The sequence below is a fragment of the Takifugu flavidus genome, chromosome 8 (genome assembly GCF_003711565.1).
Source record: "Takifugu flavidus isolate HTHZ2018 chromosome 8, ASM371156v2, whole genome shotgun sequence".
In the NCBI taxonomy this organism is placed as follows: domain Eukaryota; kingdom Metazoa; phylum Chordata; class Actinopteri; order Tetraodontiformes; family Tetraodontidae; genus Takifugu; species Takifugu flavidus.
Genome location: NC_079527.1, coordinates 3,691,682 through 3,935,474, shown reverse-complemented (window position 1 = coordinate 3,935,474; position 243,793 = coordinate 3,691,682). Strand labels below are relative to the sequence as shown.

General features: G+C 39.3%; 10 protein-coding genes and 1 non-coding gene across 29 annotated transcripts; 5 read left to right on the top strand and 6 right to left on the bottom strand.

The window, feature by feature from the left end:
• Nucleotides 1–10,808: 10,808 nt before the first annotated feature.
• LOC130530421 (MICOS complex subunit mic25a-like) lies at nt 10,809–50,188 on the bottom strand. Of its 6 annotated transcripts, none has more exons than XM_057041592.1 (9): nt 49,956–50,188; nt 48,972–49,062; nt 48,376–48,469; nt 47,741–47,885; nt 37,015–37,038; nt 36,217–36,300; nt 30,936–31,006; nt 23,912–24,047; nt 10,809–11,578 (listed from the first exon to the last, which is right to left on the bottom strand). In XM_057041592.1, exons 1-9 carry the CDS (start codon nt 50,037–50,039, stop codon nt 11,555–11,557), a joined length of 753 nt encoding a protein of 250 aa, XP_056897572.1. In that variant the 5' UTR covers nt 50,040–50,188; the 3' UTR covers nt 10,809–11,554. The 6 variants fall into 6 exon arrangements, 4 of the variants coding, with proteins under 4 accessions (XP_056897572.1, XP_056897575.1, XP_056897573.1 ...); XR_008951832.1 differs by lacking the exons at nt 10,809–11,578; nt 23,912–24,047 and adding exons at nt 24,305–27,307; nt 27,374–27,460; XR_008951831.1 differs by lacking the exons at nt 10,809–11,578; nt 23,912–24,047 and adding exons at nt 24,305–27,304; nt 27,374–27,460.
• A 173-nt stretch (nt 50,189–50,361) lies between these two features.
• LOC130530409 (E3 ubiquitin/ISG15 ligase TRIM25-like) lies at nt 50,362–54,696 on the bottom strand. Its single transcript, XM_057041560.1, has 4 exons — nt 53,879–54,696; nt 53,307–53,446; nt 52,615–52,782; nt 50,362–52,196 (listed from the first exon to the last, which is right to left on the bottom strand). The coding sequence occupies exons 1-4, from the start codon at nt 54,569–54,571 to the stop codon at nt 51,488–51,490; spliced, it is 1,710 nt and encodes a 569-aa protein (XP_056897540.1). The 5' UTR covers nt 54,572–54,696; the 3' UTR covers nt 50,362–51,487.
• Nucleotides 54,697–57,143: 2,447 nt separating this feature from the next.
• On the top strand, nt 57,144–67,394 carry LOC130530418 (uncharacterized). 2 transcript variants are annotated; one of them, XM_057041583.1, is made up of 3 exons: nt 57,144–57,360; nt 65,180–65,224; nt 65,666–67,394. In XM_057041583.1, the coding sequence occupies exons 1-3, from the start codon at nt 57,342–57,344 to the stop codon at nt 66,886–66,888; spliced, it is 1,287 nt and encodes a 428-aa protein (XP_056897563.1). In that variant the 5' UTR covers nt 57,144–57,341; the 3' UTR covers nt 66,889–67,394. The 2 variants fall into 2 exon arrangements, with proteins under 2 accessions (XP_056897563.1, XP_056897564.1); XM_057041584.1 differs by lacking the exon at nt 65,180–65,224 and having other exon boundaries at nt 57,145–57,360.
• A 2,136-nt stretch (nt 67,395–69,530) lies between these two features.
• Nucleotides 69,531–73,455, top strand: LOC130530424 (twist-related protein 2-like). Its single transcript, XM_057041599.1, has 2 exons — nt 69,531–71,695; nt 72,272–73,455. The coding sequence occupies exon 1, from the start codon at nt 70,254–70,256 to the stop codon at nt 70,893–70,895; it is 642 nt and encodes a 213-aa protein (XP_056897579.1). The 5' UTR covers nt 69,531–70,253; the 3' UTR covers nt 70,896–71,695; nt 72,272–73,455.
• Nucleotides 73,456–74,645: 1,190 nt separating this feature from the next.
• On the bottom strand, nt 74,646–113,321 carry hdac7a (histone deacetylase 7a). 4 transcript variants are annotated; one of them, XM_057041547.1, is made up of 27 exons: nt 113,270–113,293; nt 113,148–113,193; nt 102,580–102,648; nt 89,953–90,143; nt 89,767–89,857; nt 89,214–89,334; nt 88,625–88,725; nt 88,294–88,416; nt 88,071–88,180; nt 87,119–87,220; nt 86,085–86,256; nt 85,606–85,811; nt 84,710–84,913; nt 84,176–84,395; nt 83,787–83,920; nt 83,095–83,215; nt 82,880–82,929; nt 82,325–82,432; nt 81,456–81,511; nt 81,198–81,285; nt 81,001–81,120; nt 80,803–80,900; nt 77,754–77,872; nt 77,274–77,407; nt 77,084–77,165; nt 76,863–77,001; nt 74,646–76,759 (listed from the first exon to the last, which is right to left on the bottom strand). In XM_057041547.1, exons 2-27 carry the CDS (start codon nt 113,164–113,166, stop codon nt 76,717–76,719), a joined length of 3,021 nt encoding a protein of 1,006 aa, XP_056897527.1. In that variant the 5' UTR covers nt 113,167–113,193; nt 113,270–113,293; the 3' UTR covers nt 74,646–76,716. The 4 variants fall into 4 exon arrangements, with proteins under 4 accessions (XP_056897527.1, XP_056897528.1, XP_056897529.1 ...); XM_057041548.1 differs by having other exon boundaries at nt 84,803–84,913; nt 113,148–113,321; XM_057041549.1 differs by lacking the exons at nt 113,148–113,193; nt 113,270–113,293 and adding an exon at nt 103,499–104,495.
• Nucleotides 113,322–131,991: 18,670 nt separating this feature from the next.
• Nucleotides 131,992–171,241, bottom strand: LOC130530416 (vitamin D3 receptor A). 6 transcript variants are annotated; one of them, XM_057041576.1, is made up of 11 exons: nt 171,123–171,241; nt 170,105–170,264; nt 166,230–166,326; nt 147,042–147,189; nt 146,667–146,797; nt 141,161–141,345; nt 140,482–140,581; nt 140,195–140,372; nt 139,144–139,295; nt 138,712–138,828; nt 131,992–138,158 (listed from the first exon to the last, which is right to left on the bottom strand). In XM_057041576.1, the coding sequence occupies exons 2-11, from the start codon at nt 170,114–170,116 to the stop codon at nt 137,905–137,907; spliced, it is 1,374 nt and encodes a 457-aa protein (XP_056897556.1). In that variant the 5' UTR covers nt 170,117–170,264; nt 171,123–171,241; the 3' UTR covers nt 131,992–137,904. The 6 variants fall into 6 exon arrangements, with proteins under 6 accessions (XP_056897556.1, XP_056897555.1, XP_056897561.1 ...); XM_057041575.1 differs by lacking the exon at nt 166,230–166,326 and adding an exon at nt 154,964–155,066; XM_057041581.1 differs by lacking the exon at nt 166,230–166,326 and having other exon boundaries at nt 171,128–171,238.
• A 17,146-nt stretch (nt 171,242–188,387) lies between these two features.
• Nucleotides 188,388–188,459, top strand: trnaq-uug (transfer RNA glutamine (anticodon UUG)). The gene has a single exon. It is a non-coding gene; the product is annotated as a tRNA-Gln (tRNA).
• A 1,678-nt stretch (nt 188,460–190,137) lies between these two features.
• Nucleotides 190,138–205,233, bottom strand: LOC130530198 (calcitonin gene-related peptide type 1 receptor-like). Its single transcript, XM_057041175.1, has 13 exons — nt 205,085–205,233; nt 196,897–196,951; nt 195,861–195,993; nt 194,683–194,790; nt 194,310–194,422; nt 193,629–193,720; nt 192,890–193,019; nt 192,656–192,809; nt 192,117–192,177; nt 191,724–191,790; nt 191,186–191,404; nt 190,971–191,012; nt 190,138–190,894 (listed from the first exon to the last, which is right to left on the bottom strand). The coding sequence occupies exons 1-13, from the start codon at nt 205,132–205,134 to the stop codon at nt 190,619–190,621; spliced, it is 1,500 nt and encodes a 499-aa protein (XP_056897155.1). The 5' UTR covers nt 205,135–205,233; the 3' UTR covers nt 190,138–190,618.
• A 689-nt stretch (nt 205,234–205,922) lies between these two features.
• Nucleotides 205,923–224,872, top strand: itchb (itchy E3 ubiquitin protein ligase b). 2 transcript variants are annotated; one of them, XM_057040403.1, is made up of 24 exons: nt 205,923–206,074; nt 209,117–209,208; nt 209,485–209,626; nt 211,070–211,194; nt 211,470–211,595; nt 211,761–211,806; nt 211,898–212,079; nt 212,302–212,536; nt 212,809–212,904; nt 213,962–214,136; nt 214,278–214,341; nt 214,597–214,681; nt 214,780–214,908; nt 216,648–216,720; nt 217,602–217,673; nt 217,892–217,980; nt 219,361–219,520; nt 219,621–219,754; nt 220,153–220,293; nt 220,708–220,828; nt 220,961–221,065; nt 221,459–221,555; nt 222,076–222,148; nt 222,549–224,872. In XM_057040403.1, the coding sequence occupies exons 2-24, from the start codon at nt 209,139–209,141 to the stop codon at nt 222,646–222,648; spliced, it is 2,640 nt and encodes an 879-aa protein (XP_056896383.1). In that variant the 5' UTR covers nt 205,923–206,074; nt 209,117–209,138; the 3' UTR covers nt 222,649–224,872. The 2 variants fall into 2 exon arrangements, with proteins under 2 accessions (XP_056896383.1, XP_056896384.1); XM_057040404.1 differs by lacking the exons at nt 205,923–206,074; nt 209,485–209,626.
• A 599-nt stretch (nt 224,873–225,471) lies between these two features.
• On the bottom strand, nt 225,472–233,342 carry znf341 (zinc finger protein 341). 4 transcript variants are annotated; one of them, XM_057040399.1, is made up of 16 exons: nt 233,249–233,342; nt 232,674–232,784; nt 232,022–232,212; nt 230,696–230,845; nt 230,206–230,544; nt 229,944–230,127; nt 229,727–229,820; nt 229,399–229,489; nt 229,114–229,291; nt 228,796–229,034; nt 228,112–228,320; nt 227,814–227,910; nt 227,374–227,506; nt 227,112–227,223; nt 226,570–226,640; nt 225,472–226,169 (listed from the first exon to the last, which is right to left on the bottom strand). In XM_057040399.1, the coding sequence occupies exons 1-16, from the start codon at nt 233,277–233,279 to the stop codon at nt 225,697–225,699; spliced, it is 2,703 nt and encodes a 900-aa protein (XP_056896379.1). In that variant the 5' UTR covers nt 233,280–233,342; the 3' UTR covers nt 225,472–225,696. The 4 variants fall into 4 exon arrangements, with proteins under 4 accessions (XP_056896379.1, XP_056896380.1, XP_056896381.1 ...); XM_057040400.1 differs by having other exon boundaries at nt 229,727–229,817; XM_057040401.1 differs by having other exon boundaries at nt 230,696–230,791.
• A 357-nt stretch (nt 233,343–233,699) lies between these two features.
• On the top strand, nt 233,700–242,733 carry e2f1 (E2F transcription factor 1). The gene is made up of 7 exons (XM_057041183.1): nt 233,700–235,088; nt 235,347–235,443; nt 236,007–236,226; nt 236,341–236,493; nt 236,802–236,916; nt 237,007–237,289; nt 239,739–242,733. Exons 1-7 carry the CDS (start codon nt 234,837–234,839, stop codon nt 239,975–239,977), a joined length of 1,359 nt encoding a protein of 452 aa, XP_056897163.1. The 5' UTR covers nt 233,700–234,836; the 3' UTR covers nt 239,978–242,733.
• Nucleotides 242,734–243,793: the final 1,060 nt, after the last annotated feature.

The window sequence follows — 243,793 nt, the reverse complement described above, 5'->3', positions numbered from 1 at the left end:
TTAGTTTTACCACAAAAAAGTGTGTATGACTTCTCTAGTAGTCTGTCACATGTTATGTAAGTCTCTATAGGGTATATGAGCTGTTGGCTGATCTTCAGTCTAGATTGTGTTACATGAAGAAAGATTCATTAAGGCAATGAACATGTTTTTTCTTCCAACCCATGACTTGCTTTCTCCATTAACAGCTAAAGCAGCAGAAGATAAAAGATTCCCTACTTTCTAATTTTAAACCTTTATTTATGTAATTTTCTTGTCCTCAATCTTCTTTTTTTTCAACCCCTGCTACTAAATACACAGTACTAAAGAACACTTTTCATTCAGAGTCTTCAGTAGTATTTCTCACTCAGAATTTCACACATTTTGTTTTTCCTCGTGATATTTTAAGCATTTGACCTGACTTGCTGTGTGGCTCAAATTCTCCCAACCTTCTGTGACATCCTTCATTTATTCTTGACAAAGTGAAGAGTAGCAGTGGGTATTTCCCTTATGGCAAGATGGAGAATCTGTGAATAACACCAGAGAAATGTTGAGCTTGAGGGTGAAAGAAGTAGATGGATACACAGTGACATGAGGACATTACCAAAATGATGTCCTCTGACATGTTTTCCCCATTGACATTTGTGGTTAAAAGAATTATGAAAATGTGCTTTTGCGGTGTGTTAATGATGATCTACAAAAACAAAAAAATAACTGTAAGAATTGTACATTTATTTTATCATTATCCAGCTACCCAAAAGAGCAGGACAGGTAATAAAGAATGTATTGTATTCGGACGAGTTTTACACAGCAGAAGCCAACGACTCATACAGGAGGAAAAGTTATTAGGGCTTAAACATTGGGACTCACAATAGTGTCTTGTGTAAAGGAGATAAAAAAATAAATGCCAGCAAAGTCATGTTGGCCCTATTTTGTAAAAAGGATGGATTTTAAAGTAAAGTTACACAAGTGTAATCCTCTTAGCATGACCAGGTTGTTAGCCTCCCAGGCACCAGCCTGAGGACTGCTCCATTGCCATGGGCAGGGTTTAATCAGTGTCTGCAATCCAGTTGTAATACAGTGACAGAATTACAACAGGATGTGTGGTAACTTTGTATTATAAATATTAAGGTGAAGACATATGGAAAATAAATTTTAGTTTAGATAGAAACTGTTTGATTTCAATCCTTTCTATTGTCAAAGGCTGCAGTTCGAGGGCATATACGGTGGTAACAGGCAAAAACAGAAACACTCTGAGGTTTATTTTCATAAATCACTTAATAAATCACCCATAAACACTTAATGACCAAAAAGGGAGAGCGAGTGCAAAGTGCAGTTCAGCTTAAAAAGAAATCTACTTTTCTCAACTGCCTTCCCCTTGTTTTGCCTGTTTCGTTTCATTTAGTGTGAATGTCGTAAATCAAACTTTCAAAGGAGAGAACTTCTCCTGTTAGAGGTGTCCAAACCAATGTCATCAAAGGGCCCACTGGTTCTAATGCAAACTAGATCCATTTGCACACCTTCAGTCATAGAAAACCTATTTCACTGAATAAAGTAAAAGCCTGTTTTGTGACACTTGAAAATGTATAGACAAGGAGCGTTTTAGAGAATTGCGTGAGTGTTTGTTGTAATTGTTTCTGGGCAACGTTGGATCTGCAGGATTTTTATGGCCACTGGTTTCCTTGATTTGGTCATGTCATGAGCAAAGCTCTGGACCTGCCTGTCAGTGCTAAAGTGCTCCGTCTCCACTGCCTCCGATCCAGCTCCAGGAAAATGCCAGGTTGAGTTTTCAGCCTGAGTGCATGGGATGTGCACGGTGCAACCATCAATGTCAGCGGTGTACAGTACCTGAAGCAGCCCACTCAAAATGCTGACAGGTTGGAGAGATGTGAGATGAGAGGTGGAATCAAACAGCAGTCTAGCCAGTCAGTTGGCAAACAGTAAGGGTATAGCTTATACATACTCCGAAATTAACTGTTGAGGTTGTTTTATCAATACTCTTCAATTGTTTTAAATTTCACTTTTAAATGCAGATAAAAATCTGATCTCATTATATGCGGTAGGGCATCCTGTCCTTCACCATGGACAAGATAATAATTGCTGTTCTGGCATGCTATATAGCACATACCATTTTGCCGTATTCCAGTACAGCACAAAGTAAGTCTGGAAGACAGGGTGTCTGTCTGTGAACTACGATCATGACCAGAAATCGCCCCTTTTCTTTAGCTTCTAAATTTGATCTCTCTTCCAACCAGTGAGGGACAGTAATGCTTCGTTTTAAATGACTTCATTCATTAAAAACTCCCTTTAGCAGGAAGAACCCGAGCAGGGCAAGGCTCATCTGCAGGGACCCTCCTGTTGTAAGGGAGGGGTAGATTAGAACAGTGTCAGGTTTGACAGCTTTCTCTTGCTTTATTGGTATCTCTTAATGTTGGTTCATGGTTGTATGTATTCTTCTCCATTCTTTGTAGGTCACCGTTTGATGTGGTGAAAACCTTTTGTATAGTTTTGTGTTTCTCTCTCTCTTTCTTCATGTCTTTGTGTATCTACGTATCTATGATGACATCATAGTTGCACACTGGCTTGCTGACCGGTCCAAATGACATGCACAGTTTTTGTTCTATATATCCAGTATAACTAAGGTATATATATCTTATATATCTTACGGCCTATCTACTCCTCCTTTGCCTGGCTGGTCATCAGCACGAGGGTCCAACAACAGGAACCTGGTCCTGTTCAAGGGACTGTTCCTCCCTGGTTCTTGTTCAGGGGTCAGGTCCTGGGTTTTGGTGAAGCCTGGAGACAGTTTTGAATGTAACAGACATAGAAAAATAAATTTAAATTGAGATGAAGCTAAATACATCAATAATTTGATCAGCTAATCCGCTGCTGAGGATAGAACAGTATGTAGATGTCAAGGCAAGCTGGTGTTGTGGTTGGCCAGAATAACCCACTACCCCTCATATATCTCTATTACAATAAGGATTTTTGGTTTCGTGTATCTGATGGCCTGATGATGATGCCCTTAAAGGCATTTTTGCCTCTCAATTTTCATCTAAGCTTTTCACATTTGTGCTCATTTCTACTTCCTGTAAAAAACAACAAATTTCAATTTAAACTTCATAAATTAAATTCCATTCCAGCCACCATGATCAACACTTCATATTAATTGAAAAATAAACACAACATGTTAAAATTGACAATCAGTAAAGAAAAAAATACTTTATCGATTCTTAAAACTAGCATGTAATTGAAGTTTTACATATTCCCACCAGTCAGTGCTTCATTTTAAAACTGGCTGTGACCACAGCGTGGAACATTAAAGCATAAACCAAGACCAGTGCTGCATTTCATCACCACGGCAACTATGCAGATAGATCGGTTATGTTGTAACATTCTGTTCTGATTTGATCAGTCTCATTGAGATATATGTTTTGAGATTGTACTGATGCTTGGGTTTTTTTTGTTTGTTTGTTTTTGCTTGTTATGTTTTTCTTTGCATATTTTCCATTCTATATCCTCTTAATTTCTCTTTTTTCATTCCAAACTTCCCCTGAAACAATAATAATAAGCTTAGCAATGCAGCCTGCTTATATTCCAGAAGGAACAGAGTCCAACAGCTCAACACCAACAGATAATCCTCTGCAAATCCAGCTTTTCCCATCTAGAGCCGCTCTCTTTTACACCATAGAGACCCACAAATTGATAAAGGTGGAAGTTGAAATGTTGAAAGACTTTTTTTTTTAATGTGTGGAAAAGGTGGAACTTTTTTTTGGCGATGACATTATTTTCATCCACCCTTTAAACCAAAACAGAAAGGCCAAATTCTAAGCTGTAACTCAGCTGCAATCCCCTTGTGCCAACCCCATCACCAAACACATAGAAAGTGGATGAGTGAGAGCTCTAAAACTCACAGAAACAGACAGAAAGCACAAACGCAAGTGGCACAGGGATGCTGGAAACAGCGCGACTTGGCGCCGGTCCCTAACCTCCCGACACTGTCCTCTTGTTTTGGCTTTGCATCAGCTATTGTGTTTCTTTCTCTGAACAATATTAACTGCTCTTCAAAGCTGGAGCCATTGCCTGGCACCATCATACACCAGGGAACATTCAAAAATGTGCCCGAACACCCTTCTGTGTCAACTTAAAGACTTCTTTTTTCTGAAAGGAAGATGGCAACGGAGCCTCATTACTACTTCCATCCAAATTCACCATCCCAGTGTAAATTAAATAGAGCTGCAGCATAAAAGGCTTTTAAGTACGGTTGTCGTATGCAGGAGGCAGAATTGCAGCATTGTTGTGGTAGGTTGAAAATGAAGGTTTTATCACTGTCTTGATTTTTACTTGAATGTTGACCACCTGCAGTAAGTTAATATGGTTTGGCCTGTCCCTTATATGATCTTTCCTATAGGTTCTTCATGCCGTCATGTTCTATATTTGTTGCAAACTATAATAATTTAACTGTGATGGCAGCTGTGGCAGCCTTAATAAGTGGCGACATTGCAGTGTTTTTGTAGCTTGTTTTTACAGAAGCTGCTATTTTCTGGTTTTAGTGCTTTCTTATCTTTTTTTGTCAACAGCCGTAACTTTAATGTTTATATTCTATCACAAACCTGTCCTTTCTTTAATATGAAGTTAAAACTCATGACTTATTATCATTATGATTAATTAAAGAGTATGACACAATCATGCTCGAGCCTATTTTGTGTTTCACCTGACAGCCTTGTAGTCCATGCTAAACACCTCTAAATTATTGCTAAATGGATCAGAGAAATGTGATGATGAAGAGAAAGGTGTGATGTTTGGGATTCATCAATCATCTCACAGAGCAGAGCAATGAAAATAAAACACCAAACTGTTAAATTAAAATGTGTGACAGAGGAGCTCAGTGGGCAACAGTGAAACACTAAAGTGTTCAGCATAACAATAGTGCCCTTTTCAACAATAAAATAATCAAAAAGAATTTCAGACTTGATGTTTCTGAGTTGTGAAAGTTTCTGCGTTTAAATGCGTAATAAAGCATCTACATGATGCTAAAACCTGATCATCTCAGTTATTACATCATCCTGTTCCAAGCACGTGTATTTCTGTTTAGGTCATAGCAACATGCCGCTTGTGCCTGTCAATCAAGTCCCCATTAGTGCCTACTTGGCTGGCAGCTTGTAGGTCTGTAGATGTAGGTAGAAGATGGCAGCACTTTCCTTTTCAATATTCTTATTTTTATCCAATCTGTGCACCAGGGTGAGTGTGCCCAACAATGCTAAAGACACAACAGCGTGCAGGTCAATGCACTGAATTGCAGCCGTCACCTATATTCCACGAGTGGAGCCAGACAGACACATACAGTACATAGACATGATTATGTGCACCTCCTCTTTCCTTCCTTTCTCCAGAGGCTCATTTATCCTTCTCTCCTGTGCTTTCATATCTCACTTCATCCACTTCACTGCTTCCATGTAGCCTGACTATTTCCGAAGAATTCTTTCTTTCTTACTTACAAAATAAACCACGGAGTAAGCTGAGATGGTCGGACAAAGCTTGATGTAAAATCCCGAGAAAAAAATAACACAAAACCAGCAATTCAATTTTAATTAAACTACATCTCAGTGGTCAAGGTAAATTGTTGATGAATTTTACCACGTATGTGTGTGTTGCCTTCAGGCTCCCTTTCAGCTGCAGCTGGACTTGGAAGGAACAGATAATAATTTCTATTAATCAGCTTTTAAATCCATTTGTGTCCTGAGGTTAACACCAGATATTCAGTCAATGGTTTAATTTGGAATTTGTATTGACCGGCTTGCTTCTGAGCTATATCTATATCTATGTCAGGAATGCACTGTGGCATTTTGTGTATAAATTGAGGGCAAGGCTGCCATCTGCAGCATTGTTCCCACATCATCATCTCCTCTGTGCTTGCATCAGACTCATTTCCCCTGCAGAGTCACACACAAATACGCTTGTTTTATTCAGTGTTACGGCAAAAGATTAAGCGGTTAAGCAGCACGCTCAGAAATCCAGGAATGGCAACTCAAATCCAGCTACTTATTGTGCTACATTTTTAAAGTGATTCTTTAAATATTTGCCTTCAAATTCTATTCAGTGAGTTAACTTTTAATTAAAACTATTTAGTTGCCATTATACAGTTTAATTGCGCAACACATTTTTAAGATCAGAGGTCAGATGGGAGAGAGAGAGAGAGAAAGAGAGTTATTTATCCAATTGTGTTCATGCCTGTTGCTTACTGTTATGTTGCTATAGCAACATCTAGTTAGGCAGTACATTTTTCCATAAGGTTTTCTTAAGACTTAGCCCCAATTAAGTCAGCCCACACAAATTTAGAAGGCCAGAGAGGAAGCAGAAAAGCTTATCTCCCTAGATGACTTTTTTCACATCAAGTTTTGCATTTGTCTGAAAAGAGAATCAACGTGCAACGTGAGCCATTTAAATAGGGGCAAAAATCTGAAATGCCTGTGCGTGTGTGTGTGTGTGTGTGTGTGTGTAGGACACAAAATTCTCATGAAACATGTCACCTTTTTTATTCATCACATTAAAAGACTAAATATTACATTTAAAATATGAGAACATTTACATCTTGTTTATACTTCTGGGTGTCTAATACTATGAGGAGAGTGAAACGCCATCTATCAGACATCATTAAATGGAGCTTGGTGGAAACGCTATGATAATATTACAGCACTCTTTGTATATTTGGGGTAAATGATGTGTCCAGAGGGGGTTTTGTCTCCTTCAGCCTTGTAAGAAATTATAAAGGTGCCAGTATGCTCATAGAATTTTACACTGTCCTCTTCATATATGCCAGTTATATAATATAATAATCATATAAGTCTGTTATATGCTGTATCTTCTGGAAAACAAGTAAAGATTGCCTGCATACTGAATCCAGTTCATTCATCTATCACATTGTGCTTGAAATTGTATTTTTGTATACGAGAATCATAAAAAAGTGTCAAGGAAAAGGATGATACAAGTTTCAGCCTTACTTCTAGATAATTTGTTGCTTTTATTAGTGAAAAGAGAATGTAATTACACCTAAATTACCTTTAATTATTAAAAGAAGCATTTCGTTAAATACAATCTGCTGTAAATCTCCACTGACAGCATTGACGCCACGGCTATTTCATGTTCTGTTAATCTTTGTGGTTACTATTGGCAACAGCTATGACGTAACCCGTATTCCCAGAAGTAGTTGAATGTGGGTTTTAGCCCATTTATTATTGTTGTCATTAAAAATAACTTCAAAGAAGTGAGAGGGTTTGCTTAAGTTTAAAGTTGTATATTAGACAAAAATAAATGCAACCTCTGCGGTTAGACTGTGACCTTCTGTTAATTGGAATATTGGGAGAAAACCTCATGAAAACACTGTTGTGTTCATGAGGGCTCCTTCTTTATCTCAGGATCGTTAATAAAAGGGTTTTATACATTTCTTTATCGTGTTTATTTAAAAAACAACCCTGGAAGGATACACACCTGTAAATTACACGTGTGGCTCTATTTTCGGTTCTAAATAGCTTGGCTTTGATTCTTCAAGCCATAAAATGTGTTCCCAAGCCTAGATTGTCAGATTATTCATAATGTCACTTTCAAATGGGCAAAGTACACTTTATAAAAATGCATGTTTTTAATTTAGCTCCATGAGAGTCACATGACTTCCTCTTGATAAAAAATCCCATTCATCAGTGTGGTTACTGGTGGCAGAAAACACAAAAGGTTTGTTGTTCAGTGGAGGAAACTTTGACACTTTTTGACACTGAGGATTTGTTAGCTTCCATAATGGTGTTTAGACATATGGATTTTGTTGTCAGAGTTGCATTGGAAAGATGTGTTGCAAGAGTGTCAGAACAAATAACAATAACTCCTGAGGGTTTTTGCTGGCCCAGAGATGGAGTTACATCTTTGGTGCAAGTGTTTTTATACCTTCATGAATGTAGAGGCAAAGCCCATCTTCTATTGATCTGCTGCCCATCGGTGTGTCACGATGCTTGAGATAAAGGTGAGCTGAACTTTCCAATCATGGTAGCTGAGTGTGGCGTGCCATTGCTCATCAGTGGTGCTTTAGATATTTGTTATTGCTGTGAACGTGTTCATGTTCTCTCAACTCAACCAATTTTTATACCTTTGCTGCTCCAAAGATTTGCAACATAATGATTAGAATTGTACTTATTTTATTCGAGTTATATTATTTTAAAAATAATTTTGAAGATTGTCTCTATATATTCTTTAAATGTCAGAATTTGTGATTACATAAACCTAAACGAGCTAGTAGCACAAATCAAACTACAGTTTACACATTGTCTAGCTAATGTGGCTCTACACAATTAGTTATACAATATTTTGTATTTTAAAATAATCTAAAAGTGACCCGTCATGGGCTGATGCATAGCTGATGCTAGTGTCGATTCTGACCAAGCTGTCCTATATAGCAATTTGGTATACACTAAATACAAACACTGATGAAGGTTTTAGGTATCTTTACATTATACTTGACCATACAATGTCAACCCACACACACACACACACACACACACACACACACACACACACACACACGGGAAGATTCTTAAGATCTCTTTTCAGTTTGGTACCATCTTTCCTGTACACACACCAGCACCACATCCCGTGTATACTGATGACTTTAAGACTACAGGAAATCACATTTTGTCAAGGATGGAGATCCAGTCAGTTGCCATGGTCACGTTAAGAGTTAATAGTAAGTCTATTTTACTTATTTTATTTAAAACACTCACTTGATAATGATTAGCTACATTTATAGAGCCAACAAATGGCTGGATGGAATTTCTATACTTTTTCATTGACGGGGGGGGGTGGGGGGTGTTAGTGACTGTCGACTGGAGCTGCACTCTCGTGTTCCTTTTCCCCAGAGCAAGAGTCAGATAAATGGACGACACACATTAAACAGCTTTAAGCCACTCAGCACCAGAGAAAGAGCGGTTCATGTAAATGACGTGTGTGGCAAAAAGAAAAGACAAGTGGGAGAAACAAAACAAAACACAAAGGACGAAGAAAAATGAGAAGCTTAATCTGAGTTACAACAGTAGGGTTCCTTTCTTCCTGTACCTCATCCTTGCAGCTCCATCAGACACCAGAAGTTAAGCACCAGCCATGTAGTTTCCTTTTTTCTTCAGCCACGTTTCGCCCATTGTAATTCCTCTCATGGCATTAGAGAAGTAGAAGGTTTGGATGCGGAGATTCAGCCAATTGCTATCAAAATCTGATCATAAAATCTTAAATAAACTGAAGTGATGAATATACTGCCTATATTCACTCACTCTTCTTTGTAAACAACATTAAATTTCTGATTTGGCAAAAGGAAATAACGTCAATCGAGCCTAGTTTAGTATATAATATACTTAGTATTTAGTATATTACACTAGATATATTTAACCCAGCATCACACAGAATGTCTCTCTGTCATCCGTCTGTCCGTCCGTCCGTCTGTCTGTCTGTCTTGGAGCTTTCTAAAGGGTCTGGGTCTCCAGACAATCTTGAATATAACAGATGCTATTTAATAAAGTTTTGAATTGAAATAATTCTGCATATGAGCTGATACTATATAAGTAAAACTGGCTTGTAGAAAAGCCAATTAACAAGCAACGAGCAGTCCCGTTTGCCCAAGGACACTGTAAATTGTCGAGAAGGAACACCGTCAGCGGGAAGCAGCAGTTTTGGACATATTTCTAATAGTATTACACTTTAGCCATCGTATGCACATTTCTTTCAAAGCTTCTGATAAAAAAGCTTTTTGCCACAACCTTTCGCTTGTAAAGCTGCAATGACAGACGTGGGTGTTCACCTCGCTGTGTGCACGAGCACCATCTCTCTGAAAGGTTCAAGCAGGCACAACAACAGTCCTCCATCTCTTTCTTGGTGCTCTGTACAACCCCCCACCCCACCATTGGTGCAGTGGTAATTGGGTATGACACGGGATCAACAGGGAGAGAGAGAGACCGCATTTGAATGCGCAAAATGTCGTCTTCCTACTTCTCTCTTCTAACCTGATGCCTCCCAACTCTCAGGCTGTGCACACTGCTGTTACCGTGGCAACATCTTCATGACTGCATCCTCTACTCTACCGTGCCTTTTCTTTCATTAAGATTGGCCTCTGGTGTCCAAATGTGTGTGTGTGTGTGTGATGTGCACAGCAGCAAAGTCTTCTAAACCTGAATCTGTGTGTGTGTGTGTGTTCCATCCCAATTACCAGAGCCTCACTACAGATCTGAGAGCTGTAAATCGGGGGAAATTACTCAAAGCTGAGAAAATGAAGCTAATTCAGACAAACGTGTGACTTTAAATCAATTACAGACATCATTATAAAGTCTGGTCGATCTGATTTAAAAGTAACATAACTGCTGAGGACTCCAAATATTTTCAGAGGCTAAAAATGTCATCCTTTATTTATGCTGTGTGGGTGTAGTTGTACTGTGTGTTACGATACTGGGAAACTTCTTTTTTTTTTTACCTTGAATCTCCTTCATCTCAACTTTCTCCTTTCCAGCTCCAGCCTGGGGACAGAAATCTTCCTCTCTGCCTTGTACATTATTGCCATTTTTCTTCCCATTTGATAAATTGCTCAAAGACACGACTCGAGACTGTTTCCATGGGATGTTTGACATGAAATTTTGCATTTTATAATACTGAGCATTGATTCAATTGATGTAGTGGCTTGCTGATGCTATTAGCAATTAGCTCATCTTCAACAATGCAAAATCAAATGTTGGATGACTGGAATATAACAGAATTGGTGGATGTCAGCATCTGATTCTGCTTCCAAAAAGAATAGAGACAAGCAAATATACAGTAAAAAGCACATTTATTCATCTTATGTTATTTAAAGAGCAAAATGATGAGCAAAAAAATAAATTAAATGTTTATTCTCACCTCAGGTCTGGATAATGACCCAAGGATCTGGTTTAACATCAGATTGGTTTTGCTGTCTGTGTATCTTGTCAAATGAACTTGTAAACAACTTAAAACAATGCAACCCTGATCTAGATTTTTAAAAAAACAACTGAATTTGAATAACTAAATAAATTCAGGCAGTACATAACATCTTAGATGGCCGATATTATCTATATTTAACAACACACATCTTTACACAGTCTTCACTTCACCACTTTCTTTCAAATATTTGGACGGTCTCCTGTCATACAGGGAGTGCTTTTTTAATCCTTTCCATCCCATTCAAGCCAGATGCATAGATGTTGTTCAAAAGTCAAATTCAGAAAATGAATAAAAATCCCTGAAAAAATACAAGTGAAAATTCAAAGGACTTAGTGCTAATTTTGTAAAAGTCTCATGTTGCCTCAGACAATAACACACACGCATTATATTTCGTTCCAAAACGTTCATGACACAGAACATCTGAGGTCCTGTAATCAATGCAATCTGGGATAAATATGATGATAACAAACCTTAAAAGCCAAGACATGCTAAAAACACATCAACTCTCCCTTATCTCTCAGGAACGCAGCAGGTGCCGCTCTTCCTGCCAAACTGAAAGCTGTTGTCAGATGACAGCTTTAACCTTTTCTTCCTCTCTTCATCTTTGGTTGATCAGCAGGTTCTAGTGGAAAAAAGACAAGAGGGAATTAGTCAGGCTGCACTCTGGCCACATCCTCTAACCTTTAAGATGCTTTTTAGGTGAACACCTTGCACTTTCACAGATCGAATTGACCATTAAAGTAAAGCTGCGTCTTATAATGGCAGCCTTTGAAAATTAAACGAAATAGGTGCTGACTTTTGTTGTTCCATTCCAATATCACTACTCAGGAGCCTTGTCACGTAGCAAACAAAAATGTAAGGTTGTCTATCGCATAGTACTTGCCAAGCCTTTAAAATTCTAGTCTAGTTTATAAATAACAGAAAAAAAAGAGTTTGAAGTGTGGCAGAAATACTCAAAAATCCACACTGCCTAGTACAACTGTCTTTTGATTTTAAAGTATCAAATGATGACCTGCAGTTTGGGTTTTTTTCTATTGAAGGCACAAAAAAGAAATCTTTGGGAAAAAAAAAAAAGTTTGGGTGAGAATGTGAAAGAATACGGCTTGATATATATCTCTTATAGGCACCATAACCTTGTACTGTAGAGGTACTACCGGTAAATAAAATTACTTTCTGCTCTACCAATAAGAGAGATGAGGTGAAAGATCAACCACTGGAGTTTAATTCTCTGTTCTTGTCTTTTGCAAGGTTTTGTGTACGTCTGAGAAAGGATCAGTCTGCTTTTATGCTCCACCATGAACTGCTGCTCATTACTTTTTGACTAAAAATCTTAATGCTGAATGAGACACTTTTTAGTCAAGTTTGTTTAACCTCCCAGTTTGAAATTGGCTGTTAACGCCTACTCCTGTAACCTTGGAGAATAACCTCTAGTGATCAATAAAAGCGTGGCGATATGCATTAGATGGATAGTCTCAACAAAAGACCATACGTTCTAGAGAATGAGACAATGCTCATGTGTGGCTAATGCCAGATTATTGGCTTAATATGTCAGGATCAATAACCGCTCTGAAAACTTATTAGTCTTTACTTCTGCTTTGCCAGAGCTACAGAATATCTAAGGAGAAGGGCTCTAGCTATCATCAAAAGGCGATTTGACCCTGAGTATTTCATCTTCCCCACAGAATCGCAGGACTATGAAAACACATTCAACATTTTCGGAATATTATTTCATTTGAAAAGATGCTGAAACATGCCTCGTCATATGCAGTCTTTTAATCATTGGTCCTATTACCCATCAATACCTCGAGAGGAATTTCCAGAATGAAAAGTCCCACGCTGATGAAAATAAAAATTTGACTTTATGGTCAATATGGTATTTTCTATGTGCTTATTATGCGTGAAGTTAGTAGTTAAAGTCATGGTTTACGATTTGTGTCATATTTCTGCAGTTTATCCACCTAATGTGATGCAATCAATCGGCGGCAACTTAAAGATGAGCAGAACATGCCATTTTTATGACCGATTTATATAATTGGCTCTTAATCATCCTCCTTTGATTCAAACATGCCAGAATTACTCCAACCTCAAAATGCAGTATAGGCTGTATTAAAACTGTTGTCTTGACAAGAGAGACTAAAAGCATGTCTAATGAGAACTAGCTTCAAATTGAGGAAGTGTCAAGTCTCTAAAACTGAATTTTCAACTAACATTCAACTGTGAAATGATTAAAGTTAAGCACGAGCGACGTCGGAGATATCTCCAGCATGTTCACCATTGCTTTCTCCTGACAACTAGCTGGGAACAGAGTTCATTCAGTGTCATTGTGCTTGTGCTATGGCACCCTATCTATTTCCCATAAGGCTTGTTTAAATCCTTCTGCACCAGTGCGCTACTATATCATTTATCTGTAACAGTTTTATCTGGGCGAAGTCGGACTGTCGAGTGGCTGAATGCTGTAGACACAACACCCCTGCTCTCTAAATGACATCAAACACAATCCACTTGATTTCAGAGTACTAGTGGCCAAGCATTATTGTCAGTTGACAGCAAATGACTGATTCTTGCCCCTAAAATCAGGACAGCAGCCATCTTTCCTGACTAATTTGTTATAGAAATATATGCATTTGTTGAGAAGTGTGACTTTTGAAGGTCTTTCTTTCTCCCTCACTACTCCATTCTCTCTTTTTTGTCCACAGCTTTCCAGAAGACAGAAGAATCTCCATCGGAGAGTTTGTAGAATAGCTCCTTGTAGATATTAGTTTAATTGTGAGTATACTTTTCACATTTAGGAGCAGGGAGCTATTTGGAGCAGTTACTTTGGTCATGTTTAATCACTTATCATTGTGTTATTCTTTGTGGTTTAGCTTTGGGAATGCATCTTTAGTTTGTTTGATATTTAGTATTGTGTAAGTTAATTTGGGGTATTTGACCATGCTTTTATTTTGAAGGTACTGGGTAGCTGGCGTGCACTGGGTGAGATTACATATATGGGTAGGCAGACACAGGTCAGTCAGGCACCTGGGAGGGTTTACGTTTTTTTTTTCCTCTTTCACTTCCATTTAAATTATATTGTTATGTCCAAGACCAGAGAGAGAGAGAGAAAATAAATCAGTTTCTTCAGAGTCCAGGGTAGGAACTGAGTGCGCAAACACAAAGGAGATGCAAGCCTTGCATCCAAACAAGAGAAGGTGGGGAGACAGATGGATTGAGTGACAGGAGAACACAAAAGAGAGGGCTGTATAAAGTGGACTGTTTCAGTAATGTTGTGGCTGTTACAATGTAACAAAAGCTGCCTAAAAGCCCCACTGTTGTCGTCTCTTATCCCAGCTGGTGGTCGTGGTTGTACAAAACCTCTTGAGGAATGAAGGTGACAAAATGCCAGAACAGTGGTGTGGACTTTGTTTAGGGAAGAGAAAAACTCCACAAACATATCAATCAGTTTATACAGCCAAAATGGCTTTCTGCAAAGCACAATACAGGAAAGCATTGATTTCTTTTTTTTTTGAAAGATTCAGAAAATGCAGAAAGAAGTCGTAGGGGGTCTGGTGGTGCGGGTCAACTTCCTGGTGAACTGCCCACAAAGGTCAGGTGCAATAAGTGAAGGGGAAAAATACACTGAGGCTTATGTGGGACACCAATAACACAAAAATAATAACGGTTACCAGGGTTACAAATACTGGGGCTGAACAAAAGTCCCAAGAAATGCAAAATCGAAAAGACAAAGTGAGTAAGAAAATTATGAAGATAGAGAATGAAGCCTCAAATGTGATAACGTTTTCATTTAAAGATTTACTGATTTTGCCCTTGTGTTGTTTTACAGGGGAAAAGCAATAGCAAGAAAAATTGGCAAACTCAATACATAAACATAGAAAGTCATTTTGGTTTCTCTGGGGCAGGGGGTGTTAAATGGCCAGATTAAAAGAATACACACAGGAGACAATACAAGACAGACAAACAAGAGAGGAAGAGCAGCACATAATGACACTTGCTGGTGACTGGTTGTGATTGGCTGTACAATGATCAATACTGCTCTGAAAAAGAGGCTACACTGATGGCTTATGACTTAGGGCAAACAGGCCAGCAGTTTGAAAATAAAATCAATAGGTCCGACATTGCATCAAGGGAAAAAAAAATGAAGGAGGCTGTTGGGAAAATAAAGAGAATGCTTTAGGAGAGAAGCAGGATAAAACAAGAGAGACAAAGAGACTGGAGTATGCACAGAGGCAGGGAAAGAACCAGATGAAAGATGCCTCGTACAGAGAAGACAAGCAAAAAAAAAAAGAAAAGACGGAGATGAAGGTTTCGCAAGAGAGAGATTCGGAATAAAAGCAGCTACATCAAAACAAACGGATGAACCAGGAATCAAACCAAATAATAAAAAATGCATTTGTCTTCAAAATCTGAGATTTGAGGTCTGATATTTAATTAATTAACATTGTGGCTAAAAGAAAGTCACTGATCTACGTAAAGATAAATAAAAATGTCATTTCTAATGCTTGTAAAGCCGTGCTTGGATGTACGGTGACCTGCCATCTGAGGTGCCTGTTATGACTTTTTGGCTGTAGCTTTAGCTTTACAACTCTGGCTGATAACTGTCTTTAGTGTTGAAGTCACTTTCAATGAGGTGAACTGATTATTTTAATAGTTTTAAATCATTTAAAAAAACAAAAACAATTCAATCAAACCTATCAGAACCATAGATTCATTTCAGGGACAAAAAGAAAACAACCTGTTGCCTGAACATTGTATAAATTGGGAACATTTTCTTGGGTGGCGTTATTGAGAGCAGAAATCATTAGAATATATTTCATAATAATACGTGTGACAGTGTATCCAAGGCAGTTTTCTCTGTCACCTGGACTGTATTTCTTCTCTTTGAAGACGTTTCGCCTTCTATCCAGAAGGCTTCTTCAGTTCTAAACTCGCTGGGGAGAGAGCTTGAAAATATAGCCCCTGGGACCACTGCCATGCTAATGATCTGGGTGGTCACCTGAGAGCCGTTGGTCGGGTCGGGTCCAGGTCTCCTGGAATGGTGTGAATGTTTGTTTTGTTGTTGGTAGGAGTGGAGGACTGCATTGTATGTGGGTGATAGGAAGTGCCTCAGCCCACCACCTCTGTTTAAGGATGGTTTTTCCAATTTGACATGGATAGCTTCCTTGACCCCCCTCTCAAACCAGCGGTCTTCTCTGGCCAGTACCCGTACTTGGCTGCCCTCGAAGGAGTGCCCACTCTCCTTTAGGTGTAAGTGGACTGCTGAATCCTGACCCGAAGAGGTGGCACGTCTGTGTTGTGCCATTCTTCTGTGGAGAGGTTGTTTGGTTTGTTTGGAGACCTGGTGACTCACCACCAAGTGAGCCAGCAGACAAAGGGGAGACACCTCAACCGAAACTAGGTGAACGACCCTACCAACGACTCTCAGGTGACCACTCAGATCATTAACATGCCAGTGGTCCACAGGGGCTATATTTCCAAGCTCTGTCCCCAGCGAGTTCAGAACTGAAGAAGACTTCTGGATAGAAGGCGAAAGGTCTTCAAAGAGAAGAAACCCAGTCCAGTTGACATAGAAAACTACCTTGGATCCGATGACCTGGATGACTGAGAATCTACACAGATGTGTGACAGTGTAAAAAATCAGTCTGTCAGTCTGTCACAGTCCTTTCTAATCACCTCTATCGTGCTCCTGTGTCTTCCATGTGCTCCTCAGCCCAATCTGGCGCACCTGTTTGGATCTCGGCTCTTTAAACCCCCTGCCTGGCACTCACTCTTTGCCAGATTGTCTATGTGCTTATGTCCAACTCTCCTGTGTTAGTCTTCGGATTGTTTATTGGTTTTGACCGTGCCTCTTCTCAACCTGCCTGTCCTGGTAAACTGCTTATTCTTCTGTCTCACCAAGTCTTTGCCTGCTCCTTGTCTGTTCCCCTTTGCCTGACTTCTTCTCGTCCTGGAACGAGTTCTTTTCTGAAGATTATCAACCTGTGGAATTATTTCCTGGATTTTCTTTTTTTTTGACGCTGTTCGTTGATGAACTGAGACTGTTTATTGATAAAATTCGATCACTGGCAAAGTTCTTCCGTTTTGTTCATTGCATCTGGGTCCTGCTTCTGTCCATGATGGTGTGATTGTAGGCTTCCATCATAAATGTGTGCAACTACTGTACATGCAAGCACGTGTTGATGATTTTGTGTTGTGATAAACTTTCTCTGTAGAATGCCAAATAACTTGCAAAACCAATATAAAAATCATGCTCATTAATACACATAATCAAAAATTAAATGCCAAAGTCGGGGGTGCGGTGGGGTGTGGAAATATCTGCTCCTTGGCAAATCATCAATATAAAAAGTTCTGCACTTTAAAAGATGATAAGAAACCAGAGCAAGAGCCCAATTAAAGCATCCTAAATTTTTTTAGAAGGCTAGAAAGTAGCGCTACGAATGTTTCATCTAAGGCTTTCCTTTCCAAGAAAAAATGAATACAGAAAACGCCCATGAGGAAACTCTTAATTAGGCTTAGTTTAAAAACTTGCAGACAGTGTGTAACATTCATAAATACATAGCAGTAGTGGAATAAACAAAGAATTGCATTGATAAACTAAGAACTGAAATAATTTGTGAAAAGTTTTATATTATGTATGGTCCGTTGCAGGTCAGAAAAGTAGTAAAAGCTCTCTAATGATCTACTTTATTTCAAGGGGATGCCATCGTTTCTCTTTCTGCCATATATGCTATAAGGTCTCTTAACTTTACTCTACCAAGCACTTCGTAGTATTGGCCCAGCTTTCAAACTGTCCCAATACTTCTGCAACGCTTTCCTTTTTTCCCAACATTTTTCCCTATCAGAACTCTGTAAAGATTCTGACAATCATCTGTCCACATATGCTTCTTTCTTCTGACATTACATTTACTCATCTCAATCAGTTTCTTCCCATCTTCTCAATACTTAAGTTGCATACTGATGTGATTTACAACCTGTTATGTTCAGCATCCTTATCAGCAGTTGTGGTTATTTCTGGACATTTTACATGAGGTTCTATTTAGTTTATTTTTATTATTATTAATGGTGAGTAGTGGACGTGTGCTGCTGTGATCATGGCTTCATTCTGATCAATAACAAAAAAAACAAAGGTGAAAAAACTGAAGAAAAAAAAATCAATAGGACTGTAGGTATTATTCTGCTGTGAGTCACTGGCTTTCTCAAAGTGCAATTACTCAGCAAGCAGATACAGAAGTGTTATCAGTACACCGGTCTTGTCAATAGGGATTTTTCTTTTTTTAGAATAAATGTATTAAAACCTGAAACTGTTTTCTCTCTCTCTAACCTGTTATCTTCTTTTAAGATAGCCACAGTGAATCGTGCTTACAGGCTTAGAAAGCCTTAGGAACAGCACACAAGCTGATATCGTTGACTAAAGAAGTCTTTCTATGATAGAACAAAGAAATGAACAGTAAAATCACATGACAAACATTACAATAACAAATGTACAAGTACTATTAACAAAGCGAAAATGGAAAATTAACTTTGGAATTCCTTGCTGCAGTCATCATCAAGTGATTGCTGCCTAAAACTTTGTCTACGTTTCATATGCTTTTTTTTTTTTTAAATCTGTTTTTAAGCCAGACTGCAAGGAAATTATACCAGTTGGGAATGAATTTTTTTAAATCTTATTGTTTTAAGTCTCTATATTCACTAATTTATTAATCCATGCTCACAAATATCTTTGCCTTAACACAGCATTTATAATCTTTAAAGTCCTTTTGATGGGAAGTGACAAGCTATCAGTCGATCCTCCTACACAGTACTGTGAAGACCCGAATCTTAGAATGGCAGGACTGTCAATGAACAAATAGGCCATCAATCCAAATGAATAGCCAAACAAGACCGAGGTGGAATTAAAGGTGCAAATTAATGCCCCTCACTGAGGAGACGGACAGTCAATCATAATGCACGGGGTAATTTCAGGCAATGCCTGACAAATCTGACATCTCATTTACAAGTCCTCCTACCCTTTGTACCCTAATTTTCTTAACCGCTAGAAAGGGCTGTTCATTTACGTGAGGCTTTGTCCACTGGTGTGCTTGGCAGGGGGCCAAACAAAATAGGGAGTCAATTAAATACAATTGGGAAAATGTGAAGGGCAGTTAAATAATTGCAATTTATAAAGGCTTTAATACATACTCAGGAAGACATTCTCACCTACACAATTTCTGTTGTAGACATTTTCCTTTTTCCTGTACTTCAAAAACGTGTCTTGTATTGGAGTATTTGATCCAAGTTGCTGTATCTTTCAATTAGGTACTACAAATGTGCTCACGTTGTGCTTTGTGGAGATATTTTCACAAGGGGAAAAACTTTCAGGAAAAGTATATCACCATTTATTTGCCATAAAAATATGGTGTGCTTATTGAACCTAAGAAGCTTGTAAGAGTAACGAAGGAAAGTGAGGAATGTCGAAATTGGTGAAATTACATTTCCAGTCTTGTGTTATGGCCTTCTATGTGTCATAGATTGTTACAAATGTTTTGTCTCTTAGCTCCTCCACCAAATTTATATATATATACACTGCTCAAAAAAATTAGAGGAACACTTCGAAAACACATCAGATCTAAACGGGGGGAAAAATGATCTTGAATATCTTTCCTGATTAAAAGTAGGTGATGTATTAGTAACAAAATGATGCCACATAATTTGACAGAAATGAAAATGATCACCCTATAGAGGGGGGAAATCAAAGACGCCCCAAAAATGAAAGTGAAAAAATGATGCAGCAGACTGGTCCATTTTGCCAAAAAGTCATTGTAGCAACTCAAAATGATTCTCAGTCGTTAGTGTGGCCCCCACCTGCTTGTAGTCATGCCTGACAACGTCGGGACTCGCTCCTAATGAGACAACGAATGGTGTCCTGGGGGATCTCCTCCCAGATCTGGACCAGGGCATCACTGAGCTCCTGGACAGTTTGAGGATTAACCTGGTGGCGCAAGATGGACCTAAACACAATGTCCCAGAGGTGTTCTATTGGGTTTAGGTCAGGTGAATGTGGGGGCCTTCCTTCATCCTAGTCACATGAGGTCGGGCATTGTCGTGGACCAGGAGGAACCCAGGTCCCACTGCACCAGCGTTGGTTCATTATCTAACCTGTAGAGGTCTGTGCGTCCTTCCAGGGATATGCCTCCCCAGACCATCACTGACCCACCACCAAACCGGTCATGCTGAATGATGTTGCAGGCAGCATAACGTTCTCCACAGCATCTCCAGACCCTTTCACGTCTGTCGCATGTGCTCAGGTTGAACCTGCTCTCCTCGGTGAAGAGCACAGGGTGCCAGTGGCATAGTTGCCAATTCTGGTGGTCTATGGCAAATGCCAATCAAGCTCTACGGTTCCGGGCAGTCAGCACAGGGCCCACTACAGGACGTCGGGCCCTCAGGCCACCCTCATGGAGCCTGTTTCTCATTGTTTGGTCAGAAACATTCACACCAGTGGCCTGCTGGAGGTCATTATGTGGGGCTCTGGCAGTGCTCATCCTGTTCCACCTTGCACAAAGGAGCAGATACTGATCCTGCTGAGGGTTTAAGGACCTTCTACGGCCCCGTCCAGCTCTACTGGAGTAACTACCTGTCTCCTGGAATCTCCTCCATGCTCTTGAGACTGTGCTGGGAGACACAGCAAACCTTCTTGCAACGGCACGTATTGATGTGCCATCCTGGAGGAGTTGGACTACTTGTGCATCCTCTGTAGCGACCAGGTACCGCACCATGCTATCAACACAGATGTTGATCCAAGCCAAATGAATAACTACAGCAGTAGAAAGTCAATCAGTAAAAAATCAGCCAAAAGAGAAGAGGAGGGAAAAAAAGTATCAGTGGCCTCAACCTGGAAAGCCATTCCTGTTTTGGGGGCCGTCTCATTGTTGCCCCTCTGATGCACCTGTTCTTGATTTCATTAACAACAAAGCAGCAGAAACTGATTAACAACCCCCTCTGCTACTTAACTGACCAGAGTATATATATATATATATATATATATATGTGTGTGTGTGTGTGTGTGTGTGTGTGTGTGTGTGTGTGTGTGTGTATATATATATATATATGAATTGAAATGCTTAGATTGACTCTTTTAGTAGGTGAGGTATAAAACAAATAATATCGGTGGCTCAGAGCAAAGAACAGAACTCACTCTCTCAAATTTCTCCTGAAGATTTGACTGCGGAGTCCCATATCTAAAGCGCATTGTACCCTTTGATTTTGGAGGAACTCCTGGGTATCAGACCAAACAACTATTAAGCCTTACTAAGTGCAACCTTTTAGAAGGCTTATCTTGCAGACATTCAGATCTTGCCCATGTTGTAGTCTCCGAATCGTCTGTGATTAGAAATGCTCTTTCAACCATCGTCCCAGTTTTATTTCAATCAGATTAACTCATTTTTTGCCTTTTTTCTCTAAATTGAGACATTTCTCTCTTGTGTCTCTTTTCAAAACCTTTACTTTCTAAAATCACCCTTTCAATATTTTTCTGTCCATCACCTTCTCTTTTCTCCTCCACAGTGTGACCTGATCACTGGCCAGTGATCATCATCAGAGCAGATAATCGTTCCCAATGGCTTTGATGTCTCTGCGGGCAGTATAGACACTGTATGTGTGTTGTGTATGTATTGGCATCTAAGTGTGGAGATAAATGACTCAAAAAATCCCACTGAATGTGTGGACAGTGTTTGTGGTACATGCTGCAGCGCTCATATCAAACCCAACCCCCAGAGGATAATGACTGGAGGTTGTCAGCTCTGTCTCTGTGAGCTCAGTGGGATCCTCCTCTCATTTGCCATCAAACACACATGTACACGAGCCCGCATGAAAACTGTGCTCTGAACCAGCAGGAAAATGTCAGTGGTATAGAGGCCTTGCCCACTGACCTGCTGTGACACTGATCAAAACACATCAGAGTTGCTTTTTGAGACAAAACAAGATCTGGAATGAATTCAGTCCCAGTAAAGACCTATTCCACTCTGGAATGAAAAGTTCCTATGTACAGATGTTTGCTTTATAATGTCTAGCATTTAGTTGTTGGGTTTTCGAATGTCTGTGTAGATTCTCAATAATCCAGATCATAGTTATCCAAGATAGTTTTCTGTGTCAACTGGACTTTTTTCTTCTCTTTTGAACACGTTTCACCTTCTAACTGAAGTTCAGTTCTGCAGAACTGAAGAAGCCTTCTGGATAGAAGGCAAAACGTCTTCAAAAGAGAAGAAAAAAGTCCAGTTGACACAGAAAATTACCTTGGATGGGTTTTCTAATCATACTTTTTTTAACATGTTCTTTCTCCTCTCCCTCTTTCTTCCACATTAAAAAGTAGCCTACAAGGTCAGAGATATTATACACAAATTTTGCAAATATTCAATGTATAATGGTACAGAAAGTGCCAAAAGAAGAGTGTGAGCTACTTCCCATGTTTTGTGTCATATTTTGCACAATGATACTTTATCTACATTAACACATGTTAATGTCTGGGACAAAATTAACAGTAACAAATTTAGCCTCTGCAAAATGGTGGGACTTGCAAACATTTTTACAACCAGTGGAAAAATAAACAGACTTTTAGATGGTCTTTTGAATTGAAGAGTATGAAGTAACAAAGATAACCCACAGGGGGCACCTTTATGTACATGTCAAAGCAGCTAGCAAAGAGCAGCATGTGGTACATGTTGTCTGATGATGATGGTGAAGAACACCTTCAAATGAGCAACGGACAACATTGTGCAACATTCTGTCTTCTACACATCTTACGCTTCTTCAGCTCCCAGTTTCTTTTTAACTCTATGAGTCTGTAATTTAAAACTGCTGAAGATATACACCATTTAGAGCACATGCCTGAATCCAAGTAAGTAAAAGTTTCTGTCTATCTACATATCCGCCCATCCATCATTGTGACTTTGACCACTATGACCTTTTGCACATAAATCTCAACCCTACAACTAAACCTTTATTCTTATTTTGCTTACATTCTTTCAGCAGTGGTGTTGTAACATCATTGAAGACCTTAAGGTAAATTGAGGATAATTATGCATATTAATGAAAGCAAAGTCTGATCATGCAGTAAATACATCACAAAATCCACCGAATTCATACTGGACATAAGAAAGACTTTGTGAAAAGAAAGTGGAAGTAATTTCCAAATTTTTGGCCTGTGGTGGATATTATGTTGATATAACTGCTTGGTTATAATTAAGTGCATGTCTATAATTAAAAAAATGCTACACTTTGTCATATTTTCTGTTACAGCTTAAAAGATTTTGCCCTGTAGGGTGTATCCAACTACAGCGAGAAATTATAGAGGCTGAAGTGACAGGCTGAACTGCCACTGAATACTTATTTCTTAGGAAGCCCAAAGAGTGTTTACCTTTGAAACAGTGTCATTTTCAATTCAGACAGGGAAAATTTCTTGTGGTGAAGAACATGGATTTCAGACTTTTACATCAGACAATCACTATGAGAGCTGAATGCTTCTCATGACATTTTCCCTCTCTAAAAGCCTAAAGTGACAGCACTCAAAATCTCATCAATCTGTTTTTTTGAGGTCTTTAACTAGCCCAGAATAGACTTGAGAAGATGAAAAGAAATTAATTTCTTTCTTTTACATCAGACAGTGTTCTCCTATGGAAATAACAACCTTTCTCACCATGGAAAACTTCAAAAGCTGCCTGTCAGACTCAATTCTCATGAGGTAAACCTATCTAAAATTTTGCTTCTTTAAAGGTCCATATAAAATTTATATTCTACAATAATATAGTTCTGTTGCTGTTTTGATGTGAAAGCTGTTGTAGATGGTTAAAAAAAAGTAATTCATGTGTACCTCCATTTTCTTCACATTGGTGATAAGCTAAATATAAATAACTAAAACAAGAAATTTGCAAAATATTCAACTGTAGTAAGATGAAACACAAACGCTAAAATTCAGAGGAGCACCCACCTTCTTCGCGGCATCAATACACTGCAAATATGCTTTGGCCAAGTCTGCACATTGCAGAGAATGGTCCTTATTCCCCTTGTAACAGGATAAAATCTGTGTTTGCAGATTCGAACAAACCGGGACTGTGATGCGAGCCCTGGAACAGACAGATGAAAAAAGAAGTACTCTCTTATTTCACTGTAAAACAAAGCAAAAAACCCAAACAACACCTCAAAAAACTGAAATGTAAATATACTTTATGTTATATTATATGTAATATACAAACACAGGTTCACCATAATTTGACAACTCTCAAATGTGGACATCAGCGTATACATTCAGCAAACTCATTTCATATTTTGCCATAACTCCCCCTGCGTATGTCCAAGGTTGATTTTCAAAAATGCACTCGAATTCCATATTTACTCATGTTTATTTGGACTAATAATGCAAAACAGCTATTAAAACTATTTCTATGCAATGCCGCAAACTCCCTAAAAATGTACATACAATATATTTCACATGTAGTAAAATGTGGTAAAAGTCTTTATTTAAAAAAACAAAAAACAGACAAGCACACTGAATGTCACAACATCTTGTAATAATCCTACTTTAATAACACAATGGCACGATCACACAGCATTACAAATCACCACACACACACACACACACAGAAATTACAAGCAGTCTGCAGCCATATACAGGCACACAGTCAAAATTTCAAGTTAAGATTAATTCTATTATATTTGTATCAGGTGCTGCACTACGACACACATTTTCAGGGTAAAATCTGATGATATTCAACGCTTTAAACTATCTACAGTGAGTATGGAACGTGCTTCATTCCAACTCCCGCCATTAGTGTTAAATCACATTTAATTGAGTGGGTAGGTTCAAGCTAATCAAATCCATCAGTAAAGTGTGTGCTTCCAGAGATCAAATCGGACATGCTTAATTTGATATGTGGGTGTACAATAATTGGTCTTTGCCTGTCTATCTGTTGACTGTTAACTATGACATGCTGGTTACCAAGGTGCCTCGCTGTAATGAAGTCTGAATGTGTGAAGCAGGAACAAGCTTAGTTGTGCACACCCACGCTGTTGTGAAGTGGCATGCACACAAATGCAAGCATGCGTGCACACATGCAGACATCCTGGTACTATTATCTATGTGATGACTTTTGTTGACATAACATTCCCTTACCCTAAACGTAACCATGCCAACTAAACCCCTAACCCTAATCCAAACTACATTCTAACCTCAACCCTAACATCAAGTCCTTTGACGTTCTGAAGACCAGCCAACATTTCCCCACTCACCTAAAATGTCCTCACTTTGCTAGTAGAGTATGCATTTTGGTACATAATGTGCAAAAATACAAGAACACACACATCCACAAACATTAGTTCTGAGATGTGTTTCCTTTCTACTTTCAGACACATTTACGTGAGCAACATTAAACACAAGATTTAATTAAAAACAAATTAAATACAGCTTTTGGCTTTGATTGGTGGAAAACATGTGACCTTGGTGTTTCAATTAAAGCATACTGTTTCTTGATATCTTTATGAGTAGAATCAGTAATTCTGGCTGAGATTATGTGAGGGTAGATGAGAGATTAAAAAACAAAAATAGACATCAAAATATACAAAGGTGAGAAGGGGGTCAAACAGAAGAAAGGAAAGAAGTAAGGCATGTACTGTCATAAGCCCATTTGAAAACTGTTTAAAAGAGTCAACTCTGCAACACCTCCAACACCTAATTTCCCTGATTAATCTTCCAGTTTTCTTCTCTGACTTGTTCCCTTTCTTGCTTTTCCTGGATGCAGCCCCTCTTTTTTCCTCTCATCAAATTAATGACACAGAATATGAGGCGTGCCATCTCTCCTGCTCTCTCCCTCTCCCCCCTCCTCCCTCTGTCTCTTTCAGGCCTCCAAAGATAAGGAACTCTCCTTTAATTTGAAATAAATGGCCTTCATCAGAGGAGCCAAAACCTTCTGATAGCGAGGCATGGTTTATTAGAGGCGCTTGAAGCAGAAAATTGGCTCAGTAACTGCAAAAGCTAAAGCTCCATCCACATACCACACCAAATTGAAGGTAAAGTCTTAAATCAACAATATCAACTCAGACGCTTCGAAAAATAAATAAATAGGGGAAACATGGACATGGTATGTTAAAAAAAAAAAGAAAAAGCAGAGAGCAGTGCTTTGGGTTCTTGCATGCTGTTGCAGAAATGATAATTTAATGTGTGTGGGAGTCATTTTGCAGCGCTCTCTAAACATCTATGAGCTGTAAATACAACAAAATTCATACAGTTAGATTAGTTCTTTAATTAAGGGGGATGCCTATTATTTTTAATCTCCCAAAGCAGAGGCGGAGGCGCACATAATGTTCGGGCCTTAGAATTGTGGACCATGCAGACCAGCTTACCAAGACAAAGACAGGAAGGAAAATGAAAGAGGAAAATTGGAAAATACCAGACAAAACACAGACCACCAACTATAAAAGGTTCTGGCAAAGCTATGAGACTGATAACGAAGATGCCTTTTATCGCCTCTAAACCACGCTTCCAAGTTAAGAGAGATTTATTATGTGTGTGTGTTTGTGTGTTCTTCATATGAAGCATTTTATGTCCTTCATGCCATTTATTTTCTATTCAGTGAACTACAAAGTATGTGTATCTTGGCTTTTGTTTCGAGCTTTTAATTAGGAAAATCTTGTTAACATCTAACAATTAGTAGCGCTCAAGAAATGAAAAATGCGGCGCATCCTATGTTCTGACAGTGATTTGCAATTTTAGTGGAGGCCTGCTGCGACATACAGCATCATTTATTTCCAAAGTTAAATAAAATATAGCAAGCCTATTTCAAACCTGTCTAAATAACATTTCGGCTTAGGAAAAAAGTTTAAGTGAGAGAACTATTCAAAAGACAGCACAAAATTGACTACCTAGAGGGGGAAATGAATAGTTGGATTAAAAAGGGCTGATTTTCAATACAAGCTGCCTTAGCACAGATGGTAAAACATTACAAAACAGTAAATGAGGGATTGATGAGATTGAGGATTGTAAAGCAGTTTATTTCACCAACAGACTTCGACAAAAGTGTGAAGAGGTTTTATGATTGTTTTTTTCTTTCTTTAAATGCTTTCTCCCTTTATCATGGGGACGGTCATGGAGCCGATCCCAGCGGCATATGGAATAGGCAGGGTACAACCCCCAAATCTTCACATAGGGGGTTCCATATGTGAGCTTATGGGGGTTTGCTACCTTGATCATTGCTACCGTGAAGGAGTCCTGGAACACGTCTGTGTAGATTCTCAATAATCCAGGTCATAGTTATCCAAGGTAGTTTTCTTTGTCCACAAGGGCTATATTTTCAAGCTCGCTCCCCAGCGAGTTCAGAACTGTAGAAGTCTTCTGGATAGAAGGTGAAATGTCTTCAAAGAGAAGAAATACAGTCCAGTTGACAAAAAAAAAAACTACCTTGGAGTCCTGGAACCTTCCCACTTGAACTGTGACCCTCATCTTCTCATGCCGGTTCCCTACACACTCAGCTGTTCCCCATGATTGCTATCAGATAGAATCGTGGGAATTAACACAGAATGAGAAGTGCACGTAATTAGAATAACAATCATAGCGCAATGAGCATTTTAAGTAAAACTTGATAATCTCCCCTGTCAGGACTAATTCCTAGACCACCACCAGCATATATCCTACATATTGAATAACGTGCATTAATGCTAATCATTTAATCTATTTCAATCATCTATATCTAACACCTATTCTTGTTATGCTGAATGGATTGGGCATAGCTACATCATGTTCAATTTGTTTAACATGTTCCCTCTGATTGAGGTAAATGATTTTGTCAACACTTGATTTGCAACTGAAAAGGATTAAAATTTTCTTATTTTAAGCTGTGTAAAGTGGAACAAAGTTAGCAATTCAGATTGGGACACCCATACGTAAGACGCCAGCTCATTACAGGGTGTGAGCTTTTGCAGATTCTGCACCTTGCTCAAGGGTACCTCGGTGGCACTCTAAAGGTGTCCTGGCACCTCCCCCCTGCAACCAAAACACCTTGTAAATATTGTCTGCACCAGGTCTTGAACCAAGAACCCTCTGATTCTCTTCCAACTCCCCTTCTGACCGCTTCCACCGCCCCACCACTGTTTTTATTTTCAATAGTAATTACTAATTGTCTGCAACAATGTTACGCTTTGAGGAACACTTCTAATCTAAAGTAATACGAAGGTAGGATTTATCTCAAACTTAGAATTTCTAAAATTGGCATGCTTTACCATTACTTGCATGATTAATATTGGTGCAGTGATAAAGAGAAAAAAGAGGGGCGATAACAAGCAAGAGCAGGCTCCTGCAGAGGGAAAGAGAAAAGCTGAGTGGGAGTTGCTCCTTATCTGTAACTTGTAGCTTGTATGCACCTGCACCTTGACAGCTTTGCAATTGACTGAGGGCACACATTCCTGTTTCCCTATCTTGTATCTTCACCCTCCTTCACTCGGCCTTGCCCATCTCTAAAGCCCTATCACAACAGCAATGAAGAGGAGTGGGCCCTATATATTACATTGCTTTTACTTTGGCTGTCAAAGCAAATACTGGAGGCAAAACCATTCATTTCAATGCCTCTTGCATTTTTCAGGCGGCTATATTAGTTAATCTATATCCTTATATACTGCACAAAACACATCAGATCTAAACGGGGGGGGGGGGGGGTGATCTTGAATATCTTTCCTGATAAAAAAAATAGGGGATGTATTAATAACAAAATGATGCCACATAAGTTGATAGAAATGAGAAAGTGATCACCTATGATGATCACCTATAGGGGAAAAAAAGACACCCCAAAAATGAAAGTGAAAAAAATGATGCAGCAGACTGGTCCATTTGGCCAAAATGTCATTGTAGCAACTCAAAATGATTCTCAGTCGTTAGTGTGGCCCCCACCTGCTTGTAGTCATGCCTGACAACGTCGGGACTCGCTCCTAATGAGACAACGAATGGTGTCCTGGGGGATCTCCTCCCAGATCTGGACCAGGGCATCACTGAGCTCCTGGACAGTTTGAGGATTAACCTGGTGGCGCCAGATGGACCTAAACATAATGTCCCAGAGGTGTTCTATTGGGTTTTGGTCAGGTGAACGTGGGGGCCTTCCTTCATCCTAGTCACATGAGGTCGTGCATTGTCGTGGACCAGGAGGAACCCAGGTCCCACTGCACCAGCGTTGGTTCATTATCTAACCTGTAGAGGTCTGTGCGTCCTTCCAGGGATATGCCTCCCCAGACCATCACTGACCCACCACCAAACCGGTCACTCTGAATGATGTTGCAGGCAGCATAACGGTCTCCACGGCATCTCCAGACCCTTTCATGTCTGTGGCATGTGCTCAGGTTGAACCTGCTCTCATTGGTGAAGAGCACAGGGTGCCAGTGGCGTAGTTGCCAATTCTGGTGGTCTATGGCAAATGCCAATCGACCTCTTTGGTGCCGGGCAGTGAGCACAGGCCCACTACAGGACGTCGGGCCCTCAGGCCACCCTCATGGAGCCTGTTTCTGATTGTTTGGTCAGAAACATTCACACCAGTGGCCTGCTGGAGGTCATTTTATAGGGCTCTGGCAGTGCTCATCCTGTTCCTCCTTACACAAAGGAGCAGATACCGATCCTGCTGAGGGTTTAAGGACCTTCTACGGCCCTGTCCAGCTCTCCTGGAGTAACTACCTGTCTCCTGGAATCTCCTCCATGCTCTTGAGACTTGCTGGGAGACACAGCAAACCTTCTTGCAACGGCACGTATTGATGTGCCATCCTGGAGGAGTTGGACTACTGTGCATCCTCTGTAGCGACCAGGTACCGCACCATGCTATCAACACAGATGTTGATCCAAGCCAAATGAATAACTACAGCAGTAGAAAGTCAGTCAGTAAAAAATCAGCCAAAAGAGATGAGGAGGGAAAAAAGTATCAGTGGCCTCAACCTGGAAAGCCATTCCTGTTTTGGGGGCCGTCTCATTGTTGCCCCTCTGATGCACCTATGTTGTATTTCATTTACAACAAAGCAGCAAAAACTGATTACTTGCATGCACGTAAACACACTTATTGTATTTTTCTTCTTAAACACCCCATTGGAATGTTAAATACTTTGAGTTTCAATAATTATTACTCAACAGTTTTTTTCTCCTTATTTAGACGGGTCTGTTTTTCTGACATTATCAAAATCTGCAAAGAGTGATTTCTGGTGTGCTGGAGTTCGACATTTGTGAATGCTGCAAGTTGAAGTTCTTGCTTCTCTTCTCATCATCTTTTAGTTTGTCTTCATCTTTGTGATACACACAAATATAGAACCACACACAGACACACACCTTTCAGAGTGCAGCAGAGAGAAAAATTTTGCTGCAAGGATTAAATGACGGATTAACAGACAGACACACACACACACACACTTCTTATACACAACTTACAAAATGGAAGGGGGCCTTTTAGACAATAAAATGTATTACATTCTATAGTTGCTTTAGCTATAGCATATAACATGCCCCACACACTTTCATAAATTTGCAGATTTGATAGTTGCACTAGCCTGAAATCAATATGACTACATGGCAACGTCTTAAAAAAAAGTTTTAAAGATGGATAAGAACACTAGAAAGTACATTTAAAAAGTAATGGTAAAGCTTTGATTGGTGTAACTTTAAACTGCGATACTATAGTTATACACATTCCACTGTAAACCCCTGGTCAGAACCTGATCTACAGCACCAGGATGTGTTGACTTTACTTTAATATAAGTGTAAAAAAGCAGTATTCAGTCAGTGGAGATGGTCCTGCATTGTCATAAATATAAAGAGTTTGTTACATTGACAGATGTGTGAAAAATGTGTAAAAAACATTAACATCTAATGCTAGCTGTTAGCATTCTGCATATTTTTTCACCTGTGTTGGTGTGTTTATGAATAATATTACCAGGATTTTTTTTAACACATTTATAACTGGTGGACAGTCATTTTATGTGTGCACGTAAGTATGCCTCACCTCATTTTTGCTTCAGTCTCAGAAGCAGCCTGGTGAAATTGCTCCTTGCTCTGATTGTATCTTTCCCAATTCTATGAAACACAGAAAAAAAGAAAAATCATGAAAAAAAACTTCTTTTACATGTGAAAATTTCTTTACGGCATTCAAAGTTTTCTCTGGGCTGATAAACAAGATTTAGAGTTGTAATTCTTTGAAGCATATTTCCTTTACATTCTGACAGACAGTGGCACAGAAAAGCATTTTCATACATCATACATTAACATTGTTTAAATTTGAGAGCTGACAGGCAGTACCAAGATCCAAAGCTCCAGTTCACGGTTCGCCATTTGTCGTTCACGGTTATTTACATCTGATTTAATTGGTTTTGTGCACCTTTTCTATGAATTTTGATGTGACCAACCAATCAAGAGATGTATTATCTTACATTTGTTACCAGGCACTCTAAATGAATAGTGTCCATGAGTTTAGAAGGCACTGGCCAAACCTTTCAACAATTATGCTTGACCAACTCAGGGGAAATAATCAACTGTTATGATTGATTATTTATTTTGCATATAAGGAATAAAATGTCATTCAAATCAATAAAAATGTTTTTTAAACCCTGGCCTTTTCTCAAAAAACTTGAGCTCAGCAGTGGTTGAATTCTATTTTTATATTTTTATATTATATTTTTAAGAGCACATTGCACAGGAGGACATTGTAACAATACAGTAAGTGTTCAGCATGTTTGATGTGCAATGGACTGAAATTGCTATCATATGTTAAAGATTCAGGGCAAATAAAAATTGCACTCACATTGGCTGTCACGTCACTGTCCTGTATTTGTCATTATACAAATAATGATATGGAAAACATGATTAAAAACCCAGATGGATTGATTCTCAGCAGCGAACTGGAGCACATTCATTTGTACACAGGCATAAACGTATGGTTTAAAAAAGTACACGTATTGTTAACTAATTCATACAGTATATCACAACTACACTTTGCCCGTGGGTTATTATAATACATTAGTCATATGTTTCAGTGCAGCTTTCAAAATGTACTATTGTGGTCTAATGTGGCCACAAAAGTGTGGGTTTTTGTGTGTCTTCTTTTGTGTTAGAGAAAAGCATACTACATGTGTTTGAGGCAGGAAAGTGTTCCTGCTTTCTTTTGTTGAGCATTTAGTTAAAAAAAACCCAAAAAAACCCAGATGGACTTTAAATATGGATTGGGGTGAACATGATCCATTTCTACTGGTCCAGTAAAGCTTGTACTGGTTGCTGCCACAAAGTATGAAAAGACCATCAAGGAAAAGGTCAAAACACTAGAAAGCACCCCACTCTTTAATGCTATGCCTTATTAAAGGGGAAATGCATTTACAAACCTGTGTTGTAGTTAGCCTCGCAGTTCCACCAATATGCATATGCATAAGCAATATTTGTGGTTCAGTATCATGCATAAGGCTTCAACACATAAACTGCTGGGTTGTGCAATTGAGCCAAGAAGCTTCATATCAATAAAGCAAACATCCCACCAGGCTGCAGACTCTCAATTTTTGTCAATTTTTCAATTTTCCTTTGCTCTTCTGCTATTATTGTAATGATTAACTTATACAATAAGAAGCTTGATTGCTTGATTTAAGGTTACTAAAGCTGGTTATTACTTATAGGTAATTAAAGAGCTATAACTGCAGTTCACAGTGACAATGCAAACAAAGAAAACAGATACACTATTTGCAGCCATGGTCACATCGCAAACATTGTGCAATAATGTTCCTACGGATTATTAGGCTGAGAAGTCATCTGGGAAATCAGATCTTTGATAACTTACTTCTACACTCGGTGTAACGCCATAGGCAAAATACTCAAAATTGATGGCATGTGTGCATGGTACTGCTCTTGATGACTACTGAATATAAATTTAAAGCACCTACAGCAGCAGGTGGGTGTGACATCAAACACATTTGATGCCAGTTAAAACTGCATGATCTCTTTATAAGGTCTCTTTGGAAAACTTAATCAAAGATGTTAAGAAGCTCAGCGTTGTCACTGATAATTAACAAGTATTAAGTAATATATAATTAACAAGAATAAGTACATAAAAACCCCAAATGTTCTGATAACAAAGAAGAGCAAATTAGCCATACCATGTAAGTTCTGCCTGCTAACAAGTAGACAATATTGTATGGAAATGCTATAGTGTATTTGTTGTAAATTTAACTGTTTCAAAAAACTGTCACACAATGTTTTTCTGATGATTTGTTCTGATGACTTTCGCTGAATGTGTCAATCCTACCTGTCATAAAACTAACGTAATTTTAAAATGATTCACATTAATTGCTCATTGTGTTAATATTGTGTCTTTTTTGAACTAACCAAAAGGATATCTTTTCAAGAATATTAAGGGACAATATTGGGGAAAAAAGATTGGGTGTGGGAGTCTTGATCTAGCAACAGCCAGTCAATCTAATTTTGGCCTTTATTTTCTCTTTCATTAATTTCTCTCTGATGTTAAACACTGATGAAAAAAACATACTGGTTACTGCAAATGTGCTCTGAAACTTTGATATGGTATTCCGTCTCTGTCAAGAATAATTTTGATACGGGCGCTCGCACAGCCTCACACACAGTCCAGGGTCGACATCGTGACATAATATAAAATTCTTTTGTGTTGTTCACTGAATGCTGTCACTGTCAGACCCAAAGGTTAGATAAAGTGCGAGTGTGTGTGGGATAAAAGACTGCTCTTTTAACATTTTGATCAAAGTGTGTGTGTGTGAGAGAGAGCGCGCGAGAGAGTGTGAGAGGAAGAGGGATGAAAGCAGTTGTACTTTGCAGTATTTTTTAACCAAAAGGAAAGAAAATCTTTACACTTTATCCCTTGAAAAACAATGACCTTAATTTAACTAATGCACTTAAAAAAGGTGTGACAGACTAGCTGTACCTATTAACATTTCTCTATATGTTTATATAAATATGCCAGCCACATGAATAAATCATCTTCCTTGTTTTGATGGGGGTAAGCATTTGGAGGGCTTTGGAGAAAAGCTGCACATTTGTGTCTAGATATTTCGGGTGCACAATTTGGAGGACTCCACTGACAGCATTTCCAGCAACCTGTCAGACTTGGAGGAGAATTATTATCTCCTTCTGTATCCTCTGTTCTCACCAGCTTCAAACTATACTCCACTTTGACAACACTGTGCAAGAGAGACAGAAAGACCAAAAAGGAATTGGCAGATGGGACAGTATTTGACAACTAACAAAAGTTATATACGTACATCAAGCAACTATTGTATGCATGTAATGCAAAGACAGAGTTGAAGGCTTATAGATTGTCAACACATTAGAAAGCAGAAACTCTTTTTACTGCATGATTGCCCGTGTCAACTAAAATGAATATTTCAAGTGTTCTCAATGCAGAACCTTTAAAACGACTATCCTTGCAGCATCCTGTTTCTAGTGAGCAACAATCTAAATCCACCATATATACTGTATGCAGATTGTCTTGTATTTGTCTGCAACTAATTTTAACCCAAAGGATACTGATCAAATGGCAGCAGTTTACTATACTGAACATCATAAAGTGGGACTAATGATCGGGCAAAAGTAGTGTAATGATCTTTCAATTCAGCTGAGCAGCTCAAGCAACATTTTGAGCTGACAAACAACCCCAAAACCAAGGCTTTACTCAGCTTCTGGTGCAAACACTCAAAGCCAGCAGAAGAACACATAAATTCCAGCATTTACCTATAGAGAGCCCATGCGCCCACACTTCCCTCTCTACTGTATATTGTGTGTGCACACATGCCCACACATACAGAGCTGTCTCCAAACATGGTAAGCAAACACAGATTGTGCCCCATATATCTGCCTGTCATTCTTCTTTCTCTGCAAACCAAACCTGTTACTAGAGAGGCAAACACAAACAGCCATGCATCTCACATTCTTGCTCCTTCTGTGTATGGTTTTATGCATTTGCACAGGTGGTTGACTGCATTGTAAATAGAATATTTTCATTCGATGTAATTATTATACTCATGAGAAAGAGGCTAAAAAGAGGTGGGGTGGGGGGGGGGTGGGGGGGGGGTGAAAGAACACTTTTTGGCAGTACAGGATTGGACATGCAATGCCTGCTCACTCAGTGGCAACCAAGAATTATATCCGCTTACGGTAGCTTATGGCAGATGCCAACCATCACGACTACTGACATAGTTTTTGTACTTGGCTGACCATCAGAGTTTCACACCAAACTTTTTCCTTCTTTAATTTACTTAGCAGCAGTGCTAAATACAAAAATGAGTGGCAACCATACGTTTGTATAAACATAGGATGGAATGAAATAATTCTGACCGAATATCTGTTAACTTGTTTGACACCAATGCTCCAAATGATGTTTTTGTAAAATATACTTTAGTTATTGATTGGAAACAGAGCATAATGTTTATAATGCTAAGGTGTTTTCCAGATAAAACCACTCTCTATTTGAGTCTATGTAAAGGTCCATCTTGGTTGTTTTTTTATTCTGGGGCTGATTTGAGATCAGCAGTTTTCACACTGATTAAAGCAAAGAAGGTGGCTTCAAAAGAGGGGTGTTTTTCGCAGATAATCTGGGAGACATTTTTACATAATAACGCTATTGCATATTTGAGAGTGCATTTATTTCTGTACCTTATTAAAATGATAAGTTAATATTTTATAGGCATGATGAGGAAAAAACACAAAAACCACAAAAATACATCATGAAAAAGTTACTTAAAATGACGAGCTCACTCACAGAGCACTACTTCAATGTTTGAGCAGTGTGTTTAAACAAGAATATATATTATGAGTAAGTCCTAAACACTTCCTTGTATACCTTTTGAGTTAAAAACAATGGAATGAAATGCCACCGACTTCTTCACCGAGGTCATATCCAAAGTTCGATCTCTGCGTTGACTGGACTTGTTAAGGTTTCATTGAAGACGTTTCGTCTTCTCTCCGCTAGGCTTTTTCAGTTCAGGCTTCTTTGGAACTGACGAAACTCCAGAAGGCAAAACGCCTTCAAGGAAACCTTAACAAGTCCAGTCGAACATCTTGGAGGTCATATATTCCGTAGTATGTAAGCTGCAAAAAACCTTACACAAAGCACTTTAAATTAAAGAACTGGACACTATATGACATTTTGCCATCTGTGCTAAAGCATTTGATGTGCTCTTATGTGTGCACTGCTTCAAAAGCCTCTAACTAACTTGAATTATATTTTACAGATTTAAAAAGTCCTGCAAAGTGTTTGAGTAAATTGATTACCCTTTTACCTTATTCTCCAGTTGTGCCAGCTGTTCCTTGTAGAAGGCATCCAGTGCTTTCAGCTGTGAATCTTTCTTCTGCAGCTGTTGAATCTGTAATAACATAGAAATGTGCACACAGACACACGATTAAACCATGTAAACGATTCATAAATTTTAGAATGCTCATTTTATTGTTGTTGTTTTTTTACAAATTCCATATATTTTTCTTACATGGTATAACCTTCAGCTATTTTTCCACATGCATTGAAAATTAAATGCAGTAATTGTGAATATATGATATGCAAAATGGGGTACAATAAACTCCAGTTTCTCTAGGCTACATATCATATTTTCCTAATGGTCCACATGGACTTGAAAGATGCCTATTTGTATGTAATTAACCACATTAAAAGACTGAAGGTGTTTGATGTTAATTCCATGCTCTGCTGTAATTACTCGTAACAGCTCAACCAAAAAGTCACTAGAGTACTGCTACCAAGAGAAGTGCTCAGAACTTTGCGGAACTCATTCAGAGAACTCAGTTCACCGAGAGAAAATTTGATGATGCCATCCTTCTGCACCACAGATTCATGAAAGTCTCTAATGTCAGTTTCTTGTACTCCTTCAATGAATGTTGTCTGCTTTATATTCTGTGTTCAGAGCTGAATTTGCAATTGTATGAACGCCACAGGCTTGGCAACAGATCTCAGGTGGTGACATAGAATAACTAATTGTATGGGGATGGATAGATGGAGGGATGGATGGATGGACGGACAGATGGATGGATAAAAATGCAGAAATATGTCATGTCATGATGAAGCTTACCATAAATTGTATTTCATCTGAAGACTAGAAAGACAGGACATAGAGAGACGAGGACCATGCAAAGGACAACGATAAAAAAGGAAGGCCAACATAGAAAGACACTATTTTCAGTTAAGATGTCACTTTACATGTTAAATATTTTTTCTGTTTCCCTGGATGCTATTTATTTTTAATCTAGTAAATATTTCAATCATTGCTAAAGTGGCCAACTTAGGTACACATCTACAGTCCACGTATATTTAGGAAAACTTGCTCAAATGGATTGTAGCCATGGTGGCTAAATAGGGGTAACATCTGAGTTACCCCTATTTAGTGACTTTGTGGCACCTCACAGCAGAATAATGACCATTGTCCCAGGCCTGGGCATGTCAAACTCAGTCCTCGAGGGCCACGATCTTGCCGGGTTTTCTATCCCACTGAATGCATTTTCAGCCTGGTAGGACAGAAAACCCGGCAGGATCGTGGCCCCCGAGGACTGAGTTTGACACATGCAAGCAACCAGAGTTCAATCTAATAGAGCACTTTTGGGATGTGGTAGAATGGGAGGTTCGCATCACAGATGTACAGCACCTATGTGATGGTATTATAGCAATATGGAGCAAAATCTCTCACATCTTCCAACACCTGGGTGAAAGAATGCCATGAGGTTGAAGGCAAACAGGGGTCCAACATTTTAATCGCAAGGTGTACCTAATAAAGTGGCCGGTATATAAGTATATAAGTCTGTCACTAAGATTAAAAACATTGTAGTTGTAGAGAGCTGAATTATTCCAGACTAAAGTGATCATTTAAACACAATTGGCTTCAAACTACTCATTAAACATTATGTGAGTTGCTGAAAAATACATCCATCTTAGTATGTAAATGATTTAATTAGTGACATTAGAGTGTGAACAATCCAATCTTGCTTTCTCTTTAATGTAGTGCAGAATTGCAGATGATCCACTTACACCATCCACTCTAACCTGCCATCTTAACAATTCAAGTATAATTTCTCAACAGAATCACAGGGTCCCTCAATTTTTCTCTAGCTTATGACAATAGAAGCCATGCTAAAAACACTAAACTCTAAAGAACACTTATCACCTTAACATATTTCTAATCAATTCTTTGTTAATGTCTATTTAATAATTTATTATTAGTAACATTGTTGAACACAGAATCACCTCACTAATGAGTTTCAGTGTTGCTTATTAGATCAAACTGAGTACCTTCTTAAAAGTGCTCATATAATATGCCCACACATGGTCTAGAACAAAGCTAGTTACCTACAGAAAATGAGTAGTATTAATTTCTAACATAACTATTTTTGTTCACTATCTAGTGTCTGCAATTGAAAATAACAAAGGACATTATAAAAAACCTGATTAGCAATGTAATAGAAGCAATTGGAAAAAATAGAGCTTTGAGCATTGTTTTAAAGCTGTTATTAATGAGATATAGCTTATTATATTACAAACAGAATATGGTATTGCAGTTTACAAGCTCCAGGCGCATACTGCATATAAATCAATTTAGCTCACAGTTACAGGTGTAAAAGGAAAATTAGAAGCTATAGACAGTGTTAAACCATAAAACAACAGTGGGAATACATTTTTAAAAATTAAAAAAGTGTAAAAGTCAAAAGAACAAAGTAATGAGGATAGTAAGAGGTAGATATGTTGAATACATAATGACATTTTAGACACAGCAAGTAGAAATGAACCAGGAAGTAGGAACCAAGATTGATTAGCCTAATCTCTACATTTTAAGGGTGAATAATAAAAAACAGGCATTTGACCGGGTCCCTCGGGGGGTCCTGTGGCAGGTTCTCCGAGAGTATTGGGTGCCGGGCCCCCTGATACGGGCCGTCCGCTCCCTGCCCTTTGTCACCGATTCTGTTCATAACTTTTATGGACAGAATTTCTAGGTGCAGTCATGGTGTTTAGGGGGTCCAGTTTGGTGACCTCAGGATCGGGTCTCTGCTTTTTGCAGATGATGTGGTCCTGTTGGCATCATCGGCCCGTGACCTCCAATGATCACTGGATCGGTTCACCGCCGCGTGTGAAGCTGCTGGGATGAGAATCAGCACCTCCAAATCTTAGGCCATGGTTCTCAGTTGGAAAAAGGTGGAGTGCCTTCTCTGGGTCAAGGAGGAGATCCTGCCCCAAGTGGAGGTGTTTAAGTACCTCGGGGTCTTGTTCACGAGTGAGGGAAGAATGGAGCAGGAGATCGACAGGCGGATCGGTGCAGCGTCCGCAGTAATGCGGACTCTGCACCGGTCCGTAGTGGTGAAGAGAGAGCTGAGCCGAAAGGCGAAGCTCTCGATTTACCGGTCGATCTTCGTTCCTACCCTCACCTATGGTCATGAGCTTTGGGTAATGACTGAAAGAACAAGATCACGGGTACAAGCGGCCGAAATGAGCTTCCTCCGTAGGGTGGCTGGGCTCTCCCTTAGAGATAGGGTGAGAAGCCTAGTTAGGATGCCCCCTGGACGCCTCCCTGGTGAGGTGTTCAGGGCATGTCCCTCCGGTAGGAGGCCCCCGGGAAGACCCAGGACACGTTGGAGAGACTATGTCTTTTGACTGGTCTGGGAACGCCTGGGGATCCCCCCGACGAGCTGGAAGAGGTAGCTGAGGAGAGGGACTGGGCTTCTCTGCTTAGGCTGCTGCCCCCGTGACCCGACCCCAGATAAGCGGTGGAAGAATAATAAATAACTTGTCATCATAACAATGGCAGACCACAGTGCCTAAAACAGGATAAAGTGTAAAATGAAGGACAGTCCTTAAGTTTTTCCATTTGGATTTGTTATTTCAAAAGGTTTTCTATTCAAAATTAAATTATTTTTTTTATCACAAAACTGTACTGTGTTGTGCCATCTCCCTGACTTTCCCAAAACAATATTTCTGAAACATAATCAGTGATGCAGCATGAGCGTTTCCTTGATATTTTGCATTTGCAGAAAATGAACACCAGTGGGATTTTTCAAATGTGTTACTTAAAATCCAAGAAATCAAATTCAAATGGGGCATTTTGAGATGCATTTTCTTACTCCAGTAGCTTAATAAAATACTGAATTACTTTTCAAAACCGATATTTACAGGGTGCAATGGGACTCCAGTTACAAATATATATAGCATATACTGTATATAGCATTTTGCATATGTCATCTTTTAAATAAGTATAAGTATGTTTTCATGTACACTATAATACAATACAGACGATATTGTCTGTTTTAAAATTGTGATTATATTACAATTAATAAGATGCTTCAAATGTGGTGAGCTTAACAGGAGAAGGTTATGTAACACTGTGCTAACCAGCTGTGTTCCAACATTCACCATGTGGTTGAACATCAGGACAGCAGATTTGTTATACTCTTGCCCTTCAAAATAACTTTTCCACAGCTGGGTTGAGGCAGCTGGAAGTTAAGGGAAACTTGGGAGATTACTGTGCTGAGTTGATGAGGATTCTTCCTACGTGCCTGAGCATAGCAGCTTTTCTGCTCCAGCTATCACGAAATCCTGCCAATAACAGTTTCAAAAGTGGTGGGGGTTTTTGTGCAGATCATGAACCATGACCACAGAAAAAAGAGCAAAGACAATGCAAAATTTAAAAAATATTATGCATAATTGTGTTGAAGAATGGCAGTTCTGTTACAAACAAGTCATATTATACAACAGATTTTGGAACGCTGCAGCTGGGACAACAGATGGCGGCAGGCTTAGATGTTAGTCATTGAGTCTATTTGGTAGACATCATAGTCAAATCAATTATTGGGGGGCCAAATTCCAGACATCCTACAGAATGAATGGAGCATCTCAGGACAGTCCACTAACCGTCTCATGGATCATCACCACAATACATAAACATGCACTCCTTGAGTGGACCAACAGATAAACTACCAGTCCTCCCCTGTGGGTAGTGTGTGCTCTGCTGCCATCAGATAGCAGCAGCCCATTCCCCATTTCCTACTCTCTTTATACACACTGCTGTGTTTATTTAACACAGTGCTCCCAGGGAGGCAATAAATTAGCACTCAAAAATAATCTGACTGATAATTACATCCAGACAGTGTAACAGAAAAAGGAGTAAAACAATGTGGGCCGGCAGGAGACCAGCCTCCCCACATATTCACTTATCCCCATTAAGGGCGCGAGCACACCTGGCACCCAGGCACGTTTGCCACCTAAAATCTGTATTATTTGGCTAATGTGAGTGCAAGTGTACCATGTTTGTGCAGGGTACACGTTTCTAGCACTGTGAGGTACACTTGGTCATGCAGGCACCCATGCACGTTATAAACTCAGCGCCCAAAAGGTGGTCATGAAGGTATGAACGATGCTAATAGTCGCTGTGTCGGAGTCAGCCATGCTTGAGTAAACTTGGGCTTGGAGTACTGTGAGAGCGCGGTGTGTTCACTATACCATGCCAGGCCATACACTGTACATTCTCCAGAACTCTACCATAGTTGTAGGCACATGCTGTGGGTACAGTTGTTGTACAAGCACAAGCATGTGTACGTAACGTGTTCACAATCTTTAGCAATGGCAGCAAAAGGATAACATAGGTCCAACTGAAGACACAAATTTAGAGTACACTAAAATATTTAGTGGAGGGGATATAGCTATGTTGTTTTCCAGTCAGCTAGCTCAGAATGCTATAAACTAAATTGCATTTCATAATAATCTAAAACCGCAAATCTTGTTTGACAAGTAGTTGCTGTGATAACGGCCATGTTTCAGTACAGTATGGCTCATCAATGTGCAATTTGAGTATCATGTCTCCTCTGGGGTCCAGAAATAATTGTGTTCCCTTATCCTGGTATAAATTCAGAAGTGTTTTAATAGCATTAACACATGTTCTATCTGTATATCTTGGGTTTAAGATGACATGGTAAGATTACCACCACTTGACATGGTTCAATATTTTCCTTAGTCATGGTTCATGTTAGGTTCACTTTTATATATTTCATGAGACATATGCCAGTGGAGATATAGGCCAATTTTTAAGTGTGTGGTGAACAGGCACACACACATACACACACACACACACACACAGATAGATGTAGACGGACGGACAGACAGACAGACGCTTACTTACTTACACTTCAGTCTGGTCTTGGCTTTACCTCCCACTTTTTACTTTTCAGTTATTACTGTGAATTAATATTTCTATGCAAATAATTGTTCTTGTGGAGTACATAGTTTGAGTCTGTTGTGTAGTTTGTATTCATGCAGCACTAATCTATCAATTGCTTGACAGATGTAAATTCATTCAAATCCAAGAAACAACCTGCACAAAGCAACTCATTTAGCACATTTCCACTGATATAAAGGGGATAACGACAGGGTATAACTTATGTCTGACTAAATTAGCAGTCAGAGCACATGATACCTCATCAAACAACTCACCAATTCAGTGTATGTTTCATGTTAATGAAACAAACCGATCATCATGCTCCATTCTTTTTGTACTATGTGTGTGTATGTGCCCAGGTGCATGAAATTTTCATGTGTACACATACAGCTGCTTCTTTTATACTCTTAGCCAAAATGGGAATGAGTTTATCATATGAGAGTATCATGAGAGAAAACAATGTTAGCTTATAAGAGTTTTTCTGCAATAAAACAGACGCAATTTGACCAATTAGAGTCGACACCTGGCTTATTCCATCAGAGCTGACTGCCAAGTAGTGATAGACAGGAAGAATCTCAAAGCTACTCCGGAGTGGTTCTAGTCTCTGTGTAGAATAACACACAAGATGAGGACTAAGTAGTGATCAATGGAAGGTTTAGACTTAAGTGGGTTGCTCTTGAGCTTCTCTGTTTATTTTTAAAAACAACTAATATGATATTAACCAACACTATCTCCAGAAATAGCAGATGACATTGTTTTAAATCCAAATTAGGAATACAGAATACTTTATTGCTTTAGTGTTAAATGCTTCTTGGGCAGTATGCACTTGGTTTACTGTACTCAACTGTAGATAACGTAGATACATTTCTACAAAAACAGAGCATTATAGTACTATTCCCCCTGTTCAGCTTGTACAACACCACACAACAAAATTGACAACATATACTATATAAAGACTTTAATATGACCCACGCACCTATTAAATAATACTTAACGAATCAAATCATCTCAAATAGGAGCGATGCACTGTCATTGGTAAACTGACATGTTCCCAAAATTGACTTAAATGCTAACAAATATTCCCTGTCAATACAGCCAATTAATAAGAAAAAATAACTTCACAATGACAATAAGTCTTTATTGAAAGAATATATAGGGGAAAAATGTTTTTGGTTTTTTAATGATATTATTTCATAGTTGCAACTTACCTAAAAAAAAGAAACAAAAAAATGCTAATGACTATGTAAAAGTTAAGAGAATAAGAAGCAAAGAAAATGCAATGTATTAAACTCTGCGATTAAATTTAACCTCAGGGTTTGGTTGCCATCTAGTGGCACAGGTTGGAATTCATCGTCTCCAACCAGTCAGCGGAAGATAGTGCATTTGTAAATCTGTAAGTAAAGCCTTTAAAACAAAAATGTAGCTTTTGCCTGCACTCTGCATCGATGACATCGATTATAATACTTTATTTTTATTGTATGTTTTATGGGGGAAAAATCAAAACAAAAGAATCTGCTACAATAATGGAGGAGTCTCTTCATTTACAAGGTCCGAAAAGGGTTTTACTACACAGTAGACTTGCATCTCCAGCTCACCACAAGGCTAACGTATAGACACAAACAACCATACACACATGCATTCACACAGATGTGCCTACAACCAAATGCATGTCTTTGGACTGTGATAGAAAGCCGGACGACCCAGAGAGAAATCATGCAGACATGGAGAGAACATGCAAAGTGCACAGAAAGCCACTGGATTCCTTGATATGAGGCTGCACCGCCACTGCTTAGAAATACATTCCACAACAAAAGCACACTATTTCAATTAACGTATGATTGTTCTGTATATACATTAGCACTCTTCTTTCAAAATCATTTTTTTGTTTCAGTGATCAGTGAAATTGACGTATTTGTACTTAACACAGAGGGTCAAAATCAGGAAAGCATTGATCGCATTTGGCACTAACTGAACCTCCATCATAGAAAGTTAAAAGGGCAGCTAATAAAATGGACTTCTTAATTGTTCTGCTAGAACAGATTGAAGAGGAAAATTTACCATATGCTAATGTGATTTATACCCTTTTGTTGCTTTCAGCAGGGACCCAAAAGCCATTAATACATTATAAAAAGAGAAAATCCCTTTTAGCCCTTTACTTCGTTTTCCATTCTATCCATTCTCCCACTTTCATTCTGAAATTAATCTGTGAAAGATTTGGTATTAACAAAGGCTATTCAAAGAGCGTAGCACAGTGGGTGAGGACCTTGGTTGATACATTAAGAAAGAGCTTGGAGGAAAGGCAGTTCAGCAAGAAGTCTACAAAAGAAAAGTGTGAGGGAGAGAAAGGTAAAAATGAAAGAAAATTGCATGATGCTGCAAACAATTCTCTCTCTGTGCTTCACCACCCAGAATGGGGAGCTCCTATTCATCTCTATGCCTTGTCCTCACTTTTGTTCCACACTCAAGGCTAAACTGCACAATGTATCAGCCCCCACCACTTACACAACTCAGGTTCTCTCGCTTGTTGCATCTTTTATTTCCCTCTGCCCTGGTTCGACTACTTCTACATGTAATCACAACAAATTTGTCAGCTGAGATTCTTATTCTCCTTTTTTGTCTTGATGAACTGTGGCGCCTGAAATTATAGCAGCAGTCCTGGCAATTCACTGCAGCAAAGGAAGCCACATCCAAATTTATTACTAGCATAAAACAAATCAAGGGCAATCTTTTGTGCATAACACATAACTCAGCTCCAACGTTCCCCTTTAATCAACGTGTAATGCGTCATCTCGTTTCCAAATCATTTCAAAGCATATTTCCTGAAAATACATAGAAAAGAAAATAGCTCCAACTGCTTTTGCTCAACACATCCACCTTTTCATGATGGAAGGAAATATTAGCTCATTTCGACAGGAAATGTGCGTCATCCTCTATTCCATACTCATTCATTCGCGTCTTTTCATCATTCTATATTGCCGCACCTCACAAAAGCTCAGTCACTTCTTTTTTAAACTGCACATCCTCCTCCAAATGACTCTTATTTAATCAGCTTTCACTATTTATTAAGAAATATTCAGACTCCAAGCAGTAAACACTGCACAAAATACTGTATAAATTAAAATGATTTGAAAAGGCTTTCACTGTTTTTCTCAATTGCAATCAACTCTTTGTGATTTCTTATGCCGCCGCTACAACCAAAAGACACAACCAGAAATTATGATGTGAAATTTGGATGCATATCCATGTTAATTCTGCTTGTTTGCATAGGTCTTAATATTAGTGCTGAGACTGGCACATGCTGTTAGGAGAAAACCTCTTCAAACCATCTTGTATCTGAAAAATACCAGAAACTCACAAAAAAAAAAAAAAAAATCAATGCTCTACACCTTGAACTTGCCTGCAGCTAAAGTCTAAATGTTACATTCCTTCAATTTTAAACTAGCTCCAAACTCCCCATTGTCTGGTATTAAAGTATCATCCTGAAATTAAATAAAATTTCCAGAAGGAAAAAACAAATGCTGAGATGATGCGTAGAATATTTCACGTTTGTTGCCATCTTCAATTTGGTAATTACCTCATTTTAATGAGGGTTTTTAATTAATAAATAAGAAAACAACTGAAACCAAAAATGCAACTCACATGAAAATGATATACACATCATATAAAAAACAATTAATACTGGATTTAGATCTTTAATTTCTGTTTGTGAATCCTGTTTTTTCCACTTTGAAGCCAAGTAATGTAATAATATGATGATACTAGTATGTGGCTACAAGTTTATTAGCTCCAACCACCTGAACACTCTCTTATATACAGTCTTTATTTTTCAGACAACTGTTAATGTAACTTTTATCTAATAGATCCTCAACGTGTTAATATTTACAGATGATTTGAGTCACAGTGGGCCCATTAATCTTACGTATAGACATGCAGAAAGCCTCCAAGTCAGGAGCTGGGGGCCTGCCTCACCAGCCTTTCAGGCAGGTTAGTGTGGAGATAACAGCAGTTGCTATAGTTGGGAAAGAAGGTAAAGTAATTGCTTGAATCCGACATTTAGTAGTATGTAAAACAAGCTCTCTTGTTCCTACAGCTATGCCTCCAACTGCACACTGCTCCTATCTCTTGCTTCAGGAAACACTTAAGGCGCAATTTACTGCTTGCTCTGCACTGATAATACTGTCTCCAGAGCAAGAAGAGAGTGATGGACTGGAATAGGAAAGGGGGGAGATATTGGGTGAGCAAGATGATGGAATGAGAGAAAAAAGAAGATGGGAAAATACTTGAAAGAGGGAGAGATATAATGAGAACAGGGATGCAATAGGTGAAAAGTGGAAGATTAGAAGGAAAGGGCAGCGAAAGTATCAAAATGGAAATTACAAATACCATCACAATAGATCCAATTTGTTTTTAACATGTGAAGAACATTGAAAAAAAAATGTATCTGCAATGAATCATTGGAGTCTATAAAAATTCAGCGGCTCCTTACTCTTAATTATGGAATCAAATCTGCCCTCGCAGCCTTAACACTGTGTACATAGAGCACTAAATTCTACCATTAGAGGAAAAGTTATCTGATGGATTCAGGTGTAAGCGGCTGTTTGGTGCTTTCCTCATTTCCACAGGATATGAGACACGGCAACCCTGGATGCCCACACAAGTTTTTTTTTCCGGCCATCATTCCTTTTTATACCTCCAAAATGAGAAAACAGGTTAAATAATTACACAATTTCCAATTATGTAATGTATTTGATTGAATATATATACGATTTCCATGGATTTCTTATACTTCCTGCCTGTATTTCCTGTCTGCTCAGGATAGGTAGTTCTTTGCAAGAAGTGTTGACCTGGATGGGAACGCTCCCAAAAGGCACCGAACGACTGTTTACATTCGTATAATTCCAACAATATCAGGTCCCCCATGTTTTTGTTTTACATGTATAGTAATATACGTAGGTGTGGACTGAAGACTCAGATTTGCTTCAGTCTTTGCAAATGTGTCTTTTCTTCTTTTTTTCCAAGTCTCCATCTGTTTCCTTCAGAGAGGCTGAAATTGACTTATTTCCTAGACAGACCGGGTACTTAAGCACAGGGTACTTAAGCTCTTCTGTTCAGTCATCACCACATATTTCTGCCCTTCTTGTGGTTAATGCCAAGCCAATCACTCCTGGGAAGCTCTGGCTTACATTTAGTTCTAATTCCCATGCAGTCCAATTCCATTTCATCTCCCCGATACAGCCATAGCAGCCAACCTCAGAAAAACAGTCCACGTGGGAATTGTTGTTTCCAGTTAGGGTGAAAGGGTGGAACAACAATTCCCATGTGGACTGTTGCTCTGATGCTAATGTATATTTGTTAAGAGCAAGCGCCTCTGAATGCCGAATGAAAAAATAAATCAATAAATGCCACAACCTCAACACAAATAAACACTTAAAAACTGCCTGTCTCTATATAGCTAACTGGAAATAGCATTCAGTTAAAGATTAGAGCTAAAAACTCAAAACAATCTTGGCACAAAGTTAAATAGTTAAAATGATTGAAAAATGTGGATGCATTACTAAAGACTTAAGACAATGTAGGAGAGAAGTCAGCATTAGAGAATCTATCATACCAGCTTTTTGGCCTTCTCTGCCTCCTGGCGTGTGTGCAACCGTTCTCGGGTCAGAACCTTGGTCATGTCTTCTCTTGCTGCTTCTCTCTCTTTCTGCGCCATTCTCGCCAATTCCTCCTTCAAAATTTTCTGCTGCCATTCATGTCTGTGACACACACACATCAAAAATTAGCCCACATACAGAAAGAGGTACTCTACTGAAGAATGACTTTGCATTTTCAAAAATCCCCTATATTCTTATTCGTCTACAATACATTTACCATGCTTAAAAATATACTTCCACAAGGGGGCATAATACTTCCTTTAAAGTGGTCAGAGATGATGTAACAAATCAAAGCGCTCCTGCATATAGCAACAATAACTAGTGTAGTCCAACTGATCCAGAAAATATCAAATATATATATCAGCACTTTTATGAAATGTTTAATAAATTAGATATGTCGCCTGAAAGTATCACAAAAAATAGATTCAAATTACTTAAAATGCATTCTTATTGTGAGTTATTGTACTTGTTTGTTGTTTTTTTTTAAAGTATATGCATTTAATTTTAAAAATCAACAATCTTGTATTTTTTTTTCTTAATGTATCAGTGTAAGCAATAATATCTATTAAAATGTCAGAACTCGTTGACCTACGGTTTCTGTTCATCATTTGAATTCGAGGTTGGTTTGGTATTGTTGGATTGGTTCCAATGATGATTCTGTTGATTCTGCTGAGACTGTTGTGCTCCTAAACAAGAACAACAATTGAAATATAAATCCAGTACAGTATAAAGCGATCTAAAAAATTACCTTTTGATTCTTACTCATATCATCTCAAATCTGAGATCTAACAAAGTAATGAATACTGATAAAAGTGGTGCAGTGGTGAATCTCACATATCAAATATGACACAAACGGCTTTAAAGGGTTCATTCTAATTTGCTGGATCTTGTCGCAGCTGCATATGTGCAAAAACCTGGTACACCCATGAATGTAACGTCAGCTCATCGCAGGGCCCTATGTGAGCACCTTGCTCAAGGGCACCTCAGCAGTGCTCAGAAGGGGTACTGGAACCTCGCCCTGCTACTAGAGAACCTCCGAGGTTTTGTCTACACCGTGGCTTCAGCTAAGAACCCTCCGCTTCTCGGCCCAGTCCCCTATGGAATCAGCTACCACTACCCCAGAACAGATGTGGTAAATGCTCGTTATTGTGATTGTTGTTGATATACTGTAAATATCACTGGTGTTACCTGTGGCTTTCTCAGAAGCTGATGTTGCAGACTTGTGTTCTGGAGCAATGTTTGCTACTCCTCTCATCCTCTGGAGAACATCTTCTGATAGCTAAAAGTTATAAATAATAAATGAGGAAAGTTGAAGAAAAGCATTTCCCATGTAGCTCCCCCCTCCACATTTCCGTGCTTGTCCTGGTCCATGGAAACATTTATAGTAACTACAGCGAAAAACCACAGCAGGCAGCAGAAGTCAATGACTCACTGTTTCTCTTACTCACATTATTTGAATGTTGAGGCAAGTCCGTTCGCTTTGATACGATTACATTTGTAAAGATAACCATAACAAGTTAATCTGTATTGATGGTTGTATTTCTCAGACTTTATGGTTTATATCAGCAACTACATTGTTGTAAAATGACTTTGTTATAGTATCATTATTGATATTATTATTATTGTTGGTGGTGTTGTTGTTATTATTATTTAAAGACTATGTAATACACAATGTCAATATTTAGTTGATCAGTCAATGCATCTGACATACTCTAACAAAACAGTAGTAGCAGTAGTAGTAATTGCCTCTATGTTACAAATATGAATAACAAGCAACAGATGCATATTGCATATGATACAATGGCCACCTAACAGAAAGGAAACTATTTTCCCAAGTATGCTAAATACCACGTAAGCTGAATTTCACAAGTAGGTGCAACACTTAAGTTTAATTAGATGTGCTACATGCCAAACGTGCCATTTTCTAATGCAACACATCTAACATCTGACATTGTTTGGCTTAGAAATAACGGAAACCTGCCTCAGATGTTCGTTTGAATATAAATAAACTCATATAAACAGTCTGCAATCTGCATGCTGCGCAGTTCAACTCGGAGCAAAACCAGCAGAAAATGAATTTCTGCACATAAAAACGCTAGCGGCTAATTAGCGCATGGGAGCAACTATCTGATATACTGTACTGGATGTTTCAAGTGCTAGCTGTAGCATTACCTTGATTCCACGAAGAATTCTGACCCTGTCCTCGTCGTCAACACCGAAAGATACTTTCCTGGTTGTGCTCTCTGCTGACCCCATGTCTGCTTTTGTCAGCTTCTGTTATTACAATCTTTGACAATGTTCCTGAAATTACCGCACTATCGTCCTGTCCTGTCCTGTCCTGTGCTGTCCTCTCCTCTCCGTCCTGCCCAATGACAGATTGAAAGCGGGTTGCCAGACACGTATCTCAACATCCACCGTTTTCTGCTGTCGGACGGATAGAAAAATATTTTTGTATTAACGTACCCAACAAAATGAAGAATGTTTATAATTTTTGGGGAGCTAACCATGTTTTCTTCAGGTTTTTTATATCCTAATCTTCGTAATATGTGTTTCTTTGGTGCAAAAAGTAAAGACAAGGTTGTTTTATTCGCCCAAACTGGCAACCCAGTGGATTTTTTATTTTCAAAATCAGCTCATCAAACCATCTAGCACAAGTCTAATTATCAATCAAGTAACATGATTTCTCAAATCATTACCAATAGCTCATTAGAAGTGAAAAGGTTTAAATTCATTTAAATGTTTTTGTCATAATATCGAGAAAATTATTAAAAAAAAATAACCATTGATCTAAGAGAAAGGTTTGAAAAATAAATGCATCACCGAGTATATGAATCAACACAGTTATTCTTTATCAATACACTGTATATAGGGAAAATATGCATACAAGAACACAAAGAAATAAAAAAAGATTATGATTTCAATCTGCATCCACTACCAAAATCAAAAATGTGATTTTGATTTTGATTAAAATGTTGATCTTTCACATGGTTTTAAACTATACTTAAGAAAAATGTTTCTGTTTTTTTTTTATTCATTTATTTTTTTGGATATGTTGCTCTAAGGGTCTCACAATATTTTAACTATATACTATGTAAATTTTCAAAACTTAACTCTATACAAGGCAGCAGCAGGTCTTGTAAGACCTCATCATGCTGTATTGATCCTCCAACATCTGTGTCTCACATTTCTAGTCATGCTGAACATGGATAATCATAAATGTAGAACTATCAGAGTCACCACGATTGATTAACCACAAGCCTCCATTTAAATGACAGTAGTCTCCTAGACCAAATAAGGGTTTAAATGCTAGTTGCATAAATACATTTATAAACTGCCAAGTTTGGTTATTTCAGCTACTGCAGTAAATGCAGACAAGGGTAGAGTCTCTACCATTGCATTGTGCTTTGTTTGCTATGGCTAACATTTTAATGTTTTACAAAAGTAAACTTGAATCTTGATAAGCCAGTTCATTTGTCAAATGAAGCATAGTCCTTTGATTCACATAAGCTGTGGTCTGTCGAAACAGGTTTGAACATCTGGAATACCAAACTGATTTAGCTTTCCCGCAAAATGTCCTCATATAAATATGAATGTGTATGCGCGTTAATTTATAATGACCATAGGGCAATTAAACAGAAATATATGATTACCGGTACAAATATAATGATATAAATCTGATTGCACAAATTAATTCACTGCTGTATTCATAGCTCACTTTGCAATGATATCCAGGAATCAGGTGTGTTTGAATGGATGCTGAAAGCTGGGTATACCGGTTCTCTAAATACAGTCCTGAAGGTGTAAAGATGCTCTCTGTGACCTTTGGTGCTGTGAAACGTTAATACGCCCCCCTCATAGTCAAGTGCTATCTCAACCCTCTGAGGATGATTTTTCACCTCCCCCAAAGCTACATTACATGAAGACTGGCACACTGTCAACTTGCTGTTTTTCCACTGAAGACGCCAGGACACAGAGTTGTGTCCCAGGCGACTATGGTCACCACAACGAGGGATGCTTTTGTAGCAAATTCCCAGTGACCACATGGCGTTCGCCCCTACTTCCACCACCCAAATATGCTCACCACCAGAGAATCCCTTAGTGCATAGAATCTGGGGTGCACTTGTAAAACGCTCTGGGTGCTCTGGATAGAGTTGCTTGGTGGGGGTGTACTTAACTGTGTGCAGATCATTCGAGACCAGCAGAGAGGGGTGGGCAGTGCAGAGGTTGAAGGTGAGTTCCATTGGATTGAGGAGGATATGGAGAGAATCCAGGAGGTGGGTCATTTCCAAACGAAAGTCTTGGGTTTTGAGACTTGCTTGAAGATGTTTGGCGTTGAAAGGGTTCTTTGGAGGAATCTGGGATGAACTATTGCTCGTTATAACTTCTCTCATCTTTTCATCAATTAGTAGAAACCTGCAGAGGCAAAAAATGTCTTTACTGATGAAAAATGCATTGTCTATGTGTGCGTGTGTGTCTGTGTGTGTGTGTGTGTGTGTGTGTGTGTGTGTGTGTGCAAGTAAACAGTATATTAAAGCAAAACAGTTATGTGACTTTGATTTTTAAAAAAGCTAAAGGATAAAGGACAGTAATAATAAAGAAATCAGAACAGACTGTTAGTGCTTGCTTCTTCTCAGAGGTTTAAATTATTCCATGGCAGCAGAGAAGCAATACAGTTGTTTGTATAGATTAATTTCAATGATTCAACTTTTTTGGATAGCGTACTTCATAATCCAGTTCACATATCAGTTGAAATATTGAATTTGCCTGCACTAGTATTCCTATTTTGCTAATTATACGGATGGCAATGGCAAGAAACACATTTTTCTTGTACCTTCGTATGAATATGCACGTGTCAGTCTCCATGAGCACTTGTTTGGCAGTGTTTTGGGCATCCATTAAATGATGCTGCTGCTGTTCAAGTGAACTCAGACCAAGCTGCCAGCTTTTTCTGTACTGGCTCCCCTCCTCCTCTAGCAGGTCATGCAGACGCTCCCTGTACCTGAATATCATATTAAAAGAACGAGGTCTAGTTTTCATAATTACTCCTATCAATGTATGATGTGATTTGATTATTAACACTACAAACATTTATAACCATAAGGATGACATTAGTCATTTCTGACTTCCGTCATATGTATAGGTCACATTAACACCCTTGACCCAAGCCTCTATTTATGATTCTGTCATGAGTTCAATCATTTTGAGGAATTTTCTGATAGGTTTAAAAATGTAGGCAAACTGGACCAAATAGATAATACGTTATCATCATCATCCATTAGGTGATTTTTTTTATTTATTTTTTTATCTTGGGTGAGTGTCAAGTGTAAAGTAATACTGCATTTGTGGTTTATATTTGTTGCAAAAAGTCATGCAGCAAAAGTCTTCCTCTCATAAGGTTTACAAATCAATCTCTACATTGTTTAAAGTGGATTTTTTTAAATGGCTAAAATTAAAAATATGACAAAATTGTGAAAGCTCATGACGTCTGGTTGCTGCATACTTTTCACAACTGCAAGGCATTACCTCTCCACTAGTGCAGCTATACTGTCCATCAGAGTTATGGCCTTGTTAGCCATTTTATCGCTTGTTGCTTCAGAGGCTCCTTGATCCTCAGCCATTTTCTGGAAAAGACTCTCAATCATCTGCAGCCTGGAGGAAACAACCTACAAAAAGACATTTCATCTGTTTGACATTGCAATAAAGGAACTGAAGTGGAAGATTGTACACAAGGCCCTCGAGCTAGTTGCTCAAAGGAACATTCTGATCACATGAGGTGATCAGACTCTGTTTTCTGATCACATGAGGTGATCAGGCTCTGTTTTCTGATCACATGAGGTGATCAGACTCTGTCCACATTCTTAGAATTTTTCCAGTACCATCATGATGGCATCAGATAGCCAGGTGCCTTATTTAACCATGGAATGATGTCCTCTATTCTTCTCTACTGGTTTACAATTCTTTCAGTTTTACAGTCATCGCTGTATAACAATCTGACCTATCCCTACAGAAATGTCATATTATTTTTACCTGGAAATACATCATCAAATTTTCTTTTTAGCTAAAAAAAAAGCAATGCTCCAAAAAACAATAACTACCTTGCAGCGGCTTTGTAGTGCTCGCCTCATCTCCTCCTCGGCAGCAGTGAAGGTAAGAATGTCATGGTTCTGGTGATGACCTTCTATGAAGCAGGTCGCACACAACAGGTTCATGTCGCTGGAGCAAAAATACTCCAGAGGACGATGATGACAGGTGCAACTTTTCATTCCCAGCTCACTTAAGGGCTCCACCAATAAGTGTGACCTGAAGCTTTCCTTCTCCTGGTGCTTTTGCAAGTGCCTGGAGCACAGTAACACCTCACACTTCAAGCAGCTCTTCACTGCCACTGATGGTTCATCTATGCAGTGGTCGCAGAAAACCTCCATTTTCTCAGATTCAGTGTGAAAGTGCCTCTCCAAATGTGGAGCGCTGGCTCGGAAACCCTCCACGATATTGCACAGTTTGAAGTTTTTCTGCAGGGACTCCACGTCCTGGAACTTCCCACGGCATTCTGGGCAACATGGAGGTGTTTGTCCAGATTTGCTGGCAGGGGAGGCAGTCGTCCAAATGCAAGTACGGCAGTAGTTGTGTCCACACGGGAGGACCACCGGATCGCAAAAAAGCTGAAAGCAGATGGGGCAGCTCAGCTCATTGGCAAGGTGCTCCACTGGTTTGGTGAAAGGCATGATGTAAACTGTTGATGCAGCTAAGTTGAGGCAGTCTTTTTCTTTCTCTTCAGTTGTCTTACTCATTTCTCTCTAAGATCTTCCCAGCCTCTGAGTCTACTCCAAAACCTGGAAAACAACAGGTAATACAGGTCTAGCATACAGGAAGTGGGCAGCCTTTAATCAGAATGACTCAAATATATTCACGTGTAGTACAGGGCACTCGTTTCCAAAGCACTTTTGTGTTATAAGGGTTTCTGTTAATAGTAAAAATATGCTACATACAATTGTGTTTACCCAATAACACAAGTAAAGGACAGTCAGGACAAATTTGTAAGTTTATGAAAGCATATTAAAATTTACTTGGCTTAATACACTCAAATGAGGTCTTAAGTTTAAGATAACATTTTATTTTAAAAATGTGTTAGAAAATTCCACCTGCTACTGAAGGAATGTGATGTAAAAATCTTTATTTGTAAAGATGAAAATGTGTCAAATGAAATGGTTCTTTTTTTTGGTTTCACTATGATTTTCCTGAGATCACTTGATTTAAGAATAAAACTTTTACCTCATTGGCAACTGTTGGTTTTTTTGGAATATATTTGAAAAGACATGTGAAGAAGCACTATAGCAAAGCGAATAGTGTGCACAGTAAAATCTCCAGTGCTGAGGAATGCTGTTGTCTGTAAACACCACAGGACACAACACTGAGCACATTTCACCACCTTGCCTGGTTGAAATCATTACACTCAGTTGCACACGATGGCTCTTCTGCAGGTTATCAATGTCAATGTCTTTTGCTTTCCCTTAATTGTTTTAATTCTTTAGATATTTATTTTCCACAGTGATAATTGAAGAAATTCAAGATGTCTTTATTACGCTTAGTAAATGCAATTGGACAAGAATATAGCCTATTAATGGATTATGAAGATATGCATATTTGGATTTAATGCTAGAGAAAATCAAAGTGAATTGCAGGTGTTAAAGCAATCTGTACCATGTGGATTGTAATGACAGAACCAAAAGCAAGGTGTCTGTTGTGTGCCAAATTTGCCGTCATTAGAACCTCCTCATTACCACATCAACTCTGTCCTGCAGCAGCTTCACTGGCATCCAGTTGAAGTCGAAGTAGAGTTCAAACTCCTGTTGTATACATTCACCCCTTCATATGTGCCTGATCTCCTCCACACTGGCTCCCCTTCCTCCACCCTTAGAGCTTCCTCCATACTGTACCTCTCCGTCACACAACTAGTTCCCTAATTTGCTTAAATTGGTTCTGAGCAAGGCCTAATTGTTATATATTGTTGTTTTTGGATGAATTATTTATTCAATATTTGAAGATGATTAAATATTGTCATATTTTTTCCATCTTATTTTTATTACTCTGCGCCCAAACGTATTGGCTTTTTGAAGGGATCAACCTGCTGAAAAATTCCTGAAATCTTTTGTCAAGCCTAGCTTGCGTATCAAAATCTCCTAATTGTGACGGGTATGGTATGGTTTTAAGTGCAGTACAAAACAGGCAATGAACTGATGATCAGTTAACAGGTTTATTAACTGCAATCTGGCACACAAAACACAGTTCGAGGGCGGGGCAGTGGACTTGGTCGAGGCAGGCAGAATCAGGCAAACAATCCAGAGGGAGACTGGCTGAGCTCGTGGTCAAAAGAGAAGACAGAGTTAATTTACCGGGGGTCAGACAGAACAGGCAGGTTGTACACAGGCAGGGTCGATACCAGGAAGACAGGCAGGTAAACACTGGAAGGTCTTGCATAGCAGCGACAATCTGGCACTGAGTGCGTGTGAGGCTGGAGAATATATACTGGTAGGTGAACTGATTGATGAGTGAGGGCAGGTGTGTGATCAGTGACTGAGAGCAGGTGTGGTGATCAGAGGGTGTGGCGTGAGCAGGGCAGTGGAAAAGTACTGAGTCCATGGGCTGGAGCAGAGTGTGACACTAATTGCCTCGATGAGGATGTTGATGGCATTTTCAGGTCTTGCACTTTGACAAACTCCGACCTACAGTGTTAATTTAGTCTTGAAGGTTACATGTAGGATTGTTGTCTCAGTCTGAATATATAACAACTGCTGCTAACAACAAACAAGTCCTGTGTGACATTTATTGCTTGAACTTGAAAATTTCAGCTCTAATCAATTTTTCTTCATGTGCCCGCTGTGATTGTCACCCAGCCTCCAACATTACATATAACGGCCAGCACTCCATGAAGGAGTTGCAAGGATCTGATCAAATCTGCTTGCTTGCAGAGAATTTTTGCTAATGGTTAAAATATGTATAAAAACAAACCTGAAATGGCCCCTGGAACAGCTTTCTAAATCTGGTTTACAGACTTTAGTTTCATCTTCCCAATTGGAGTACCTGACTTCCAGGTGAAGAGGAAGGAAAATATGGGCTGGCAAATTTATTGCTAAATATAAACAAAGTATTGGCTTGTTCTGCCATTTATTTTTTCCAAATAAAGCCCTGACTTTGATTGTAGAGCAATAATTTTTCCACACTTATGTCATGCAGGGGCACCAGAGTGTAAATGTTCTCATAATGATTGTTGTTTCAGAGGTTGTCATACATTCTATTATATTCTTGAAATATTCTATTTGACGCACAGCCACTTGAAGCATGTCAAAGAATGTTGAAGTTCCAGTTGAGCGTAAGGGCTTGGACAAAGCAGCTCCAAAGGCTTAAACTTTTATTACGCTTCTAAAGAGCTACTCAACAGTCGTTGTTGTATTTGAGCAAAACTAAATGATAGCACATGATTTGAAAGGCTGTAAAAAAGGCAATCTTAGAAGAAAAGCGACTGACAGCTTTTGTTGTCGTCTGTGAACAACTTCCTCAACAATGGCACAACCTGACAGTGGTAAGTTCAGTGAACTGCTAAGCCTCAGGCTTTGCTCTCATGCATTAATTCCTACTTTAAAATATATATTTGCTGCAGACTTCACCTGTATTTGGATTAAAATACCTGAAACCTTGAAAAACGAATTAATTAATTTAAATAAATTAATTTACTTGATTAAATCAAGTAAAATCAGCTGACTTGTTCAGGCTGGCAACAAGAGAACAAGAAAAACAACTCACTGATTTAATTATATGGAAGGAGATAGGACTTAATCTCTTATATTTAATAAATCTATGTTGAATTGGTGACAAGACTTGAGGGACTAAACAATTGAATATCTTTTTTATTTTAAAATATGGATCTACTTAAAAGAAGACAATTTAGTGGATAGTATAATGCATTCATCTGTAATATCAAAATCACATTATTTTAATTTTTTGATTTGATGTTTTCAGCCTTTTCCATTGCAAATTGCTGTGTTATGGGTCAAATAATTTTGCCACCTAACAGAACAAAAATGTAGCCCTGTTGAGCCGCATTTTGTAATATCGGTGCATTTTGTAATAAACGTCCAAAATGTAATAACTTTTTCATTTCATTTTGTAATAGAGCCACATTTTGTAATAAACTGCCCCAGCCCATTTTGTAATAAATTTTGCGGCATTATGTAATAAGTTATTACATTTTGAGAAGATTACTACAAAATGCACTTGCAACTTTCTTATTCTCTAGAAAATGTAATACTATGGTGCATTACATAATAACAATTCTAAAGCATAGTTTATTTGTTTGTTAATTGTATTTTATTTTACTTTAAAGTATTTGTAAAAGCTAGGCCTATTATTAGTATCACTGTATTAGCCTAGTAGCAGTACTTAGCAATTACTATCAGTACACTATTCAAATTTGTACAACCTTTGTACACTAATTGTGTGCTTTCCAAAGACGTCCAACTCAAGGCTTCGGCTTAATGTTTCCCTTAGATAGATTGATGGATGGAATCGATGCAATGTCTTTAAAATGTTGAGACACTCTGTTAAATGTCCCAAACATTGACAACACTCCTCTCGCTGGTAAATTGGCTTTATTTGAAAATCGGTTTGAATAGACCATGTGGCCATTTTACCCCTATTAGAGGCATCCTTTGGAAGATGGACTGCTGAATGAGGTTTTAGATAAAGAAAGAAGGATGTTCACCTTTGATCCCCTCAGTCAGACTCAGGCTGCAAATTTTACATTTTTAATCATTTCACAAAGATGGCAATATTTGTGTTACACATATACACACATCCTCACATTTCTAACCTAAACTCAATTTTACCCCCCCTAAAACCATGTCTGAACTCTTACGTAAGGTAATGGATGGGAAGATCGAGTGCCACCGTGCTGATGGCCAGTTCTCGGGGTACTGAGGTCTTCAGGTGCGTCTTGAGCCTAAATGAGGTTTTGGCGTTTGAGAGCTGCATTGTCCTGCAAGTCAGACTTGGTGGATGCAGGACAATGTTCTTGACCGTACAATTTTATAAGATTTTTGACATTTTGAGATGAGGTCCTGACATCAGTATCCGGTGAACCAGTGTCTGGTCCAGGAGGAAGGTCTTCAGGTGCGTCTTGAGCCGAAATGAGTTCTTTCCATAAATTCGGGATTTTACATACACATGAATTATCTGGAAGCCACAGGCGTTTGAGAGCTGCATTGTCCTGCCAGTCAGACTTGGTGGATCCAGGGCGATGTTCTTGACCGTACAATTTTATAAGATTTTTAACATTTTGAAATGAGGTCCTGACATCAGTATCCGGTAAACCAGTGTCTGGTCCAGGAGGAAGGTCTTCAGGTGCATCTTGAGCCGAAATGAGTTCTTTCCGTAAATTCGGGATTTTACATACATGTGAATTATCTGGGAGCCACGGGCGTTTGAGAGCTGCATTGTCCTGCCATTTAGACTTAGTGGATCCAGGGCGATGTTCTTGACCGTACAATTTTATAAGATTTTTGACATTTTGAGACGAGGTCCTGACATCAGTATCCAGTGAACCAGTGTCTGGTCCAGGAGGAAGTGTTGGTAGTGAACCAGTGTCTGGTTCAGGAGGAAGTGTTGGTAGTGAACCAGTGTCTGGTTCAGGAGGAAGTGATGGTAGTGAACCAGTGTCTGGTTCAGAAGGAGGTGTTGTTAGTGAACCAGTGTCTGGTCCAGGAGGAAGTGTTGGTAGTGAACCAGTGTCTGGTTCAGGAGGAAGTGTTGGTAGTGAACCAGTGTCTGGTTCAGGAGGAGGTGTTGGTGGTGAACCAGTGTCTGGTCCAGGAGGAAGTGTTGGTAGTGAACCAGTGTCTGGTCCAGGAGGATGTGTTGGTAGTGAACCAGTGTCTGGTCCAGGAGGAAGTGATGGTAGTGAACCAGTGTCTGGTTCAGAAGGAGGTGTTGTTAGTGAACCAGTGTCTGGTCCAGGAGGAAGTGTTGGTAGTGAACCAGTGTCTGGTTCAGGAGGAAGTGTTGGTAGTGAACCAGTGTCTGGTCCAGGAGGAAGTGTTGGTCGTGAACCAGTGTCTGGTCCAGGAGTAAGTGTTATTAGTGAACCAGTATCTGGTTCAGGAGGAGGTGTTGGTATTGAACCAGTGTCTGGTCCAGGAGGAGGTGTTGGTATTGAACCAGTGTCTGGTCCAGGAGGAGGTGTTGGTAGTGAACCAGTGTCTGGTCCAGGAGGAAATGTTGGTATTTCAACACGTACCTCCTCGTCGTCCTTATCGTCATGTTGCGATTTTGGATCTACCGTCGGCCTCTTCTGGTCACCTGGCCCAACGAGAGTTGACTGGACCGGCTTGGACGGCTTTGACCCATCTGGAGTGTTGTTCTCGCCTGCCTGTGCTCAATCTGGGCAGCGCCACACAGGGATGCGATTCAAGGATGGGCCCGACGCCACGCGTCACGCTGGGCTCGGGGTTCTTGCTCCGTCCACCGTAAGGCGGGGAGTCTGGCAGATTGATGCTTTCACTACACTCACCAGTAGTACTCTCCCCACTAAAGCAGCACCCCATCTTCTGAAGCCTGAATCGGAAACAAAAAAAGCCACTGCCATGACCACACAGCCTAACTTAGAATTTGGTAGAGTTGCCAGCAGAGCTCAACCGGATCCCAATCATCAACTCCCAATCACTTACCTTTCTACCTTTAACGAGTGTGCACGTCAGTACGTACCTTATCTATCTTTGAGGGTGATGCTCGGTTGAGAATGAGATGAATGAGGCGGCAGGTCTGATTCTAAATCAAAAAATCTATGCAACTGGAGAGAAATGAGTTGTCTTTGGGTAATGGTGGTTTTTCAGCTTAACCTATAATGGTAAGTGGTTTTTGCTTAAATTTTTGTTTGAAGCAATTTATTATCAAAGCTCAATGGCTTTGAATTAAAGCCTTTTATCTACTTTGACCTCACAATGTCACAATGAACGCTTTTATCACTTCCAGTTCTATTCGACAGTTGATACATTCCCTTTCCGGTTGGAAAATGTTCCGGCCGCTTGTAAAAGTGTTCCGTCACTTGTAATTTTGTCTCAGCATTTGCAAAAATGTTTGTTCGTAAAAATATTTGTTTGTAAAAGCGTTTTCTAAAATGTAAATTTGTCTCCGGCTTCGTAAAAGTGCTTCGCACCTCTTGGCCACCGTAACTGTGATTCAAAACGTTGATATAATATTTAGAACCGGTAGAATGAGACATGATTGTAGGATGGTTGCGGTACTCGATATGTGGAAAATGTGAGCGCAAACACACACGTCAAAACAAGCGCTGCAGCGACATGTTGTAACGTTCAAACGCAGCCCATTTTTTGCCTGGAGCCACTCAAATGATTAATATCTTAATTAACAACTGCATTAGAAAAGCGTGAGCCGCGTTAACTGAAGTGATTGTTTCTGTGTTTTCCTTTTTTTTCCCGGGTCGCGAGAAGGAGGCTAAGTCGTGCGGCTCCGTTTGATTGACTGTAAAGCCAAAAACACCTCATTTCCCTGCAGCTCTGCACCAGGAACATTTGCCTAGAAAAGGTTGCGCGCCGGATGAAGAGTTTTCCCGGGTAAAAAAAAAAGACGCCTGGGACATTTTATGAGTGCACATTAAGGGACAAGTTCTAGGGGACGTTTGACTCTGATACAATAGCTGAGGCATTGATTCCCAGAGAGGAAATTACAAGAAACTGGACCTGGAAAATTTCAGATGCTCTTTGCAATGTAATGTGGTCACCATAGGTTCCAGTTTGGGCCATTCTTTCCAAGTATCCATCCCAGGCATTGCCATCGACAAAGTTGATCAAGAGTGTTCCATTTCCATTGTATGGATAATTCCTGAGGTCTTGGACAATTTCATCTCTTAAGCTTTCTGGTGATCTAAATATTCCAAGGGTGGATAGCTGGTCAGCCATGGCTGCAAACTGACAATTTCCATCTGGGTCAGGGTCATAGCGAATGCTTAACTCCATGGACATTTGCTCAACTTTCTTGCTCCAGAACCCTTAGTATCATCTAGACCCTTTTTAACAACACAATCAACATTAGACTGTAGCATGACTGGCTTGCCGGCACACAGTAGTGCCTGCCCATCCTCACTGAGAGAATAGACCCCTTGATTTCTCCAGAGACGCACCAAGGCATTTTGTTGAAATCTTGTGTGTTTAGAAACTGGAACATGAAACTCTCCTCTCAACTTGCAAACTATGACATGGTGGCTCGACTGGTGTCCTGGTGCGGACACAACAACCTGCAGCTGAACGCTCAGAAAACAGTGGAGATGATTGTGGACTTCAGGAAAGTCACAGCCCCCCCTTGCCCTCATGGACTCCCCCATCACCATTGTGGACTCCTTCTGCTTCCTGGGCACCACCATCACCCGGGACCTTAAGTGGGAGCCAACCATCAGCTCCCTCATCAAGAAGGCCCGGCAAAGGATGTTCTTCCTACGGCAGCTGAGGAAGCTCAAACTGCCTCCCAGGATGTTGGCGCAGTTTTATACGGCCATCATCGAGTCCATCCTCACCTCCTCCATCACCGTGTGGTACGCTGGTGCCACCGCCAGGGACAGACTGAGGCTGCAGCGCGTCGTGCGCACTGCCGAGAAAGTGATCGGCTGCAGGCTTCCATCCATCCAGGACCTGTATATCTCCAGGACCCGGAGGTGTGCAGGTCAGATCACGGCCGACCCTTCCCACCCTGGTCACGGACTGTTTCCCCCCCTCCCCTCAGGCAGGAGACTACGGTCCATTCGGACCAAAACCTCCCGCTACATGAACAGCTTCTTCCCCTCTGCCATCAGGCTGCTGAACACCAAGTGACTTATCACTTAAGCACCATGTACAGCAGCCAGTCGGACTTATGAACAATACAGTACTTTTGCATTGACCTGCACTGTGAACTTTTAACCTTAACTTAACTGCTGCTCTTGCACATTATAGGAATACACATTACCTATTCCTTACTATTTATATATATATATGTCTTATCTTATTTATCTTATTCTAGTGTTTATTGTCTTCTCTATGTTGAATGTTGCAGCGTCACACCGAGACAAATTCCTAGCTTGTGTAATACTGTGTACTACATGAACAATGGCAATAAATAATTCTGATTCTGATTCTGAGCCCCAGCAGGGTGCAGGTCAGGGTTATAATTAGCAGACCTACAAGGGTGACAAAAGAGGGAAAATGTTTAACTCCCAAAATTAAACTGCATTTTGTGCCTTTTTTTGCACTTTTATTTTATTTGTGGAATTTCATTTTAAGTACTAACATATTTTATCTTGAATTAATATTTAAGAAGGTATTTTGATTATTTTTTATTATTTTTAAATTATTTTGATAACCCACCACCACCTGCGGAATCACAGTACCATAATTAAAATTGCTTTATGAATGTTGATCTTATGTTATAGATTTGTCTCAATAAAGGATGCTATCATTAAAGAGGACACTGCTTTTGTAGGAATACTGAAAAACAAGGTTTTAACAAATTTATTGTTTTCACACCTGTTCTAACATTTTTAGCCTTTTAATAGCTATTTCAATGCTTACTCTTTATGACTGTGTTAATTCAATGCATGGAATGTTAGGTATTCAGCTTCACTCATTCAGCCAATGGTTTTCAGTGACTTCACACAGGGAAGGTATTGCTCTCTTATCCAACATTCTCCATATGGCTAAATTAGGAAGAAGTGAATTAGTAAGTTAAACTACGTAATTAGACTTACAGTGAAGGGTGAAGCACAACTATCAAAGCTGTTGTTCACAATGAAGATCTACCCACAGAATAACACATGAGAGGGGCGAACAGAGAGGCAAACTTTGAAACAGCTTGGAACTGTAAAGTTTGGCATTCATCTTAAACCATTTTAGAGCAAAACAGCTATTAGGTTATTTGTTATCCAAATTAATTAAGATCTGCAAAGTACAGTTTATGTTCTTACAATGACAAAAAAAAGTTCAACCCCAAAGTTTTATTGGCATTTAAAATATAGATGATTCATAACTTTTCATTCCTTCTGATAAAAAACCCTATAATGTACACTAGTCTACTCAAAATAATAAAAAAATGAAGGGTTCTACCCAGTGTAAGACCATATGCTGGTGCAGTGGGCCCTTCCTTCTCATGCACATAGTATTTTGTTTCCAACTCATTCCACTATGTAAATAATATACATTATTAACCAGAATGCCTCTTTCATTGTGATCTGGGATGTGTTTATTTTTTGAGCAGTGTACTATTGTGTGTGTGTGTGTGTGTAGTTTTTTTGCACATGCACAGTTTTCCTTCAAATGTGTCCTACTTTAAGTTATTAACTTTTAATATGTACTTAGAGGCATAGATTTCAGTTTTACTTTACAAACTGTTTTTAATGCAGTGAGCATAACTTGGACAATGCAGGTTTAAATTCAGTCATATAATTTCTTATCAAGGGCAAAACATCTACATAACTTTAGATCAACTGCAAAATGTCTTTATACTTCCATATATTCAATTGCACAGATAATGTGTGGCACAGTTTTTTCATACCTGGCATCATATTGAACTCTGTTGGCTGTCTCAATTAAGCATGCAAGCAGCACGTGATCTTTGTAGAACTGATGCAGCAGCCAATCAGATTACAGCCCGCCCTCCCCTCCCTAGCAGAGTGACAGACCATGTAGAGCAGGGTTTTGAATTTGGCCACAAGTTATTGGCCTATATAATTCCAAACTTCAAATAGGCAACTAAAGTTATATTTGGAGTATTCTGTCAAACATAGATTTATTGGGCTACATAGCTCTAAGGGAAATTGCATAAAAAACAACAAAAGTCACTCTTGTATAATTTAATTGTTTAACAAACAACAGTAATAGCTATTATTACATAATGCACCATGTTATTACATTTTCTAGAGAATAAAAAAGTTACAAGTGCATTTTGTAATAATCTTCTCAAAATGTAATAACTTATTACATAATGCGGCAAAATTTATTACAAAATGGGCTGGGGCAGTTTATTACAAAATGCGGCTTTATTACAAAATAAAATGAAAACGTTATTACATTTTGGACGTTTATTACAAAATGCACCATTATTACAAAATGCGGCTCAACAAGCCCACAAGTTTTAGTTTTAAAATGTATTAAAGCTGAGTTGGTCAAATAAAAATATCCTAATTGGGGCACAAATGGGTACGCCACAATTTGATTTAATAATTAGTTGATTCGTTTTCACAGCCATGTGAAAACAACAAAAACTAGCTTTGTAAGTAAATGTAAATATCAGATTGATAAAGCTAAAACTGTCTTTTCATTAAATGATGATTGCTGCAATGGCTCTATTTTTGTACTTCCCAGATCAACAGAGATGTCTGATGCAGAAGTCAACAATAGGATCAACAGGTAAAATAAGAAGAGACTTGAGTATATGGTTAATATTGGTCCATGTACAAAGCATAATTTAAATCACATTGTAAAATGAAACATGCCATTTTGAAGGGTATTTCTTATTCCAGTCAAAGGATTTGCCTAATTGCATTGCTCGTCACACATTATTGAAGGAGGAAATACCCTAAAAATTGGAGGTTTCATTATACATGAATTATACTTTGTACATAGACTTTATTATTCTTTTTGAGTACATTCAGAGGTGGATTAATTAAGCTATATAAGTGAATGAAATTACTGATAAAATCATATAGCATTACTGTCGTCCTGTGCATTACAGACATGTCAACCTGCTTTCATGACATTAACTCTGGTAAAATTTATTTCTTGCCTTGTTTGGGAAAACAGTCAACTTAATGTACTCCAGACAAGTAATGGCGTTTCACTTGATTCCAGGAGTGGCTTCTGTAATTTCCATCTTTTGCATTGGACTGTTGTCTGGAGCTGCCGGAGGTCTTCTGCTTGGAGCAACAGCTGTCGTTATGATTCAGGCTCTGGAGCTTCTGCTTGAGGACAAGCTTTTGATGGAACAGTTAGAGAAGTACATTGTGGACAGTAATTATTTTGCTATAAAAAATGAGGTTACCGACCTCCAAATATCTCTATTTGCGGGGATATTTGGTGTTTTTTCTTCAGCTTTGTCATTAACCATTGGTTTGTATTTAGGCTTATCAACATATTCACTAGTGATCAGAAAGGAAGGTCAAGGAGCAGTCACAAAGACTCTGAATGTTGCTGGTTCTGTGTGTCTCATGGGTGTCACAGCAACTGGATATCTTCTGGGCTTTACTTTAAAAACATTCTTATCACTTACACTCTGGACTGATATACTGTTGTTGTATATCGTTTGTTTTGCGGGATATTGCCTGTTTCCACTCTTAATGTATGGGCGAAATACATATCTATCTGTAGTGCTTTGTGGTATTGTTTTCACCCCAGCTGCCACATTGCTGTTATATTTTTTAACATTTTGCTTTAACAGTAGCAGTATTGTTTTGGAGGCCATTTTTATCGGAGTTTTTCCTGCTCTATTGTGGGCTGTTACTGTAGGACTGTCTTTATTTGCATTTTGTCAAAGGGCTGAAGCAGATAGAGTATTAGCTACTACTGCAGGTGTTGGTGGAGCAGTCTTAAGTTTCATAAAATTGGCTCTACCTGTGCTGGGGCCAGGACCCACTCTAGGAGCTCTGATGGGGGTAGCAGGGGCAGTTGGAGTATGTATTCCTGCAGCAGGGGCATGTACGGCCCAGTATGCACCAGCGGTAGGTTGTCATGGATTTTTCGGAAAGGTGGGGATCACAGTGGGGGCAGCTGCTGGAGCTTTTCTATCCTCTTGTGCCCACGAGGGACTGTCAAAAATCTTTTTGGTCCTTTGTGCATTCACAATTCCAGCTGCTCTCTTTCTTAAACTCTTGATTTTAGAAATTCCTTTCCAGAGGTGTAATTTACATTTATTCATGTACTTCCTCGTGCTTGTAGTCCTAATGCCATTTACACAAACCACTCTAGTGACAATTGGAATTGAATACACATTACACTTTTGCCCAAAAGTTTATATGATTTGCTTGATTTGTGTTATGACAGCATTTCTGTCAATTTATAAATTCTACAGTTATTAGTTTGGTAGAACCCATTTTCTGTGTGGAAAAATAATAATGTGGAAGAATTCTACATTCACAGTCACACCAGCCACATTGCTCGAGCTGATCAAGTTTTTGACTTTTTAAAGCACAAACTTGATAATGTCAATGTTGTAAGGTTGATTTGCAGAGAAATGCAGAGCTTCAAGTAACAAAATGATCCTCTTGAATCCTAAAGGTAAAAACATTGATTTATTCTTGCAATAAAATGGTCCACGATATGATTTAATGTGTTGGCACTTATATTGTATTCACATATTTTAGTTCCTTATGTTGACTATTATTTAATAAGGTGTTTTCATTGTATTCCAGTTGCTCAATGTTGAAAAGACAACCTATTTTATTTTCTACTCATCCACCAGGTGGCACTTTTCCTTGTCTGTTATACATTATAATTATAATTATTCAGAAATCACTGCACCACATAAAGTGTATCAAAATGCTCCAAAAAATAAACAATAAAGGACAATAAAATTCAGAAACAATGAAATGCAGCCTCTCATGCAGGGTTAAAAAGCCAAAGTTTTGAAGAGGCTTTTGATAATGGGCAGTGACTCAACATGCCTGACGTGATGGAGAAGCTGATTCCACAATTTTAGCACAACAGCTTAGAAACTGAGTGGAGTTTCCACTCAGTTTCCTCCTAGATTTGAGGACAAACAACAAAGACTGATCTGCTGACCTGAGTGCCTGAGAGGAGGTACAAGGATGAGAAGATCAGCTAAATAAATAGGGGCAGGACCATGAAGGTGTTTGAAAATAAAAGAAATAATTTTAAAAAGCCAGTCATAAACAGGAAGCCAATGAAAGGAAGTTAAAACTGTAGAAATATGCTCTTCAATAGTACCAGTTGAAAGATGTGCAGCCATATTTTGGACAGCAGAGTCCACAGAGTCTGCCCAAGGCCAACATAGAGTGGAGTAGATCATGAATTAAAAGTGAGGCTAACCTCACCTTGGCCAGTTGTCTCAGGTGAAAGAAGCATCAAGCATAATATCACTTACATATAACATATATATGCATGTGCAGTTCACTTTTTGTGGAATTGCACCTGATGAGATGATTTGTTGGGGGATCTCCTCTCCGTCAGACCTATATTAAAGCAGAAGTCAGCCAAAATCATCAAGGATCCATTGCCAAAATAGTCATTCTGGAGGAATTATGTAGAAGACATGAAAGCATTCTTCACAGTGTCTCCAGCCTGTATCACACAATCCAGAATCTCGACTCTATTGACTGACAGAGCAAATCTGATGTCCACAGTGAAGATGACTGTGTGATCTGGGAAGAGCTGCAACACCAGATGATGGTCTGAAGATGGTCTGGACCAACTTTGTCTCTGTGAGGGGGATTATTCTAAATGAAGCTACACAGGAAAGCACAAAAGAGACACAGCAAAATAGTAGGATGAAAATAATAAATCAAGAATCTGATTTTTATATTTTTAAGTTTTTGCCAGTAGAGGGTACTATAACTCATAAACAGTATTTTGTGAAATCTTGCTATATTTTGCCTCATATGGTTTAGTGTATAGTGTATTTTTTTTGGTGTATAGTGTATCATATTTTTCCTATCCATTCTTGCATCCTGGTCCATCCCTGCTCTGCATGGGCGGGGGGAAAACCCTGCAAACAAGACAAAGAAAAAACTGAGCCAGAAACAATCTGGAACCTATTTTATCATTTTACAATTAGCAATGAGGAAGAATTTTGACTTACAGAGCAGATCAATAGAAATCTTAAATTTGAAAGTTGAAGGGAGTGAGACTGCTACAGCCTGCTTGCATGGCAGGGTAGGAGCTACACTATCACAAGAGAGGCACTAGAGAAGTGCTGCTGAGGAGACGTCCCAAGGTATAGATGTAGCAATACAGTATGTCATTTAAAGGTTACAATGCATCCACAACCTGATGAAAGCTGATAATTTCCCGTTCAGGTTATTTGAGACAATCTTCTTACTCTGATCTTTCATAAGATTTTGTTATGTTTGCCTTAACATTTTTTTTAATGAAAGAAAGTGTAAGCAACGCATATAGCCAGAGATATATTGGTTTACCACTGCATTTTCTCCTTAAGCTTTCCCGGGGAATTACCCATGCAAGATTTTCCTGCTCTTTGTCCTGGCTGTGCATGCAGATGGAATCAAAATTTCTCCAACAATAGAGCCTTCTCTTGTTGAGGTGTGGCCCTGGGCCATGCTCTTGGATGCTGGACCTGGACTGAGGATTCTTCTTGATAAAGGTTGAAAGCAAGAAAATCTCCCATGGGCCTCCCCCTGATCCACACACTCATTCTTTCCTGAATGTTGTGATTAGCGCTCAGTTCTGCGGCGCTGGCCATGTGCCAGTTTGTTGCTCCTTCAGGTCTACACTTAGAAGCTGGAGCCAAGCAGTAAATTGAAACACTGTCTCTGTTGTTAGCAAGAAAAATTAATTCATCTAATCTATTTGACTGTGTTTATTTCTTCCTCAATTACTCATTCAAAAATTGTGTTCAGCCTTATTTTAGTCATGGTGGAAGGATTTCTACATTATATTGTGTTACATCTAATACTTTTGTATTGAGCGTCCAGTAATAGTGTTTCTAGGATAGCACTCCTAGAACTCCTTGTTGATGATAAACAATATGTCCAAATATATATCTTCACAAGAATTACATGATGGTGATGAGCTGCAGAGGCGAGGTATGGACGAAGAATCAGGCAGCGAGGGGGGGATGGTAGTGTTCAGTTTGAAGGAAGTCTGGAACCTATAAACTGGGGCAACTTCTATGACATGAAGCGAGCGTCACAACTGTTCAAACTGGTTGGCTGTGCGACACGCCTTTGTCTCCGCCTCATCGCTTTTGATAAAACCAATCACCTCTGCTTCATTCTTCCTGTCGTTTTAACCTTAGCTGTCCAAAAAAAAAAGGCTTGTGCACCAATAGGTGGGTGAGAAGGGAGGGAGGCTGAAAGTTTGGTGGTCCCCTCCCTTTAAAAAGTCAGATGCAAGTCGCATTTACACATGCAGCTGCAGGAGCAGAACATGGGAAGAGTGAGGTTTGGCTGAAGCAGTTTACACTCAAAGAGAATGAGATGAAGAATCTTTCTGGCCCATCGGTCATTGTGGTCTGGCTTTTCTAAATGTGGCACACTGCTGAAGAAGAGAGTTTGGTTAAAAAAAAAATTGGAAGAGGGATCCTATGAAGACAGCTGAATTATGGAGAACTGAAAGAAAAGGGAGGTGAGTGAAGACATTAATCAAAGAAAAGAGAAGAAGGGAGGAAGACAGCAATTATTCAGAGAAGTGACAGGTAGAAAATCACAGTGAGCAAGGAGAGGACGGAGGAAAGAAGTGGCAGAGCATGAGAGAGAAAACCCAGTCGACTGATGAACACCCTGCAGGAAGGGTGCTTTCTGTTTTGGAGAATCCAGGACGACCACCGTCCAACGCTTGTCCTGTGGTTGTAGCTACGCCGAGAGTTGCTGGGCATAAACGCCAAATGGATTCACATGTGGAAGATCAAATATGTACAGTCACCCTGACCACGACCCACCAAGATGATGATGAACCAGAGGCTGATGTCCACCTCTTCACTTCAACTGGGCCCAAAAGAGTAAAGAGAAGTCCTCAACTTTCACCCTGCTCTAGACCATCACTGTCTCCTTTTCCTGGACCAAGTCCTGGAAGCCTTTCAGCCCTTGAAGATCCAAACAGCCAGCGTACCATTGCCAATATCCGAGAGCGCCAGCGGACACAATCCCTAAACGAAGCCTTTGCCTCATTGCGTAAGATTATCCCAACCCTACCATCAGACAAACTTAGCAAGATTCAAACCCTCAAATTGGCGTCGCGGTACATTGACTTTCTGTACCAGGTTCTGCAGAGCGATGACATGGACACAAAGCTGGCTGGATGTAACTATCTTGCTCATGAGAGGCTAAGCTATGCTTTCTCTGTCTGGAGAATGGAGGGGGCTTGGTCAACCATGTCTGCTGGACACTAGTCACATTTAAACAAAAGGTTTGTCTTTTGGCTTTAAGCATTTTGGTTTCTCAGTACAGGAGAGGCTTCCTAATTTACCCACAGGGCTGATCAGCTTGGGATCAACAGCAGACTTTACGAACAGCTGAACTCATCATCAACTGTTGTCCAATGACGGAAAGTGATTTTTTTGTAGTTTAAAAGACAGCATGGCTCATTTTGCAACAGCTTTATGGTGCATTGGATTTCTCAGGTTCTCAGGCTCTGTTTTCACACCTTAAGATTTTTTTTAGTCTTGCCACTATTGATATCGTCCGTTTTTCCCCCCAAAATGTTGATGTAGGCTAATCGCTGCCTCTAGCTAACAAGCTCAAGTGTAATAAATCGCAGGCTACAGATGAAGGACTTCAAAGACAAAATAGGATGTTTTCCAAAGAGACTGGACCTTTGACTTTTCTGTAGCCTTTAAATTCCATCTTTTCCAAGACTGACATATTATGAATCCCTGACCGCCACTGAACCCAAGCCACTGTGGAAAAAGTTGCCGTTGTCCTGGCACAGTTTCTCCTCTTTATACCCAAACCAAACCCCTTTGTTTCCTCTGGTGCCAAAAAAACTCTCTTCTTGAAATTCTTTCCTCTCCTTCTGGCCCAAATGTGCTTGCGTTGCACGTAACCGTTATGAAGCTACAGAGAGCCACCGTGGAGGCGTAATGAAAACAAACGGCCTATAAAAGCTATGAATCATGCGTGTCACCATCAAAGGGAGGGCTGATGTGGCTCCCTGCTGAGCCTCCATAAACCACTGGAAGTGATGGAGGAGGTGAGAGATGATTTATAAGCACACAAATACACACCCATGCATGGATGTACTGAAGCTGTACATGAGCACCCACATGAAAAACACACACCTCCCCCACAACTCTAAAAAGAGCTTGAGTTTTATTTTCTTAAGAAGCCAACATTTGCAATTATCTGTGGACACAAGAAAGTCCATTTCGTATTTGTTCTACCGCAGCTTCTCTTGTTACATGAAACACAATGCAAAGCAACTTAGCTGCAAGGTTTATCTTTCATTTTAACAGAGCCAATAAAATTATAGATATTTGTACCACACAAATGATGTCCTTTACTGAAACCACACAAACCCCAAGCAGATTATTGAAATGTGAGTGATACGATAAAAAAGAAAAGACTTCCACACTTGAAAACCCCCACATGAAAAACCCCATATGCATAAAAAAAAACACAACAGTATTTGACATATTACAAAAAGCTCAGTCATTCAAATACTTTGTGCATCCTTATTCTGACTTTTTGTGTTTTGTCTGTCAGCTTTTCCTTAAATTTTAGCCATTTGAATGGAAGCATGTTCACTTCTCTCTTGGTCTTTCTCCAGCTGCTGAACAAGGTGAACTCATCTGTCCCTCCTGCTACCATTTCATCCTTTCATCAAATGGACTTTTGTGGACATGGAACTTTTGTGGAGGTGGAATATGGTTTGTGTTTATGCCAGACATCTCTTTTTTGATTGAGGACCTTCATTATTTACATACAGCTATTTTCCACGGTTGAATGTTGTGGAAAGTTGCAATGATAGCATATGCATCGATGTTTGTCCGAAAAATAAAGCTGCTCTCAATGCATTCACAAGGTTCTTCTCTTAGAAAAACAGAAATGGTCCTGGCACCACACCCTCTTTTCTCATCCTCTTGTCTCTCTTGGTCATTGTTCCTTTCTGGTCAGTCCTCGCATAATACACAATATGCAAATCAATATAGCACTGCCTTTTTTTAAACTTTAAAGTTCTATCTTTAATGATTTCAACTTCAGCTATAATAGGTAATATTCAGTATTTATAATATAACCGTGTATGACACAAAGTTTGAGTAACATTTGGATAGATGTACATCATATGAAGGACATTCTAAAAATACATTTTCTTCGTTAATAAATTTGCTTGAGCCTGAAAAACCTTTTAACCTTTTGTGACTAACATGTGTGATAATGAAGCAATTGTGGCATGGAGTTTGCCTGTATATTAATGCAGCCAGAAGAATGTTGATGCTTAACGCTATTAAAAAGCCTAAGCTGAACTCTGATACCTTCTCGTATATTAATAAATGATCAACCTGTAAGTAATGGCAGAACACTATTTTAATGATGGTGTCAGGAGGTAAATCTTGACCAGCCGAACAAACCTTGCATGGTTTCAGTTCTTCATTCGCCCGAATGATGATAGAAAATCTGAGGTTTCATAATGCAGCAGTATTGCAAGATCGCTTGGGCCAAATTGAATTACCCACAATAAAATTCATGGATATGATTTTCAATGTATATATGGGTGCATTTCAATCAATCAATCAATCAATCAATCAATCAATCAATCAATCAATCAATCAATCAATCAATCATCAATCAATCAATCAATCAATCAATCAATCTTTTTTATTATATTGCATCTGTTAGAATGAAAATTGCCTCTAGGTGCTTTCCAGAATCCCAGGGCCTGACCCCAACAAGCAACAGTGGCAAGAAAAAACTCCCCTTTAACAGGAAGAAACCTTGAGCAGGACCAGGCTCATGTAGGGGACCCTCCTGCTGATGGGGGGGCTGGGTAGAGAGGGAGGAGAGGGGGGAGGACAGGTAGACGAATGCATTCAAATTGAATGCAGCTTCCATTCATCCATCATCACTTTATACTTCATGAAAGTGTTTACTTGTATTGCAAAAAAGACCCTGGCATACATGTATGCTTATATCCACATGAATCAACCATTAATTACAAGGAGTGCTCATCAATACAGGAGCCAATGTCACTTGTAAGTATAAAGGATTTGCAAGCTTTAAATTCTGGCTGTCAGAAGACAAAGAAGGCTAATTAATGATGTTCAAAGTTATATATAAGAGTGCAGACATGGATTTTTGCTTGTTCTTTGGATTTTTCAAAGGTGTTTTTCAGTAGGGTTGGAAATCGTATCCAAAGGTCACAGCTGTGTAAAAGAAGATATCATGCTGGGAAAAAATTAACCTTTGTTACAGTGAAAGACTCTAGGGAATATGGCTTGACTTGACTTGAATATGTCTTTTATCTGATTACAGACTTTTTTCTTGTAATAAAAATACACAGCTACTTTTCAATTAAAACATAAGCACTTGGGACAGTGTTCATTTCTGTCTCTTAAAAAGATTCTGCATATGTTCTTGCAAAATATATCAAATGCAGCAAATATTCTACAAAGAGAAGAAGAATGAAGTGAAATTACATTGTAAAATCAAGAAGGCAAAAGAAAAAGCAGTAGAAGGATTAAAGCAATTATTGCTCATTCCTCCACCAGCATGAATATTTTAGCTTAAAATGGAGAATTATTATTTTTTTCTTTACAGCAAGGAACAAGCTATCAAAAGACCAAATGTTTTTGAGTAAAAGTCAAATGTAATAGGAAAAAAGCAAAGTACCAACAGATTTATACTTAACGTTACTTTATCTTTAGGTAACACAGTTATTGGCTGTTTCACACTCGGTGCCACTTGAATTGGTTGTTTATGACTACAGCTAAATTAAAGAAAACAATAAACTAGAGGCTACATGTCACTTTCACAACTGAATGCAATTTCTATGAATATCCATTTATAATTCTTTGCTATAAATAGCATTCACGATCTGCTCATTTAAAAAAGAAATTCTATTTATTCTATCAAATTTTAAAAAATGACGCCAGAGTTTAATAGAATATATTGCAAGTTTAGAAAAACAAACAACAACTAATGGATGGAACTAATTTTAATCAAGAGAAGAAAAAACAACAGTACAAAATAGAACTCTACCTATACATAGACATGGCAGGAAATATAAAGGGAAAATAACATAAATGGTAAATACAGAAAGACCTGAAAGAAAGATTAAAGATTGTCATATCGGTTAAAAAGTTACTCTAAGTCCAGTTAGTTAAAAGTTGCCAATACACATACTACTGAATGCATCAAGGCACATGCGTGATGTGTATTTTGGTCTTGAGTTTATATTTACAGTCTTTTAAAAGGTACAAAAGTCATCATAATAAAGGGAATGAAGTTTAGAGGCAATACTGACCTCAACTTAAGACAAAAACTATGAAGTATGATACAGAACAGGTCATTTACAGTATAACAAACACACGGCAGAAGTGTAAACACTCTGTTACACACACTTGACACATTTACTTCATTGACATCACATGCTCCTGCTGGGCATGCTGCCTAACACAGCATATTGTTTAAGAATAACATGAAACATGTACATAATAGACTTTTCATTCTCACCTATTACAGAGCACCAGTCCTCTATGTAACTTTACCAACAGAGCAGTGCAGCAGTAGTAGTGTGTCTGCAATGGCAAAGTCCTTGTATGAACTGCGTTATTGCTTAATATAAAACACTCTGAGACAGTCTAATGGGCAAACAATGCCCAGTGTCTGATTTAAGCATGTGTGGAAACAGATTTTTGTCAGCCAGATGAACTTAATACATGTCCACAGTAAAATCATGTCTTAACAAAATCTTCAACTGACAGAAGTTAAAAATCAGACGACGCTCTTATATTCATTTGAGGATGTAAAACGTTTAAGCAAAACCTCTGATGGAAACAAACCATTTAATACAAGCTAGAATCGAAGCAAGCGTGAAGAATTTTAAATCCACAGGTTTAAACATTGTTTTCTAAAAAAGTCATATCATGTACTGGTCCCTGCTGAATCCACATGGTTCAAATGCAAGCAATTTAAGGCAATTTGTGGGGGGGGGGTGATGTACAAGTGCATCTAAAGCAATACAATGGTCCTCAGTGGTGCCATGGACCTTTCTAATATAAAAAATATACAGCAATCAATACTAGTGGTACATCAATTGGTCATTGTTTTCTACTGTGTATGTATTATGTATGAGTGTGCATTTAAGACAATAAACAGCAATGAAATAGAACTTCCTGCTTTTAAAATGTTGCCTACTTTTCATGACATTTTCATAGAAATAACAAGCATTCTGGCCCATGCATTTCCTTGGACTAAGACTTAATAAGACATTTCAATGTTTAAGAGTGAGTACAGCGACCTCTATAAAAATTACTTAAGAACCTGTAAAGAGGAATTGTCTTTTCCCAGAGACTTGGGATTTGTTATGGTTCACATTATAGATTCAACAGTGCAATAAAAATACAGATATATTTACCTCTTTTTCACTTCTCCATGCCACAGTTGCCTGTCTGAGGCTGCATATTTTTACTTCCCCTCAAGTCTACCATGTTTTATCCTCATTGACTTGTTTTAGTGGTTAACCTGCATTGACATTATTACAACAGACAATCTTTTAGTCTTTATTGCCACATTCTTTCATGGATGTAGCCACTTGTTGCTATTTGTGCATTATAGCTGTCCGATGGGATGCATACTCTTCTTTCTGCATTTCTTGATCAAGTTTATACATTTGCTTCAACTCTGAAATGGGAACAAAATAGCAGAAGAAAAAACCCCAGAAATCTGAACCTGATGTTGTTCCTATATTAAGGCAAATTGAAGGCAACAAAATGGAGGAGTGCATTATAAAGCAACTGTTATTGCTTCTTGATGGGGACATAAAAGGGTTCTTAGTTGCATGGAGTGCTGAGCAGTCAGCAGCATGGAGGTGCCCAGATAACTGAATGAGGTTCTCATGAGGTTAAGCACTGTTTATAGGTGATGTGCATGTATGAATAAGGCAATTAGGTAGGCCTCAACGGCATTTCAACGTGCACCCCATTCATGGTCAGGAGACCAGGGGCTACATGTGGGGTGCCCAAAAAAGCGAGGTGATTGGTCAGGTTTTTTTTTCTACATGGAGTCACTGTCATGCTCCATTGGTTCATCGGAGATGCTGGAGGAGACAGAGTGAGAAACACATGTCAGTGAAGAGTTGCAAGATGTCTGACAGACTGTATCTTTGCCTCTATTTCAAACCATCAAAGTGTATGCTGTACCTCTTATTAGGAAGGACTCCCACAGAGAGTGAGGCCAACGCATTGACAGCATCAGTTTCCTCACAGTCTCTCCTCTGAGCAGCCAGGTAGGATAGACACACCGATCCACTGTGAGCCTTCACACTCTGCCAGTACTGACCTACAGCAACCATATACATGACATAGTATTACTACTACAAAACAATAATACCACTTAAAAATAAAAAGAAGGAATTGCTCACTTTGAATCTTTATCACTGTCTGTAGGGAGTGAACTGCATTAGCGTTAGGCTTCTTAAGTAGAACTTCTTCTGCAAGCGGGTCCTACAAAGATTGTGAAAACAATTCTTGGTGTAAGATAAAAAGCTCTCCGACTACAGAATGTACAGCAGGCACCTCTAGTAAAAAAATACACACTCCAGCACGTCTTACCTGTATGCCTAAAAGTGTGCTAACACAGGCTTCAGATGCATCGCAGATAGCTGTGAGGTCGTGACCTCCCTCAAGGACTAAAACCACACGACCTCCTGCCAGTGACATCAGCTGATGGGTCAGGAAACTAAAGCCTGTGACAGAAAACATGCTGTTCATATGCTCTTGAGTATAACAAGCACTGATATACAACTCACTTTTTATTCATTCACATATCTTTTAAATAAAAATGCGACTAAGATTTGCTGTAGCCATTGAGGGTGTAATTATGGTGACATCGGTGATGTAGGGATGTACAGTAAAAATACAGCCTTTCCTGTTTGGTGCTCATGACAGAACCTGTAATAATCTACTAATATTTTTGAATACCCGCAGGATTATAAAGCTACTTTTCTAGCTGGCATCCCTCAGGAAAATCAAAAGCATAGAGCCGGGCCTGAAGGAGAGACTGTGCAATCTGTGGTAGAGAGCTGTGCTTACATTTGGCGGAGACCTTGTACCCTCCCAGAGGAGCCGGGTTTCCTTCAGCAGCATCAAACCCAGCCGACACCAGCACAACGTCAGGAGAAAACTCTTGGGCAATGGGCATCACCACAGACCTGTGGAGACACAACCACAGAGCCTGCTGAAACTCCACGTCTGTGTCATTGCTGCTCCTGCTGGTTGGCTCTTACCGTTAAGCCAAAGAAAACCCCATCGTGTCTTTACTATAAAACACGACATGCTCTCATATAAAAAGTAACATACGCCGTGTAAAAACGACATTTCCAAGAAGTGAAACCTCAAATTGTCATTTTGTATTTTGTACCGACAGTGTTGGGACTTTTAACTACTGTACATACTGCATTACATAAGAGACAAAATAGATCTCCTTTTATTAGATAGTATTATTTTACAGAATATAAATATGTAGCATATGTGATGAAAACAATCCTGTAAGGGTAAATAGGAATTCTTGCTTATAATTTTTTAGTTGGACTGGATGGGACACGTTTCTGAGTTTGGCTTAATCATGTTATGGACTTATTAACCTTGGATGTTTTTATGTCGCTTTGCTCATCATGTCCATCTGCAGAATGTAATGACGTCAAATTAAAGTGGGTATTCTGCTGGATGACAGAAACAAAGCTCAAATCCTCCAAAATATGAATGTGACGCAGGAGCTGAATCACAGCCGACAATGGCTTATTGTTCCTATCTTGGAGAAGCTGCAAAAGCCTGCAGTGAGACAAGTCTTCTTGACAAAATCATATTGTTTTATCCTGTCTTATAGCTGTGTGGACTTCAAACACATGAAGTTAACGCTATTGTTGTTTGGAGGGAAGCGTTATTGTCCCAAGCTGGAGAGGAGCTCAGCTCTGCCATTCAGCGTTGCTGGCAGAGTTCAAAGCTGTAGCGTGCAAGTCTGCTTCCCATTAAAGGCTTGTCACTCTCCTCACGTCATTGACAGCACTGAGAAAAGAGGAAAAACAGTCCATCTGGGATCCATTTACCTTCATTATTCTGCCCGGGGACCCTCCCTCTCTCCCCTTCCCTCACATACATACCCAAACAAACACTGCCATGACTGCATGCAGATGGACAACATGAGCTCATAGACACATTTACACACAAAACACATTCCAACAGGAACACACACATATGCACATTACAATAAACAATGCATGAAGACACAGACCACACCAATGGAGAACTGTGTAAAATGTTAAACAAGCCAAAGGTTAACCTGTCAGTGGTGTGTGCCAATTCTTTCACTTCATATTAATAATCCTTCGAGAGTCACATGGTGACAAACATGCACACACTTAACCACAAAAACCAACCCTCCTTCCTGGTAGACCTATTAAAGCTGCACCCAGAGAGAGCACCTACAGACAAGTTAATAGAGAGATGGAAGGAGGGAGGGCAGAAGGGATGCTTATTAAAGATCAATCAGAAAAAGAAGAGGGAGAATGTTTGTGTGTGTGTGTGTGTGTGTGTGTGTGTGGTGTGTGTGTGTGTGTGTGTGGTGTGTGTGTGTGTGTGTGTTTGTGTGCATGCATGTGTCACTGATGAGAAAAAGTTAGATACTACAAATACAGCAAATCTTTCCAGGGCAGTTAAAACAATGGAATTCAAACAATAACATGAAGTGGAACAAATGTCTGGACACAGCCGTAACATTAATATTTAAATAATTAATTAAAAATAGGTCTAAACACTGTAACACAAAATAATTGTATTTGACTGTGATCATGCTCTGGAAGCCTTTTGCAGTTAAAGGGTTTTATCAAAATCTCCCTGCGGACATCAGTAATCAGGACAGTTGAAAATAAGGACAGAGAAATGTAAAGCTAAATGTTAAACACCTGGAATTTCAAAAATAAAAATACACATGTCAAAGCACAACACTAAATCTGATGTTTTTTAAAAAAATGCCAAACCTTCATTGCCCATATAATATTAAAAAATATTTTCATAAAAAACAACATCTAAATATCATGATACATGTTACTATGCATAATTTAGTATTGCCACACAAATGTTTTGTGTCCTATTTTGGTGTAATATACATACCAAAAATCTAAAGAAAAAATGCTTATAAAATATTTGCAAACTGTTCCACAGAGATTTTAGAGACGCATTTCTATTCACAATCTCCACAAGCTTTCTTAGAAAAAATGTGCAGAATAAACAGTGTTACATTTTAGAAAGTCCTCCATAAGTGATCGCACACACTGAGCTTCACATGCATCTTTGAAGTATTTAATTTAAGCAAATGTTTGTTAGTTTTGTTCCTCTTTCCAGTTACAACAATTTCCATTGGTTTAATGCATCAGACTAACTAACTAAACTAAAAAGGCCACTGCTGGAATTTTACTAGTGCTAAACACCCACTAATCACAATTATCCAACCCACAAGTAGGAAGCAGAGGTCTGCAGTCTGTCAACTCCTGGACCTGGAGGCCATTTACTGTAAAGCATCTGAAATGATTTGGAACAGGGTGTGCCAGACACATGCTCTCCAAATGACCAGGAATTATTAATTACACAGGAAGTGCGTCAGAGACAACTTTATGCTCATCGTCCACTCGGCTTAAGAATGTTTGTTGTGGCTCAGCCCAGAGGAAATGAGAGAAACTGTTTGATTAAGGCTTCACAGAAAAATGCCTTTCCATATTTAAAAGATTTTCAATCTTCAAAAAAATGCTGTTGGAAAATTATTCAGAAAAGGTGTTAGACTGCCTGGAAGATTTGCACCGAATAAACTTTTAAATGTTCAAATTTTAGGTAAAAACCTTTGTTGCGCTATTTCATCCTGTCTTCTGAGGGTGAATCACTATCTTTGCCTTTTACTGTAGATTCCATTTAGGAATAAAATACATACAATTGCCTATTTCCCAAATTCTTATCTTGAAACTGAACCCGGGACCGTCTCGCAGTGAGGTGTCGCTGGTAACCACGGTACCATGATGGGGCGCCTGATGGCACTTTTTTAAACAAACAGTGTTGCGAGCTTACAGTGTTTCAATATGATAGTAGGTCATACCTAAATGCGGCGAGGTACTCGGCATCTCCCATGGGTGGGTCCAGACCTCCTGTCCATGAGATATTAACATTGAAGCCTTCACCTGCTCCAGAACCAACCTGAACATTGAAACATTCAAGCAGTTCCAACAGCCAGTCAAAACTATGAACTTTGTTTACATTGCATGTTCAAATGTACGTAGAAAACTACATCACTCACTTCAGCAGGTGATCCACTGCCAGGGAAGAAATTCCCATCATCATAGCGATGAAGTGAAATATATAGAACACTTGGGTCGCTGTAAAACACTTCCTGAGTGCCATTACCATGGTGAACATCCTAGGAATAAGTCGAGAAGAATACAATATTAACCAATAGAAAAAAACCTTCACATGAGAACAGAACTGCTGTCTTACCCAGTCAACAATGAGGATCTTACTGACACTAAGCTTGTGTTGGAGCTGCTTGGCAGCTATTGCTACAGAATTGAAGTAACAGAAACCCCTGAAAAACACAAAAAGAGTAAACAATAATTCCACAGACATTCGACATCAAGTGCCTGTCTTTTTTGTATCTACTGTATTTGTCATGTGCCAAGTTTTAAAGTTGCAAAAGGGAAAATATAAACTCAGTGTTCATCTTCCTCAGTATATGACTGTTTTTATCACACTTACATGGGATTTGAAGGGTCTGCATGATGCCCTGGCGGTCTGACCACAGCGAAGCCATTCTGCGTAGAAAAAGATGATAGCTTTAAACGGCGTGTCATCCATAAACAGCAGGATTCTTCAAGTCCAACCGGCATTTATGGCACGTCTATTCTGACGCGACACAAATGACCATTCAACCATCCATATTAAGCTGTCTCGTAAATCAGTATATACATTGCGTATGATATGTTTAGCGCACAAACATGAATGCTAGTGGTCGTGCTGTGGTCGATATGTAGGGTAGGGTGGTGTTTTTGTTTTTCATTTCTGTCTGCCATGCTTGTTTTGTTTATTTTTACTTGTTTGTTGTTTCTGTTGGGGGGTTTTCAGATTAAGCTAACCGCTACCATTTTAGTTTTTTTACATGCCAGCATTTGCGATGCCAAAATAATCCTATTTTTACCCCCTTACCTTTCATCACTGTGAGAAAGAGGAAAAGGAAGTTGTGTGTCAGCAAAAGTCCTTGAGCCAGAATATTACATGGTTTTAGATCAATCCAGTACATAAAATTAGCGTTTGCAACTCCATATAACCAAAGTCTTAGACATGGTCATTTTTAACAGCAAGTGTCATTTCTGCTACAAATGATTTTCAACATATTTAAAAATTCCAATTTCCACCTCTTTCTCCTAGAAACCATCTTTTGACTGGGTAAAATACTGTACAGTATATGTGAGATAGATAGATAGATAGATAGATAGATAGATAGATAGATAGATAGATAGATAGATAGATAGATAGATAGATAGATAGATAGATAGATAGATAGACAGATAGATAGATAGATAGATAGATAGATAGATAGATAGATAGATAGATTGATATGACCCCACCTTTAGCTCTCCTTTGGCCACTCTGAAGGCTAGCTCAACGACACTGCCAGCCGCCATCCGTGATGCTGTGGAGGTGTGCGACTCATTCCAGATGGTATCATTATCGACCTAGAGAGAAAATAATGTGACAAGAATATAAACAAGCAGCAACTTCTATGTTATAATCTCTGTGGGAAAATGACAAGATAACCGAAGAAAAAAAAATGTCAGTTTTACAGAAAACTTGTCTTCAGTTTGGTCACACACTGGCATTTCATTGCATCAGCATGGGACACTGAATTGTGAGACGTTTCTTTTATCCCTGGCCGTGAACATGTTGCTCTCATTAGTCTGACTTGTCATGGTTTGACATGGACTGTCAGGCGACCATAAGCGTTGGCCCAACAAAATGTCTTTTCCTCTTTAATATCCTGTCTTTGTTGTCATCCTCTCTTGCGTGCCCTGTCGCCTCTTTGAAACGATATTGTCTTTCATCAAAAGCAGTGATTGCTTTAGATCAATTTCACGTAGAGCTTTTGGAGAATTATCAACCTGTGACTGTATATTTCCTCTTACCCCCACACCCCCACATGGTAACATCACAAACATCCTTTGGGAGAGGATCCCTGTGGACACAGAAAATGAGCAATTAATAAGTGGAGATTTTTCTTTATTCCACCTGAAATAGAGGCGGAAATTATACAATTACTACAGATGGTAATAATTACGCAGTTTCACAATCCATCAAAACGACAATTTACTTGAAAATGTGAAAACGAAACGTGGAATACCTGCAAGCTTGCGGTTATCTAGTTTGAGTCTGTTGAGCGGGTTGGTGCCATAAAGCAGGACATGGCGTTCCGTATGGACCGACTGCAGCTCCTCCAGCGTAGCTTTGCGACCACGAATGCTCTGTATGAATTTTCATTTCATTTAAGAACTCTGCAAGACTTCAATTATTCACATCACACATTCTTTATTAATTATGGTAATTTTATACTAGAATTGACCTTTAATCTAGATTTAATAAGTCTTTCTAACACGGGGAATGTCGTAGAGATAATACCAGAGACATTTTGCCTATTTCAAGACTGTTTCTGTTCATGTTGACACAATGAATACAGCATTTCTGAAATATAGCTTACTATATTGTACTTTAAATTAATGTACTAGCTGTGCTGATAATGCAATTGAATGAAATTGAAATAAATTTTAAAAAACTAGCAGGCTTACTAAAATCTATAAAAAATAGAATCTATGATTGCATTAAATTGGGATATTTAAAAATAACATAATATTAGTCTTTTATTCTCAGTTCATTAAAGCATAAAAAAGTTGCAGAATATTTCTTTAGGGAGAGTCTAAACTGAACCAAACAGCACAGGATATTTGCTATGCAATAAAGGAAAAAACACGCAAAGCCACAAAAATCTCCTGCACCTGTAAGATCAATAAAACCATATTTTGTAATTTGTTGCTGTACCTCACACTGGCCCCTCAGGCCTCTCTCCTGCAGTCGGGACCAGATGCTCTGGATCCTCCCAGCGTGTTCTGGGTGACTGCTGTTGTCTCCACATGTGCACTGATGCTTTAGCATCTGAGAATCATACACCAGTCCTGCGTGAACACACAGACACACACAAGAGGGTTATTTTTGTTGTATACGTGACCCACAATTTTACAAATATACTGTAAATAGAGACCTTGACGCATTTATATTGCCATTTATTTATTTTACTGAAGTTTTTGTTGGTTATTATGTGTGTCTGTGCTAAATTGCTATTGCTGAGGCATTTTTGATTAACTTTAAAAGAAATGCTGTCACACTGATGAAAAGATAATAAAAGCAACTTATGATCATGTTTGACTCACCTGTGGTGAAGCGTGGTTTGATGCTGGTGTCAGCCAAGCTCAGGGCTTTCTCTGGAAGAGTGAGGGAGGTGGAGGCCGGGGACGACTGTGTGCGGGACAGGGGTCTATGCACACTTATCCCACTTCCAGCACTGCCACTGTTGCATAACATAGGTACTGCCAAGGTCTCCATTTGTCGATGCAGCTGCTGCAACTGCTTCTGTTGTTCCCATAGCAACGACTACAGAAAAAAGAGTTATAACACTTGGGTCAAGTAGAAATTTTTATCCGATGGAAACTGTAACGCAAGCACAATTGTACACAGTTTAGAAAATGCACCTAAGTTCTTGTTTCTGCTTATCAACCTGACTATGGTATCTTTGCTTCTTTCATCTGTTTCGCAATTTTTTCTCCAATTTCAAGTGCACGAAAGAACCACAATTAGCAAGAAAGTGTTAGGGTGCCCTCTACAGGGCTATTGAAGAAGGACACATGAGATGTGGGAATGGTGTGTGAGCGCACACTATGAGAAAATACAATTAATTTTTTTAAAACCTGGTTGAGGATAAGTGCGTGTTGCAGGTTGATTTGGTCTTCTTGGCCCTTGGATGTGACTGACTCTGCCTCCCTCAAAGATTCTGCCCTCACCCTGCTCAGGTAGGTTGGCTCAGTGGGTGAGCTTGCACCCCCATCCTCTGAGTCCATTTCTTCAGAAGGGATTTGATGCAACCTGGGCTTTTCACTGGACTTGGACATCAACTGTGCATAGACAAATATATCACAATTACATGTCTGATAAATATCACAGGGACACACACACACACATATGAATAGAGCATTTATGAAATATAGCTTGCACTTTATTTTTTAAAACTCAAAATTAAAGTACAAGCTGCAGTGATTATATAATGAATTTTGAAATAAATTTCAAAAACTGGCAAGCATTTTAAAATCTGTTAAACAAAATAGAATGTTTGCATGAAATTGGGCAAGAAGGCCCCATGATACATTCATTGTATTGTAAAGTGATCAGGAAAAAAAAAGATTAAGAATTCTTTTTTCCATGTACCTTTTTCTTTTCATATGTTCAATAATAGTCTATAGTACTCCAGGGGAAAAAAGAAGATTAAAAAGATAGTATAAGAACAGTACACTGAGCCCTTACACGGGACTCCTAAGTAATGCTCATATTTCCACTCACAACGCAGCCTTCTCAGGAACATTTGCTGTAAGATTAATCAGATTTAAGGTGGCAGATCAGATTACCCAGAAAATCTCCCTTCACAAATAATCCTTCTGAGAAAAAGGTTAAACATTTCAAGGAACGGATGCCTGATTTAACCGGGCGTCTAAACACACAAACTGCTCATATGTGGATGTTGCCCAGGCTCTCACAATCATCTTGTTTCCCCTTTTTGTGAATATGGGTGTGTGCATTTACTTGCACGTACTTTGCCCAGGTGTGTTTGCTGTTTGAGCCTCTCCAGTAGTTGCGTGCTGTGCTGCTGCTGCAGGAGATGTGTATGAAGGGCTCTCTGGCTCTGAGGGAGGGGCTCGGAGCGCGTCCTGCTCAGAGGTTTGTGAGGCTGAGCACTTCCAGGTGCAAGGTGATCTAACTGGGGACTAAACTGCAGCGGGACTGTGTCCAGACCTGGAACTGAGAAGAGTGAATAAAGAAACAATAGATGGTTCTACAATATTTTAGAACATTTTAATGCACTGCATTGGGCATTAAGTTAATCAAATCTACATGAACCTGTACATTTTTTAGGTTTCTTTCGTGTATTGAACACATAAAGCAATGTGAATATAATGTTGCGACAAGCCAAGCAAAAATCTGTTACTCTTAATTCCACCACTATGTGGTGCTCTAACATAACAAACAATATTTCATCGTTTTGGTCTATATGTGAGATTTCATGTCCTCTACCTGTGAGCAGAGGAGTGTGTACGAGTCCAGAAGGCTCCAGAATGATGACGGGCAGGTGGGGGCTGAGCTGGCCAGCCTGATCCTCTCTGCTCAGAGGCAGAAAGACCGGTGAGCCTGGACCTGTGACCACCGGGACCCGGGTGAACTTTAGAGACGACAGCTCCCCTTCAGCCTGACAAATAATACAGAGTTAGTCTGCATTATATATATTTATATGCATCATATAAAGCATATTTTATACACCAGTCAGGCATAACGTTAGGACAACTTTCCAAATATTATATTATCCCCCTTTTCCTGCCAAAACATCCCAGGCCCTTTGAGGCACGGACTCCATTAGATCCCTGAAGGTGTGCCGTGGTATCTGGCACCAAAATGTTAGTAGCAGATCCTTTAAGTCTTGTTTTTAGGTGTGGCCTCATTGGATCAGACAGCCCACGAATGCAGAATCAGATTGAGATCTGGGGAATTTGGAGGCCAAGTCAACACTCCAGATTCATTGTTGTGCTTAACTGTCTGTGAACCATTTTTGCTGTGGGTGACCTGGTCTGTAACAATGCTTGGGTAGTGACTGCATGCCAAAGCAACATCCGTGTGGATGGAAGGACCTAAGGAGTCTTGGCTGCCCATGACCCTGTTGTCTGTTGACAGCTCTTCCTTCCTTGGACCACTTTTACAGAAACTGCAGACCAGATGCTCTGGCCCAATCATTGTGCCATCAAAAAACAGCTTAAACTCACTCAAATACTTACGCTTGCCCATTTTCCCTGCTTTTAACTCATAAACTGTAAGGAAAAATGTTTATTTGCTGCCTAATCGTGGTGCCAGGTGCCATGATAAAGAGATATCTTATTCATTTCACCTCTCTGTGGTCCGATTATTATGCCTGTGTTTATACGATACATCTTATAAGGATACATTAAGTAACACATACATATAGAATTCGATTTGTTTTACCAAACAGATGCAAAGAGGTGATAAAGTTAACAACTGTTCAACTTCACACTCATTTTAAGAAAACAGGTTGTATTTACTTTGGTGTTGGCTGGTAGCCCCAGCGTGATGGTAGGCAGGGTGGAAGGACTCTGGATAGTGAAGTTTGCTAGGGTACCATCTCTGAGCAGCAGCTTCTGGGCCTGGAAACAACAGACATTAATACGCTATAAAAATAACTTCAAATCCACTTTAAACTAAAGATGCATTTGTCTTTACAAAACAATCTGTGCTGCACTCCCTATTTTTGTAATTGCTTAATCGGCAGTAACCAAAACCTGTGTTTGCACATTGTAAATGAGTCATCTCCACTGTTGTTTTCCACAGCTTGTTTTCCTTTACGGTACTTCATGACACGAGGGAATCAGCAGGTGTGGAAGATGTTGTCAGAGATGTAATTAAATGAATTATGTATAAACTGCTGACAAACACTCACTTTCCCCCAATGCTCCTATGCCACTGCTTTAAACATGTCATTACTCAGCATCTTACACAGCTCAGGTACATGAATTAACTCATGAATTAACTGGTGCTTACTTGATAGAACAATGCTAACCTTTGTCAATCACAAGCACAAAATCACCTTTCTGACAGGCTTACCTCTATGTTTCTCTTAATTAATTTTGAGCACCATCGGTTCATAGATCATAAACGTCAAAAAGTGTTCGGGTCCCCCGCCCCAAAAAGGAATCTCTTTTACTTGAAATGTTAAGATTGAGTTATTTTGTCCTTTTTAAGGATGTGTCACAAGGTCGATGATCTTTGGCAGAAGGTTCCAGAAAGGTCAAGCAAAGGTAGCTGAGTCCAAATTAGAATAAAATTATATTCTTGCTTATAAAATTAAGATGTTTAAAAATGATAAAAGTTGATTTTGTATTGGAATATTTATTGTTATTGGCTTGTGTGTGTGTGTGTGTGTGTGTGTGTGTGTGTGTGTGTGTAGGTGCGTGTGTGTGTGTGTGTGTGTGTGTGCGTGCGTGGGTGTGTGTTAACCTCGTGCGAGAGGACACCTGCAGATGGCAGCAGGCCGTTCTCACTCGGCAGGCTGTCGTTGGGGGAACTACATCCAGACACAGGGGTGCTACTGCTGCTGGGAGATGAGTCTGTGGACAAAAGAAGTGTACGCATATTAATCACATACCTGAAAGCTGATTACCATATTTAAAAAAAAAATCTGCATTACAAATGTCCTCATTTGGTCTGAGTGTGTGTTTACCCAGTGTGTCAGGTACTCGGTGTTTGACAGTAGGTGGAGCACTCTCTTTGCGGGTGAGCGGACTCTTGCGGGTGTTGAGGTGTTTCTTCAGCTTATGTTTCACCTTCAAATTGGGCTCTGATGCTAACATATTTAAACAAGAAGTGTCACTTGATGCTCTCTCATGCAAAGAGTTCTATTATAGCTAAATATCTAATAAAAGCATTCATTGTATCAAATCAAACATAAACAAATTACATTGCCTAACTGGCTGGATAAATTTATGCTAGCAATATTAAATATATTATCCTGTTTATTACAGGGAATCGAGTCCGCTGGCTGCACATGTTACCTGCTCTGCGTAATGGTGTGCCTTCAGAACCCTCCGAGGAGGACTGTAATGTAGGTGAGACTAGAGGCTGTGGGGGTAGGCTCGGTTCTGGGCCCAGCTTTCTGTGAAAATACAGCACAGCAATCGAGTTGCAGGTGGCCTTTTATTCTGTGCATTTCAGATCTTAGACTTCATCAGAGATATAACTGATTTCATACATTTCATATAACACCGCAAACCAGATCATCGTCTAAAAGCAGAAATATATAAATAAATGAATGTGACCAATGTATCTTTACTGAAGCTGATAAACTAGATCAGTTTTGGTTGATGGTTGCGCAAAAATAGTCCCAACCTGGACAGGAAGAAGAATATATTTTAATGTGGTTTATTAGAACTCGACCTCATGCAGTGTTAGCTGCGAAAAACCAAGAGAACTAGCCTCTCAGGAAGATGCTATCAGCAGAAAGTGCAACCACTCCAAGCTCTGTGCTCATTACAACCGAGCGCTTTTGTCAAAAAGTGTTCCCTACTGTTGAACTACCGGTATTGCATGCATTTACTATAGATTAGGCCCCTATAATACAGAACCAATAAATATTTGTGTCACCTGTATGAAACAGGAGGTGTGCTCAGAGAGTTGGAATTTGTTCTTTCAAGTGCCGCCTGTTTCTGCTTCTTGAGAATCACCTCCTGGAGCTTTTGCTTGACCAGAGAACTGGCGACTGCACCTGTGCATCAAGGACAAATAGGAAAGTACAGTAAAAACAAACAAAAATACTCACCACATTTCTGTGTCATAGCAAGAACAGTATGACATTTGGGAATTATTCATTTACCACACATGCATGATTGAGAATAGAGACCTGTGGGATCCAGATGGCTGATAATGCTGCTATGGTTTCAGTGTTTGGTGTGTAAGTATTGATATCAATATTGACCCTGTGACATTATCAATTTGGGTAAATTTAGCTCACGTGTTGTTTTTCCAATCATCAGGTTATATTTAGCTTTCATTTGAAAGCAAACAGCTGACTGACTCCTTATCTGAACACTATGTAATTTGTTTGTACTGTTGGTATTAATTTTATTCAGATTATTAGAAGAGAGGTTGTAGTGGGATCAGGAAGACACCTCAGTGTCGGGTGTGTGAAGATACTCACTCTGCTGACTCTTGTCTTTGTGTTTTAGCTGTTGAAGCTCCTGTTGTTTCTCATGATGCTCCTGCTCCCGCCTCCTCTGCTCCATATTAAACTGAAACCACCCCCCAGAAAAATGAATAAAATCACAAAATCCAACAAAGTTGTTTACTCATATGGGAGATTATCGTTTTTTTTTTGCAGTATTACCCTGATGTGCTGGTGCAGTTGTTGTTGGGAGAAGGAATTGTGGGGTTGAGGAGTATATGGAGTCAGGAGTAAGGGTGGGTGCAATGGGGTGAGGAGCGCTGTGTCTGAACCGGGGCGCATTACCCTCTCTCCCACCCTAAGATCCATGGGAAATAAGGCCACAGGCAGCACCAATGCAGCGACAGAGGTGTCTGTGAGAAAAAGAGAAGAAGCAGACAGGGAATCGGTTTAAGGTTTTAGTGATACAATACTCAGGAGAAGACAAAAATCCTCCCTCAAAACAATGGGTCCAAGTAAACAGAGGCCAAATAGACCAGTGTTTGGACAAAACCAAGCAAAACAAAACACAATGGGTAACAGAGTTAAAAGAATTATAGTGCCAAGATTGCAATGACTAGTCAGAGAAAAAAAGAAATACAATTAAGAATTTGGCAAAAAAAAAAAAGCTTTATGCAGGAGACTTTTCCCAAGCACTAGTAGCCATTAGTCAGATGACAGCAGCCCTCTTTCCTGAGCTCAGTTTTCTCTTTTACTTTGAATACAGATTTATGTTTCCCCAATGTGCTGCAACTGCTGCAGGCCACCAGATAGAAGCTGACATGCTGCCAGGTAATGTAAATCACCACGGTCAGGTGATCAGCAAAACATTTTGTGACATCTCAAAACAACAAACTTGAAAAGTGTGTTTGTTTAACACCTCATTCACTCTGTGGTCAAAACCCGGCCCCACTCCTCTGATGGCAAACACGAACCATCCCTTCAAAGCCATTGCTTGAAAGTAACTAAAAGCCTTTGCTAGCATCTGACCTCAGACATATTACTTGTCTTGATGCCATTTCCCGTGTACATTATTGTCTTCTCGTCACTACTTCAAGACATTTTACTGAAGATCTGTCTGTAAATTACTGAGTCAAATAGATAAACTCTTAGTCAAATGGATATTGACTGGAAGGAATGTGGTGATTTCATATAAATGTCTGTCTTTTTAAAAATAAAATACATACTGATTATTCAACTTTAGATTAAGTTAACCACAGATTGCACAGTTTATCATAAAAACTTGCTAAAACTTTTAGTAGGAGATATGAAAGGCGTGCAACAAAATGCAGGCCATAAAATATTTTAAAAAATGTGTCCTGTTTTTCAGAATTTAAATGTACATAACCATCATAAAATTGTTTACTGAAAGAGAGAACCTTGAATAAGACTAATGCAGAAGTGCCTTGTTTACTACTAAAGCAGTATGTGCTGATGAAAAGATTAAACCGTTACTAAAAGTTACTAAACTGCAGTAACAATGGGACTCAGCTATTTGATACTCTCCCTCTGTCAGTTTCATTGACACCATCACTGCCTCTATCCATCAGGATATATGCGGTTGCATCTTACGCAGACGCACATTTTCCATGCTCTTTGCATTCTGTTGGAGGTTATTTGCATTGCATGGCTGAGTCAATGGGAAATTTTGCTTCATCCGGTGCTAAAAACAGGATCCAGGAAGGGAACAGCTTAGGGAAAAGGGTCAGGGTGCCTGCTGTCTAACACACACTCTTGCATATGCACAAAAAGGCGCTGTCTCTGAAATAAATGACCAAAAAAAAAGACGTGCGTGGTGGATTCGATTTTAGAAGATTTTACACGATCTGTCACCATTTCGCACAGCCTAATGCGAGCATGGGCCCTATTTTCAAACACATGCTGAGTACATTTAACATAACAGTAATACTGAAAGGCATTCAAAAATGTTAAATTTGTTTAATATTCCAACACAGCTTAAACACCATTCTTGCATACCTGCCTCCATGTTTAAACAAACACACATGCACACTTGCTCTTACGCACCCCCCGTGTACGCACGCGTGCACACACACACACGCATCTTAAAATACCTTTGACATCATCTCTGTGTCCTGCCTGCGTGCATTGTATGAAGTAAGTTTCATTCATAAACTATATGGCTCGATGCCAAGGTCAGTACTCGAAACTGGTGGTATAAATTGGAAGAGAGAGATGAATTATTAGAACAATGCAGGCATTTATTTGTTGTAATGGTCTCTGACATCCTTGCACTTGTATAATCATGAGGACTCTTATAGATATAATACATTCCTCAGCATCTTACCTTAACCAAAACCCCAAATCTTACCCTCATCTAAAAACCAAGTTTAAGTCCTCAAACACCCATTTGGAGTTGTAATTACCAGCGAAAATGCACTCACTGACCCAAAATTCCTGTTCTTGCTGAAATAAATATTCCAGACCTCACTATGTAGCATGTACAGTATATAGTGGGCGTGCGTGTACACCCACAAACACACAGTGTAACAGCAGGGATAGGTTGTTCAGATATGAGATGTAAAATCAAGCATATTTTAAATAGCAAATGAAGATAAATGATGAGGATAAATGGTAATGCAAAATTGATTATTTTACTATAACTGCAGAACTAAAATAATATAAGAAATATCTTCTATATAACAAAGGTCAGTGCATTTCAAGCTGCTATCAGTGAAGAGCTGTTTTTGTATTGTGTTTTAACTAAACAGGGTGATTTGTCTGTGCAAATAAGGCTGGGAAGGCATGCACTGGAATAACATACAAAACAAGAATAGAAAGAGCATGAGGTCATACAATATTTTAACCTGAAAAATCCTACAGCTGTCAAGGTTACATTAACAAAAAAGGAAAAACAAGCATTTTGAAGATTTTGGTTTACTTGGTGTTACACATTGGAAAAAAAGTTTGGCTTCCTAGCATGTCAAACACTATCAGGTGATATGAGCATAATTTGTAGTGAAAAACTATTGTTGTGCAAGTATTATTGAAAATTCTATATTTATATTTAGATATTTGTAGAAATCTTTTTAATAGCTCTGCTGCTTGTTGAGCAGAGGAAAGAGGCTGAAACAGTACTTTCTTTCTTCTGCATGTCCCTATATATAAAAAAATTGATAAACATCAGCTGAACTGATGGAATCTTGGAAATAAGGCCTTCATGAATTAAGAAAAAAATACTATGACTGCACAAAGTGTTGCAAATGTAAGTCACTGCAATAGCAATAAAATAAATTAAAGAAAAAAGAATTTGCACAATCCACATAATAACATTAACCATGTGGAACAGCCTATTTATTTGTGAATTACATCAGGAGGTCATTTGGGGGGCCTAGTTTAAACGTGGTGGAATAACAATTGGTGCATGTGTTGCTTTAAGGGGATATTTTGGATGCAGGAAAGCTGTTGCTGTACAAACTCCATTATTAACAGTAATAACTTTTCCAAAGACACCAAAATTCTGTTTGGTTGTACAAAATGAAATCCTAATGTACTGTGAGAGTAAAGACAGAGCATTTTAGTGTGTCTAACGATAGAGGATTAGAGATTGTGCCCATTATGTAAATCAGCAGCCATACAGGCTGTTAAATATAGCACACTCAATCTTAAAGATCAGGAAAATAAGGCACATCTCAACTGTAGTCACTGATTGAAGTTGCTTCTGCTACAACAGGGAACATGTCTGCGTACGTGCATGTGTGTACATGCATTTGACGTTCAAACAGATATATTGAGTCCGTCCCACAGCCAAGCTTTTATGTAATCCTTTCCTTGTGATTCCTCCCTTTTCTATTTTTTAATTCTGAAGTTGTATCCTGCCTTGTGGGGACTGGTTCTACTGGTATGACAAGGTTGTACAAAGGCCTCTTTCTCTCTCTCCATTTCCTTACTTGTGCAGTGGATAGAAGAGACACTGACATTCAGTAAGATGGCTAATCATGTCAGGTGGGTAAAGTCAACAAATACCACTGCGTTGCTCATCTTCATCACAATTTATATATAAAGAAACTTTCATCTGTTTTGACTGGAGTGTATATTCATGTGCAAGTGTTCGTTTGTGAATGACACTGCAGTTTTTTAGCAGGGGCAGTCAGCTTTTAAGGTTTACATTTGAGGAAAGGCCAAGATAGTCCATAATTTCTTCCTCCTCACGCTTAAAGTGGCATGCGTCAGTGTATTAACATGCACATGTGTCTGCTTGTTGCTATGCTTGAACAAATATTTGCGCAGGAAAAGATGCAACATTTTTTATTGCATTTTGATGTCACATTATTTCAAATGTGAAGAGAAGAGTTTTTTGGTCCTGTAATTCAAAATGGAATTGGACAAAACTTGTGTGTAGTCAGACAGGTGAGCCTGTTGTCTCCAGGTTCACAGCCAGTCTGTCAGGCTTTTTACCGCAGAAGTGTGTTCTCATTTATTACAGGCAAACAAACACATGGTTAAAGCTGCAAGTTCAACTTCGACTTCTGCCAAAACAGGTAGAGACATTTCAGCATTGTCAAAAGTGAATTAATACAGCCAAGCAGGACAGCCTTCACAATGCAGTTACTATTTAACATGTAAAATTTTCATACAGAAGTTAATCTTCCATCTTCTAAAGCTAATGTTTAACAGATATGCATAGTTTACTATAAACCTTAAAAACAAAATTCTGGTGCTACAATATAAGCTGAAATATGAAATCTATCTATCTATCTATCTATCTATCTATCTATCTATCTATCTATCTATCTATCTATCTATCTATCTATCTATCTATCTATCTATCTATCTATCTATCTATCTATCTATCTATCTATCTATCTATCTATCTATCTATCTATCTATCTATAGGGTGATTTACTTTTAGGTTAAAAAAAACCCACAACACAAACCAAATTAGCAACACCAGTTTTCTCCTGCAGCCATTTTGATTTGTTTTGTTTTGTGTGGTTATGCATTTTTATAAATGTTACATATGGTCCACAAAAAAGACAAACGTTTGAGCACAACAATGAACACAGCACCTCACAGCTGTATACCATGGTACCACAGGTGTGTACGCATGGATTTAGACATCATCTGTGTGTGCACGAGCTGTAGACAGTAACAAAGGACAGTTGATGTATAATGCAGCATGGATCTAGTTTCCTCACTGTGTTTCCATAGACACAGACATGCACGCACACACAAACACACACAAGAACTATTTTGCCTCAACCCTGAACTTGGTTGGTGAGACCTGATCATCTGTTTGTCAAACTTTGCATGTGCAGCAAAGAGTTTGAAACTACAGGTTCCAGGTCCCAGTCAGAAGCTATAAACAGGACGCTGCACACAAACATGCAGACACATAATGTGAAAAATAAAATCAAAGGCACATACCCGCGTTACTCTTGTAAATATCCGGTTATGTGAAAACCCCAGTAGCACTTCTGCCTCAGCCAGCTCACAGCAGGATCTATAATTAGACAGAGAGCTCCACTCCCCTCCAGTCATCTTTTACTGTCGGCCACATCCTCTTTTCTTTAACTCCTTCTCTTTCTTCTCCTCCCTACTCCCTCCATTTGTTGACACAGCCTGCGATAAAACTGCCATTATTGTGATGTCCTTTGCACTTTATCTATTTCTTTCATAAAATGCCAAAGATGTATCCCGAAACATTGAATATTCTTTTAGACTATTAGAAATTTATATTCGATTTTGATCAGTGAGGAACCCCAGCTCCTGACATGTCTTCAAACCCACTGTCCAATAAGCAACAAGGATTGTAACCATAGCAATGCAAGTCATGCAAGCAGGAAGTTAAGTCTATAAAAACACAACAATGAGACAACCAGCGAGGCTTCCTGTTTAAGAGCTGAGTTTAGACTCCCATTTCCTCTCCTCCCCTCTCCCCACTTGTTGTGATGTTGTGCCCTTGAACTGTAGTGAAGCATCCAACATGAAAATGCTCGCGGAAAAATTCCAATATCGTTGCATCTCTGAACCTACTATCAGTTTTCACGCACTCTCCATTTATGTCTTCAATCAAAAGTTAAAGGCTAAAGTTAAAAATGGCTCCCAAAGCAACAGAGTAATGTGATGAGCACACAGTATGTCACAAACACACTCATTGGAAGTGGAATTGGAAACAGATGGAACATTTTTTTCAAGCTACGCTAAAATGTTTGCTTCCTACAGCTTTAAAGCTTGCAAACTGACAAGTTAAATGACTGTTTACACCATGCAAACAGCGGAGTGACACAGTGGTCTGCAGGACTGTGGTGATTTCCCGTCGTCTTGTTTTTACTATGAGTCTGACAAGAAAAGAAAGACCCCAGGATATTATTGTGCTGCGCTATTAAATCTACATTAAGTCCCTACAAATCCAAAACCGGGTCAACGTTTTGTTATTTATAGAGGAAAAACAAGCTTGCAGATTCATTGGACAGTGGAAGACTCAGGTGGGCAGTTGTTACATGCTATTAGCGTTTGTGCTAAGATTCACTAAACATCCCTGTTTGCAAATACATTGTATGTCTGGGTTTATTTTAAAACTGGTCCAGCATAAGGTCATTTTGGACAAATATTTAAGTCAGACTTAAATAGTCAGACAGTTGGCACTTGAAAAAATAATTGCCTATTTATTAAGCACAATAATCTGTTCCAAGTTTTGCCTGACAAAACATCTAGTTTAGAGTGTAATTTACAGACAAAGGTGTGGGTGATGTTAGGTAGGAGATGGGCGTATCAGCTAAGAAATCTACAGAATTGCTACATGAGCCTTGTGCAACCCAGGATCTCTATGAATAGTCCAGTACTGACAGTTAAGATCACATGATTTTTACTGACAAAACTGTTGCGCTCCGTGTACCTGCTTAAAAAACACTGACTTCCAAATGTTACTAAATTTGAACCTAGATTAAATTGTAATCTGAGTCCAAGAGCTAAACTATTTTGTCTGTCCTTGAAAGAAAAGAATCTGGCTGAGCAGGGGATCAATCATTTTATCATAAATAAATAAGGCTGTCTGAGTTTCACCACCTTGTTTTTAACTTATCTCTGTGTCTCCCTTATCTCTCTCTCTATATTCACTACCCCTCATGCTGAAGAATCCACAGCTGTCACTGCCTTTTAGAGCCTCTTGTTTTCCTGCAGCAACAGCTGGACATTGTGCACGAGTGTGTATGTGTCTGGGTTTGTGCGTGCATGTGTGTGTACGCACACGCGAGTGTGTAATAGTATGCATCATATATGCAGGCCTGCCTGCTCGCCTACAACTGTCTTCAACTATAAATATTTCTATATTTATAGTCTTTCTATTAGTGCACACTTATAAGTGCTCAAGTGCAAACCTACGTGTTGACAAAATCCAAGACCTAATTTCATTTGTTTATGATCAGGATGACTTTTAACCATCTCTTCCTGTTACTCTGATGAACAGCGCTGTGTGGGGGCTGGATAACCTAAATTCTCAATGTGATTCAGGTAGCCCTTCTATTTCTCTAATTCCAAGCATTCACCGGAGGCTGTAATCCTGTATATATACCGTAAAATATACCATATATCTTATATATAAGACCATGATACTTTGCCTTCTAATTATGGCCCCATATCTAACTTATCTCTGTTTCTAAATTATCCCCTCTAACTAATGACTTTTTCTTAGACAGTTTAGTTGCTGATTCCTTGATATATTGGAACTTAATGGATATAATTAAGTTCAATATTGCACAGGTCGAAATTAAAGAAACAAATCATGGAAAGACAATAATAGCTTATAATCCAAATACAATACCAGCTATCTGTCACATTGAGCAATGCTCATTCTTAGCAAGTGCAATGATTATCATGTGTTAATGTGCTAAAATTAGTGGAGACAGCATTGAAGCAATGCTGCCCTGTTATATGACTGTTGTATGACCTTCTACAAGAGGAATCTGAGTTAGTTAGAAACATAACACGCATACATATACTACATTACATTAACATTCCATGCGTCAATGTCATTCCCTGGCTTCACTTAGTGTTGCAATTCACCTGAAGCAAAACACACACAAACATACACCTTATTATCAATCGCGTTGAGTCCATTTTATTTCGTACAGAAGCAAAGCTAAAATCTGTATTGGCAGTCTTGTGTCTTTGACTCCTATCCTTAACTCATTGTAGTGCATTATTTCCAAATCAAGGATCGTTGATATTGTCTGCTTTAACCTGTGCTACAAACCTGTACTGCTGAGATCATAATGTGGCTTGTTTAGAAGCAAAACATTTAGATTGAAGATTGATCCATACATCGCTTATTTGGCAAAACACTCAAATAGATGTTGGCTAAACAAGTGTACAACCCAGCTGCTGCCATAAGGCTGAAAAATGGCAGCTCCCAGGGCTGTGTACAAGAAAAGTGCACCTTGTATAAAACATGCACTGTGCCTTCCTTCACCAGAAAAGATTTATTTAAAGGTATTTCATCATCACAACTTTTGGACCATTCAAATTCATGCGCATTTGAGGTTCCGGTATCACTTTGAGCCTTTGGGGGCTTCACACCTTGCCCAATGAAACTGGGATTTGGAAACATCCTAGCACCTCCTGTGACCAGCAATCTTGTGTGTACTTTGGTTCATTCAATCGCTTGTTAATATGGTTACAATTTAATTTCAGGTGTAAACAGCTTTAGACAGAAAAGGCAGAATTTGGGATTTTTTTTCCATTTGTTGCTCTTCTTACCTTTTAGTGACAAGATAAAACATGTGCGTGGACAAAACACACATGGGCCTTTAAACAACTGTTCATTTCTGAAGAATTGTAACCTTTGTAGCCATATAACAGAAAAAAGACTAGCACATATCAGCACATTTCTGGCCGGTTATGTCTGAAAGACGATATGTGTCATGAGTGCAAGTACTCCAGTCCGAGACAGAAAAGTTACAGATTTCGACATTTTAGTGCATCTTGAATGACAAATCAACCTCAGTCTTTCAACATATTTTTACCAGCTCTTTCATTCACACACAGAAGCTACATCCTGCTCTCCTTTACATCAAACAAATTCCCCACATTTCCCAAAAGATAAAGCCACTCAACACTGGCTCACACAAAGGGATCTCCCTCGTTTTATCTTATGTGACACAAATACACATGTAGTCACACAGATATCTCAATCCACTACCATTTATTAAGACAAACAAATGCTAAAGGTACAGAGCTTTTGCTAAAATGGAAGGCTCTCTCACAAATACTGTAATTACAGGGACTTGAAACTGAAAAGCTCATCTGGCATTTTGTTTTTGTCATTTTTTTTTATCCTATGCACTTTCCTCTATGTATTACGGGAAAGTCAGTGCCAAGAAGGCATCTCCATGAATATGCACAGTCACACACTGTCTTCATGGATAACAAAGGAGGAAGACATTAGCATTCCAGCAAATGCTTTGCACATTGGACAAGGATAAACAAATACACACACACACACACACACACACAAGTACACACACGTATGTTCTATTCTTACAGTATTGCCAGGCCAGTGAAAGAAATGTAACAGTGTAAATTTGTCATGCACACATTTAAGTGGTTTATACAAATATATAGTTTCCTGTTTCTGTATGTTTGCATTGCATTTTGAAAATGACTAATACCTAGTGTAGAATTATTATTTAGAAAATTCTTGCTGAAGTCATATTCTCAAAGTACAGCACAAATATGTTTCTGCAATGCACATCTGTCATGGTGCTTAATAGATAATCTGGGGTAGTTGAAAAGCTTAATTTATACTATACAGTGAAAGATTTTATTGAGAAGAGGTGATTCATCAACCAGTTTCTTTATAATGAAAACAAAAATGCTGAAAACTGTCTGGGTGTAACTATATTTAGAGTCTATGAGAAATTTGAAAGCACTTTATTAACTGGTACTGTATATCTAAGTAACTTATTGTTGTGATTCTTTATTTAGCCATTGATTTATGCCAAGAAAAAACATGCAGAACCTCATGCCGCACTAAACTGTGCCACAGTAACACAGTGAAACAAACTACTGACGGTAATGTTTTTACTTGATATAAACTCGTGTAATTTTAAGGGATTTACACCAAACACAGTTCTGGTTCACACAGTTTACCATATAAAATCAACTCTCTGACACTCACTCTTTGTCTGCATCATCCTCTTGAAAGTGTTCTGAAAACACATCTGTGCCCACAAGCCATGACACAAACACAGATACAAAGTAAATAAACATGCATCTGTTCCTCCACTTCTGTGAAAATGAACCCAAGTTTATGAAGACACACACACACACACACACACACACACACACACACACACACACACACACACACACACACACACTCCTTCTGAGTCAGACATAAAGTCAGGAGTCCATCCAGATGGGAGGAGATCCTATTACACATCTGCCAACAACAGGCCATCTGATCCAAGGTCAGTGTCTGTCACCTCTGTGATCCAAACTAAAAGCTAGCCAGACTTCGCTTGAGGCTGCATCCTACATCATATGTAACCCAAATACGCTACAGAGTTTGGAGGAAGGTGTGAACGCTGCTGAGGATTCTGGACAGAGCTAATCTGGGTTTTATTAGTAGCAATTTAGCCTTCCTTAATGAATCAGTGACCTAATAATCTAACATGGGCCCTACAAAACTAAACTAAACTAGTAAACAACCACTAGAACTGAGCTTTCTTTGTGAACTTAAATATGACAATGATCTTTATTTATTGCACGTAGCAAAGGAATAAATAAAATAATAAAACTTTGGTACATTTTGGATTAAGTCTGTTTGCGTATCTGGAGATACACAGAGGGAGGTTGAGAGAGATCCCTTGGGGGATATGCTGTGGCTGGGAGCCAATAAGAGACCAATTACCCAACTGACCACAGCAAGGAGCCTTTAGCTCAAAGGTTAATATAACATGAATTGATTTGACACACTAATAAAACGTTAAGGAAGGAATTACCTCAAGCTACGACGCATATGCTCAGACACAGACTCTCTGTCTTCACACCAAAAACACTCAGACACTAAAAATAAAGAATGTGCACCCTTAAAATTACCATTAAAAGAAGGAACCCACATACAACTGTGGGGCCCTTTGAGGGTATTATATAACATTGCCTCAACATATCAAGTGATTACACGCACCTAGAGGCAGAACAATTGAGTCATTTGTTCAGCAGGTCAAAAATAGCTGCCTCTTTCTTACCCTGCTCTTATTACAACTAGCAATCCTACATCTACTTTGCCTGCACTATAGTCCAGCCACATAGTTCAAACAGACCACAGGTTACCTGATTAAAAGTTGTGTTTTAAAAGAGCAGCCATCAAAATTTAAATTTGTGCAGCAACACTTAAAACCGGATGTCCAGTCCTGATGATGGCTATTTATTTCTTTCTGCTAATATTTCTTACTGAACACTTGATTAAAATTGAAAGAATTTAAGATGTGATCATTAATTAGTACATTGCATGTGTACTCTATGTACTGTATGCTATCAATCCTCCTTATAATACAAATTAGTGACCATTAGCTCAGATTTGTAATAAAACAGTCAGGTTTGTCTTTATAAGACATAAAACACAAACTTTTCAGCTTTATTTTCCTGCTCCAGGTTCGACTGGTTAGGCATCCTACAGCTGATATATGTCGTCTAACCCAGACCAGTTAACCTTGTGGGATAAATTAACCAACTAATGGCTTCCAAGCGTGCAGGATGGTCTAATGTTGTGCAAAAACCTTCTATACATTTTTTTTAATGTGCTGACAAAAATTGTACATGTGTGGCATGTGTGTGTGAGATGCCCTTTATGGACGACACACACGTAATCAGAGCCTTCAGTGATAAAGATCCGTGACCATGACCTCACTGTGTTTTTCCACCACAATACACACGAATACACACATGAGGCACATAAGGGTATAAAGTATACACCAGCACAGCCTGGCACAGTAAGAACCAACTTCCATTCAGACAGTCAGTCCTTGTAATCCGACCCTGCGTGATTACATAGGCAATGCCTCACAACAGAGAATGCTAATCTAACGACACAGCCAGGTGACTCACTGCTGATGGATGAGGCCACCATCGTTCGCTTTTTGATCTCAGGTTCAGGAACAAAACTCTTTAGTGCATCCATCCATGAACGAGCAGTGCAAAGCTGTGGGGCGAGGAGTGGAGCAATATAGTTTTCCACAAAGATTTGCAGCTGCTACTGTTGTGATAAGCAGCAGAAATTGCTGAATTGCAGATTTTCTGCTATACGTGTGTATTAGCCTCATAAATATAACCTCAAAATAAAAGTGTGATTTATCTTTTACTAATCTAATTTGGGATAGTTCTGCATTCCCCTGAGACTAATTAGAACTCGGAGTTGAATAATTTTCCCCAAAAAACCATATGTACTGTACGCCTGCTTAGTCGACACAATAACAAATTACAGTTCGGCGCAAACCTACATACGAAAAACATAAAATGCAAAGTGGTTGTTTCCAACTAGGCCAACACCTGTTCTGTACTTTACTGCACTGAAAATCAAACAGTTTAGCTCATGCTACACTGGAAAAACTGCCACCAAAGCTGGGGAACACGTACGCGTGTACAGGCGCGTGTAAAAAATTTAAAGCAGACAAGATGTAGTCTTAAGCAGACTGGCAGCATTTTTCCACATGGATGTTTCAGCGCTGAAAGATGGGGTCTAATTTTACAAGGTTTCAGAATAACACTGACATGAGGCATCTCAATGGGCTCTTGCATCATCAAGCTCTAGATTCTCTATACAGTGTTTTCTTTAAAAATTAAAAGTTATACCTTCCAAAGCGTGAAATGTGCTGTCCACTTTGTTTGTCTTTAGGATGTTGCCAGAGGGGCCGATTCCATCTGCAGAGACAAAAATTGCATAGACTGAAATGTGTCTCAAGGGGTTGCCTTTCAAACAGCAAGATACGATAAAAGCAAGAAGAACGGGTTGTTTGATACTTGCAAAAAAGCTAAATTATAGTCACAAGTGCACCAATTTGCACAGGTTTGCTTCAGAGGGCACTTGATGAGAAATGGCTGCACTGAATTTTGTAAGGGTGAATAGAAGGGTGACGAAACAGTGGGATAACAGTCAGAACACACACACACAGCAAAAATACACAATCAGTAAAATCAAATCATTCTTCGTATTTGTGAACATATTAGATGATGTCTGGAAGACAGTGTGGACAGACAGGTGCTTCACACCAATGTTTCATGCCGGTGCTCAACTGAAAAGTTTTGCTTTTTTTGTTGTTTTGTGTTGTTTGGTGTGTGTTTTTTCAATGCAGGAATCTGGTTTTTAGTATGCCCGTCAACACATATTCAGTGGCAAAGATCACACAAAGTGCAGACGGGTCGGCCAACTCAGTATCTGTGAAATTACTGATAAGGGACTCACAGGTCTGTGACTCACTCCAGAAGCTGCTTCAACAAACCCCCCTAAAGATTGCAAACCCTGTTTTTCATTTATTGGCCAACTCATTTATGGGTAATGGATGTTTTATATTTTTTCCATAAGAATTCAAAGAGGAAAATGGTAAAACTTTATAATTTTGTGGCAGAGAGGGATTACTGAACTACACCTGTTAGGGACAACTAATTTAGTAATATATTTCGCCAGCAAAACCACCATATTTTACGCAAATGTACATTTATGGAACTCCCAGATGTTTCTACATTAGTCTGAGTCACCAGCAGCGCTGCCTACCTTTCAAGAAAGAGTCTGTCAACACCTGACAACCATAAGAAACACTCCTAATCCGAATCCTTGAAGATAATCCACTTTAAGTGCATCCAAGAAGGCGAAAAGGTTTCAGCGGTGGTGATGGTGAAGTCCACCAGGGTTGTCAGCGGACAACTACACAGGGCAAGGGGGAGAAAAACACTCGGAGGCAAGTTGCTGAAAAGAAAAGTCCGGCCTCCTCCAGTCGTGCCCCTCCCCGCAGCTCTCCCGCTGACAGAAATAGCAAGCAAGGCGGGTCCCACCAAAAATAACCTTGACTCCGCAGCGACTCTCCGCACTATTGTTTCTGTGCGCAAAGTCGCTCCCATTGGGCGAACAAGCGCAGCCAATCAGCGCACACCTCCGGATAACTTCAATTTAACACTTTTGGACCGGGTTGCATCAATGTGGGGGGCCCGTTTCAAGTCAAACAATAGACCCCGCTTTAAACTCGGGCTCCATCTGCTGTCAGAAACTTCCACAACTGTGAACTGAACTGACTTACGCAGCTCTCCGGCAGCGCGCTGGCGTTCATATTTCTGTCCCGTATGAACATATCATCTAAGTAAAGATATCGCTCCATGTGCAATTATCCAAAGTTGACAAGGGGGCCACTTGTTACCATGAGTGGAGGAATCCACCTGGAGCGTGCACAAGTTTGCCATTGTTTCCAAATGTTGATATCTGCATTTTAAGCTGCATATTAAGCACAATAACTTACTGTACCGCCACACTGCTGTCTGATTTACTGCAAAACATTTTAAAAACAACAGGCACTGGGATAGTTGTTTTAAAAAAAGGAAATCTAAATAAAATCATTTAAATGATTACCGCAAGATTCAATGTAATAGTGAATAATTCTAACATATAAAGAGAACATGAATCAGAAAAGGTGTCACGTCATATCATACAGTATGATTGACAGAACATTAACCATTTGTTATTAACTTAAAGAAAACCCAGCAAACATTTCACATGTAATTTTTATAATATATACTTCTGTAAAATGTTAACATATTGCACTCACAGCGGGCTTTCTTCGAGGTGAGCAAATACTGAGTGAATTAGTTAGCGAGTGTTCCTTTAAGAGGAAGCTTTTAGGTAATGTGGTTCAGAGATTTTTCCATCACTTACTGGAAATAAGATGTTGGATGGGAAAGTATCATAATGACATAATCCTAAACAAGCCAAACTATGTTAGAGAAGCCAAAGTTAAAAAAAAAAAAAAAATTCTAGTAGTTGTTGGATAAGTGATCACTGATTCCTTTTTATGCAAAAGCTTACTTCCTTGGAATTTGTGGGTTTTATTAATATTTTCTTGAATTGTGTGAAATTCTGACTGACTTGAACGTTTTTAAGAATTCTAAATGCAGACTGCTGAAATGCAGAGGAGCAGCTAAACCAAGTGTTGGCAATGACCATCTTTAAAAACAGCACTACCCCCCCCCCCCCCCACCCCCCCCCCCCCCACACACACACACACACACACATCGCCGCCACCACCACCATATTTTCCATGTTCGTCCTTATGCTAAAATAACATACACCGTGGAAGTATTCTTCAGTTCAATTTTGACATTCATTATTAGTTTCTCTTGCATTCTCAGTGCGCCCCCGCCCCCACACAAGTTTCAGACATTCTTTTTTTCCATGGAGTGACAATGAATGTATAGTTTGTGCATTATCTATTTTTCCGATCTCGAGTAGGCCTGGTCAACACCTGATGCCTCAGACCAATATTGAAACAAAGAAGCGTGAGACTGCTGCCGCAGATGCTCGTCTCCTTCTCGCTCTTGTTCATCTTTGGGTGCCTCAGTGCGCTAGGGGAACCCTGCAACGTTCCCAGAAACCCTTGGTGTGTGGGTGTAGAAAGCTTCATGACGCTTTAATCCCTTGCGCATGTTGACATAGAATGTGGTTGTGAGTGTGTATGTGACTGCACATGTGTGCGTGTGGTCAGTCCATTCAGTTTCACAATCTGCCATGGAGTCTGAATCACATCCGGTTTCAAACTGAAAATAACAAAACCACAGAGCGACAGAAAAGCAAAGGCACAGCAGGCAACTGCCCACAAGCAGAAAAGAACACACACTAACATTAGCAAGCGCCCAGGGAGACGGTCCAGCAGCAGTCAGTCAGTATTTTCCACAAACAAAATCTGTTTATAAAAGCATTTCCTTCAAGTCCTTGCAAAATATGACTTATGGGCCAATTACTAAATAATACCCCAGCTCCCTAATAGCCTGTCTACAATGGTTCGAATAGTGTCATGAAATAATCAAAACAGATTAGACAGATTAGAACAACAACAGAAATTAGCTGTTTTTTCTGAACAATATAGGGCAGGATGTGGTCACCAGTGCGTGACAGATATATCAGCAACCTGCGGTTCGCTAACCTTTAGCAACATTCGGCACTTAACACTTTAAAAAAAGAAAAAAAAGGCAAAACTGTCTACGAAATTCCCCACAGGATAAGGATACATTGACAATCAAGTCGTGTCAAGTGATTAAAATACAACTTTGGAAACCATTTAACCTAATCCATTTAAACATAACATTGCACAAGGACTATATTTTAGAAAAACTGCAGTGGTTTATTATTTTTGTGACTATTTAATGATTAATAAGACTCTGAACACAGATTAGGCTGCAAGAGAGGAAATTTACCATAAATCTAAACTCATTTGGGGGAAAAAGTGTTGGTTACAGTACATATTTTGTATTTAAAATACATACTAAAGTTTTAAAGAAAAGCTTTGTGCTTTTTTCTCTTGGGAATGTTGTACTTTCTCTGTGAATAGTTGTATGGCTAATACTTTATCTCCTATGTTCGGATCGCACAGATCATGTGCTTGTATAAACATGAATGTGGCTGATTTACGTAACAGAGAAGGGCATGACCCCTATTTCCACTAATTATGGAACACAGTGGTCCTCATAAGCTGTTTTATTGTAAAGCACAAGCATGTCTGTGGTATGGAATTAGCAGGGATGGCAGTCTGAGATCAGAGAAATGGGGAGAGCGAGGGAACAGGAGAAGGGTTTGGAAAATAAGCACTGAGAGAAGTGTAATAATGTTTGGACCTGATCTGCCAGCAGGGTCCTTCCCCCTAGGAAGGACCCAGGAAGAATGCAAGGAATGCTGCATGAGAAGAAAACTAAGGAAGGCCCAGAGGAGGAAGGGAGGGAGGGAGGGGGGGGGGGGGGGTGATGATGTGAAAGAAAAAACTCGAGTTAGGAGAGACCAGACCAGGAAGAGAGTTATTGTCTTTACTCATGCAAGGTTTAACAAAAGAAGACAAAAGTAATGAGGCTAGATGAGATTAAAAAAAAACCCAACCTCAAGTTTTCTTAAAATTTAGGTGTATACAGACCTGATATGTGTATCTGTAAGTGTGTGAGTGTGCGACAGAGAGTATCAGGGTGTGGTCAGCTACACTGGAATGAAATTTTCTAAAATTGACCCAGTTCAGAGGAGCCTCTCTTTTCCTGAACAGCAACATTCTATTTTTCTCCTTTTCACGTCTGACAGCTGTGTCAGTGAAAGTCAAGTCTTGTGGTCGTCATTTGACCATCATGAGATACAGAGAGAGACATAGCACATCAGCTCATGTGTGACCATTCTGCTTCATAGAAGATGATGGGTCTGAAGGGTTATTTACAGAACCGAACAACGAGGCTTGAAGAAAATTACACATTTCTCTTCCTGAGGCTGAGCTGAGCTAAATGTGCTGCCAGCAATCCCAAAATATACTTGCAAATTAAGTTTGGAACACAAGCATTATCGTGTCAGAGCACTGCATAATTTCTTTTGGAACCAAAATTCCTGTCAGTCCATTTTCCTCCTGCTATTTTACAATCATATAGATTGATATTGATTACTTAAGAAACATAAACGGTAGTGTTCTTTCAATATCTGGGCAAATAGTCTTAAAAGCAGAGTAGTGTTCACAAATTGCTTTATTTACAAGTTATTTCTACGCTATCACGTTTATACGCGTATAAGTGACACGCATTTGGTATTATCAGATTTTATTTTCATGTGTTGGACGATGGCCTTAAAATTACACGTCTAAATAAACAACATGCTACCAAAACAAAAAATGATTAAAGCAGTCCAAGGTAGTTTTCTTTGTCTTTTCTTTTTCTTTAAAGCAGTGTTAAGTAAGACTTCCCAATTGCAGTAGCCTGTAAACTAGTTTTAAACTTTTGTTAGACACTGAAAAGGCAGGTAAAATTGCTGAAACATGCACATCCAAGACACGTGTCAAGCATCATTTAAAGTAAATCTAAATTAAATGTTTCCATGGAACATGTGTATCTACAGAAAAAAAAAAATCAGAGAAGTGGAGAGAATGAATGAAACAATGATGCCGTGGTGACATGCAAGCCGTGGAAACACAATGGATTGCTGACAGACATTTTCCACAAAAGAGTGATGGTGTCTTGTGCACCGTCAGCTCTGACTGGTGCTGAGAGGTATAATAAAGAACAACCGTAGGAAAAGGCCCATCAAAGTAACAGTAAATGTAACATTAAGCTTCTGTTGTCCAGAAGCGCTTCCTCTGAAGGCAATAAACCACGAGCAGATCTATGAAAATGCCAAACCGAAGGTGCTTGTGCATGAAGACATGTTCCATCAACGTTCAGCTTGAGTTAATGAAGCCCTACAACCCTTTACAAGGTATTAGGAGATGGGGCATGTTGCTTAAAAACATGCAAAAGCAGAAGAACCACAGGAAAACCCAAGGAACATCAGCAGCCCACGTGCATGACCGAGCACACAGGCACACACGCAAAAGCAGACTTTGACATGCCGCCAGATCAAATCGGAGCTCACCCAGTTTTAACACCCACTACTCTGAACAACAACAAGCCTGAGAAGCGTGAGCGTGCGTGACAAAAATAGCTCTCCACGCGCATTCCCCGTCTCTCGCTTTCAAATCCGCGCTGTTTTTTTCTCTTTTTCTGTCTCATTTGTGTCAGTCTGAACCAACGGTAGGAAAAAAACAAACAGTCGGGATGGAAAATATCACCCACTCTTAACAGCACACTTGAATGTGAAAATCAATTGACACTGCAAAGGAAGAACTGTTTTGTTATTTGCAAATATTTTTAGATTTTTAGATGGTAGATGCACAAATTTAGGTTGTGACATTGGCATTTCTACTTTGGACACCACCGCTGAAGTTATAAAAACGAAGGAGCGACATGGTATTTCCATGTTTTCACATTTATGTGTTTGCTTTCCTTATCTATACATCTTTTTCTCATCAAGGCCAGAGAGGCAGAACACCCAATTACGTGTGAGGCGGCCTGTATAAACAGCATCAGTCGGGACTCACAAGTTGCATGTTTATGGAAATGCGTTTAGTAACCTGTCATCTTCCAAGGTTAAAGATTTTCTTTAAACAAATGTAATTGTAGTCTTGGTTAAACAAGCAAATCATGACAAAATTGTCTAGTTTCCCCAGCTATGTAAACTTAAGCTATAAAAGCTCATTTGTGCCTAAATGATAGGAGTTGTGACACGTCCTCTGCGACCAGGAAAGAAGTCCTAAATGATGTATTGTTAGGCAACTTAAAAACACATCTTTGTTAACTCAAATGGGCAATTGTGGGGGTGTTTGCTATTATATATTTACTGAATCTTCTTTATTTGGGATATAAGTGGATTATTAATCATCAGTCAACATTCAGGTATGGAAAATTGCAATTTTTAGTTTTCACCATGGAGTTAAGGATCGTTGGTGGCAAAGAAATGTATATAAGCATGTAGAGTCCATCTAGAGGTAATGATTGCTGTACAAGGCAGAAATGCTCCAAAGAAGCTGCAACAAACCACTGTATCTGCCAACGGGGAACAGCTCAGGTTTGACCAGAGGGCAGAGGCTGGGTTCAATGTTCAAACATAAAGGTGCATCACAGAACTTTGCTACAGTTGGTAAATGTTAACTTCTATGCTGCCAATAGCTTTGTGTGCTGTTGTGGCGGCCTCCAACTGTGTCCCAACTTCTTGTACAAATGGAGGAACAACTTGATTCAGTTATTAGTTAGTTATTTTAGTTTTTCACTCTGTTGTTCATAGGGAAATCCAAAACGAATCAGTAGAAAGTTGGCATTTGATATTGTGCTTTAAACCCCCGTAGTTCTTGAGATGCTCTCTCTCTCTTCTTTGCTTATCTCCTATGATACTTTAAGGAAAATTCAAATCAGACACCTTCCATTACAAGGTGCTAGAAGATGCTAACTAATAATTTAATAAAGCACTGGAAGGGAGTAGATTTGCTTCATTACATAGCCCTGTGGGAAAAAACTCTGGATCAAAAATTGTTGCAATCAAAGTCAAGACGGCAGAGATATCATAAAAGACTTGGATTTTGCAGTTGCACTGCCACATTTACCGAAACGTACACCAGATGCAACGATTTGATAGTGGTATTGACATGATTGATCATTATAATTTTCTCCATCACAGCCTGATGGCAGCATTTTCCATTACGCTCTCTATATTATCACATCAGAGTATATTAAACAACGTTGAGGTGGATGTTTCATAATTGTTGCACACTGTCTGTGCACATAAGATAAGGTATTACAAACATGCTTTATTGTCCCTGCTGGGAAATTTATCTTGGCTGTTGGCACTCGCATTGCCTGCAGATGAAAAGAACAGCACACATCAGCGCAGGAGCAAATCCATACAGTTATGGTCAAAGCATAAAACAGGTAAACACTGTGGTCAGGACACATCAGGCATCTCTGCGATCTGTCTCTGCCACGGATGATCGATGCCAGTTGAGCTTCTCAGTCAGAAACTTTTGTTTTCTCTGGCTCTCTCAGTGAAAGGTTACACCTCTCGTCTTCTCTGTGCCCGCTGTGGGAATTTAAGGCAGAGAACACAAAAGTGAGACAGATGGGTTTTCCTCACAGGATATCCTGTTCTAAGTAGAGCTGCTGGGCCCACTCTGACCTCCTCACCCCTCTTGACCCCTGACCTGCTCATAGTTTAGGCTCACAATCTTCTTGGGATTTTTTTTTTTTTTGGGTTTGTGTGTTTGTTTGTTTTGACTTCTTCTTATTTGATTTCACTACTTGCCCAAGTCCTCTTTCACACTTTTGCAAAGTTTTGGCCACAAATTCATCTTCTTCCTTTTCTTCATTGTCCGTTTGTCTGCGCACTTTCACTCTGCTGCCAGCACCTACTGTACCCTTTGTCTAATTGTCTTGTAATTGTTGAAGTAAAAGGCTGTTTACCACATCTATCAACAGTGCACTCTGATAATATAATTTAGAGTAAAGATTTTTTCAGTATTCTCAGCAATATTCGTAAATTAATAAACCATTTACAAGTGGCAATGCTTTATATATCTTTTATGCTTTACATATTGTGAATATTTAAAATCCCAGCTTGCAATCTTTGCATTTTGGAATTGTTGTTGGACAAAATTAAAAAAAAGATCCCACCTTTCCTCTTTTAAACAGTGATCCATGCACTATCTTTCCGTGTCATTCTCTAAATTTTTTGCATTTTTCAGTGCAGTGATGAAAATAAATCCCCTCCTCATTCTTTAGCTTGTTTTTTCACAGCTTCCTCCTCTCTCACTCTGGAATCTATTAACTAATGAGCGATTGTTTGCGTTTTCTCCGCTCAACAGCGCCATCGTAGCCTCCATGGCTAAAGAAGGTGATGGCAAAGCATTTGATGTGTTTGGAGGAGTAATAAGGCAATCATCCTTTTGACCTATGAACTAACCCTTAGGTCAAAGGTCCTTGAGGGATTCTTTCCCAGGTGGTGTTTCATTCAGCTGCTGATCAGTCATGCACGAATGCATTTCTGTATCTAAACAGCACAGGCATGCCTTGGAATATGTTCATGCTTGCAAGTGATGTGAATCCCAGTGGACCAAAACCAAAGTTTGCTCAGAGCGGCTGCAGTGGAAATCAACACTTCCTGCTTCCTGTGGTGAAAGGAAGTGCTACCATCTCTGTCCCCTTATCTGTGGACACACACGCAGCACTGCGGGAGAAAGGCAGGGAAGTGGAGAAGGAGCCGGAGGGTGCTCAACCAGGCCAGGGAGAAGGGAGAAGACTGCAACTTTTTCTTGTTTTTGAGAAAAAAGTATAGTGAGTGATGAGGAGGAGGAGGAGAAGGAGGAAGAGAAGGTGTGCTCTGGACTTGTGGTTGATTTACAGTGGTGAATACATTATCTTTAGTATCTTTGGCTGCTTTCTTAAACAGATCTTACTCATAATTACATGTGGGTTGTCTTATCTTAGAGCCGTAATATTACATAGTAATGGACACAAACATTATTCAAATGTGTTTTGTTCAGGTATTTTGTTATTTGCACATAATTTAACTGAACTATATACTTATCAGTTCAGTGGTACTAAGAAAAAAAAGGTAAAATGGTGACATGCATCTTTTACATTTTCTTCTGTTTCGAACCTGCACCTTATCATATGAAATGCACTAAAAGACATTGAACCAGGGGCACATTTCTATCAAGAGAATTCAATTTTTCAGCATTAAAAATATCTCTTTGCTGAATACAATGATATCTTATGGATATAGTTGCAATACGAAAAGTGGAACTAACAAGAAGCATGGGATGCATTTTTGCAGATTTCTTCTACTTTATTATGATGGCGCACTAGAGAGACGATATAAAAGACAGAGCAAGAGGGGAAAAGAGATGTTTGGGTTCAGGGTGGGGAAGTTTTTAGCACTTGGGATTGTCCCAGATGGACATTCTCCCTCCCTTTATAAATAGTTTTTACTTCTTCTCCTCTTTGTCTTTCCTTTTAATGCAAACCTGTCTCACACCTCTTCACAAAAAGACACTTAAAAGCTCCTTTTCTGGCAGTCTCCTCTGTCTCCAGACCAGGAACCGGCATCTTTCACCCACAGTCCCAAATCTTTGGCATTTCCAAAATCAACACAACACCAAATGCCAGGCTGACTCACTTCCACTGTGGGTGGTTCTGTTTCCAATTTTCTCACCACCTCAGCCACCCTACCTCCTCAGAAGAAAAAGAGAAAACTTTTGTCCAGAAAACAACAACAAAAAAAGCCAACCAGACAAGAAAAGGGCATTTTTGTACCCATGTTCTTTAGGGACAAAAGTTGATGCCTCAAGGAAAAATAGGACAAATCTTAGTCGGGTCCCCCCACTTCTTCAGTTCTAAAATGGTTATCGTTATTTTCCTTCCTTTTTTCCTTTTTTTTTTTTTTACAGAGGGAGCGTGGGAGCGCCCTCAGAGTGGTGCACAGAAACCATGGGGCTCATAACAACAGGAGGAAGCCGGTAACTTGAGTAACTTGGGCCGGGCACTGAGGGGGATACAGGGCAGAAATGCAAGAATCCATTCACAGTTAAACATACTTCCACACTTTGGAAATCGCAATCAAGATGACACTAATCAGGGAAAAAACTACATTTCATATATATAAGACCTCTATTTGTTTTTTAAAAAACACAACAGGAACACACACACACACGCACATACACATTTGTGTGTACATTTGCACAGACACACACACGTTAAGTGACTTTTTCACATATGCCAATCACCAATACACTGTACATGAATTGTGACAAGATCAGCTGACTAGAACTCTGCCTTACCGGACTGCAATGTGAACATTCAGCATGAAGAGCGCTTTAGAACGTCCTGTCAATCATGTTCATGTACAGTTTAGTCCAGGAAGGTTGAGAGCGGTGAGAACACAAATTATGCACATACATACACATGCACTATGGCTCAGTATCCCTTGCCTCTGTCCAAGTGTTGAGAAAGTGAGGGGCCGCAACAAAAGGCAACCGAGGCAGGGGAGGGAGACCGAGAGAGAGAGAGGGAGAGAGAGAGAGAGAGGGAGAGAGAGAGGGGGGGGCGAGAGGGAGAGAGAGGGAGAGGGACTCCACTAGCCAGTTCAGAGGGGTTAATCTCTCTCTCTCTCTCTCTCTCTCATTCTCAGTGTATCTCTGTCTCTTTTTCTTTCACACACACACACACACACACACACACACACACACACACACACACACACACACACACACACACAACTGACTTCTTGTGTTTTCTCTCAAGTACCATGAGGAGGAAGGGCAAACAGAGGGGCATCAGAGAGTAAATGTTCATGATCACAGATATATGTCTGGTGCGTGTGTGTGTGTGTGTGTGTTTTGGTAGGAGGGAGCGACTGGCTCAAGTCCAGAGCCAGCCAGCCGGCTAGCAAAGGACAATAGCAGGAAACACTATATCAGGAGGCGGCAAAATACCAAAATAAAAATAACAGACGGTGAAAAACAATGACATCTACTGTGGAAAACACAGTCTGCAAACAATAGTAGTGGAAACTGCACTGTTATTACCACAGGGCACACATATGCTGGTGCATACTAATAAAAAAAAGAAAGATATGTTTGTTTATTGTCATTGGATTATTGACAGCAATGGCATAATTGCTTTGGAATGTCCAATGTACATTTTATTTATTTATTTATTTAGTTATTTTTTGCATTTGACAGAGAAAATAGCTCACGCTCACTTGTTTGCAATCATGAGCATGCAGACACACATTCCCCAAGGAATCAGTCAGCCAAGACTCCCACACAAAACTCACCACCACACACCCACACACACATTCCCTTTGCTGTAATCATATCTAGTGATAAGGACAGCTTTCCCCAGCGGTCGCTGCCTCTCCGGCCACTCTGACTTACAATGGCCCTCTATTCTGAGTCTGCTCCGATTACACACACAAGGAGCTGCATTACGGCCCGCTAATTCAATTTCCTCCCCTCAGGTCAACCTTTGTGTGTGTGGTTGTATATTTGAGCGCATAAGCAAGAACTGATTAAGAACTTTGCAGGGAACAAGCTGCTGGCACACAAACAGTTTGTAACCATTGAGGGGGATTGACTATAGATTTTCTGGAAATCAGCAGCAGTCTGTAAGAAAGGACCAATCAGAAACAGGCAATGGGTCAGTGCATGGCAATTTATTTATTTATTTAGACGAAACTTGAATTTAAAATAGTCAACTTTGGAGCGAGGCTAAAATCTTTACAGGTTGCTATAAAACTGGTTTTGCGCTCTTTCCCTAGATATCACATTCATCATCAATTTTAGCTTTTATTCGTTTAGATCAACACCTTTGCCGCATAATGGCTAAAGCATCATTCACCAAAAGCAGCAATGTCATCCACAGTTTTCAGCTAATAAGATAAAAAAAACTATGACAGACAGAGCACATTTTTAATAATGTAAATAAATATAGATATACTCTATAGATAAGAGTGAAGGCCAGTGCTTGAATAATATCCATAAATACTCTCTATCTATGATCTATTTGTTTGCACATTTATCTTTTGTCGCACATTGGGGTGTGAGCGAGGATGATATCTAGGCATCCAAAAGGAAGATGAAGATTATAAGGATATCAACTGTAAGTAGTGGTTAAATGAGACCGTACAGTAAGATTCTGTTTTAGACCGTTGCTCATTAGAAGCCAGCTTTGCTGGCTCCACCTCTTTGCACTTAAATGAGCCATTTTTACCGCTACAGAATTCTCTGTGATTATTTAGTTCAGGTGGCTCACCTCCAATACCACAGTCACTGGAATTTGTGTTTGTTTGCTGTTACTTTCCCTTGAATCTTTCTCAAATGTGTTGTCCACCAGACCTTTTGATTGAAAAGATACTTGGTTTTCCTGTGATGTTTCGTCCTACTTTGGGATGCAAAGTAAATATCCCGAAATCTGACACTGCAAAGGTTATATATATACACTTTTTTCCCTTTTTTTTCAGAATTTGCATCGATGCTGGCACAGGTCAATGTGGTTTGACATGTGGGTTCAAAAACTGGTCAACTGCAAATGTCTTGAACATACTTGCAAAGCCTCAAAGACACAAGGCAGTGCACTGTACTCAGTGTGCCAGCGAACTCCTGTTCTTGCCAAAAGAATGTGAAGACAAATATTACTCTAACTACAATATGACAGAATGCAGATTCAACTACAATCATGCTAAAAATAGGGACATTTTTAAATCATATTGATCTGGTTTGAGATTATGATTGAGCTTATTTATGCAAACTAATGAGTTAAGCATGAACAGCTTTCAATGGTGAAAGCGGTTTCTTTCTCTCATGGGAGGCTTTTCATTTCTCAGAACCACCACGATTGATGAGAGGAGAGGCAAATCACTAAGATCAGTGTGGAAATACTAAATACAGAGCTACATGAGTTTACATGATGAGAATCAGTCGCTGACTTTGTTTCCCTCCCAGGTTTCTTAAGCAGGGGGTAGAGCTCCAAAATAAAGTGCAGGCATTCCTCTGGCAGCTGTTCCCTATTCACAAGCAAGTAATATGTAATACTGGGTCCCAGTAAAGTCTTATTGTGATCCCAATGATGATATATTTTAATAAAAAATTATCCTTTAATATGAAGCAAGCATCCAGATCTCCAGGCGTTTTCACCGACGGAGTTTGTAATGCAGCCTGATTAAGTGCCGGGCTCACTCTGGGTTATTTATCAGACTCATTCGGCACATGTGAGTTTCATTTGGTATGAATAAAACAGCATTGTGCATCACTGTCAAATATGACAAACAGAAGGACTGTGTCCATGTGCATGTATTTGAATAAAATGAAAACCAAAATGCCCGTGTGTCTGTGAGCAGGCAATGTGTTTGTAATTATCTGACTAAGACAAGGGTGGTATCCCTTTAGGGGAATTATAGCGTCATGTCATCGTACCACGGACTTTCAATGTATTGTAATTTTTATACTTTAAAAAAAAACCGAAACAAGCATAAACCTTTACTTTTCTCCTGTTCTTTGACAAGTGAGGGCAATTTTACACTGTGAAGGTGTTATTGGGGGTTCGGCACCTTGCCCCAGAGTATCTCAGCGCTGCTGTAAAGGCCCCAAAGGTCAATTTTGAGGTGCTAATTTACTTATAGCCATAAAAATCAAGTAAATTGCCAATACAGCAATATTGGTGATAAAACAAATAACAATAGACAATATGTAGTTCATGTGTTCTTTACAAAGGCCGTGTTTTCGCCAGTGTCAGCTTTTCATGTTTTACTTCCTGAGAAGTTCAATCCAGAATAGTAACTGAAATAGCCCACACCTCTTTTTTATTTGTAAAATTCAGAGGGCATCCATCTTTGTACCTCAATAAATCCCTGTTTCTTCATAACTTCATAGCAATGGAAGGGCCATATTTACCAGAGCTCCCTATTCATGATCAGTATATTATGTTCCAGACTTTGTAGTAAAAACCATTGAAATCTAAAACAACAATCAATCATTGCACTTTAACTCAAGAATTCATTCTTGATGGAGTTAAGGTCAGGCAAGTTTGCTGGCCAGGGTCCTTTAAAGCAGGTGCTGGTACTTTTGGCAGTAGGGTTCGGGCTCAAGCCCTGCTGAAAAGTAAACCCCACATCCCCATGAAGCTGGCCAGCAGAAGGAAGCATTAAGCAATGTAGAATCTACCGGTAGACAGCTGCACTGACCATGGACCTGATCAAACATAGTGCACCGACACTAGCTTGACATGGCTCCCTAAGTCACCATTGCCTGTGGAAACCTTAAACTGGACACTAGGCTTGTAATCTGTGCATCTCCACTCTTATATCAGACTCTGAGACCTTGATTTACAAATTTACTTGCATCTAAAAAGAAGACTTTGGACCACTGAGTAACATTCCAGACGCCTCTGATATTGTCTCTTGTTCAAGAGCTGCTCCACACAAGGAATGTGATAGTTTTAGTGTCTTGGATGTGTCTTTTTGTGCTCTTGAAGCACTGACTACAGCAACAGTCCAGTCCTTATGAATCTCCCTTTATTCTTGAATTGGCTTTGTTTCACAATTCTAGCCAATTCTTTGTTCCTTGCAATTGTGTGGTTATCTCTGTTGTGTGTGCACCTTTTCTACATTTTTACTTCCATTCATCTTTCCATTAATGGGCTTGTATAAAGAACTCTCAGAACAGCCGGTGTCTTTAGCAACGTCCTTTTGTGTCTTACTCTACTTTGTCAGGGTATCAATGATCATCTCCTGGACAACTTTTAAGTCAACAGTCTGCCATGATTGTGTAACCGTCTGAACCAGACTAATGTAGCTAATTTAAGTGCGATACCACAGGCCTCCAATATTGAATTTATTCACAATATCCTCATTCTCTCAATACACAAATGAAATGTTGCGACAAAAAAATACAGTGACTGAAACAAAAAATGAGCTACGTGCAAAATGTTGCAGGGTTTCCACATTCAATATGTTGCAATGAGGAAAACAGTGGAATTATTCCGATGGAGGGTTGTGAAGTGTTGCGGCTCCTCCCTAGCTGTTGTTGGGTTGGTGCTGCCCGCCGCTGGTCCTGGGACGTCTCAGACTTAGTCAATCCATCAGTTCAAGGGGCGGGCACTTCCTGCACAAGGCAGTGCAATGAAACCCAGATGTAAACAGTGGTCCCCTTATGTAAACATCAAATCAAGACTTTCCAAACACCTTTAAAGGTACAGTAATTACCTCAGCTCGGTGCAATAACACTGGCTGCCTGAGTGAAATAGTGCAGTTAAACTAGTTCTTGTTTGCTTACAAGGAAAACACAAAGGTGAAGGTGATGTTTGCGCAAGTAAACATCTGTGGTCAGAGATCGGGATTCTATTTGATTAAGTGTGGGATAAAGGTAAGAAGGCAGCAAAAGCAGTAAAAATGATGTTAGGGGGGAAAAGAAGGGGCTACATTTGCATCCAAATCCATGATCCCTGCAGCTGCTGTTGTTTTGTAGGCCGGAGTTACATCAGTAGTTTTATGGAAAGGCCTGGGAAACACTGCTCGACTTGACCTACTTAAAGAATGTTAGTGTTAGATGAAATGTAATACTCCCCAGTCTCCGAGCACTCATTAACTCTCTTTGTGTTTATTAGCAGTTGCTGAAAGGCTTCATAATTGAGGAAGCAGAGTCTTTAAATACCCCTGGAACAGTGGCAAGGATTCATCATATCAGACCAAAAAATGTTTCTTGTCTGCCAAGTGGATAAAGTACAACATCTTCGCCGTTTACAATCGCTGTAAAGAAAGGTATCCAAAACACACGATCATTCATGAAAGCAAAATTTTAAACGATCTGGTTTCTTATTCTTCTTTAAGGGAGTAGTAAAAGTGAATAATATATTTATTTTATAACAGCACATGTGTCTCACTTATTTGAACTTCCTGAACTCAGATAGTATGTCCAGATGGTCAATGTCATGGTCGCTTTAACATGGCAGCCTGGGTTTGGACAAAGTTACATTACATGAAACATCAAATTCCAAATATTCTATTGCAGGAAAAAACAAACAAACTCAAATGTGTTACTCAAAAATTTATAGATCCATTTGAATTTATAGCATCCACATGTTCAAGAACTTTTATGCAACTTTTGGTGATGATTGTTGCTTCCTGTGCATGTGTGTGTATGTGTGTGCATGCGTGCACGTGTGTGTGTTTTAATATGGTTAACGTGGTTAAATGTAATGAAAAATACATGACCCAGGTTAGAAGGCAGAGCCACACCACTTACTTTGTGCCCCCCCCTCTCTCTCACTCTCACTCTCTCTCTCTCTCTCACACACACACACACACGCACACACACAAGTTATAAGTTTTAGTATAGAACCAGAAAGCACATAAATAAAACTGAATTGAATAGAGTTAAACACACATCTACATACACATGCAAACATTTCCTAGGTCATCAAGAGTATAAACGTCTGGCTTAAAGTGTAGTAAATATTTAATACGTAAATTATGAAGGCACTCGCCCAAGGTTACTCGCTATGACAACAAGACTGCCACAAACGATCCCTTCATATACAGGAAATGACGCCATAAGACCAGCTGTGTTAAGGCTAATTTTAAACCAATTTTTTAAGACGTTTGTGTTTGCAATCACCCTCATTCTCATGTACACATTGTTGTATGCAGTATTAAAATTAAGATTTTCTACAGTGAGAGGGAATGGCCAGAAAAACATGGAGGTTTTTCTGTCCATCATACCGTAGCTGAAAATATGCCTGTTTATGTATTGTAAAAAGTGGATTTAATTGCTTTTGGACCTTCCAGGTTCAACTCTGCAGCCATTTGGAATTCACATCTTACACAAACTTGTTTAACAACTTGTTCTGAAGGCACAGACCCTGTTTTCATTCAAACAAACATACTGTAGGTGTGTACATGATGCTGCCAGAAATGTAAACAAGTGTCATTTATTCAGTAAAGCACATTACAAGTATAACAGCTCATAAAGTAGGTTTGTAAATTGTTGAATGAACTTGTGCTCTTTTTTCCTCAGAGTAGATTAACCTATTTACTCAATTCAGATGTATTGTGTAATTATATAAGTGCATGTAGCTAAACATAGCATCCATATTTATTAGGTGCCATTTATGGTATAGTAATAGTACCTGCATTCAGTTTATTTTACAGTATGCTATAGCAAATGGAGCCATGTGTTAAAACATATTTGTTTGGGAGATTAAGAAGAAATTTGAGTCGTGTGCAGATTTTGGTGCCTCAGCTGTTAAGAACCAAGTCTGAGGATGGTGGACCAGTTGAATCCTTTTAAACAGGATTTAGGTTAAAGACTTGAAGCTCCAAGCAAGGATATGATGTCACCATGCAGATTACGGAGGCTACAGAACTGGTGCCCTGCTTTAATCCCAGGTCAGGGGATGCAATACACAAGTGTCATTGTTTTATTCCATATGAGATCAATTTTATATATTTCTTCAAGGCACACTCCGATCGGTCACAAAACCAATACCAGCAGGATGAGGGTTCAACATTAAAAGGCTATTTTCAATATTGCATTTTGTCTAAAGTGTGATGCGAACAAAAAGATCCCAAATTGGCCAAATTGATTTTAAAAATTTCTATTCACCATTTGAGCTTTCACAATGATTTGCACCAGCAGTGTGTACTCATTCATTCACACACTGGTGGGAGAGATTTGGTCACATTCATACACTTAAGACACAGCTTTAGGATCAATTGTAGTCCCTGAACAAAAGACTGAACAAAGCAAAGAGTCCTTGAGCAAAACAAGCCCTAAAATAGCTTCCACAGCTGCATATTCAGTGTATGACTCTGCATGAATGGATTTTCCTAATTCCTGACGGGCGTTTATGAACTCCCATCATTATGTGATGCAACTGCAAGAGCGTGAATGTACATTTGTAATGAAAAAGTGCTTTAAGTGTTGTCAGTTTATTGTTTTTCGGTCACAGAAAGACTTTTACGACTGTACAGTGGACGCCCAAGCAGAAATAGTTTTACAGCCAGTGAAAAGAGAGATTGAAAGAGTGAAGTGCGTGTATTTGTGTTGGTTTTGGAAGAACTCCTTGAGATGATGTGGATTGAGGGAATTGATGGGTGGATGAGGGGGGCAGGGCGGGTTCTCCTATTGAGGATGAATTTCTGAGTAAAATGAAGGCTTTGATTTACAGTATAGCTGTTAGAGTGAGAAAACGTGCTCGATTTATGACATGAAAGGTGTATTTCTCTGCACCTGCATCTTTAAAAAAAAAATCAATATCTTGATATTGTTTTTTGTGTTTTGTGAATGCTCACTGAGAAGATGGCAGAGCAGCAACTCCTTAGGCTCATGTTATACATGACGTGATGTGCGCAAGGCCAGCTCCCTACTTGACATTTATGTCAAAACCAAGTGCTCCTGAAAGATTTGTGAGGGCATATTTGCTGAGGATGTAGAGCTGGACGGAGAGAGGAAAGAAGTTAAAGAGGAAGCACAATGGTTCGGGGAGGAAAGGAGAATGGAGGCTCTCCCAGGGGGAACTGGTGGGGGAATTTGCTTTCGTCCACAGCTCTGTCTCCCATCCTCTCATTCACACGTGCATCTGATTTTTGCCAACCCACCTCCTTCATTCACAGTCCTGCCTTTCCTATCTTTAACTCTCGATTAGACACACACACGCACACACGCAGACACACACACATGTTTTTCTGAAGGACACAACAGCAGTTTTAGGAGAAACAGCTGCAGATTACAGACAAGGGAGGGAAACGGCTGTGTGTGTGTGGGGGTGTGTGGGTGTCTGTGTGTATCTGTGTGCGTAATCAATGTTACATCTTGCAGCTATTCTTTCTGTAGGAGTTTGTGTTTACTTTGTTTTGTCAGCAGAGGATTTGTTACGAAGTGAGCGAATTGGACAGTGAACAGTTGGGATTTTCCAAAACACATGGCTGGAAATGTGGCGTTCAGATGATTACCTGCTGTGAATTATAGTGATGAAGAAGGAGATAAGGGCCTTATTACACTATCTCACAATCCAAAATGCATTTTGGTTTCTCTTCACTTGCTGCCATTATAATCCATATTAGCCATTATGGCTTGAAAAAGTCATACACGTCACATTAGATTCAGTTTCAGATACTGATCTGTGGAATTTCAAAAAGAAATGATTAGTCTCACTGATTGATAGCTCCAAGAAGAGCTAAATGCTGGCTTTAATTATTAATCTGCACAACGCTTCAATGGAGGCCCACGCTTCTGACTTGGACTGCAGTTGTAGTCATGATCAATTATAAGCTCTTATGGTTTTAAGATGATCATCTTTTCTAGCACTCAACATTGACATGAAGATATTTACAGCAGAGAAATGCCAGCACAACTGGCCACTCAGCAGCTGCTGTAGAACAGGGGAAAAGTTCAAGTCTGTGCTTCGCACTGGGAGAACTTCAACTCTGCTCGGAAGATTCCTCTGAGGAGTTAAAGGTTTCCATCAAAAGTTAATCAAAATGGTAAGGAAAACATTATTCTCCCTCCACACTGGTACCCCACCCAAATGTGGCCCATGATTTAAATGTAAAGCATGTCCAGAGAATACAAAAATGTTAAACCTGTTCCACGCTTCCACACAAACGAAGCTATGTTCTTGTTGTGGTGCCATATGGACAGGCAGCAAGAAAAAAGAGATGCAAAGAGAGATCAGGGGAAACTGGGCATTAACATGCACGATGGATAAGGGAACGCAAATCTCCTATGGGTGAGACATCCATTTTGCAGTGAACAGGGACCTATTTCAGCAAACAACTCGGGGAAAGACCCGTCAAAACAGGAAGTGTAGTATGCAGCTGAAACATTCCATTTTTAACTCAGACCAGACCAACTAAAATAAATATCACACTCAGCAGCTGACCTGGGGGTTGGCTCTGTGTGTGTGTGTGTGTGTGTGTGTGTGCGTGCGTGCGTGCGTGCGTGCGTGTGTGTGTGTGTGTGTGTGTGTGTGTGTGTGTGTGTGTGTGTGTGTGTGTCTTTGGTGCAGCTGCTTTATATTCAACAGTGTCTTTATTTTTGCCCTTGTGCAGTTGTGTGTTCTCATATCTACCATCACCTGTGGTCCTACAGTCTTATGAAGTCATTTCCTATTTTGTGGACACACACACGCACACACACACACACGCTCTCTATGGGATCCAGATATTTTTAGACCAGTGTAAACTGACTTGGGGCCAAAGTCACATCTGTTTTCGTTTATGTCGTGATGACGTCAGTGAGGCAGTTAAACAATTTACAGACGGATGGTATATATGTAAGGCCACAAGCTAGGAAAAGTTCATAGTAAAGCTTTTCTAAGCTAGGAACTATGATTCATGCAACAGGCTCCTTAAAAAGTAAATGAAACATAATTAAATAAACACACAAACCAAAATAGAGAGCAGAACTGCAGAAGAGAAGATTGAAACAACTGAGAAGAATCAGAAGAATCAGACTGCAAAACCTGTTTCTGTAATTCCTGTTATTAGTGATCAAGACTGAGATTCTACGTAAATGTCTTATCAAGTATTCTTTGAATTCTTTTCGTTTACATTCACAGACCAACATACAGTGTTTTTCTTCATGTTCCTGAAGAAACAAACACGTTGTCTGACATAGTAGGGCTTCATTTTTCTGAGGCAGAGGATGATCAGTGTTTTTCCTTCACTGGACCATCTTTAAAGTTTTAATTTTGTCTTGGTGACACATCGCGTGAGGTTTTCTATTTTATTTAACATCGGTTCAAAAATGGCCTTTTCAGTAACTCGCACTTTTCTCTCACTTGTAGCAGAGTTATAGTATGTGTGACTTTAGACAAACCTACCGGCAAGTGGAGGACCATATTTATTTAAATGAATAAACCCAAGCAGGAATCGCTCATATTCGGTATTTGTTGATATTTGTGTGAACGCTCATGTTCTGTATTGCTGAGTGACAGCAGCCTGTGGAGGCTCCTGCCCCACCCTGGTGATTCGCTCATTGAAGAAAGCTGTGGTGCTGACGTAGACATAAATCTGTTTACAGGCAGCAAACCTTCAAAATTAAATGAGCTGTCCTGTTGTTTTCATTTCGAATGAAGTTCATCATACCCATGTCTGCTAATAGCAGCCGCAGACGTCCTTTCTTTTGGTTTCCAGATAAACTGTCCGTGACAAATCAGCCAAGGCAATTAGGAACAGCGAGTGCAGACCAAGGCCAAATAAGGTGGAAAACTAACCTTTGAACAGTTTTGTTCCAGATTTAGATGGAAGAGAAGAGTTTTAACCTTCAGATGAGATGATGAGAAGGCTCCATTTTTAGCAAATGCAATCACACCGCAGTAAGTCTGTACGCAGTTCTGAACATGCACGCATGGACGCTGTTATTTGACACGTTTTCTGTTATTTCATTCCTTTGAGGTCATTGTCTTGTTTAGAAAAACACCTTCTTTCAGAATGAATCATATTGTCCTAAGGTATTTGGCTTTTTTGGATGCATTATTTTTCACCCTCAACATTTCCGAGCCTTCGAGGATGTGCTGCAGAGAAGGATTAGAGAACTGTCGCCACCACCAGGAATCACATTGGGAAGGCGATATCATCCGTCTGATGTTGCTGCTCAAACGTGTTTCTTAACAGTGAAAACGTATATTTTTGGTTGTATTCTAGTGGGGATTTGATTTGATTTGATTTGATTTGTATCATCCACAGTCATTCAAACTGTGTGGATGGACTGAATTTCGCAGAATTACAAATGATCCATTTTACACATATATCGGGTATCCATGGTGGAGTGTTCTGTTGCCTTCTAATAAAATACACATATTTTGAAATTACAATTCCAATTTATTCAGCACCAAAAACAACAAAGCAGTGTTTGCTTCACAGTCCCTCTTCCTGGGATGGATACGCGTGCAATAGATGCCAAACTTCCAGAGACCAGAGAACAATATCGCTATACAGTATATTTACTCCACTGTAGAAGGTATTGCTAATGGAAAAGAAGGCGCGTCTTCAGACGTCCTCACTCTGAGCTCGGCCCACTCGACTTTATCACGGCAATTTTATCTCCACCTATGTGTATATTTTGAGATAAGACAAAATATAGATCATTTCACATAACACCTGAGATGCATTCGCGGTTGGTGAAAGGCTGGGGAGTCTGATTGTTGTTCACTAGCTCTCTTTTAGCGGTTTGGGATCACGGCACACATTTTAGTGGCTTTTTAAGGTGTTTTTCAAGTAAAAATATAGACTTCAGCTGCATACATACAAACACAAGTCTGAAAAGGGAAGAAATAACATTCTTTTATGTGCTGACAGTTTCATGGGAGGACAAGCTTTAATTCTCATTAATGGTTGAAAAGAAAATCACTGCCTTCAAGTGAAGTATGGATTTTTACAGGGAGGTACCTCCATCATACTCATGACAGAGGTGGATGAAGGCCAATAAAAGCAAAGTAAGCAATCTTAAATACTTCTGCAGTAAAAATCAACCTGAACAAAGCGCCCACCATCTCCCCTTGGTGCAATCCGAGCACCAGTCGCCCACCCCACGGCAACAGTTTCCATGAATACAGCACTAGTGGCAGCAACAGTAGTCGGAGATCGCTGTAGCAGACAGCATGTTACACATAGGTCAAACCAACAAGTCAGAGCAGAGGAGGTTTTTTCCTATCCCAGAATTCCACAAAACCCACACACACTTCCTACAGCGACAACCTTCAAGTTCAGCTGAGAGAAAAGCATGTGGGAAACCTTTTCCTGAAGGGATGATAGAAACAAGTCTTCTTCCAGGAGGACTGCTGGAGGAACGGAGAGAGAAGCGGATATGATGCTAACGCTGTCTTTAAATCGTGAAAAAAAAATGTTGTTTTTAAAGAGCAGTATAAAAACACAGTCACAAAAGTACAAATGACTGGTTATCCTTCCTGTCCTCTCCCAGCATTTGGAGGACTGGACCCTTGGGAGGTCCTTGACGATCCAAAAAAATCCCAAAAAACAAACAAAAAAGACTCTTTCCTATTTTTAATCCATGTACTACTTGTGACAATCCCCAGAGGGGAAGCACCAACTCTGGGCTGTTTGGTTTTCCCGCAGATATGTTGTCCCTCAAGAAAGCCCAAAAATAAATACGCGGAAAACCACAAGGATAAATTTGGCTGCTTGTGCGGAAAAGCTTGGAGTCTCGGTGATTATGCTCACAAAAAAAAGAAGAGATAGCTGAAAGGCAGTGATGTAGAGATGAGGGGAACAAACCGGAATAAAGAAAGTTGGGAGCAGATGGATTGAACGATAAAAAAGGAAAACAAGGCCTGATGTGGGAGGACTGGGAATACTCCAGTCAGAATGTTATCTGGAGTGTGTTATAGATCCATGTGATTGCAATTTAAAAAAAAAAGAAAAAAAAGGTGGTATGTCATGTGCAGTTTTCATCTTGAAATCTGTCTAAGTTCATATCCAGACAATCCCATTAAAATGCAATTAAATATGTTAAACTACTGTCTCTAGGTGGCGCTAATCTGGAATTGTGCATATTGAGTCAAAAGATTAGCAGTGAATAAGTGCAGAGTTGTAAATTTATGTTGTCATATCTAACATCACAGCTCTAAGTGTGCCTCTATAAGCCTGTAGTTTACACATGGAGCCCATCCCTAGTATCTACGTATTTACAGTAGTGTCCTAATGTATATTTTCCATATTTTCTATTTTTATTTACAGTTCCTGTCCCGAGGCCTGCATAGATTCAGTGGTGATAACTTTGTGTCCTGAGATTGATTCTGAGGCAGTGTTTCAAATGCTCTGTCATTGTTGTTCTGTGTGTGTGTGGGGGGGGGGGGGGGGGGGGGGGGGGAGTTAGTGGTGCTACGATTGCCTTGTAGTCAAGGTTGTGGGTTCGATTCCAGCTCTGGTCTTTCTCTGCAGGTTTTCCACAGATGCTCTGGTTTTTCTACCATGCAACAAAAACATGCACATTCTGCTCAATGGCGACTCTAACTTGCACGTCTGTGACTCCTGCCCTGCAAAGGACTGGTGATTGTCCAGGTTATTTCTCAAGGGACAGACCCCAGCCTCATTCTGAATGGTGGATAGGAAACTCGTGGAAGTAGCTGACACTTTTTGGTGGTCTTGACTGTGTTGTCTCTGAGCCTGTTCATTAGTTTCATCTTGAACACAAAAGACCCCGAATGGGACCCCCTGCTGTGTATCTGGGGTGTGTCTGTCGTTGGGATTTTGATTTGCAATGAAAAAGCAACAAACAGACTCTGGACGAGGGATTTACGTGGTGTGAGAGGATGAGGATGGAAGCAATTGGCTGTTCTGAGGAGAATACAATGGGTTCTGGAGTAAGTCAAACAAGATGTTTACAGTATGGTATGAATCCATTCATCTGTCTGCTCCACCCAAACCTTGGACTTCTTCGTCTTTACATGAGAGTGTCGTGTAGCAAAATGCCAGATGACTCCGATTCCAGCAGGAGATTGAAGAGCTACACTAGTTCAGTCTATTACCGTAAATAAATACAACTTTTTTAGGTTTGAATATGGGTGGGACATACTGCGCATACAGGTTTATATTTTCTTCTTATCGTTTTATTAATCTTTCATTAATTAATTATCAGGGATTATTCAAAGACACCCCCCCCCCCCCTTCAAGATTCAAATTCTGGATAAGCTGCTAAGGACAGAAGAACTGGACTGGAGAGCAGTGTCATGTTAGTTTAAAAGGTTTTGATCCATGCAAACGCAGGTTTAGGGGTTGGATCAAATCATTGAAACACATCAAAATACACAGCAAAATACACAGCAAAATACATCAAAATAAGGGGAGTGAAACAACTTTTATAAATATTTCCTGTTCACAAAATAAAACCAATTACATTAAAACATTTTAACTATTTATTTACTGAAGTGTTCGCCTCAGAATCGCCCTACACCCATATATACAGCATGACCCCAAATTTCTTTGACTTTTTTTTTTTAAACAATAGTTTTACGCACCTCAAGCGATTCTTGGGCTTTTCTGTTATTAGAGGAAGACGAGGAGGAAGATCTGGGGGTTTGGTCAAGGTCCCTTGTGGTAATATCTAATAACAAACATTTAAATACCACAGAAATCCTTCACCACATTCCCACGCTCGAACTGCTAACACACACCTTTACGGGCGCACACACGTGCACACACACACACACAGACACTGTTTGAAAATGCTTATGTAAGTCTGAACATGCAACATTCAAATTTAGCAAGGCTGCATTCACGCGCTGTGTACAGTCTAACATAAACATCATTCTGCTTATGTGACACCTAAAATAATTAAGAAAAGCCCAAATGAAGAAGCAAAAACTTTATTCACCACAGTAAAATCTACAGCATATAAAGAACATTTTCTAACCCAACCTGTGTCTCATCTTAACGGCTTTATCGCGGGGAGGGTACACAGAGAGTGAAGGCAGGTGTCCACCCCTGGATGAGTCTCCAGTTCAAGGCCCTATATGAGCATTTGTCAGTTCTGCACCTTGCTCAAGGGTACCTTGGCAGTGCTCTGAAGGTTATCTGGCACCTTCCCCTACTACCAGAACACCATTGGACACCATTAATAGATTTTGCTGACAGTCTAATCCCAACAATCACCTCCAGAATGGTTATGAGATTGAGCAGATTCTGGCCACTGCATGGTGCCTATAGATAGAAATGGCATCATTGCGTGTGATCCATGTGATCCACAGACACCCTCGGACTGAATCTCCACACTTATGATGCCTGTGAGGGATCAAGCAGGCGAAGATTCACTCTGGCCTTAATATTTCCAGATGCTCTTTATGTTCCCTTGGCGTTTTTACCCTAAAGACAAACACGAGACAGGAGATATTGTAGAGCGAATAAGTTAAACTGATCAGTTTTCTCCACAGAAACAAGCGCTTAAAAAGTACCGGTATATGAACTTCCTAATTTCATTCAATGAATTGCTTATTTCAGGGATATACTGAACCATCCTGGTGAATTGGGTTCTCTGCCAAGATGAGGATTCTTCTAAAATTGGAGCGCTGTAGTAACATCAATGGCAGCACAGTCTGTTTCCACTCAGAACATTATCTGAACCCACAAATTAATACATTCCACACTTGGTTTTAATTGTCAGCTCTTTTCCCTGTATAGGATGAATTTTTTAAAAACCCAAATGTATTATATTTTAAAATCAGCAGCTATGTTGACTAAATGTGCTTGGTTGTGTCTGTGATTCTCACCTTTCTTAGTCAGGTTAAGTAGATAGATGGGTTGGAGCAGGTCAAATAGGAGCGGTAGATGCAGGGGGAGGGGAGGGGTGTGGATACAATGACATATTATTGGTTGTGCCTCATGCATCTTCTTTTTTAGCTCCCTGGAAAAAGAAGCATAGTTCTCTAAAATCTTTCTCATTTCGTCACCCCTAAACCATCGCTGTATCCTCCAGTCTTGCACAGCTAACAGCTCTTCTAACCCTATAAGCTAGCAGTTCAATGAAAGTGATCCGGATATGCTTCCAACAGGTAAAGAACAAGCAAAAGTACATTTAAGCATGAATGATTTTACTTACATTTAATTATATGGAGTTTATATGTTCTCCCTGTGCTTTGGGGGGTTTCCGCCCACAGCTCAAAGGTTGTTGCTGCAGGTTGAAGACCCGTATTATGCCTAAATGTGAGTGTATGCATGAATATTGTGTGTCCTGTAATGAAGTCATGACTTGATGACCACTGGAACAGGTCTCACCCCGCACGGCCCTGATTAAATGATTTGTTGTCAGGGAGAAATCAGGGAGGTGCATTTTGTAAGTAGAGGTCTCTGATTTTCTTTTTTTTCCCCTGAGAGAATAAGTGAAGGGGTAAAGTGAAATGTGGTCACGGTCACATCTCCTCGCGACTCCAGACTTGTCTGAAGACGGTGATGACCCCTGATCACGTCTGGTCACTCCAGGGATGGTAAAATCTGTCTTTTATCCGGCGCTCTGACATGAACACTGCTAGAAAATTTCATCAACAACATGATTTCACCGCTAATAAAAAATAATTTCCAATGGTTCTTAAGCTAGCACGTTACTATAACAGAGAAAGTCTTAAAAAACGAGGACAAAAATGTATTTTTTTTGTTATGGGGGAGAGTTTAGGGTTCATTGGTTAGTTTGCTCTTCTGTTAGTCTCCATGAACCCAACTCCATCTGTGATTGTTCCTTTTATATTGTTATTACCATGTTATGGGCGAGAGACAAGGATAAAGAATGTAAGACAGAGAGAGAGAGAGAGTTCAACATGTCGCCAGTGGCTTTCTGACCTCGTCTGGAGGTTTGGCGATTCCTGCCAGAGATTCCTTTCTCTCCCTCTCCACAGTGTTTCACATGTGCGTCAGCAGTGTTACCACAACCTCGTTCATCTCCGCTCTCCCTCGCTGTGATCCTCATTTTAGACACCACACCCTCCTTGTTTTCACCTCCCCCCAAGCACCACCAAGACATTAAAAGTATCGAGAAGTATCAAGAGAAGTAAACCTACATTTATGCATCCTGTGTGCTTCACATGTAGCAGCAACTCAATGAAAGTGCCCCAAATCAATCAGCTTTTTTCTTTGATGCAAAAGCAAAGAATTCTACGGTCTAAATCTGAATTCAAATCAATCCTCTGACAAATTCTGAAACTCGGTGGTGACTGATCAGATCATAACAGCCAAACATGACCCAAGCTTGACTGTTCACATATAACATAAAAGAGAGAAACACCTCATCTCTCTAATCCTGCAGAGCTGTGACCGTAACCCTTCCTGCCAAGAGCGCTTTATTAGGCTGGTGATGACACAGTCCGACAAACTTCAGACACTCTCCCTGCTTCACTGATGAGGCCATCCACAGATGGCAGAATCTAGGAACCGTACTCTGTTGCTGCATTACTGTCCCTAAAAAGTTCTTTATGAATGTGGTCGACTGGATTCTAGATTTACCCCGAAACTGGAAGAAGGAACTGCAAGGCACTGCTGCAATTTACGGAACTACAAAATGCTCATCCCCTTTCCTCAAGTTTTGATTTGTTTTACTGTTACGACACCCACGGACATCACCATCGTCTACACTGTGGCCGTTTCCCAACACTGCTGAATTTAGTAACTATACAGGAATGCAACAAGACGCCCAGGCACACTGTGTCATTCATGACGAGAAGCCTGCGCCAAAGGACATAAAGTACAAGTTATAATGAAAACCACCATGAAGGCGACTCTAGTGTTGATGTTTATTTCCAGCCTGACAACAGAGTCACTCAACCTTGACGTGCTGTGGTGTCACTAACAATGAGCTAACAGCAAAATGTTGTTGTTGTTTTTTTTGCATGGACAGTTTTACAAGCAATAAGTCAAATAGGAGAAAACATAGTTTGTTTGTTTTCTGTTGTCTTTGGGTCCACTTTTTGTCACACATACGTGCATGTGAGGCATCTCCTGCAGAGTCACATGCAAGAACTTTGTGTTAATGTTATTGGGATGAGTGTCATCACGTGCAGGCCAGAGCCACTGCAGCAGGTTTGTACAGTGGAAGACTGTGAGGCGTTGCATTCTTCGCCCGAGGGACAGGCAGGGTGGGGTTTCTTGTAAAATTCTGTACGTGTCAGAGTTGCCTAGAGCCAAAGAGCAGCATTTTTCAAACATATATCCTGGATCATGAATTATTTTATACCCAGTTTTAGGTTTTTGTTAGATTATATCGTGACATTCATTTACCATTTAGAAACTTTTCTACATCAAAAACAAAATAACTAAGGTGCAAAAGGTGGACGAAATAATGGGAGAGACCTGCTGCATGTTTGCAAATTTGTGTAGTGTGTAGCGCGTTTATTAACTTAAACACGTTTGCAGTAATTATTATAAAAAAGAATCACCATTGTATACCTGCATCAAGTATTCATTGAGTACATGGCGCCCTCTACCGGCCAAAACCATAAACTAAATCGTTTAATCATGGAATACGTCTCAGTATTTCACTTTTTCAAAACAATCTTGTCTTATCTTATAATTAAAAAAAATCATTCACGAATCCTACTCCTAAATGACCTGAATGAGATCAATCTTAAACAAAATCAGAACTGAGCTTGTGTTCTGAAAATAAAGCAGCAGCGCGGGAGGCATGGTTGCATCTTTATATACAGCTTTCTTTATTTGTAATTTTGCCCAATTTAACAATATGTTTTACTACATACAACAGATGTAATCAAAGGACAATGAATCAACATCCAAGACAAAAGGGAGCAAGGAGAGAAAAGATACAGAGAGAAAAGGTTGTGATTTTTCACAAGGTGGGACATTGTTGTCAAAGGTTACTTCTGCTATCTTTTAAATACTCTTATTTGCTGATGGTGATGCTATGACAACTGTATGTATGCTGATAAGACAAGTCCCTTCTAGAATCTGGAAGGCCTGTGAGAGTTTTACTGCACAAAATAAATATCTCAGGTCTTCAGTTTTGTATTATTTTTTTTTACAGGAATTAATGAAAAAACAGTTGGTGATGCTGGACCTTCTAAATTTAGTAAAGTCAAACAAGTTCTATTAGTCTCACAATCCTGATAAATTGTACTGTATGTTTTTTTAAGCCAGTTGAGCTTGATGTGCTGAAGCATCAGCTAAGCACAAAAAAAAATGAAACAGAAAAAGAAAACAGCAGAGAAATGATTAATAAATGTGTGGATATGAAGCAAGGAACAAAACACCCACTGAAACAGCAGCGATACAAAATGGATCATCCTGTATTCTGCTTTAAAACCTGATATTGTCCCAAAATAAGGCTGTGGGTTTTAGGCACACCAAGGTACAACTGAGCTGAGCAATATGTGCATTTTTTTTCTCTCCTGGTTTTAAAGACACAAAACATTATGTGTTCTCTAAATTAAATATATTTTTCTGACAACCTGGCTACTCACCATTGAAAAATCTAAAGCAAAAAATCCCCAAAAAACTAAAAGGAGATGAAAATGAAACATTTTTGATGTCGTGGCAGATATTTTTTTTAGAAAGATGAGTGCGTCATTGGCAAATAACTGCTGGTGTGAGAAAAAGTAGTGCACACGAGTCGGCATTTTTATGCGTGTTTGTCTGTGTTCGGCCTTAGAAATGAGTGTATGAGCAAGCGTACACTGTAAGAGGTAGCAGAGAAGCTGAAACGTGCTTCGATTAGGACAGCAGAAAACGGTTCTACCTGGCTGTATCCCTACAACATGGATCAGCAACCAAAATTCAATGTTTTGAAATACTAATCCTGCTATTTAGTGATCCTGTTTTTTCATAGCTCCATTCAGAATTTGATCAAAATTATTGAGCATTTCTGTGTCTGGTACTTGCGGGTGCTCGCACATGCGCATTAAAACGATGCACGATTACAAAGGCCTAAAACCTGAATAACAGCAGCAGAACGAGTGCATGTTTAGGAGTTTTAAAAGAGCGATAACAACACTGCAGTGCCACAAATGTTTGAGGGAAGCGAGACGGCGGACAAAACCAAAATAGAGTAGTATCCCACATGATTGACAAGCCAGCAGCCTTCACTCAAACCCAATGAATAGTGTGTTTCCCTCAGTAAAGTTCAGAGCGGCCACACAATTATCCTCACATGCAAGAATTTCACGCTTAGTTTCAATTGGTTGATCATAACTGATATTCTGTTCCCAGGTGGGTAGTCTGCTTTAAATTTAACATGAACCGTGCTCATCTTTCATCTTATAAAGATTTGCAGACGGTTATATTTTAACTCGACAATGCCTTCTTCGGATTGGCTGCTGTTAGCGTTGTCCATAGCATTCCGTTAGCGCAGTGTTAACCAGGGACAGAAGGCAAAAAGTTGTCGACGATGGAAAGACTGCAAAAAAAAGGCCACTTTTTCATCGTATCCACTGTTTTGTTGGTATCTTCTTCTATGACTGCTTTCGGGAGTTTTCCTTACATGGGTAATAAAAGGTTAGTTAGGTTGTGCTTTAGCGTTAGAAATTGTGCGTCGCAAATTCCTAAAATCAGTAACCGAGCTGCACACTGAAGCTAACCTAACCAACACACCGTACCAACTACAAGAATAAAGCTGCATTCATTTGCATCTCACGAGGGAGAGATTGGGGACATGGCTGCAATGTGAATATATCTGGTTCTGCTGATTGGAGGTTCAACATTTGTGAGATGATGCGAGGTCTCCGTTTACTGTAGGCTTATCTAGAGAGTTGAGGTACGAACAAAAACTTATCCAGCATTTGAAATGTTACAAACTGTACACACACATGCCAAAAACTAAATTAGTGTTAAACTTAGAATGGATGCTTTAGCATAAATGCAAAAAAATATATATAATATATATGTGCGGAAGAAAGAGGTAGTATGTTAAACGCAGCGCCAAAGCTCAGCGATGCGTCATGTTTGTTGAGACAACAAAGAGCAAAATCCAGAATGAGGCAGGAACGAGTGAGTAAAGCTGACAGATGTGTCGACACGCCGGGATCCACTCATGTATGAGCTGCTCTACTGCCAAAAAGAATTCTAATGGACAACGCTTGCTTTAATACGACTTGCTCTTAGTTGGAAAATAATACTAAAGTTTAAACACTGCAAAGGTTGCTGAGGAGATGGTTTGGACGTGATCGTTGCGAGTGCGTGTGTGTGATGTTGTGTTTGGTTCCCTTAAAGGCTGTTGTGAAAAAGTCATCCTGTATATCACTGAGGTATTTGTTCAATGTTTCCAGCTGAGTGAGGTTTCTGTCTGTAAGGCTACTGAGGTGGAGCTGCTGACCTGGGTTGAAGGGACGCTAGGTTGAGAGGAGGAGAGGTTCTGCTGCATCGTTTGGGTTCTTTTGAGTGCTGTTGCCCTCTTGTATAAGGTCGTCACGCTTAGCTGTACCTGACCTGCACAACAGCGGCCTAGCAATGTCAAAACACACAAGTTTTACACTCAGAACCTTGGAATTAAGCAGAGTCTCTCCACGTGACCTGTCCGGCATTCCTTTCAATCGCTTTGATGCTGGATGTAAATAAGTCCACTTTGATAGGTTTTTGTTCAATATTCTGAAAAATGATGAATTTTCTAAAAATAAAGGTGTTTTTTTTTTTGAAGAGCTGCAATGTGAAACATAGTTGTGAGAGGAGGCAACATCTCAGTCACTTCACCTGTATATCATCTCACTACATTTGTTTTTTTTGTTCTTATTTTCCTCCTCGGATCCTCATTGCTGTTTCAGCACAGTGTCCAGTCAGATGTTCTTTGGATCACACGGATCTAAAGAACCATCCAGTTCCATCGCAGCGGTTCAACTTGATACCTGACTCCCATCAGCCTTTTGCGTCACAGTTTTTCCAAAAAGCAAAGCCTGGCTGGCTACTGAGTTAAAGCTATGAAGAGTAGTCCTGCAGTAAATGTTGCTGTAGCAGAAGAGGCGGTTAGAATGCTGGCAGATGAACAAGGAGGCACATCCATGTTCTTGATGTTAAATCCTGTGTTTGTGGCAGTGTTAGGTCATGATCACTTGATTTCGTAAAAGGTACCAAACTGGGTTCTGGTTTTTCCGATGATAATGTACAGATTTTGCCTCTTGGCGCTCCTTCCTCTCAGGTTACATCCCAAAGTGTGACAGGTTTCCGTTAGAAAGCGGATTTGCTCCGATGTTCTTTGACTGTCCACAGAGCAGAGCAAAGCCGAATCAATGGCTGCGCAGAGATTCTGTTAAATGTCTCCCAAATGTCAACTATACAGCATGATTCTGACATGCATCAATCAACTTTGAAAAAGAAAGAAAAGGGGGGGAACAAAAGCTTACGTTTCATTGAAATTAGAAGACCAACAGTAATACTGTGAATAGCATATTCAACTTTTTTAAAGAGAGCTAAAACAGAAAAAGATGTACATCCATAAGCTTGGAATGGATAGAGAGGACACTTCCTGGAGGTTGCCTGGAGAATGAAATATGCTGATGTCTGTGAATATGAGCAGCGGGAAGCTCCACAGGAACTTTTTAGTAATAACACATCTCTGCATGGCCAAATAGAACAATCCAGATGTTTGATTACAACTGTGTATTTTGGGTCTGCAGAAAAAAAAGAAAGAAATTATGTTTTGTGTGACATTTAAATTTGGTGCTCAGAAGTCAAAATGACTTGCGTTGGTGCAACCTCAAACACGTTAGTATTCTGACCAGGAGTGTCATCTCTGTCCACCCTGAATACAACAAAATAATCTTCCTATTTGCATATGGAGCTGTATTATATTGAGCCGTTTGCTTTCAACGTTAGAGTTCTCTTATTATTTTGCCTGCATTTACGTTAACCTATTTACACCCAGAAAGTGGTATTTACAAAGTATGTCCACAAGGGGGCGGCCGAGGCCTGTATCAGGGGTGCGCATGCATTGATGACAGAAAATGTGATATGTAGTGACGTCAAAATGTTGAAAGTCATATTGTAAACCTAGCTGTTGAAATAATACAAAAGTAGATGAGTGTAAAAAATATTTCTCCCGCATATCTGAAACCCCTGTTAAAGACGATATATTAGTTGTATTACTGCTCAAGATTTTTCCCCCATAAGCAGAATAGTCGCTTAGCCCTGGAAAAAACAAAACAAACAAACCAAAGTCAATCCCCAAAACGTAAGGCTAATAAAAATTCGTTAATGCTTAATCATTATTGAGTATGCCAACTTTACTAATGACCTCCCAATCGTCACAATCATAAGAAACACCATTTAAAGAGATTAGGAATGATAAGCTTGTTAATATTTCTCTTTATGTAATCATATTTAGCTTACTTCCACTGTTATTTAGTATGATTTGGAATCACAGTGATGCCTAGAGCCTCGAAAGACAATTTCTGTCTTATGATTGTAAGATAACGCCACAAACACCATTAACACTAAGTACACAATATCATCAAACGTTTCCCTGAGGCAACAGCCGGTCCAACTGTGTAGTTCTGACTGTCTTTAGCAGCAATCTAACCAGATACAAAACAATGTTGTTTTGGGGATATTCACTATCCGCAAAATTTGAGATATTTGTCAGTCAAACTTCACAGGTCAAAAAAAAAAATCCAATGCTAATAGCCCCTGCCAGGGCCCGTGCACCTACCCCCTTGTGGTCCATCAATATTCTCATATACTGTACACACATCACAAAAATAGAAAGACTCCTCACACACTTTCACCTCTGTGTGCAAGTGTGCACGTGTACATTTGCCTTTATACACACACCTCAAGAAGTGCCTTCAAATCCTCTGCATTATATACCAAATAATGGTCACTCCCATGAAAGAAACCATATGTCACTCTTAAATAGACTGTATATTATGTATATATGTATCTTTATATATCAGCTTATGTTTTATATTTATAAAAGATTATACATACATTCTTTGTGAAACCCCTGTAGCATCTCCATCTACCCACCCTCCTCTTCCTACTTATGGTGAACCAGTCCTGATATTTCACCCCTCTTCCATTACACTGCATTACAGTTGTGTGTGGCGGTCTGTGGTGGTAGTTCTTAAACATCTGGGTATCCTGTCAGAGAAACAACAAATCAACTAATTTGACATCTCGAACCATAGGTGGCGCATATACACCTCATATGTGGCAGCAGGTAAATAGGATCATAATGTGTGTATTTAAGCTCATCTAGGATTAAAACAATCTGATGTAAACAATCTGCTGAGGAGAATTGTTAAAAACAAAGACTGTAAAAAAATAGCTTTTGGACTGTATGAAAGGGGGTTCCCGACTGTATCTCAAGTGTTTGAGAGTTATTATGAGTGATGTCAAACTCTTCAATGCAGTTTGGGAAATCTTATTTTTAGTGCCGTAGAACTTTACAGCACATTGACTGCCTATAAATCAAAAAAATCTAGAGACATCTGAGTTGAGGTCCCAAGTGTGGGGGGCTGGATGGGCAGATGAAGATGTGAAAGTTACATCTTCTCTGATTCTGAAAGTCATCTTCTCTGATTATGTAGCTTTGTTGGGGTTAGGGGGGGTTGTTGTGTGTTGAGGGCACGTTCGTGGAAGAGCATGCCACACTTGCTTTGCTATGACACCTCACTGCCAAACACCTCGAGCACCAGTGGGGTGAGCTGCATGCTATGCTCAGGCTGGAAGGACAGAGAGCGATATTGCTTGGAGTGCTCTTCATTCAGGCTGCGCAGGTCAGCGAGCTTTTGGATCATCTTGGCATAGAGGAGGCGTCCTCCGGGGTGGTTCACCCGGATGTAGGCCTGCAGGATCTCTGAAAGATGGTCTTGAAGCTTTTCGACATGTCTGTGGTCTTGGACGCCCGGACGATCTGAGATGGGGGTTGGTGTCCAAGGGGAGGAGCAGGGAAGAGTGAGAAGGGGAGGTAAAGAAATGAGAAGGTCAGTCAAAGAGCTGCGAAATGATGACAAACAGGTTAATAGTTGACTGTACAACGCATTAGTCCCCCCTGAAGGCAACACATCCAGTCAGCCCTTCACCACTTCCTAGATGACCAATGCAAATTTATATTTTAATTTGGTAAACATCCTGCTTTTGTTCCGAAGCAAAAGCTTTAAAAGCATTACTGAAAGCTGCAAAAACATGCTAATACATTAAGGGCAGGAAGCCCAAACCGTTTGCTCAGGCTGCTAACCGTCTATCATTAGCATGCAGATGGTCCACAGGGGCTATATATTTTCAAGCTCTCTCCCCAGCGATTTCAGAACTGAAGAAGCCTTCTGGATAAAAGGCGAAATGTCTTCAAGAGAAGAAACCCAGTCCAGTTGACAGAGAAAACTACCTTGGTTAGGCTGCTAACCGTCATACTCAGCTGGAAACGTACTGCTACAGCATACAGAAAAGAACAGGAACACAGACAATACCTGGGGAGAGCAGGCAAATGGCCATGAGCAGCACATGTTCCTCTTCGTGCAGGTTGAGTTTCTTTAGCCCGACCTGGAACTTCACTAGAGGTTCTAACAGCTCCAGAGTGTGGCCCGCTGAAGTGGACAACACAAGAGTCAGCGCTCTCATCATCTCCGGTGCAGGGAAACATTCATTGTACGTGCAACAGTGGGATTAATTTGTTTGTGTGCATTTATAATGTTACATGACATCCAGCTTGGCATGTGTGGAGGAACCAGACTTGTCAAAAAACCTCACAGTAAAATGCAGCAGGTGTGTGTAAAAAGGCATCTTGGGTGGTAATTCACAGACATTTCACTGTGTGTGTGTGTTTGCTCAGTGATTGTTGTCTCAGATCTGAACATTTATAAAATTCTGAATTCAGGTGTTATGACTGATGAGCAACGGACCCTTTGTAACATCAGTGATGCAGTATTTAAAGTCAGGGCCACCGCAGCTCCAGGACATGTCCTCCAGACTGAATGACTGATTTGAGCGCAGCATGATAATTTCAATAGCACTCGACTTGAGTAGAGCTATCTGGTCCTCTGCCGTCAGATCCCTGCAACATACAAATATGCAAATGCAGGTTTTTATAACTCCACCCAGACGATTTTACTTTTGAACAGTATTATATGAACACAGGTGGAAGGACTCACAATGGCCTAAATAAGGACTTTTAAACATTCTCAACTCTTATTTTAGATGTAGGAGCTCCAATCTTCATTCATTTTCATGCTGAAACAATATTTCTTTAATTCGCTGAAGTGACCAATCTATAAGGTGGATTTAGATTAAATTTTGGGATAGGAATTAGTGCATAAAGTATGTTCTAGACATTTGATGTGAATCTGTCTCCCTAATGGCCTGTGTACAGAAATTCCCCATAGCTGTCACAAGGCCCTAAAAATAGAGGCCTATTTTTAACTACACTACATATCATAATGCTTGGTGCTCATACTCCTGCTCATAAAGACTGACACCGCTGTTTTTTGATTCTAGTGGACTTGTAAATCTTAAAAGAAAAAAATCATCTCTTCTCTCTATTGTCCCAATTTCAAACTAACATTTGCTGCTGTCATTTCTTGAAACTGATCGCATGTCCATTAACTTTCAATTCAGTGACTCAGTAGACAGCCTCCTGATTAGTCGTTTACTTTGAATATTTGTAAATTAAAAATACTTTAAGAAATTTCATTCATGTGATCTTGGAAGGGAATATTGCCATCAAAGATGATCAGGCCTGATCAGGCCTTCAATTACTTATTAGATATACAAGAACATGCACATGAAAAACATGATAGAGAATTCATATGAATTTTGGGACTACTTTTAGTTTTTCAAAGCTCTTTTGTGCGACACTAAAATACCAATATTTCCCACAGTCACTGTGCTACTGTTAAAAAACTGCATTAGATAATGCAGTGAGCTGCATTCATTTAAGATGCAATAGGGGGGTACCTGAATCCAGGAATCATCTTGGCAAAGCCGATGACTTTTTGGATGCTGTATGATACCAGATCAGCCAGGTGAGGCAACATGGAAAGCTTTGTTTCCTCCTCACTGGAATCCGGACTGCTTACACCATCTTGATACATCATCAACAAGTTGCTGAGATTCAACTTGGTGTCCATTGACTCTGTTTAAAGAAAAGATTAGGTGAATGTGCAGACTCAGACTCCAACGAATGTGCAAGGTGGGTCTCTTCGTGACGATCTTAGCCTTGAAAGTGAACAACAACATCTTACCAGGCGAGTGGTTTAATGAGTCAGAGGAAGCATCAGACAGGGAGTGAAGCGAGGCGGCTCTGCTGGCACTGCGTGTTACCGGCCGTTCACGAACTGGAGGCTGCAGATCCACACAGAAATAATATCTTGTCACTGCAATGCACAGCTTGGCGCACTGCTGGGCTTTACATGGAAACCACATGGAGCCCAGGGATCACATTTGCAAATAAATGAGCCTCTTTGAAAAAACCGACTTACCACTAGTTGGACATTTTCTTTTACTTTAAAATATTCTTTAAACTTGGAATAATATATAATTTTCAGTTGATTATCCCCCCCACACCATAAAAAAACCTTTTTTTAATCAAAATGTGCATCAACTATAGCGCTGCAATCTTCCGTATTAAAACATACATGTTGCTTTGTCCTTTGAAAAAGAGTTTTACTTACATTGACATTTTAAATTAAGATAGAGTTCCAAAGTGCAACTCTATTCAACTATAAGGAGCACTACACACATTAATTTACTTCCACTGGAAAATGTTGGCTGACCTGATGTCATGCTCCAGAAGGCCCTCCCATCAGCGACATGACATCATGTCTAGCTCCACCCATATTTGTGGTAGAGAAAAACATGATTTTGTCCATGTCCCAGCCAGTGTGGTTTTGGTAAAAGAAAACTATTTAGTTCTGAACTAACCCTGAAGCGGGAGAAGTCAGAATAGGAGGTATCGTAGGTCTTGTGGTGAGCTTCCACCAAAGAGGAGATAATTCGGGCCTGCTCCTCATTCAGACGAGGCTTTGTTGCCTCCCTGGCTGCCTCCTCCTCTTTTCTCTTCAGTATCATCTCCTTTTTCCTCTGAACCTCTTCATCAGTCAGAATAACTGCAAGTGAAAACAAAAGAAGGTCAAATAAATAACTTCAATACAATAGAATTCTTTCTTTTGTTTTACCAATGAAAATCTTCCTGCATTCAATGCTGAACATAATATTTAGGAAAGGCAGCAGCTAAGGCAGAACGGGGAGCTGCTATAGAAGTTCAAACTATTTCTACCCCATGTTGTAGGAACCATATATTCCCCCAGTGTAGTGCTTATGCAGCTGACGGTCAATGTTTAAGTGCCTTTTGCCTTACTCACAAAGCAGGAGAAACAACGGCAACGAGAGCAGTGACAGATGGAACACAGAGGAATATTGCTGAAACAAGACGCTGCTTTGGAAATGCTTCCCGTAGTTGTGTATGTTTGTAATTTGTGTCTCAGATTTTTTAAGCCGACAGAAGGCTGTTATCAGATGAGACCCCACCGTACACCGGAAACTCGAGACACACTGCAGATATGGGGTAATGATAAACGTGCATTTAAAATATTCTATACATTCTGTCTATCCAAGTACTGTCATCTAGTAATGACCTCAATGAAGAAAATACATTTTTGTACATGGTGATTTATAAGTTGTTACTAAAGAATTCAAGCTCCTTACAGTAGTGTGCTTGAACGGCAGTTTTTAGCTTTTTTTATGGGTACGACCACAATGAGTCACATGATGCGACAAAAAGGTTACGACTGCTGCCTGAACACAAGCGGATGACTTGTCCTGGTTATCAGGTGGAAAACAGAATTTGGCATGCAGCATGCAGCCATCTGTGAACCATCTTATGTATTTTGTTTAGTTAATCATCTTTGTTTTGTTTGATGTTTAGAGAAAGTTCATTTTAGAGACAGTGTAATGGAAAGAGGTTTTCTGGTTAACAGGAATGGAAATGGATGCTAGTACTGTTTTTTTTTTTAAAGGATTGTGGTTTTTTTAGTGGTTTTTTAATGTGCTATACCTCATATAATAATCAAAACTAAATATCATGACAGAAAACTGCAGTTAGAGTTGGCTAGTTTACAACTACATTCACAATATAAAGGAGACATAATAAAGTGTGTCTTTTGTCATCAAGGTAATTCTATTCACAAGAGTTAAACAGTTTACCCAAAAGCTGCAGTTGGGGAAAAAAGGAGGTCAAATGTTGCATTTTACCTTAACATATTAATATTAATTAATACGCAATACTTTATTGACAGTATAGTTCAAGAATTGTCATCATTTTCAGAGTAAAAATATGTTTAGTCAGTTATGTTATGTCAGTTAGAAAACATTTAATGGCAATTCTTATTGAAAATGTTCCTGAAATACTAAACCCCTATTTAAGGTCAGTGACAATAACAAGTAAGTATTTGGAAGTTGGATTTTGCATCGTTTATGTATGAAACGTGGCTCTGTGTGAATGTATCCTGTTAAGATGTTGTACACGCCTCTGAATGCCTTGGGCCATAACTTCCTGACCGCCATAGTGACCCCTGAAGCATTCAACTGTACAGACAATCAGACTTAAACTGTGTCTGGCCCAGAGCCATTAGTTCCAATACACACAGCAAACTTTTATCTCTGACAGCCAGGATGTGCTGCCATTTAACACTCAGCTGATTCATGACATCACCAGTTACCGGGATGGTATAAAATCTTTCCATTCTAAAGACCAGTAAAGTACTCATCTTAGTTCCAGCAGTCTAAAGACATATATTTTGTGCTTCTCAATGTTTTTTAACTAAATGGGATATGCTTTCACATAAAACTATTATATGCCAAGCATTTTAACATTAAAGTCAAACTGAAGTGCCACAGTTTTGTTTTTTTCTCTCATGAGCTTTTATTTTCTGAATTGCGTGTTTGTGTGTGTGTTTGTATCTGTTTATTGAGGTGATAACTCAATGATAACCTGATCACAAGTGATACAGTTTAATGAAGTGTCAGCTTTCAATAAGTATGTTGTTTTATTCCTTAAAAGAGTGTGGAAAACGTTTCTTTCCATTAATCAGCTGTCAATCCATAATACCATCATTTCACAACCTCCAAAATTACTCCTGGAGGTCCTGTTGAAAGGAGTGAAATCAATAAAAGATTAGTGTCAGATAGTTACTGATACTTAAATTAAAAGATTGACAAATATAGATGCTGCTAAATAATTTGTTTGTGCTAAATACTGACTACTTTTCTTTAACCTGTAAACAGCAACTATATTTGAAGTGGATTTTCAAGGATTGCAGTTCCAATTGCAATCACTGAAAGGGATAAAGAAATGCATTTTTGGTGTAAACAGCAACAACTGCCTGGTTACGTTGGCTTAAAAAGGCAAATTAAGAAGTCTGACTCCTTCACTAAAGGATTTATAGCCTTTGGCTTTCATCTCTTCTGAGTCACCATCAATAATTAGGTTTTGGCTGCACCTCAATGTCTTTCCCGTCCCAAGCCAGAAGAGGTACTTAACCACTCTTTGTGGCAATGGCATCCAAGTAGGCCAAACTGAGCTCTGACATGAATAGGCACAGTTTGGCCACATTTGGCAGAGGGAGTCAAAGCAGCTCTTCTGTGGTTAGGAAATGACTGAAACATTATACAGGTTCTGAGCCATGTATTGGCTCATTAAGGTAAGAGGACACACACACACAAAAGCAGACCTTCAAAAGAACATTTTGCCCACCCATAGTTCTGGGAAGGTGCATGGCACTTTACCAAAAGTGCCATGTCTTAACCAAAACAGAGTGACTATTTGGACAGGGTGTGTTGGTGCCCTGCAAAGCAAGAGGATGAAAGATCGGAAGAAAGGCAAACAGTGAGGGTATGGTAAACAAGAATGGTGCCAAAGACACTGACAAAGACAGGGCAGTTTTCCTGTTTTAGAGGCAGGAGGTGCACAGCAGGCTACTTATTAACCAAACAGCCCACACAACAGAGGCTGTTCACGCTCGTGTTTGGTGTGATATATGTTGAGTTGAATTTGGTGCAGGTCTGTGTTTTTCCACTATTGCCCGGAGCTTGTGATGTTAAGGAGGTAAAATCAGGACAGCATCTGGGCACCCACATCCTGAGACAAAGAATGGCTTATCAATGGATCACAGCGGTGTATGTAGGCAGGAAGACATGTAGGACAAAAACAGATATCTAATGGTTTCTTCTTTAAAAAAAACACTGCTAAAATGTTTCAACTTTTGGGCTTTGCTTTATCTTCTGCACCTATGACTCGCACCACTTCAGCAAAATATTTTTGTTTTTAAATTTGCAATCATTTCCCCCATCCTTCTGTTAAAATAAAACAACTCTTGTAACAAAGCAGAACAAGAATGAACAAGAATATTCGCGAGGAAGTACTAACATGAAGTACTAAAGCTGAACAGATCTCTCTGCAGCCAAGCTAACGTTGCTAGAAACACACAACACAAATCACACACTGCAATCTCGTTCGTACGGCCATGGATTCTAAACTGGCTTAAGCTCCAAGACCTTCAAGAATTTACTGTATTTGTCAGTTCAAAGATGAAACTGCTTGCCAATTTCTTCAAAAAACTTGGGAAAGTCTCTTCCCCAACTTGTAAGTCCCTTACCTGCCAGTGTTGTTACACGGTTCACAGTAAAATCATTCACACCTTTGACAATAGCAACACAGCAATTGAATATAATCAACTGCTGAATGCACACGGTCAAAGGAATCATCGAATTCATGGCTGTGCACTGACCTAACAGCCTCTGACCCCGCTCACCCACTCAACTCTTATACTGACAGGTTGTTGCAATTAATGTATTTGTATGATGTAAATCCATTCTGTTCTCTACCTCCCCCCCACTTTCTCCCCCTTCTCTGCCCACCTGGCCATCAACATGAGGGTCCCCCTATATGAGCCCTGTCCTGCTTCTGTCCTTACCACTGTTGCTTATTGGGGGTCAGGCCCTGAGATTCTGGATGGTTGGTTGGTTGGTGGGTGGGTTGATTGATTGATTGATTGGTTGATTGATTGATTGATTGATTGATTGATTGATTGATTGATTGATTGATTGATTGATTGATTGATTAAAAGGCTATGCAATTTCAGCTGAAAGTACTATTTATGGAGTTGACAACCAGCTGATTACATTGACTGGGACTGTCAAATTCAGTTTCTGCATTTTTCTAAGGGTAGATGACAACTTGATAAATAATGAAGGTTGAAATAAATAGTGTTTTGTTTTTGAATGATCTGACAATTATTTAAAATTTGAATACATAATGCTTTCATATATATTAATACTCTTGTATGTAGTGAAATTTTATAACACCTAAGACATGTGAATGTAATCACTTGTTGACATGCTGAATACAAATGGATCTACTAACTGTGTATGCATAAGCAACAGAGTTAACACTGCCAGTTGACCTTTTCATAAAAAAGTCAAATTTAATTATTGATGATATATTATTACATAGATCATGAATATGAAAACCAGATGATGACAATCCCATCTGTTAGAATAAAGGACTGTTTTTTGGGTTTTTTTGTTACTGTCTAACATAAGCATACGTTTAACAATTCAATTAAATTCAATTCCTGTCTGTTTATATGGCAGATAGCAGTCTGCCTACACCAGATCTGATCTGATTGGGTCTTTTTTCACTGATTAAATACTATAAAAGCGCTAACACAATGATAAATGGAGTCTCCAGGTGCTTTGTGTGCTAACGACATTAAGAGATGTAATCCTGTTTCAAATATAATTGTAAAGTTGCCAACAATTAACAGGTTGTTTAAACTCACAGCTTTTTGCAGTCAGTTAATTATATAGTTATAAGAAATATTAAATGTATGCACAGGAATTGCAAGAGCAAGTATTCTCCTTTGTTATAGCAATTAAGTGTAATGATGATATCAAATGTTTGTAGCATTTGATGATTAGTCTGTGGATCTTTTCTGGTGATGATGATGTATTATTGATCCCTTGAGTAATGCTTACTAAAAATATTACTACAACTGCTTTTGCTTTCTAATTATACACAATTTCACAGTGTTTCACTGAAAAAGGCAAAACTACATGTCTACTCATCTACATGAGTTATTGTATAATTCCCAATCAAAGTCTGTTTTAGTCACATTTCTATGTAAAATAAATAAATAAAGAAAAACTCCATCAGTAGATGAGACATTTACATGTTTGTAAAACATTGAACACACTTAAAATGAAGCTTAAAGAAACTCGCCGTGCTTCCATGATCAGTTTTATCTCCACAAGAGCCGAGGCAAAATTTTCCCTATTGTTGATTTTAGGAGATATTGCTCCTCTCGGTTAAAATACTAAAAACAAATAGCCAATTTAAAGCTCTATTTCTTTTGTCAAAAATTTAACTCACACTCTTTCATCATGCCAATGTCAATGCAGCGCTTGAGACGGCAGGCCTGGCAGTGGCGTCGGTTGTCTTTTGTGATAGTGCAGCTTCCATTAAATGGACAAGTGAAAGAGGCTTTACGCTTCATGCTGCGCCTGTTGGAACAAATTCAAAATGAGTAAATCATGCTTTGGGAAACCCTTCTCTTTAGTTGTTCACAAATTTCCTCGCAGGAGTTGAAAGGACTAATTTAATGCTTCTTAATACTTCAACAACTGAAGTCTCGAGTAAGATTACTTGCAGATAAAGAGATAAAGTATTATTTTAAACAGATGGCATGAGAGGTTACACCTCATCATTTCTGTATGTAGAAGAAAACACCAATCAAATAAGACCTACCTGAAAAACCCTTTGCAGCCCTCACATGTCATTGCATTGAAGTGAAAGCCAGTTGCCTTGTCACCGCACACTCCGCAAATCCGAGGGGCATTTCGGTCGAACTCCTGAGGTCCGACCACTGACGTTGTCACCGTCATGGGCTCCATCACTGTACAGACAAGGAAAGACCGAGGAAAAAGAGGGGGAAAGGAGATGAGAGTCTGATTCATTCAGATGATCAGATACGACAAAACAATCCCGAATAAAGACATCTTTAAAATAAAATAAAAATCTTAACCTCAAACAAAGAGAAAAAGGACAGAAGCTCCTGCTCAGAGTACAAGTTTGGTTATCGCTTCAGCAAACAATTCAGGGTGCAACTGCCTCATCTTATACAGACAGGTGTCGGACTATTAGCATATTTAGTGAAGGCAAATGACAACCACCCTCTCCTCGTTGTAGGTGCAGCCTGAATAATTTAGTTATATGTGTGTGTGCTTGAAAACACACATATGAAACAATACAGTATAATTTGTTAAATTGCAGTGTTAATTAAATATTGCATTAATGGTGGAAACAGGACCAATCACCCAAGGCTAAGAAATGACTGATGCATTTAATACAGCCAAACTAATATTCTACAGTCCTCATATTCTTCTAATATCCACAACACCCGGCTGGGCTCTGAGATGTACAACAGGAAAGACATTGCAAAAATAATCTCTTGTAATTCTGAGCACATAAACCGGTATATCTGTATAGGTTTATACCACAGACAGACAACCAGAGACAGAAAGACCTCAAACCTCAAGCCCCACCCTAACGTTTGTCAGGGCCGATCTAAGTACCTGACATGGAACAGGGACTGTTGGATGGGACCATCGGTGGAAAGCCATAGTCAGGTCCCTTTAAAGATATTCAATTGGGTTTAAGTCAATGCTCCAGTTGAGTCACACCAGAGTTTACAGAGCTCATGTTGTCCTGCTTGTGTTCTTAGGGCCATTGTTTTAGGGTTAGACTGATGCCCCAAGCACTCTGGATCAGGTTTTAATTACTCTGAACCATTTAAATTTCCCACCATGATAATAATGCTGCTCCAAGATCATTTCCCTCCATCTATGTAGTTTGTTTGGACAGCCGGAAGGAACTTCAAACATTTCTAAATGGTTGGGGTCTTTTATGAATGAAAATGCTCAAAACAATTATAATCAATTGGCAATTAGTTAATTAACTTATTTAGTTGAATAGGTAAATATTTTCAACTTTACAAACTCTTTTAAAAATAAGGCCATATAACCATCCCACTGCAAAACATTCAGACAATAATAGTCTAATGTATAGAAATTGAAAAAAAAAACTCAACTGTAGGTAATGCAAACAATTTATATGTAAAGAAAAAGACAGAGTTAACAACAGTAAGACTCCCCCCAAAAACATTGAGAGGAACAAATGGCTGATTTTTCACATTACTTACATTGTCAATAACAAAAAATTATGTTTTGAATGAAATCCAGATTTTTCCTTTTTAAAAGTCAGAAAGGTCTAATTCCATAGACATATTTGGCTTATGATGTTTTTGTTAAACTAAAGACATCAGCGCTGCGGGACAAGCCCCGCCAGAAAGAAATCTTGCATGAATGAGGGGTCAATTGAGGGGAAGACAGGAAAATGAGGACAAAGAGGAGGGGCTATCAGCAATAAATGCAGCAGGGCAAACGTGGATGCAGAATCTAGCCTGTGGGGGGTTGAGCGTAGAAGTAGGCCTCAATAATGTCAAATGAGGACAAAGTGATGGGGGGAATTGGCATAAAGAAGCAAGGAAGGGTAGGACAGAAATAATTCAAGAGGAAGGTGGCGGAATGGTGAGAGAAGCAAAGGATGGAGACAAACATAGCTAAACTCCTTTAGCTGTCGTTACATTTTGGCTAACTGATGCTACACCCATTTACAGGAAGTTACATACACATATGGGCATTCGTCTGGAGCAACTAACTGCACAGAATACCCCAAAAATAACAAAACACAGCTTGTACATAGAATGTGTTTAACATGAAAGCAAAACAAGATTTCTCATCTATAACCATGTAATGTGATGTGTCAGGACCATGTTGGCAGGATGGACAAGCACAGAAAAACAATGCACAAACCATTAGGCAGGAAAACATCTATTTTATAATGCAGCAGATAAATAATGTAAAAAGACACAGAGGGCAAAAACATGGCACTATAAATTTTAATGAGTGGGTCTGGCAACACTGTTATTTCTAAATGATTTTATATATTAGTTACTTAACTTTAAATATATCGTCTGAGTGTAAACAAAAGCTGTGTGCTTATTTACCAACATAAATGTCTAACTGTTTATTTTTTTGTTTATTTCAACCACATAATTAAATAAGATAGAAAAGCACAGTAGCATTTATGTTGAATCTATGCATATACAGTTATTTAACACAAACATTTTTCACACAATTGTCTTTTTGAGAATTTTTATCTGCATTAAATTTTTATTGGAAAAATCATTTCCACTAAATGTACACAACAGTGGTCAAAGACAAGACATGTCGGTGGACAATACTTGAGTAAATAATGTATAAATTTCATTTTAAATGGCTTTCCTATAGACCTATTATCATCGAAAGTATGTGATTTTGGCTATGTATTATCAGTCCAAGGAAAATTTGTGCAAAGAATATTTTGAATTTCTGTGTAAGAGAAGAAACTTTTGAGTAAGAGAAATCTTTGAGAAGAAAAATTATCTTTCAATTTAAGAATTGTGCTTTACAATTAAAACCTCCTTCTCTTCAGTAAAACAGGGACATATGGCAAACATTAAGGCCTCTAGTGGTCATCAGTTTTGTCACTTAATAATTTTTTTTCAATCACCCCAATTTCCTTCCATTTAAACACATTTTTTTGTGACTCAGAGGAATTTTGTCAACAGATTACCGTCGTTTGTAGAACTGGCAGCAATGGCAGCAAGACAAATAACACACGAGCACAGGGTACAAGAATAGTAAGGTATGGACACAATAATTCTGAATAAACTATAAAGTTAAAATTGTTATTACAAGATTTATTCATGTGTGCTCCTTGCTCAATCGTTGTAACTAATCTTTAAACATTTAGAGAGGATAATCAGACAGTGAAATTCTGCTTGTTTTGATTCTATTTTTCTCTATTGCAGTCACAAGCGTGGACCTTTGTCATTAAAATTTCTAAAACCTCTCACATCATAAACACTGAGTCCTAATTTAGTAAATTCATTCCATTTGCACACAATTATGCACACAATTAACAGCCATTAAACGGACAGAATGTAAATACCAATAAAGTGCAGAGCAGAAATAAATGTACTATGGTAATTTGTGTAGTTCAATTAATGTAGTCAGTCATATCTGTTATTGAAAATGTGATGTCCAAGATGTGCCTGTACGTTGGGTATTCAGAAAGCTTTTAAGCCAGTAGTATCCTTAAGTAGGTGGTACTACTCCCACCTATTAGTAGCAACATTATGAGGTAAAAATAAAGGGCACATTTTAAAGCAGTACTAGTATTCAACAAGAATTTCCAATAATACTACTGTAAGTTTACCATGTAAATAGGGTCGAAACATTTAAGGAAACTAAAGTATCTATAATATTAATCAAACAATACTGTAAATAAAAAAGTGATCAGATTTAATTTAATTTGTTCAACTTATATCAATATTTTTTTCAATCACAACCAAGGCTACAGTTTTAACATTAAAGTTTTTACAGCAATGTGATGTCAGAGTCCTAATCCTGCTCTCTGATTGGTTGGAACACTTTATTGTCTTTTTGGGAGTGAGTAGGTTCACAACTGTGTGTGCTTACATGAACAGTAGTAGACAAAAGTTTCTCACTGTCCTTTCATGAGACAAGCTGCCAACAGTTTGTGAGGAAAGATATCACTTAAGTGCATGTAAGCACTGATACAGCCTTTAAGGATACCACTGGCTTAAATGTTTTCTGTTTTGGGTTTCACATTTTATTAATTTCATCCAACACAGTAAACATTAGTACTTCAGAACATATAAAATATGCTGTGCAAAGTGGAACATCTGGTCCCCCTGCTGCTCGGCCTTAGATAAAACATATCTTACTTGTGATTTTCTGTTTTCCCTTCACTCCCCCATTTTGTACCCCTTGGAGTCTAGTCAAAGTGCTGAGCTCAGTTTGTCTTCATGCTTCTCTCCTATCATAAATCTGATGTCACAGTTTGCAAGACTTTTACAGTCCATGAACCGCTAAAGCAACAGGACCACCTAACTGTGAACAAGGAAAGAAAGAAATCTACACTAAATAAAGCAATGTGCTCTCTCAAAATATGATATAAACTACAGACAAGCATAAGTTCCCATTAATTTAGATATTTTGTGGGTGTATTTATGTAAGTTAAATGGGTCATACAGAGGACGTTTAAATTATTGAGTCAGACTGAATATTATCACCGTGACTGAGCATTTTGTTACTACACGATGATCGCATTTTTACTATTAATGACAATCTGTTTTTTGTAAAATCTGACAAATGTGTTTAAAACCTACCGGCAAAAATCATCCCACGTGTTCAAGCTATGTGGAAATCCCCAAGAAAGTCAAGCAATGTCTTATGGCTTCGAGATTGTAAACACTGAAGTTTTCTTTTTTTAAAAATACGTTTTCCAGCACAGAGAATGCATTTAAATTTTCACACAACAGTTTGTTGTATTTTTAACTAAACTTAGAAATGGAACTATTGATGTTATCAAAAGATGAATGAGTACTTTAAGACAACAATTGTGTGCCACATTCAACCTGAACTAAATAAAACATTGAAGGGAAGCACATAAGCCTCTTAATCTCCCTAGTGTTTCAGGTGGTCTGTACATTATTTGAATGTCAAGCCAAGTAGTTCAAAGTATTTTCCACCAATATTTCCTCCTGTAACACCCACACACTGTAGTCTCTCTCTCCCTCCCTCTCTCTCCCTCCCCCCCTCTCTCTCTCTCTCTCTATATATATATATATTACAATTTATGAATGATAATGTTGGCAGACTTTGTTCTATTGACTTTTTCAGCTCATATGCCTTCTTACAAAGCACAAACACACAACAGAAATCACAACAAAGACTTAAAAACAAGAAATGTCAAGCTACTGCATGTTCACTAAAAATAGGTCAAAGTAGATTAACTTGAACGATAAGATAAATGATTCACCCCCAAAATACACAGGTGCTAAACAACCTTTATATGCATGTATGTTTGTGCATATGAGCAGAACCACACTTTGCACATTCTTAAAGCTTTTCATTTAAGCGCACACCCACTCTGCAGGAGTTTCCTGTTGCAGAGATGCTGCTGCCTGGAGTTTCACAACTTTCAAGCAGCAACTACAATAACAGCAGTTGAGAATGCTGAGCTAAGGTAAAATACCAGTGGACTCCATCACTGACTTCCGTCTTCTATTAATGTTGATGTATCATACCTGTGTCAAATACAAATGATGATACCAGGTCCAGATTACATGGAAATGAATACAACAAAATGGGTTCAATTTACAAAACGTGCCACAAAAATCCTAAAATGGGGTCAAAGTACCTCAAGTATTGATGAAACTACAAGGTAAAGACCCAGAAATTGTTGTTCAACCAGTCACATGACTATATATTATAATTGCTTTTCCCATGTCGGTTAATTTAGAATAATTATTTTTTTCCAGACACATTCATTTTATTCCTATTGATATGCATAAGTTAGTACCTTTAACTAGATTACTCATCAATTCAATTTGACAAGAGATAAGCTTTATCTTTTGGATTAAGTCACATTGTCACCATCATTTCAAAAGAAGTGGTAAATATATTCTATTCAAACCTTATAGGTAACGGCGTATAAATAAATTGTTATTTCTAAAAGTTGGCATAAATGCCAGAGCCCCTGTAGATATCCATAGATGCGTTTGACAATACCCATGCTCATGACCCATTGAAATTCATCCATACATAGTTTAATTCATTCTAATTAATTGAGATGTCAGACTAAAATTCCAGTTATTTTGGACAATATATAAATGGGTTTACATGAAGACCTTGCCTCCCTCTGTGTTCTACCCCTTCAGCCAAATCCACAACAGCAGCTTTGAACTTTAGACCTTGTTTTCTAGGCAGTGGATGAGAACGAACAGTCCACCGGACTGTTGGCAGGCTATCCAGGAGACGGAGAGGGAGGAGCGAGACAAAGAGAGCAACAGACAGAGAGGAGCTTGTAAAGAAAGGAATGAAAAAACTAAGGCAGAATGTAAGGAATGATGGAACAACCACATTTCTAACTCAAAGCCAATTCTGCTTCTTTGTTTTATTTGGAGGTTTTCAACGACAAAGAACCGTGTGACCTGTGTATGCTGGATCCAGATGGATCAATTCCCAAGATACACTTTAAGAGTTCAACGACCAATCCAAGCTTTGATTGCATGTTTTTCTCAATTTACAAATATCATTTCATTGAACTTTATTTCTTTCAGAATGGTCCCTCTTGCATTTGCCTGAAAATTACCCAACTGGGAAGAAGGAGCTTCTGAACAAATGAGGAGAAGCAGAAGGAATGGACTGAACCTGCTTGCAAAAACCTGACCTATCCTCTGCACCCCCGTTCAGTCCATTTTTACTTTTCCAGAAACAGAGGGGTGACATGTTGAATGTTGTGGAGGAAGAATAAAAGGATGGAAGTCAAGTAAGAAAGAATCCCTAATCCCTAGCCTAATCCTCTAATGTGTCATTCTGACAGGGCAAAATCCATGATAAAGACGTTGGGGGGTTCTCAGCGAATGATATAGACTGTGCCTGTGACAGTACTCAGTTACACAAAGATAAAGTACCTCTCAAACTGACCAAAATGACTAATTCCAAATGTAATAGGCACTACCAACATTAGGTTGTTGTTTTTTAAAAAAAATAGAAGCTGAAAAAACATCTGTTTCATTCTCTAACTCGTTAAAAACCCTAGGAGCACATAAGAGTCAAGGGAAGCAGCCTGGGGCAGTCAGTCTGGGAGTCGGTGGCTTACTGGTCTGAACTCTGGACAAAAAAATTTAAAAAGTGCACAGGTACCTGAAGACATTGTCAGAGCACTGTCAAAGTACCCTGAAGCAAAGGAACCAGAACCCCAAATGTTCAGAACACCTGTGGCAGTTTAATTACTCTGATACCTCTCCCTGGTTGTCCATTCATGTAAACTTGTGTATATCTTGTGTAGAAACAGTAATTTCCTCTCAGTAGGATTAATAAACCATACTTCCTTTCTTGCTGCAGTGCCAACCCAAGGGTCAACACATGTAACTGGTCCTTGTTAGCAAGATCTTGTTGAGGGACAATGCTGAGGTTCTAGCTTATATAGGAAGAACTCTTTGGAACATTATCAGTACACATTATACAGCACAGCATACCTCATACTGATTTTGAAGGGACAGTATTAAAATCAAGGCAGGTCTGAATACCATAGGTCTTGAACACTTTCCAGAAGCCAGAATGATTAAAGCATCCTTAAAAAGCCTACAAATAAATGTTTTCAGAATAGCCTTTTATTTCTTGTATGTGACTTAGCACAAACCTTTTAAACTTTATTCCCTTGAAAATTCAGCAGAGATTTTCTGCTGTGCCTGTCATATAGGCACCAAAATACACAAAAATGTGCAGTTTGGTCAGGAATTGAGGATCTGAAATTATTACTGTTCCACAATGTACATCTTAAACAATTTTCTTTTATTTTTCTCTAGTTTGCTTTGTGAAAATTAGGTTTGTTGGAAATGTGCAGAAGCTGATTTTATTATGTTATTGGCAATGCTTATTTGATATCTTAATGTGAAGATGTGAAGACAAATGTAGATCTACTTTTTGGATCATATTAGGATGGTGTAGAGTGACTTTGGGCATAATTCCCACCTTTTTTATCCCTCCAAATTTCAGAGGAACCAACACACTTGTCATCATTAGGGCTGATTCTTCTATCCGTTGTTTTATTTCCTGTGAGCTTCCTGATGTAGCACTGTTAATCAAAGAGGAAGTAGAGGCTGAATGGAAGGAGCCAAGCACATTGAACTTAAACTTATTTGGAAAGATACAAATGTTTAAAACTCAAAGTGACTTCCAGTTATCAGTGGCAAAGAAGGAGACATCTCCAACACATGAAGGTCACTGTAGCATGCAGTGTTTCTCACAATGTTTTAGTAAAATGCAATAAAAGAGCACATGTGCAGAAACATTATCAGTGTCTCTTATCTTGCTTTAAATTAGCTGAAATATGTTGGCTTTAGATGATAAAGCTGTTGCTGCTCTGATACATTATGTACCAACATAACATATATGCTAATGTTTAGCAGCCGAACGGTTTTTACCCATCAGCCCAACAAAAATAGGTGAAATTTCAGGGCGGATGGATGGATGGATGGATGGATGGATGGATGGATGGATGGATGGATGGATGGATGGATGGATGGATGGATGGATGGATGGATGGATGGATGGATGATGGATGGATGGATGGATGGATGGATATACATAATATGAATATTCTGTTACTAATGAGGAATTTACCATTTTTTTAACTGTAATAAAGCAATGCGATGACTTACCAAGACCTGAAAATTCAAAGACTACAACTGACTTTTTATGAGACTTTTTTCTTTTTTCTTCAAGGTTGGCCATAAGTTGGCATTTACCTCCAATCTCCATTGTAGCAGTAGAGTCATTCATAAACTGACTTAACTCCATCACTGCTTCATGGATTCATGAATATATTCATGGGAACACTATTCATTAATTCCCCAGACCTCATCTCTTCTTTTATACCTCAGCATTTTTGTCATGACCTCCACCTTAACACAGACTTTTTTTACCCATCTTTTCAATCAAACAACTTTGCAAGCAATAACTCTTTCATGCAGACAACATTGTGAACTGAAGCTCTCAGCAAAGAAGACTCAAAGGTCATCAAGGTGAAACCTAAAAGTTAATGGATAACCTGATAATGGCAAACTCTGCACATAAATAACATGGCGAAAGAGTTCATTTAAAAAGAACAGGAGGCAAGAGGTCAAAAAAAGGACATATATAGTACTTTAGGTCAAGAGTAAAAAAGCAAAAACACAAAAATGCAAATGCTGAGAAGCTGATGAGATTTTAAGAAAAATGTTAAACAAATGCATGATTCACCTGTAATATAATGTATCTGACTTCCTAAAATCAGAAGAAGAAAAATAAACTCCATGACAAATTTGCTCCACTTCTGCTAAAATATAATTTCAGTAAGTATACCACTGTGCAGGTCATTAAATCATGGCAGGGCAATAATTGGTCCAAACGTTCACTTACTGATGTCAACACTGTTTCATGGCCCACAGTTTGTTTTTTTCACAATTTTCTGCACTACATGTCCAAAACATCCACAGAATTATGACAGTAAAAAACCTTGAAGACTATTTTTTTCAGACTTCTTAGTGCTAAGCAGTATAATAAAATGACAACATGAAGATTCTCGTACATTGTGTCCCAGGGCTTGGTTGGCCAAATGCTATATGTGCGGTACTGCCAGCAGAGATATGCGCAATGCAAATGTATCATAGTCAGTGAACTGAACATTCAGTAAACTGGCTTCAGTAAGACCAATAAAGTGGCTACAAGCTTGCTGTCAACACTGTAAATCAACATTCATTTAGAGCATCTTAAGTTTTCAAGAATACTCAAGATATAAAGACAAGAAGAGATTTGACAGCATTAAATCATCGTAAATTATAATCCATCAGTTTATCGAAAGAATAAATACACAATCCAAACTGCTACTGAGAACAACAAAGCTACGGCTGCAAAATACAGTTAGAAGAGACAGCAAATGGAAAAAATCATGGACTCAATTGTAGGACAGAGCAACACAGCTATGTTGACAACTTTCTGACCTCCTTTCCAATTAGTGCCTCAAATGGCAAATTTCTTGTGTTTTCAAAAAACATATGACTCATGATACTAAGGATTGTTTCGAATAGCAATATTGCACACCTAACAAAAAGTATTATTATTAACTATTATTATCACTACACAATTTCTTTCATCAAAATCTGCTGCAAAACAGGCAACGAGCCAGAAATCCCAAAATCTTAACTCACTTATATACCGTATTTTCCAGACTATAAGTCGCACTTTTTTTCATAGTTTGTCAGGGGGTGCGACTTGTACTCCAGAGCGACTTAAATGAATACATTATTACAGAATTTTACATGTTTGTTATTTTCACACTGACGACCACAAGAGGGCGCTCTAGGCGTGTGTACCTGAGGAACGAGTTCCTTTAGCGATGCAGAAGAAGCGGTGCTGGAGTTAGACTTGATTATTTGGTCAACTTGCTCGGATGTTCTTTATGCTATAGTTATCTGAATAACTGTTAATATGTTACGTTAACAAAGCAGACACGTACTCAGTTCGTTGTGGGTCATGTAGCTGAATTTGTTACGTTAGCATACCGTAACCCTATTGCTAATCCATGCTAATTGCCTTTCAAGATGAAATGTATGTTCTTGGTCTCAGATTTTATCAAATAAATTTTCCCCCAAAATGCGACTTATAGTCCAGTCGACTTATATATCTATTTTTCTTCTTTATTATGCATTTTTTGGCTAGTGCGACTTAAACTCCGGAGCGACATATAGTCCAGAAAATACAGTACTCATTTCCTCAGTAACTAAGAAGCTATTGACATTTTCACACCAGCAAATTCTGGAGAACTGCGTTCGATTGGGGAAGGGATGCGTAAATATTTTGGTCCTTCATATATTTGGTTCATTTCCACACTGCACACTTGGAAGCAGACCAAATCGCCAGGACAACGTCATGCATCACCTGCTCATTTAGATGACACAATGACACAAAATGTTATTTCTCTTTTTGATCATTTTCTTTAATTCGAAGGAAAGTCAATTTGCATCCAAAAAAAGCCAAATAAGCCAACACCAGAGTTCACCTACAAGTGAACCAAGACCCACATTTTCAAGCAGATCAGACTGCGCTTATCTGATCCGCACCAGAACTGGATACGCTTTCACATATGGCGAAACAAAATGGACAACCCAAGTTAATGAACTCTTGCCTGCATGTAGCACATTAAACAGCAATTAATGTTGATGTATCAGATAGAACTACCACAGAACTTTACCAGCAGAGGGAAAAAGCTCATCTGAAAATGGTTTCCTTAACTTAATATGAATATCTACTGGGGTAATTCCTATAAGAAGCCTTCAGCCCATTTTATCTTCTATCATTTGCTATTAATTTTCTTTAAGAAATAAATTAAAGCACTGTGTCCCTTCACATAAATCTCATGGAGTAAAAGCATATTCTTTTACGTGTCTTAATTGTAAATATTATTGAATATTATATTATAATTTCAGCAAAGAAGCTGACATCCTTGTAACGCTAATGTTGGGATTAACACTGTAACTCCTCATTATACCCATGTCTACCTTCCCTAGTAAAATACAACCATGAGAGTGTAGCACACTGACAACTCTATGTGGTCATTGGTCTTAGGCCACTAAGAGATAAATATAGAAAATTAGCCCCCCCTGGTATGCAACTCTACTTCATATATGCCATCCATTTTAAATTATGTTATGAATTTCAGGCACTGGTTTAAAGGCACAAAACGGCATTGAAAATGTTATGTCAAATTTAATTTGCACTTCATTCTTAGACTTGACACAGTTGGCACGGTGAAGGTTCGGTGAGTGTTTGCCATTACCTTTGAACAGGTTTACCAGCTATAACATTACGCAAAGTACCAGCTTATCGTACACTGTTGTATTCTATCTATCCAGCTTGTCAAGGCTGCCATGTATGCAGGGGTAAATTAGTGCAAACACATGCACACATATGCACAAACACATGTACATGTGTGTACACACAAAGACACAGTAAAAGAGCAAAGTACGTGTATAGCTGAAAAAAGATTGATTGAAAAGTTACCCAATGTATATGCAATGCCTAGTTACAATCTGATTGTGATAGAAAACATGGTTCAGGGGTTTAGGCAGGGGTTTCCATCCCATAAACCAAAGGGCAAGCACTTGAAAGTACACATGCAAACAGGCTCTGAAACATGTGGGTTGGCAAACTGTTAAAAGGAGAGGAGCTCTGAAGGAGGCGATCTTGGCACTCACTAAAATTGAAGGGCCTCTTACTGAAGGATAAGCGCCTGACTTTTTCAAGATAACAGACACACTGTGTGAAATACAGCTGCTCCTCCATCTATTCGGATAAATATAAACACCCAGCTTTTCATCATGGAGCGTTACAATCTGTAATATTTCTATTTTTAAAAAAGGTAAAAACTGTTAAAGCTTATGTAGGATGAACTATACATGAGAATATGTGTGTGTGTGTGTGTGTGTGTGTGTGTGTGTGTGTGTGTGTGTGTGTGTGTGTGTGTGTGTGCACATGCGTGTAAGAAGAGGATGTATTTATAGTCTTATAGTGTGAAAAATTTTCATTTTCATGCAGATAATCTTATCTTAGTATGTGATATAGCACATTTCAGCTGATTTAGTGGTTTGATTTTTTTTTTAAGAAAAGATCAGCATCAAAGTGTTAGACATCAGTCACTACAGTGTACGTTGTAATTACTTCGTACAAACTGCTAATTATAAGAAAAAGGTCTACAGTCTACTTTTTAGACTGCAATGGTGATTACATTGATATAACCATTACATATTGTTTTCCACACAGTCATTCTCAAGCAACACCCTCACCCCACTACAACGCATGGTGCTGAAAAAATTTTAACAAAAAAATAAAAACAACTAAATAAAAATGTCAACCTTGTTTGTTCTCGGTTAAATGTTCAACCAAACAAACTTTCTTCAGGGAACAGAGCTAGCCAGCCTGAACGTAGGTGAAAAAGTAATTGCTCCCCTCATTAAATAAGGAATTAACTGCGATCAACCACATTTTTTGGAAAGCTGCGTTCAATTTCACTAGAGACTTGATTACTGCCAGACCTGAATGAACAAATCACTTAAATAAAACATGTCTGACACAGTGAAGTAGGTCTGGAATTTAAAAGCAACACATCATGCTGCTAAGCTTAGCCATTAGCATCTATGAGACGGAAAAAAGATACAAAACCATTTCTAAGAATTAAGGGCTCCAGTGAACCACAGTGAGAGCCATCATTACAAGAAGAACATCCACGATCCACAGGTAAACTGACTAGAACGGTTCACCTCATGTTTAAAAAACGTAAAAATAAAATACAATTCATGCATATCAAAATAGAACCCAACCACGAGTGAGACTTGATAACACATAACCCTAACCCTATTATCTAAGAACAAGATGAAAAAATGGAGTTTAACAGAATGTGAAGAGGAAAGAAAAACAACTTGCATTTTATCCACGAGCTGGAATCCATTTCCGAGTGAAAATAACGGGGTTTAGTGGATAAACAACAATGCTGTACAGAGAAAATGACTCATCTCTCATACTGTTACTCTATCTCTCACTCCCTGTCATCCTCTTTTTAGTTATTGAGGAAGGATATTCGGTACTTAGCTGAACATTAATGAAAATGTGGTCACCAGTTTTGTGCACAACAAAATGCACAGCTGTGTTCCAAGAACTGGGAGCTGAAGAGAGTGGGAGGAATCATGTTTCGTGTTCTTCTAAAGCAGACAATGAACGTAAAATAAAACAGGCAGATAAACGAAGGGATGTATCTATGATTTAAAATTTCCTTTGACACTGAGATCTACTGAAGAGCATGCAAAACATCTGAATTTATACACAAAGAGGGTTACTGACATTAAGGGTTTAAAAATAGCCAGAAAATAGATGCTATACCTTTAATTTGGAAACTAGTGACATGTCTGCCAAATTCTGTATGAAAGAAATAAAAATCATAGAGAAGCACAGAGAGGATGGTCATTGAAAACATTGCATGTGTGTGTGTGCGTGTGCGTGTGTTTGTGCAAAAACAAGCTGTCAGCAACAATAGCCATGTCAGACTGTCCTTGTCAGTACCCTTGGATATTGTTGAACATGATCAATATCTGGAAAAAACAGAGTTATGCCCTCAGATCAGGTGGGAATGTATGCACCTTGCAATCTTTAATAATAATCTTAATAACTGTATTTCTTAACCAAACCCACAAAAAATACAGTAATATTCAACAATAAGGTATGAATTTGCTTAAATTCAAAACATGGTTTTGTGCAACATGCTTGAAGGCAAATTCTAGCTCTGTCCTAACTTTTGCTTTTGGCTCAAAATGCAAATGGTAAAAGTTTGATAAAGGGGTCATCAAAAAGAACAAAATGTGCAGATAGATGAGGGACTGTTTGCATGCATAAATCATGCTTTCACCTGATTTCCCAAAAGAAAAAAAAATCAAGACGCACAAACAAAACAAAAAATAAACAAGACCAAGACCATAATCACCATTTGGGCTCGCAATTACAAGCGCTATATTTTCTAACGAGACAGAAGGTCTCTCCAGATCTCACAAAGAGAACGCACACACACACACAATCAACATACAGAGTCATGTGTACAGTCTAAATCATCACCATAATATGGGCTTGTAGTTGCGTTCACTTGTTCTACCTCTAACGTTGGACAGCACCAGATTGCTTCAAATGACAAAATTTGTTTCGTCACTAACCTGTTTAAAACAACTTATGAAGTTTAAGCTATACGCTGTAAACCTCAGCAAGCTATGCCAGTTGAAACAGAATAAATTAATTGGATTGTATATGATACCAATTTAACAAATAATGAAAGAAGACAAGGTACAATGTGCACAAAAGTGTAATTGGGATTAAAGATATGATTATTTTTATATTTTTTTATAAAATGTAAAAAAAAGTAATTAAGGTTCAAGATACTTGTATTTATTAAACATTGATGTTAGCTTACAGTATATATGACTATAAACTGAACAATAGCATGATTTAGTCCATACTATTCTCAGATATCTCTGAATGAGTACATTTCAACTTAATGGGCTAATTAGCTATATCTGAAGACATATGCAATGTCACAATTTTTTCCACTTTAATTTACTATTCAAAATAGCGACAGACATGGAAAGATTTACATCAGTCATTAACAAATAAATAATGTACTCAGAATAACATCTTCTTTAAAGCATGTTCACTTTTGTGTTTGTTGTTTACAGCTCCTGCTTTGGATCCACGCCTACTGGCTTAAGAAGCTGACTGCACTCCATGAACGCCTGGCAGCACAGATAAACCAGCTGCTAACATCAGGGGACCACCCAGAGTGGATAACCCAAGGCCGGACAGTCCTCATAATGGACCCCCAGAAGGGCACAATGCCGTCCAACTACCGGCCCATAACCTGCCTCAGCGCCACATGGAAGCTACTATCAGGCATCATAAGATCAGCAGGCACATGGATCAATACATGAGCAGAGCACAGAAAGGCATAAGGAACAACACCAGAGGTGCCAAGCACCAGCTACTGGTCGACAGGGCAATGGCCCAGGACTGCAGGACGCGGCACACCAACCTGTGCACTGCCTGGATTGATTACAAGAAAGCCTATGACTCAATGCCGCACACATGGATACTGGAGTGCCTAAAGCTGTATAACATCAACAGGACACTAAGAGAGTTAATCCTGAACTCCATGAAGCTGTGGAACACGTCTCTGGAGGCCAACTCAAAGCCAATTGTGCAGGTGAGCATCAGATGTGGCGTATATCAAGGAGATGCTCTGTCCCCCCTGCTGTTCTGCATAGGCCTAAACCCCCTCAGCCAGATCATCACCAAGAGTGGTTATGGGTACCAGTTCTGAAGTGGAACAACCGTCAGCCACCTCCTCTACATGGATGACATCAAGCTGTATGCCAAGAACGAGCATGACATCGACTCTCTGATTCACCTCACTAGGATCTACAGCAAAGACATCAGGATGTCATTCGGGCTAGACAAATGTGGGCGGATGGTATCTAGAAGAGGAAAGGTGATCGCAACTGATGGGGTTGAACTACCTGAAGGGAACATCACAGATGTGCAGGACAGTTACAAATACCTGGGGATCCCGCACGCAAATGGTAACCATGAGGAGGCAGCTAGGAGGTCAGCCACAGTCAAATACCGACAGAGGTTAAGACAGGTCCTGAAAAGTCAGCTGAATGGTAAGCACAAGATCCAGGCCATAAACACCTATGCCCTGCCAGTAATCAGATACCCTGCTGGCATAATACCCTGGCCACTGGAAGAGATACAAGCCACTGACATCAAGAAAAGGATACAAGCACTATGCATGGAGGCTTTCGCCCTAAGTCCAGTGTCCTGAGGCTGTACACGAAGTAAAAGGAAGGGGGCCGGGGACTAGTAAGTGTCCGAACTACTGTCCAGGAGGAAACAACAAGCCTCCGAGAATACATCAAAAGGATGGCCTCCACTCACCGGCTGCTGAGTGAATGCCTCAGGCAACAAAAGCCCTTTAAGGAGGAGGAACCTGAGGGGCTATCATGGAAGGACAAGCCACTGTATGTACCACCGACAAATTGAGGAAGTGGCTGATATCAAGAAAACATACCAGTGGCTGGAAAAGGCCGGACTGAAAGACAGCACAGAGGCACTAATCATGGCTGCACAGGAACAGGCCCTGAGCACCAGAGCAATAGAGGCCAGGGTCCACCATACCAGACAAGACCCTAGGTGTATACTGTGTGGGGATGCCCCTGAGACAGTCCAGCACATCACAGCAGGGTACAAGATGTTAGCAGGCAAGGCATACATGGAGCAGCATAACCAGGTGGCTGGCATAGTGTACAGGAACATCTGCACTGAGTATGGACTGGAGGTCCCAGGGTCTAGGTGGGAGACACCCCCTAAAGTGCTGGAGAACAAGCAGGCCAAGATCCTGTGGGACTTCCATATCCAGACTGACAAGATGGTGGTGGCCAACCAGCCTGACATTGTGGTGGTGGATAAACACCGGAAGACAGTGATGATAGATGTAGCAATCCCGAGTTATAGCAACATCAGGAAGAAGGAACACGAGAAGCTGGAGAAGTACCAAGGGCTGAAGGAGGAGATGGAGAGAATATGGGGCATGAAGGCAACAGTGGTCCCAGTGGTGATTGGGACACTAGGGGCAGTAACACCCAAGTAGATGGTTCCAACAGATACCAGGAACCACAGCAGAGATCTCTGTCCAGAAGAGTGCAGTCCTAGGAACGGCTAAGATCCTGCACAGAACCCTCAGACTCCCAGGCCTCTGGTAGAGGACCTGAGTCTGAGCCAGGCACCACCCAGAGGGCGAGGAAGAGATTTTATATTCTTGAGAAAAAGGAGGGATCTCACACACACCGCTATATAGCAGAAGATACATTTTCAACAGGTATTAGGCTGCCACAGCAATACTGGTGGAATCCAATAAGTAAATGTGTTACAACCAGTTTTGTTATTGTACATATATTTGGGTGTTCTAATTTAAATTATCCATTATTCACAGAAATAATCAAATAAATGTTTGCATGAAACGCAAAAAGTACTTGAACAAAGCATTGTAGGACCCATTAGACATAAACCCACTGAAACAAAAACAACACATTTAAAAAAAAAGAGGTTTATGCAGCTAAAAGAACATCATGAGTAGAAAGCAGACGAGCCATACGTTGAAATTGTATCATGGAGGTATCTTAATCTTAATCTTAATCTTAATACAGCGGTTGCTGTGAAACAGCTGTGTCATCTTTCAGCATACATGCCCTGTGAAACACAAGTTATTGACATGGACGCAAACACACATATTAAAGGGTGCAAGTATGTGATATAGCACATTTCAACTAAGCTCTGGTGATTTTTACAAACAACATCCCTTCCATAAATAAAAGAAAGTCTCCCACAATATACTTAGAAAAAGTACCACCCACATAAATAGCCCGGTATTAAAGAGTCCCCATGTCTAATTTTAGAAACTATTGGCGTTGCTTGTCTTGCAATTATTCAAAGCACTGAGTGAGACTTGGTAGCAATTCATCCTATCTTACAATTCTTAAATAATTTAATATTTAATAAAAGATAAAAAATGATTACTGTTATTAAGCTGTTACTAGAAAAACGGTTCAAACTCACATTGGTAAACACTGTCTTTTTTAAGTTTAGCTAATATTTCTTCATGAGAAGTTTTGCTGTTGCAGCTGAGTCTAATGAACACTCCACATCTGTCTAAATAAATAAGAATAAGATATTTATTACTTACACACACTTTTTAGTTTGCCAGGAGTTACAACACATGGCAAATCTTTTGCATTCAAAAGCATTACATCAGCAGTTGTAATGATAGTCAGAATTTTGCTTTAACAGACCTTGGATTACTAGTGGATTCTACTAATTGCATCACGTCTATGTGTGCCGGAATTGCATTTGCATGACAAGTGACAATGCTTCTGCCATCCATGGTAAGGGAGAAACGGTTTTAGCAACAGTAGTTTATTATCGTTACATATTATATTGAATGAGCACATCAGATTTTTGGCCTCCATAAAATTGAAAGCTTTATTCTGCTTTTGCAACACGCAAATTGCATTTAATGGTTCTATGGTCGATGTGTTCAGTCATTTTCCTAAATTAGATGAATGAATCATTCAGAAGGACATGTCTTTTCTGTTGGGGGTCTGGACAAGGCTACATTCACCAATCAGCGTTGTATTAAACAAATCTGAAGCCTCAGGAGACCACAGCAACGGCCAAAAGCAAACAGCACCCTAATGGCTAAACATAATGTAGCACACGGGCAATATGAAAGATACAAATAAAAGCTTTAACAAGCTCGCAATAATGATGGAGAAAGAGATGGAGAGAGAGAGAAAGAGAGGAGAAAAACAAGTTCAATATGCTGCCGAGAAGAGGAAAAGGAAAAAGGCAACAGAGGGAAATGAGGCAGAGATTGCGGGAATGATGAAGGCCACAGACTGTAATAAGAAAAGTAAATTAAAACTTAAGTGCTAAAATGTTCACCGAGAAGAAATGTATTATTTTTATTATTCAAAAGTATAAATACGTCGCGGAAAGAATGCGCTTTCAAACTATTCTGTAGAGTAAACAGTCTGAAATTACTTTAAATAATGTTGCATATATTAAATCCTTATGAAATAAAAATTAAAAATACTGGTTGTCTTTTTCTTACTTTGTTTCTTTTTCTTGACCACTCTATCCCCTTTGGGGTCACAAGGAGGGCACTGGAGTCTATCCCAGCTGCATATGGGCAAAGGCAGGGTACACCCCTGAATGAATGAATGAATGAATGAATGAATGAATGAATGAATGAATGGCCCTATGTGAGCATTTAGGGGTTCGGCAGCTTGCTCAAGGGTACCATGGCGGTGCTCTGAAGGTGTCTCGGCACTTCCAATTGCTACCGAAACACCATGCAAGTATTGTTTGAGAACCTCTCGCTTTTCAGCATAGTCCCCCTTTATAAAGTAAAGTTTATTCATCTGTAAGAGAGACGTTTTAGTTAAAAAATAATAATCCGCTAGAGTTTCTTTAAAGAATTGTCAAACAGTAACCACCAAAGCCTTTCAAAACTGTATAACAGAGGCACAATAAAAAGTAACAGCATACACATGCTGTATACACACATCCAAACAGACACTGCATAGGAGTGTATGCATGTTTGTATGTGCACGTTTACAAAAGAGCGTGTAGCATCTACAATACTGAATGACTGTCCCACAAACAGGAACAAAAAAACCTGGGTGGAGCCTCCAGTGGGGGCCTGTTATGTTACAACCAATCCAACATAAGGGGCTTGTCCTGTTGCTAAAGTAGAATTAGGAGAGAGAAAATAGAGAAGCAGAGCGCGGGGGAGTGTGAAGGGTAACAATGAAAGATAAAACCTTTTTTTTTTAAATTCATTCAAACACAATACCATTAAATGTATAGAAATCTTATTAACATGTAACAGAAATAACTAAACACACTGAAGGAGGGTTTTAAATTCAGTACAAATAGTCCTTAAAAAATAGTTGTACGTCTCTACATATGTCATCGTTAAACAGATGAAATCTCAAATTTCTATAATTTTAAAATCAATCTAGCAAAACAACAATTTTATTGAATGTTTAAAAAAAAACACATTTCTAAAATCTCAACATAAATAATAAGCACCTCAATAAATTAACAAATTTCAAACAGTTCAACGCACAAAAAAGCCGCTAAACCCAAAACAGTTTCAAAGAGTGGAAAATCTACAAATATGAATACCTTACAAAATTCAGATATGTGCTTTATTGTGTGAGAAAAGCAGCCATGAATCACCAACACTAGAAGAGTCATTCTACATAAACAATTATTTCCAGCTCTTACGCAATATTCTACCACAACTGACTTTGTCAAAGCTGTTCATATAAGCCCTATAGAGCATGGCAGCCTGACCTCAAAGGTATAAGGTGAGCCACTGCTGACGTTTATCTTGGCAAGAGCCTTAGGGGGTTCTAAGAAGACATAATCACAGCAGCCACAACACAAGCTACAGAATTACCTCTCATAAGGAATCCATTAGCCCCTGTTCACAAAAATAAAGAGTGGAGGAGATGAGAGACAGTGGCTCTGGGACTAAAGGAACCATTTAGGAAATACAATAGGAGTAATGTGTTACATGTGAACGTCACAAAGCAAACAAAACATATCTGTCTCCCACATTTTACTCTTCACTGCAGGGACTTGACATCTAACACAGTTCATAAAAGTTTTATATTTACTTAAAATACCAGTTTTTATCAATAGATACGTGGTTAAATCTCTGCAACACAAGGATGAATGACGCATATTTGAAATTTGGATAAACTAATCTGTACGAACACTGTGGTTTAAAAGACCAAAGACAGATAATCAACGTAGTCCTGTACTTTCCACTGCTGAGATAAAACATTAAACTACTGACAACCAAAGTGAATGTTAATTATCCTTTTGAAAAAAAAGATGCAGGGAAATGCATAAAAGAATATGTCACTCAATACCATATACCAATTACATTTCTTGCAGATTTATTAAGGAAACATTTTAATATTACACTGAAATGAATATTCAGACCCTTTCAGCAGAGAAGTTCTGAAAAAAAAACCTGATCACTCGGGACCTCTGGCTGGGTCACTAAAGAAAGTCCAGCCAGATTGAACCTCTCTAGAGAGTCCTGAAAATGAGTGTACACTGACACTCCATATCCAGCATTACAGAACTCAAGAGGATCTTCAGAAAGAAAAGCTATCCCAAAATCCAGATGTGTAAATCTTCTGGCATCAAACCAAAAGAAGACTTGTCCAACATGCTTCACTGAAGTGCAGAGTTAAGGGACTGAATATGTGTGTGCTTAATATTAATTGTAGATTTGGTTTGCTTTTGTAATACAACACCATATTAGAAGAAAATATTTGCTTTTACTTTAATGTATTCATGAAGAAATGCTCAATATTTCTTTGCATGAAACGACAAGTAGATTTAGCTAATGCCTTAACAAATGCATGCATTTTTATTATCTCACTTCAAAAAAATGAAATGCTTATTTTCATTGTTGTGCTTGTTAAAAAAAACTCATCTAGCTTCTGCTAAGAGCTGTTCAATCCAAATCAAGGTCACAACAAGAGTTACAGCCTGTTGCAGTGGGTAAGAAGGAAAAACGTGTATGTGGTTTGAGTATGCTAGTACATCATTTTTAAAAATGGTTTCCAATCACTTATTTATATTGGTAAAAAAAAAAAAAAACGAGATATCTTACTTAACCAGAGCTTAGGCTCATTACACACGTTTTATTATAAAATGCAATGCACAGATTGCACCCATGACTATTACCTGGAATTTGCTTACAATTGGAAACAACGTGCTATACAATGAGGCCCACGTGAAACTGTTATAACATGCCAGTAACTACGCACAGTGCAAAACAGGTTATATGAAGTGCTCCACAAAGAACATGAGCCCACTCTTATCAAATGTAGCGCAAATAGATGGCTGAGAAGAGACGAAAGATTCAACAGTGTTAAGAGATTGTCCCTTTTTAGTCAATCCTCTGAAACTGAACCTTTTGTCCAGGCTCATCAAACTGTGCTAAGTTGTGCAATGACTCAATGGGCTTATGGCGAAATAAATGTTGACTCCAATAATTATGTTGATTCATTTGTGGCGTAAAAGCTTAACATTTAAATCAAATAATAATCTGTAAAAAAAAAAAAAATAAAATAAAATAAAAATCCCACAAGAATAAAAAACTAAAGTCATCTAGAAAATGCACTTTGTGTGGACATTCCAATCAATAGTAGTGTTTTAACGATGTAGTCATTATTTAAGTTAGGACAGGCGGGCTGGTGTTTCATACTTGATATGCATAGCTACTCATGCACGCTAAAAAGACCAGCATGAAAACTACCTTTCCACTCTTATAATCCACTGTTATTACAATGCAGAGTATATCGCAGTCCACGCTGTCTTTGTCACAAAGTCGCACAACAATGGTGTCTATAACTAAAGGCTGGTCTGATCTATTCTACACCAGCCTGTTCCATGCTAATCTGCCCCTTTGTCTTCCTCTCCTGCATTGGGGGCAGTCTCTCCTACGTCAAGCTGTCACAACCACGAGGATGGAACCCATGTAGCACCTTCCACATAACAACCGCTTCTTAGTTGGTGCATTGAGTTAACAAAATGTGATTCAGCGGGAGGGTTCCGTTTGGTTTTACCCAATTCAGCTTGTTTTTGTTTGGACTTTGCAAGGATTGGCGCATTGTCCCTACTTAAAGCGGGCATATACGTGTGAAATGTGTAGAGGATGCATCCGCATCTAACAATAGCACGTCGCACAAAACAACTAGGACGTGGCTAAAGAAGAAATAATGCTCGGATGAATCTGTGACCTGAAATATGAAACACATGAACCCACGCTAGGAAAATGCGCAAAAATGCGCAAAAATGATTTTTTTGAACGTGTGCAACGACCAGTTAATAACGCCTTAGTGTGCCGGAGTGACTAATCTGGTGTGTTGGTGTGATGGAACACATCTCTCTTACCTGATGTGGCATAACGTAATCGGCTGTTACTTTGAGCTGCAGGGTGGGGGGTCCGAAATGTTGGAGCCAGGTCGCTATTTATTTCCGAGCGAGAGGGTCTGGTTGCAGCTTCAATCTGTTTCCCCACGTTGCAAAACTTTTTCTCCGCATAAAAACAAAACTGTCAACAGAGAAAGGAGGAGTGATCAGGCAAGGCCGAAGTATCTAATGGTCAAGGCGGGCGGAGGAGAAGGAGGAGGAGACGGACGAGGAGGGGGAGTGAAACGTATGACGTCCCGTTATTTCTCACATTAACGTTCAGCTTTGCCCGAACCCGTCTAACAAAATGTGCAACTAAATGGTGGCCGTGCTGGAGACGCTATTACTCCGTAAGTCTTTGCGCCATTCGTCAATCACTCCGATACTCGGCGCAAGTTCCACGCAAATGCGGCACTTCTTCAAAAACCAAACTTTCCAGTTTTAGACGTAAATGTTGACCAACGTGTTATCCAAACACAAGATAGTGTTTGAAAACTAATACCCCATTACGCGACTACAACTCCATTACGCGTATACAACGCAGCGGTATCAAAATATCACAGTGTTAGATATATTTAAAAAAAAAAAAATAGGGGGTCCTTTTACTCCACACGAGAGGACAGAAGGTTGACACAAGCTAACAAAACAGCAACAGCAGCCGCGGTGATTTAAAAAAAAGAGAGAGAGAAAGAGAAAAGCCGATTTCCTCCACGTTTCGGGACATTTTGTGATATACTGTGGGACGGCGGTGAAATCGCCTCGCCAGTGACATTATGCCCCAGCTCGATGTCACCTCATGTCAAAATAACCCGACCAGCAATAACAAGAGCTAAGGCTACGTCCAGAGGCACACTTTACTGGCCCGAAACGCGCGTGTGCCAATCGGCCTGAAAGCGTTCTCAGCGAAACAGAACCAAGAAAGGGGTCGAAACTACAGCGGTGCAGCCCTGTTGCAACACCTTTCACTGCAAAAGATACACACATGTTTAAAATAACTTACGTTACCCCATAAAAAGAGAGCGCGTCCTCAGACTTGCTGCGAGTCCAGTTTCTTGATCTGTATGAGATGGACTGCACCTCTCCATAGTCCCGCCCACCATGGTTTACCAGCAAGCATATCTATACATACATATAATCCCCTAATATCCAATCACGGCGCTCCAATCTCATATTATGTGCGCTGTCATTGGTGGAACGACGGATCAGTCTCGAGCTGAACATCCAGCTGTCTTGTAGGGGTGTGTCGTGACGCAACGGACCGCAATTTCAAAAGTATTAGTTAATAAAACGACCACAAAATTAATTAGACCTATTTAAATGGGTTTTAGCGGTATTCAATAGTGAAATAATTATAGTTTGGCTATTCCTCGCATTTAATTATTCATTATTTACCTATGTGCATACATAATGTATGGAAGTTTCAGTCATCTTGTCTTTCTTACTGATTGTTTTGACTTGGACACTGGAGCTACCTGAGAACGTAAAGGTATAGGCATTTAACAAGATATTTAACTAAGTGGTCTTTGAGAACAGAGATGTTTGACTGGTCTACTAGGGAGATTTAAATAGGTAAGACCCTGAGGGGCTAAACTATGCTGGCACAACCAATTCTCATCAGGAATATCAATAACCACTTTATTTTTCACCCTGTAATCAGGAGAGAGTGTCGTCTTTTAGCCATCTCTTCTCATTCCACACACAGTTCTTAGCATGCAGGAGGAGTTGGACCTTTGAGAAGGGGATGAAACCATCGATTCTTCATTTATCAACGAAAAAAGCTTTAGCAATTACTGTTATATCTTAAATGTAAAGGCATAATAAGCTTTTAAAATAGAAATAATAATGATATTGTTATTATTAATAATAATACAATTATTTTTGTCCAAAATACACAGATATTTAAGGCCTCTGAGCAAGAATTAAAATGGGTTAAATGCACATGATACAATAAACCTTTTATTATTATTATTTTCACCAAACCTTTAAATCTTAAGTGTTTATATTAACATTGCTCTTATTTTAAGATGATGATGTGCATGCGTGAGTATGTCTGGGTCAAGCCTTTACCAAATTTCAACCTAAATATTTGTGTTATTAAAGCAATAAACTGATCCCTAATTCAAGTAAAGCAAAGAAATGTATCGGTTTTCCTATTATTTTGCTGTTTCTGTCCCTCAGACCTTTTGGAAGCATGTGGTTGAATTGCATTCTCATACAAACATAGACAAACATGGACAGCACTGATGCACAATTGTCAACTATCAACGGGCAGTGAAAGTCTCACCTGGTGCCTGCTTTGGAAGCATGCTGTTTAGCACAAATCTAATCTTATTTAACCAGGTTTTTTTTAAAAGTTCATTAAAAATTAAAACCACTTTTTCTGTATGAAAAACTGCTGAATTTAAAAAGAAACAAAATACTGCAGAAGTGGCAAAAACTGTTTGTGAGAAGCAATCACAATTTCCTCAGGATTAAAGACATTCGTTGTTTGTCTATTTTTACCGACAACACAATTTGTTTTACAGCTTATCACCTACACAATCTAAGTTGAGGTCATAAAGCAAAAAGAAAATGAAGGGGATAAAGTTAGTTTAAACTACAACAGACACAACGTGTTATGTGACTTGTTGAGAATAAGTCCAAAGTTATCCTTAAGGACAATCTAATTCCTTCAATATTTATCTGAGTTTATATGAAATGTCATAGCAAAAAATAAAAGAAGAAAATGGAAAAAAAAAAAGCTATGGCCAGAATTTTTACAGTTATACAATGGTAAATATAGGTTTATAAATCCAGATATTTAGATCTATCAATTAGATCTAATAATTGCAACTTAATGTATGCCAGCACGCTGATGTACAGAAAGTCACTATATTTGTCTGTGCACACATTGAGTCTGTTTATCTTTTTTGTGTTTACCTTTGGACAGCACTGTAGTGCTGGAATTTAGGACACCCCTTGTGGTTTTGAGTCTGAAAGCGAGATCAATAGCAGGCAGGGATATATGTGCGTAATTCTGTTAATGGAGTTTCATATTCTTACTCAGCATGCATGTGCAGAAAGAGCCTGAGCTGCAAGAGGCGCTTGTCCTGCGCTTGTATCCTCAAACACTCTCTCCAACTGTATTCCATAGAAACCAGAAACTTCTTGACATTCTCCCTCCTGCTCATTGGGGTGAGTGTAGGAAACAGCTGGAAAAGCAAATAGTCGCGGGCAGACTGAGCCCTGGCCCACTGACTCTCACACATGACTGGTCCTTCACTTGGGTGGATGAGGCCCTCCCTTTTTTTAGCTGCAGTCGAAAAACACCAAGGCGATGCTTTTTCACTAACCCCAAAGCAATGCTGTAAACACTCTTGTGCTCTTTTTATGGCGGAGAGCGAGCTGAAGTGTTCTTATAGATATATTTGAAAGAAAGACACAGTTTGTGGTGATCTTGGTAAGAACCGTGCCTTTTCTCAGCTTTGCCTTGTTCCCCTAAACTCTTTAACAATGTCATTATCAGGTTCCAATGTCAATAAATCTGACTCATATTCAGAAAAATTTGCTGCATTCTTTCCAGCTTGACATGAAGGAATTTGATAGCCGAACTGGAACACCGGGTCAATAAGTCAATAAATAAGTGATGCCAGTTTTCTCTCCTCTTCGATTTCGATCACATATGTTTAATATTAAACTGATATTCTGAAGAATACTCTATTCTCTCAACTGTAAAATCATTTTTCTCATTACAGAAAACTCAACAGGAGAACAAAATAGTCCGGCCTATAATCTCCTTCAGGATGAGGTCGAAAAAAACATCAAAGAAACATCAAGTATGTCGGTCCTCTTTGAAGATTGCGAATAATATATTCGGCATGTAAAGGAGACAGCATATGACGGAGAAGCCCTCTCTCTCTCTTCCTCTCTTGCTCGCTCTGACCTGTACTTGCACAGTCATAGCAGGCATCCCTTTTAGAAATTTGCTTCTTGTGGTTCTGCTCTGTTTGAATTCTTACTAGCCACATAAAGAATTCCAAGTCCAGAGAGCGGTCGCGCAAAACACCAAAACCTTTCACCACCAAGATCCCACTGACTCTGCAGTCTGCTTTATGGGACATGAATACAAAACCAAACATACAAATATCTCAGCCTCAGAGACAATTATCTTTTGTTGCTATTTGGTGTGACTATTTGGAGTTCTGTCATTTTTTTATTCATGGGTTATATTTTTATTTTACTTTGATTTGCTTTTATTGGTTAAATGTAATCTTAGAGGTCAAATCTGTCTCTGGGTAGTGTTATATTGTTATGTTATTGAACATCTAACTTAATTTAATTATTCGTATATAATTTTGTGGAATTCTTGTCAAAGGCCCTTAAGGTTATAAATTGGTTTAAAATACTAAAGTCACTGCATAATGTCATTTTCTTATTTCACATGTTGGATGGTTTAATTGAATTTGGAAATGCATCACATATCGAGCCCTCTTTGGTCATCTAATAATGTTAATTTTTGTACTGAAATTAAGGTCATGATGTTTCTTTTTTCATTTTTTAGCCCTCTAAATATAATTCCAAGCAGTGCAATGAAATGTCATTACATTAAGGTGAAAGTACATTATTTTCACTCAGTTAAATTTGAAGTACCTCATGTAAAGTGGTGTCAGAGAGGATAATTACCAGCTTCTTCTACTCCAAGTTGGACTGTAATGAACCTCCTGCATAACAGTCATGCAGTTCCTTCCTGTCAAATGGTCCCCCTGACTTGGTTTAAATTTCAAAGCAGATTTCTCCAGATCTGTTTAAAAATAACAATCACCAATAGAACTTTGTAATTATAAAATGCTAAGTAACAAAAGTAATGTTTGCATTACTACTTGCTTTTAAACTCTCTTAAAATATAGAGTGGAAATTCTTACTGTCAGATGCTGCTAAATCTTAAAACTTGGTTCTCTAAAAATACTAAAAGAAAAAGTAATAAAACTCTAAAGATGAGCACCTGGTGTGAGGTGCTATAACCAAAATTCACTCAAACACAAGAAAATGTAAAATGGTGGAAAAATGAATTACCAACAACAAAAATATCTTTAAAAAACAGATGTCAGAGCCTAAAACTGAAACAAAACCTTTGTGGAACTTCATTAGTTCTGCTCAAATTTGTCATAAAGAGGCCCTGAATTTCTTTCAGGCAAAAACATATGTCTTGAAACACAATAGGGTTCTTGTGAGAGATTTTTCCAAATCAGGAATTTGATTGATTTGAAGCAACCGTCTGAATTTGGTGAACTCAATCCTTTCAGGGGAAATTTACTTGAGATAAAGATTTCATCACTTGGTCTTTTTCTCAGATTTGTTTTAAAAAATGTGAACAAAGGGAAATCTGTCCTGGTAAGGATAGTTGACATAGAAGGGAAAGAGGCTGCATGTTGAAGACAGATGAGATAATAAATCCTCATCAATGTCATGCTGTTTCACAACACTTAGTCCCCCTCCTTTTGCCTTCCTCATTGCTTCATTTCTTGCTGACCCATGCACCTATCCCTCAGCCTCCCCAGTCATCATGGTAAAGAAAACTAAAATTTACATTATAAAGTTTTAAAAAGGACATAAAGACTTGATTTAGGTCAGATATTCAGTTTCCATTCAACCCTGATGCCTGGTCCTGAAAATTAATATTTTTGCATAGATAATTGCACAATGATAAAAGACCAGTGAGAATAGGTACACAATAGGTCTGCCTCCCTTCTGTGGTTGCTGTTTTCATTCCTCCCAAATCATCCCTCTTTCTCCTCCTTCACTCCTCTGTGACCTTTGCCCCTGTAGGATTTATCACAAGTGGCAAAGAGGAAGCCCAAATCACAGCTTCAGAGGAATCAGCCTGTGTGTCGCAACTCTGCGGTGCCCCTCCCCACAACAAACACTTCTGACATCTGAAAGGCTTCGACTCGCTTGGCCGAAACGTCTAATTGTTCCGCTTCTCCACCTCAAGTCATCTCACTTCTTCCCCTTTGCTGACCACAAAGCCACCTCCGAACACGTCCATCATCAGTGGGTTCGCTTCGTGTTTCACGTGTTGCTGTAATGCAATGCTGCAGAAATGCACTGAATCAAAATGGACCCTCACATGACACAATTGCCAGTGTTAGTCCAGGGTGCAAGCTTGATAATGAGATTTTCTAACCAGGGTCCACATGCAGAGGAACCTGCAGCTATAACATAGCTTTGTGAAAAGCAAAGACAGCAAAATAACTAGCTTAGACAGCATTGAAGAATTCCTCATTCTAAATAAATTCTTGTATCCTGCTTTAGATTTTTGTCACATTTTGATTTAGTGTGTGTGAATCACACAGAACACATTATAAAGTTAGAATCTGGTAGTAAGGTGTTAAAAATGCCAACCTTACCTCAGCCACCGAAACTACAGATGGTTTAATTTTTGTGGTTTAAGTGATTCAGAAATCTACAACCTCTACCCTCTTTTTCATCCCTGATAAATAAAAACAGATTGTTTTTTGCTTCTTCTTGCATCGGCAAGAGGCGTCTTCCGTGCAACCACCTGGAAACACCTGCACTGACATGTTCCAATGTTGTTGGGCAATTTACCCCTTAGCATGAACATGAACATTAGTTAAGGAGGCGCACGTCACCCAGATCACAACATCCCGAAGCACAAGCAAAGGGTGAAGAGTTAAAGTGTGCACTGAGCATGTGACTGCAAGATGAGGATAAAGTCCGAAGGAATATTTAGTTTGGCTTCTCCTTTTCGTGTGGTATATAGAGTATGGGCAAAACAGCATATGGAATTGAGGTTCTGTGCAAGGGAATTGCTGTCCTCTTGACATCAATTTAAGGGGTAAATTGAAGGGGGTATGGGACAAAATGTTGGTGTTTCACTTGTTGCAACATCTAACTTCCTCCTTTTTTCTTTTTTGTCAGAAGCCTGAATGGAAATGTTGCAAACTATGAGTCAGTCCCTGCAGGTAGGACACTTGTTAAGGACAAGAGACAGCACAAGATGTATTTTGCATTCTACAACTGCAGAATTTCATAATAACCTGAGTGTCCACGATTGACCTCCCCAAAAGACAAAACACACCAAAAGAGAGCAGGTTGCATTTCAAAAACACAACCGCTAATGCTCTGAGTGCTATACTGCGCACCAAGAGAAAGAGACAGAATGCTTCAAAGCATAATGAATCAATTCCAGAAAGGAGATCAGTCAAATTGGCTGCTAAATCCCAATTGTAAGTCAAAATATCGAGAAAACACTACTTATGGGTCAACTCGCTAGTACAGATAACTGGTTTACAGGCATTAGCCGCTTTCAAGAGAATCTGGCACATGTGGGATTTAATCCCCAAGGAAAAGGGGAGGACGCAGTCAAACACAAGCGGACCTCATTCAGGTAAAAGACACTCTCAAAAGGAAGAATCAGACAATGAGACAAAGACACGGGAAGATGCAACAGCCTGAACAAAATTAGCACCAACTATACAGAACAAAATGGAACAAACAAGCTGATCCAAAAAGCTTAGACAAACATCAGAGACAGCTTTGCAAAAGAAATGACTGTGTGTATTTGTTATTTCAATCAATAATTTCAATATTATTTTATTTTGTTTTTGAATGATGTCAAAGAATTCCATTCTCTCTCTTTCTCAGCTCTCTCTCTCACACACTCTCAGACACATACACACACACACATACACAAACAGACAAACACACACGCAAATGCACACATAATAATCTAAATTCTTTTAAACACACATTTGTGTTTTAATACTGGTATATTATTCCTAACTAATGTGGAGTCAAAATGTCTGTCTTAGTAATTATTGCCCGGTACCCATCATACATCTGATATAAAATATGTTTTTAAAATAGATCAGTTTATCAGTCGTTCTTTTAATTGGTTGATGGAGGAATATTTGAGGCCAGAGAGCCATGGTGTTGCATGCCTGCTGTGTGTTTCAAAAGGTTTGGTTTTATATAAGAGACATCTGTCTTTGGTTGTAGCTTTCGTATTTTTTCATGTTCTCTTGAAGGGTGCAAATTGTCTTGGATGACAACAGAATTCTAGCTTTTTTTAATACTTTTACTTGTTACGTGGGGTCAAATAAACCTATAGGTTTGTATTTACTATTTTTGTTTTATGCAATAGTGTATTTAAATTTAAATTTAGAGCCATTATAGAAAGAAAATGATACACTTTGGTTCCAAAGCCTCCAGACATACGACTGCAAACTGGGGAACAAATATGCAAAAACAATGGACTATATGTACATACGGCCAAACAATGGACTATATGTACATACGGCCAAGAGCGTGACTAAAAACTACAAACATACCACACATCACACCAACACATGACTCCCGTGTTCAGGCAGTGGAGCTCAGTTTCTCTTTTTTAATAAGCGAGCTTTGTTCTTGACATTCTTGCCTCATAGTTCATACTGTTGAATTTCTGCTGCAGCCACAAACCCACCCAAGTGTTATGCAACACAAGATGACTTGCTTTAAATTTTTTAAATGTTGGGGGTTTTAAAAGCTGCAAGGTGAAATGGGGAAAGTCGTATTGTTGGGACTCTCCTGGCAAAGTAATAAGCTCCTTGACATGCTTAAGCTGAATCATTTATGAACTACACTGCAGAAGGAGTGGTTTGTTTTGGGGGTGGGGTGTATGGGGGGGTGTCAGTGAGCTAACAGGAGGATGATAAGGCGAGCCTTGGCATCATCAAAAAATGTCTGGATGGTAAAAATTTTAAAGCTTCCCACATAAACATTCAATGTTGACCATATAGATGATGATATGACTTGAGCGTGAAACTGTAAACAGTGTCGGTGAGGGAATCTGATACAGCTTCCAGATCTGCTTTCAGTAAATGTTTGACTAAGAGTGTCCCTACTTGCTGCATTTGTTGCACGCTAGTGTGCATAGGAGGCCTGAGAGGAGGAGGAGGAGACACTTAACGCACCAAGAAATGAAACATGGCAAAAGCACGCACAGAAATAACCTAAAGTGAACTGTTCATATAGAGTTGTTTCTCAGAAACAGGAGCACCCTTAAGGGGAAAAAACGTTCTGGACAGGTAGGTTGGTTGGCTGCTTTCTGTTTAGAGAGATAAATGAAAACTTTAGATGTCATAGAACCATTTTTAGATTTTTTATATCTTATCTCACTTTGGAAGGCTTATATAGAGTTGTAAATTAATGTATTTAGTGAACTAATTCAAATACTTCTGAGAAAGTACCAGAAGTTTCCTTCATTATTTTAAAATTCTGTTGAGGATGAATACCTTTGAATGTTGTTTATGGTGATCTACAGGCTGTTCCATAAGCCTTCTTGTCATTTGAGCCAATAGAAAAGAAATGAAACATGGCAAAAGCATGCACAGAAATAACCTAAAGTGAACTGTTCACATAGAGTTGTTTCTCAGAAACAGGAGCACCCTTAAGGAGAAAAAACGTTCTGGACAGGTAGGTTGTCTGCTTTCTGTTTATTTAAGAGAGATAAATGAAAACTTTAGATGTCATAGAACCATTTTTAGATTTTTTATATCTTATCTCACTTTGGAAGGCTTATATAGAGTTGTAAATTAATGTATTTAGTGAACTAATTCAAATACTTCTGAGAAAGTACCAGAAGTTTCCTTCATTATTTTAAAATTCTGTTGAAGATGAATACCTTTGAATGTTGTTTATGGTGATCTACAGGCTGTTCCATAAGCCTTCTTGTCATTTGAGCCAATAGAAAATCTTAAATCTTGTTTAGGTCCAGAGTGTGGTCACAGCAGTCTTAAAGTGCTAAAAAGAGACCATTAACACTCCTCTTCTGTTGACAAACTACTTATCCTCACCTACCCTAGAATGGATTACAGCTTTCTAAACCCACCATACACTAAGAGTACCTGAAGGAACTTTCCCATCACAATCTTACCCCACCTTACATGAATATTATTATTTATTCCATTATTCCACTTATTCTATATCCATTGCTTTGTTTTGTTCATTTGGGGGCAAATGTCTTTTTGCAATGAAATCATTAAAATCTTTAGGCACTTTCCAGAATCCCAGGGCCTGACCCCAGACAAGCAACAGTGGCAAGGAAAAAAAAGAAGGAGAGGGAGAGGAGAGGAGAGGAGAGGAGAGGAGAGGAGAGGAGAGGAGAGGAGAGGAGAGGAGAGGAGAGGAGAGGAGAGGAGAGAGAGGAGAGGAGAGGAGAGGAGAGGAGACGATGACCCAGTGGGGTGACAGAGGCCTGTCAGGTGATCATGTTTCTGGACCCCGGCAGCCTTGGCCTATAAAAGCATAACAAAGATGTGACCTAATAATTAGACGACCCCCTAAGTATGATAATCTGTCTGTCTATGATAATAACTGAAACTACAGAATTAGTAACAATTAGCTTTTTCAAAGACGAAGGTTTTAAGTCTGATCTTAAAAGTAGCGATGGAGTCAGCCTCCCGTACCTGGACAGGGAGCTGGTTCCATAGCAGGGGGCCTGGTAGCTAAATGCTCGGCCCCCCATTCTACTCCTAGAGACTCTGGGAACCACAAGTAGACCAGCATTCTGAGAGCGGTCCGGTCTATTGGGCTGGTAAGGTATCACTAGCTCCTCCAGGTAGGATGGAGCTAGGCCTCTGAGGACCTTGTAGGTCAAAAGAAGGGTTTTAAAAATTATTCTAAATTTAAGGGGCAGCCAATGAAGACGCCAGTACAGGAGTTGAATGACATTCCCCAATGAAAAAAATCCTTTACATCCTGTGACAATGAGCTGAAGTAAAATCTAAAATATCCTCACTTTACAAAAATGTCCTCACTTTGCTTTGAGGAAGGACTATTTTGGTACTTACTATATAGCAAGTAAAAGAACACACACACACACACACACACACAGAGGGAGACAGCAGAGGAGAGATGGAGAGAAAGTCTTAGTTTACAGTGTGAGCTTGTCTGTGGGAGTTCTCCTCAGTACAGCATGCAGACTGTGGGTTTTATCAGAGGTGACCCACCTGGGGTCTGGAAGCAAAAACATGGCTTCTGCCTGATTTACGGCTCTTTCAGCTCCGCGGGAACGAACAAGCATGCTTGTGTTGTGTGTTTTTTAAATAGATCTCTTTTAGGAGACGGTCTTCTGTTGGTAAGTGGCTCTTGGAGTGAAAGGGTCATAACTCTGATGGATAAATGTCTGAAGGATAACATTTTGGCCCAAAATAATCCCGTCTGACCTAATTTCCATAAAGTTTGCTACATCAGATCCATTATCAATTGTGCTGTATGTTATGAGTCATGTGATGGTTTTTTTTATCTACCCATATTTAAAGAATGAAAGGCCCCAGTGCTGTTTCCTGGGCATGTTGTGCTATATTTGACTCTGTTTGATGATGACAACAATCTAATTGCACACAGTATTTCATGTGTTACCAGTTTATATTGCACATGTAAAAAATTTGTCAAAAAAGTGCATAGTCATCAGTGTTTATATTTATTTCTATGATAATTTAATCTATAAAACTATCATTATTTGTACTTGTGATATGTATATTGTATATTTTAAAAACGGTGCTAAAGATGATGTTTTTCAGTTTTTGCCTTTCCAGGGAGCTATTTTCATCTGGATATCGCTGGTTTATGTCAGCAGAGTCTGAACTTTTTTTTTTTTAAAGAACAGATATGAGTCACTGGATCCATTGTTACGTCTAAAGAAAAGAAGTATTATATGTCTGCATCAATACTTATGTGTGGAATACTGGAACATGACGTTTTTACCTAACTGTCCATTTATGTCGACACTGATAGAGTTAATTGGGTTATTGCCTCACTCTTTTAGCAGCTTTGAAATGATTCATCATTGGGTGGTAGTAAAGTTATATTTGCCATAATTTCCAAAGATAAATGTGTTTTCCCCCCTGCCAATTATTTTTACTTTAATTCCAAAACAAGAAGTTGCTTGAGGAGAACATTTTTCAGTGGCTGAGACTGATTGTGAAAATTCTTGCCTTGAAAAAAGAGAAAAAAGGAATTATGTAATCTTTAGATGCAATGCCCACAACACAGTTTTAGAGAATTAAAGAATTAAAGCACATCACTATCAATGTAGGTGACAGTATGAAAAGCCATTTTGTACTAAAACAGGAGAATTAGCCCGTGTTGTGTGATGGCAAGATCAAGAAGAGGGGGAAAAGGGCAAAAGCCCCATAATATGTGAACAAGAACTGCATATCTAGAAAAATTACTGTTTTTATAAGAAATTAATGTCTTTCATAAACTGACTGCATTTATTTATTATGTATTTATTTAAATTCTCTATTGTGAGAACTTTGATATTAGGACTTTGATCACTTTCTACATTTTTTCTTTTCTTAATTTTAATTGAGCGGACTCAAAGGAGAAAGACTGATCTCACAATGTCACATTGATCATTCAAAGAGGAAATCCAAATGTCAGATAAATTTCACAGATAGCTCCCAAATGTACAATGAACGTCAAAAAAGAGAAGCATCAGACATTCAAACTCTTGATGAAAAACTTGCAGCACCTTGCAGCACAACTTGCACTACCAGGATTGTCAGTTTATCATCTCTATGCGCTGTATCCACCGTAGAAACGATCCCCGGCGTTGCCAGGCAGGCGTGAAGCAAGGTCACTGCGTGACTGGATCACATGTGACAGAAATGCAGTGAAGGAGCCTTGCGTGTCAGTGCAGATGAAGCGGAATTCAGGGAGGCGAAATGATAGAAGGAGCAAAATGGGAGGAGGAAGAAGAGGAAGAGGAGGATCGGGAGAGTTTCAGTGAAAAATCAAACCTGGACCCAAGGGAAGTGAGAAGGGGGTTGCTGGCTGCTAACACGTTACACAGTGAAGCAAATGGAGGATTTTTATGTCTGTCAAAGAATTGGAATTGATGTGTCATTGTATGAGAAAAAAATGCATAATTAAGTAACTTTCATGAATTATTAAATTGAAAAGTGGTCAGAGGATATATATGTGGCTGTGTGTATTTATGTATGTATGTGTATACACACATACACACACACACACACATACATATACGTGTATATAAGTACACTGAACTCTTATAACAGAGATATTATAAGAATAATGGTGAAAGCAAGCATGGCTCTGTAGGTGCTAATCCAAGGCCGTTGGTATTGCATAAACATGATATTTGACTTTTTGTCCAGTCTATTGCTTGAATCCAATCAGAGCATTTAAGGTCAGAGCCACAGCCAGACCACAATGTACTGCCAAGTAGAGGCTCAGCAGGAGGAGACATCAATAACATGCAGGGTACACAAGTCTGAATGAGAAGCGTTCTCTGTGGGTCAGCCTGCTGCCTCACCCGTGGTGGTGCATTCAGTGTTGTGGTTTATTAGTTTCCTTAAAAGTCACTCTAGGTTGATCAATTGGTGTGGCTTGACTTGCTGTTGGCTGGCAATAATATGCAGCTCATATTCCAATTCCGTACTTCAACTCGTTGAGCCCAAGATCACTTTTTACCTTAGGTATAATGAGTGTATGCCACAGCCTGCCGTGATGTATTGCCTAAATATATCACAAATAGGAAATTGATACACAAACTATGCGAAATATGTGGAGACATTTTGATGATGAAAATTAGCATATAAGACGGGAATTATACCTATACTGGGCAGAGCACAGCAGTGGATCTGGATAGTAAAGTCCACATAATTTTATCTGCAAAACTATGGTATATCTCAGTGTGATGTCACAAGATTGACTCTCATGTTAAAGACAAGTACAGTATCCGAAAAAACAAGTGAGTAACAATGCTGATGTGGAACACAAGTTAAGATATGAATTATATGGGCAACTCATTACGTTGGGTGAAAATTAATAGGTTTAAATTCTCAACATGTGAGTGACTTTTCATTTAAAGTCAGTTAGATTTGGTTCAGTAGCATTTGCAGTGCCAGCAGCTAGGACCAGGACACACTAAAGACAAACATTTTTCATTATGATGAAGATAGAAACTTACAAGAGATAGAGGGCATTGGATTTCGTGGGTTGGTTATTTAGTATTGCAATGTGATGAAAAATGTTTAACATAAAGTGATGTAATGGTCTCAGAATATCACTAATTTCAAATATAGTTAGTAGATCTGACAATCCTCTGGCCTTGTAAGGACAGTTGGATTTAAGTAATCCAAACACGTTCAGAGGAGAATGTCATAAAATTTAATAACACAATTCATTTAGTAATACTTTATAGTTAAGATAAGATAAGACAATTAGATTATTGGTAATAAGGACATTTTATTACAGAGTTACAGCAGCAAAGGCCAGTTGGACCAGTAATGAATGCAAAATATGGTACAAAGAAGACATGGAATATAAGAATTAAAATAGAAACAATGTAATATGTACAATATCGCAGTTGCACCATATCACACAGAGGAATAAAGACACACCAATACAACACAATATGAGCTAGATTTCACTTAATACCAAATTAATTACATAATACCAAATTATTGTGTAATTATGTGTTTGGGATCATCGTGCAGAGGCCGAGTGACAATCTGTCCTAAACCTTTTGAGAGATTGATTCAAAAGTGAACAGGGTTTCAAACTAGATCAAAGGTAAAGCTCACTACTTGTGACCCATTGACCAGTGATTTTTCAGGTCAGACTGGGGAAAAAAAGAAAAGAAAAACAAAACATGTGACTTTGAGCCAACATAAAAGCAGCTATTCTGGTGGTAAAAGACAAAATAGAACCAATACATTGATTATGTGGATGGAAAGTCAGGTTTGACAACAAGCCCTGCATGTCAAAAACCAGAACAAATGGCTAATGTGTGATGGTAAAAAAAATAAAAGGGGCAATTTATAGCACACAACAGAAAACCAGATTGAGAGACTGAACTGACTTATGCACAACAGTCAGTCTTATCACACCCAGGTCTGACTGTTGACAAACTCGGAGGCAAAAGTTGAGATAATCTCTCAAACAGGATTTAACCGTTTGACTGGGATTACACTGAGTCCCATATGTGCTGACCGAATGTGATTTTTTATTTACTTATTGATATAGACTATCTGGTCCTCTTCTGCTCCTGGATTCATTTTCCTTTGTTGTATCCAAGCATTAGAAATCATATTACATAAAATTGGGGGGGGGGGGGGGGGAGATACCGGTAATCATAAATACCTACTTCTAGGTGAGATATAATATATATATAGGTTAAACCAGCAATGGCACTGCTAGTAGCCATGTCCCCCAATTATTGTGGTTGTAGCGCTTTATCCAAAATTCAGAAGCACATTTAGCAGCAATCCTTCTTAGTTATGTGCATTTATTTGCTCGTACATGCATGATGTATTAAATACTATGATGACAGGAATAGAGCGTGTGTGCATATATTGTATAAACTGTAGGATATTACATTAACAACAGGTCACATAATTTTGCAAATAGTAAACTTGATGCCTTTTTTTGGTCATTGGAACAATTGTGATATGAATAGACTCTTTATGTGTTACTTTTGTTGCAGAATTATACTAAAACAAAAAGAAAAAATATTGATATGACCAAGACCCCAAATGGTCCCTGACTGAGCTCCACAGATCATCTATGAATGGGGTAATCTCTCAGGTGAAAATGTCACTTCAGCACTCCACCATTCTGGTGTAAAAAACAAAACACCTATGACATGTAAAAAACAAGTCACTTGAATGACTACTACTTGAATGATTACAGCAAAGCACAGCTATATGCATGATAAATAAATACAATAATCCATAACGTCTGGTTGACAGCATCTTCATGCAGAGCCTCAGCTTCTCCCTTCCAAGAGAATATATACTTATCCATGCAAGACAAATCAAAGGTACCTTAAGTATTTTGCCACATCTGTCATTGATTTTGTGAATAAACTGTCATTGAGCTTGATGGGATTACACACTGATGAAATTGTAATGATTCCATATGTGTATTTATTGTAATTATTTATGTTTTGCTTTTTTTTTGCACGAGATCTTATTTCTCTCTATTTGTGCTGCATCAGATCAGTACAGTTGCAATGAATGTTTGATTTGTACTGCAAACCAAATTGCCCTTTGGAGACATAAAAATATTTTGGTGCAGTCCAACAGGGAACAGGTGCAATTTCGTGAAGGATTGGCCCAGTCAGAGCCCTGACTGGAACACAACAAAACAACTGGAGTAAAAGGGTCTGAAAACGCTCTGATTGCGCTGTAAATAGACAGACGGGTAGACTTTGCTGCCTCCATGTGGTACTATTTATTATTACAACACCAGTGAACTATTTAAAACATGTGGCCGTTTTTCGAAGCCTTGGTGATTGCTGGTGACGTCTCCAGGTGAACCATTTTTGTTGTCGTTATTGATGAAAGGGCTCCATCCAGAGCCAAGCTGTTCCTGGTCTTGGTCTTGTGTAGTTCCACCATTGAAAGGTCTTGCTCTGCATCTGCATTGGAGCAGAGCAGCACCAGGAGCAGCTTTTCAAATGTTGTACTTATGGTTATTATAACTCCTGTCACCTATGAAGTGAAGAATAAACCAAGAACAGAGTGGAAATAAGGTATCAAGTGACCCCCCCCCCTCCCCTTTTCCTTTACCTGGTACATGAATATTCAGAAATAATTTACTCTATTAAGACAAAAGAATGCATCAATATGCTGTTGTAGGGTTGCATGAACCATGTAAACAAAGAAGGATAATCTGTTTTGGGTTTTCCAAAGATTTCACATGAACAACTTGTCAAGGGTTTTGACTCATCTGAATTGTTCCTAAGACCGTGACTTTTAGTCATAAGGAGAAATAGAGGAGGTGGATTGTATGAATTGATGGAAGAGGCTGTCTGTGTAGATTCTCAATCATCCAGGTCATAGTTATCCAAGATAGTTTTCTTTGTTTTCTTTGTTCTTTGGACACTATTTCTTCTCTTTGAAGACATTGTCTGAAACTAGGTGAATGACCCTGCCAACAACCCAGCCAACGACTCTCAGGTGACCACTCAGATCATTAACATGCCAGTGGTCCCAGGGGCTATATTTTCAAGCTCGGACCCCAGCGAGTTCAGAACTGAAGAAGCCTTCTGGATAGAAGGCGAAACATCTTCAAAGAGAAGAAACACAGTCCAGTTGAAGCAGCTTCAGCAGCTTCAGCAGCTTCAGCAGCTTCAGCAGCTTCAGCAGCTTCAGCAGCTTCAGCAGCTTCAGCAGCTTCAGCAGCTTCAGCAGCTTCAGCAGCTTCAGCAGCTTCAGCAACAGACTCCTGCAGCCAGTCTGCCATTAGACTGTATCATTCATCCTTCTCTGTCAGAGCTGTGCTCTCTTGACTGGATTTATGCATCAGCTCAGTGCCCTCAAAACCCATTCAATTACAATAATTGTTTAATGTTTATGTTGTAATTTTATTTCTATATTATTTTATATTTATGTTAATACGCTTATAATTTATTTTTGTTTTTATCTCTATGCCTATGTTCTAATCTTATTTGTATTTAATTTGTTCTATTTCTGTACTTTGTAAACACACCTGCTGCAATTTGTGTCTATACACTGTAGTAGTTTCCTTCCATGGATACAATTCCTTGTGAACATCATCTTTTTATATTTGGTCTTATTCCTCTCAGATGTCCCTTAAAGACTCACAATCTCACATGACTCCCAACAATTTCCAACACTTTCAGTTTCGTTTTTGCAGCCGACACCCTTTTAAGCAATATGATAAACAAAAAGCACACAATGATTCTGATTTAAAAAAAAAAAAACCTCTCTCAAAACTGGTACATGTAAATATGAAATTTAAATAACATGATTGATTTTACATTCCAACAAGGTCAAACGACATTTGGGGGCCTTGTACATAGGTGGCGCTGTAGAGCCATTTTTGCAACCCCCGCGTGCTCGAAAGCCAAAAAAATACGTAATTTTACACCTGACTTGTGGTGGGGGTTGAACACATTTACGTGAATTTTCGAGTACCTTGTTTGTTTGTTTGTTTGTTTGTTTGTTTGTTTGTTTGTTTGTTGTAATAGTAATAACGAACCAAAAACTCAGGGGAGGGGGGTTAACACTTGAAAAACAATAGTGCCAGTTGGTACCGATTAGACCCTAATAACTATTAGCGAATGCTAAAGTCAGATCGAACCTATATTCCGATCGATCCGATGATTGGCCTCGCACGGCTGACCATACCTATCCGGTTATTCTTAATCCAGTCGAACCCAATAATTTCGTAACACACAAAGGCATATCATATTAATGAACCGAAACAGAGCCGGCGGCCGTATGGTCCCATGGTGTAATGGTTAGCACTCTGGACTTTGAATCCAGCGATCCGAGTTCAAATCTCGGTGGGACCTCATCCTTTTCTAAACCGCTTCTTCTCAATTCTCGGTTAAAGTGAGATTTATCAGCTCTGAATCCGCCTCTGTTTCTGTACATATGTATATATACGCTGCTCAAAAAAATCAGAGTATAGCAACCTATCAGTCAAAGTTCAGTTAAGTAGCAGAGGGGGTTGTTAATCAGTTTCTGCAGCTTTCTTGTTAATTAAATCAACATCAGGTGCATCAGAGGGGCAACAATGAGACGCCCCCTAAACAGGAATGGCTTCCCAGGTTGAGGACACTGATACTTTTTTCCCTCCTCTTCTCTTTTGGCTGATTTTTTACTGACTGACTTTCTACTGCTGTAGTTATTCATTTGGCTTGGATCAACATCTGTGTTGATAGCATGGTGCGGTACCTGGTCGCTACAGAGGTTGCACAAGTTGTCCAACTCCTCCAGGATGGCACATCAATAAGTGTCGTTGCAAGAAGGTTTGCTGTGTCTCCCAGCAAGTCTCAAGAGCATGGAGGAGATTCCAGGAGACAGGTAGTTACTCCAGGAGAGCTGGACAGGGCCGTAGAAGGTCCTTAAACCCTCAGCAGGATCGGTATCTGCTCCTTTGTGTAAGGAGGAACAGGATGAGCACTGCCAGAGCCCTACATAATGACCTCCAGCAGGCCACTGGTGTGAATGTTTCTGACCAAACAATCAGAAACAGGCTCCATGAGGGTGGCCTGAGGGCCTGACGTCCTGTAGTGGGCCCTGTGCTGACTGCCCGGCACCAAAGAGGTCGATTGGCATTTGCCAGAGACCACCAGAATTGGCAACTACGCCACTGGCAACTCTTATTAAATTGATAAATTGATAATAATTGATTTTACCCATCTGACATCCCCTCCCTGTTTTCTTTTTTGCAAGTACCCACAGCCTCCTATATTTAAATTTCAAAAGTCTGATTAATAACCTAAATCTCAATAGATTGACTGGAGAATGAATATAAGACTGGGAAAACACAATTATAACTTCATTCAAGAACATTAAGTTATCCAGCTATCAGGAACCCATTTCCACCAGGAACACATTTATATAATAGTGCTCTATAACAAGAAAATTACTGTGACAATAATGATGCAATGGTAATTCCTAACTATCCACCCAATGAAGATCAGAGCTCACCTGCCAAACATGCAGTTTCAGACATTTTTATGCCCTAAAATAATAAATCAACTAATCCGAGCCCATCATAACAGTGTCAAAGCTAGTCAGAAACAATCAGTAACATTTATACTTAAAAAGCAGTTTGAGGGTATAAAATATTTTCAGGGTGGCGGCTTGGACTTTTCTTAGTGCAGCCCGACACCAGAGGGCAGCAGAGATGCTGCAAGCCTCACTTTTCATGCACTTTTTTATGTGCTCATCATGTAAATCTTGGGAACACAGTTACACCATGTCAACTTGCCAAACCTAAAGTTGGTCCAAAAGACACATTTCTACAGAATTTCAGAAAATTAATATATCACAATTCATATCCAGTAAGCTGTTATACACATTGCATGTTTATTTTATCAAATAAAGTATAAAAAATGATAAAATGAAACTCACTATTTGACTATTTTGACTTGAAAGTAGACTCCTATATTATTTGTTTTGCCTGCAATAATAAACTTTTGTACATTTATAACAAGAAAAAACCAACACAGATAGTGCATCTGCTTTTGTCTATCTGATCAATTTAATTTTGCGTTGTTAGAAACACTGTTAAAAAAAGAGAATTCTGGCGGCTGAAATGATTCAAAGCTTCATATATTACATCACTGGGATATGACATTCATTGGTCACACTGGTGCAAGTCAAAAGCATTCAAAGACCTTATGAGGCAACGGATTAATAAAACCCAGTTTGCAAAACCAAACATCTTAATTTTTTTGAAACATTAAAAAAAAAATAGAAAAAAGTACAAACAGTCAGTGGATTCATTACATCAAAAGCGTACATGTACACAAAAGCCATTGCGATTACACATCATATAAATAATGTTTGTCATTGGACTATGTGTTCAGAAGTTAGCCTGTGCCCACTCGGTCAGCGTTTAATCTAAAAGTTCAACGGCGACATCTCACGTTCGTAAGTGTTCTTTGTTCAGCGAGACCATAATGAATGTGTTTGGTTCTGTGGGATACTGCAAAGCCATTCATACGACAGGCGTTTCCCTCCTATTCGCCATGTCCACATCACCGTTGCTGCATATTTTGCTCTTCTCCTGCCTTTTGGTGCTTGGCTGCATGTGTGACAGGAAGTTTTGAACAGATAGAGCAGAGGCAGCAGCCGCTGGCTCCAGGCTGCTGCAGCTGGTTTCGGTTATGGAGCTGCTGCTGAAGTGGTTGCTGGTCGGGGGAGTTTCGACCCATTTGGATTTACCGCAGCTGGACTTCCACTGAACCCACTTCCTATGCAGCGCGGCCTGGGCCTGCATGTGAAGGAGAATATTCACCATAAATGACTCTCTCTTTGTTTGTTTCTGAAACATTTCAGTTTCACTGTACCTCGGCGTTGCAGAAGCACACTATGATTGCAACTGCGAGTCCCTGCAAAATGACACAGTTCATCACAACGGCATCAAAGAAGGGACCACGCAGGGGTGTCGTTAAGTTTGCCATGTTTGATGTGATCCGGTTCACAGAATCCTGTCCATGATTTTGCACAGTAGGTCTGGAATTGTGTTTTAAAACGCATGTTTGGGGTGTAGTGAGGACGGTACCTGGAAATGGCAAAAAATGTGGAAAACAAAGTCATAGATGGTGCAGTTGCTGCATTCGTCTGGTGTCCAGGGGAAGAGGATGAACTGGGCTCCAAGCAGAGGGATGAGGATGAGTGTCGCTCTCACTGCCTTCATGTAGGTGGTGGTCTCAGCATGGTGGGTCTCTTTCAACTTGGTGATCAGGACCCGTACAATGTTCAGGAGAAAAAAGAAGTTCACCTATGACAGAGAGACAGGAGCCACACAGATGTAGGAATGGACATGGAATAGACAGTATTGTAAATCAAGCAATACGAACAGATCTTGAACATGACTAAGTTCTTATCAGGCTATATAAACCGTTACACAGTATCACCGCACGGTGGCACTGTAGCACTATCAAACATGCAGCACAATTTATCAAATTTAATTTAATTGCAAAATGGAGGTGGAGATTATGTTTCAAGTTCTGTATAGTACACACACACACACACACACACACACACACACACACACACACAGAGTATTAGTTTTCACTAGTTTCAGTATTATTACTCACAATCAGTGCAGCATATATTGGCCCATGAATGATGTAGACCAGGTGCGTATGTGAACTCATCCAGCATCTGCAAAGGAGAGTGTGAGTGACCAAGTGCGACACTAACGACTATCATTTAATGTGAACTGTCACCTAAAAGGTTTATCAGAACTCATAGAGCACTACCATAAAATCTCAGTGAGCCAATTAGAATCTGCAAATCCCACTTGATATGGCAATAGTAGATCCATATCTTTAAATCAGAGTAAGGTCGTCATAAGGGGAATAAAGTTTAGTAAGCAATTAAAATTGATTGTCGCTATAAAATTTGTAGCCACTGGTGGGATTCTAAAGTAACATGCGGTTACATTCCTGGATTTGATGAACAGTGGATGCATTGGAATGACATCTTACTTGTCGTTAAAGAAAATCCCACGAGCAACGGCATAAGTAATGGCAGGAACAAAGGGAAATCCTTTTGAAGAAAGAGAGACAGAAATAACTGAACAGCCTAAATCTCTTCAGATATAGCAAAAGAACATTGAAATAGCATTCCTAAACTTAGCGTGGCAGTGGCAATTTATACGGGCAGATTGTAAAATACAATTACTGCACAGAGAGACAACGTCTAAATTATATACCTATAACAACATGAATGGAAATCTACATACAATAGAATCATAGCCAGATACAAAATAATTTATTCATGAAATATAGTGTATAGAAAAGCTACAAGAGCCTTAGGTCCACTAACAGCAGTAATGAAAATCTCCTCCTTGGAGAGTTATATTAAATTGAAGGCTGTCTGTTGGGGATGATGCAGTAACTCGTCACAGAGTGGAGCTCATAATGTAAAACCAGGTTCCACATCACTGACCTGCATTATGACACTACACTGCAGTTTGACAGGAAAGAGAAAAGCTACTCAGGGTTGTTATTGGGTGGGTACTCACCCCATCCCAGAACATAGTACCAGAAGAGTTGCTGTTCCCCGACAAACACAGCCACTATAATGAGGGTGTGCAGATAGATCCCTTCACACAACATCCAGAAAATGTTGGAGGTGAGTGTGTACTGCGTCAGCACTGCCAGGACTTTGCAGCTTACCTGATGGGAGTGGGAGGAGGATTTAAAACAGGGAATTTTAGGAATTTGACGGGAAAGAAACAAAAGAAAAAGTTGCTCACTTCATTGCTGGCATTTATTGCTTGGTTATTTGCCACAGAGAGCGAGAGCCACATGATGGTGACGATGGAGTTAATGATGAAGGAGAGAAACATATTCTTATGGAGGGAGATTCTCTGGCAGCTGAGACTCCTGGAAGGGACATCAGAAAAAGAAAGAAACTTACGGTCTTTAGTTCATGACCACTGTTCAAAGGAATGGGTGGCTGCGGCAACATTGTCAGAAACTGTTTTGACACATGTTTGAGTAGCTCATTGTGACAAAGTCACTCCAACTAGTAATGCTAGCAAAACTCTAGATAGTAAAACTATCTCTCTTTTTAATTTTGTTTACTTATTTACTTAGTTATTTTTTTTAACTGTTAGAAAATGTCGCAACATGGTTCCATATTTAATGTGTACAGCATGAATGTCAAAAAAAGGGATAAATGCCCCAATTAGCTCATTTAAGTCAGTTAGCTGCTGGGTTTCTGTAAAGTCCTGAGTCAGATTCTTGATTGTAACAGACATTTGAAAAATAAAATTGAGTTTAATTGAATTATATAATATATATATATATTTTTTTTTTACAATGACCAGTTGCACAAATTATGACTTTTTCTTGTTTTTAACCTGCAATGGCAATATCAGACAAATATACATCACTTTACTTTCAGCTGTTCAGCCAGCAGAGATTTAGGAAAGAACAGACGGAGGTATAGTATATAAAGGTCTCCACAATATTTCCACACATGAGACTTACTTGAAATAGGAGAAAATGACCAGACAGACGATCAAGGACACAATAGAGAGCCCATGACCTACCATGGCCAGATAGTAGAGACCAATGGCAAGCTACAGGAACAAAACACAAACATTACATAAAATCAACTTCAATATCTTAAATCTTAATTTCACTTTTCTAGTTCTTCTGATCTTCCCTGAAAATATCGATTTCAGTGGTAAAATGGATTTCTGAGATTTCTAAAATATTATTTGACCTTTAGGGAGGGGAAGGTGGAGCTGAAAAAGAGTTTAATGACTCTGTAATGCATGTAATTGAAGCGTACATACATGAACCTCCAGGTCAGATGCTTATTGCTTTGATGAGAAGTTTATACAGTTTGGTAATTTTACAGCTGTTTTTAAATGCAGTTTACAGTCCGTTTAGACAACGGTGCAAAGTCAGTGTTGCTACAGCTTTTTTGTCCATGGTGAAAGAGCTTCCTCTCAGTGCAGGTTGAAAATTGAATCAACTAAACCATCAGAGAACATTAGGAAAGTGAAGCTGTATTGCATTATACTTAAGTTGTGTCACGACAGTCCTCTCAAGAGAGGACTAAGAGTTTTCTTTCCAAAAAATGACAGTAGCCAGTTCATTTAGGTACCAAACTAAATGGGTATGTACCATTATCTATGCTCCAGCATTCAACATCTTCCTCACCTTTATTTTGTCTTTGGTGTTGGCCTGACACCGAGTGTAATTGGTCCAGACTCGATTACTCTCTGGATGGTGAAACCACTGGCCATCAGGGTTACACACTTTGATTACTTTCTCTATTTAAAAGAAAGAAAAAAGATCTTGTCAAGGCCTTTGATCAAGGAACAGAATACTTTCAGCACATGATACTTTCCATGGGACTAACAGTATAAAATAATCCTTTTACACACACCACTCCATTTTTAGGGCATTTGAATCGAACATTTTTCCAAATATATAGCAAACAGCAACAGGACTAAACAGTGTTTTATACGTATAATGTAGGTACATTTTAGAAGGTAAAATTATATTTTTTGCATGTGAGTGTGGGCCTTACCAGAAGGGTCAAAGTCATAAAAGTAATTTGGACACATTTGCATAACATCTCCTGGAAAAGAGTCTGCCCAGCAAAGCCAGCCGTCCCACGTACGGTTACAGTAAGGACCTATAGGGGGCAGTAGTGATACATCGGGTGAGGAAGAAGCGCTTGCAGTTACTAACAGCTTAAAAAATATATATTTAAAAACAACCACATGTTTGGGTTCAAAATGATGCATAAGAGATATTTTTTTGTTGATGTCCATTACAATTTTCTGCACATTGCTACCATCCCTGCCCTCTCAGACACAGAAGAAAGACATCTGTGCGTATAAAATAATTATATCTGTTGACAAGAAAAGGGCGTGGCCCACTTCTTCAAACTGGGTGTTTAACGTCAGTGTACAAAAAGGTTGCCAACAATAGAAGGAAACCTGTTGGTACCAGGTTGCACAGTGGCATGTTGGGAAACGATGCACAAAATAACATTTCAAAGGCTGAACAACTGGAAGGAAACAAAAGTCCCGTTTCCTTGCTTTCAGGCTAACTTCCTGTCTGTAAGTCTCTCTCTTACTGTGCAAACACAACTAATAATGGCTGCATCAAAATTTGAAGATACCTGTTGCATCTAGTAAGTATAAACTCTTTTCAAAAATGTAGGAAGTAGCTGCATTTCCATGTTCCATATTTTGGTTTACTGTAATGTAGAGAAGGATGGTCATGCTTAACTCATTGTTATAGCTTTTTAGCATATTAACGTTTCAAGAAATATGCAAATGGTTTTGGATACAGTTGATTAAATAACTTTGCAAATGACATTTTCTCATGCATTATGCAAAAATGCCTTGATTTCTGGATTTATTCAATATTAATCTGTAATTGAATTTGTTAGTTCATGCCATAAATATTGGCTGAAAGGTCACAATTTAAAAACTTCATAACCATTAAGAAGGTCACTGTTTGAACCCATAGGATGATACCTCACTATAACAGTTATATCACATCATTCATGCAATCTGCCCTAAATATTGCAGCCAAATCTTTGGACAATAGATAGATAGAACTGACTACAACCCAAAATAAGAGTAAACTCCCTTAGACAAATGTCCCAATTAAACTGAGTCTAGACTGTCACAGACATAGATAGTTGAGCTGTGATTATTACAACAACAACAACAACAAGTGTATTCCAATCACCTTCTTCCGTCCGCGGTGGATCATGGATTATCCTCAAGTAGCACTCAAACTGGGCAGCCAGAATCTGGTGCTGGGACATTCCTAGTGGGGTGGATATGTTGCTGAAATTCTCCTCCTGCTCAGCCTGGGACACCTAAGTATAAATTCAAATTCTGTTTGTTAGAAACACTCGAACACTCGTCCTGTGTGTTGTTTCATTCTAGTCACAAGGACTCAACAACCTTCATTTGATGCCCAATTAACATGACAATGACTTTAAGCTTCAGTCAGACCAGACAGGGAATTCAGTCATTGAGTTATAAACTTTGGCAAAAAAAAAAAAGTTAAATGAGGTTAATCAGATAAAACTTCACTTACTTTAAGTACCAAATGTGAACAGTATTTCTTATTTTCAGTATTAATTTTCTTTTGTCTGCAGGATTAAAGATCTCCCAGTATGTCTTTGGACCAGTTACAATTTTGTAACAATTTGATGTGTTCTGTCCACTCAGTGTCTCCTCTAGAGAATTACGGTGCGTATCCCAGCTTCGTTTCACTTTAGGTGCAGTCCTACAAACGTGCAGCTCTTTGGCTATAATACATTTCCAGTTCTGTCTTTTTCTACCAAGCCACTCAATGACCACATATAACATTAATATACCAAATAAAAGAAAAAAAAGTTAGTGACCATAACAATAATTTATCTATTATCACTCTCCATCTCATATAGAACTGTAGAACCTAGTATTATTCATTGTATCATGTTAAGTACTGTGTGCATGCATGTGTGCTTCTTCTTCTCCTGCTTCTCTACCCAAGAAGATGTTTGTAACCCGTTCTTCTGTTAAAAGAGACTTTTTCAATGCATGCTCTGGTGAGACAAGACAATTCCCATTGATTGATACTATATTATAAACAGTACATCAACAAAACTGAATTACATTTCACAGCAGTAGGAAGTGGTGGCTCATCTAACCATATTACCCACCTGTTGTATATGACCACAACATGCTGCTGACATAAAGGGTGACAAAAGAAAAGCTCCACAAGTACTTACCTCAATCAACAACAGCCCAACTATCAGAGAAAGAGCTACGGTCCTCCACATGTTTCTATTTTAGGGATGCAGAAAGAATAATTTAGAAATGAATCACTGCAATTATTTTTGGTCCATTGGCTACATTTTGTTGAAATAACATCATTAGACCTCCACACATTTAAATTCTTTCCAAGAGTTTCTCTATTTACAGAAGGTGGACACCAGCTATGTCATAGCAATATTAGATATGGATGTCAGTATATACAGAAATAAAATATGTAGATCTTATCCATGTTTCCATGATGGAAAAAATAAAGTACCGGTAATTTAATCGGTCATGACTACATGCGCATGCATGATGTGTGTTGGGTTTCTTTTCTTCATCATGTTTATTTTCTCATCCATCAGAACAGGAAGTTGGTGCTCCAGGAGTCATTCCTCTCGTTCACAGGTCACAGAAACATATGCGTGTTTATTACTGTTGGATGCTGAGGTCAGGGGCAACAAGTTCCATGTACCGTACTGCTTCCTCTTAAGATGAATGACCCAAATAATTGATCAGCACACAACAAAGTCTCTATGAGCCAACACAACTGCTGCAAAAGTACAAGATGTCCCTTGTTACGTTTCGACTTCTGTGGTCTGTAACCTCAAAAACAAAGATGTTTGACTTGTACACATGGAAAGTCAGCCTCCAAGGACAGCAACCATTAATTCAATTGCAAGGAAATTGAAATGATGCAGATTCTCAGATTGTGCATATGAAAACTTTAGTCAATTATATTGTCCGATTGTTCTAGCTAAATATTTGCTAGAAAGGGGTAGATAACAACTCTCAGTTGAAGCCAGGCTGCTATTTTGATAAACAGTTTTAACAAACAGTTCGGAGTACAAAGAAAAGCAGAATTGTTGAGCATCAGTTTGATTAAGGATTTTTCGGAACCACTTCTCTGACCAGACCTACACAGTACACTTTAAGCTCTAATAACGAATTTTAATAAAATTGTCTTTTCAGATATTTGATATTCAGTGACTTGGGCAATGTCTTTCCCCTATGAAATCATTCCCCTATTACATTCTACACATAAAGCATATTAACATTTTATACCCACTTCTTTTACTTTCTCAATGTCCAATATAATAATATGAAATAGGAGGCTCATATATAATAATATTGGACATATAATATAATGTACTGCATTAATCAACACAAAAACATTGAAATGCCAGTCCCAACACAATTGCCACCTAAAGAAATATTTCATGCAAAGGCTGTTACAATGTAACAATATGACTAGATTTTATGATTGATTGTTGGGAGATCCATATTGCCTTCAATTGTCATTACTTACTAAATGTCTTAGTTCAGCTTATCTACCCTCATGCTCTCCATCAGTGGGGCGCGGGTGAGTAGGAACAATGCTTAATTTAATTCTTAGTGAGCTGTGAATATAAGTTCTATTTTTCCACTAAACACCACAAAAAATATGGCAGGTGTAGCGTCCTCTATCTCACAAGAGCCACAGAGCATTCAGTAGCCAACCTGCTTTATCGGTGTCTGTCATATCTTGTACACGAGTCCCACATATTGTGTTGACAAGATCTAGGAGATGTTTCCCATGCACACAATCGGGTGACATCTTTTCCCACAGATGGTTGTTTGGGTTTATGAGCAACAGATATTTATTTATAATTCCAGCTCTATTCAAAGAGAATCAAACAAGCAATGCCTCTCTATCTGGTGTGTACACAGTTGCTTCTGGTCACATATTGTTCATGACCAGGACATTGTAAAACCAAGGACATACACACACGTTACCCTGGCAGCAGTAAATGTGCGCCATTGTCACCAACAAACTCTATGGACAATAAGCGAATATCAGCCAAGTGGTTTCATTTGTCTTCGGCTTATGGCAACAATAATACTGAAAAGTGAAGGTTTCACCTGACCTCTCTGTGTCTTCATGTTCAATAATTCATGGTGGTTAAAGAGCTCATATCCTAAAAGGTTACCATTAAAGTTCATCAATATTAATGTTCTGTTAAGCATTAATTCTTAAACACCAGGTGATCTGATGCCAATAGGTGTTCCCCTTAGCATTGTCGCTCATGGAGAAAGGACTTGTGTTATCCTGATGCACTAGTACCCTGAAGACCCACCTGCAGAAGCAGAATTTAAAATGGAACATCTTGGTAAATATGAGGTTAAATTCAGGCACTACTTTCAGCAAAGTACTGTATTTTAAATTAATCTTCAAGCTGATGAAGTCTTGATAATGTAGGCTTGTATTATTTATTTTAGTTATTAATCATTATAAGCCAAAGGTCTGAGTTATAACAGTAAGGGTTCATTAATAAACATACTGTGCACATACAGACACACAAAATATAAATACACACCTAGGATTTAAAACAAGCCCCATATTGCTAAGATAAATAGTCCAAATCCACACAAACTCAACTGCATCACATGTAATATTTTCTATAGATCATAGTCCAGTTATTAATGCATCATGCCTCACACACACACACACACACACTCACTCTGTAATTTAGAGAGCCTTCATGCCTTCATGTCTCTATCAAACACAGCATTAATAAAATGTGCAGCATCAATCTAAACTGTTGATATGTGAGAGTAACTCCAACATCTGCTTGGTCTCTTGGCAACCGAAGCACTTACACTGGAGTAGTTGTGTTTGTATGTAGAAGCAGACAACTGTGTGTTTTTAGTGGCCTCGTCTACCAACTCACAATCGTTTTAAAAACACACCGGTAATAAGAAAAGCAATAACAATAACTATAATAACAACACACCTATTTTTCAACTTCCCAGAATTGAGAATTGAGAGAAAACTTTAGGGCATAGATGGGGCAGAGCTAATCTTCTACAATCATGAAACATTAAACAGACTCTTCCTCTTGATATGTCTGGAAAGAATGAGAAGCTATACAGTAAATAGAAAAACAATAAAAAATGATATTATATTTTATTTGGTCTTCACCTACAGACCCTGTGACGTGATCTTTTGTAAAATCTTTCTAATGACACATGCACCAAAATATTCTCATGTAACTACAACAGATTTTGGCATTGCTGGCCTTTGTACCTCATGAAATGGCCTGCAGATGTGGCTATGACGTAACAGGATCTTTGTTCCGACACCAAAGATCACTGACATACAATAACAGCGACCATAATTTAACTAAAGGCAGTGGCATCGTAAGTAAACAGTTGGAGGTCACAGGGGTTGTAGATTTCTCACAAGATGTTTGTGCAACAGAGATTTTGATTCAGACTGCCCAGAAATGCTGCATTTCCCCCCTGAAACGTGCTGCACTTTGAGAAAAACCAGACACGCAAAAATCCATAATATGACATACTTGCAAAGTAAGAGCTGGCCAAAATCTTCCTTTTGCTGCACAGCAACAAAAGCCAAGATGTGTTTAACAATGCAATCATTATATTTGAAAGACAACTTAAATGATGAATCTGGAAGCAAGAATCATTGTGACTGCAAACGGGGGGTGTTTTTTGGAGATAAGACAACATACCAGAGACAACACTAGGGAAAACAAGACACAGCAAAAAACACCAAGCTAATAACTGAAGCAAAAAAAACCCAACTTGTTTACTCTCATCCAGAATAAGCTTTCACCCCTTGAAACTGCTCACAAGGCTTAATTTAATCTCGAGCCTGCACAATCGAAAAACAAGCCACAAATACTCTATGTAAGAAATTTGCAAGGATGATCCTTGAATATTTAGCAAAATATACTGTATTTCTTTCCTTGGGAGCCTGCCGCGGTTGTCAGAGGGAGGGTACACCCAGTACTATCTTGCCTTAAATAATATACACCATAAAACCATGTCAGTGTATTATTGTATTGCTTTTGATTTCTGACAACAGCTTATCATCAATTTAACAGTGGACCTTGAAAGCAATCCTAAACTGATGGGGCACTTCAGGCCTCTCGTCTCCATTCTTCTCCCTATCCCCTCGAGTATCCCTGCTTCAAAGAGTTCATCTGTCTCATTGGAGCACATCAGAACACAAAACGTTACAAGTAATTTGTAACTTTTGCATTCACCAGTTTAACAATTCAAATTAAAGCGTTTTTCTTTTCCATGGGAAGGGGGATGGAGCCTACCCCAGGGGCAGATGGGTGAAGGCAGGGTACACATCTGTTGCCAGCTCATTGTAGGGTGTGACAGTACCTCCAAATGCTCCAATTACAGTACCTTAATGCTCTAAAGATGTCTTGGCATGTCTCCTTGGTACCAGAACACCTTACATGTTTTGTTCGAACCACGACTTGAACCAAGAATCCTCAGCTCTTCGGCCCAGTCCCCTACAGACTGAGCTGCCGCCAAGCCAATGAGAGTTTTACAAACAGTTTAAAAACATCCCTTATCATTAATATCAATAATAATCATGAACAATGATTGTGATGTCTCTTGTGATGTCAGAAACCTTATCAAAGGAACTCTGATTTTAAAGCGATTACATTCAATTTAGTGCATGTGTGCATGGGAAGAAGAAGGAAGGCTGAAGGCCGAGAAGGACACTATTATCTTCCTCTGTCATCCTGTGAACACTTCCTCCCTTTTCTCCCATGTGCAACAGTCCCAGAGGATAAAAATAATCCATTGTTACATATAGATCTATAAAACAATTGGCATGGAATGGGCTTTGCCTGAAGGGACATGACAGCAAAACATGTAGGTTAAAGAAAAAAATTGTATAATATATATAAAAAGAAATAGTTCCCCCAAATGAAAATCAAGGAACTACTGAAAAACTCTAAAAATAAATAAATAGCCAAGCCTGATACACTATATATAAAACGGTTCTATAATTTTCATTATTTAATATTGAGGTTCTTCTCAATATTATATCTTCTCGCTAATTTATGAGTTTCAATCTGCCAGATTACAACTGCAAACTGGCTCTGACACCTGTCATTAGCAATAACAAAAGATGAGGAAGATTCATGCAGATTTTTTATGTTCTTGTTTTTACATACAGCCTTTTAAATATATCCATTCTTGACTTTAAAGCAAGAAAAAAAAGCCTTTTGAAATTGTTCTATCCAAGACTAGCAATGAATGCTTCAATACCGCAGTGATGAGTGCTCGTTTTCTCTGCTCAACAAAAACTTATATTGAAGTCAATCTTTTGGTTTTGATGCTGCAAAATCTGCAGGAAGGACTTTAAATGTTATTTTACTTCATAACAAGCAAGAAGAGCTTGGAACAGAGTGTAGGCCATCAGTTCCGAAGAGCCCAATTTCATTTAACACGTTCAGAGCCAAAAACCAGTCAACGCCTGTGTACGCATATAGAACAACAACATTCTGTTACGCAAAGACTCCACAGAGGTTTGATTACAGGTCAAAAAGACTACATGAACCTGAGCAGAGGTCAAGGGAGTTAGAGTCAATGTTCTGCACGTTAAAAGGAAGGTTCAGTTGTGCATGGGAAAGATGTGTATGTCTAGAAGTATGCATGCACAGCCTTTGAGTTTCATTTCACTAATTTGTTATGGTGCACCCATTTTTCAACATGAATAAATGCAGTTTACTTTCAAAGGACGGCTTTTATGCTCTCCTATCCTGTAAAGAAGTTTTACGGCGTAGCAGCGCAAGGGTTTACAGCAATTGAACCGTGCATGAATCATTGCTGACTTGGTTAGTTTCCCATAGCTAGATCCAAAAATAGTCTTTGCAGCTTGAAGATGTGCTGGAAAGTGTCTTTACATTTTTCATTTGCAGTTTCCTTCACAGGACTTTAAAAGCTGTGCTGGCTGTGCTATAAAAGAGGACCTGCTCCCCAGGCGCAATGGTCTGAGCGCACTCAAGAGTGGTGGACTCTGAATAATCAAGCGCGCTCTTTCCCACCAGAATGCAGATGTGGATAAGCTGAGCCGACAAAGATGCCACAAACTTTGACCACGGCAGCCTTTTCCACCTATCAATCGGTGTAGGAACAAGCACAAACCTGACATAGTGCTCCATTATGGTCAGCTGCTGCTCCAAACCATTTCTCATTACAGCTTACTGACATCTTTGTTTATTCTCTGGAGGAAAGTAGGACTTTCTCCCAGCCATGTCGTAAAAGCAAAAATTCCAATGACGAAGACAGCTTTTTTACACAGTTTCCCAAACAATGGTACTATTTCTGGAACTCAACTGCACTTAAAACTCACTTACATCAATTCAACGGAAAAAACCCCCCCCAAAAAAACAAACATACACTTATAGTAGAAACATGATGCCTAATATTGTATTATTTGATGTCATTTCAAATTCAGTATTAAAACTAATGTGCTTTCTTATATACAATAATACATGCAATTATACAATAAACAATCATATACAATGCATGCAAAAATACAAACAACAAGCATCAGTTACCTGTCACTATGTGTAACCCCCTCCCCACTTTTTTGTTAGTTTGTTTTAGGTTTTTTTTTTTTTTCAAAGGTTGGAGGATAGAGGGGGGGTGTCGGGGTAAGGGGTACTGTTGGCATGTTTGTGTTATGAAAGGGCCAATGGCTGCAGAGTGAGGTGGGGGTTGGGGCAAAAGTTGCAGCCAAAGCACCTATTAATACACTGATCGCTGCCTGGCAAGAGCAGGCTGTTCTAGTCAAAGACATGCTGTGACACTGACAATATGGTGGGGGTGGGAAAAAGTTTCCCACAGACAGATGCACTGTACTGTGGAGTCAGAGCAAGAACTAAAATACCCTGGGACCGATGCCTTGGGGGTGATGAGTACAACTTGGCAGCAAAAGTTCAGTATTCCTGAACATACATGAATGATATTAATGACTGAACTCATACAACCATGGTGGGAAAGCCTGCAGAGCACAAATGCAGTGAGGAGGATAGAAGTGTCACTGAAGGCCTCCTGTGCAAAGTGAGCTTGGGGAAAATGCAAATGGACGGAGATGAACACTGCAGAATTTTAACTGGGACCAGTGGAGAAGCCACCTACTCATTAATGAACAGTTGTCTGTGTCAGGACTTCAGATGTCGATATAATATCAAAAAAAAAAAAAGAATTCAGTCACTGCAATCTATCCAACTCCTTTAATATCAACATGCCTGGAAGACAGGACTGGGTGATACAGTATTTTTATATATCAGATATTATGACAGAACAATATATTGCAAAAGAATTGCATTTTTCCTGGTTTTAAAGGCTGACTCAAATTAAACTTGGTTAATTTCTTCAAGGTACTCAAGAATGTATTCTATTGACAGCAATATTGTAAAATTCAAAGTACTCACATCATTTTCAATGTTTGTTCATTTTTGATGTAAAAAAACCAAACTTTCTTTTGTGTGTTAGAGTAGTTAGCGCTCAAGGCATAACAATTAAAGAATAAATCTGATATAATTAAATTGTAATAAACAGGCTGTATTTATATCAGTCAAAGAACTTTACATTACTGTCTGAAACCATCCTTTCACACTCAAATTCACACAACGATGCAGATTAAGTAACCAGCACAGAACCCAGGCAATGTATAACACTGGGACTGAGCACCAACTCATCTGCCATCGCGACCGGATCCCTGCAATACAGACAACCTCATCTGTTCTGTGTCACTTAATTTTACCTCCATTAACTTACTGCAGTGTCACATTACCACACGCTGTATTTCATATTACGGTAGATAATGAAGTTCAACATTTAATTCAACTCTATTCTGCTTCTATTTCTATTCATGTGGTACTTAGAACTGCAACAGTAGAAGCAGGCAACAGTCCAGCTCTGGGTGTGACCTTCCGTCAACCTCAGTTTATCCTCAATGTTATAGATCTCCATGTGGGGGAAAAGAAGTTAGATTCCATGAAAATTCCATCAGCAACTTCCATGTTTAGTCAGTGATTAATCTCGAAATATGATTTATGACCCCAAACACAGTGCTTTGTTATTTGTAGCATTCTGTTGTGTATCTTCTCTATGGAGCTATTTTACACTTGTACACGTACAAATTACTTAATGTGGTCTTTGAGTTTGTACCATCCATTGACGTGACATGATTTATATATTACATTAATGATCGGGTTTTACTGTTGTAACCTTACATCTTCAGTTGCACGAAGGACCAAAAACCAACAAAGTGCAATAAACGTCTGAGCAGCTCCAGTGTGATTCAGAACAAATTCGACGAAATTGATATTGCAATCTTACCTCTTCTTTAAGTGAGCTGTCAAACTTTCATTTCCTCCCAATATCGCCATGCTTGCATGATCGGATCAGAGAAGGATCTCATGCTGCACTTCTGTCAACACTGGCCGGGCTCGTCAAGTTGGCAAGCAACGTCAGTATAGTTTCACAACTTCCTTTTAATATTTTCAAAATAAAGCACAATCTAAATCTTCCTTAAAATTTGCCTTTATGATGTCATTTGATTTAGCAGTACTGCACATCATTTTGAGTTGTTTGCACTTCAGTGCATAGTTCTGTTAACTTAATTTTATTCACATTTTTAACATACTGTAAAATCATTTTTTTTAACCATCCGTCTTTATACTTTGTTGCAGCATGAGTACCGCAATATTTTGGACCTCTTACTACTTCTCTTCGATGTGTGTACCATTGTGGCTCTTCATTGCATGTGTTGGCGCCCCGATTAACAGGACCAATTAATGAATCGTTTGAATTACAATGCAGTTATTTTGCAGCGAAGTGCATTGACGCCATCTGCTGTTCAGAGGGAACACTATGGAACAGATGCTGAATAAACTTATGACGCTTTCGCGCAATTTGCATGAAACCAAAAATAAGTGACATGAGTCAAAAATCAGTGCCTTTAGTTGCATGTGACTTAGAAACAACAGATCTCTGCGAGGCTGCATTTTGGCTATTTGGTAAGAGTTTTAAATGTTATTTCAAAGATAAAATAAAATAAACCTAAACTAAGTGATGACAGGTGGGTAGATAATAGAAATGGTATGAAATTGTTTATTACGAGTAAAATAAATATTATTTTAAGGCATATCAGCGGTTACCTAACTTTGACATGTAGGTCCCCTTCGCGCATGTGCAGTACAGCCGGGAAGCCGGGGATGATCGGGTAGTGACGGCTCCGACCGAAACCTGGACATCCTCCTAACCGAGAGGTGGAACTTCGCTTCTCAGCTTTAACACATACGCTGCGTGGCCTCCCTTCCGACGCAGGTAAGCGATAAAAGCCAACTTTTAGTTGTTAAATAAGTGGATATGAACGTATCACAGTCCCAGGGATTCGAGATTTACTACCACCCACGACGATACAAGCTAATAGGCTAGTAATTAGCTCGGGAGGGGTGTCAGGCGGCTGTCAGAAGCCGTGGGCTACTGGCATTCAACACGTACCCAGCGACTCCTGTTGCTATTTCACCGTAGTTTCTGAATAAAGTACCAGTGGAACGTGTCATCTATTGAAGACATTTTGTATTCCACCGGAGACATACTGTTATTTTTGCTTATCTGGGCTATTGAACAAAATTGTGTGCTAATCTTAGCAGTATTTATTAGCTTAGCAAATCCACAGTTTCCCCTACTGTCCTCATCTATTTAAAAAAATATTTATTTCCAAACTTCATATATATATATATATATATATGTATATATATAAAAATATATATTTTTAGGGAGGGTGTTCCCAACTTCATGTAACTATAAGTATCCTGTTGTTAAGAGTGGTTAAGCGAAATTAAGTGCATCACTTAACAAAAACATTAGCAACCATTCCAACCGTTCCACACGTCATTCCATACATAGTATGCCAGTTTGTTCGGTAGTCACATAAAAGTTCATGGGAAAAAAGGACTATAATGTGTTTGTTTCTCCCAAATTATTCCAATGCAAGAAATATTTAAGCAGCACATTCGGTGAAGCACCGTTAAAGGACTGTAAAAACTTCGTCACTGTGAAGTACGCACTTCCCTTATTATTGAGCAGACGTTTTGCATTTACACTTTTATCACTGTTAATACATTTCTCTAAAGTGATAATGGCTTGATTTGTTTTCTCTTGGCCTGTCCTCCACGATTGTTCTGTCCAACTCGTATAGTTGCTGACCAGGATTGGAGTCTGTTTACCGCCCCAGTTAAAGAAGGGCACAAGTTTGTAATGATCACATAATTAATGATGACATTAATTTTAGTAATTCTGTAATGTGTACAACCAAGCACAGAACCAAACTATAATTTATTTGTTAGTTGTGAGAGCAGTAAATGAAGCAGTATTTGACATAATGTTTTGGTCTCTCATTGTCATGCAAATTGAATATTGTTTAATTCATGCATGATAATAGATATATCCATCGTGATAATATACATGTTTTGCGCTTATTTTGAATGCATCTAGTGATCAAAAGTACTCTTGATGATACTGCGCTTTGTCACTTTGTAAAATATTAATCACATTTCTTTTACCTGGCCAAAGAATTAACGTGTTGCAAAATTCAGTTCCTTTAATTACGTTGCCATAATGACCCTTGGACAAGTGTTGTTGTTTTTTTTCCTTCCCCCATTGTGACATTGAGATGATAAGTATTGAAATTTCTTTATTTTGTAATAAATGTTAATTGATTTTAGCAATAATTTTACATTCTTTTATGCTGTGGAGGTCTGCTGATGATATTTCAGTGCAAAACAAGCCACATTGTTCACAAGTTTATTATTCATGAAATGAATCCTCACATTTACAAAATGTGGTTAGCCTGCTTGCACGATTGCAACGTCAGCAGTTGCAATTAATTATTGACAGAGAGAATGTAGTGAAAGTTTACCAAGGAGTTCCCAGATTTCTCCTGGTCTGATATATGCAGAGAGGAAGAGATAGCGTGTATTATTTATGTGTGATGACAAAAGAATTTTTTCTTCGAAGGTTGTGAGACCACAAGGTTTTCCTGTATGTTTTCTTCATTAATTGTTTCCATATTCTCATTCTAATTCTGTTGTAGCTTCTGATGAATTCATCATTATTATTCAGAACAATTCTCTAGTTTCTTAGTGTAGGAAGATTTGGTCCCTCAAGAAGAAATAAAATGATCCATTCTTGGTACTAAACTGGCATAATGGATGTTTAGACATCCAAAACAGAATAAAAAGCATGTTTTGCGGGCCACTGTTTATAGCCTATGTTCTGTGGCTCTATATAGGTGTTTTACATCAGTGTTTTACATCTGACAACGAGCTTTAACATTCAGGAAATCTTGTTTGACATGATCTTTTGCTTACGTTGAACTTGGAAGATTATAAAACAGGTCTCAATTACTTTACCCAACAGTTTTTATGTTATAGTTCAATGTTTTTCTTATTTCTGGTTGGTTAATCTCCCATTTGTGCATTACATGATTGAAGTTTAATCCTTAAAGTGAAATTAACCACTTCATTTGACCACTTTTTTCTATAGGCAGAAGTTGACATGTACTTACCCAGTTATTTTGTTTATTTTAAATGTTAAAGATTTATCATCTGAATGGATTGTCTAATATAAATATATGACGTGCTCTCTTTTACGATCAACATGACATCTTACATAAATCTTAATTTGTTTAAAATTAGATTAAGGTCTGGTTCATCCTTAAAGCAAAATCATAACACCTTATGACTGAATTGTGTAAAAAGGTACATTTTCCTATTTTAGATGATCATATTTTTACACCGAAGGTGTGAAAAAGTGACATTGAAAAGGAGAAATATCTCCCGGTTGGATGCAGCACAAGATCATGCAGTTTGACCAGACTGTCTCATATATTTGGATGGAAAGGGCAGCACACTAAGAACCGTTATCCCAACTGAAATCTGAAAAACAATGAAAGCAAGGAGGCCTGGAGTAATGGACTAAAATTCCAAAACTTATTGGGAAATGTGGTTATCTGGCATGTTTGACCCAAATTTAGCTATTTATAGGCACTAAGACCAAATACTATGAGTGTAAACCTCTGACAGTGAAATAGTTTGTTACTGTAAGTACATTTTTGACCTTTTTTTTGTAATTATATTTTTATGTGATTGACTTTTTCAGTAACACAATATAGAAAAAAGTGACTGCCGGCTGATCCTCTTGACTACTTCATACGAACAAGTTTAATCTAGTGTTAATTGTAAAGCGTTTTATATCGTGGCTGGACAGATTTACTGTAAATTTTAACATCTTGTGTACTTTGTATATCTGCAGCAGCAGATAATAATTGGTCAACACCATAACTTTGTGGTCTTTGGATTTCAGGCTTTCATTCCAGCCCTATGTCATGGCCAGTGGAGTCACCCAAGCAAGCACTTCCAATGGTCACCCTATGAAGGCACAGCTACAAATTATTGGTATGTTTTAGAATTCATGGTAACACAACACAGTAACACATTGTAAGTTTCCAGAATAATTTTTTTAAAGTAGCAGGATTTACATTTAAAAATACTGCTACTATCAGCAGTTTTATTTTTCTTCATTGGCAGCAGTTTTCTCTTATATTCCACTACTTTGGGTGTAGTACTGAATGTAATACACAGCTTTTAATGTTTCTCTTCCAGTATTTCCTGTTTCTACTGCACTGATAGAACTGACAGTCTTCCATACTTCTCCGTATCTCCTTGTTTCAGTAATATCAGCAAAACTAAAAGAGAACAAGAAAAACTGGTTTGGTCCCAGTCCTTATGTGGAAGTTATAGTCGATGGCCAGTCGAAGAAAACTGAGAAATGCAACAACACCCACAGTCCAAAATGGAAGCAACCTCTCACTGTGTGAGTCAAAGTTTGGCTGTGATTACAACACAGATATGACATGTCAGCACATTTATGATGTTCCAACTACACCGATGTGAGGTCCTTTTCAATGGTCTGTATGCATGCTAAAAGTTTGGAGTAGCATTAACTTTGCTACGATCTTAGAGGAGTTTCCTGTTGGATAAATGTCAAAACAATTATCACAGTAGAATAGTACCCCAAATTTGACTCTCTCATAGTTTTATGTTAGCATATCTTTTACAAAAATGCAAATGATAAACAAAAAAGTAAAGACACTTTATGATATGCACCGTTTATAGATTAAGTTCAGCTTTAGGGTTTAGATTTTTTTAATAACCTGAACAAGCAGAGTATGGTTCTTACTATTGATGCTGCTTGATAGATTCGACTTCAGCTTCAAGATATAAAATTGACAGTCATGTGTAATAAATAATAATGGCTGTTAATGCGGTTGTTGCTAATATTTCATATAGTTAGAAAGTGTGGGTGGCAGTAGCTCAGTCTGTGGGTGTTTTGGTACCAGGCGGAGGTGCCAGGACACCTGCAGGGACTCTGCAGAGGTACCCTTGAGCAAGGTACTGAACTCCCCAAATGATCGCCCATAGGCAGCTGGGATAGTAGATTTACAGTCCCGTTGACCCTGAAGGGATATACTGGTCAAGAAAAGAGAGAGAAGTGATTAGTGTTTCACATAACAAGTGTTTAAAATTATTGCTCACTGTGGGCATTGAATGTCATCAGAAAACTGGGAGGTGTTTCTGAAACAAATCTGCAAATATTCCTTCTCCTGATGGCATTCAATAGTCTGCATAACATTATCTCAATCAAACGCAGTCATTTTCTTTCCAGCTGCGTCATCTGAACTTATTTTGTGCAGAAGCCCTTTTGCTGCATTATAGAACATTGATTAGTTGTATATAATTTAAAACTAGATAAGAATTGAAACACCCAAGCATTTGGCACCTCGTAGCAAAATGTCAAGTTGCTGTGAGGGAGTGCCTGTATATGTTTCAGGATTCCTGTTTTGAAACATATGCGGTTACACTCGCTCAGCTCAACTCAAAACACTTCACATATTCACACATCAGATGTCAGCTTAATTTTAGCCTTTGTACCATATTGTTTTCTGCTGCAAGCTTTCTTAAACCCATGTGGCTTGCTAGACCCAAGTTACCTAACATGTGTTTACTATAGGATGTAATCAGATCACCCACCATGCACCCACAAATCATGTTTTGCTTTTCTTGGTGTTGCTGACAGGACTGCCTAAATGGGGCCACAGTGACAGTTATAGACATTCATTGTCCATGAGTAGCAACTATAGTTTCTGCATGTTAGTTCCATTTAGTACAATGCCGTCTAAATCACAATGAAGAAAAACAAAAGGATACCACTTTTTGTCATCTAAATTTGAGTTTAACAACCCCGTGTTTCCAACAGAATCGTTACTCCCTTCAGCAAACTGGAGTTTCGTGTCTGGAGCCATCAGACCCTCAAGTCAGATGTGTTGCTGGGTATGGCCTCACTAGACGTCAGTGACACGCTGAAGTCTAATGACATGAAAAGTGAGCTTATTTGCATTCTTTTTGATGTGTTTTATAGCATTATCATATTAGCATCAACAGTATGGTTTTTAATTAAATTATTGTCAATTGGGATCCTTGTGTAAATTCATTTTCAGAAAATAAATTGATAATATAAAAAAGGCACTTGATTTAAGCCACTTGACATATCCTACTGCTCACGCTTACCTGTATTCTAAGTCTTAAGAAGTTATTGAAAGTGGAATACATTGTGGTGGCCAATGTTACATATGATTTATTGTGTTATATTTGTGTAGTCTCTGAGGTGGTGCAGACCTTACAGCTCAGAGATCAGACAGATGCAGTGGGTGACCTGTCCGTCTGCTTGGACGGAATGACCATCGATCCTGAGATGTTTGCTACAGCTGAGGCTGATCAACATTGTAAGTAACAGAAGCATAAACTGGCCAGTTGTAGGCCTGTTAACTTATCACTACTGCTAGATAGTTGTTTTTCCCCATAATTTATTGATTGACTTCTGTTAAAGTATTTAAAAAATCTTTGATTTTCTTTTTATGGCTGCTTCATTCATTTTCTTTACTCTGTAGGTAAATCAAATGGGGAATCACAACCAAATGGGGACCATATCAAAAAGTGATGTATCTTCTTAATTTTTTGGAGTATTTCAGTGTTTAGTTTTTATATAGGTGCTATATAACATTATTCTTTCTCTTCTTCTTCATAGGCAGAGTCGAGACAACTCTCCAGCTGTTGATGGTGTAGAGCACAGGTCTTCCCCTAGTGGTCGGAGATCAGTGAACAGCACAAACTCCCCATCTGTGTCATCAGGGCCCTCAAAGCCTCTCAGACCTCCGAGGCCTTCCAGACCACCACCTCCAACCCCTCGAAGACCCACCTCTTCACCAGGTCAGATTGGAATGAACTAATATTTTATTCTATCATCGCTGTAGTGGGTCTTTACTTGTACTTTTAGTACTAGAATCTAATAATATAGCTCATTTATCACTAGATTAAGAGGGACTATCATCATTTCACGTCCACTTGTACCAGTTCATGAGCTATCATCCTAACATGCCTTAATTTAATAAAAAAAAAGAAGTCAACCTCAATATCTGGTTTATTTCTCAGCATTATCTAGCAATGGCTCTGCGTCAGCTGATGGAAGTGATGCTCAGTCAGGTTCTGACACACCTGCACGGACATCGGCTTCAGCTTCAGAAATGAGCCCATTGGCAGGTTCAGAAAGAGCTTCTATATCAACCAACACCTCTGGCACCGCTTCAACTAGACAGCCTACAAGCAGTGTTAATCCAGTTGTTCCTCCCAGAGTTCCGGCTGTCAACACTGGACCTTTGCCCCCAGGGTGAGCTGTCTTGCCCGTCTAATAGACATGAAATAGAATATGTTACTAACAAATGTCCCCAGAGGAAAAGTCTGTTTAGTCATTCAGGATACTTTCCGATAATAAACAAGTTAAGTATAATCACGTAAATTATCTTTACACCTATCATACAATTGATAAAGCAGTGACACAATGTCAGGGAGGAATTATTTATTCTTAAACTTTGCTATGATTAAACCATGTGCTTAACCTCATTGATACCATTCCATTATGTTTTTTTATCATATACGTAGGTGGGAGCAGAGAGTAGATCCTGGTGGAAGGGTGTATTATGTTGATCACGTGGAGAAACGAACAACATGGGAACGGCCTGAACCACTGCCCCCGGGGTAAACACATGCTATTTTGACCTATCTTCTCAAGTGTCTTTTCTTTAATTTTGTTTTAGAATCATGTGGTGGCAGTTATTGTTGTTTGGTTGTTTTGATTTGATGTCCTTGTTACAAGATTGGTCTAAACCATTTATAGGAAAATACTATCTGCCTGAAGTCAAGAGGGTTAAAGAAGCTATCAGAAGTGTCAAAAGTGAAACCCAAGTTAATTTGTGTGCATAGCTTTTAATTAAATATTTCTTTTGAACTGCAACTACTGGAAGATTCCAGTTTACTTGTTTATCAACATATTTTGGAAATACCGGTTCTTTTCTCTACGGTGGAGTTTGACATGCTGTCAGGAATACTCTGTCTTTGCAGCAGTTATGCTCTACATTACATTTTCACTTTATTGACAATCTTTTATTCAAACAAGAATTTGGGGCGAGCAGAGCATTGTAGTCTGCCATGTGTACAAAAAGTACACCAAGTACTGAACCAAAAACTCGTCCATCACTGCTACTGATTTAGCTGTGGCTTTAGCTGGGGCTGCTACCTCGCTGGCTAAGATCTTAATGGATTGCTGTGGTGTGATGTAAAAGGTTAACTTGTGAGGCCCAAGAACAGCAAAGTAAAACAGGGCCAATTACCACCTAGCAGAGGGAGGCGGCTTGACTCAACCCATAAGAAGACAGAGTGCTGTTTTGTCGAGAGAAAGTCCACTTGCATAAATTATTCATGTAGTTGAGCGAGAAGTGTTGTCCAATTTAGATATGCATGTAAACGGATTCAGTGTTTGAATAAGAGTTTGAGCATAGTCTGATCCACATCAGGGTTTTGCTATACATATAAACATAGTTGGTGTTTAGAAATCAGTATATAATTAAGGGTCTTATGGTGTTTTACACATATTTCAACAAGGGAATTATGTGGCTATTTCATGTATTACTTTTCTTATTACCACATTACCATAAATGAGTTGTGCAGTGTTTTTTTTTATCAGATAAATTGTTTTGGTAAGTGACATGGTCAGAGATTACATATAATTTGTATTCATTTATCATTTATCTCTTAGCTGGGAACGTCGGGTTGACCAGATGGGACGTGTCTACTATGTGGATCATATCACACGAACCACCACTTGGCAGCGCCCCACAATGGAGACTGTCCGCAACTATGAGCAGTGGCAGCACCAGCGCAACCAGCTGCAGGGTGCCATGCAGCAGTTTAACCAGAGGTTTATATTTGGGGTGAGATTTTCTTTATAATGATGTAATTGTTTTTTTGTTTGACAAGTAAATGAAAACATACTAATGTGTTCAGTCCAAATGAAAATGTATTTATTCTTTAAATGGCTCATTTTTAATTGAGATTGTTTTGGGGAGTTACAGGACCAAGTCTCAGCCACTCAGAATAAGGAGTTTGACCCCCTTGGACCCCTGCCACACGGATGGGGTAAGATCTCTAAGGTTTCTATGTATGCACTTTTCCGAGATGGATGTGAGTCTGTTTGACCAGTACTAGTTCTCATTACATTTTGATTTGGGAATGTTTTTAGGATTTTAGTAAAGAGACTTAAAGTGACCTATATGGAATAGACATGTACATGGTTTAGTGCAAACTAAGAAGACAAAGAACACCTCCATAATTTTTGAGGTCACTTATTTTTTTTTCATTTTTTTTTAATACACTAATTTTTTTTTACTCCAGAGAAGAGAACAGACCCTAATGGCAGAGTTTATTTTGTACATCACCCTACACGGACTACGCAGTGGGAGGACCCACGGACTCAGGGGTTAGTGTGTATTTTTATTATTTTCCCCATTTGAATGACACAAATGCTCCTGTATAGTTTTAGTTTGTCCTAACCCAGAATTTGAATTTGTTTCTTAGGTTGTTGAATGAAAAGCCACTTCCAGAAGGGTGGGAAATGAGGTTCACTGTCGATGGTATTCCATACTTTGTAGATCACAACAGGAGAACAACCACGTACATTGACCCTCGCACTGGAAAATCCTCACTGTAGGTCTACCATCATTTTAAATATTTCCTCCAAAGTCTGACAAAATATTTGTCTCTGCATCAAATAGTATCAGGCAGTCTGATGGTGAAAAACAGCAACTTGTGGATGATTTTATGGAGAAGGTTGTTATCATTTAAGAGGCAAAGGGTATTAAAATCTCACACCATTTGATTGTTCACTAAAGGAGCATTCATGGGGAATAGAAGCCAAATATTTACCATATCAGTGTCCACTTAGGGTGTCTTTAAATACACCATGGGAATATTTTTATTTAACATTTATTCTATAACCTCTTCTATATTGTTGACTTTTTTTATTCAGAGCTCTCAGTATTTGTAGCTTACCTGGATTTTACTAAGCAAATAAGTAAGAGCCTCCCATTGGATAATTACTGCATGGGTGATTATCTTTCAGCTGGCAACATTTATTCATGTAGTTGAGCGAGAAGTGTTGTCCCATATTTAACCCCAACTGATGCAAGAAGTAGCTTTTCATTTCAAAACCAGCTAAAAGTTTGGTTCAAACAAATCATAGAAGAACAACAGTAGAGCTTGGGGTTATGTTTTTTATGAAAGTAGGAGTATTTCCACATGCACAATGTGAAAGGAACTCAAGGGATTGGGACTGAACAACTGTGTAGCCTTAAGAAAACCAATAATCCGTGAGGCTAAGTGGAAGAAAATGCTAGGGAGCATAATGTTTGGACTCTGGAGCAATGGAAGAAGGTCCCGTGGTCTGATGAGTCCAGATTTCTGTTGTTCAAAAGTGATGGGCACATCAGGGTAAGAATAGAGGCGGATGAAGTGAAGCACCCATCATGCTCAGTGCCTGCTCTACGAGACTGTGGGGGTATTGCTATGATCTGGGGTTGCTGCAATTGATCAGGTCCAGATTCAGCAACATTATGTGTGCATGAGACATTATTTTCACACATAGATTGGACACCACAGAGTCAAGACCTTAACCCCATTGAGAGTCTTTGGGATGTGCTGGAGACTTCGGCCCTCCCCTCATCAATACAGATCTTAGTAACAAGTTAATGCAACATTGGACAGGAATAAAACTTGTGACATTGCAGAAGCTTATTAAAACAATGCCACAGCGAATGCTGGTGATCCTGCAATCTATTAGAGTTGGTGACTTTTTTCTGGCCAGGCAGTGTGTATTTAGTACTTACATGCTTTTCTAATGAAGTCATTTGTTTTTATTGCCTTCTGCTTGGTATGACATCTACTGCATTGCTCCCAGCGGTAGAAAAACAGGTTTGGTGACAGTGGATGAAAATGCAACAGCGAGAAGGCAAATGATGACGAACTTCTAAGGGTGTTAAATTCCTTAATGCTTAAACAGCCTTGTGACAAATTATGTACTGAAACTGCATTTTAAAAGACTTGAAACATTGAGATTAGGTAGCAGAACAGAAATAAAGCTTTTGTCATTTTGTAATAATCGGTGGCAGTTTTACTGTGTGCCACTGCGCTGAGATACGAATCATCACCTTTTTATTGTAATACAGTACACAGAGCTGTCAGCATTGTCATTATTATAGAAAGACAAGTCTGACCTGTGGGGACATGGACACAGGGTCTCACTAAGGATAGACTGTCACAGTGGAGTTTAGCTCCACCGCGGCTTTAAAATGTGATGCTTTCAAAACTGTGGCTAATTTATCGTACAAGTTTTTGATGTGTTTCAAAATGTTAAAATAATTCATGACAGATTATTCCTATTTTTACAGTGAAAATGGACCTCAGATCACCTATGTACGAGACTTCAAGGCCAAAGTGCAGTACTTTAGATTCTGGTGCCAAGTAAGAGTTTTTTTCCCAATAACTTTGAAAATTTAATGAAACGCAGATAAGAATGAGTTGCTCTGTTTCAACTCTAACAGTGGGGTACTGTTATGATCCTGTTTTTGGTCTGTGTTTTGTGTGTGCTGTTCTGTTTTTCCACTGGGGGCATGGTTGACCCATCACTTGTGCTGGCTGTCACCACACCTGCGGCTAATCAGTGTGATTAAATCAAATCAAATCAATCTTTATTTATATAGCGTCTTTTACAATCAAAATTATTTCAAGGTGCTTTCTCTAACCCAGAATCCCAGGGCCTGACCCCAGACAAGCAACAGTGGCAAGGAAAAACTCCCCTTTAACAGGAAGAAACCTTGAGCTGGACCAGGCTCATGTAGGGGGACCCTCCTGCTGATGGGGGGGCTGGGTAGAGAGAGGAGAGGAGAGGATTAGGAGACCTTTTCAGCAACTAACACCTGCTGTCCATCATCAGATTGTTTTGTCCTTGACAGTGGTAACCCGAATGTTCCAGACTCCCAATTCTTGTAATTCCATGTTTTGCAACATTAGTTTTCATATAATCATGTTGCACTCACATTTTAAAAAAACAAAAACAATGTGCATCCATGCCCAAACTGACGTTTTCTCAATGAGCAAACGTGGTGGAAAATGAGATTTACAAGTTACCGTATTTTATCCAAAAAGCCGACACACCAGTTGATAGACTTTGTATGTTTATAAAGTATCTTTAAGTAGTTAATCACCTAACTTCACACTACCAGAGAAGAACAATAAAGCAGAAGTTACTAACATGCGTGCAAAGATATGATTTCCATGTTAATAATTCAGCATCAGTCACAGCTAATATAACCAATGTTTTTCTTTCTTCTATTTTTGTCTAGCAACTCTCACTTCCTCAACACATCAAAATCACAGTGTCCAGAAAAACACTGTTTGAGGACTCCTTCCAGCAGGTAGGTTGGCCTGCAAACAGAACTCACTGATAACATTTGAAGTCTTCCTGGTGTTGAATTAGTGTTAAACACACACATGCATACACAGAATGTTTTTTGTAACTGTCTCGTGCACAGAATATCACAGGGACGTAATGATTCATATATTTGGTGTGGTTGATATGAGTATGGAGACAGCTGAGAATAAAAAAGAATAAAACAAAACCTCTGTGATGCAGATAATGAGTTTCAATGCACAAGACCTACGACGAAGACTCTGGATAATCTTCCCTGGAGAAGAAGGCCTTGACTATGGAGGTGTCGCTAGGTTTGTTTTTTGTAGTTTGGAAATTTATACATTACATTTATACATGGCTATTTGTAATTTTCTGTGATTTGTAATCACTTAAATATTTGGTGCCTATCTATCCTGTGATTCTCAAGATTTTACATTTGTAGTATTTGTATGGGCTGAAATCTATGCCTCAAGAAACTGAATTTGAATGGTTTATATATGGATAGCCAGTTACATTAAAAACTGAATTTTTATTGTTTAATTTGAGTCTTTGCATTGAAAAACTAAATCTGAATAGTATAATTTGAATTTGAATTCAAATTCTGTTCTTAAAATTCAATTTCAATTTACTGTGACAGACATCTGGATAGTTGAGGAAGAGTAACTAGTGCAGAAACACTACAAGACAATCAGCACCACCTTGATCTCTGGAGCTATTGCTTGGCACCATTACCAGCAACAGTGATTACACCATTACCACCATAAGCAGTACTCGTACCAGTGCTGGGCTGTAGAATGCACCCCCTTGCAGCTGTTTGAAAAGTGAAGCAATTCACCTTAATAGCTCAACAAATGAAGGGGAAATACCATCTCATAGTTCAATTATTTGAGAAGGAAATAGAACATAAGAACACTGGTTACTTACACTATTTACAATTCTTTGAAGGGTGTATCTAACCAATATTGTTCTCAACAAAAAAATCCTTGTAAAATGTAATTCCTGTGCCGGTACCATCACTGTTGCCATTCACGGTGCTGAGCAAACCTCCAGAGCTCGAGCTCTGGAGGGTAGACCTGCTCGGGGTGCTTGTGTGTGAATGAGAGGAGCAGGGAGATCAGACTTGAGCTCTGTGTCTGTAGCTTAGAGGGTGTGTCGTGTACCAGGACCATGGTGTTCCGACCGGAAAGTTATTTAGTGCAGTTACAGCTGTGTGCTCAGGCTACAATGGCAGCACCATTCATTCTGTTAAGCATTTCCTTATCACTTCAGTGAGTTTAGAAACATATAAAGGTCAAAAATTATATGTATAAATTATATTGTGGTACTGTGGTATGAAAAGTACAACTTCAGAAAATGTTCTGTGGCCCTCATTTTAACAACTGTCTCTCTCCATAAAAAGTGCTTAAAATATTATGAGCTTATTCTTGTAAAATGAGGACTTTTTTCCCTCATAATATGAATTTATACAAGTTCAAAAACTTCGGTACTGATTGGCTGAAGAGTTCTTCTTATCTGTTGTGGATTGATCGTCCTCAACTACCTGGATGTTTATCACAGTAAATTGAAATTGAATTTTAAGAAGTGAATTTTATATTGTAAGAACTGAATGATTCAAATTAAACAACAAAAATTCAATTTACATATATATAAATGCCAATGTTCTAAACGCTTTGTTGTGTGTTCTCTTCTAGGGAGTGGTTCTTCCTACTCTCTCATGAGGTTTTGAACCCCATGTATTGCCTCTTTGAATATGCCGGTAAAGATAACTACTGTCTGCAAATCAACCCTGCATCCTACATCAACCCAGACCATCTCAAGTATTTTAAGTTCATAGGGCGCTTCATTGCCATGGTTAGTTTCAACTGAATGTCTCTTTCACAGTATGGCAAGAAAACTTGTGTTGTGAACACATCAAATCATCTTCAACATGGTCTTGGTTTCTGTCACACAGGCTCTTTTCCATGGAAAGTTCATAGACACCGGTTTCTCACTACCATTTTACAAGCGCATCCTGAACAAGCCGTTGGCCCTCAAAGACCTGGAGTCAATAGACCCGGAGTTTTACAACTCCCTCATGTGGATCAAGTGAGTGTAGAACTGCAAGAATGTGGTATTTTACTTTACTTGTATTCATTCTAAACACATTGACCATATGAATCATGCATGGAAAACATAAATAAATACTGTACACGTATTGACAGTTGTTGAACTTTAAATTCCAATTTTTTACAAACCATAGAAATAAGATGAAATCAATATTAAGTCCTACACATTTTACTGGACATATTTGTGTGTGGTTACCTTTGTGCCACCTATTAAAACCTCCAGTCAAAATGTCTTTAATAAACAACATAACATATCAACATTCGGTAAATAAATACATACACACACACACACAGTTCTTATAAATAGAAACAAAATATCATCTTATTAATTTTCTAATAAATTTGTCAATGTGTTAACAATTTTTTGCCACTCCATAGGGATAACAACATTGAGGAGTGTGACCTGGAAATGTTCTTCTCTGTTGACAAAGACATCTTAGGGGAAATCACCACCCATGAACTGAAACCAGGAGGGGGAGACATTCAAGTCACTGAGGAAAACAAGGAGGAGTACATCAAGTGGGTTTTTGTAGATTAGATAGCATTGTTGTTCTGTAAAACATATCATTTGCATGAGGTTATGAATTACACTGAAAATATTTTTTTCCACACAGTCAAGTGTGGTATATTATAGAACTTAAGGACTTATTGTGAGCTAGAATCGAACTGAAGGGTTTGTACAAGGAGTGTTATGGTTTTGTACACGTAAGTATCGCAACAGGATAGTAGTCTGATGAGTCAGTCTGAATAGTGTTGACAGCAGCATGCTGTGAGAAGAGTCTGAGTTACAGATTGATTCAAATATAAAAGACTTGCAGTGTGGAATCTTTTATGTCTGTCAAGTCCTCAGCGTTGATCCTTCAGAATGAGAGCAGAAGTGGAAGCGTTAGTGTTGCTTTTCTTTCATTTGTGCTTCTGAATGGGTGTTTGCAGGCTGGTAGCAGAGTGGAGGCTGTCCAGAGGAGTGGAGGAGCAGACACAAGCGTTCTTTGAAGGCTTCAATGAAGTCCTCCCTCAGCAGTACCTGCAGTACTTTGATGCTAAAGAACTAGAGGTATTATCAAACCACCAACTGTAATTGTTAATTCGACGCTTGGTGCACAAAAAGCACGTCTCACATATGGGTTGGAAGCTGTGCTGTAACCCGACAAAACACTGTTAAAATGTTTGGCCTGGTTTTGTGCAGGTGATGCTTTGTGGAATGCAGGAGATCGATCTGACAGATTGGCAGAGGAACACGATTTACAGACACTATGCTCGAAACAGCAAGCAGATCATGTGGTTCTGGCAGGTCAGTGTGTTGACACCAGCATATTGATACAGTATGTGTATCATACCGGCTCGTTCCATACCAATTAAAGACTTTTTTGTTTGAATAAAAATAGTGTGAAACACGTAAACAGCATGTTCCCACGGTTTAATGAATTATTCCTGAGCAAGAGGAAATGACATGGTTAAGATTATCATAGGGTTAAGGCTATTGATTTTATAAACCCCTTCAGTATGCTCTGGTGCCAAACATTCATAAAACTATTGAACTGAATGTGATGAATTATGCCAACAAAAACCCAACTCCTCCAACAGCCAGTCCAGGCGCATCAAAGTTCCACCGTAACATTTATTGGATGTGAACTTCTTGTGATGTTTGGCCATTATTCCAGCAGTGTGTTACTTTCCCCTGCAGTTTATCAAGGAGATGGACAACGAGAAGAGGATGCGGTTGCTGCAGTTTGTCAGCGGTACCTGTCGTCTGCCTGTAGGAGGCTTTGCTGACCTCATGGGTAATTACAGCAGCGTCATTGTTTAAGCTGAGATTTCAAATGCAAACCTGAATGTTCTGACAGGGGCAGAGTGTTAACATAGATCATTATTTTTACATTAGCTATATTCTCACATACACCTTCCCTTTTCCTAGCATTTTATCTTCTATTTGTCCACACTAAAATACTTCCTCATCATTCAGTTAGCTGGTGTATGCAAGATTTGTTTACCTCCTGGATCACATGATAAGTACATAACAAAGGAAAGGAGAATGCTTCAGAAACAGTCCGGTCATACAAGGTTGTGATAATTACCTGACTTCTCAGTTCTTTGCTTACATTACTGCTTCAAAACAGATGATTCAAAATAAAAGTGGGCCCCATTGTCCCAATCAATATTTGGAATGGCAATCAGAATTTTTTTTACTTTTAAAACTGATTAGGTAATACTGTAGACAATTAATATGTAAATTTGTATTTCCGGGCTTTAGGTACCAGCTGTGATGATCGTAGCTCCACCTCATTGTGCTTTGTGTTACAGGAAGCAATGGTCCCCAGAAGTTCTGTATTGAGAAGGTGGGAAAAGAAAATTGGCTCCCTCGGAGTCACACATGGTACGTTTGTGCCAATCACAAATGAGCAAACTGATTAAAGCTTGGATGATGTACTTATTTAACTGGACTAACGCCTGAGGAGCTTGACAAAGCGACCTTATATTATAGAACGTCATAAAGATATTTCCTTTTGGAAAGCAGGTGGATAAATCCCAGCGCTGAGGGTCCAAAAGTTTGCTCCAAATACGTAGATGTCTTCATTACCCCATCTCTGATTGAGATATGGCGATTCTGCTATGACCATTTAAATGTAGCGACTAAACCAACTTATAGATAGAAGGCAAAATTAATCAGGATTTTCCAGTATTTCATATATTACTGAAAGAGATTTGATGATAAGATCATTTGTTGTGTGTTTATAATTTTTTTTCTTTTTCTTTACCTTATGTTACTTTCCCAGTTTTAACAGACTGGATTTGCCACCATACAAGAGCTACGAGCAACTGAAAGAAAAGTTGATGTTTGCGATTGAGGAAACCGAAGGCTTTGGACAGGAGTGACAGAAACCCTGAGCAGTTTTTTATTTTTTATTTTTTTGATTGAAGGATAAAAGAACACCAGTGTTGAAATCAGGGAGCCTGTTGAGTAAAGGCCTAGTGTTTTCATTCAATGGTGCTAATGCACTCACTCACACACACACACACACACACACACACACACACATATACGCGTTTGTGAGACTGTGGCCTGCATGTTGGAAGAGGAGGGATTTCTGTCGACCATGCACACGTGTGCATCTCATGTTGAAGCCTGAGGTCTACATAAAGTGTTGCATTCTCTTAAAGCGCAACACAAAAGCTGTCCCAGTCTCGAATGTACAGCAAATTATGCATGGGATCTTTAACAAACTCATCCTCCATTACATCTGTTTTTCATGGGATTGCAGTACTCTTTTCTTCCTACACTCATATCTGTAAAAATAAAAGCCTCAAGGTTGCACCTATGATCGTCCAGCACTCCCATACCAATAAAGGATTGGTTTGCAGCAACAACAAAACTATTTTTAAATTTAGAGTAATCAGTGAGTCAATGTAATTACCTACATATGGCACTGTTACTCTTGATGACATTTTGTGCTGTTTTACGCATTTTCGATTCAGATATTGTAAATTATAACTTGGAAAACCTGCAGATACAATTCGGAGTATCGGAGCAGATCGTCATGAAATAATCACTCCATGTCCATTTTTAAAGTACCGGTACAGATAATTTGCCGTGCTTTTCTGCCTTAAATCACCTGATTTCTTTTACACTGCATCTCAGATTTAGACTGATTTCTAAAATGAGGGCAAGTGTCATTGCTGTGAAGCAACATCCACATCTTTGATCATATAATCAGTTGAATATCCCCTCATGGATAAAAAAAAATGCCTGGAAATGAACTGTAGCATGTGGCTTTAAGACACTAACACGACTCTAACAGAAGTAATTGTACTTTCTTTTTGTTCATTTGCTTTTGCGTTTGGGAAAAAGTGATTTGTGGTTCCTGTAATTCACTGAGTGTTATTTAACATGGTGGGATATGGGGAATGTAGTTAGCAGGAAGGAATGATCCTAGTTTTATAGGGTCTCTTTCCATACAGCCATGTGGGAAATGCAAACGTTCTTGAAAGATGAGCTCAATCTTGGCTTCGAAGATTACTTTAGTATAATTCTCCTCATAATGGCCTTGTTTACCAAAGTAGAAGAACAATGTTGCCTAAGGTATTGGTTCACAAACCACAGAATCAATGTGAAAAAAATAAAATCAGAAATTTGACAACTGTCAAAATATATAATATTTTGACAATATGACGTTCAAAGTGTGGAGATAAAGCAGCACATAAGATTTCCACGCAGAATATTACATCCTTTGTAGAGAACACAGGATCTGCGTCTTCCATTTATTCCACTGGGATTTAGGTTATAATAATTTATCTTACCACCACATCAATCATGGATTCCTGTACCTACTTGAAAGGTGCTCATATTAAAACTGCAACTCCTTCTGTACATTGTAATGAACAGCAAGTTTCAGTTGTCCAAGTTAAAACAACAAATGAACATAAGCTAAGTGTTGTCCGCCAGTCAAAGCACAGCACCTTATAGAGAAAAAAGATGTTAAAAAAACAAAAAAGCTTCCTCTTGTTGGTCATCTGTTGAAGCCTCTAGTCTTCTGTTATTCACTGTTGGCTCTTTGTTTCAACGTTTAGTTTGACGTTAGCATTCAGGTTTCAACCTCAGACCTTTTTTAGCACCTTGATGACAGCGCAGATCATCGACCAAAAAGGCTTCACGGTCAAATTGGTAGCCTGGACTGTGGTGAGCTTAATGCTGAGAGGAAGCTGCATCATTAGCTGATGATCCCTGTTTCCATGGTTCTTACTACTGAGACACATTTAGTGTGATATAAAGAATGTATAATGGCAACAAGGTGATTTGGTCAAGTTGCCTATCTGCTTTTTCATTACCCTTAATGCCAAGTGTTTTAATTTTGTTTTGGGTGTATCGTAAAAAGAAAGTCCTGGAGACACGGTGGGCGAGAAAATATGTAAATAAAAGATCTTTTGTTCTTCTGCCGTCGTACTCCTGTACATGAAAAACAGATTGTAAATGATGTGAATAACAGATTTTCTTTTGTAAAAGAGGTTTTAATAAGAGGTTTATGGACACTATTTTCTTTTCTTTTAATTTGCAATGTGTAATATAGAAAATACCACCTTAATAAATGAAATTCAAAGCGTGTCTTTGGGTCCTTCGGTGTGAACAACCAGACCTGATTTTAAACCATTTAGAGGTCACTCAACAAGAGAAACTCTACCGTGAAGTAACTGAAGTCCTAAACTGACCAGGCATAACATTTTGAACACTTGCCACTTAGTGTCTGGTTCCCTTTTGTTGCTTAAACAAACCTGGCCCATAAGGGCATGGATAAGGAGTGATGTCAGTATTGGCAGTATCACCTTAAAGTCCTGTAAACTGAAAGCTGTGGCCTCCATACAGCCATGGAATTGGCCATTTCTGCAGCATTTTTGCTTTGCTTTGCATTAATGTGCTGAATAAAGCCACAGCAGTCAGCCAATGTGGCTACCATGAACAGGTGTGGACAGACTTAATGCCCAGGTAGGTGTCAATATAGCACCTACGTGGATGGAAGCACTCAAAATCCTTCCACTAATGCATATTTCCAGGGGCCATGATGTACAGAAAGTTTTTGCCATTGGCCCTAGTGCGCCAGTAGTAGAAACTCCAGGTATATGCCAACTCAGTTTACGCATGCATAAAAAAGCATAAATGTTATTGTGAGGTGTGGTATGCAAAATATGCATCAGGAAAAGTAGTGCTTAGACTTTAAACGATGTTTTAATTTAAAACAATATGGATACATTTCCCAGACTGAGTATTTATTTTAAATACGTGTCCAGGAAAGAATTTCCCAAAGATAATCCTTTACTGTTAGCATGGTGCCTGTTTATTTCATTTTTCCCCCCAAGGTTCCAGTCAGCTACGTTATAGATAGAAACCATCTGGAGGAAAAGTGCATTTTAATCCCCTTGGCGCTGCTCTTTTTATTTCACCTGTCCTTCAGCTCTGGCAATGGACAGTGCAGCCTGTCTGCCTTCCTCAGTCCTTCGGTCCTCCCCTTCCTCTTCCTGCTCGTCTCTGTGCAGTCCCATCTGATCGCTGACGTCTCCTGCAGTCCCGTCTTTCTCTCCATCCTCTCCATTACAGCCCGATCTTTCCCCTGTCCTTGTTAACCCCCTTCTCGTCCCATCATCCTCTCCATTTTTCTCCTCTCCGGTTAGTGTTAATATGTCCTCATCCTCTTCCTCCTCCACCTCTCCAGTCTGTCCCGCAGCTCCTGTCCTGTCCCCAGCAGTGGGACATTTGTGGTCTCTGTAATAACTCTGTCTGCTGAAGCCCTTGTTGCATGTGGAGCATCTGAAGCGGTAGTCGTCCGTGTGGGACTGCTGATGCTCAACCATGTGAGCTCTCCGGCTGAACGCCTTCTGACAAAAGAAACACTTGTAGGGTTTGATACCTGCAGAAAAGAGGACTTCATGAACAAATAAACAAACAAATGCAAATCATAATGTAAATAACGACCCATTGAGAATACATCACACCGACCCGGGACTTTTCACACAAATCATATAGTGATTCTCCTTCGTTTGAAAAGTGAGAAACTTCACACTGACTTAGACACATTTTAAAAAAGAGCAGAAACATTAAAAACTGCAGAGGAAAAGTAATCAGCAAATGTTTTGGGTTTCAGACTCTTCAGCTTATATATTCAGAAGTGCATCACACACGCACTTTGGAGAAATGTATGCGCTCCTCCTATCGGAAGCTATTTTTCCCAACTGTGGGATAATAAAATGAATGAGTAACTATATTTAGGGTTACATTTTTGGAAAGAAATGGAGAGAGAAACTACTCACCAGAATGTGATAGGATGTGAGCCTTAAGTTTGTCAGGTCTGTTGAATTCTTTGGTGCAACCTACATGGGTCCTAATAAAGGAAAGCAGAAAATGAGGCACAATTAAAGTCAGCTTATTATGGTTGCCATTAAAAAGGCCAGTTACGACAGGCTGACCCCTAATTTCCACAAAAAGAGGTGCATTTTACAACTTTATGCAACAGTTAAACACCTGCCTGGTAGGACAGAAAATCCTGTTGGATTCTGGCTCTAATAGGACTAGATTGCCCTCCCCTACTTGATGGCATTGTAACAAATGTGTAAAGACATTTGGCTCATCTTTGTCTTTCTGCAATGACCAGATGGAAAACCTGTACTTTGGAAATAAAATACAAAAACCACTCATTGCTCACCTCGCCATTTTCTGTGGGAGTAAAACGGCATGTGCCATGACTGTTCAACTACTCAATTCTACACCAAAATAAACACATTAAAAGGAGATGGAACCACCCAAAATACATTCCAAGACTTTTTGTAAGCTAATCTGGCATTTTCTTCCTCACCTAAAGGGACACTTGTATTTCTTAAAGGGTTCATGAATGAGCATGTGTCGCTTCACTTTGTCCTTCCTGTTGAACGTTGCCTCACAGAGACTGCACTTGTATGGCTTTTCACCTGGAAAACACAACCAGCATCACCTCACACAGCTGGAATAAAGATAGATGGTGAAGGAATCATGGAAAAATACTGCTGGAGAAGCAAGAATAGAGGAAAGGCAGCACAGACAGACAAAACCAGATAAAACACAGCTACTTTGTATCAGACCTGAGTGAATGCGGATGTGCAGTTTGAGGTAGTGTTCAGTCTTAAAACCCTTCTTGCAGATCTGACACTTGAACCTGCCACCAATGCCATGAGTGGGGAGGTGGCGTCTGAAATATCTCTCGCATGGAAAGACCTGATATTAGAAAGAAAAGAGATTTGGATTATTTTAGAATTATTATTATACTCTCAGGTTATATTTGTGGGCTCTAGTGTGTCCCTGACTTCCATGGTGTAACTATGCATTCTTTACTTTCACAACATCACCACCTTACAGAATCAGTGTGCCTAAATGCCCTAAAACACACATTATTTCCATGGCCCCACGTTAAAGAACATATATTTGCTATCCTTAACAGGGGTCATGTAAATAGAAATCATTCGCTGTAGGAAAGCCCCCTTAAATTGTGTAAATTTTGTGCATCCGGTGTGTACTTCTGTACCTTTTGACAGTGTGGGCAGGGAAAGTTGTGTGAGGCCGTGAGTAGATGCTGTTCCAGAGCCTCCTGGGTAGAGTATCTGCTCTGACACTTCACACACCTGCCGTCAACCGAAAAAGATATTTTTCAACCATCATATGAATATTCTGTGGGTGATTTAAACATTTTAAACAAAAAAAAAGAAATCAACAATTTTTGGACCCTGGAAGGTGCATGCATTGTGTTTACGGTGTGTTTCTAGAGCGCCCTTTATGGGCTGTTTTTTTGCCAGCGCTCCATATGTGAGAGTGACGGGGTTCACCTGTAGATGCTGGTTTCCTTGCGTGTGTTCGGCTGTGGGCAGAAGGAGTGCGAGTACTGGTGGATCCCCAGTTCAAACAAAGAGGGGAACATTTTTCCACAGAGGTGGCAGCGGTAGGTCAGCTGCTCCTGGTGCGTTCTGATGTGCTCCAGAAACTGATCCAACTTCTGGAAAGTCTGGGAGCATGACTTCAACACACACTTATAAACCTGCAAGGAGAAGAATAGAATTCCCTGAGTTTAATCCGCAGTAATACGTGCGTACGGATGGGGAAAAAAGTGAACTATTGAATTTTACGTTTCATCCAATAAAACATTCCATTGGAACATAATGACTGCCAATGACATAATATATAGATGGTAAAGAAATTAGATTAAAAATATCGTGACTGATGAATGAGGATAGCTGGTGAGAGCATTGAACCCTGAGAGCGCCATGATAGTTAGTGTCATTTTAAAGAGAAACATACAGAAATGTAATCATCTCACTGTGTCATGACCGATCCATAATCAAAAACAGTTGTAATGCTGCAGTTGAATTGTATTATTTCCTTGTTTTTTCCAGTTTTTTATCCAGATTTATAGCTCTGAATAATGCTTTCCTTAGTTATGATAATAGATTTGCCTATTCGGGCACAGTTTTATAATGACAATCTTCCACATTGTGACAACACTTTGTGCTCACCTGCTCGCCTTTGTGCTGGGTCAGGTGAGACTTAAGCTGGAAGTAGGTTTTAAATTTGCTGGCACAGAACTGGCACTGGTAGGAGCTGTCAATCACAACTATCTGTTTGGTGTTAGCTTGGCCTGGGTGACTCTGGATGGACTCCATTTGGACAGGAGGGTGCTCATTACGTATCGGCTCCTCTTGGCTGCCCTCTGGATCGGTCCCTGTCGCACTGTCCTCACACTCCGCTGGAACGTCTATAGTGCACTTAACTCCGTGAAGGACAGAACAACTACCGGTACATCTGAATGTTTAACGCCGACCAGATATTGTTACCTGTGTGAGCGGTCTCCTCTTCTCTTTGTGTTTGAGTGTTCTGCTGCTGTGTCTCCCCCTCCACGTCGCCCTGCTGCGGCTGTTTCCTTCCTCCTTCCTCCTCATTGGAGGACATCGGCACAACTTTCATTGTGATTGGTAATCTCGCCACCGTGCTAGCCACCCCCATCGGCCACACCTTTAACAGCCAATAACGTGCAACATTATCAAGCCACCACAGACTCTCGTGGCAACAAACTCAGCGATCAGCGTCATGTGGAAATATATCAAACTGTGTTTATTGACCTTGTGCGTCTGCATGTGTTTCTTTACATTGGACTTTTGGGCAAATGGTCGGCCACAGACGATGCACTGAAATGGTTTCTCTCCTGTGTGACTGATGGAGAAATAGAAATTTCAAGTTGTGACGTAGGAGTGAACTGTGAATGAGTCCCACCGGCATTTCACAGCTTGGTCTTTTGGGGGGTTTCAGCAAACAAACACGTTAGTTTGGAGCAGAAATGTCCAATGCTTAAATTGGTGAAACTCCCCAAACTGTTTGATGTAATTAAAAGTCTGTGCAACTGTGGATTCCTGGAGAGGCTAATTTATATATAACGGCATGTTAACTCACCTCCGTATGTGCTGTTGAAGGTCAAAGTTTTTTGAGAAGACTTTGTCGCAGTAATTACACTTAAGCTTTGGAACTTTTCCTTTGAGTTGATCTGCTGGGTAAAAATGATCAAGTCAATATTAATGGAATGATCAACCCCCTATGCATGCACATTTAATTTTAAGTTCTTTCAAGAATGAATCAAAAGGTTTAAATGACGTAATTCTTGTCTCATTACCCGTAGAGCCATCTGGACTTTTTTTATTATTCCTCTGTCGTTTGGGAATGATGACCTTCTCAAAGTCACCCAGTTCTGTCAGGCTGTTTGTGACACTGCAGATCTTTGTCTTAGTGCACTGCTTTCCAGGGCTGTAGACAGGCGGAGTGGTGAACGACTGACTTTCCACGCACTGACTGGGTACCTGAATGAGACAATATCCCAGTGTACTATATTACATTCATCTACTGAGCATGGTCAACAAACACTAGGCTTTACTTACTAGTACAGGATGAAACTGTTGCAGACCAAGGGTGTGAATCTCTCCAACCCCGCTCCCACCCCCCGCGCCACCACCCCCACCAGCCCCAGCCATGTGGGGCAGAGCGCTGTACACCTGGACCACTGAGTTGCTGTGGCTCACTGGAACTTGTGAGGAAAGCGGCTGCTGGGCCGGTGGTCCAGCTGGTAGCGTGTGTGCTGCTGTCTGTCCGGACGGCATGGGGTGAGACGATTGCTGCTGCTGCTGCTGCTGCTGCTGCTGCTGGTGATGGGGGTGGGGGTGGTGGTTTTGATGGTGCTGAAGATAAGAAATGCCAGCTGTGTGCATGCTCAGGTTACTCTGCAACACATAAAACCTACGTGAGTAAATCAAACAACTTTCGCATGATTATCTTCATGTATTCACCAAAATTGAGACATTCAATTCAATCCGACTTACATAGCATCTTTTACAATTTGACTTCGGATTTTGTTTAATATGACTTTAATACCTGTATAGGTGTCTGCATGGCAGCCATAGGCTGGTCGATGGAGGTGAAAGCAGAGATGGCTGACATGAGTACGTCATCGCTGACCAGCACGTTGCCCTGGACAAGAGTGTGTGTCAGAGGAGAGGGAGGGACCGTGATGTAGGTGGACACCTGATGTATGAAACAATACCAAACTGTATATCAGCCAACACATCACAACAGTGCTGTAAAGCGATGAAAAATTGTATTCAGACTAAACACAGGGCCACTGTAGATTCATTTTATGTAGTCACGAGTAATGTCCAAGCTATAAAATGGAATGGAACCAATCAATGGATATCAATGGAAACCAAACTAATGTTTAAAACATGTTATAAAGTCGTAAAAAGGTTTTTATTATTATAAAAGTGAGACTTTGATACTATGTTTATTCTCAAAAGTCTAAAATCGGGTTTCTCAGTGATGTTAATAATGGGGCAGAGAAACCAAATCATTATAACAGTGACGGTGAAGGATATAAAAAGCCAACATGTGATGTCAAAAATGGGACCAAGAGCAATCATGTCACAACCCTTTCCACCTTTAATGTGAAGATCAACAATTAAATGGGAAAACAAACTGAACTCTTTAAGTGGCGTCAAGTGTTTGTGGTTGCATTAGTGTGCAGAGCCTCTCAAAGCTGGGCATGTGTGAAAATGACTGGCCATAAAATCCAGAATATACTTCAAAATATTTGATTTACAAGGCTTAGAGGCCAAGCTGCATCATAGCCGGAGAACATGACAGCAGCCTCAAAGGGCTTTTCCTCCTCCTTTACCAAGCTGGATAAAGGTTTCTCCCATCTTGCTTGAGGTTTCTTCCTCCTGCTTGCTTGGGGTTAAAGCTCTGGCTTTGTATAAAGGACCTACAGAAGATCTTGATCATAACAGGCACTATATAAATAAAATTAAATGGGGGGGATGGTTGTGTTCAGAATTAACAATCACATTGAAAGTCATTTTAACTAGTAGTCATTACACACCTGCCATCATTTAAAGTGAAGCTATTTCATGTTCTAATAGGGTTGAAACTGTAGAAAAAGTATTAATTTAAGGGTGTGCATATTTATACGACAAAAACATTAGTAATAGAATAATATATAATAGAATTTTTGTTTTGCGTTTTTTTTTAATTGTCAATCCAGATGAAATGAATTGTCATTTTTACCATCACTATTTTTTTTCTATCAACTGTAAATTTATGAGCTTCCTCCAAGCTTTTGTTCTATGTGTGAGAAACTAACTGCAAAGTAACATCAACCTTTTCACTCCATTAGTCGTTTGTTATAGTAACCAGAACTTTCAATACCTGTCTATTGGCAGAAGTCTGAGGTCCAGAACTGATGGATGGAACAGGTGTGTATGCAATGGTCGATGCCAAGGACACCGTTGACAGTGATGGTGCACTCGACTGGCACTGTTCGCGCTTGTGTGTCATGAAGGCGGGCAAAGAATTAAATTGTTTCTTGCATTTTCCACACAGAAACACATCCTCATCATCTGTAGGAAAAAGATGGAGCTTTGAAGCACACGGTTTCAATAACACTTAACAGTAACAGGCCTGCAATTGCCGCATATAATCTCCATCATTGCTTCCTATTAGGATTTCTTTAAAATTATTCATTTAATGTTACCTTCTGATCTCAAATGATTTTTTTTCATTCTCAGAAATGATAGATGACAATAGATACCAAACAAGCACTAACCTGGGATCAGTTTGCAAACCTTCCAACATGCTTAAAATGAGATATACTTTTTTTGGTCTCATTTCTTTGTTTTATACATGGCGCACAAGCACAATTGTCAAAAGAAAGGCTTCAGTTAATTAGTGCATGTGTCTATTAAGTGACAGTCAGTCATTTGAGTTGCCAGCAGTAAAAATGGAGTGGCACTGGCTCCTTCAGTAATGATGCAAATAAACAGAACTTTGTTACATGTCCGTCTGCATTTTGTCTACATACCCATCGACTGAATGGTAGATACCCCAGAAACACTCTGACTGTTTGGATCAGGGACCCCGCCTTGTCCATCCAACAGAGACTGGACTGCCATCACTGTCTGGTTGTCCATGCCTTAATCGGAAGAGTAGAATAAGGAAACTAAATGGGTATATCGAATTTTGTCAAACGGCGTACGTTTTGGGAATTTTTATTTCATTCACGTTTGTGTAAAACGAACACTTTGTACCACAGCCATGTTCATCGAAAAAGCCTGCAAGCAAATAATATGCACGTCGTTTTACAAAATAGGGTCCGTATCTTCATACTGTCTGTCTTCAATGATGTCGGAACCACTTCATTTACGAGGATGGCCAAGAAGCCTGACCACAATTCATTGGTTTGTTTACAACTAAACTCAATCTCTCCTCTGCGGACTGATTTGGTTGTTTTTTTGGTTTTTTTAAAAATATATATACACACAGTTAATGCCTTTTAATCAGTTTAACACATGTCAAAATGCTCCTGCACACTGAATTTCTCTGAGGTGATCATCATATTTAGAGTCGTAAATACGACTGTTAACAAAACATTCATACCTTCCAATACTTCAAATATTGCCTGCGCCATCTTGAAAGTCTTCTGCTCTGAGATTGACCTTCGATTGGCAATGTCTGTTAGTTTGTGTCGCCTCGTCTTAAAAATCCAATCACAAAGATTCAGGTTATTTTTAAATGTGGAAGTGGTTAGTGACAAAAACATAATAAGTTTAACTATTTAGAAAGCATTAAAGACAGACGTTTAAACTTTGTTCTTTTAATTCGAATGTAATATGCCAGTATCAAAAGTATCGCAATATTTGTATTCTTTTTTCCGTATTTCTTGAAGGCCGCTTGCGATCGACAGATCGGCACTCGTTGAAGCATGTCTGCGCGTGGCGAATGACGGCTCACCCTCTCCACCCAATCGGCGGTCGTTTACCCCGCCCTGCAGAAGGTGGGGCTTTCTGACCAATGATAACCGTCGACCTGACGCACGTGCCGGTTTCGCGGCAAAAAAGATTTCGCGCGAAAACTGGCGATCCTTGTTTAGACGTAGATCAGCTGGGACAATAACAACAGTTAGTGGCGATATCTGGGTCCGAACTGGGATTTTACAAATGTTTTGAGCATTCTGTAAGTAACGACAACACCACTAGCTGATATTTTAAAGCACACATGTGCGTTTCGCCGCAATATTTCAGTACATTTCCAGTTTTATCGGACCGCTTCCTGCGTGCCCCAACAAAACGAGGGGGTTGAAGAATTCCGGCTAATAAGTTAGCAAGAATGCTAACCTGCCCTACATTTTAGTAATCGTCCATATCAAAACAGCCCTGCTTAAGTAGATGGTACTTAATTTAAGATTTGTTCAAGAGTGATTTGGAGTCATGGTAACGGACATTATATCTAGTTTATTAAGATGACGTTAGCTCACTCCAGTAATGCTGCTGTAAAGTTTTAATCGCAATTTAATTAAGGCAATCGCTGGCCGTAAGGAGGAAAAATATTGTTGTATACACCCAAGTGGATCGTTTTTCGCACGAATCGGGTCGTTTCTAAACTTTCTGTCTTTGTTATCGAGACATAAGCTAGCTTGTTAGCATCCTGTGTTGCAGGGAAAGGCAGTGTGGTCAGGCCTTGCGGCTGTCAGTACAGTTCCTAACAGATGAAAACAAAAGATTAGCTCGCCTGTATGCTAACTCGCTGTTACAGCTTTTGCCGCTACAATAGCTAAATTGATTATATCTCAGAGTATGTTGGCTCTTGAGCCTTAGTTCGCGCTGTTGATATGCATTTAGCAATAATAATGTTTTTGCCACATTTCCTGTTTGGCAGAACATCCTGTTTTGCTATTTTGACACCAGCCTAAGATTGTTTTCATTAGTTAGCTTTAAGTAGATCATTTATGTAGATGTGAATATTTTTGTAATAGCTTCTTTATAGGTATTTTAGAAACAAGTTCTTGGAGAAATGTTGAGGTTTCTTTTAAATGGCCCCAGGTAAAATTTTAGAGGCTCTCATTGTATTTTTGATTCAGTGAGCATAGAAAGTCTTAGATAGGTGTTGGTGACCATCAACATCTTCATTTTTGACCCCCTGCGACGCCCTCAAAGTCCAGCAAGGCACTACTCTGTTAAACACTGCAATGTCAGAGACTTTGATAACAGGACAGACATCAGAGGACCTTTTGGCTGACTTTGAGACTCTGCTAAACTCTGGGAGTATTGATCTGAGTCAGGACCACCAAATAGTGATCATCACCAGTCCTAGCAATGAGGGACTCCACCCTGGATCTGCCCCTACAAGCACAGGGGAGATCCTGTTGTTTGCCACACCACAGGGCCCAGCCGATGTGGGACTCCACGACAAGCGACGACCTGCCCTCGGAAGACCTCCGGTGAGAAATTGGTGATAAATTGGTGATCTCTACCCTTTCACTTTCACCTAACAATGTAAAGTGAAACTGAAATGGTAGATAAGAGGAGTGATTACTGGCCAACATCTCTTATTTAGGGCGAAGTCCAATCAACTGTTGCTTTTCAGTGGGATCAGCAGTGGATTGATTTCCCCTTCTCTATTGAGTGCTTTTATTAGCACATGGGGCATAACTAAGCTCCTTTCTTGATTCCTTGTACAACTATCTCCATTTGTTTAGGTAAAGAGGAAGTTGGACTTGGATAGTGATCATCAGTATGTCAGCACTACACGACCATGTATTGGACAGGCTCCTTCTACACCTGCCCCTCCCAGAGGTACACACACAGAAATGGTTGATGTTGCATGTAACGTGTAACATGTAATGGACAGGATGTTTTTTTGCATTTTACATTTATTTAAAGAGGCTCACAAATAATCGCAACCTGTCTTTTAAACCAAATGTCCATTCACTGCTGTATTTTCTGCTAGCAATGGCTGTCTGTAAAACCTATTGAGAGATGTGATGGGATCCCTATAATTCTATTCCATGTCTGTATTTAGAAAAAAAATAACAAAATTCTGAATTTGTGTGTTTTTTGCTCCTTAAACACCAGACCACAAACAAAAAAAAAGATGAAAATATGCACTGAAACAATGTCATACATCAAATAACCCACCGTGGACCAGGTTCAGAATCCTACGCAGATTCAAAGAACAATATGAGATCCGCCTGTTCCAACTTCTGTAACTTTGATCAGGAGAGCTAAGAATGTTCAGTTGTATGTTCATTCAAGTACACCTTCTTCGCCATCTGAACAGGCTCGACTGGGAGCCTGGATTATTGCATGAGTCACTCCTGGAGAGAGAAGTTAACTGTGTTGTTTTCTCATCCATCCAGTTCCTCGGAACACAACAGAGAAGTCGCGTTACGACACCTCCTTGAACCTCACCACCAAGCGTTTTCTGAATCTGCTCTCCCAGTCGGCTGATGGAGTGGTGGATCTGAACTGGGCGTCACAAGTCCTGGATGTCCAGAAAAGACGCATATATGACATAACCAATGTCTTAGAGGGAATCCACCTCATTTCCAAGAAGTCAAAAAACAACATTCAGTGGCTGTGAGTAAAAGAAGACTGTTTTTATTTTATTGATGGTATTTGTCTTCCTATGAAAGATCCTTAAATCCTTTAAAACCACCTCTATAAAAACCTTTCTGTTTTCTTCTCCTGCAGAGGAAATCGGGTGGATACGGCTCTGGTCAGCCGCCATAAGGAGTTACAGAAGGAGGTGTGTGATCTCACCGAAGCTGAGGAGCAGCTCGACCAACTCATCTCCAAATGCAGCCTCCAGCTGCGACTGCTCACAGAGGACCCACAAAACAAGAAATATCCTTTTACTGGGACTAATTGATCATCATCCATCAGAACAGTGATAATAATAATAGTGCTCATTGGAAATTGACCCATTTATCCTCTTAGGATGTGACACGGGCAACGTTAATTCATAGATATGATTTAATCCTACAACAACTCTTATTTGTAACATCGTTAGTCATGTTATCAAGCTTTACATAGCAACAATTTATATGCATAAAATGTCCACGAAGAAGTTTTGATATTGATTCATCCGATATTATATTGATTCTGTACACAGCTGTTTGTGCACTATATTCCTTAACGGCTCCGTCCAGCACGTGGGGGTACGTACGCTGCCAGGACTTGAAGAGATCGTTTGATTCCCCAGATCAGCTGCTCATGGTGATAAGAGCGCCACCGGAGACGCAGATGCAAGTGTCAGAACCAAGCAAGGTGTGGGCGCCAAAGTGCTCCAAAGTGCTTCGCTTGATGCGTCAATGTTGACATTGTGACATTCTCACCTGCTTGTCCACATCCGTTTAGGGTTTTGAGATGTCCTTGAAGAGCACGCAAGGCCCTATCGACGTCTTCCTCTGTCCAGAAGACAGCTCGGGTGCCTGTAGCCCCGTTAGTGGGAGCAGCCCTACTAAAACTAATACCGAGCCCTCCCTGGTCCCCCCAGTTGCACAGCCCACTGACCAATCAACAGCCAGCGGATCAACAGCCACCTTACAGGCGAGTTCATCGTCGCCAGCATCCACCTCATCTACAGTGACGGCGGCCTCTCAGCAGGAGACCTCATCACTGGTGGTAGGCAGCGACTCAGGTGAGTCTTCCTGTTCCCATCTATGGACATTTGATTTCCCCTCAACACCAATTTTATTAGTTGTTCAATGAAGAAAGTTCGATTTGAAGGGATCTGCTTAGCATCGGTAAGCAGAGTCAGAGCTTTAGCCCAGCAAACTTCAAAGCAACTCGTTTCCCGTCTGTGAGGTGACGGGCAGCATTCCCAGGACTGGCACATTAGCTAGGCTACATGCTAACCTCTATATGAGAAACAACTGAGAATAACCTTCCATAGATCTTTGTAATCATGACAACAGAGACCTAGCGAGACAACACCTGACTAGGTTATCGAACCAGCGGGCTGCTCAGTTTAGACCCACCACAACCGCAGACTCGACCTCGAAGCGCTGAGATTGTTGCAGGGGACTTTAACCGTGTTCATTTAAAGGCTGTGTGTCCCAAACTATACACAATTGTTCAGTTCCCACCCAGAAGGGACACCATTCATGATCAGGTTTATACATGTACAGCTGGGATGCACAGGGCTGCTTCATCTCCATGCCTAGGATCATCTGATCATATCTATAAGCTCATGATTCCACCCCACAGAACGGACCTGGATGAATATAGCCTACATAACCCTTTTCACCATTAATATGTCTCACCATCAAGACCATCAGCGTGTTTTCCAAGCAGAAACCATAACTGGACTGGGAGTTGTGGTCTCTGCTGAGGGCATGGGATGCTGCCTTTAGGTTAAGAGACAGGCTAACCTGCATTCCCACCAAGATCTGAAAAAGGGCATGAGAGAAGAGCAAACAGCGCACTGAGGGCCACTTCAAGACCCTGGATTCATGCAGCATCTGGAGAACTATTCACTGGATGCAATGACAGCGCAGAACTGTGCAGCTGTTGGTTCCAGACATGCCGAGCACATTCTTCGCATTCCCTGGCACTCCTATCAACGGGGAGAGAGCCACGGCCACCGCACCAACCTAGCAGTTGTTTACCTTAGTCCTGTGGTGACATCACCACTGAAGAAGATGAGCATTACCAAGGCAGCAGGGTCCAGCAGACCGTGTGGTCTGTGTGATCACCTGGCCACCAATGATAACGCAGTGCTTCGGGAGGCTGGGCCCTACAACGCTAACACATCACTGGAAGACGCCATTTTGGTTCTACCACACGTTCCCCTGTCCCATATTATCTAGAGTATCCAAACACCCATGTGAGGGTGCGTTTGTACAGTTGCACCACTGGCCTGTGTCGTCAGCCGGGCCCTCTTTACACGCGCCTGTACCCCCAGCAACAACTTCCAAAAGGACTGTGGAGTTTGCTGATGACGCCACCAAAGATTTGACAACAGGACTCATCACAGGGAGGAGATCCAGCGAAAACCACCTGATGCTCAACACCCCCAAAGCCGTGGTCACTGAGGACTTTACGAGAGTCGTAAAATTGATCCCAAACTGCACGAAAGGAAAGGAGATATCGAGGTTAATGACGCTAAATGACCTGTCGGCTTGGGGAGTGTCCCCAACACGCGACTCTCCAACAGCAGGCGTGGCCGACTCCTCTATTTGGTCTCTCCACAACGGTTTGAATCAGGAAGTGAGAGAGGAAACGCTCTCATGCGCGACTTCATGTTTTCACTGCAAATGTGCACCCAAAGCAGAGAAGACCCCCCCCCCCCAGGTCGTGTGTGCATCACTATACATTCAAAAAACAAGAAGAAATGACCGACGAGATCCTGTTCACGCTGCCGCCGCTTTCATCACGTCTGCGTTTCGCTCCGACCCTCCCCGTCTGCTCTCATTGGTTGGAGCTCTTTTTACGTCATTGCAGCCCACTATTAAGCACGCCCGACATCCGATTCTCATCCGGTGTCACACATTTAACCACCCGGTTATCGGCGAGCGTACGACTGCCTCACAACGATTTTGGGGGAGGAGAGTAAAAACCAGTCGCCGGTCCTTTGACGGGGCTAAAATCGTGTCGTTTGTGAACATCCTGTGTGACTGACGACTGCAATGTCACGGCTCCCAGCTGAACAGCTGAGAACGGGGGGGGACTTCGCCTGCATCCTACAGAGTGCATATTGTGGGAAGGCAGCTTGCCAGTCAGGCTAGCTAGTCGAGGCAAAAGGCCAGCAGCTTTGACAGAAAGCCCACACAGACTGTTTGGTCTCCTTCCACCAGGGAAGGAATAAGCAGACCACAGACACTTCCATTCCAGCCAGGAATCTATATTAACACAATAAAGTTTTCGATTGTTTACCTATGTAAGCAGCTCTTTATTTTAAACTTCTTTTCTTTTGACAAGTCTTTGCGCTGCTGCTGATCACTGTGATTTGCCACACGCGTTTGTTTTGGGATCTTTTATTCTTTATCAGGGGTGTCAAGAGACTTCATCACCATCACCAAACAAACAAAACATGAGTAAATTTACCACATGTAATCTATAATCTTGCATTTGTCTTCTCACAATAGAATCTCTCTTGGGAGGAGACCCATTCGCTCTCAGCGACATGCCGGACTTCGACCTATCCCCCCTCTCCGCTGCGGACTTCCTAAATGGAGAGGGCTTCTCTCTCCCACTGGACGGCTTCATCAACCTGTCCCCCCCCCACAGCCACGACTATCACTTTGGACTTGAGGACCACGAAGGCATCAGTGAACTGTTTGACTGTGACTTTGGTGACCTGACGCACGTTTTAGGAGATGGCTAGATGGACGGTTAGCGCTTGGGTCGAGGACTTTTCTCTCTTTCTTTCTAATGGGGCTCAAAATCAAAATGTTTTTTAAAAATCTATCATTACCCATTCTCTTTTGGGGGACATTTTTTTTCTTAAACATACTAGGCTGACAGCAGAGTCTCTAAAAGCCCCCTTGAAGTGTTCAGTACACGATTAGCACTTCTCTTTGGCCATTGAAATGTTTTACATCAATACTAGCTATTTATTTATGAATGTTATTTTGATATTTTCTATCAAACGTTTTTGTTTTGATACTACGTGGCTTGTGCAAGTGTTCATCCGTATGAGAAGTTTGGATTCACTGGGCTGGTTTCCTCAACATTGATGCATTTTCTTGCGAGGCTGAAACGCTTCGCTGAACTGTTTCACATGAAAAAGAAGAAAGAAAAAAAAATGCTTGCAGTGTGCAGCTTCAGGCCAGAACGAGATCCATAGACCAACGTGGTCGGTGATGCAGGTTCGCTGTGGATCTATCCAAAAGCAGCGTGGAAGCACCAAGCCCTCCTAAACAAAGGGAAGGCAAGCGAAGCCTTGTGCCGACCTGATTCTTAAGAAGAGCTTTGGCGAGGCTTTCACCTGATATCCAGTAATGATCCTATCCGTGACATTGTTCATTTCCTCTCTGTTTCCCCCCCCTCTCTTTTGTGGTTCCTGATGCAGATCTCAGTACAGCTAAAGCAAAAAAATGCTAAGGCTGTGAAAGCCTATGTAGCTGTGGGTTTCATACAAAGATAAGGGAATAAAATCAATAACATAAGACAGGTGATAAACTGAATGGCTTTGTCCCTTCGGGTGTATTGAGATTTATTGGAAATGGGATGGGAAATGAACCGAGGACAGTCAAATCTGCAACTGGGAAAGGTGAAAACAGTTCTGAATGCTGTTGATGCAGCCTAGTTTGCTGGGCTGTTAGCATGTAGTCTCAGGTGTTTGTTTTGGAGCAGAGCAATGTCTGTGATTGCCATTTTAGGTGGTTGTAATAGCGGTGGCGTGATTGAAAAATAGCTCTTACCAGGTTTAGAAGAGGCAAAGCGCCACGCTCGTGCATGTGGGTGTTGTGTAGAAAATTTTGGTCTGTTTCAGAGCAACTTCGTGTTAACTAATTATTTACACGCCTCTGGTATTTTATCGTGGCGCAAAATGCATTGATTCATATTCACGTGTAGTCCGTATTGATCCATACCGCATTGATTTTTTTTTTTTTTTTAAGCTGAAATGAGAAGCAATAACTTGTTATCATGTACTCAGAGTGTTGACAATACACACCATTTTCTCATGTTTTAATTTATGCTAACATATTCTTGCTCCTTTTTTTTTGCCTTACTGAAGTATCGGGTTTAGATATGTGTGCAGGGGTGTGTGTGTGTGGAAAATTTGAAAGATTTTTTTCAGTCTTGTATTTATTTAAAAGGGTTTCCATTGAAAAAGGTGAAAAAAAAAGAGGTTGATTATTCTGGAATTTTATTTTGCTTGGTAAATCCAAGGCAATTGTGCATTGAGTTGAATGTGTCTTAATGTATCATTTGTAAATGAGCTTGTTATTTGTGATGTTTATACTTCCTTTTATTGTTCCCCCCATAGAGAATATATTTCCCTGTTAAACAAGTTGTTTATGTGGCACAAATGATGCAGAAACTCATTTAATTTTCATTTTATTCAAACCATAAATTGAAGGTCCAACGTTTGTTTAGGTTTTGTTATTTTTAAATATGTCTGTGCAATTACAATTTTATTTATTCTGTCCTTTCATTAGTTTAGAACTAGTCTTTCAGTTCGACTGAGTCAGGCTGACCTTAAAGTCTTATTTCTGTAGTAATGCAGAAGAATGGCTGCATCTCAATTGTTAGGATCCATTTTAATGTTAACATTTGCTTATTATTGTTGGGAGAAAAAAAAGTTCAACCACTCGCTCTGTCGTTTTAAAGCTGATCTAATTCGTAAGGGCGATGGCAAAATCAAATGACAAATTTGCCACATATAATTATCTTTTGAAGGTTAAAAGGTCAATTAAATGTAGCAGCAATTCACAGAATTGGTCATTAGTGAGGATGTCGGTGTAGATTCTCAAGATTAATGAGGACATTTCATGTCCTTTGCCACCGTCCTAAGAAACACGAGGTGTGGAATTCTATCCGACACGCTGGACCTTTAGTTCTTCAGATCAATCGGTGTCTTCTGCTTTTCCATAACAACCGATGATGTTGCTAGTTGATCAAACATTATCCTGTATTCTTCTGATGCTCCAGACTGTTCCGCAAATATCCGGAGACCATTTTAAATGTCTGTCTCCCTCTTCATCCATTTTCTAATTCCAGTCCCGCCGATAAGGTGTTTCGCTTCGATAACAAATATATCGTGAACAATGTTTCCGGCTGCCTTTAACTCGCGGCGCAGAATGCATCGATTCATAACCTTTAGCACGACAAACCCAGTGCCTTGTTTAGGTGAGACGTTCCAACCAGGTTTTCATCTTGTCAAGTGTCGTGACGCTGTTGAAATACCACGTTTTTGTCTATTTTCCGTTTGTTGGAGTCAAATCAGCCTCTGATGGGTGCATGTGATGTTTTGTTCAGCGAGACTGAGTGAATTGATTCCATCCCTGAGCAGCTGTTCAAAGTGCATTTGGGGGGGGGGGGGGTGTGAAGCAGCCTAAACAATCAATCTCAGCTTTTCTGTTAAAAATCTGTGGCAACACACTGGGTTCAAATAAAATCCAATTGTTTTTGTCAGTTATTGTGTACCAATATGCTTTTTTAAAAATAACTTATTTGTGTAGAAATTTAATATTTCTGGAATATTATTTTTAAATGTAATCTCTCCTTCAGGACAGCAACATTTTCAGTGAATTCTGATTGAAATCTGTCATGTCACAATCTAATCTCGTGTTTCCGAGGGCGTGTCCAGCCTCCCCTGCTTCAGGGGGTTTCGGAGAAAGGGTTTTACTCTTTCCAAGGTCAAGAGGCAGCGTTCAGCTTCCGCTGTGGTCATGGGTGTGGGGGTGCTTCCATAGACCTTCAAGGTGCTGCGCAGTGCCCTTACAGAAGAGAGCTGGGGTGGTCCTCAAACCTGCAGCGGTCTGTGAAGGAGAGGCACTCCCTGGGGTTGGATTTGGAAGAAAATATCTTGACTCCTGCAATTGTGACATGACTTGAATCATTTTCCTTGTAACGAGCTGGAGCATCGGTGCAACATGACAGTGACGTTTAAAAAGGCATTTCTAACAAACATTAGAACCTCTGGTGAAACATGGACCTGTGATCTTGTGGACTGAGCGCATGGAATGGAGAGAATTTCTGTGCCAGATAAGGAGAAGTCATAATCATAAAGTGGACATTTTACTGAGAGGAATATTTATTACATGATGTTTTGTGTGTCCTGATAGAACTGCTGGATGCTGATTCAGGGTTTCCTCTGGAGCTTGATGAGAAATAGGTTCCGAAAGAACTTAAAGTCTCGATGTTCCAGCAAGTCCATGGCTCCTGCCTCTGAAGGTCCTGGGGTCAAAGTCTCCTGATTCTCATATGTCCTCAAAACACTGAATGAGATCCTCTGTGTTCTCGAACACAGTGTTATTGGCTCAGCTGGGAATGTTCCATCATGCTGGCAGTCAATGGGAAACCGTTTTATGAAGAGCAGCTGTCTGCTGGGGTGATCTGGGGGGAAGCTGCTTTTAAATCACTCAGGAGGCCTGTTGCACAGTCACGTTGAGTTGATTTGCATAGAAGTATCCTTAAAAACAGTGACGGTGTTAAGGTGCTCCATCCGAAGAAACAACAAAATCAACTAACC

Excerpts from the sequence above, each read along its gene's own strand:
- LOC130530421 (XM_057041592.1), bottom strand. The coding sequence starts at position 50,039 with ATGGGGTCAGCAGAGAGCACAACCAGGAAAGTATCTTTCGGTGTTGAC. Across the intron at positions 48,470-48,971 it reads AGCTTCTGAGAAAGCCACAG|GAGCACAACAGTCTCAGCAG; the intron begins GTAACACCAGTG and ends GTTCTTGTTTAG. Across the intron at positions 11,579-23,911 it reads GTATTGATGCCGCGAAGAAG|AACCTGCTGATCAACCAAAG; the intron begins GTGGGTGCTCCT and ends TTTTTCCACTAG.
- LOC130530409 (XM_057041560.1), bottom strand. The coding sequence starts at position 54,571 with ATGAGTAAGACAACTGAAGAGAAAGAAAAAGACTGCCTCAACTTAGCT. Across the intron at positions 53,447-53,878 it reads CACTACAAAGCCGCTGCAAG|GTTGTTTCCTCCAGGCTGCA; the intron begins GTAGTTATTGTT and ends GTCTTTTTGTAG. Across the intron at positions 52,197-52,614 it reads ACGTGCATATTCATACGAAG|GTTTCTACTAATTGATGAAA; the intron begins GTACAAGAAAAA and ends TTGCCTCTGCAG.
- LOC130530418 (XM_057041583.1), top strand. Across the intron at positions 65,225-65,665 it reads GTCAACAATAGGATCAACAG|GAGTGGCTTCTGTAATTTCC; the intron begins GTAAAATAAGAA and ends ACTTGATTCCAG.
- LOC130530424 (XM_057041599.1), top strand. The coding sequence starts at position 70,254 with ATGAGAGAGAAAACCCAGTCGACTGATGAACACCCTGCAGGAAGGGTG.
- hdac7a (XM_057041547.1), bottom strand. Across the intron at positions 85,812-86,084 it reads ACACACTCCTCTGCTCACAG|TTCCAGGTCTGGACACAGTC; the intron begins GTAGAGGACATG and ends CACTCTTCTCAG. Across the intron at positions 76,760-76,862 it reads GGAGTCCTTCCTAATAAGAG|CATCTCCGATGAACCAATGG; the intron begins GTACAGCATACA and ends TGTCTCCTCCAG.
- LOC130530416 (XM_057041575.1), bottom strand. Across the intron at positions 147,190-154,963 it reads AATTTGGAGGGATAAAAAAG|TGATGGAGCCCATGACGGTG; the intron begins GTGGGAATTATG and ends TTGTCTGTACAG. Across the intron at positions 138,829-139,143 it reads CATCACTGATGTTACAAAGG|CGGGCCACACTCTGGAGCTG; the intron begins GTCCGTTGCTCA and ends TGTCCACTTCAG.
- LOC130530198 (XM_057041175.1), bottom strand. The coding sequence starts at position 205,134 with ATGGCGATATTGGGAGGAAATGAAAGTTTGACAGCTCACTTAAAGAAG. Across the intron at positions 194,423-194,682 it reads TTATGACTTTGACCCTTCTG|AGAAAGTAATCAAAGTGTGT; the intron begins GTAAGGCCCACA and ends TCTTTTAAATAG. Across the intron at positions 191,791-192,116 it reads GGGATTTTCTTTAACGACAA|ATGCTGGATGAGTTCACATA; the intron begins GTAAGATGTCAT and ends TCTCCTTTGCAG.
- itchb (XM_057040403.1), top strand. The coding sequence starts at position 209,139 with ATGGCCAGTGGAGTCACCCAAGCAAGCACTTCCAATGGTCACCCTATG. Across the intron at positions 212,080-212,301 it reads AAGACCCACCTCTTCACCAG|CATTATCTAGCAATGGCTCT; the intron begins GTCAGATTGGAA and ends TTTATTTCTCAG. Across the intron at positions 216,721-217,601 it reads ACTTTAGATTCTGGTGCCAA|CAACTCTCACTTCCTCAACA; the intron begins GTAAGAGTTTTT and ends ATTTTTGTCTAG.
- znf341 (XM_057040399.1), bottom strand. The coding sequence starts at position 233,279 with ATGGCGCAGGCAATATTTGAAGTATTGGAAG. Across the intron at positions 229,490-229,726 it reads CTTCAACAGCACATACGGAG|TCACACAGGAGAGAAACCAT; the intron begins GTGAGTTAACAT and ends TTTCTCCATCAG. Across the intron at positions 229,292-229,398 it reads AACACATGCAGACGCACAAG|GTGTGGCCGATGGGGGTGGC; the intron begins GTCAATAAACAC and ends TGGCTGTTAAAG.
- e2f1 (XM_057041183.1), top strand. The coding sequence starts at position 234,837 with ATGTCAGAGACTTTGATAACAGGACAGACATCAGAGGACCTTTTGGCT. Across the intron at positions 235,089-235,346 it reads CTGCCCTCGGAAGACCTCCG|GTAAAGAGGAAGTTGGACTT; the intron begins GTGAGAAATTGG and ends CCATTTGTTTAG. Across the intron at positions 237,290-239,738 it reads GGTGGTAGGCAGCGACTCAG|AATCTCTCTTGGGAGGAGAC; the intron begins GTGAGTCTTCCT and ends TTCTCACAATAG.